At 39.0% G+C, this 228,222-nt stretch overlaps 16 protein-coding genes across 23 annotated transcripts; 5 read left to right on the top strand and 11 right to left on the bottom strand.

The window, feature by feature from the left end:
* Positions 1-5,090: 5,090 nt before the first annotated feature.
* On the bottom strand, positions 5,091-7,728 carry cnpy2 (canopy FGF signaling regulator 2). Its single transcript, XM_063474346.1, has 6 exons — positions 7,631-7,728; positions 7,353-7,459; positions 7,136-7,251; positions 6,736-6,933; positions 6,533-6,629; positions 5,091-6,424 (listed from the first exon to the last, which is right to left on the bottom strand). Exons 2-6 carry the CDS (start codon positions 7,450-7,452, stop codon positions 6,381-6,383), a joined length of 555 nt encoding a protein of 184 aa, XP_063330416.1. The 5' UTR covers positions 7,453-7,459; positions 7,631-7,728; the 3' UTR covers positions 5,091-6,380.
* A 6,626-nt stretch (positions 7,729-14,354) lies between these two features.
* LOC134627875 (natural resistance-associated macrophage protein 2-like) lies at positions 14,355-31,649 on the bottom strand. 3 transcript variants are annotated; one of them, XM_063474318.1, is made up of 17 exons: positions 31,499-31,649; positions 27,988-28,072; positions 25,923-26,059; positions 25,686-25,805; positions 24,822-24,941; positions 24,628-24,734; positions 24,476-24,546; positions 24,326-24,393; positions 24,084-24,239; positions 23,742-23,900; positions 23,537-23,623; positions 22,305-22,424; positions 22,051-22,200; positions 21,877-21,950; positions 21,020-21,173; positions 20,052-20,105; positions 14,355-16,755 (listed from the first exon to the last, which is right to left on the bottom strand). In XM_063474318.1, the coding sequence occupies exons 2-17, from the start codon at positions 28,019-28,021 to the stop codon at positions 16,678-16,680; spliced, it is 1,689 nt and encodes a 562-aa protein (XP_063330388.1). In that variant the 5' UTR covers positions 28,022-28,072; positions 31,499-31,649; the 3' UTR covers positions 14,355-16,677. The 3 variants fall into 3 exon arrangements, with proteins under 3 accessions (XP_063330388.1, XP_063330391.1, XP_063330389.1); XM_063474321.1 differs by having other exon boundaries at positions 31,503-31,649; XM_063474319.1 differs by lacking the exons at positions 27,988-28,072; positions 31,499-31,649 and adding an exon at positions 27,027-27,136.
* Positions 31,650-32,094: 445 nt separating this feature from the next.
* On the top strand, positions 32,095-47,263 carry LOC134627867 (serine/threonine-protein phosphatase 6 regulatory ankyrin repeat subunit C). 2 transcript variants are annotated; one of them, XM_063474304.1, is made up of 28 exons: positions 32,095-32,228; positions 33,296-33,379; positions 33,502-33,580; positions 33,727-33,797; positions 33,889-34,089; positions 34,368-34,455; positions 35,090-35,232; positions 36,439-36,651; positions 36,745-36,823; positions 36,934-37,048; positions 37,205-37,287; positions 37,390-37,501; positions 37,917-37,985; positions 38,060-38,200; positions 38,683-38,739; positions 39,035-39,146; positions 39,241-39,312; positions 39,414-39,615; positions 39,817-39,904; positions 40,745-40,862; positions 40,991-41,210; positions 41,393-41,480; positions 41,579-41,662; positions 42,070-42,215; positions 42,451-42,533; positions 42,853-42,935; positions 45,017-45,108; positions 45,210-47,263. In XM_063474304.1, exons 1-28 carry the CDS (start codon positions 32,202-32,204, stop codon positions 45,398-45,400), a joined length of 3,141 nt encoding a protein of 1,046 aa, XP_063330374.1. In that variant the 5' UTR covers positions 32,095-32,201; the 3' UTR covers positions 45,401-47,263. The 2 variants fall into 2 exon arrangements, 1 of the variants encoding a protein (XP_063330374.1); XR_010093935.1 differs by lacking the exon at positions 45,210-47,263 and having other exon boundaries at positions 42,451-42,634.
* A 746-nt stretch (positions 47,264-48,009) lies between these two features.
* Positions 48,010-56,589, top strand: npepl1 (aminopeptidase like 1). The gene is made up of 12 exons (XM_063474322.1): positions 48,010-48,202; positions 49,327-49,512; positions 49,721-49,891; positions 50,000-50,089; positions 50,412-50,493; positions 51,408-51,550; positions 52,136-52,213; positions 52,650-52,750; positions 52,968-53,091; positions 53,206-53,382; positions 54,309-54,419; positions 55,624-56,589. The coding sequence occupies exons 1-12, from the start codon at positions 48,053-48,055 to the stop codon at positions 55,780-55,782; spliced, it is 1,572 nt and encodes a 523-aa protein (XP_063330392.1). The 5' UTR covers positions 48,010-48,052; the 3' UTR covers positions 55,783-56,589.
* A 1,663-nt stretch (positions 56,590-58,252) lies between these two features.
* ctsz (cathepsin Z) lies at positions 58,253-63,836 on the top strand. Its single transcript, XM_063474338.1, has 6 exons — positions 58,253-58,507; positions 60,094-60,257; positions 60,400-60,579; positions 60,977-61,127; positions 62,717-62,879; positions 63,075-63,836. Exons 1-6 carry the CDS (start codon positions 58,380-58,382, stop codon positions 63,198-63,200), a joined length of 912 nt encoding a protein of 303 aa, XP_063330408.1. The 5' UTR covers positions 58,253-58,379; the 3' UTR covers positions 63,201-63,836.
* Positions 63,837-65,332: 1,496 nt separating this feature from the next.
* On the bottom strand, positions 65,333-70,798 carry nelfcd (negative elongation factor complex member C/D). The gene is made up of 15 exons (XM_063474317.1): positions 70,606-70,798; positions 70,261-70,373; positions 70,067-70,176; positions 69,857-69,966; positions 69,597-69,704; positions 68,529-68,681; positions 68,267-68,397; positions 67,981-68,146; positions 67,756-67,890; positions 67,532-67,671; positions 66,658-66,772; positions 66,477-66,572; positions 66,232-66,372; positions 65,795-65,924; positions 65,333-65,679 (listed from the first exon to the last, which is right to left on the bottom strand). Exons 1-15 carry the CDS (start codon positions 70,660-70,662, stop codon positions 65,645-65,647), a joined length of 1,740 nt encoding a protein of 579 aa, XP_063330387.1. The 5' UTR covers positions 70,663-70,798; the 3' UTR covers positions 65,333-65,644.
* Positions 70,799-74,155: 3,357 nt separating this feature from the next.
* kdm5ba (lysine demethylase 5Ba) lies at positions 74,156-93,497 on the bottom strand. The gene is made up of 27 exons (XM_063474303.1): positions 93,182-93,497; positions 89,091-89,168; positions 88,607-88,729; positions 87,565-87,735; positions 85,367-85,492; positions 84,611-84,704; positions 84,379-84,485; positions 84,105-84,263; positions 83,839-83,958; positions 82,582-82,740; positions 82,069-82,250; positions 81,614-81,776; positions 81,310-81,429; positions 80,935-81,129; positions 80,509-80,690; positions 80,010-80,134; positions 79,756-79,906; positions 79,326-79,446; positions 78,783-79,138; positions 78,199-78,337; positions 77,937-78,116; positions 77,632-77,790; positions 76,723-77,142; positions 76,492-76,582; positions 76,217-76,401; positions 75,863-76,126; positions 74,156-75,737 (listed from the first exon to the last, which is right to left on the bottom strand). Exons 1-27 carry the CDS (start codon positions 93,332-93,334, stop codon positions 75,600-75,602), a joined length of 4,461 nt encoding a protein of 1,486 aa, XP_063330373.1. The 5' UTR covers positions 93,335-93,497; the 3' UTR covers positions 74,156-75,599.
* A 4,075-nt stretch (positions 93,498-97,572) lies between these two features.
* On the bottom strand, positions 97,573-99,879 carry rabif (RAB interacting factor). The gene is made up of 3 exons (XM_063473101.1): positions 99,727-99,879; positions 99,138-99,380; positions 97,573-98,046 (listed from the first exon to the last, which is right to left on the bottom strand). The coding sequence occupies exons 2-3, from the start codon at positions 99,273-99,275 to the stop codon at positions 97,798-97,800; spliced, it is 387 nt and encodes a 128-aa protein (XP_063329171.1). The 5' UTR covers positions 99,276-99,380; positions 99,727-99,879; the 3' UTR covers positions 97,573-97,797.
* Positions 99,880-102,377: 2,498 nt separating this feature from the next.
* On the bottom strand, positions 102,378-109,163 carry adipor1a (adiponectin receptor 1a). The gene is made up of 8 exons (XM_063474302.1): positions 109,066-109,163; positions 106,995-107,209; positions 106,800-106,913; positions 106,175-106,346; positions 105,882-106,068; positions 104,486-104,673; positions 104,142-104,335; positions 102,378-103,948 (listed from the first exon to the last, which is right to left on the bottom strand). The coding sequence occupies exons 2-8, from the start codon at positions 107,139-107,141 to the stop codon at positions 103,820-103,822; spliced, it is 1,131 nt and encodes a 376-aa protein (XP_063330372.1). The 5' UTR covers positions 107,142-107,209; positions 109,066-109,163; the 3' UTR covers positions 102,378-103,819.
* Positions 109,164-111,401: 2,238 nt separating this feature from the next.
* On the bottom strand, positions 111,402-131,406 carry inavab (innate immunity activator b). 3 transcript variants are annotated; one of them, XM_063473100.1, is made up of 10 exons: positions 131,144-131,406; positions 122,604-122,686; positions 118,410-118,543; positions 116,188-116,310; positions 115,869-116,100; positions 115,730-115,783; positions 115,191-115,491; positions 114,373-114,528; positions 113,507-114,206; positions 111,402-113,209 (listed from the first exon to the last, which is right to left on the bottom strand). In XM_063473100.1, exons 2-10 carry the CDS (start codon positions 122,656-122,658, stop codon positions 113,117-113,119), a joined length of 1,848 nt encoding a protein of 615 aa, XP_063329170.1. In that variant the 5' UTR covers positions 122,659-122,686; positions 131,144-131,406; the 3' UTR covers positions 111,402-113,116. The 3 variants fall into 3 exon arrangements, with proteins under 3 accessions (XP_063329170.1, XP_063329168.1, XP_063329169.1); XM_063473098.1 differs by having other exon boundaries at positions 122,604-122,681; XM_063473099.1 differs by having other exon boundaries at positions 114,373-114,525; positions 122,604-122,681.
* Positions 131,407-139,588: 8,182 nt separating this feature from the next.
* Positions 139,589-140,704, bottom strand: gpr25 (G protein-coupled receptor 25). The gene has a single exon (XM_063474987.1). The coding sequence runs from the start codon at positions 140,702-140,704 to the stop codon at positions 139,589-139,591; it is 1,116 nt and encodes a 371-aa protein (XP_063331057.1).
* Positions 140,705-160,681: 19,977 nt separating this feature from the next.
* LOC134627862 (growth/differentiation factor 11-like) lies at positions 160,682-185,182 on the bottom strand. 2 transcript variants are annotated; one of them, XM_063474297.1, is made up of 3 exons: positions 184,399-185,182; positions 171,335-171,708; positions 160,682-164,854 (listed from the first exon to the last, which is right to left on the bottom strand). In XM_063474297.1, exons 1-3 carry the CDS (start codon positions 184,811-184,813, stop codon positions 164,474-164,476), a joined length of 1,170 nt encoding a protein of 389 aa, XP_063330367.1. In that variant the 5' UTR covers positions 184,814-185,182; the 3' UTR covers positions 160,682-164,473. The 2 variants fall into 2 exon arrangements, with proteins under 2 accessions (XP_063330367.1, XP_063330368.1); XM_063474298.1 differs by having other exon boundaries at positions 160,682-164,851.
* A 3,499-nt stretch (positions 185,183-188,681) lies between these two features.
* On the top strand, positions 188,682-197,095 carry si:ch1073-456m8.1 (leucine-rich repeat flightless-interacting protein 1). Its single transcript, XM_063474300.1, has 6 exons — positions 188,682-189,057; positions 189,368-189,442; positions 191,418-191,456; positions 191,714-191,875; positions 192,029-192,112; positions 194,703-197,095. The coding sequence occupies exons 1-6, from the start codon at positions 188,959-188,961 to the stop codon at positions 195,204-195,206; spliced, it is 963 nt and encodes a 320-aa protein (XP_063330370.1). The 5' UTR covers positions 188,682-188,958; the 3' UTR covers positions 195,207-197,095.
* A 1,239-nt stretch (positions 197,096-198,334) lies between these two features.
* avil (advillin) lies at positions 198,335-208,928 on the bottom strand. Of its 2 annotated transcripts, none has more exons than XM_063473095.1 (19): positions 208,869-208,928; positions 208,607-208,681; positions 208,205-208,401; positions 208,020-208,128; positions 207,824-207,934; positions 206,602-206,807; positions 206,438-206,516; positions 206,222-206,320; positions 205,983-206,136; positions 205,730-205,830; positions 204,927-205,064; positions 204,669-204,827; positions 203,448-203,627; positions 201,058-201,215; positions 200,826-200,970; positions 200,523-200,711; positions 200,375-200,443; positions 199,196-199,306; positions 198,335-198,448 (listed from the first exon to the last, which is right to left on the bottom strand). In XM_063473095.1, the coding sequence occupies exons 1-19, from the start codon at positions 208,926-208,928 to the stop codon at positions 198,335-198,337; spliced, it is 2,454 nt and encodes an 817-aa protein (XP_063329165.1). The 2 variants fall into 2 exon arrangements, with proteins under 2 accessions (XP_063329165.1, XP_063329167.1); XM_063473097.1 differs by having other exon boundaries at positions 200,378-200,443.
* Positions 208,929-213,800: 4,872 nt separating this feature from the next.
* olfml3b (olfactomedin-like 3b) lies at positions 213,801-220,729 on the top strand. The gene is made up of 3 exons (XM_063473094.1): positions 213,801-213,971; positions 214,897-215,182; positions 218,196-220,729. The coding sequence occupies exons 1-3, from the start codon at positions 213,873-213,875 to the stop codon at positions 218,978-218,980; spliced, it is 1,170 nt and encodes a 389-aa protein (XP_063329164.1). The 5' UTR covers positions 213,801-213,872; the 3' UTR covers positions 218,981-220,729.
* Positions 220,730-221,490: 761 nt separating this feature from the next.
* Positions 221,491-224,725, bottom strand: cdk2 (cyclin dependent kinase 2). The gene is made up of 7 exons (XM_063473093.1): positions 224,290-224,725; positions 223,600-223,677; positions 223,373-223,493; positions 223,092-223,262; positions 222,816-222,917; positions 222,534-222,737; positions 221,491-222,301 (listed from the first exon to the last, which is right to left on the bottom strand). The coding sequence occupies exons 1-7, from the start codon at positions 224,403-224,405 to the stop codon at positions 222,197-222,199; spliced, it is 897 nt and encodes a 298-aa protein (XP_063329163.1). The 5' UTR covers positions 224,406-224,725; the 3' UTR covers positions 221,491-222,196.
* Positions 224,726-228,222: the final 3,497 nt, after the last annotated feature.

Genomic DNA, 228,222 nt, shown 5'->3' with positions numbered 1-228,222 from the left:
CCATCGACCCGTGAGGGATCATGAGAGAGGATTTCTAAGGGAGGGGTGGCAGAGGAGGTGGGACCCCTGTAGCCCTGTCCGCTACAACAGAGAAGTTTCTACCAAGAGGAGCGACAGCAGCTATCGAGAGCTGGAGGCCTGGGCGGCTCGCTACAGTCACTCCCTGCCAAGAAGGAGGCGTATAGAAGCAGAATTAAGGGGAGCCTCTCAGGGGCTGGTGGAGAGCACCAGGATAGGTTCGGATCCCCAATATGTCAAACAACCTGGACTGTGGGACAGAGGAGGCAGACAGCAAACTCCCACCTACTATCCATCACAAGCTCCCGCCCCTGACGCGAGCACTGTGCTGGACATGAAGGAAAATGCAAGCTACCAAAGGAAGATATATAACCAACCTCCTGGCTATATTGCTCCTCCTCCCTACAACAGCCCACATAAACTTTCCCCTGTGACACACAGCAGTGACACGGTCTGGGAGCAGGACACCAAGAAGCAACACTGCTACTCGCAGCCCACACGCAAAAAGCAGCATGTGTCTGCAGAGCTTCAAGATAAGAGCAAGGAAGAAAAAGAAGAACTGACAAATTTGTGTGAAAGTAAAACCTGCCCAAAGTTTGAAGGATTGAAACGCCAAAGATTTGAAGCAGATGCTTTACAAGCAGTTTGCCCCATCAGTGTCCAGCAGACACACATACAGGATGATGGCACACTGCATCTGCAACATCCACAAGTGTTTCAGAATTCAGAAATAAACAGGGAAACCTGCTCAAAGGTCATAGAAGGAAGGAAATTCAGGCTAAGCAAAAAGACAGGAGGGATGACAATATTCTGTTTGGTTTCTCGAATAGCTGGTCCCACCGAGACCCCATCTCTGCCCGTTTGCACCTCCAAAACGAACATTGAACAAACAGACGTAAGAGAGGCTTCTAAACTTCTGGGAGCCACGGCTGAGGCTACTCAAAAACTTCCAGACGAAGTGGACTTCAAATCGACAACTCTCACAGAGCAGTCAGATGACGGTGCTGGAAGAAAACAGAGGGAGACGCCACCCTGCACAGAAAAGGACATGGTTGAAGATAATCAAGCAAAGAAAGCAGAGGCTGATGTTGTTCCCCCCCAAAAAGAAAATGCAAATGATGTCTGCAGACAGGGAGGTCAGTCAGTGCAGCCGGTGTCAGTAAAATATCCTTTATGGAGGGAGCCTAGTTTCACAAGCAAAGCTGAAACTGAGAGTCCCCCCACATGTTGTTTGAAAGGAAACCGTGAGGATAAACTGTCAGACGATTGTGTTAATGTAAGCAGTCCTCCAGTAGATACTGAAGTAACGCAGCTGGACAACCAGGAGAATGCTGAGGACAATAAAAGCCTGCTGGTTATCGACACAACCTGCGTTGTTGTGAAAATGGAACAGATTCCTTCGCCTACAAAAGAGCGTGTTCACTTTTTAAGCACTGCAGCACTCGCTGAAGAGAGTCAGCTCGATGCTCAAGCGAATATTTCTCCTGAACTAAACTTTCAGCTAAATCAAGATGTCACAACTGATGAGAGCACAGAAGAAGCCTCCTCCTGCAAGATTGAAAAACCTGAGACTGATGTGGACTCAACACTTTTGGAGGAAGAGGAAGGCAAACAAGAAAGTTTAATCTCTTTACCTTGCTTACTGTCATCTCATGTTTCTGAAAGAGAAACCTTAGAGGCGCGTGCAGAACGTATACTAGGGATCCCTCTACACGACTGCATCACTGAACCTGAAGCTGGCATGTCATTGGTCGAGTCATCTGCAGAGGAGCGGGATGAGGAGGGTGAACCTTCTCCACTTAAAACAGATACTGAAGACGCTTTTAAACAAACTCCAGAGGATGCAGCAGAGGATGAACCGTACCAGAATCCCTTGGAGGATCACCAAACCAAGGACAGCGTGTCTTTAAAAGACCACAGTGACTCCAGAGATCAGGTGGCAAGTGAAGATGGTGGTGACTTTGTGGGATCTCAGGACCAAGCATCAGACAGGCATGAAAGGAGTGACACAGATGTCCCACTCGAAACAGGCAACAAAACTTTAAGTGAAACTGAAAAGACTGAGGATGCTCTGCTTGAATCCACTGATGAAAAGGGTACAAGTGAACATGGTCAGGAAGACGATCATGAGACTCAGCCTCCTAAACCCTCTGACTTTCTTTCACTAATACCTTCTGATCATCATTCTCCCTCAAATATCTCAGAGTCAAACACAGAGGAAGAGCCTGATCCTGAGTTGGCTGCTCTTAATACTGCAGATATTGCACTTCCTCCTGCAACTTCATCCCCTTCTCCTTCGCAACAGCTGCCATCTTTTTCACTGAATGGTGAGTCTTCCTCACTATCCAGTCCCCACGCAGATTCCCAGTGTCTTCTTCCACCTCTTGTTTTAACTGATCAACCAGCTGTAGAAACATCTCGCCCAGAGGAGGAAGAGGCACAAACATTACATGTAACTCAAAGTGACTTCATTAATGAGCCGGAGGTGCTGATGTCACAGGAACAGCATGAATGTGGTCAACTGGATGATGCTGCCTGCGTCAACGACGAGCAACAAAATAATGGAGCTGACGAGGAGTTGATCAGGCCTTTGGAAGAAAACGACATCAACAGTTTGCAGCAAAATCTTGAAAGTGTCCAAACTGAGGGTGTTTTGTGCTTAAAGGAGAGTCATGTGAGTGAAGAACAACCTGAAGAAGGCCCTCCAGCAGAGCCGTCTGAAGTAGATGAAGAATGTGAGGAAAATGCAGGTCAAACAGAGGCCAAAGTCCTTCAACAACTTGATTGTGGCCAAGATGAGGATGTTTTTTGTATAAAAGAGAGTCACATGACTGAAAATGAGTTACAGACAAACTCAGATGAACTTACTGTAGACATTAGGGAACAGATATTGTGCAAAAACAACTCTTCAGACTCTCAAAGTGAAACACAGATTGAAATTTTGCAGGATGTTGACCCACAGACTGATCTGTCTAATTCTTCTCCTCCCTTGGCTGCAGACTGCGAGGTGTCTCTGTTACCTTTAGATGAGCTCTTCCTCCCTCAACTTCCCTCTCCTCATCAGCCAACGTTTGAGTGCGAGTGTGTTTGTCTTTTGGATACTTCACCCCTACATCCTGACACTGCTGCTACTGGTGCCATCCCGGAAACTCTCCCTCCTCCAGTTTCCCCAGAGGCTTCACCCTCCTCTTTCTCTGAATCACCCCCTGTACTGCCTCCCAGCTCTACTCCTCCTTACGAAGAGGAAAGTTTGACTCTATCCCCTGACTTTCTCCAATCTGAGGCACATAAACAAGAGTTACAGTATCCAAAATCACTGTGGGATGTGGTAAATCGCATTAGAAAGCACACAGCACCTGACTCCGAGAATGAAGAGGAAGAGGTGACCGAGTTGTGGGATCCAGAGAACTTAGGATCCCACAACGTGGCAGCAGACACAACCTCTGAAAAGGTTGCTTTTGATGAAGTCGAGCAACAGGTTTCACAGTGTGCAGAGGTGGGAGACATCCAGCATGATCACAAAGAGGTACGAGGAGACACAGAGGAAGACACGCTGTCCTGCAGCAGCACCAGCAGCCACGGCTCTGGAGACACTGTTATTGGAGCAGATGAGAACGAGGCGGAGGAAACAGCACGTGACGCAGAGATGGAGCACAGAACCGAGAAGGAGAGCGAGGTGTTTAAGACAGCTGAAGCAGAGCTGCATTACTCTAGTGAAGTAAACGTCGAGGCTGAGGGAGGAGAAGAGGAGGAGGAAGATGAGGCAGACATAAACGGGCCTTTTTTGAGTTCGGAGTGTGCAGCAGAGATCATGGAAACTGAGGTCGAGTGTGAGGTTATAGAGCTCTGACATGACAGTAATCAAAGAGCTGGTCCAGTGCGTTAAACACTCAGTCAAACATAAATCCGTATTTCCATGGCACTTCACAGCACATATTTTCAGAAACAGATGGGTTTTTTTTCTTTATTTCGGCATTATCTTAGAGATTTTAGCTTGGATGTCTGAGGAGCAAAAAGGACCACTGTTACAGAGACCCCTCTATTTGACAATAATATTTAAAAGCTCTTTATTTAGGCTATTTTACTACAGTTTACCTTTAAACGATTAGTACATTTTATTGTACTTTTCCTTGTCTGTTTCTATTTCCATGGCTTTGTGCAGTTGTGAGATAATGAAAATAGTCATAAGCAAAGACTGTAATATTTGGTGATTTAAAAGGAGTGGTTTTATGGTAATAATAGAGTCATAACAGATGTGTGTAATGAATGTAAATAGACACTGGAGTGCATAAAAAACTAACATGTTCAGATTGTTTCCTTTAAAGATTTTGCAGGTCTTTAAAGGAAGACGGGGAAGAGGAGAAGAACTTTTCTAGAGTTACAAAAACATAAATAAATTCAAACCTTTGCATGTTTACTGCAACTAGACAAACTTGTGAAGTCTGATTGTGTGATATGAATAAAATTTCTGAAACAGCTGCTAAATGGATCGACTGATTACCTTTTTCCAAGGTCAAAAAATCTTTCATGATCTTTATTCAGGTTTATATTCCAAGGATACTAACCGGAGCCATTTTTAACCACTAATTGCTAAATATTCTTTTTACATTTTAGTGTAATGGTTAACATACATGCTTAACAAGTGCTGATCCCGGGAGGAGACACAAATCTCTGATGTAGTTAGAAGCTAATAAAGACAAACAGGTTTTAGATTGCCAGTCACTGAAACTACATTCAAAAGTGTGTCTGTGTGGGGTTTTTTTTAATTATAGGCATTACAACTTTAAATAATAATAGCTGCTTTAAAAAAAAGAAAAAAAGAAAAAAAAAAAGACAAATAGTTCAGGAACTGCTTTTATGGTTAATTGTGTTCCCAAATTTCAACACTATTTAAGCTCAAACTGTATGTGGGTTATATGGAGTCAAACAGATGATTATCATCAAAATTCAAGAGAAAATTAAGGATAAGATCATCCTTGAAACAAAGTAGATGTTGGAAGGATCGAGTAGTGCTGATGATGATATTAAGAAAAACAAACAAAACCAAACATTTCCATTGACTGAAGACAAAGCAGAGTCAGAAAATGTACAAATTTTATATTAAAAAGACATCTCAGGAGAATGATCACAAAACGGCAAATTCATTTTCACACAATAACACCAAAAATACTTCTTGATCTTTCTACTGTGGCTGTACTGGTATGCTTGCACTGCTGCCTACAGCACACTCTAGTGGGGCTACGCAGGAGGTCAGTTTTATTACAAAGCCAGGAAATCTAAACTTTGCTACAATCTCGATTCTCGAGCTCAAGTAAATCGCAGCTGGTTTCGGTAGTGTTTAACTCCGAGGTAATGTGAAATAATGAGCAAAGCAGTTTTGTGTGCACGAGCTTAGGCTCCAACATGTGAGGATAATTGTTCTGCTCTGTCAGCAGCATGTGAGAGTTTTAACTTGAGAAGATGCAGGCAGTTTATTTAGCAGTAGGAGTGTTTTAAAGTCACTGGAGGTTAAACGGTAAATTAATGCACAGGAATGTGGATACTAATTGTGCAAATGTTGTGTACTAAGCACTTAAACACCTGAAGACATTTCTGGTTATAATCCAACAGTTTAGCAACATGAGTCTTTTAGCCAAATTAATTTAGGAGAAATAAAACATACTGCTGAGAGCACGTCGCTGCTGTCGGAGGGGGTAAACTACCTGGGAAATTTTGTTTGGTGATGAAGGTACGTTATCGTTCGAACTACACTGAAACCGTATCTGAAGTTATTTTTACATGATGTACTTTTAAAACCGAGGCCCTCAACTTTTCGTTTTACCTGAACGAGTATCTCATGGGGTAATTAAAGAAGGAGAGTCAAGCTGGTATCAGTTAATCCTGTGATCATGGACAGTTAAATAAATACTGATGAGCATGAAAAAACTCTTCTAGAGCTTGAACTTGAACTTCAGCATCACTTTGATTCGACCTCAGGAGAGTTTTTCCATCATGCGTGAATGAGGGCTTGAGGACCACCCAATCAAATTTAGTCATATCTCCACATAAAGTCCAAATTCATTTTTACAGTTTCACAGTTTTTATCCAGAGAAGACCAATAAGAGCCTTTTTAATAACTTACAGTATCACATAAAATGAGATATGACCCCCCCAAAAAGAAAAAAAGAGTAGCAGAGTGGTCCTCAAAGTCTCCATGATCACACGAGTAATGCTTTTTGTTTTTATTTCTTATCATAAGAATTTTTATACAGCTTGTCCCACTGCCCTGACACAAACAGGTGATAAGTGGCAACCAAAAACACTACAGCACCCAGAAGTCTCCATATGAGCTGAGGAGAGACGGTCGCTATGGTGACAGGATATCAAAGCTCATCATGGGTCATTTTTAGAGCGTGGTCACAGAGGTCTGCGGGACACACAGCACAGAAAAAACAGTGAATTAACAGCTGAACGCATGGGGAACATCAGAACAGAAAGAAATGTTTGCAGTTTGATGCATTTGGTCTCAACCTACCTGTCCTTTTGCTGCACAGTTTGTCTTTAACGTTGTCCGTTTCGTGAGCGAAGAATTCGATGATTTCATCCTCGTGCTGTTCCACTATTGTTTCACACTGAACAAAAAAGGATAAATACACACTTAAACCACACCCTTTGTCTTTTTTTCTGTGCTCCTCCTTGGGGTGTGCTGGAGGTCTAAGTGGGAAAAACTATACTCACCGCGAACTTCATGCTGGCTGTAACCCTTGAATCCAGCGAGGCCTCCGACAGGTCCATGGCCTCGCCGCTCCGAGACTTGATCCTGACGTACGACTTCCTGTTTGTGGAGGGATCCGTGCGCTCGCCGTAGTCCCCCATCCTGTCGCATATGCTCTCCATGAGCTCCAGGAGGTTTCCTTCTGAGCGTGCCAGAGGAACCTGGTGGTGTCAGAGTTCAGAAGTTATTTTTATTGCCAACCCACTGAAACTAACTGATATCTTTAAAATGAGATAATGGCCTTCAGAGGCAGGCAATGCTTTCTATAAAAGTTTGGCCCTGTTTTGTGGTCAACACTTATGATGTAGTCTACAGTGGGGGCTGAACCCAGACTACAACGTGGCTCTGCTACTGCAGCCTCACCTCTCTGATGGACTGACTCCCATCTGGATTGATCCTGAAAGAGCCCGTCTGGATCATTTTCTTCGGGTCTATCTGGGAAATGGCCCACTCCATCTCGTCTACCAGAGCCCTGCAGGCTGAGGAGGGGAGGGGAGGTGCAGGAGAAGTCAGACACCGATTAGATTAGGACTTTTCTTTGTGCGTGCGGCCGAGGCTGCGCGTCAAATCGGTTACTCACCTCCACATCTGAGGTCCTGTCCTTGTCTGGCCGCCTGGCTGGAGCTCAGGAGGAGACACGCAAGCAGGCAGTGTGTGAGCAGGAGAGCAGCTTCCCTCATTTTGCCTCTAAACGCGCACATTTCAGCATCACACAGGAAAACAAACAAAAAAAGCATTCAAGTAAGTCGGCCGGAAGGCTCTCAGCCACCGTTTGCTACAAAACCCTCTGCAGCTCAGCAGCCGGGTTACTAATATTGACACAGAGATGCACTTTATTCCACTTTTCATTCAACTTACTGTTTCTGTGGGCCGCCAGGAGAACACTTTTACGCTTTTCCACGCTGTTGCATCGTATTCGGTGAAATGTGGTGACGTAGCAACCGGGCTGCTGCCAGGGGTACGTGGAGCGTGAGACAGCTCGTGCAGCGCCCCCACGTGGGCGGGAAGATCCCAGCTGGCTCTCTACTCTGCAGCCAGGGTCATTCGTGTTGGAGCAAGAGTGTCAAACATAAGGCCCGGGGCCCAAAATCGGCCCGGTAGACTCCACTGGAGGTTTTTGAAATATATGAAGAAAGTGTTATATTTTTGACATTTAACTATGTTTTCATAAGTTTTACACCTTGTCCTGCTGCTATGACTTCCATCAGTGCCATACATACTATGCCAAAGTATTTAATTAATAGATAAACAATAACAATTAAAACCCAGTAAAATTCCTATTTTTTACTGGTTACAATCTGCTTGTTAAGTCTGATGTTACGGGTGACGTAGCTGACATTTCCAGGTCCAAATGCTCTTGAATAAACAACGATGGGTTAGGAGTAAGCTAGCTAGCTGATGATTAAACATGATATGTTCTGTACTGGCTGATGCATTTCATAAAACACACATGCATACAGCACTGCTATAACAGTGGAAGTAAACCAAGAAAGAAATCTACAAAACAGTGAGATTTTGGAGAGTTAGTTATGTTAGCCTAGTTGAGATTATCTTCCTGCCCATTGGCTAGCTACAGTGGTACCGGTACACACAGCAGCACTTCTGGTGTTTGTTAGAATGTTTGGGGTAAGCATTAATTTGCTTTCAATATGGGTGCATGTTGAGGGTCAGTCAGTGAGGTTCAGCTCCTGTGAGTAGGGATGGGTATCGTTTAGGTTTTATCCGATACCGGTGCCAAATCGGTACTTTTGAAACGGTGCCGGTGCTTAAACGGTGCTCGAACCGGTGCTTAAAGAATGGAGAACACAAACTTCGTCCAAAAACCTCTCATGTTTTTATTTTTAGCAGTCTCTTTTTTTCTGCAAAATGATAAGAACCATAACAACATATAAACATCATCTGTGCAAAGATTTATGTTTTTAAAGTGAAACAGTGAAAAATTACAGCGCTGTCAATACATGAATATCCAGACGTTGTACAAAAATGTCCAATTTTGGCACACAATTGGACACCATGCCAGTTGAATTTTTTAGGTATTTAAGAGCAGAAATTAATTAATTTTATTAACATGCCTAAAAATGCTTTTGTTAAAAATACGTTTTTGAAGAATTAACCACACATTTACATGGTAATGGGCCTTTTCTGCCATGGAGTGCTTAATTGGCCTCTGGCCCTTTAAACTCTGAGGGGCTGTAACTTTGGTTTCTTTTGGTCAATTTGCATGAAAACGGCTCTGATGCGGGTAGGTAGGCGTGGTAACTGTTGATAATCACATGGCTACCGGCTACCGGCGAAAATAACGGAGGAAATCTGGACGGTAAGCCAATTTCTGTCTTAGCGCATTTGCGCCGCTGTGTGTTTTTGTGGTCTTCTTTTGCGGCTCATTCAGTGAATTTTGGTCAGAGTGTGGTGAAACTTGGTGTTTGGAATTGGTGATAGCTCTGGAAGATAACCAGCTTTTCTTTAGCCGGTTACATGAAGTCTGGAGAATTTCTGGTTCGCCTTGTTTGTTTAGCGGACTTGTGCGCATTTACATAACTGCTCGTTTAATCATGGCTTGTTTTCGTTGAGTTTGGTGGTTGTAGAAATGGTTTATATGACATTTTAGCTGAGATTCAGAGGTTTCTGTGGATACCACACATGTCTGGACTTATATTTCTCACCCCGTGTTATAACCGATTAAACGTGATCTCCTCCTTTTTGCTCGCGGTACCGGGGACGTGGAGCTTAAAGCACTTGTTGCAGGCTGCTGAGTTTGCATCTTTTGCTGTGAAGTACAGCCAGACTTTTGACCGCTTGGTTTTGGGCATTTTTAATCTGTAGCTCTGTTCTAAAAGAACGTACGTACCTGGGCCCGCCTACTATCCTTGTAAAGGTAAAATGATTGGCTAGAATCCAAAGTGTATGAAATCTCAAGAAAAAAAAAAAGCACCGAAATAAAGCACCGAAATGTGCGCTGCTTTTCGGTCTGGTTACTACCGTTTATGTCAGAACCGGTGCCATCATGGCACCGGATACCGGTACCCATCCCTACCCGTGAGTGTCTGATTGGCAAAGATAAGTGCCATTATATCGCTGTAATGTTGATTTAGGTGGAGAAGAATGTGTTTTGTTTTATTTTTTCAGCTGGAATCAAAAGACCTGTCACCCAGGAGGACAAAGAATGGGGACTGGCATCTCTATCAAAACTTGGGCGTTTTACTGGGATGAGGTTGATTTTAAGTCCAGAAGGCCATAAGGTAGTTTGATATTTACCTTAATAAATGGTATAAATTATACGTGTATGTAAACTCTTGTAAACTACAGACATCAGACTGTCTGTCTTCACTATCCCCACTTTAATTTTATATGTATTTTGTTTACTCAAGGTCAAAGGTCAAACATTCTTGGTCCCATTAAAACCTTTTCACATTGTATTTGTTTCTCCTTTTGCTTTAAATCTAGACTTTACCAGCCAAGACATTTGATGGATTGCTGAGGAACCTGAGTTTTGCCAAGCAGAAGACAAGGCTTGCTATAAAAGGGCAGCATATCACAAGAAGAGAATCATGGCCAGCAACTTAGGTTTGGTCCTGGTTGTAGTCCAGCAGAGCTCATACCCGCCTTCCTTATTTAAGACACTGCTTGGCCAGTACAACCTGACAGAAGGATCTAGAGTAAGCTGTTAGTAAAAAGGGGTCTGTGCTTCTAATAATGCATTTATAACTAAGTGATATTCTCATCCCCAAAGGCAGCTGTACACTGACTGTACTGGTGCAGTTGTTAAGGAGAGGGGACTGTTTTTATCCAACAGTGGCCTGCTTGGCAGTTCTCCAGATGGGACAGTCTCTGATGACTGCACGATTGAGGTGAAATGCCCATGGTCAGCCAGAACCAAAACTGTCTTGCAGGCTGTAGAAAGGAAGGACTTTTTCCTACAGCTGGATGAGGCAAGTGGTTCCCTGGTATTAAAAAAGCATCACAACTATCTACATCTCACAGGGGACCAACAGCTGTCACTTTATTGGTTGGACTCCATGTGACTTTGTAATCTTGCCTGTTGATAGAGAACAAACTTGGGCTGTTAACACTGAAACTTTGGAAATATTCTTTTACCCAATAGTCTATCGCAGCTATGAATTCATATCTACACAAGGGATGCATCGGTCCAGCCGTTTTCAGTTCATTTTTAAATAAATTATAAATATTTGTAAATTGTACATTTGTAAATATATTCAGATAAATTATTAAAATTAAGTTTTGATTTTAACAAGAAAATGTTTTGGACAAAAACTGTTTCTGAAAATAAAGAGCAACACATTTATCTTGTATTCCTTATTTTTAATGAAAATGTTCGGCAAAACAACTGGGCAGTAATCAGGAAGCTGGAATGAAATGAACAATATAACAAGCCATGGATGAAACAAAAACCACTTAGAGTAAAATTAAACATTTTACCAATTACAACTGAGAATTTTCAACTTTAAACTATGCAACTAAAAATGATGTAACATCCTGACTATATTCACAAAACAATCCAGAATACTTAAAAGGTACAAACAATAAAAATAAACATATTCAACAGTTGTACTGTCGGGTCCACAAGTAGTTAGACAGTGACACCATGTAATTTTGCCTCTGCACTTTCACTGGTCTAATTCATTCAGTTTCATGGATAACGGGTGTCTGTAAATTTGTAAGACACACACATACTTTCAGTATCTTATTAATATTTTTTCTGTAGTGATGTGGGACGAGATCCAAAATTGAGAAACGTTTCAGTCTTTGAATGGAATGTGCTACATGTGCTCTTGCACAGGAGATCAGCCTGTTATTGTTCACTTCCTGCTGTGTGAACTGTCCGCTGACGAGGACAGACGGAATGTTCAGCGAGACCCCCTCTGGGAGGATGTCCTGAATTGTGAAGTCCTTACCTGCAATGACCATGTCACCTGGTTGTAAATGTCGCAGTACTCCACAGTCAGCTGTTATCGTCTTATCTGAGGCTCTTCCACCGTACAAGTTGCTTGCAAAGGTTATTACACCATTTGGAGCCACACCAATTAGAGCCTTGAGTATGATCCGTCCTTTGCGTTGGCTATACAAACAACTTTGTGTGTCACGACTCTCTCTGCCTGAAACAGAAACTTCTGTGCAGTCAAGCACAATCCTGCAGTTAGGAAATGGCTGGAAGCAATCCGGCAGCGATGTCTGATTCTTGGCTCTCGAGGGGATGTTTTTTTCCAACATGCCAACATACAAAATGTCATGCAGTGCACTAACAATTGTTGTAAAAATGTTAGTTACTGTGGCTGTGCTGCAGTTAAACCTTGTTGCAAGGTCTACATGGCCACAATTAAGTTTGAGCTTCATTAGGGTTAGTAATAACTGGTCAACTATGGGCAACATTTGGACAGTCCAACCAGAATGATATTTGAGCTCAAATTTGGAAAGAAGGGATTCTAAAAACAGGACAGTAGCAGCATCGGGCAATCCAGTATAGTACTGGACTCTTTCAGGATTGTCAGATATTTGACTGAAGGAGAACGTCTGCTTCTGTTTCTCCAATTGTTTTTTTAGCTTTTCATTCTCTTCTCTTAGCATGTCATTCTCAATCTGAAGCACCAGAAAACTGTTGGAAGAACTTGAGGAGCTTGCAGTAGCTGTCTGTGTATCTGCATTGTTGGTGTGATGTAGCTCATCTGATCTTTCACACTGATTTTCACCACTAGCTGGGACCTGTTCTTTTTTCTTTTTATGCACAGGGTGTTTTTCTTCATCTGGGAAGTGAAAAGACTCCTCGTTCCATGCAAATCTTGTTGGCCCCGCAGCTTTTCCTTGAGGGAAATGCCAGCTGCAGACTCTTGAGTTGCAGTTTGGGGTGAAGTTATGACGTCTGTAGAAGTGTGTAAAAAGGGAGAGAGAAATTATTCATCACAAGGTAGCCCTCTGTTACTTATTTTTAACAGTGACCGTAATTAGTATAATCTTACACAACTTTTTTTTGTGTATTATTGGCTTTTAAGCTTACCAGAAAGATAAATGCTGACAAATATAGCTAACCATTTGGTGGTTAAGTCTCTGTTTTGGTCATTAACTCTCACATAGGCTATGGATTTTAGTGGGTGTTCTTACTATGAAGACATCATCGCTTTTCGTATGTCATTTTTAATCCTCCAAGAGTGGAAAGCTGTGTAGCTATGGCAAATTGACCCATAGCTTTCAATCTTCGCTTAGAGAAATAAAAATGACATCCAAACCGCGTTGATATCTGCGTAATAAGAAAACATGCTAAAATCCATAAGATTCGTAAAAGCCAGGGTGTTCTGGGAATCCGTCCTACCGGTTGTTTCTGCGCATGCGCACAACACAAAATTAAGTGGCAAACAGTCCTATGTTTGTGAATATGAGCTAGAAGTATAATGTGACGAGTAAAATTAATTGCTTAACTGTCATGACTTTATATGAGCTACAAGCATACTCTGATGGGTAAAGTTAAGTGGCAAACCGCCCTACATACTTTAATTTATGCTGGAATTATTGTGTGAGAGCAGAAATGTTTATAAACTATGTACGGTAGGACGGTTTGCCAAAGTAGGATGGTTGGTTTTTTATTAGCGGGTTTTAATTGTTCAACGCTAGCTATATTAGCTAACTAAAGTAAGACCACACTTGCGCTCATCTTACAAGTTTATTCATTCACTTGAGAATTGTAACGCACCTTATCACTTGCAACCACTTCCGCTTCTCTTTCTCATCACAAGGAAAGCGGTGAAATGACAAATTCATGTATTTTTTTGATTCAGAACGGTTAAAACAAAAAGGAACACAGCACTGCGGCATGTTGAACACGGGTGTTTGGACCCGGAAACGGAAATTACGTCATCACTTAACGATAGATTTTTATATTATTTTATTTTAATAATCTGTAATATTAAACATTTATTCATGTAGTTCCCTTTTTTTTATTTAATGCAGCAACATTTCTTTATCATGCAAAAAAACTGAGACTTGCACTTCTTTTTCTCATACTTAATAGCATTAAATGTGTCCTTAAACAACTTTACACCAATAGAAAGGGGTGTTGGTGGTTTTGGACAGTAAGACTGAACAAAAGCACTGATTTTATTTGTTTTTTCTTCCTACTCTTTTCCTATAAAACCAAATGCAGACCACCAGAATAATGAGCAACTGATACTAATGTTAGTTTTTTTTCTTGTCAGACAGCAAACTATGTAAAAGATTTAAAAAATAAAATAAAATAAAAATCAATAAACACTTAATTTTTACTTGTTATAAGTTATAAGGTTCTCTCGGAACATACTGGAAACACGTTCACAAATCTAATAACTTTCTCTTCCTTTCCTAGGTGATTATTAAATCTTTCAATTTTGCAATATCTCTGAATGCTCTGATTGATGGTCACATTTACATTCTGTGACTGTCAACATGAACTAATTTCATATTTGTTACTTAGATGCTAAAAAAAAGTCCAACACCAGGAAGAACGATACAGAGAAAACGTTATGAGGGATAAAGAGTAAGAAGTTGTTCAACATTCAGTCCAAGTATGAATTTAACAAAGGAAAGACAGAAACTGAAATAAAGTCTATTTTTTATTTACCAAGAGCACCATTCAAACAAACAAACAAAAACAAAAAACATACAGACAGCAGGTAATTTAAAGCTGTGGCGCTTTAGATAGACGTTCCAATACTGTGCCACACTTAACAGTTTTAGAGTTCCAGAAAAAAAATCACAATGTAGTACAGCATCAGTTTTCTGTCTAGACATGAAACCTAAAAATGGTCTTCTGCAGGTGTTTCTGAATTCAAATTATGTTTACAACGTGAAACGTGATGCACCAATCAGAGAAAACCTCGTAACACTGCCAAGGTGGCATAGAGAGACGTACATCTTATTCTAACAAATACAACTCAACCTGGAGATATGTTCAGTGACATTTGCATAAAAGACCACACACGTTTCTAGCATTCAACCCATCAATGGTCCTCCAAATTAGATAAACCCTCAAACAAACAGCTTAAAGTGTAATTTCCATTCTTTCAATTATACACTTCTTTTGCAATCAAGTGCTGATTTGTTCTTTTTGTGCTAAGGATCCCCTAAATGAGGCACAGTGGTAAAAACATGAGGCACTGTGGTCATCTGCACAATAAATATAACCTACAGTTCATATTTGGTCAGTGGAAGGGTTCAGTTCATTAAACTGCTTCTCAAGTGTCCTATTTCAGATTTGCTTATAGTTTCATTTTATTATTTTCTCCAGTTCCCTGTTGTCTTGTCCAGTGCTTTCTCTGTACTACATCTTCACTGTTGTGGAGCAAACGAACAAGCATCAGTGTTGCACAGTTGATCACAATTTCTCATATAAGCTCTCTGATGTTAGGCACTGTCTTCTCTGATATTGGAAACAAACTCCACCAGGACTTGAAAACCAGCTTCCAGCAACAAGAAATACCAGAGTCGATGGCTTGGAGCTACACCGTTTTCCACCGGCTCCCCTCAGCTGCCAATTTTACTCTCCCAGTAAGATTTCAGAATTAAACAATCGCTTTGTTTCTCTGTAGATAACACAGTGAACATCACACCTCTGTGCACATTTGGCATAATCAAAAAAAGAAAAAAGGCAGCTCTAACGCTCTCAAAAGCCAAAGCTAAACTACATAAAAGCATTTAAAAAATCAAACAAAACAACATACTAGACAAAGCAGCATAAATAAAATACCGGAATAAACTGACCATAAGATTAACTTTGAAGAAAAACTAAGAACAATAAAAGGGAAGAATGAATAACACAAAAATTAATTAACAAAAGAGAAACACTGAGCTGACTGGACTCTGATCTCTGCACTGATCAGTCATATTGAACCACTGCTGCATTTAATGGGAATGTAAATGTGCTAAAGCTGGACACCTTAACATTTAATTTAAAGTCTGCATCTTTTAAAAAAATATATTTTCGGACACTTATTAAATCCCACTGCAGCAAGGAGATCTTGAATACTTAATACTTAAAAAATAAATTAATTTGAAAAAGAAAGTTTGGAGGGATTCATCTCAACGAAGAAGCAGCTGCAGAATGAGAGTGACATAAAACTGTCACCGTCTTTTATATGCAATATATTAAAAGAGACTTAAAAATGGGGCAAAAATGTTGACTAATGACACATAAATAAGATCAACAAGGGTTATGTACATATTCAATATATTCTATCAATTTATTGGTCTAATATTAACATCTAACTGAATCTCATTATAGCAGTGTTAAATAGAGTAACAGGAATCTCTTTGTCTTGAACAAATAAAAAACCCATAATGCAGCTGCTTTTGACTTTAACATCATATAAATTAACCCTTCAGCGCTCGAGTGCGATTGGTTTTCTGCCTTCTTGTTGTGACTATGTGGGGATGTCTAAAAGATCCAATGAGATCTCTTTTTAAGATCATGTGAGGTAAAACAGGAACAAGTTAAAAGGGTAATTAAAACAAAAACCATGAGCACCTTCATGTGGGATAGCGTGCAGCCTCGAGCGCACCACTATTTCTCTGAATTACGACTCGGGCAATTCAACATCACGCACTGTCAGTTTATTTTGTCTGCTTCATGGCTGTAGTGTTTAACCTTATATAGTTACAGCCACAGCAACTGTTTAAACACATCTTCTAATTAAACACTGCTTTCATAAACATTATTCTTCTGCAAGAGCCAAAGCTGCCGGAGATATTTGTGAATGAAAACGTCACGATCATCTGTGGGCGTTCTGTAAGGACACTTTAAAAACACCTCAGGCACTGAGGGGGTGAAGACTAACACATACTAGCCGAGTTTCAGTGGTCCCACGCTTCAGTCGGGTCATCTAACGGTGTCTACACCACAGTCAAGCACCTGCTCTGAGTGTCCTTCATCTGTCCACCAATGTATTAGAGTCCATATCGTTCAGTAAGTACATGTCTGTGTGACGCGACACTCCCAGCTGCATCTGGAAGAGAAGAGGACATGGAGCTCTCATTACTCAGAGGAACATTCACACACTGAAGATAAATCAGCTGAGCGTGATTTCACCTTCAGCTTTAATAGTTAAGCATTTTTATTTGATTTTGCCAGAACTTGTTTTGGTTTTCATAGAAAATGTAAGCTCTTAAAATATGTTAACATTTAGAGAAATCAGTGGGGAGTCTGCTTAAATAAAAATATAGTAAACTAAGCGCGCGCACACACACACTCTCTTCTTCTGATGACTCGGGAAACCACCTGTTACCAAATCCTTTTTATGTTACTCTACATGTCTTATTCACTCTTTTTTAGTTAGACCATAACTCTGGAGAATATGGATTGCCAGGTGTTGGTTCTTTACTTACAAACAGGATGAAATGCCAGAGTTTTAAACTAAATCATTGCAATCAACAATGCACTGTGATTGGTGATTAATAGAGTTCAATCAGTTCAGGATTTGATATCGATTGTTTTATGACTGCAGATTCATTAAAAGGTGCTCACCTTGGGTCAGACTTCCCTCATTTAATCCTGGAAAGTCCTGAAAAAGAACATTTCTATAGCCTACTATGAGGTGCTACACCCTCAAACAGCACCAGGAAGGAGAAATGAAGATTTTTGTAATTTAGCTAACTATTCAAAACACATCAGTTTAATACCTTTACTCTACTTTTTGGGGTTTTACAGTGAGGAGAGTTATCTTTTAAAAAACAAAGATGGGCTTTAAGATTATCATTTACTCAGCTACTTAAAAGTTAAAAAACACAGTAATCCTGAGTCCATGTTAGGACTTTCACACAGAAGACGCAAACAAATGTCCTTATATCCATAATGTGAATTTATTTCGGAGACACAGCGGCTTCATCCAGCAGCAGAAAAATAACAGCTTTTCATTCAACCTCCAAAAGAGGGAAGAAAACAGAAATGACCAGAGAACCACATGATATAATTTGAGAGTAGACACAGTTTTCTCTGTAACAGTTCAAATGTGCGTTTGTCATGTTTGTTTTATTGCCAGAGAAGTTATTTATATAAGACATGAACTCACGTTCACCTGAAACATATTTCTATCACGTCTAAGAACAGCTTTAGAAACGTTAGAAAAGCTTTTGAGAACTTTATACAAGACCAGAAATGTTGAACCACCACGCCAGAGAGAGAATTTTAACACAAAAACTTCTGAAAAAAACTCGAGGCCTTTACTGTGTTTACAGTACGCCACACAGCTCATCGTACTCTCATCTTATTGGTCAGTATGTACATGCTACTTGGATATTGCCAAGTCGGGAGCTTTAATATAATACAGTTTATTATATTGTGCAATGTCACAGCAATTTTAATCTTCTTCATTGTAAAACTGGAAGAAGAGGCTCTTCAGTGTTGGCTGGTAAAACTCATTTACAGTCTAATCATCGTCACTTTGCTGACACTTGAGCATGCTACCGGGACAAAAAGCAGCTGAGTGAGGGCTGTGTGAAGGCTAACATCAGTCACAGCTGAAACTGAACTGACAAATGGTGACAGCATAAACAAAAACAATTATTAAAAAAAAAAAAAAAAAAAAAAAAAATCACCCTTTCCTCACCTGAATAATCTTTTATTGCTTTATTAAAAATGTGTCTGTTGTTTGCTATAAAAACGGGGTATACAACTGTCCTGCAAACTACTCTGACTAAAAAAGCTAGGACAGAAAATAAATAAGGCAACAAAAACAAACAATTTTATTCCCCATTTGATAATCACGCTATCATGTGATTACTTAACTTCACAGTAAAACATTAGGTCTCAGAGTTATTAGCTTGGGAAACTGTATAATGTATACACATGAGTGAATCTGGCCTGTTTGTAATCTGCATTTTAATATAAGCTGTGAGATTTCTAAACTTTGTTCATAAGTGACTTGTCTGCTCTATACACTGTACCGCAGACACAAACTTGTGGTTATGGATTTTAATACATAAACACGACATCCTTTGTACTTCTTCGGCTTCTTTGTCATGGCTGCTACTCAAATACAGTCCTAACAATTTTAAACGATTACAGTGTTGTACTAGAGCACATGCACATAAATCCACCTTCCCCATCAGTTATACACTTCTTACTATTGTATACCTGAAGTTCAACAAAAAAATAACAAATATAGTATTGAGGTTAACTTGGTATCGGAAAAAACAAACAAAAATAAAAAGAATGCACAAAATCAATATTTTTGCACATGCAACAAAGGTCTGAAAGCCAAGGATGCTCCTGCACACTGCTAAAAACACAAGTATGATTTCACTGACGGGCTCACTTCAACCTGAGTCTCTGGCATCATAAAATACAGAGGCGCTAACAGAGGCTCGGGGGATGATGCTGCAGTCACACAAAGCTTCACCTGTGTCACTAATGTGCACTCAGGAATTAATTTCATCGATCATTTGTGCATTAAAAACATTATTACAGCAGCTTTCAGGGGCCAGACACACACCAATTTTGGAAATGATAAGGTGACTTTCAAACTTTCCTCCATTCAAGTCAGTTTTTCTGTTTTCTGGATCTGATTTGAAATTTATTTTTACAGACTTGTGCATTAACTACATGTGCACTCTAAGCTGGGACTCCAAACACAAGAAGCAACAAGTGAAAGACGTGCATGATGCTCAAAAATGCCACTGTAAATTCTTCGATATGCTAGACAAGAATGCTAAAAACAAAAAAACCCTGTAATATAAGGGCTGGATATCTGTTGGACATTTGACTCTCATGTGTCATAATATTATTTTTAGACATTATCTAGCAGTATTAGACTTGTTTTTTTTAAGCTAATGAGTCACACTTGAAGAGAGCTGACTGTGAGACTAAAAAAATAAAATAAAGGATATTGAGGTAGACTGAGTGGGAATCATAAAATGTGACTTCACACTGGGAGGATTAGGGTGATTAAGAGCAGGACAAATCATAGATTAAATTAGAGTTTAAAAATCATCACATTTCTACTTGGCTCAAGCATCAAATGGTGGAAGACAACATCCTGTGCTGGTGTCATATGAATGTCTGGGAGCCTTAAAAAAAAAAAAAAAAAGGCTCCCAGACAGATATCTTAAAAAAACGCCAAGATATCCAGCCCTTTAAAAAAAAAGAAAGAAGAAAAAAGTCAAATGTGCTTTCAAGATCCTAAAGAGTCCCAGCTGTGTACGGGGCGCCCAGAGCAAAGAGACATGCTGTTGGTTACAATCGTGTTCAGCTTTAGGAGTCGTACTCTGACTGCTCCTCTATGAGCACAGCGGGTCGATTGCTTACCCTGCTACAACAGTCCAGGCAGGAGACGCCCAGGGCAACCAGACAGTGCCAAGCCTGCAAGGAGGAAGGAGCGAGAGGTCAAGACATTACAGACTTTGTGTGTGTGCACCTTTTCAATGTATAGAAAGTGAAGCATTCAAATTTTATAACAAAATATTATTCATTTGCTACTGATATGTTCTGATTACTGCTGGGTGGGTTATCCTGCTTTTTCCAGCCAGCAGTATACTCACCAATACACACCCAGAATGATTTAATGCAATACTGTATTTGCCAGTATAATAACTGTGGATCTCAACTTTTGGAATTTAGGGTTTTATAAAGTTTAGACTCCTCTTGCTTCATTTCTTGTCATGTTGCTTCTGTGCTGTGGGCACACACGGTGTTTTAAAATAGTTTTTTTTTTTAACCATTCTTTACTTTATTTTTCTGATGACATTCAAATGCTTTCTGATCTATAATCCAAATAGAAGCACATCACTGTAAACCTACTAAAAAAAAAAAAACACCAGTGAAAAAAACTACAAATAAAAGAAATACATAAAATTTAAGATAATTCTGTAGTATAAAATGAAACAGGCAGAAACTTTTTAAGAAATGATTGTGGCACCCATCAAAAGAAGCCAATTGACATCTCATGCCCCATAATCTGTGGGACGAGATTATGGGGCAGACCCGAGACATATTGGGGAGATTACTTCTCTCAGCTGGCTTTGAAACACCTCGGTCTCACTCAGAGGAGCTGGAGAGAGAGAGGTCTGGCGATCTGTGTTCCCATGAACAGAACCCAGATGAATGGCAGAAAATAGATGGATGGACAGACTTTTGGTTATACCACCCAGGACTAATTCTGGTTATTGGAAGATAAGATGTGTGAATATACATACTCTGCAGTCCTATCAACATGAGATTAGACTACAGGCATCAACAGACAACAATTTAGACATGAAACAGCAATCATAACTCACCAGGTATGCCACAAAGGCCAGATAGGCTACAGAGATGAGAGCAGCTAAAACATAGAGCACCACGCTGTTCAGCGCCGTCACATAAACAATCACAAAATACATGTTGATTGCACAAACGCCCAGGATGAGGATACCTCCCGAAATCTTCCACCCCCTAGAGGAAACAGACTTTGGATTAGACAATTGGGAAATCCTGTGCTTTCTAAAACTAACAGAGTCCTCAAAATACTTCCTAACATTGCAAATTTACCAGAAATTTAGTTAGTCACACTGCTGCATAAATTCCTATTTTGCGCAACTCCATTTTACACAGCTTAAATATAAATAAATGTTTTATTTAATAAATGACCTGTCTGTGCGTTAGATAAGTAAACAGTCACAATGACAACTTTGAGCAGAGTTGACTCAGAAACTGCATGTCACATGACACCACGTCTACACCTGAGTCAGTCCAGTCCTTTTATGCTGACCTGAGTAAAACATCCAGAGAATACAGTTGGGGGTCCGGACTTTGTGTTGCTTGGTTTTATATTTGGATAAAAAACAAACAGTGTAAAACAATGGACTTAGCTAAATCAGTTGTTCCTTGGCCTCGGTCCATCATTATTTCCCTAAACTCTGAGGCTACGGGAAGTGATGCTTTGGACTGTGCTGCTAATGTTTTAATAATATCTTTTTGGCATGTGCTACTTTAATATGTGTTAAATTCATTGATCGTACACAGACTTCAACTACATGAAGGGCCAAGAAAAGCTTGCTTCTTGAGATAATTATCCTGTCAGTTATGAGTAAAATGCATACAGTTTGTACTTAATAAAGAAGAGAATAAAAACTATTAAAACATTTATTTCACTTACAATCCGTTGGCAAAGTCGTTCATTATGGATTTCAGACTTGTGAAAGTCAGAATTGGGATCAAAGCAAATGGAAGCTGAAGGATGAGAAGAGTGAATATTTTTAACAAGAACACAAAAAGAACATCAAAAGTGTTTCAGTACAAACTGCACTGAGGGGAAGATACTCGTGCTGACCTGTAGGCTCTGCAGCACATTCAGAAAATCATTCATCCCAGTCAAATGCCGAACATCCTGGAAAATGGCGACCAGCAGTGTAGGCGTGATGGCGATGGAGCGGGTCAGCAGCACCCGTGCAAAACGAGACCACCGCAGGTTCAGGAAACCCTTAAAAACACGAAAGCAGAAACATCAGTGCAGAGCTGATTCCTTTTTTAAACAGAGGAAAGTGGTATCTAAATAAAATATACTGTGCCAACATGTGTTCCTACCTCCATCACAAACTGTCCAGAGTACGTGCCCGTCATGGTGGAGCTCTGTCCAGCTGCCAGAATACCGACAGCCCAGATGTAGAGAGCTGCTGGTCCAAAGAAACACCCCAAGACGATCCCCTGAACACATGTATCACACAGAGTTAAGTGTACACACACTAGGGGTGGGGGAAAAAATCGATACTGTGTAGTATCGTGATATTTTGTTTGCTAATAATGTATCAATACAGGGACAGCAGAAATCGATATTTTGTTACAAAAAAAGGTTTTGTGGACTGGAGCATGCTCTGACTTCAGAGCATGTTGATCAGCTCCTTTTTCTGAGCAAGAATCCTGACATTCCTTCACTGTCCAAATGTGTTTAACTTTTTTATGGCAGCAATAAACATGACAGTTTACTTATTTTAATTTAAGACATGTTTTATTTTAATTAAGTTTAAAACTTTTTTATTTAATGTAAAATTATATTTTGTTTTAATTTACGTTCAAATTCTTCAGTTGCTGAAGGGGCTGCATAGTTTTCACAAATTGCATAGTTCAGAAAAGCTATAATTGTACCAGATGGTTGCATTCAGTTAAGTTGGACTAGACTGTAATACAAACCGTTCAGATTGTCAACAATAAAACTGACTGAAATGAGAGAAAGACTGAGTGTGAGACTTTGTTATTAGATAAAATGAATATTGATAAAGTTTACCTTTATGTACAGAATCTGAATATCGCAAAATATTTTAAAAAATTGCAATAATATCGTATCGTGCGTTAAGTATTGTGATAATATCGTATCGTGGGATGTATGGTGATTCCCACCTCTAACACACACCTGTTCATCTGTGTAAAGTCTAATCTAGGACAGCCATTTCAAAGTGATGAAGGGCTAAATAAATTGGTACTCACACAATGTGTAAATTAGCCTTTTTAGATATTATTAATAGGAAAGTAAAGAGTAAAAACACTTTGATTCAACTCTAGAAACACACGTAAACACCCAAGGAGCCATTTTGTGAAAATACCTCTATGATGTGTTTACACTGTCTTAATGTCACACAAGGAGAAAACATTTGCTTTTTTTAATAAAAAAAATGTAAATGATCAAGCCACAAACTGCTAGATGCTCCTTCCCTTTCTATCCTCTGATGTTATTCTGTATTATTTTAGTAGCTCCAAAATGAGACATTATGCAACCTGCTCACCCAATCAGAACTGCAGAGACTTACAGACTGTGGACTTACCCCTTTGTAAATGTCCACTTCGAGTGTGTTGTTGTTAAGAGGGAAGAGATCTGTGTGAGGGCTGCCAGTTGCATTGCACTCTGCATTCTGCAGGAACACAGTCAGCAACAACTTGATCACCACTGTTTCACTTATAATTTACTGTATCTCAAAATGACCCACACACGCTTTCAACAGTCCTCAGTATGGCGCCATCGATACTCACCACCTCTATGTTGGATTTATTGTAGAAGGCCTGAGCAAAGACTGCGACGACAAACACATTGATGAGGAAGGAGACAAAGAGGGCGATAGCCGACTCAATGAAGAAGTACTTGTTGGCTTCCTTGACTTCCTTTTTATTTCTGCGATCGACTTCCCGAGACTGAATAAGGAGGGGAGATAAAAAACAATAAGCTTAAAACTTAAACCTGTCATTTCATGTTTCACTTTACTTTAAAATGGTTTTATTTCACTCATAAGGTTATTCATGAAACAGTTTTCACATTCATTTAGGAAAATCTAATTTCTCTTAGTCTACACACAACAGTACATTGATGTTTCTAACCTTGACCAAGGCTGAATGCAGGTAGATGTTGTGGGGCATGATGACAGCACCTACAATTCCCACTGCCTGCTCCAGCTGCACAGGCCCACAGCCGGCACAGTAGGGTACAAACATACCCTTCAGCAACTCCCCCTGGTCCGGTTTTACCAGCACATACTACAGGGAGAAAACACAGAATCAACCCTGTGATGCAGCCACACACTGGGTGACAAATGCTTCAGGTAAACGTGACCGAAACGTACCTCATAACCAAAACTAAGAGCCATTACAGTGATCAGAAAGCCAAAGAAAGCTTCAAGTTTCCTCAGTCCTGCAGAGATATAAACATATGTAATCACTTGGGTTCCAATCTGGTTGCATCAGTTGCATATCTGCATCAACAAATCACATACCATATTTGTCTAAAAAAAGGAACACAAATGTGTCTGTGATGGTGATGAGAACTCCTCCCCACAGTGGGATCCTGAACGAGAAAGAATCCTTTTTTGTAAATCTGCAAACTCATATGCAGAAACTTTTCCAATACAAGTGTTAAAGACGTTACCTGCCCACAGAAAGGAGGTTGAGAGCTATGGCACAGCCAATGACCTCCTGCATGTCTGAGCCAATAATGGCCAGTTCCACCATCAGCCAGAGGATGATGCGAGGAACCTGAAATTAAATATAATGTATTATAAATAATGAAAGACAAGAAAGATGTGATTCAGGTGTGTCTTGAGGGTGGAGGGGGGTGCTCACAGTGGAATACTGGCGGTTGCAGACTTCAGCCAGGTGCATCCCTGTGACCACCCCGAGGCGAGCAGCCAGCCTCTGCAACAGCAGCCCGATGATAGTGGATACAAGGAGAACCCATAGGAGCTGAAGAAGAAGAAGCACGAAATCAGCACATGTGGCCACATCTGCACAGACCCCTAGATTTCTTGTATGAGTTCATGTTCGCTCAATACAGTGAGATGCATTAAGACTTTCCAACATAAAAATGACCTTTGACAACCTCCCCTGTACCCTTAATGACGAGTTTGAACACTTCAGTAAATAATGAACAAAGATTTTCCAAGAGTAGCTGCAAGGGCAGAGATCACCCTCCCTCGCGGCGTCTGATGCAAACCCAGTCATTTTGTTTTATGAGCAGGCCTGAAATATGACAGAAACCCCTCAGATCAGATTTAAAAAAGCCTCGAGAGTTACTTCTAATCAGTTTTCAAGGGGTAAAGAGTTAAAACTAAGATTTCAAATTAGCATTTTATCTGCAACACAGCATATTTATTTATTTATTAATAAAAGGGAGTTATCATAGATGCAGACAACAAAGCAATCATGCAGCTTATTATACAAGAGAAATACTGAGCTAGAGACAAAACATGACCCTAGTTTCTTAAAAAAAAAGTAAAAAAAAAAAAAAAAGGCAGTAATATTTTTAAAAGAAAAAGTATCTGAAAGTATCTGAACACAGAATCACTTCCTCAAATATAAAGTGAAAGGATTAAAGCCTGAAACATTCAAAGTATAGTTAACTTGTTATTTTCCTAAATCTATCTCCGTTACCTGCAAAACTACACTCACAGTTTCTTTTTCTGGGTGGATTAACATGTTTTCATTCACCTTAAAGCCAGCTACAGCTCCAGACTGCAGGTCTGATTCGATGTTCCCGGGATCCAAATAAGCAATGCTCATCAAAAACCCCGGTCCAGTGAAAGCCCAGAGTTTACGGAAACTGAACAACTGAACAGAAACAGAATTTTCCTTTTAAATCAAATGATATGCAAAACATATACTTACAAATAAAATATTTTTCCTATGTGTCTAAATGAAACACACTGTTTGTGATGGTAGTGGTACCTGGTTTTCACTGTCTGGAATGGGCACCCTCTCTTCAAAGTACGTGGAGAAGGGTTCATCCTGGGCCACAGGTGAGGCAGGAGGAGAGATGGAGCTGTACTGGTTTGTGTGGACTCCATTCTCCTGAGGGGAGTCCTCTGATGAAAGCACAGCAGGACAAACAGAGGGACTCTCATTAGTCATCACACAGACTACCCTTAGGTAGCGTTACACATGTCTTTTCATTCATTGTCAACATCCTTCCGTGTTTTCTGTTGACCAAACGCATTGCAGCAATGGAGATGTAGTTAAAAATATATCTGTAAGGGCCAGATTTACTAAAGAGGGGAAAATAGCGTGTGCGCACAATCCCCAAATGGCGGCCATAGGCGTGGTTAATTTTGCAGTTAATTTGAAAAGGTTGCGCTGTTTTCTGAACACTTGCTTGATTTAAATGTTCTCCTCCCTATATTTTACGCATTGAGAAAAATTAAGCCAGAACCCAGTTTGTGCCAGTGCAACGCATTATTATAGCTGGCCGTAAGCGTTGTTTTAAACTCTGTATAGTTATTGTGAAACTCTGATTTAGGGATGTGGCATAATCACTATGATAGAAAAAATCTCAGCTAAATTCCCTAATTCACACAAAAAGCTCATGTTAAATTCTGACAATTAAGGGAAGGGGGTTTTTTTGGCAGGTTTTGCAGCTTGCTTAAAATACTTGAAATAATTAAATATTGACTCTGTCAGTCTAACTGCACTTGGAAAAATGTTTGAGACACACAATCTAACACTTGTCTGGGATCCAGGGGCTTTCTAACAGCACGAGTACACCCTCTGGAAAAAGGCAAAAAAAAACCTCATTGCTTCTAATCTACATGCTACACAAGCACTTTGGTCTAAGACTTTAGATTACAAGTCTTTACTCGCTGAGCAGTAACCTGTAATTAGCTCCACATTGTTTGCATGTTAACCTCAGAAACTCCAGCAAAAAAGAAAAGAACTACATTAAAACACCAGAAAACAAAAGAAATTCAACTAAAAAACAATTCCAAGACTAAAATAAGCAACAGATCTATAATAGTTTGTCCAAAGTGCATGTAAATGCAGAGAATTGCTACTCACTGAGTTTGGACTTTTCATGTCTTGCCCCCTCCATCTCCAACTCACTAAGGTCCTAAAGTCCACAGTTGCCTAAGTATTAGCTTTTATATGACTTTGCCTTTATCATCATTTTTTTTTTTGACATGAGCTGTTACGAGGACACTGTGACCCCGCCTTTCTAAAAATGACCCACACAGAGAGAGAAGTAAATATGGCGCACGCACTATGTGCTCGAGGAAGTCAATACATTACAAAACCCGCCCTTCCTCACACATGGAAAAAAAAAAGCACGGACAGTTTTTCAAAGAATCTGAGTTAGCGCCAAAGTTTTATTTTTGTTGCCAACATTACTATTAAACTGAAGATATTCAAGGATCAGAAATAAATTAAATAAATCTTATTTTTTGTAAACATACTGTGTGCCTTTTAAAAAGATGGACCATGTTTATCTTTTTAAGATAAATAATTTAAAGTCGTAAAGGAAAACACTGATTCAGCAGCTATCGGTGTACTCACTGGCTCATGTTACCGGTCATAATTGGCATAATTATAATACAGACTGGGGATTACATGGAAAAATGCATTTGACTTCTTAAATTGCTTTCTTGTCAGTTTTTTGACACCTGTTGGTTCAGATTTCTGAATATGAATATCTGCAGTCTGATCAGGTTTTGTTGTGCTGCTCTTAAATCTCTTCACAGAGAATCATTTCAGCTGGGAGGAAGCTATTTTTTGGGAAGACAAGATATCACCACAGGAGTGCATAAAGAAGTCAGCCAGGAAGTAATCAGGTTCCTTTACAATTCTTCTTCTGATTTATTCTCGTTCAGATTTTTTGCTGATTATAATCTGAATATTAAGCTCCCTGTGACTCAGAATATGCCTCCAGCCACAGCCAAATGTCCAAAGTGTTTAATATTGGACAACATGTTGAGTGGGTCTATATTTTAAGGGTCATGTTTCAGTCATCTTAAACGTGTACCTTCCAGGAGGTCTCCGTCTTGCTCGGGCTTCATCAGGGCAGGCTGAGGGATCCCTGGGAAGATGAGGGATGAATATCAGCCTCCCTGCAAAAAGACAGCAGTTGCATAATCTGAGAATTAAAACATGAGTAGAGAAAAATTTTATAACAAAACACATTTTTCAAACAGAAAGAACAAACTATTTAACACGAGACATGACTGTGCAGCAATTTCTGTTCCTCTTTAAGAAAACAAATTGAAAAAACACTGAACGTTGAAGGTCATAACAATGACTAAGCAACATTAAAAGCAAGTCAAAGGACACTACATTAATGGGATCATCTAACAGGAAACACTGAGCTGACCACTGTCAGCCAAGTTTCACTTCTACCACACACACACCACACACTCTGTGCTGCTCGTAACGGATAAACTGAGGAATGAAATGTGAAACCTCAGTCTTGCAAAATAACTTTTATAACACCACGGTCTTTGACAAAGAGGGAGCAAATGGCCACGGAAAGCACATGACACACAGCAGGACCATGTGACAAGGAGCAGACGGTGAAGATTCGGCAGCTTTTCCAACCACCAAAGTTTCCAGTGCCACTTCTTTCACCTGATCATGTGCCCTGATTAATGCGCATTATAAGACGACATGTTCCCTGGCAGTTTCCTCAGCAGCAGCATTTAAATTAATAGTCTTAAAGACGTGGCAGAAAGCTAAGAAACAAAACAAAACATAAAAAGGAATGCATAAACTAAATAAATTCAAAAATATTTTTTAATGTATTTATTTGGACAATGTGATTTGGCATGTCTACTGAAGCTATTAAAACAATCTAATTTTTACCTCAAGCCTTTAGTTTCCACCTGTTTTCTGTTTAAAAAGTTCATTTAGAGCAGCAAGTTTTTTTATGATTGTATCCCTGGGAGGAAAAATGATCAAATTTCCAAGCTCTTCAAGCTGTCCATGATCCTTCTCATTCCTGTTGACATGCCATACAGCTGGAGACAGACTGCTGCACATTTTATTTTAACTTGTTTTTGCACCTCTTCGCACCTTTGTGAAACTGCACAAAATGAATGAAGAAATCAAAAAATAAATAAATACATAATGAACTTTTTAAATGAAGCTTTTAATTGTTTAGATCTAACCACCAGGATTTAAGTTGCTGATTTCTGGGCCACAAAACACTTTCTTCATTTTCGGCCTCTCCGGCCTCATGTGCTCTCCTGTGGTCAAAGCCAGAAGCCACAACTGGAGAAACTGAAAATAAGGTTTCAAATACCTTTTGCAACTATGCAGAGTGGCATTATTGTGTGGTTATCATAACCATGAAATATGAACAAGCAATTGCTAATAAACAATTCACGATCACAGTCATGCTATTAACATAGGGATCACTTTCTGGACTAACAAAAACACAGCAAGTCCCTTAACAGAGACCACCCAGCATGCACTCATGCATTGTCCTGAGCTAAATGACCATGTGACTCCCTTCTCCCATCACTCCTTGCACAAGTTTTTAAACATAAAATTGATCTCACGCCATCATGTCTTAAAGCAAAGGTTCTGTTTCTCCACATAAACAGCACCGCTGATCATGACCGTAAGAGAAATTTCAGTTAACTGTCCTGTCACTTCCACGCGCACATGTGTGTGTGTATACTTTTTGTTGTCTTATTTCAAACAAACAGACACACAGCGATCTCCGAAAATATTCAGATTCTACTTTTGATCAACCTGATTTTTTCTGCACTGACGGTACACTCAGGTCCACTGTTTATTGCCAAGATCTTCGGGTGTTCTCAGTTTGCGCATTGACAGTCATGTGTGACACCGGACTGCTACACGTCAACAACTTTATTATTACGCTCACTGCTAGAAGCAGCTTTGCAAAAAGGGACAGACACAGCAAAAAAGTAAACTAAATAAAGCTTTCTGCCCTACGCCTCACATTCCGGTGTGGATGTGTGTTGTACTAGTCCCAGCGTGACCTTGATTAGAATCATAGATTGTGTAACTCTTTCAGTGTGTCAACTCTGATTCCACAGAGGTCAACATTTAAACGGTGATGAAAGAAAATCAGCTTTCCAGCAGCAGTGAGTTGATTTCAATCATAATCACGTGATTCTGCATTTAATATAAATATGACTTATTAACGTCACCAGTGTGACATTTGCAAAGACGTCAACTTATTTCATCAGTTCTGTCAAACATTAAAATTTTAACACATTGTAAAGTTGGATTTACTATCTTCATCTAAACAAATTTTTAAAAAGAAAAAATTGTTGGAGTAGTAAAAATTCACATTGCTTAGTCAGCCATTTGTTAACTTAGCCCAACGAACATTAATGAATCTAATCTGCAAGATGCAGCTTTTCCTATCACTAAATACAAGACAACTCCCAAACAGAAACTGGTCTCTAATGTCACACCCCTCAAGGACTTTTACGCCCTATGTTGAAAAAGATCTTACACAGTAAGTCACAATAAGCAAAAAACTAACAAACAAAAGAACAAAAAAAAAAGAATGATCATGATACACCAACTTCTCTAAATGCATGACCATTTAAAAAATTATGAAAAATAAGCAGAACCAAAACTGTTCCCAAAATATAAAATTTCAGCACACAGGTCTGTCCAACACAGTCTGGTCGAATGAGAGCTAAACTCTTCAACCAGGATAGACTACTGCAAAAACCCGGTCTATCAAGGAAATGCACACACTTCACGTGCAGTGAGCCTTACCTCAGAAAAGCCCAGTTTGACTTTGGTTTGAAGATCAACTAAAATTAAGATACTAAGCTTAAACTTTAAAACAAGGGTAATTTAGTGTGTGTTTTTACTGCATTTATTAGGTTATTATGGCATCTTTTGTCATTTTAAAAGTCGTAACAAGAGACGATGATCCTTCATTTAAGAGACTTTGGGGGTGATACAATGATCCTTATTAACGGGGTAACTCCACTAACTGTCACCCAGTGACTATATTAATTAGGGATGCTGCTTTCACTTGATTTTACTTATATTGGTTGGCAATTATCCTGTTACCACCTTGTTTTCACCTTCAAGTGCAGTAATGAGCCATTCATTCAGTCAGTCAGTCTCCCTCTCCTTATCTACTAATATTTCTCATCAGTTCAATTATTTTATTTTACTCACTATTTGCTATTTTTATTTTTGTTTGCTTTTTCCTAGCTACAAAATTTATATCACCATAGTACTGTGCACCTGATACTCATGCCAATGAGCCACACTAAATATAAACTACGCACCGAACTGTTGCATCAAGGTGAACCTGGAAGCTATTAAAAAAAAGAGAGAAACATGACTGCCTAACACTACCCAGAACTCCAGAACAAGTTCAGGCATCTATCCTCCCGACAAATCCGCTACAATATAAATCTACAGTGGCAATGCCACTGTACTACTGTTATGAGCCACCAAGCTAACAACTTTCCATGATATATTAGCTGCATGGCTAGGCCAATGTTACTTCCACCAAGTACGAAAACGAAACTTACCTACGTGTGCTGTGCGGGTCAAAAAAATCAGCGTTTTGATCGTGAAAATTAAGGCTGGTTGTAAACTTGTTCCATGTGTTTAGATCTTGAGAGTAGCTGAGCACGTTACCAAGCTAAAATCCGGCAAAGTATCTTCCCATGTTAACAGCAGGCTATAGTCACACTGCGCATGTGTGCAAATGTTGTAAGTAGTGACGTCATCTAGATTTTACTCATTTTTTTTGCCCTGAGCGAAACCTGGCAGGTTTAAAAAGTTGGTATATTATCAGTAAGTAAAATTATTATCTGTAGTAAAAAAAAAATGGGGACTGTCTAATGAGTAAAATAAATGCAGTTGCGTTAAAGGCAAAATATTTCCCCAGGATTTTAGAAACAAGTTAATAGCATATTGCATATTTAGCTTAAACCAAAATTACATAAATACATCATATTTTTTATGTTTATAAAAAAATACGAGAACAAATATCTGACCAAAATTTACATTACTAACATTACTACTATTGACATTACGTCAAAGACAGCCAAAGGAAAAAAAACACTTAAATCACGTTTCTTTAACTTTTCTCGCGATGTTCTGGGAGCTTTGCTGTATACAATCCCAACTGCTATCTAAGCTAAAGCTAAATTAGCTGCTACTTATAGATTGCAATGTAGTCAAGTTCACCCCAAGTATCAGTGAAGGGGCTTCACGGGTGATTGGGATATGGAGTTAAGAAATATCAAGGACCAGGTAGTAAATACAGCTTTTTCTGAACTTAAAATTAAATAACCTGCCGGTTCTCACAACTGCAATCAGCTGGCTAGTCATGTTAGCGGCGTGACGAGTAAAGTTTTCTGCTAGGATGGCTAATGTCACAGACTCCTCACCCCGTAAAGATACATGTAGTTTAAGCTGGAGTTTCTGTAGAGTTAGATGTCTAATGCATTAATTTTGCAATGTACTTATAAACTGTATCATTATGATCATTGGTATTCCTGTAAATACAGTTGAAAACCCACAAAAATTATTGTAAATATACATTTCACATATATTTGTCGTTTGTACAGTGGTTAGATTTGATTAGTCCACACTAAATTACGTGCCACTGCATTCTGAATATTCCCAGTAGGAAGAAAATGGATGTGTGGGTGGGCGTGCTTGAGACAGTTCAGTTTCTTTTTCTTTAGTGACATAAGTGACAAATTAAAATGCTTGTTGTTTTTTCTTCGGCTGTCTTTGAAGCAGGCTTCGTAAGTCTAATTAGACTTTTTACGAAAGTCAACTGAGTCATTGTCATCTTTCCTGTACAGTGCATAACACATTTATTACACCAACTGTCATAAAAACAAGAAAACACAGATATAGTTTTAGAAATCTGTCAAAAAATAAATAAATAAAACAAAAATTATGTAGTTGGTCATTAGGCAGATAAACTGAATTCACATTTTTCTACCTAAATTTGAGCCTGCACATTTATCTGAGAAGCCAGATAGGTCATTCAACAACTAAAACTAATTTTTCCATTTTGGAATAACTTAATTAATAATTAAATTAAATAACTTTAATTTGGTATCTTAATCAAAAACTAATGATGTGCTTTACAATTTTTTTCAGCTTTTTTGTAAAAAAGTAAATTTGAAACTTTGTGGGTAACCACATTACTTATATTTTAGCGTTAAAAATATAGCTTTGATGAAAGAGGTTGTGCATGTATGTATTTATGTCCCTGTAGTTTTTGTTTTTCATGTTGAATTGGTCCTATATGTATATATCTACAAAAAAATTGTTTGATTTACCTGTACTAATTTTTCTTTCAGTCCCCATTGGTCCAGGCCATATTCAGCCGGAACACAGAAGATGTGACATTTTTACTGAACCACAAAGAAGATATCAACTCACTGGTAGTGTTACTCAGTTTTAATTCAGGAGTTGTGTTACAAATTACAACATGCTGAAGGCTACTTGCGATTGCACATTAAATTTGTATTTAGACTATAATTTTATATATTTTTTTAAATCTCAGGACCAAGAACAAAGCACACCACTACATGCTGCTGCTTATATGGGCGATGTCATTGTTATGGACCTACTTATTAGTTCAGGTAAAAGCCAAAAACATTGTGTGGTTGTAAGAACAAAATATTTGTTGTAATGACTGATATAAATTAGTTGTGCGCAAAAGAACTGTAATACCTCAAAACTGCACAAGCAATAAAACCTAGTTTTGCTTTTTTGTGCTCTCTTACAGGTGCAAATGTCAGTGCCAAGGACCAGGGTTTGCTGACTCCTTTACACCGAGCAGCTGCCTCAAGAAATGAAGTACATTACTATTGGCAAATGGATTTTAAAAAGTCAGTGACAGTTAGCTCTTAATGTTAGACTTATCCTTTTATTTTGTTTTTCCTGTCAGAGGGCTGTGGAGCTATTGCTGAAACACAAAGTAGAGGTTAATGCACGGGACAAGTTCTGGCATACACCCCTGCACATGGCAGCTGCAAACTGGGCTACAGGTTGTGCCAAAGTCCTGATACCACATGTTTGCAGCCTGGATGTAACTGACAAGTCAGGAAGGACACCGCTACATCATGCAGCGCACAGTGGTCATGGGGATGTAAGCTGAAGAGTCTTCTGACTGACGTTTAACTATTTTAAAACTATTAAAAGCTATCTATTTATTTGGTGTATTTTAATAGGTAACATTTATGATAATTTGTATTATTATATATAACATTTTACATGGATTTCCATTAGGAAAGCGAATGATACGTTTCTGGGGTTTGGGTAATTGTTGCAGCACATTTAAAAAAATTACCTGTTAGGTTGTATTCATCAGCGTAGATGAGTTTACATAGATGAAGTGGCTACATCCTGATATTGTGCCTTTAACAGATGGTGAACTTGTTCCTGCGTAAAGGTGCAAATGCATGTGCCAAGGACAAGAAGGAAAGACAAGCAGTCCACTGGGCTGCATCCCTCGGTGAGTAGAGACACTCCTAACAGGCACAAATGTATCTTGAATTTAATTTTCTTTTATGAGTTTTAAAGAATAACAAAGTCTTCTGGTAACTAACAGTATGTACAAACTGGAAGGGATTGGCCTTGACATTAATAGTGGGATGCTTTTGGGATAAAATAACACTGTCTGTTGTCATCACCAGTTTATGTTTTGTGCTAGGCTGAAGACACAATTGTAAGTGTGCAAGAGTCCTTTAACAGAAAGGAGAGGAGAGGTCAGAGGTTTAAATGTGAGATATTTTAAATCTTTATACAGTAGTTTCTATATGTTGACAATACACACCACACTTGTAACAATCGTAGTTTCTAAGTTATAAGTCTTTCTGTCAACTTTCAACCAGTAAATTATTCAGTTGACCTTGACGTTTTATCAGAATTCATTCAAAACTTTTCTTGTTTATAGACAAGATAACACGCATACATTCAAATGCTACCAAACACATAACCAGTGTATTCAAATGAGATCAGCTGTTGGCCAGACTCTGTGCCATTTAATCCAGCTGTGTAACTAGCAAGTTTTGCGATGTACTAGCGTCACAAATATTTGTAGTAAATATGACTCTCTCGGTCTTGTTTTTTTTCTTTTTTTTTCTAAGGACATTTGGAGGTTGTGAAGCTGCTGTTGTCTCACAGTGGAGATGTGATGTGCAAAGACAAGCGTGGTTACACTCCACTCCACGTTGCAGCTGCCGGCGGACATTTAGACGTAGTCAAATATCTGCTGAGACTCGGGGTGGAGGTAAAGTCTACTGTGGTTGGGATACATTGCTTTTCCCACAATATATCCTCCGAAGAACCGAAGAAAAAAAGTATCTTTCAGTTTAACTTTTTGTTGTGATTTCCTGCCTCTTTAGCGCTAAAAGAGGCCATGAGATGTCAATGAAAAGCCCAGGATGTCCTCTGTTCAGCACATCAGGACTTAGTAGGTTAGCTTAAATAAATCAAAAGATAATCAAAACAAATTTCCATTACAGAGGAATAAAAGAATAAGCTGGGTCTCAGGAGGATATAGTTGGTATTTTTTTAATGTTTGGTTTATTATGTGCAGGACAAAAAGTTTTAAATATGCTTAAGCTTTCTGCTGAGTTTCTTTTTCAGAATTAAGATATTGAGACACTTTCTGCTCAATATTAAACCCCAAACCAGACAGTCAGTGGTAATAAATGGTTTGATAAAAGGTTAGGCATAAATAACTTGTGTTGTGTGGAGCTCCAGGATTGGCTTTATGTTGTTTTCCAGGCTGTACCAACACTTATGCTGCTGCATTGTGAGTAAATCCAAAATAGATGCATAAATTCAGTACTTGCCCCCTTGCCCACTTGGCCCTGTTTGAAAAAGTTAATGCCCACCCTTGTTGCACTATGAAATAACTCTGAATAATCATGTTTTTTTGGAAAGCTGAGTTCAATTTCATTACTGCACCCAGACCTAATTAGTGCCAGACCTGCTGAATCAAGAAGTCACTTAAATGGAACCTGTCTGACAAAGTGAAACAGGCTAAAAGCTCTCAAAAAGAAACGCATCATGCAGCGAGTTAAAGAAACTCAACAACTGATGATAAGTCTGGAAAGAGTTAAAATTTCCATTTTTAGCCATTTATAAATGGCTATAATAGTGTTTTTCACACAGGGCCAGGTAGATTTGGATACCTTTTCCCGCTTAATAAATGAAATCATAATTTAAAGACTGCAGTTTGTATTTACTCAGGTTATCTGTCTAATATTACATTTTTTAAAGATCTGAAATATGAAATCTGGAAGGGGGCAAATACTTCTTTACATTTTTTATTTCTTTTTTAAAACCTCACATATAATGATCTACGTCAGCCGCCCACTGATACAATCTGCAGTATTTCTTGGGCATATGGCTCTTGTTATTTACAGCAAACTGTTTTATACTCCATCAGTTAATGTATTTGTCTATATATTTTGATATCTGCTTCCAGATTGATGAGCCCAACATTTTTGGGAACACAGCGCTCCACATGGCCTGTCACACAGGGCAAGACACTGTGGCCACTGAACTGGTGAACAGTGGCGCCAACATCAACCAACCCAACTACAACGGCAACACACCATTACATCTGGCAGCCGCCTCCTCCAGCGGGGTGTTGTGTCTTGAGCTCCTAGTCAACAATGGTGCTGATGTCAACGTACAGGTTAAAAGGATGATAAATAAGAAAATAATCATATATTGGTTGAGGGGATAATTGACTGGAGGACTGAATGTTTTCTTTATGTCTAATAAACAGAATAAGAAAGACATGAGCCCTTTACATATGGCTGCAATGCACGGACGCTTCACTGGCTCGCAGATTCTCATCCAAAATGGTAACAAAGTGCAAAATTTTGTGTAATTTGACTGATAATGAAAAGGGTTCTTAAAATATCTAAGCTCGAGAGACACCTATCCACGCATTTTTTCCCTCCCACTTACGCAGGGGGAGAGATTGATTGTGTTGACAGTAATGGAAACGCTCCTCTTCATGTTGCTGCCAGACATGGTCAGGAGCTGCTGGTCAGTACTCTGCTGACAAACAGTGCTGATAAAGGCAGGTAGGTCTGTGAGTCATTGATCAGTTGTATAAAATGTATTCAAAATTATGACATCCTTGCCTCCTCGCAACCCCCTTGCAGTGACTCTGTCTCTCTCAAGTAGCTTTCCAACTTGGCACATACTTACCAAACGTAACAATGTCATCATCTCTGCAGACAGGGAATTAATGGGATGCTTCCACTGCATTTGGCGGCGCTCTACGGCTTTCCAGACTGTTGTCGCAAGTTACTGTCTAATGGTGAGAATCTGTTTTGAGTCACCCCGTTTCAGAATCACATCTCTTTCTTGTTACATTTTAATTACTAACACCAGCTCGTTTCTGTTGTTTGTCTTTGTTCAGGCCAGTTTTACAACATGGCGCCAATGCTGACGAATGACCAAAGTGTGGGGTTCGACATAAACATGTTAGATGATCATGGAAGGACGTGCCTGCATGCAGCTGCATCTGGAGGGTAAATGGTGGAGACTCTAAGTAAATGCTTTTAATAGCTGGCACAATTTTGTCCTCGTGCACTTGTAAATAGAAGCCTGAATTATAAGTGCATCCATGTATGACAAGTATTATTAGTTATCAGTAGCTGTATAAATTCATTTCAGAACATAGTAATGTTGTGAATTTTCTGTTCAGCCACAACACAGAGGTCAGTCGGCGATACACTATGAATGTCAAAGGAGGGTAAAACTATTGTAAAGATCGTAATGCCAACTATTTGTTGTGTTGTTTTCCGAGTCATAAGGTTTGAGGCAGAAATAAACCAACAGAAAATGAGCTTAAATGACAAACTTCAGAAATATTTGTGAGCTATGCACTGCACTTGTAAGACACTTGGTTCTCAGTTGAAGTCTTTATCTTTTTTTATTTTGCAGGAATGTCGAGTGTGTTAATTTGCTGTTAAGCAGCGGTGCTGAGCTGGATATAAAGGACAATTTGGGAAGGTAAGCAGTCCTGAATGGCTGGAGGTAAGAACTGAACTTTGGTGTTACCTGATGTGTCCTGTTTTGCTTTGCAGATCTCCTCTGCACTACGCTGCAGCAAATGGGAACAGCCAGTGCACCATCTCCCTGGTGAGAGCTGGTGCAGATGTCAATGAGCTGGATCTGACGGGCTGCAACCCCCTGCACTATGCTGCTGCCTCACACACCTTCTGTGGGTAAGAGTCTTTACTGACATTTTAAATTTGCACATTTCACTCAACAACAGGAAAGCATGGATCCATCCTACCTTGTATAAATCGTTCAGGCTGCTGATGGTGGTGTAACAGTGTGGCAGAATTTTCTTGGCTCACTTTGGACCATTTTGTACCAATTAATATTTTTTAAACACCACAGCCTACATGAGTATAGTTCCTGACAATGTTTACAGTGTACTCATCTTCTGATGGCTCCTTCCAGCAAGATAACACACTCTGTGACAAAGCTTGAAATCTGGTTTCCTGAACATGACAATGAGTTCACTGCACTCAGATGACTTCCGGTAAAGCACCTTTGGGGTATGGTGGAACGAGAGATGTCACTGTGGATGTGCAGGCGACAAATCAGCAGCAACTGTGTGATGCTGTTATGGACCAATATGAGGAATGTTTCCGGCACCTCGTTGAAGTAGCTTAAAAAGTGCTCATCTTTTTTTCCACAGAGGGGGTCCAAACTCTGACTCAGACGTCAACATAGAAAAGCAACATGAAGCCTCTCTGTAAGTCATATAAGTCACATTTATATATTATACTGTTTGTGCTTTACCATGCAGAATCTAGAGTAATTATCATTTTAAATTAAAATTACACAGACAATTGGAGGTAGTTTGGGTAACCTTTAGTAATGTTCTTTATCAGGAATTATTTAAAGAGTTGATAAGAACAAAATCAGAGGTCAGAAAAATGACTTTAATGGAACTTGGCGTTAGTTCACAAAGACACAGACTTGTACATTAACGTACATTAAACTCTTGTAATGTTTAAGTGTTGAGACTGTGAATTTGTTTCATTCAGGTGTTTAGACTACTTGCTTGACAACGGGGCAAACCCAACTCTGAAGAACAGCAAGGGATACAGTGCCGTTCACTATGCAGCTGCTTATGGGAACAAACAGCATTTAGAGCTGGTCAGTGGTGTCTTTTCATTTTTCATTTAGTTCATACATTTTCTTTTTAACTGACTGCAATCTGGACCTATTTGGAATTCTGTTACTTTTCCAGCTCTTGGAAATTTCTTTCAACTGTCTTGAGGAGGCTGAAAGTAATGTTCCAGTCAGTCCTTTGCACTTAGCTGTGAGTATAAAGTAAAAACCTTGAAAATTATGCAACTAGCAGAGGTCCTGCTAGTTTACATGCTTTCAACTGTATTGTCTTCATGCATTTTGTCACTGCAGGCATATTTTGGCCACTGTGAAGCTCTGCGTTTGCTTTGTGAGACATTAGTGAGTCTGGATGTGCGGGACATTGAAGGCCAAACTGCCCTCCACCTCGCTGCTCAGAAGGGTTTCGCCCCATGTGTAGAAGTACTGTTGAAACATCAAGCCTCCTACACACTGAAGGAGCACAAGCACAAGTGGACAGCTCTTCACACTGCAGGTGTGTGCATCTCAGTACATGTTTGTGCCCATACAATAATGCTTAAGTGTGTTTATCTTGTATTTTTTAGTGCCCCATTGATGGATTTGGGTTGATGTTGTTCTGAAAGTAAACAATGCAACTTTTTGGTTAAGATTTGTTTTTTCTTTTAAACTTAAGACCAAATGTGTTTTTATCTTTGTGTCCCTTCTGCTCGAGCAGCTGCTGAGGGCCAAGTGGACTGTATCCTCCTGTTAGTTAACATGGAACAAAGTGCTGACATCATTGACAGCCCAGACACACAGGGACAGTGAGTCACTTTGCATCTTTTAATTTGTGTTCCGTGTATTTATTTATTTATTAGTCACGTAAACATGGTTATTTGTGGGCGATTTTAATTATTTATTGTGACATGACTCTTATAAAGTAAATAGGCTTCAGCAGTGTGTGTCATGGTAAAACCAGATTTAATTTTCATTAAACTGATACTGATTGCGTGATAACAAGGTAAGCGCCAAAAGGAACAGATTTTATCAGACATTAAAGCAATAGTTGTGTGTATTGATAATACATTGTCTTTTAAGGTAGTAAAATAAAATAAGAAGATACACAATTAAGTATTGAACATCTACAAAAAAACAGCAAAAGGATGCAAAAACCATGAGGAATTTATGCTTCTGTGAAAAGCTGAAGCAAAAGTCATGGTGTCATGCAGCCTGAGACTATTGTGATTGGCCTGTTTCTTACCGTCGATTCCTCCTGTGCATTTCTGGCTACTTTTTCACTGCAGTTCCTAAATTTTTCAGGGAAAAAGTACCAATCATAACATCAATTTAAGGACTCAGAGATTTCAGCAAATTTCTAGGAGCTTGCAGAAACTACTGGAATATATGTGAGGGAATGTAAAAAGAAGTGAAAAACTTGAGGGTCAAATATGATTAGCTTTGGTTAAAAAAACAAAACTGATGACCACAAGGAGTGAAGACCTGTGAGGAGAAAATAGTCCCAGTAATATGTCTGTTTTTATTGGGCTGGCACTGATTATAAAACAGCCTCTTAGGTTCTACAAAGATTCACCACATAAGTCTAAATCAGCAGATAGTTGAAGTGACAGAATCATGCCTACAACTGAATTCTGCTTGTTGTACAGGACGGCTCTCATGCTGGCAGCTCTCGGTTGCCACACAGACTGCGTCCACATACTGCTGGAGAAAAATGCAAAGCCTGATGCTGCAGACAAACAAGACTTTACTGCTTTACACCGAGCTGTGAGTGTGTGCATGTCGCATGTCACTTTTTTTCATTGCACTCAACAATTATTGCAAATATAAGATCATACCTTTACTGCCAACCTCATACCTCCTGTCACATGATATCTTGTGTACTCATCCTGCAGGTCATGATGGGCAGTGAGGAGTGTGTGTCCGCTCTGCTGGAACATGGAGCTTCTGCTCTGTGTCGAGACTCTCGGGGGAGGACCCCGCTGCACCTCGCAGCATCCTGCGGTCACACGGAGCTGCTCCGCTCTTTGCTAAAGGCTGCAAAGAAAGCCGACCCTCTGGACTCCATGCTGGACTACAAAGGCTACACACCCACTCACTGGGCTGCCTACCACGGTGAGACATCAGAGCAGCACTTCATGTCAGATGAGCAGTTTATAATTAAGCCGTTTTAACACAATAGACCTGCCTGTTCATACATCATTTTTGTGTATCAAGAGACACTGCGTTTTATTGTGCATTAAGTCTTTTAAATAAAAATGTATTTAATATCTGTATTTGTTTCCAACCTTTCTCAGGTCATGAAGGATGTTTACGCATTTTACTTGAAAACAAACTTTTTAGCATCCAGGAAGGAAGTCTCTTCACCCCATTGCACTGTGCTCTGTGAGTTATTATGTGCATACACATGCTTTTTAGAAGTCAGCTTTAGTAAATTTAGCATAGTTCTTCACATTTTAAACACCTCTGTTTGCCACATGCAGAGTTAAAGGGCATGAAGCTGCAGCAGACCTTCTAGTGAAGACTTTCGGCCCTCAAATTGTCAGCATTAGTGACGCCAAAGGAAGGTAGGTAACTTTCATTCAGACTGTTTCATACAACACAGCCAGCAGGTGTCAGTAAAGTTAATGTAATAGTTTTAGGTTTATTTTACACTTGGCATACATTTCCCAGCAGTCATAATACACTGCTCATATTATTTTTTATGATTGCTACTCATTTAAAAGTAGCCTTATTTGAGATGTAAAGTGTGATTTTTTTTTTCTTCTCTATATTACATAAACAGGCTCTAGGCTGCTGAGGAGATACTGATACTACTACTAGAGCTACAAGTTATTTTGTATGATTCGGTTTTAATAGATTTTAATTTTAATTTTTTGCATCACCTTTCCCAAACTGGACAGTGTTTTCTCCTTCGTGACTGTGAACATTTCTGCTCATCTAGTATTTTGATGTGTACCTTGCTTGAGTTCAGGACCCCACTGCATGCTGCTGCATATTCAGGGAACGTTGCTGGGCTCCAGCTGGTTCTGGCCCAGGGAGCACAGGTTAATGCTGTGGACCACTGTGGATGCTCTGCTCTGATGGTTGCTGCTGCCTGTGGACAGACCAGAGCTGTTGGTACGTGTGAAACAAGGAAGTCCTTTGAAATGTTTTTGTTTCTTTCTGCACCTGGAAACCTTTAAAAACTATCTAGACTATTTAGAGCTGGAGAGCTTCTTTTCTCACATCCCTCACTGATGGCTTCTTTTAATAAACCAGTTTGTTCCACTGTTGCACTGTCATGTGAAAACACCAACCAACAGCTTGAGGTGTAGTAGTCTGGGTTTGTTGATGTTTACTTCCTGTATTTCAGAGTTCTTGCTGAACAAGGCGACCCCAGACCTGACCCTGGTGGATTTCAATAACAACACAGCCCTTCACTTAGCCTGCAGCAAGGTCCCATACACACAAACAAATGGGTGCACTAAATGCATGCAGTGTCACACAAATAGTTGCATGAGTGTAGCAGGAGATCAGTTTAACATCCGTCACATAAGGTGATTAGAAATGTAATGCATGAAAATCAAGTTTAAAATGTATCATAACTGTTGTTTGTCGGCCTGTCTGGAGTATAATTATGATTTAATTTGAACTAATTATAATAGTAGTTTTTCTTATATGAAACCTACAGTGGCTAATAATACTAAGTACTTGTTCTGAATTTCACTGAATAAAGCGGATGGTTTTAACAACATTAACATGCTTTATTCTGCAGGGTCATGAGATGTGTGCCTTGTTAATCCTGGGAGAGATCACCGATTCCTCACTCATAAATGCAAGAAACAACGCTCTCCAAATGTGAGTTGTCTTGACGTAACAGTCAGCTGATCTCCATAAACAGTTATCTGCAGAGTCTGTGGAAGAGTTTTGGCACTAGAAAGTTTCAGGTTTCTGTTTGCAGTCCAAGTATTATTGGCTGGCCACACTGGAAGCCCAGAAACATATAATTGTGATAAAATGAAAATACACCTTCCCTGACAAAATAAAAATGGTCTTATCCTTAGCAGGTCATAAAATTGAGTAAATATAATGTCACATGACCAGTGTGAGACATGACCTATTACACTGTATCACTTTTTAACAAAACTTAAGACAAGCAAAACCGGTGCGGGAAAAGCGAAGTGCACTCTGCTTCCAGGTGCTGCTAATCAAATATAATTGATTACCTGATTCTCAGCAAGCATGAGCAGCTCTATAAAAGTGAAGGTTTTGGCAGTTTTGCCGGTCTGGAGCATTCGATTGTGTGTTAACGTGATGCCATGGAGGTAATCATCAGCAGTGATTTTAGAGAAGCAATTCTTGCTGCTCATCTGTCTGGCGACGATCAGAAGGTAATTTCAAAACAATCTGAAGTTCATAATTCTGCAGTGATAAAGATTATTCACATGTTGAATACATTTAAAACACTACCAATCTACCCAGGAGTGGGCGTCCCAGCAAATTCATCCCAAGGAAAGACTGTTCAATGCTCAGAGAAATGACTAAAACCCTAAGAGCAACATCTCAGACTCTACAGGCCTCTGTTAGCACGTTGGATGTTAAAAATTTATGACAGCAAAATGGAAAAAAAAAAAAAAAGACTGAACAAGTATGACTTGTTTAGAAGGGATGCCTGGAGAGTCTGTTTTCTCTAAACAAACCAAGGGATTTCTTTGGGACAGACGAGACCGAGGTGGAGATGTTTGGCCATAATGCACAGCATCACATTTGGACAGTGTTGGGAAGGTTACTTTTAAAATGTATTCCATTACAGAATACATGCCCCAAAATGTATTCTGTAACGTATTCCGTTACGTTACTCAATGACAGTAACGTATTCTGAATACTTTGGATTACTTAATATATTATCATGCTTTTTACAACTACCTGAATGTACTATTGCTGTGTGATTTATTACTATTTCTGAAGGTCCGCGGCTCCGAACCATAGTAAAGGGACCTCTGGCTAATACGTCGGGTTCCATGTCGGGCTCGTAGCCGAAAAATAGCTTTGTTGTGTGGGTCAACTTTGCTTGCGAGAGACAAAGAGAGACGTTGAAAGGCTGCTCCAACGGAACTTATTGTTTCGGAGGAAAACACGAACACAGTGTACAGTCGAGTCTTAATAGCTACTTACAACTGGGCTTGTCAGGCACTCTTCTTGACTGCAGTGGTTATTATTATATTTACATGCTTCCAGCTCCCGTTTTTGCTCGATGACAGCTCGTACTTTTCCACTATCCTTTTTGTCCCTCCTCTTGCTCACCGACACATAACGTGTGTGGCAGTCCATTCTCGCTGCAGCACGGACTACACTGCCCATGATGCTACATTCTTTAGAGCTATGCCTGTAGCATTCTGCCTATTAGCTCAGCACAACAACAACAACAAAAAGGCGCTCTCTCACCCAGGAAACACACAGTCGCAGAGAGAGAGAGCGTCGCCCTGTAACCATGGCAACCGTAACGCTGCCGCCTGGAACAACAGAACATAGCTGTCAAACAAAACCCAAACAGTCCTGACCCGCCACAATATGAAACAGGAAAGTACCGCCGTGTAATCCATTTATTTCAACAAAGTAACTGTATTCTGAATACCACCTTTTTAAACGGTAACTGTAACGGAATACAGTTACTCATATTTTGTATTTTAAATACGTAATGGCGGTACATGTATTCCGTTACTCCCCAACACTGCATTTGGAAAACCAAAGACAGAATATCAGCACAAACCTCTCACACCAGGTGTCCAGCACAGTGGTGGAGGGACTATGATTTGGGCTTGTTCTGCAGACAAAGTGAAAATGTGACAAATCTGAATGTCTGTTCTGAAAAACATAAATCTCACTGTAGTTTAATCTGTCCTCAGTGCACTGTAGTCAGACCTTTTATTCTCATACAGGCCGCTTCACATTGCAGCAAGGAAAGGTCTGGCGACTGTTGTGCAGGTGTTGCTGAGCAGAGGAGCAGCAGTCATGGCTGTAGATGAGGAAGGTAGGTTGGGATTATATTTCTGTCATAAGAATACCAAAGCAGGTATGTTCAACCTGCGGAAAATTGTGTGGGTCACTGATTTGCCTTTTTATGCTCTGCAGGCCACACACCGGCTTTGGCCTGTGCCCCGAACAAAAACGTAGCAGAGTGTCTGGCCCTCATCCTTTCCACCATGAAGCCTTTCCCTCCCAGAGAGGCTGGCCCCAACACAGCCTCCCACTTCAGCCCCATCCTGAAGAACTGTACTATCGCTGCCTCCTGCGGGGCCAGTGGAAACCTGTGCCATGCCTGAGCACAGGACCATCAATTTCACACCGTCAGTCAGTGTTAGCCTGTAAGCCACTTTTCTGACAAAAATGCAGCTTCATCCCAGCGTAACCCAAAGTCACCATGAACACCTGTGGTCATGCATAGCTTTTTTTTCTCTCGTGTCATGGCATTTCTATACATGACAGCATATGCTTACTCGCCAGTAGCATAAAACCTAGTCTTACTCTAATATTAGCTTTCACATTATTCTCTCTGTTAAGAGTGTAGTTATTTTAATGAAGTACTAATCTTTAGATATGAATGGAAGGTTTAAAATAAGCACACAACACAAGCCTCCCCACCTGAAACTCATCCACTATCAGTATTTACCTTTATTTAAGCAACATAATCTCAAAACTCCATGTTTGTCTTCAGTTGATACGAGTGCACAGATGCTCAGGTGTTTCGTGTCTGTGTGCGTGTGTGTGTGTGTGTGTGCGTGTGTGTGTGTTTGGTTTAGTTTTCATATTACTAGATGCTGCTTCTAAATATAAATGTTTTAATATATCTAACAGGTGCTGTAAACCTTTTATGCAATTAATAGCACTATTTTCTTATCCTACGCAGGGTGTAGCAAACACTACACTGATTAAAAAGCCACCTATTATTCTGATATTATCATGATTTAAAACTTCAGTTAGCCTACCAGCCATAAGCATGTTTATAGTTTAAATGAGAATTTAACAAGTTTGATGTATATAGCGCTCTTAAAATGAAGTTAACCTTGAAAATCCCAAATGATTGGATTAACCTCAGGTCAGTGTGTACTGTAATCCCAGTGCAATAACAAGCACTGCTCAGACTGGATGTTACATACTCATATAAACTATGAGTAAAGTATTATCAGTTCAATAATCCGGACAGAGAAATGTCAAATAAATAATCACCGAGTTAGTTGCTGTGAACACTTTAAATACATTTAAAAAATTTCACAAGGCTTTAAATGTCGAGTAGAAATAGTAATTGTTGAATTAATTTCAAGTCCCAAGAGTCCAAAGCACCTTTGAATTATTTTTTCTCATAAGCGTTTAAAGACCCAAAGATGATTATAATCTATCACAAACACACACATTTGAGAAGTTGGAATTAACAGATACCCAGCTTGTTTTTTGTTTGTTTTAATGACATGCTTTATTCTCAAAATTCGTGTTTGATTTAATCAGTAAAGCATGAACAGTTAGGTGAGTTATAAGGCGTTTTTGTTTTTTTTCTATACAAGATCTCAGTGGGAAAGAAACCCAAAGTCACAGCACGTGTACAGGAGCTAGCGTTGACCTGTTCCTGTTAAACATTTGCAAACTTTTGTCATTGCTATAAAGAAAATTGGTGACCACAAATTAATTTAGATACATAAAATTATCTGTGCTGCTACAAACAAGCCTCACTGCCTCTCTCTTTAAAGATCAAACTTTTTTATAAATAGTGTTGTGCATCAAATGTTCGCCTTTTTTTTAAGTCAAAGTCAAAGGCCAGACCTGCAGCTCAGCTGATACCATTTATCCAAAAGATATTTTCTTCCTAGTTACAGTATAGCCACTGTGTTATCTTAAAATGCCTTTAAACTATTTGCACTCTGACATCAAAGTTTACATTTTAATGAGGGCATCCTTCCTAGGGTTATGATGTTGTGTTTGGATTAAAATGGGGAGAAAAAAAATCTGTTAGGCATTTCTAAACACAATGTGTAGTGAAATGTTGTGAATAACTTCAGGAATTGCTCTGTTGCAGCGTTTCATGTGAGCAAACTGTGTCTTCCGTACAAGTTACTCAAATTTGAGGATGTCACAGCTTGAAAGTGTGGTTTGGTTGTGGCTGGCATTCATAATAGGCCGGAATAAATGAATCACCACCATCTGAAGAAGTCTTGCTGTCTTTATTTTATTATTTCAAAATCTTATTAGAGTTTGATAAACGGAAGCACCCATCTGGGCTCATCGTCGTGTCTGCACCCTTGTGTTCTTCCTCAGAGATGATGGCCGCTGTGTAAGGAAACAGATTTTTGTGCTGGCTCGATTCATTTTTGTCACAGAAACTTTGAATTAGATTAGATTTATATGAAAATCTTTTTAATTTTGATTTTCAGTTCAGTTTGTTTCTTGAATGAATTTGCTTGTTACCCTTTTATTGTATTAAATATTACCTTTAGTTTTGTTTATTTGTTATAGCCTGATCTTTAGCTTATCTGGAGCTGTGTGTTACACTATTCCTCTCTCACACCAACCCTCTGAATGGTCTCCATGAATCTTGTATTTAGAGCCAAAATTTGAAACTTGTGATTAAGTCGAAATGTTATACCTAATGGGACATTTTGAGGTAACTCGAAATTTTGACTTGTGGATGGCCAAAAAAACAAGTGGGGGAAACACGCTTCCTTCATTTCCTGGATTATTTTTTTATACGTTTATTTTAATTGACTAAATTGTTCAAATAAAAATGGTTTTGGTTTAGCTTTTGTTATTATTACTACTACATTAACTTTAGTGTAAATCACTACAGTCTGCTCTTATATTGTTCCACCTGGTGCCTGGAGGTCGAATAAAAATCGCAGCACGTCACTAAAGCCTGTCCTCACCCGGCTGCCGTCGCTGGTCCGGGGTGTCCGTCGCCGTCCACTTGAGCACCTTCAGTCACCAAAATGGCGAATGTGGTGCTGGAGTTTAAGGTTTCTGCCGGTGACTCAGAGCCACAGAGTCGCCCTGTCCTGATCATCGGGCAGCACACTAACCTGCAGCAGGTCAGCTGGAGCCAGATCAAAGGAAAACTCCAGCCGGTCGTTAGCAAAGAGGTAATCTTATAAATGATAACAAAAGCTCGGTACCGGCTAATGTTAGCGTCACGCTAAGCAAAAGTTAGCAAAAGCTAGCACAGCTAAGTTATTTCATGACACAGCTAGCGAAAAAGAGTCCAAAGAGCAAAGCTATAACGGTGTCAGTGTAGGCTACTTAGTAAGCTAAGAGCTACAATAGTCAAGAGATGTTTGCGGTCTTATCTGTTTTAGGGTTTTTTTTCCATTATCATTATTATTATTATTATTGTCATAATCACAATTATTATTAGTATGACCGTAGAAGTAAATCTCACAACATCAGTAATTCGTATTTTGCTTACTGCCACGGTTGCCTGGATGATTTTAGGTTAGAAAAGCGGTACTTAAACCCAGACAGTGGTCATTAACTTTTCTCCGAATAGGATTTTACAACTGGAGCATTGCCGAGGTTAAAGTCCCAATCTTCAGTATCCAGATAACTAATGCCGTACTACTGCAGCATATCGCACATGTGTAAACTTATTTTCAACATAATCAACATACTGTCGATGGAGTTTGTCCAACGTGCTCCTGGTGAGTGATTAGATCACTGGTGGTGGATTTGGTGGGCAGACTAATACTCTCAGAGTCATTGAGTGTGACAGTTTTCCAGTCAGAGCGTCAGACTGTTTGTGTACAATGATTAACCAAGACACCGTAGGCCTGCTCCGTGAAGCGCTCTGATTATTCTGAGCATGCGTATGTACCTTCTGTATGTAAGGTGATAATTGTGAAAGCATCTGGAAACATTGTGACACTAGGAATTTTTCAAACCCAGTATCTCAAATTCCCATTACCTACTGGTTCACTTCCCTCTGAGTTTAATCTGGTGGAAGCACTGTGAACATACTGCTGACTGGTTACAGTCTTTCCAAAACTTTCCCAAAACCGCTTTGTAGACTCCTGTCGTAAACATCTGGAATAACATATTTAATATTAATAGTGGAGTATTATTACATCATCAGAGATTGTTGATTTGCCAGACTGCTTGTACTTAGTTTACAAAGAGTAAAAGAATTAGAGGCTTTTTAAAAAATGTTTTTCAAAGCTTTAACATCTTTGTGGTGAGTCAGAAATGTCAATTTTTCCTCATGTTTTCTCAGATCTGGCAGGCAGCTCTGAGTGCTTTAAACCCAAACCCCACGGACAGCTGCCCCCTGTACCTCAACTATGCCACAGTGGCCGCCATTCCCTCACGGGTCAGCAGGCACAACAGCCCGTCTTCTGCCCACTTTGTGTCCCGCCTGGTCCGTTCCTGCCTTCCTGGAGGGAATAACCGCTGCATTGTGGTCAGTATTTTCAATCAGAATTGTTTTCTGTTTGTTCTTTGGGGAAGTCAGAGGTTACTTTAAGCTACAGAACAAATCTGTTCTTTATAGATGCCTGCTTTTTGTTATTCTCCCTGGGAGTCCCATGGCACTCAAATCTGGGTCATCCAGTGGTGAGGTAGTTTGCTTCTCGAAGTGGCTGACACATAGGTCTGTCTCTGCTCTCCAGATGGTGTGTGAGCGTTCAGATGTGTTTGCATCCTCCTGTGCTATGGCCCGGGCTTTCCCCATCTTCTCTCGCCGCTCCGCATCCTCACGCAGAACTGAGAAGAAGCACGTGACCGTGGAGTTTGTGATTGTTGGGCAAGATGCCAATCCTCTGGAGGCTGCAGAGCTTGAGGTACTTTAAAGTTTTGGGTTTTAATTGTTAGTGCTGCTCATAATTGCCTTTTTTTGTGTGTGTGGTCTGCCGTCACTTAATGGCCTTTGTTTTTCTTCTCATGTTCAGTGTCTTTCTAACGCTGCTGATGGAGTCCGACTGAGCGCTCGCATTGTGGACACTCCATGCAATGAGATGAACACAGATCACTTCTTAGATGTAAGTGAAAATTTCTGTTTTGCATAAACTTTATTAACCTGTAACACGTTTCCATGAAAACGTTACCCGTTAAGCTTCTGCGTCCTCATTTCAGTTTGCCCATTCATACATTCTCACATTAGGCTATAAAGTTAAGTGTTTACGATATCAGAAGTTAATTTCTCAAACCCATTGCATCACTTACATGTCCACAATACTTTTTTATTTACACTTTAATACTTTTTAATTTTTAATTTAGAAGTAAGGAGGGTTGGAATCTGTTAAAACTAGTTTTAATATTTCTACTGCAGTTTTTCATCACAGCCATAAATTTCTGTTTCAGGAAATCAGGGCTGTGGGGAATGAACTTGGAATCCCTCCAGTTATCATTCGTGGAGAGGAACTGAAACAAAAAGGGTTTGGAGGTACGACCTCTGCGCATGCCTGTGTGCTTTATTTTTAGCTTGAATTGTCACAGTTCTCCAGAATTGCTATGTCAAACTTTTTTGTTGAGTGTGCTTTAGCTAGAGAGACTCGTGGTGCAACTCTAATGGAAAGAAATGGTGAACAAGAAAGTCAGCTGCGCTGTTCACTATGTCTGGTTTCAACTGAAGATGCCAACAATCTTCAGCTAGCTTTAAAGCATGGGGAGAATTTAGGAAAAAAATCTAATACATTTCTTTTTACACCTCAAATACTAAACATACATATATGCCCCAACAGTGCTGTAGAGATGCTCACATGCAGGAAACTTCAGCCATTCTGGGATAATTTTACAGGAAATACTTGGTTGAGATTTCCCTAGGGACAGTAGTGATGGATTTTTGGGACTGATCCCTAGTAGCATATTTTGAAGCTAGGCTATATATTCTTTTAAAGTTTTTAATGTTGCGTATAAAAGGCCATAATGAGGGGCTAGCTAAAATGTGATCCTAAAAGGACAAATCAGTGGCAGGCTGTAGTAGGAAAATGCACTCAATGGAAAAATTTACTTATTCTTTAAGGGCTAAAATGGGCACCTATAGAAAACTGTGCCTGTAAGTCAAAACATGGGTCAAAGCTTAATTTGTGTAAAAGTCTGAACATTTTTGATTGTTGAAAATGCCCCCGTTACCTCTATATGTGTTTGTTGTGCTGTAAATTTGTTTCTTCTCCCTTTTCTGGTTTACGTTCCTTTTTCTAAAGAAAAATGGGCAAATAGAAAGGTTAAAAGCGAGAAAAATTGATCATTGGATTTAATTTTCTAGAAGATTTTCAGAAACCTGCGGAGATGTCTCAAAGCCACAGCAACTGTAACTGGTCACAGTTATTCATCCGTTTTCTTTCTTCACCCTCTCAGGTATTTATGGTGTTGGAAAGGCAGCAGAGCACCCTCCTGCGTTAGCGGTACTGAGTCACACTCCTGAAGGCGCTACCCAAACAATTGCATGGGTGGGCAAAGGAATTGTGTATGACACTGGTGGACTTAGCATTAAGGGAAAGGTATGCTTCTGTTTCCTGTGGAGATGATAACTAATCATCTATTTAGAAAAACAGATCTGCATGCCTCACTTGAGTATATTTACAGTGTTATTGGGATAGCTGATAGGTGAGAGTTGTCTGTATATAGAAATATAATTTAACAGGAATAGAAAATTATGTTAATCAAGTGGAAAAATGCAACAATATTTGGCTTAACTCGTGTATTTCACCTTAACAGTGCACTGAGTCATGGTGTGTTAGCACAGAATTTGTTGTGTGTACCCCAAACATTACTCTTCACTGTGATCTTGTGGACCATGTTGCACCTCCAAACTCTCTCAGTCTGCTGTAATCTCTTAAGTTTGACAACTTTCAATAAGCTCATCCACTGTCTGGGTGATCCTGGAAACCTCCACACTGATCTTTTAAATAAGCTCTAAACCTATTCTCAGTAATCTGTTAGCAAGTAGCACCTTTTACATTCACTGGTTCAGCCAAAAAGCTTCTCTTACTGTAAATGAATTTATAGACAACTGGGTTGCTGTCCTGCTCACTGCAGAAGAGCTCCATTACATGTAAATAAGTTGTGGTTTTTCCATCTTCTAGACCACAATGCCAGGGATGAAAAGAGACTGTGGTGGAGCTGCTGCCATTCTGGGAGCATTCAAGGCCACCATTAAACAGGTGAGGTGACAGAAGGATCCCACATTCTACTCACGGCTGTCATTTAGGCCTCAGTCTTAAATGACTAATTGGGAAGTAGTTGCTGGCTGTCGTAAAGAGGCTGCTGCACTAAAAACCTCTTTTTGATTGTTTTCGCTGCTTGTATTTTTTTTTCTTCCATACAAAGTATGTGCAACTATGACAATCTGCTAGCAACATTGGCAGTTACAAGGAAGTTTTAGGTGCAGCACTTAATACTTGTTTGTGACCAATTTTACCTGTAGCAGCAGCAAGCAACCTCCTGCAACCACTTACTAACCAGCTGGGGAATACAGGAAATTATTTTCCCCTAGCAACCGATGGTTATCATCCATGGTTGCCAACCACTCTGTAGGCCACTTGGTGTCTGTGGCTTGAGCAGGTCTTTTAATCAGCCTTTGTCTTCTGTTTGTTTCAGGGCTTTAAGGATAATCTCCATGCAGTGTTTTGTCTCGCAGAGAACTCAGTTGGACCCACAGCCACGCGACCTGATGATATCCACATTCTCTATTCTGGAAAGTGAGACTTTATTTATTTATTTTTAAGTAGTAATATATCATTTGCTTGGAAATTGATTTGACACAATTGGTATCAGATTACCTGTGTGGTTTGTATTCAATGTCTCTCTGCCATCAAGGTGTGACTGCACATAAACTGCGTCCGATATCATTTTCCACGCTAACTCGAGAGGAATGAATGTGGGCAGTGGTATAAAATGTTCAATCTCCCTTTAAAGGTCAGTGGAAATCAACAACACCGATGCAGAGGGCAGGCTGGTGCTAGCTGATGGAGTAGTGTATGCCAGCAAAGACCTGGCTGCTGATATTATTCTGGATATGGCTACACTGACAGGTGCACAGGTGGGTGACTCTCACTAAACCAACCACTGCAGGTGCCCAGATCAACACATTCTGTACTGTGAGGCAGGTACTGCTTCATAGCTGAAGTTTGTTCTCTTTGTTTCTGTTGCTCAGGGAATCTCCACAGGAAAGTACCACGCAGCTGTGATGACAAACAGTGAGCAGTGGGAAGCTGCAGTTGTGCGTGCGGGCCGCAGCAGCGGGGATCTCGCTCACCCTCTGGTCTACTGCCCCGAGCTGCACTTCAGCGAGTTCACCTCTGCTATGGCTGACATGAAGAACTCTGTGGCAGTAAGTGGCAAAATCCACACGCATGGCAAGACACAATCTAGATCAGACACGGAAGAATTTAAAAGACAGGGATTTCAGCACCTACTTCAAAACAAGCTCAGTTTAGCTCATTCGTCTTGGTACTATCACATGGGTGGCTCAGGATTTTTGCACAGTATAAATTACAATGAGATTTTATTTTTATTTAAATCATTATACATTCTTTACTTACTGTATAATGTGTGTTTGTGTTAGTCCCCATAGGGAAATTACTTTAATCCATTCACCCAGTGAAGCAGTGGGCAGCCACCAGTGCAGCACCTGGTGCTCCGGGGTACCTCAGTGGATTCGAACCCCCGACCTTCCGATCATGGGCAACCACTTTACCTACTGAGCTATCCCTGCCCCCCATTAAGTCCTTTAATATTGACAAAATCTGGGAGATGTGATTCCAGAAAGTGACCTGACGCGGTTGGGTGAAGAGACGTGATCTCACTATATTGAAGTTTTTACAGCACATAAAACCACTGATCTCTGCTAAAGAGAATAAAAGAAACAGAAGATTTTAGTTGTATGGTTTTATGAATTTTGTGCACCAGGATGTTGATAACAAGTGTGACGATTTTCCAAAATATCCAAGCTTAAGTCCTTTTTAATGTATTTTTTAGCGCTGTCAGCGTTAATCTCGTTAAAATGACGTTAACGCCATTACTGCATCAACACGTTAGAATGGTTAGCTCGTTAACGCGTTAGCACCGTCCAGCCCCACGCACAGGGCAATCCGTGATAACTCGCCGAGATTTCCCGCCTTAATGCGGTTATGGCGTTAACGTGATTTTTAACGAGATTAACACTGACAGCGCTGGTATTTTTTATTTTTTTTTCAATGGCTGTTATAATTTATTCAGGCTTGGTTGCTGAGGTGCGTGTGTGTTTTGCATTGACAGGATCGGGAGAACGCGCAGAGCTCCTGTGCTGGCCTCTTTATTGCATCTCACCTGGGCTTTGATTGGCCCGGTGTCTGGGTCCATGTTGACATTGCCTCTCCTGTTCATGCTGTGAGTATCCCATGCTTCGCTGTGTGGATATGATTTTTAAAAAGCAAGCCTATGAACACATTTTTGTTAAATAAAATAAATCATTATGTTGTTCATGTTCATACATCACCAGCAATACAGTGCAGTGCACTTAAAACACCGCTGCAGCACGCACATGGATAGAGTCTGTTTGCTGCTTTCCATATGGCTTATTTAGTGAGTCACCAATCCACAACAGTGATAATACAGTGTGCAGGGTTTTCAGTTTTACTACTGTTTACGTTTATTGGATTGTGAAGTGAGGGTTGGTGGGGCTTTTCTGACTTTGTGAGGAGGATATTTCGATTCTGAATTTCCAGTTTCCCGCTTCAGATGGAGTGCAGCATGTTTTCTGCTTCAGGTTCAGGTTGGAAATTGTAGTGCATCACTGAAGTTGTTCAGAATAGTGGCTTTAATCACACTCACAAATTTGTGCCAAGTAAATATTAAGTAAACACTCTTAAGAAGTAAGGGAGTTTGCTGAATGTTTGAGGAAGTTGGCACCAAACACCACTGTAAAGCCTCACTTCTGAGCTAAACATTAAGGAAACCTTTGACTGAGCTTATAAAATACAATCTGCAAAGACTGTGTAAGTAAAGCTGAGAGGAGAATAAGCACTGATTTAAAATGAGACTTTACCATTATTTGACCAAACTATCCAGCTGAGTCATTCCATTGGTGTTTAGGTTTAGAGCGTATTCTGAAATGCATAAAAACAAACGTTTAGGACAGGAATAAAGTGGTTGACAGTAAATGCTGTGAGGTTCTTTCTGTCAGGGATGTGCATACACTTGTCTGATTTCCTTGCTACACAGAGACTAGAGGAGCTGCTTTCTTGCATATGCTTCCTCAATCACTGCGAAACTTCCCATTGTGTTTGAACAAAACAAGATCAGCTGACCTTACTGGCTATGACTGGTCTACCTTTAAAATAAAGTGGTTTTATAACTTTCCTGCAGGTGGTTTCCTGATGCTCTGTCATGGTCTTGTGATTCAGTTCATAAACAACAGTCCTCACCCAGGTTTTTTTGTGGTTGTCTTGTGTTAGAAATTGATTTAAACAGCTTTATTGTGGCAACTTTTATGATGAATCAGGTTTCCAACAAGAGATTTTGGCAGCAATAACTGAATGGAAAGTGGAGGATAAGGTTATTGGTTTTTAAGAGCATTTCTTCTCTCTTGCAGGGAGAGCGTGCCACAGGTTTTGGTGTTGCTCTGCTCATGGCCCTGTTTGGTCAGGCATCCGATGACTCCATGCTGAACCAAGTTTCTCCTCTGGGTGCAACCACCAACGCGTCCGAAGACCACATGGAGCGCGACTGCAAACGACGAAGATTGGTCTAATGAGGGGAAAGAAAAAAAAAAAAACACGCCACGGTTCACTCCCCCGACTGCTCCTGTGCCACCACACACTCAAACTGTTTAAGCAAGTGCTCGTCCAATTTAGAGATAAAATGTTTTAGAGTTTGTGTTCTGTGTTTGACTTGACCGAATAAACCAGATAAAAATTAGTCAATCAGATGTGGCATAAATGATTGTGATCAAGCACAGGCCCTCATTTGTCCTCGTTACGTGGCACTTGCCGCACTGATTGCCTCAATAGCTTCTTCATTATTCAGTTCATTGGTTCCATTAAAATGTAAGCAAACTTAGAGTTAAATTAATTATTGATTCATTCTTCCTTTTTTTTGCTTGTTTTTACCAGATTCTACAATTAATGCAGTTGAAATTTTTTTTACCTCATACCTCAAATGTTGCTTTTCAATGTCCATTTCATCAGCAGAAATTTTTGTAATTTCATGCTTTATGCAAACAGAGAATAATGCCATACATGTTGTACTTAGACGTTCTGAAAATCACTGGCTCAAGATCAGTGAAGATAGACGTGTTATCTTTGGTAACAACTGCACTTTGTTAACGCTTTGTATCTTTGGACTGCCTAATCTCTGGACCAAAATGAGTGCTCACTGCACTTTTTAACAGTTTCACTCTGTCACATGACTGCTGACATGCTTTGTCAGCATAAAACACACAGGCCAGACGTTAACTGTAAGTTGAAGTATTCGTTTCCAGCACAAACAAGTTTGTTTTTTCTTCTTCTATTCATATGACAATCGTGTTGTCCTTCAATAAAGGTGGTGCCATCTGTCATCTGTGTATGTAGATTCAGTCGCTACAGAATTAATAAGCTGAAGGCTTGTTTGTTTAAACAAAACAAACAAAAAACCAGGAAGTCATTTGGACCTGAAAAATGATCTTATCACATGACTTCAGCAATGTCTATCCAACTTGGCATGCCAAGTGCTTTTTATTTGTAGTGTGGTTTGCTGTGCTGGCGTCTTGTAGCAGATCCCCAGTCATCATCTTTCCCTGTCATTACGATTTCAAAATAGCCAAACACCTAAAAAAACCAAAAAAAGTATTCAGTGCAACTCTATTTTATTTATATATATATATATGTATATATATATATATATATATATATATATATATGTGTGTGTGTGTGTGTGTGTGTCTTATTCACAGCAATAGTCATCACAAGGCTTCATAAGAACACTTCTGAGGCAAATCTACTCTCTACTATAACCAATTTCTCATCAGATTACAGTTTTTTAATTAACCACGCTGATGTCATTGTATTTTGTCACAAACTTAAGTATTGTCTTAATCATCTCCAGGTTAAAACGTCCCTCTGTGTCTAAAGATGTGTGTGTGTATGAGTAATAGCCTCTTGTATTGGCTAAAATGTCACAAAAAATAGGGTGTTTTTAGACTTAAACCTTGGTATGACTAAAGCTCAGTGCATTCAGGCATGCAGACAAACTGAGCATCAGAAAGAGGAAGAAAAGTTATTTAAGTGAGATTGAATGTGGCATGGTTGATGTTGCTGGGTGGCCTATTCCAGAAGCTGCTGAGCTACTGGGATTTTCCTGCACAAGAAGAATGCTATAAACAAAGAACAAAAGATCCAGGGAGCGGCAGTTCTCTGAGCAAAAATGTCTCGGTGTCAGAGATCAGAAGAGGATCCCTAGACTGCTTCAAACAGATAGGAAGGTAACAGTAACTCATTATAATATACTCAAGATAAGCAGAAGAGCATCTCTGAATACACAGCACATGGAACATTGAAGCAGAAGAAGATGTGATTCCTGTCAGCTAAGAACAGGAAACAGGGTGCAAATCACATGGGCTCACCAAAATTGGATCATAAAAGATGTGAAAGATGTACTTTTGAATGATGAGCCTTGATTTCTCTTGCGACATTCAGATCCATCCTGTCGAAACAGTTCAGGGTGGTGGTGGTGGTGTAATGGTGTGGGGATTATATTTTGGCACACACTTTGGGCTCCTTAATACCAACTGAGAATCGTTTCAACATCACAGCCTATAGTTGCTGACGTTGTCTGCCATGTAATGACCAAAGTGTACCCATCTTATAATAAACCATGTTATAACATGGTATCTTGAACATGACAGCGAGGTCACTGTAGTCAAATGACAGCTGAGGTTCCAACCAACCAGGAACCAAGTTGTACCTAATAAAGTGTTCACTGACAGTAATACACTAGAAATGTGCATACAAGACAGCAGCACATAACGAATCTTTTATGTTTAATTTCATCTTATCTTGTCACATTGCTTAATAATTCCTCTCTTGCAGTTTAGGATAGTTTTTCACTGTCATTACAACATTATTAAAACTGAGCTGCACAAACAGTGCGACACTAAGAGTATTCTCACACAACAGTGCCACAACATGACTTGTGATTTCCTTGTAAAGCACGTGGGCTTTCGTAGTTGGGGTCATGTGACTAGTATCGGCACCGGTCGATCTTTACTGCATTCACCCACCCAACTCACTCTCAGGTTGTTTATGCAGCGGACTAAAACTCTAGAAGTATCTCCTGGTCCCGTAACTAAAGCACTGCTCGGTGTCAGAGATGGCTCTCAAAGCCGCGGTTCTTGTGCTGGTTTCGGCCGTGCTGTCCGAGGTGTCGGCCGGAGTATTTTTTAAGCAGAAGGAGCCGTGCTATGTCCCCTCACCGAAGAGAGGCGGCTTTGGACTGCGGTAAGTTCAACAAAGGCTTATGTCGCTTTTTTACTTAAAGCATAGCAAGTAGTTTAAAGTATAAAGAGAAGCGGGTTTAAGTATCTAAGTAACCGAGGCTAGCGACAGCCGTCTGTTAGCTAAACTGGCTATTGATATATATAAATCTTTAATAGATTTATATGAATAAATAATTCAATATAAAAGATTTAAATAAGCCTTACACAGATGTACTGGAAGTCAGAATCAGACCTTTTAAATCCCTTGTTTTATTTGCTTTGTTTTTGGAATGTGTAACAAAGGAGAAAAAACTGTTTTCTCGGTCGGTACAAGTCACGGGATTTGGCCGATCCGTTTTTGCGGAAGTTCCCTGCAACTCAACCATCAGCCCCCAAAGACTCATTTAGATTCAAAAACAGGTCTGCTAAACAGTCAGGAGTTCAGAAATAACAACGTGTCGTTCCCAAATCTCCGTCAGAACAAATATTAAATACTAGGGGTCTTTATGTGCAATCTGCGCTTCTATGTGAAATAAAAACAATAAAATTGAGAGCTATTTAGTTTGAACTTGAACTGATTTGTGCCGTATTTCTGAAACCAGTGCAAAAATAGATATTCGGTATGTTAAAGAAGGATTTGCACTGCTTTGCAAACTCTCAAACCTCCCCTCTTGTCTTTATATTTTGCTTCCAAGGAGCCAGACTGCTTTGTAAGTTTTTTAATGTGATCTTTAAAGTAGTTCTTCAGGCTCTCTGAAGGTCTTTCACAGTTTTTCTTTGGACATTGTTTGTTTTTTCTCTCCTTTTTGGTCTAGTCATTGTATCTGACCTGACCAAGGGATTAACCAGTGTTGTGTCTACAAATAAAGAACCATTTTTCCTAGCACAAATACAATTATTTGTTCCAATTTCTTCTGTTAAATCTATGAAACACACACTGAGAGTATTTTTTTCTTCAACAAGCTGTGCTATTGGCTGGAAAGTTGGCATATGACAGCATGTAGTGTAGTGTGTCCTTAAAAATTAAGGAAACTGGAAAAATAGAGGAAAAATGAAAATGTTGCAGAGCTTAAAAAAACTGTCTGCAGCAGATAAACAATGTCCTTAAGAAATAGCGAAAAAAAAGACCTGAGACACAAGACCCGAAAGATAAGCTAGAACTGTGCAAACCCTATTTTTGCTTAATATACTGTGTTTCAATGAAGTACTGCACCAATTTCCCATTTTCTGAGCAAAATCTAAAGAAATGAGGGGTGGTTCAAGACTTTTGCAGAATTTTGTATGTTACTGGTATTACATTTGTGTAATACCAGTAATATGTGTAAATACATATGTGTAATGTATATGGTATAGACTGACAGAGCACACGATATCGGTATATTCTTCTCGATACTGCAGCTGTAATGTGAGGTTTTGCACATCAGACTAGTGAGAAGGACAATTCTTTTGCATCTTGTATCAAGACTTTAAAAGTTATTTTTTAAAGAGAGGAACTGAAACAGAAGAGCAAGAAAAATTTCAGACAGACTTTATATGTTGTAGCGGGGACGTTAAACTTAAACATCGGACTGATCCAGTAACTGTGTGCAATGACACGTATGTTCACAGGACCGCACCTCGTCCTCACGAGTATTTGAACATTTCCGATCTGCCGAAGTCGTGGGACTGGAGGAACATCAATGGCACCAACTACGCCAGCACTACTCGCAACCAGCACATTCCCCAGTACTGTGGGTCCTGCTGGGCACATGGCAGCACCAGTGCAATGGCAGGTATGACTCAGCAAAGCTTAACTATGTCACATTGTACATCACAAGACTATGACACAGGTGTGCTTTCACTTCTTTCCATAGAAGGGACATTGATGAACAGAAAGTAATGGCTGCTACTTATTTCTTATTTGCATTAAATCAGATCGAATCAACATTAAGCGGAAAGGAGCGTGGCCATCTGCCTACCTGTCTGTCCAGAATGTGATCGACTGCGGTAATGCCGGCTCGTGCCATGGAGGAGACCACACCGGGGTTTGGGATTATGCTAACAATCACGGGATCCCAGATGAGACCTGTAATAACTACCAGGCTAAAGACCAGGGTAAGACTTTCACAGTGTACACAGTGACCAGAGTGATGATCATATGCCGTTTACTCAGTGCTAATCTAAGAGGCCCTGTTTTGGCTCAGGACACTCCTGCAAGACAGATGAATGCTGTTCTGATAACCTAGGGGAATATGATTATTGACATTAAAAGGTTTTTACACAGTGTAGCCTAAAATGCACAGGATTTACTGTATTTCACCGCATGTACAAGAGTAGACAGACTCTTTCAAATATGCAACAACTAGGATTAGTAAATATATTTAAAGGACTTAATCAGAATTTGTTAGAAGACAATACATTTGTGTTTTTATGGTCAAAATGTTCCCCTGGCTGGCTGCTGCATGTTCCTGTGAGGCTGAGCCATGTATGTTCTGTTTCTCTCTCTCTAAAGATTGCAATAAATTCAACCAATGTGGCACCTGCACCACTTTTGGAGTGTGCAATATTGTGAGTAACTACACTCTGTGGAAGGTGGGAGATTACGGCTCCGTCAGTGGGAGAGAGAAGATGATGGCTGAGATTTACGCTAATGGGCCGATCAGGTTTGCAGCTTTTTCATACGTTTATAAAACAGTCCATTCTGGTTGCTTTGTTTTACTTGATAATTCAATCTTAATAATAAAGCAGATATCCCAAACCAACATAGCACACTAGTTATAATCCTGATTTCCACCCTAAACCTTTTCCTGTCATTCCATACTTTCCTTTCTAATAATTGCTAAAAAGGCAAAAAGAAATCTCTAAAAAAACTATTTTGTTCTAGCAAAGTGAATTTTAAAATATTTATAACAATGTAGCTTTGAAAAAAGCTATGCAGTACTACAAATTTTGGTATCTGTCCAATACCAAGTAACTAGAAGTGCAGTATTGCCAATACTGTTACTGATTCTTTCAAACTATAAAAGCAACTTATGTAGGGGAGAGCAGTGTGTCATGATTTATGAGAAAAATTGTCATCGATATACAAATTCTGTAAACATGAAATCGCTGATTTAATAATTAATTAGTTCTCTGGGTCAACTTTCATTTGTTTAAATGTGGTACAGGCTATAAATAAATATGATTAAGTATTGATCTGATAGCAACACTAGCACCGGTATCTATAAAAATTAATATTTGGATCGATCCGCCCGCAGATTTTTAAAAGAATCAAAAGTATGACTCATGTGACCTTTCTCCCTTTGAAGGGTTGGTTCCATTATCCACTCAGTTTCCACTCAACAAAATGTACTCACATTTTGTTAAATATACAGTATATGAATGTGATGACAATAAGCACATGATGCACGAGAGTTTGTAGTGTGATCGGGTACTAAATATGGTGCAGCTAGAATACTACTGTACTTCCTCTTGTCTCGTTTCTGTTAGTTGAAATCTGAGGTGTGAAGCTGTTGGAGCCAAATAAAGATTATACTGAAACAGTTTGTCTCTGGGTTGAGCTTCAGTAGGACAGAAGTGTAGTTTTATATACCGCCTTCAATTGCAGTGAAAGTGAATTGTCATTTGTGGCATTATAGGCACATGTCAAACTTAAAGCTCAGAGGGCAAATCCTTGTTATTTGCAGATTATAAGGTGATTGCAGTGACAGATGAGAGTATTTGTAGTTCTTAGGTTTTAATAAGCATCCAATTTTATTGACATTTCCCACAGTCCCACAAGGATTTTTGTGAGCAAAGTATACATTTGGGCTTCACTTACTGAATTGTGTGATGGCCACTAGTTGAGTTTTTGTTGAAGGTTTGATTGTAAGAGTGGGCCTTGTATTATTTATTACTAGCAAATGTACCAAAATATACGATTGTGGGAATCACATAAAATAGTTGAATGCGAAATATAGATATAGTTTCATCAAGGTCGGTCTGCTCGTCTAGGAGGTGATGGGGAACATACTGTACATACATAAGCTACAATCATTATAGTGTGATGTCAATAAAGTGTATTTGTCTGTCCTTGGCAGTTTGACAACCCTGACCCATTTTGACTCTGTTTAGAAGTTGGTGGGTTGAGCAGCTTTTGTAGTTCCTTTGAATCATGTCAGTGCAGCAGGGCATTAAACTCATCAGTGACTGCTGCAACTTTTAAGCAGAAAGAGGAAGTAACCTGTGGTGTTTATTGATTTTTATTTTTTAGCTGCGGGATTATGGCCACAGATAAGCTGGATGCGTACACTGGAGGTCTCTACTCTGAGTACCAGGAGGAGGCCTATATCAACCACATCGTGTCAGTGGCAGGATGGGGAGTGGAAGACGATGTCGAATACTGGATCGTACGCAACTCCTGGGGAGAGCCATGGGTGAGTCGATGCCAGATAGCTAATGAAAATGTCCTCTCGTTGCTGTTTTATTTGCAGCCGGTTTTATAAATCAAATGCATTTTCACCGTCACAAATACAAGAATATTATTTCATTTGAGAAAGAAATCCTGTATCTGATTTCTTAAAAGAATGACTTTATTATTTAAGTCTTGGCTTCTTTATTTTTGCCTTCAGGGTGAAAAGGGCTGGCTCAGGATCGTGACCAGTGCCTACAAGGGAGGAAGTGGCAGTAAGTACAACCTGGCAGTAGAGGAGGACTGCATGTACGGAGACCCAATTGTACCCAAGGACTACCTCTAGAGGAGCCCAGTGTCAGATTGCCGGCAGACACTCCGATGCCTTCCAAAGAAAAGCTTTTTGTGTTTTAATGTTAAGAAGGGAATAAGTTCAGGTTTTTCTTTTTTTAAACCTAAATAATTACCAGGGTCTTCCAGCTGAATAGCAAACTGCTTATGCCGATTCAAACTGTCTTATTACCACAGAGAGGTGTGCAGGCTGTTTTACACATTTAAACTTTTAAAGGGTTTTATCAGAAAGAAGAATGACACAAGTTTTTGTGCTGCAGAAAAATTCAGGCCAGGCAACAGTCATCACAGTAAATAAAGAGGGTTTTTTGTAACCGACAGTATCGAGACAGCTTTTAGTTTCAATTTGTAAATTCACAGTGATTCAGCCAAAGAACACAACTATCACACTTTCTGCTGCACTGCTCCGACGCTGAATGTTTTCAGTGTATGGCGTTACTGCTACTGACAATGTTGCACTACACAGTGATGAATGCAAAAACTGAAATAAACATACTTTGTGTGCCTTTTTTGTGCAGTTTGAGTCAAATATAGATTCTTGTAATTTGCCATTTGTTTTATGATGAACACTTTGTACCCAAAATATTTCATTGTGACAATTTGTTTTCAAACTGTACCAATAAACACTTCATCTGTCCTTTGAGTTAGAATGTTTTATAGAAGCCTCTCAGGCTTTTCTCTTTTACCATCCACTGTCTTTACTTTAATACACACGTCATTAATTGACGTCAATCAGGTGAAAATGACAGTCAGTTTCATGGCGATCTCTTATTATTCCATAACAACACAATCACCTGATCTCACCCAGCAGAGCGTGCTTTTGATTTATTAAATGTAAGACACAAGTTAGAAAGACACTCAAGAAAGCTGCAAATGAAGATGCTGGCAGAGCATCTCAGGGAGGAAACAGAATCTAGTGATGTCCTTTGGCCCCGTTAGCTAACCAAACTACATTTGTGCTACCCGATGATTTCCTCAAATACACAGTGACGATCTTTGGAAGATGCAGTTTGCCCAGTACATTTCAGAGGCTTCTGAAGTTTACTGAAAGGAGCTTTTTGCAAAACAAGCAGTCTTCATACCAGCAGATACACAAAAGGAGAAAAGGCACATAAAGGTAAAAAGTTTTCTATTAGTTAATTCAAATCAGTTCCATTTTATTTGTATAGTATCGAATCACTGTCACCTCACGGCCGTTTATACAATCGCCTGATTGTTGGGTTTTCTCATTTACAGAGAAAGCCAAAAAATCGGGTGATTCCCTATGAGCAAGCACGTGGCGACAGTGGGAAGGAAAAACTGTCAGGTAGCTCGGCCTGGGTAAAGCTAGAGAGAGTGTGGGACCTGAGAGCAGAAATTAAAGTGAGTGGAAAATTCAGACTGAAAAGCAGATCTTGCATTTTCTATTAATGTGACAGCCCTGCAAAGAATGAACTACATACCAACTGTAAATCAAGAGCCTGTGCAGGTGAAATGCACAGCCCGGTGAAGGCCTTTATCAGAAAGTTGCAGTTTCCTTCAAGCCATTTGGAGAGCAACATTCTTACATGCCAGCAGGGAAGATGTTGGTTCTCTTTGAATCCATGTGCATTTGTGAACACACATTTTTAGTGATAAAGTTTAACAAATACAGATACAGATCAGGTGCTGCTTCTCCTAAAGGAACACTTCCTCCATTACTTGTCATTGTTAGCCAATGGTAAATATTTAACTACAGAAGTGACATTTTTACAATTCTTAAGACAGGAAGGAGTGCAGAAAGGCTGTCAGCATACACAAAAGAATAAAAGAAAGGTAGAACTAAACAATATGTTTTAAAGAGGTCTAATTTGCATTGTTAAACAGCCATTGATTGGTTCACCAGGACTTAGCGGGGGACCACTGACGCTAATGACCCCTAGCTTTAAAAAGAGAGAGAGGTCACAATACACCAAATGGGAAAAACAAATTAGCATAAAATAATGTATTTAAATGTCTTACACAACCAGCTTCAAAGGCTTAAATATGTGGCTTTTGAGGTTTACAGATCTCCATATTAAAACAAATAAATAAATAAAATACATGAGAGGGAGCTGATTATATTTACACAGTCCGAGACTGTATGAAAAAAAACAAACAGAAACAAGCAACATTTTAAGGTTTATTTTAAAAGAGCTCAGACCAACATAAAATATAGAAAATCAAATATACAGGTAAAAAAAGCAACATTCAGCTGCATCTTCAGATAAATCTGTGTCATTACTTTCACACCACTGCCAGCTCAGTGACAGTGACAGCTGCTTTCATGTTTCCTTAACAGAAACTAATTTCCACTTCACTTTGCCAAACTGAAAAGTCCACCTGCACGCTATGTGCTTCAGCCGAAAGCACAGCCCCTGCTTATCAGATAACAGATCTTCCACCTCCTTTACGTCTCCCATTTTGGGTGTCAATTCCACATCAGTTGATCATGATGAAGTTTGACTTGCAGTGGGCTGAAAAACAATCACCCACATGTTAGTGCTTCAGACGGATGAGAGCCCAAAGACTTCCTTTTATTTATTAAAGGAATAATAGACTTTCTATAAACTTTCCTTTCTCGCCACTTACCGATAAACTCAGCAACAGCGTCGTGTTCTCCCTCAGTGCGGATCGTTCCTGCGATGCTGTCGTTCTCAAGGATCGGCAAGAAGAGTTGAACAAAGTCCGACGTATAGGGAGGCGCGATCACATCCAGCACCTTTAAGAGAAATATCTCACACTGAGCTCTGTCACAAAGATCTGATTTACTGAAACACTGTCTTATTTCCACATTAACCAATGATAGAGCATCAACTTCAGGTGTTTTCTAACGATTCTAGGTCAAATATTCATCCCTGGGTTTTTTGGCATATACCAACTACTCGGGTAAAGACGTCACTAACCACTAACAGGAATGGAAACAGTGAACATTAATCTGTGCAAAGCTGAATTGGACAAACAACAGGAGAACAGACCTGACAGGAAAGAGCGCACACATAAACCAGATTTCCATAAACAGCTGTTACCTCAGTGACAAAATATCTAATGAGGGAGATATCTGTGTTGAGTTTCTCCAGACATTTGCGGATGTAGCTGACGACGGGCAGGACGTAGCCACGACTCAGCAGGTGAACCATTCGGTCCAGCAGAGTCTTCTTCAACTCCAACTGGAGGGGGAAATAAAACAAACACGCTGTCAGCTCAGAGCTACAACACACAGGCGTCTGTTAACAAGCTGGAATTACAAGCATGCGAGGCACACAACGCCCACCTGCTCCATGACGTCCAGCTGAGAGTGCTCGGTCTCAAAGAGCTTGATGAGCAGCTGGAGGACCTGCGGGTGCAGCAGCTGGTGACACGTACAGATCTGTGCAGAGAAAATTTTAATGTTTGAACTTTAAGCTCCGCAAATTAATCACAATTTAATCTTTCATCTCGCAGCAGTGTCGCACCTCATCCAGTAAAGCTAAATGGACGGGAGTGTGGTCTGTTTGCAGCTGGAAGTACCGCGGCTCGGACACCGTCCAGTCCACCCACTTCAGAACTCCCATAGCAACCACTGGAAACCTGAACACACAGACAGTCAGTCAGTGAGGAAGTCTGGGTCTCAAACTCCGGTTTTACTTTAAGTACCAATATTTGAACCCTTCTATACTGTATATACAATAGATTCTAATGGTATAAAACTAAATAATCATACATGTAAATAGATTTTTCATTTGCACGTTTCATCTGGTAAATCTTGGAAGCCCATCAGCTCGAGCTGAGCTGTATTCAGGCTTTGAATGATTAACTGAAGATCATCATATTGAAAATGCTGTTGCTTCAAGTTTCCCCTTTGTTTCTTTTTTAACACAATATGCCACAATATACCTTAGTCTAAAACAATGAAAACATTATGACACAGAAATCTGACTGTACGGGTTCTGCTTCAAAATATTGAACTGTCTTCAGTGCCTATGAAAATATCAAAATTAACTGCACAGTCTGGTAACATCACTAGATTTGTTGCTTCAGAAAGAAAAACAGAGGTGGAAGTAACTCTACGATGGTGCAGTAAGCACTGAAAGAGCGTTTTTTTAATAAATAACCTTGTTCATTTTCACTGATTAAAAGTGCATTTTTTCCTGGTAAAAAGATGCTTAACAATCATTGCAACATGTCTCAATAACCCTTACACTCCTTTACAAAGATTCACTGCATGATGCGGTTAAAAGGTACAACAATTAAGATTAGTGTGTTAGAATATGATAGAAGAGTGGCATTAGATACGATGAAACCAACTAACCAATATTTCATATTTGAAAGCTCTTGTCAAACACTCACCTGATGCACTGGTACAAAGTGCCGAGCTCAGCGATCAGCTCTGTGGCTCCTTTGTTCTCATTGCAGCACAGGTTGTGCACGGTCTCAATAGCCTTGGAGGTTGACTTCAGCTCATCTTTATTAATATTGACTCGCTTGTTCTGGAATTGGAAATAAAATAAACATATTTTCATTATTATATGATTTAAATTAGCAATGCACACAGCATCATTGTTTTTTTGTACCTTTTTCCAGGTCTCCACCACACTGGCAGCATAGGCCAAAATGTGGATGTATTTGTGTTTATGGTCTTGGTTGATCTTCGATCCAGGCTTGAAAAGCGACTGCATAAACAGGTCGAGAAAGGCCGGCACTCTGATCTAAAGACAAGACAGACAAGTGCTTAAATTCAGAGTGCTTTAGTTAGTAAGCACTGGACATAAACAGCAGGAAGAATGTTCTGAACTCACCAGTTCGACAGGAGGAGGGTCCATGCTGCTAAACATCTTGAACAGAACTGTTATATCAGCAGGATTCAGGGCTCCTTTGGACAACATGGCGCCGAGAGCCTGGCAGGCTCGAGGGTAGGCTGCCGCTGTACCAAGCGCAAGGGTTATCTGACTGGCATCATGACCTCTGCAATATAAACCCCATTTATTGCACCCTTTTTATTACTCAAACTCATCCACAAAACTCTAATCTCACAGTTAATCACATTCACTTGATCAGTTTGACCACATCAGATGACAACGTTACCTCTCGTGTGCAGACTTTTGCACCTCCTGGCCGATCCTGCGGACAGCTGAACCTCCCTGTTCCTCCTGAGCAAGGATGGACATCATTGCCTGGGCAAAGAGGTAGGTGTGCTCGCCGTGACACACCATTTTCTGTTGGAAAGAGTCGGGCGCAGCTCATCAGAGACCATTACAGCACTTTTAAAAAAGTGGCACATAGAGACAAAAGGATACATATTTTACAGATCTTTGATGGTTGACCAGACAAGCAAAGTAATCCTCACAGCAAATTCAGGCAGGTTCTTCTCCAGGTTTTCTTCTCCTCCATCTAGCAGCGTGGCCAAAGATGTTCTCAACACCCGAGAGAAAACTTCCAGCTGTTGGCAGGCTGTGGACACGCTGGTGATCTCGCCCTGGTAACCTGCGTCTGAAATGAGCTAAACAAACACAAACACAATACTGAAAAGAAGCAGTGACAGTCCAAGTCATTAAGCTGCAAAAATTAATCAAAGAAAGAAGAAAAATGATTCAATTAAGGTGAATTTTCATAGTTGTGTAAATTACAATTACAACAATACACTTACTGACGATGTTTTTATGTACACCTGTTCAGCTGCTTGTTAACAAAAATAAGTAATGAGTCAAACCCATGCAGAGCCAGACTGATTTATTGGCAGGCCTACATTACCTTTTCTGCTGATCTATTGGTATTGGCATTAACTGTTGCATAGTTTGTCCACCAGAGGGCACTCTGCAACTTCCCTGCTGGCAATACTTATATGGGATCTCACTAAAACATCTAACTGATCCAAGCAGAGTTGGGCAGAGCATATACAAATAAACAAAAAACTACACATAAAAAATGTTAGATAAATCTGTCTGTGTTTCATGTGTCTGAAAAAAAAATTAGATGCCAATGTTTCTGAATATCTGATTCTTAAATCGGTCATACAAATCATATCAGTCACATGTCAGATCAGTGTGTGTAGACATGATCAAGGCAACCTGCTGAAGATTAAACTGAGCATCAGAATGAGAAAGAAAGTTGATATAAGTGACTTTGAACGTTGCACAGATGTTGGTGCCAGGATCAATGTGGACCAAAATCTGAGGAATTTTCCCAGCACATTGTTGAATTTACGGCATGAAGAATTAAGGCAGTTCTGAAGGCAAAGGCTTCAAGCAAAGTGTCCCTAATAATGTGTCCAGTGAGTGTAAACGACAATGACATAACATCAGAAACAAATTTAAAGTTAAAATCTTTAACTCGACTCTTTCTACTGGTTAGTTTGTGTTCATGTCCTAATCTTCAGCTCCTGCTGCTCTTACTGGTTCCACAGCTACTACTATACCTTTACAGTGAAGTTGAGCATCAGGCAATCTGGGTGAGCCTCCGCCAGCTTATAGAAGAGATCTCTCCACGTTGTGTGTGCTATCATCTGCTCAAGCCAAGCAGGAGTCTAAAAGGACAGGAGACTGGATTAGTTTGGTTTCTCTGAGCTTCAGTTAGATTTAAAATCACTCATTAAATTATGAAGCACAACACGCTCAAGGTTTCTCACCACTTTCATTTGTCATATGTGTAATTACCCCAGGTGTTTAGAGATCTCACCTCTCCCTCAACGGTGAAGATGGAATCAGCTTTCTGGGGGTCAAAGTGTTTTATCAGAAGACTCTTGAGGTGATTTTCTACTCGTTCTTGGACCTGTGCAGGCTCCACACCTGAATAATTACATTACTAGTGAATGAAAAGCCATCAGTAAGACAAACTAAAAATAGCTTTCTCACACAACAATAGTAAGACGAGTTGTCTGACAGGTACCCATCTGGATGAGCCACTCAGCCAGCAGATTAACAGTCTGAGCCACGGCAGAGTAATTTTCAGAGAGAAGCTGGATGACATGTTCTGGAGAGCCACCTGCTTGAAAATACCTGCAGAAACAACATGGTTGTTAATCAATAAATGTCTTTTTACCAAAACTTATATTACATTTACATGAGAGTGCAGACACTTACGTTTTGAGGGTGCTGAAGATAGCAGGCTCCATGATGTAATCCCTGCTGGAGAATTTCTCCAGGCAAGCTTCCTGGATTTTCCCATCATTTTCTCCTTCACCGTAACCATCCTCCTGAAATACACAGTGATGCAGATGCTTCTAAAGTGATTCATCTATCTTGAGAATAATAAGTAATACTCTGGTTCTCATTTGTATATAGTAACAAATTATGGTGTAGCTACAAGGTAGAGGAGAATCGACAGGTGCTACAGAAGATGTTACTCTGAGCAGGTTTCCTAAAAATCATCCATGCTAATTCTGGCTAGCTAACCGAGAGCCAAACAGCAACAAGTCGCGATCTCACCATGTTACCCTCCGTGCCTTCCCAGTCTCCGGAACCGCTGTAATATTCCTCGTCCATGGTGACGGGGAAAGCAGGGACGTTGGGAACCGCTACAATAAGACACCTATTGTATTTAAATCATGCACTGATTCGTTTAACTGCAGAAACCGGGCTGACAGTCAGCTTAGCAAGCAAGCTAACAACAACACAGGAGGAAAATGGCGAGGCGGTAGGCTGTAGGCCACGCCCCCATTCGTGGGTTCTCTCCCTGAGTTTAGACTTTCAGGCTCAAACCGAATGGAGTTTCCTTTGTTTAGCACTTAAAATTGAAAACTTTTGCATGGAAAACTGGAAAAGGGTGCAGTGATTTATTTAAACTTTAAAAACATACATAGAAATACAACATGTAAGGGAAAAACTGAGTTTGTGCAATTCTAATGAGCTCAAAAGCCACTATTTGGTACAATCACTGGAATCTGAGATGTTAGGCAAGCTTTCTCATAATTTTTTAAGTAGTCTTCAGGAATAGTTCTGCAGCCTTCTTGAAGTGCATGATCAGGGTTAAGAGGTTTAACAAAGAAAAAAACCTATTCCTTTGAAAATGGTCAGGTAAAAAGAAGACCTTCAGAAAGCTTCGTGAAGTATTGCTCAAGAGCACTTAAAAGAAATAAAACAAAAGAAGCTCTGGCTTCTTGGAAACAAAATATAAAGAAATGAGGAGTGATTAAAACATTTGCATAGTACTGCATGTGACCAATTTATCTTCAGGTAGACCTTTGTAAAACCAGAGGAATGTTTACTATTTAATAGTTTCTTACTGATATAAACTAAGTGGATCATTTAATTTGGACAACTGTTTAAGGCATCTCTGAAGGCACTAAAAGTCCACATATTACATTATGCACATTATAACCGACAACAGGACTGTCGAGTAAAATAGCATTAGACCAACAAAAATGATCTCCTAGATTATAAGTGAAAATATAATGTTACAGAAGGTGCAGATGGCAAAGCTTTACAGGATGTGAAAATAGTTTCTCTAGATTTGCATGCATTACAGAGGCCTAAACTATTTTAAGTGTGCACTAAGTGAGTCTGTCAAAACTGAGAGTATCCACGTCCTGCCTTGTCTACTTTAGAGAAGAACACAGACTGTCTGGGCTGAGTTACCAGAATTTCTTCTGTAATTTTACACATTTCTTAAAATTTAAGCCCAAAGTGTAGCACTGAAAGATTTCTTTCATTTCCTCCAGCAGAATTTCTATATCATGTGGAAAATGTAGGATATACTGTCAGAATAATACTTCTTTTTCTTATCTTAAACTATTTCGGGGGTTAAATGTGCAGGTAATCGTCTTTACACCAATAGAAAGGAGGGTTTCAGTCGTCTGGCTGGTTTAAGATCAAAGTGGCCTTTGATATAAAATAAGTTTAACATCTCTGTATTAGAGGCCACAAAACCTTCAGGGTTAGAAGACAAGACTTCCTGCCGTTTCTCCTCTTAAAAACGTAACCATTTGTTATTAACAGTTTACATCTTTTTTCTTTCGTTCCCTCATATTAACTACATTTTCTTACAAGGTGTAGTTGTGAGTAGGGATACTAGTTTTCCTTTCGTGGTCTTTTTCTTTCCCTTGACATGGATGTAATTTACGTCCAAAGGTTGATTCTGTTCATCTGGACGTAGCGTTTTCAGTGGGAGAAACGTTTCGTCACTCATCCAAGTGACTTCTTCAGTCTCAGGTGACTGCAGGTTTCCCCAACTTTATAAACAGTACATTTGCATAATGACTGAAACCAGCCCACTGAAGGAACAATGGGCTGTGAGATCAGTTCCTTCATCATAATTATGCAAATTCTCATGACCATTGATCAAAGACCACTGATCAATGGCTATGAGTACCATTCACAGAGAGTTGGGGAATGGCTGCAATCACAGTATTGTAAGATTGCGAAAGATGTACCCTTAGGCCCCCTCCTCGATTCAGAGATGGTCATTCCCCTTTCACGTAAACGGCCTCCTTGACTCAAACCAGCGTTCCTCCCTGTCCAGAATGGGTACATCCTCATCCTTGAAAGAGTGTCCACTGGCCTGTAGGTGTGACTGACAGCAGAGTCCTGGTCTGACAAGGTAGCTCTTCTGTGTTGTGCCATCCGCTTCGCCAGAGGTTGTTTGGGTTCCCTGATGTATAAATCCTGGCAATCCTTCTGGCACTTAACAGCGTGCACTATTACTCTGTTTGTTTATCTTATTGTGAACACCATCGCCACAGACACAGCGGCCAGGGAAGCAGAAGAACATCACATCAAGAAGGGCCTGAGTAAATGTGGTTATCCCAGCTGGACTTTTGTCAAAGCTGGGAAGGCACCTAAAGAAAGCTCAGCCGATCCAGGAGAGAAGGACAACTGCTGCCTAAACGAAAACCTTTCACCATCTTACAGTGCTGTGATTGCAGCCATTCCCCAACTCTCTGTGAATGGGACTCATGGCCATTGATCAGTGGGCCTTGATCAGTGGTTGTTGATCAATGGTCATGAGAATTTGCATAATTATGATGAAGGTGACCTACAGCCCATTGTTCATTCGGTGGGCTGGTTTCAGTCATTATGCAAATGTACTGTTTATAAGATTGGGGAAACCTGCAGTCAGCTGAGACTGAGTAAGTCACTTGGATGAGTGACGAAAACGTTTCTCCCACTGAAAACGCTACGTCCAGATGAACACAATCAACTTTTGGAGATTTACTTACCTGGATCACCTTGAATCATATCTGTTATTAACCTCTGTCTCTCTTCCACAGCATGTCTTTCATCCTGTTTTCCTTCTCTCACCCCAACCGGTCGCAGCAGATGGCCCCGCCCCTCCCTGAGCCTGGTTCTGCCGGAGGTTTCTTCCTGTTAAAAGGGAGTTTTTCCTTCCCACTGTCGCCATAGTGCTTGCTCATAGGGGGTCATATGATTGTTGGGTTTTTCTCTGTACCTATGAAGCGCCTTGAGGCGACTTTTGTTGTGATTTGGCGCTATATAAATAAAATCGAATTGAATTAAATTGGATGATTGAACACGCATCAAGACGGTGTAATTTATGCTTTTACTTTGGCGCCCTCTATTGGTCACATACTACATTGCAGAAGTTAGTACTTTTGTTTTTAATTCTGAACGATTGGGTCAGACTCTGCTGGAAACTTGTATAGGTCACTCTTTTTATTATTATACTTCATTCAATAGAATTAATAAATCTAACTGGTGGAGACTCCATCCACATAAAAACATTATGTGGAGAGTAAGACCACCCATGATGTATACCTGTTGGCTCAGCCATTGGACTCATGCACAGCTCCTCTCCTCTTTGGTCAACAGCCTCCTTACCTGTATCTTGTTGCATACGGTTCCCTGTACATTACCGTTGACCACAAATAAGGGCTATATATTAATTTTTACAAAGTTAGTGTATATAAACATAGCCTCAGAGTACAGTATAGACTTTTAAATTACAAACTGTTCAAATAAACAGGATAGCCAACTAAACAACCCTTTATTGGGTTTTAAAAGAATAGTTTTAGGGAACAGTATGTCAAAAGTTGTGCGCGAGAAAGAACATAATCACAAGCGAATCTAATTTTTGGCTTGCCAGCAGACACTGGAGCCTGTGATAGTGTGTGTATGCTGAGCTCTTTGTGCAGTTTATTGAATTTACATGTGAGGAATTTAATTATATGAGTGGCAATGAATACCTGTGTCTGTTAAACAATCACAAATAAATAATGTCCCCCCCCCCACTCAAGTTTGTGTTTTCTACTGAATGAAGTATGCTTTAAGCTCACAGTTATTAAGTTAAGGAGATGAAATAAATTCTGAAATAAAGTCTCCCCAACAGGTTGAAGTGACTCTGTTTCTGAAGCGATCAGTTTACCTGTGTTAATTTCCTGCCGGCTGAACATCTTTTCCTCTTCCAAAATGGATGGAAAAAAATAAAATTTAAAAAACAAACAAACAAAAAAACAAAACAAAAAACAGCTGAAAATCCACAAACTCTAACTTTCATGTTATTCAACGCCGAGTACTGAGGAGTCCAGCCGTACAGGAACAAACGTTTTATTTTATAATGCAAACCGCAACATATGAATTATATTATTTACCCAAAGGAGCAGGAAAAAGGTCATATACCCGTGGCAAAATAAATCACACAGTCTGTGTTAAATCTAAGTCCAACACATATATCAGCCTCAGCCATAAAGGGAAAATCCACCCAAAAAACAACATGTACATTCCTTTGATGTCGGACAGTTCATTCTCACTTTGTGGCTTTAATTGAGTCTCACCCAACAGCAGGAATATGGGATCCAGGACTTTTACTTTCCTCTGCAGACATCGCAGAAGGAAAACCTGACTTTATATCAAAGTCAGTGATTCGTGAAAGGATCGTTGATCCATTTCGGTTTTGACGTGTACACAAATTTGAAGTGAACTGTATCATAGGGTCATAAAGTGAATTCTTCAGGGTTTTTGCTTTAGGAAGGCATTTTATCAAAGTTTTTCTACGCACAAATATAGCTCAGGTGAAAACTGAACCTTCAATTAATCTGTTCAGCTATTGCTTAGATAAATAATATTTACTCTACAAGAAAAAAGATAAGTTTCACATTGTTCAGATGCATGTAAAAGAAAAACAAACTGTTCTAAAATGCCAAACTGACATTTTTTTGGTTGAAAAATCCCTGCGCTGTTGGTTCTTGAAACATGTTACCACATCTGCATCGAGTCTTGGAAAGTTTCAGAAAGGATTAGTTGACTGGCTGAAAACCCAGCCATGTGACAAAAAAAAAAACAAACAAAACAAAACAGTGACAGAAGTCTTTAGTAACTCTGGGGAAAAAGAAGTAGCACCATGTTCACTGAGGGCAAGCCAGAAGGTAAAGGGGAGAAGCCGCAGGACACACAGAGTTCAGGTGTGCACTTAAGTGCTGCAGCATCTGCAGTAAATCTGCTCATCCTTCAACATGACTTTTTGGTCTTTATTCTGCTCTGCTGTATTCTGGCTGTGTGCAGCTTATGCAAACATAATCCTCCTTCTCCGCACGCTCAGCAGACAGGCCGACGCAGATCTGGTGAAACCATTGATTGCAGTTGCCGTCACACTGGACCCAGTTTACCTAAAAATGACAAGACGAGATAAAATAAATTTTCACTTTGTACACTTAAACTTCAGCTATACAGGCAAGTCAGTGATCCGTATTTACATAAGTTGGTGTAAATACAGCAGACTAATGAAACTCACCTCATCACCCTCTGGCTCTCTGCACCATGGTGCAGCACACAGCGAGTAGTCCTCTTCTGAATCTGAAAGAGCAGGGTCAGATGACGCGTGTGTGGGCGAACCACTTCTCTTCGATTCTTCACTCCTTTCTTTGCTTCTCTTGGGCTTTTTCTTGCGACACTTCTTGGCCTTCTCGCTGTGCTGAGAATCGGAGCTGTCCTTACGCCGCTTGGTCCGCTTGCTCTGACTGTTCACGGCCTCCTTTTTCAGACTCGACACGCCATTCTAAGCACAACATACGAAAAGTGGACTTAATAAACAAGAGCATTATGGCATAATGCATTTGGTGTGACACTTAGTAGGAGCGGTTGTTACCTTGTGTTGAGGGCTCCCTTTTGGAGACTTCTGGTCCTGTTCTGTGCTGTTCCCACAGGGAGGGCTCTGTGAGGGCAGGGGGACCAGTTTGTAGAGTAAATATCTGTACAGCTGCTCCGTCTCAGGCAGAGTGACCTGCAGCAGGAATCCCTCCACCATCAGCTCCTCCAGCTCAGGACTAAGTCCTGTGAAAAATTAAAACAAAATGAGCATTAGAGTTGCTCTGAAAAGTGAAACTGCACAGAGTGCTTAAATGAAAAAGCTTTGACACTTACCGTGGAGCGGAACAGACTTGTGCTCTGTATAAAAAGCTGACCCATTCTTTTCCTGAGGCAAATGTGAAGACTCTCTAGGTCCAACTCTCACCTGAAACAATTAAAAAACGCCATCAGTGACTGTAAATGCTCAGTGTCTAGAAAACGGGACCCCTGATGGTGACTTACAATAATTCAGACCACAAATGCTTAACTTAAATCAACAATGTTTACAAAATAAAAGCCACTGACCATCTTTGACACGTTCTCGAGTACTCCATCTGCGCAGGCTTGCTGGACTCTGTGCTGCCATCTCACAGTCCTCTCGATGAGGAACCGCAGAGCGTCGCCCTCTGGCAGGCGGACCCGAATCCTCTGAAGCGAGGCCAGCAGGGGCAGGACTTTGTCCAGAGGTGGTTTTCTCGACCGCTGGCACAGCGGGCACAGCCAGGCCTGACCGTACTCAAGTTCTGCGGTTGTTGTAACACACCCGCAGTGGAAAATGTCTCGACAGAGCTCGCACTGCATCATGGCTCCTGAGGGAGCCTTTTGGCAAACACAAACACTAAGTGCACAACAGCTTTCAGCAGGAAGGAGCTTGGACTCGTTTGAAGACCTCAGAGACAGTAAGATCTCCATCTCCCTCTGTCGGACCTCTGCGAGAGTGGTCATCTGTGAGGAGAGAAAATTAGATGAAATTAAAAACTAATCTGAAGCCTAACACCAATGTCTCTATTAATATATGAACTTTCCCTGATGAGACTTCTAATAAAGGAAATCATATTTTTCCCCCCATTCATTTTCTGAGGAACCCTCCACTCATCGTTACACAGATTTGTGCCTACTAAACCTCATTTAATGCTATGTTAACCTACTAAAGGTGACCAAGACAGAGTCAGAGTCACTGCTTCTAATACTAGGTTAAATGGTTGAAATGGCACATTCATAGACAATATTTACTGACAGAGTAAGGAAGAACAAGTGAATAAATAAAAAGATCAGTTTTTATCTGTTTATAAGTTATAAAAAACAAAACAAAACACAGCACTTCTTAACAAAGAGATTCTGGGGTAAAGGAAACTATACAAGAGCTGGTTTTTAGTCCTAACTATACTGAAAAAGTTACCAGAGAAAAAGAAAATTTGATGCAGCCATACTTACAGCAGAGGCAGAGTCCTTACTCTCAGAGAGAGCTCTCTCTACATCACACAAAGAGTCCAGTTTTGTTAAAGTCTTTTTAATGATCTGTGGAGCTTCTTTCACTTTTTTAGATTTTGACTTCTGATGTGCAGATCCGATGTCACACCTTGGGCAGAGGACCTGAAAACATGATGACAAATTCTATTAGAGGCGCTTTTCAAGTTCAGGTAATTTGCCACACTTGTAGTTTTGTGATATCTGGCACTAAATTTTCATACTGATGCATAATGATTAAATTGGTCAGCCACATTTGCATACGCATTTACCTCTAGAAGTGAGAAAGGGGAGTTTTTCAATAGGAATGTCTTTGCGGCCGTCTCCTTCCAGCTCTGGACATCACTGACAAGGGCCTCCAGTCGACTGAGCGGGTCGAGCTTCACTGGGATGCCCTCTGCTCTGAGAACCAGCTCAGAGAGGCTGTCGAGCACAGGAATACGTCCCCCAAGCTGTAAGCACAGACAAGATTAATAATTCAGTTTCACCCATTGCTCAAACTAAAGTGCTGAAAGCATAAAGTATGATTTTTACCTGCAGTGTTTCAGCTTCATGGAGCCATTTTTTGGCCTTGGTGACGACATCCTTCAGCTGCAGACAGTTGGGCAGATAAGCAGGGATGTTTTCTACTTCCTGCAGAGCAGCTTCAAGGGTTTCTATGCCCTGATACGGCCTGTGAAGAGGCGTCAGGGTTAGAAAACAGTGTAGATGTTTAAGTTTTATACAAGTGATAAAGAAATAAAATAGACATTTCTATAAATGAAAGTCCATAAACTCATTTGTAGTATTTGGTTTATGTTTATCTATTAATGGGTTAAGCCAGTGGTTCCCAAACTTTTTTTGCTAGGCCCCCCCTTTGTTTTACAAGAAAAATGTTCGCCCATCTGTCACAGCACCATAATCCACTTTTATCCACCACGACCCAGCTCTATAGATGTGGCACATTTCACTCCGTCTGAAGTTTTCAGCTGGTTTTACACTTTCACACAGCACAAAATGTGACTTTTACTGCATTTTCATAAAGTTCATTAGTTGCAATAACCTTGGATTTTCTTCATTTCTGCCTTCTGTCATCACGATGTGAGCATGAAAGAAGATGTGAACCTTCATATCCTCACCTGGCCTCCAGGAGACTGAGCACTCGCTCCTCCCACTGCTCTGACACAGTCAGCAACTCCTGCAGACGAGCCATGGCCCTCTCCACAGAGCTGTGAGGGGCCAGGCCCACACCCTGGTCTATAAGCCTCCTCATCGTGTCCAGACACAAGCTGTCCGGCCGACTGCTGGCTTGCTGAACGGTCTCCAACCATCGAGCCTGCTCCAGTCTCTCTCTGAGAAGGGGTAGCTGCGGCAGCTCCACGTCCAGGCCCAGACTCACATCCAGCAGGTCCTGCAGCTCCAGCGCGCTGGGTGACTCATCAGAAAGGAGGCGTTCACTGCGCTGCTGGAAGTCATCCACCCGAGTCAAAAGGTCCTGGAGATCACATCCAACAGGTATGACATTGCAATATTACCTCGGACACACCTTACAAATCTAAAAGTCTAGAGATACCTTGGACACATAAGGACTGAAGTTGAAGCAATTTTCTCAAGAGACTAAAAGCTTGGAATAATTTAATTTATACAATTAAAAATTGTGTTTATTTTTTAAATAAACAAACCTTCAGTAAAGGAGCCTGTCGGATGTTACATGGCAGGCTGTCCAGTTGTTTGACAAATGACCTCAGCTCCTCCACAGTTAACTCATTCTGGCTTTGGGACTTACCTCCCCCAGAGCGGTACCTGAAACACAGATTAAAACTGATTTACACACCACTTAGCACTTTGACTGGCAAAAAAAAAGAAAAGAAAGAAAACACCACGAGCAGATGAGCTCAACAACAGCAATTTACATAAATGTGAGTAAGCTCACGCTAGCACAAACTGGAAATCTGTCCCACAAAACAGGTTGTTCCAGAAAATAACAAGAACATGACATAATTGTGTAATATCTTGTGTGACCTTATATGAAACTGAATCAACATGGCCGTTTCACGGCAATAAAGATGGAGCCACGAGCAGTGTGGAACATTTCAAATCAGATTTCAGTACCTCGTCTGCCTCTTCCCATTGAGAAGCTGCTGTGCCGTCACAGAAACTTTATCGGCCTCTGAGGCAATTGTACGCAGCTGACCCAGGAGGCTGCTTTGAGGAAACGCCTTTGTTTCCGCTTGCTCTACCAGGATGTGAAGTTCCTCCAACCCTAACCAGGAAAAACAAGAGTTCGTTAGAAGAAGAGTCCAAACTACACGTTAACATTTGAGTAACTCACTGAGATTACAGAAAGTGCATCACTGTGCTGGCACCTTTTTTCTTGGTTCCTTTGTTTTCCACAATGTCCTGGACATTAGACACCCAGTCTTTATATGAATTGGCACGCAGTTTCACAGATGCCATCAATGGGTACAACTCATCCAGTGTAAACTTGTAACTGGACAAATAAAAGAAAAACAAAACTTGGTGAATAAACTGATAATTGCCATGTCAGTTTTCAGCAGAAAGTCATAATCGCCTCTGCCAAACACTACAAGCTCCAAACCTTGTCTTTATAAAAAAGGCAGGCTGGCCTCGCACAGCTTAATATTTGTAGGTTCACTAGTAGTTGGTGAAAGTATAAAGTTACTTTTTTGTGAAACAGTGCTTAATTTTTTATGTTTTTGCTTTCAGGGAAAACTTGCTCCAACTTTTACTTCACGTAACATTTAAAGTAGGCCATACAGCTGAAGCAGACCCCTTGTGACAGTACATGAGAAGAGAAATTAATATGAAAATGAGTATGCAGTGTTCCTCTGATTAATTACTTACTGGAGTGTGAGATTGATAGGAGGACAAGAGCAGAGGTTCTGGGTGTGGTACAGGCAAACCATCTTGTCAGGACTGCAGGCACAGGTGATGCCAGACAGGTAACAGGTGGTCAGACACTTGAAACACTGCCGCGCCTCGTCTGGGAGCACCTCATAATCAACCTGTCGAGACTGCATCACACCCTGGGGACACAGATTCAGTCGTTAGAGCAGCACAAGAGGCAGAGGAGCCAAATGTGACATATGTGTACCCAAAAAACAAGATCTCTCGAGTGGAAACTTATAGTGTGACAAACATCTTCTTTAAAATTTTTAAGTTCTCCCTTATTTCAGTCTGATAGATGAAATCTGTTATTTTGTGCTTCTTTTTGGATGGCTGTAATGTGCATGTTTAAAAACACTGGATACTGAGGATGAAGCTGCTCACCATTTTAGTGATTTTCTCTCGTAGTTCCTTCTCCTGTTGGATCATGATAACCATATCCTCATGCAGAGTGGCGGCCAGGTCGACATCCATCGTGTCTGCTTTAATGGCCATGTTGCAAACCATCTCATCGTGGGAGAAGACGCAGTATCTGTTCAGCTGGCGATAGTGAGCCACACAGCCACGGCCAAGGGGCATCTATCAGAAAACATGGAGATATCAAGGGGTGTTTAAGAGGAATGAGTCAATCATGTGGCGCCAAAACAGTAATATTAGTAACAACAAGCTTCTGTTTAGGGTCTAATCCTGGATTAAGCTTAGTGAAACAAACTGCAAACTAAGTATAGTATTATGTGATACAGTACAAACATTTCTTACCCAGTCCATTGTGCAGAAGTTGACCGCTTCAGCAAAGTTGAAACCCTGGTTGAATCCACTGTGGTAAGCTCTGGGGAAAGTGATGACGAACTCACCTGCACACTGGTTGGTGCGATAAATCTACAGGTGAAAATACAAGAAAGAAATGTTCCATGAAGTTGTTTTAAAATGAATTAAATCTCAAAACAAATGAGTAAGTAAAACAGTTTAAACAATGTTGACATTTAAATCTTTTTAATTTGATTTCCATAATTGTGTGAGAACATCATGTATGCGCAAATTTGTCTTCACTGTTTTTATTTACCGGGACGCCGTTGTTCATCAGCGTGTTGGGATTCATGATGGTGACCAGCTGATGAAGGAGGTCTGGCTGAGACTCAAACAGCTCAGGAGCTAATTTCTTCATGACCGCTTCGAGGTGCTCTGCAGCATAACCAGGAGCCCCATACCACGTCTTAGGCTCACCCCTGCACATGTGGACAAACCACTTAGTAACAAAAAAAACAAACAATCACAGTAACCCTGCATGTAACAAATTTTTATGCATTATAAATAAGTTTCCCAATGGAGTGACACACTCCTGTCTGTTTGGTTTTTCCTTGATTTTGAAGTTCAGATGAGATGTGTTTCTGTATGTACACATATATATACACACACAAAACTGCTTTTAGAGTTAAAAAAAAAATAAAAAATCCAAACTCCCAAATTAAAAATCATCATCATTACAATTACACAATAGAGTTAAAAAGTCCACTGTACCAGTGAAGATAGTTTATGGAGTAGCTCCAGTGGTCCTCGATGTGCCAGCAGAAAGAGGAAAAGCACATGCCCACGTACAGCCAGGGTACCTTCATGCCACAGATGTCGGCTGTAATGTGAGTCAGCACCGAGGCATCGAGGACCGGCATGTTGTTCAAGTTCCAGCCGCTGGTCAGGTAATGCTGCGGGTAAGACACAGGTCTAAATACTCCACTCACTCAGATATAGCCCAGAAAACCTTTAATATGCGATTGCAAACATCAGTCATGCTTATTTTTACTGTTGCCTGCCAGAAATCTAACACCACTTTTTTTGGTGATAATTCAGCTGTAAAAGTTACAATGCTTTGAGAAATTAAAAACATTAATATACATAAAAATATTAATCTTATATAGACAACTATATATTTTTTCTATTGTTTATTGATATTTAATGTTTTAAAGAAAACAAAAGGAGACAAAGCATTTTCACATAGAGAAGGCACAATACATTCCCATGACAGACAATTTGTACCTCATCCTCAGGAGAAACTTCAAAATGGCCGTTTCTCACGGGAAAACCACTCCCAAACTCCTTGGAGGCGATGTCTGCTCCGTACTCCACAGTCACATCCTCCTCGATGGTACTCACTAGACGCCAGAACTCCTTCTCCACCAGCTCAGTAGGCACCATCTTAATAGAATTAAGAAAAAATTAAATAAAGGATTTATATTAAAGCATTTCTTTGTTTTGTGACATAATGGAATCCAGGGCCGTTTTCCTTGTTTTTTAAAAAAAAAAAAAAAAAAAAAAAAAAAAAGGTTTATGATGAAAATGGCACTTTCGTGCACTGGAATACTTTCATTTTGTACATTGTTATGGTGCTGTGCACAGAGCAGTTAGTAAGAGCCAGTGCAGCCTCTGTTTTGATTGTGCAAGCTGTCACATTTGGAGGTCATGCAATAGTATAAATAAATAAAGTTGTGGGAAAACCAGTTTTACATCACTTCTGGTAAGAAATGCAAGAAATACTCAAAGTTGTTTACAACGCGGTTAAAAAAAAAAAAGTTGGTAAACTGGAGCATATTAAAGAATTTCTCAATTTGTTTTCACTTCTGATTGTTGTTATTCCATTTCTATCATGGCCTGTATGTGTGCGTTTCAAATTTCTGAATAGTGAAATGAATTTGAATAAATTCATTCCACTTCCCCAACTTATCATAATTGTACTTAGTAATAACTTAATCTAGTATATGTTTCATATTAGTGCTCATATGTTTGAGCTGAAAAATATGATGAAATTCTCATTTATGTTGATGGTTGGTTAAAAGACATTATTATAGCATAAACTCATTGGCCAATTCATTAGATAGGTCTGGTCAACTGCTTATTAATGCAGGTGTCTAATTAGCCAATCACATGGCAGCAGCTATCACAAATGAGGAAGAAAGGTGATTTAAATGACACTGAACATTGTGTGGTTGTAGGTGCCAGTGTGGGTGGTTTGAGGATTTCAAAAACTGCTGATGTGCTGAAATTTTCCCCACAAAACCACCTCTGTTTATAGAGAATGGTTTGAAAAAGAGGAATTATTCAGTGAGTGTCCATTTAGCCCATTTTTGTTGTATATAGAGAACCTTCATGCTTACATTTCTAAACTATTAAGCTGCTGACATCAATAAACAGAAACAAGAAACTGGAACTTAAAGACTTTACTTTTGACTAAAATGAACTGCAAGTATCAACAAAACAGACTAAAGGCTACTCAGTGTATGTGTGATGAAAACTCACATGAACTGGCATATTAAAATAATCAGACTTGAAGGAGTCAGCCATGTCTCCAAAAGTTTGGAGGGTGTAGCTCCTGCTGGCCTGCTCAAAGCCAAATGCAACAGGTGGTTTGCCACATTCCTGTCAAAACCAAAGGATGGTATATGAAGTTAAAACAAGCCACTTGGGATTATACTATAATTGTACATGTCAGATGGGAGACTACACTCCAGTTCACGGTGATGAGCTGACTTGAGCTTCCTGAGGGTGGAGGAGGTATAGCTCACCTCAACCAGGCACCTGGGGCATCTCCAGTCGCCTCTGGGAACATCGTGGAGCGGAGGGATGAGACAGAAGATGTGATAGCTGTCATCGCAGCCGTCGCATAATAGCAGGCGGTCCTCAGCGCTTCCACTGCCACACACAAGACACATGTAGTGGTCCACCTGATGAGACAGAACACTTATGAGGATGTACTGTGTACAAAATAGATCCATGTTTGAATCATGTAACAAAACAAAGTAGTTGGGCAATAAATTTAGTACATAGGGAAACATTTACTTTATTCACTGGAGGTTTGATAATTTTATCTAATACAGTTTCTTCATATTCAGTTGTATCCTTGTGATCAATGGGCTCCTTTTTCACCTCAGTGACTGCCATTCTCACTGAAAGACAAGGACGAAGATTGATTGGAGGCTTCAGGAGTCCCCAGTAACACTCAGACCCATTACACAAACCATTTATTTCTATTTATAAATCTATCAGTACAGGTCAGGTTTATTTTTCTTACCAGGTTCTGGTTTGGCAACAAATGTTCCCATCCTCCTCCTCAGGTTGGGACGAGTCTCACGAACTTCTCTGGGTTCACTTTTGACATAGCCCCTCTGCAGTGATAGCGAGAGTCAGAAACAGAGTCAGCTGTACTTTCAAAACTAATGTGGGAATATAACTAGTAAAATGCTGTCATTAAGACAAGACATAGAAACATCTTGTTTTAGAGCTGAAACAAGCCTGTCAAGACAAATGCACAACACTTTATTTAAAAAAAATTAATAATAAATTTAAAAAAACGCATGCAGCAAAGAGTCATTAAGAATGCTGCACACTGGAACAGTGCCCACTACTCATGCGTCAGCTAAGCCTTCCTGCAGTTCTTCTGCAGTCAACAGGGAGTTGTGTTTTGCCTACATGCCCAGCAGACATGTGGTTTTCTGGTTCCTGCTGTTTTGCTGCAACTTTCACAGTTCCTTTACACTGACTGTAATGGAGGCTAAACCACCTTTTTATAGCCTGCTTCAAAGGCATCAATTAGCTTCGCTGGAGATCAGATGGTTAAAGGAGGCCATAGTTGTTTAAAGTAACCACAAATCTGGAGAACAAACTCTACTGCCAGCAGCCAGTAACAATTATTGACCTGACCTTATAGGTGAAAATGAGTAAATCAAAGCCTAACAATTAAATAGAGTTTTAAGAATTTCAGAGTAAATTCATAACATAAAGAAGTTATGATTCAGAGGGAAATGTCAAAGATGACAGACAGACTCACCTCAGATCTCATTCGTTTGGCTCGGCGAGCAATGCTGCAGGTCTCCTGGGGCTGGACAGACTGGCGCTGCGGCAGGTCGTGAGGGGTGTACTCCTTATCTTTAGTGTCATTGGTCAAGGTGGCTGCCTGTAGGAAGAAGTGAATGACACCAAATTAAAAACACACAGAACCCCCCCCCCCCCCCCCAAAAAAAAACATTAAAAACTGGCAACGATTTAATTATCAAATATCTGAGGATCTCTACATTCAAACATGGTTCTCAACATTTGAAAGTACCAGAATTCAGAATATGAGTTTCAAAAGGTCAAAGTTTTACCGCTGTGGTGCTTCTATTTAAAGACATCAAACAAGAAATGTCAGTCAGAGTGTAGATCTGTCAACAGATCTCATAGTTTAAGTCAAACTTGCAAGATACCTGCATCTAAATTTGTTGCCAGTGAATTTTTACTGTCAGTTTTAACTTTTAGGAATTTGTGTTGGATAAAATCAGTCTTTCTTACACTGGAAAAGTCACTCTGACAACACCTTATTTTGGTGTGTGCATAATGGAAGGTCATAAAACACTTGAATTTACATAGTGGAAACTTTTACAATAAAAGCACATCAAGTGCAAATAAAATTTCTTCATACTCATTTGCTTTCAAGACACTGTGAAGAGACTGAACTGCACCGTTTTTGGTGTGTACTGGATGATGGTTAAGCAACAGTACTACATGCTTTGTAGTCCTGAGGTCTGTACTACAAGGCCAATTTAACATAACCAGGATGTCCTGTCTGTTGATCTTAGGGTAAGTGAAACCAGATAACAATCAGGTTACGTGGTCACATGAAGCTGAGCGCACAACTCAGTAAGTATAACCCAGGGTTTCCCAATCTAGCTACCAGCACATTAACATGAAAGAGGTGACATTAATGGCATCTGACCAGTAACAAACATCGACAGGTCCACTGGCTGAATGGTTGGCTTTACAAAGAAAGCTAAATCTATTAGAAAAATATGGAGAATTAACACATAAAACAGGCTTAAAGTATATTACAAATAAGTGGTACGAATGTCTGTAACAGGATAAGCACTGAAAAGGACTGTATTAATGTGTGTGCACTTTAAGCTCTTTGGCCAGTGAGACTGGAAAAGATCTACTACATTAATAAAGTTTAGCCTATTTAAAACCAGGAAGGAAAGCTGGCAAAAATGCTGACACTGCAAGTTAACAACCTTCTTAGTATCACAGCTGTATTATTAAGATGTGGGAGTGTCTGACAGATAATATAATTGTTGTTCCAATAAATTAATGTTTAGATGTGCTTATGATAGTTTTCCTTTTCAATCCATCAGCTGCAGTGGTATTTGACAATATGAGTGTAAGGATTAAATATAAAGACATTGTTCACATGTAGAATTACTCTACTTGCAAATTTTATATAAGGTCAACAAGCACAAATAGGTGCCCTGTTCTTTAGACCATCCACACTGACATCCGTGTGGAATCTTCTGGGAATGGTGACGCTATTTTCCAGAGATTTGATCAGTCACTAAGTGTAGATTTCACACCTGCTGACCTTTAAACTAGAACATAGCTTGCTCAGGAGGCGGTTAGGTCTGCAGTATAAGTTACCATGGAGATGTACTCCAGCAAGAATTGAACTGCTATTGCAATTTTGAAAACCCAGGGTTAACCCTGGAGTTACTTTCACATGCCTGCTTTGGACTACAGGCCTCTGGTTGATCTAACCTCTGAAGCACAAAATAAATAAATAAATGTATTTAAAAAACAAACAAACAAACAAAAAAAAACAAATAATAATAATAATAATAATAATAATAATAAAAAAAAAAAAAAAAAAAAAAAATCACAAAATAAACCCCCCGTTACTCTTTGATAACTGTGCACAGTATCACTGTGGGTGAGAAAACTCAATAAGACACTAAAGTGCTTAAGACTAAGCTGTTGTTTCCATCATATTCCACATTTACTCCATTAAAATAATTATTTTTCTGTCATTATAATCCGACCAATAATTTCATGTGCATTTAGCCTGCAAACAAGCAGTCCCCGGTCATTGCTCCTGAGTTCATCTACTGTGTACATCTAGGAAGAAACTAATGGACTGCAGCGTCTTCCAATAAACATCCAGCCAGCTGTGAACCAGACTGCCTACTGTTACTCTGTAAAAAGAAAACAGGTGAGAGTACGTACAGGGAGATTGGCTCCAGTCTGGAAAAGGTTATATGGGTAGAGGATTCGCTCATAGTGTGCCCGCAGATGAGAGCCAATAGCCTTTCCTGGAGCAAAGCCCATCTTGACGGAAATCTTAGTCCAGCGGCGTTCTCTGCAGACTGCATCAAAGCCACCCTCTTCATTCACCAACTTGCGTGAAATAAGTGAAATAATAAATTAAATATCAAGTAAGGCAAGTTTACTGGTGTAGAAAGCTGTTGTACTGACAAGTGACAAATTAAAAAAATAAAATAAATAATGGAGATGAATTGTCTTAGTAGGAAAATCATTTTCCAAGTCTCTGCTCCCAGCTGGGGTGCAGGTTTTTCCCAGCTCAGATTGGAGTCTAAGCCACTATTGAGGGGGTTACTTTCACCAGGACAAGTGAAACCAAACAATCTTAGTTAAATCAGGGGTTCTGGTTTGGGGGCCAGGGAGCCCTTACAGGGGTGTAAAAAATTTTTAAGAACCCCTTTACAATCCTCATGCTGATAAAACTCTGGGTGCTTTGTGATGAGATGCCGCTTTAGGTTGGCTGGCTTCATTTACTAACACTCGAAGACAAACAACACATTTTGGTCTTTCACTGCCATTCTCGATAAAGCCAAGATCGAGGTAAATGTTGTCATACTTTCTAATTTTAGCTGGTTTGGCTTTTGCATTACTTAGTAATGTGAACTGACTTAAATATTTTTCCATTGTGCTAATTAGCTCAACCGCAGATGATGCATTTACGTGCCACTACATGCCAGGTACCATAACGTGTTAATGTAATTACCCAATCTATGGCTCACAAACCCTAGTTTGAGGGCCACTGAGCTAAATGATCCCCCCCCCCCTCCTCCTCTTATACTTAGCCTCACAGCTCCTCACTGTAGTACTTAAAGGTTCAGGTTTTTCCTTTAATTTGTCACCCATCTGCTGATTCACAAGTCATAAAAATCAATCGTAATTCAGTTGTAACGTATTCATGATCACCCTCTTAGATTCATAACTGTAGCGCTAGTGGGGATTTTCACACCTTATTCAGTTGGTACAGATCCAGAATCTTTCTTTCCACTTGAGGAATTTTCAGTTTGCATCCTTGTAGCTCCCAGAATTTTGCTATTTGATCCAGGAAGTTGAGTTTAACTCTGGTCTGAGCCTTAAGGAAAAAAGAAAAATTGTTTAGCTCCTCAAACAATAAGGATTGGAGTTGTAAGAAAATAATCTGAGAAGTACTAAGTGCTCCAAAAAGAAGAGTACAAAAAATAAAGAAATAAAATGACTGAGTTACTATCTTTCTGCATTCTCTCCTACTAGTATTAACATTTTTTAAAAGACAGAAATATGTCTGCAGTCTTTTCACGGCTCACCATGACATGATAGTGAATCAGATATTTTGACGATGCTGCCTTTTTTTTTTTTGAAGGACAATGAACAAAAGCACAGCGAGTGAGGCAATACCTGAATACAAGAGATGAGCAAAACTGGATTTTGTAAATATATAAAGATGACAAATGTACCTCAAGCTCATTGAGCCGTTGTATTCGCGGTGTGAATTTAAGTCTGTCGACATCACAAGCAAACGGTGGCTGCCAATCCTGAAATGAGTAAAGGAAAAACAAAAAACAAAATAAAAAGACAGACCATTTTAAGCAAGATTAGACTAAAGCTGTGACGATTAGACTCACTGAAACCTGCTTTGGTTTGCAGATTTTTCAGTTTCAGCGGTATCATCATATACAGCAAGATTCCAAGTCTACTTGCAGTAATCATCATCATTACACTCAAATGAACCAATGTAAAGGAAAAAGCTGATGTTACCAAATGAATTAGGCTTTAGACTTTAAGGCTTTATACCCGTCTGAGCTCCAAGTAAATACTTCAATTTCAATACCTGAAAATAAGATGCGAGTACTGCAGCTTGGCACATAAGAATGGGGCAAAGACAATGGCATAATGAGAAACAGTAAGCCGTTGTTTCAGAAAAGTCAACATTTTAATGCTATTAAATATAATGAGTGTAAATATGACAAATTTACTACCTTTTTGTCAAACATAGGTTTGCTTTATTTCTGCTAATTAGCTATTATTTAACAGAACCTGTCCCCACTTTCACTTAAAAACAAAAACTTCACGTCGATGTCTAACCGCAAGAGAAGCAACTGAGCAAAACAACTGTCTTACAAACTAAAACACTAACCATGCTATACTGCACAACTTCCTGTACGACTAGTTGTAAGTGCAAGTTCAAGATTCAGGAAAATGATCTCAATTTTGTACAGTTCAATGTGTGATACAAAACAGAGTGTTATTATAACTGTGTTATTCTCACATATTATCAAACCGATAATGGTAAATGCTGTCATACAGTTAAAGGACAGTCTCAACTGCTTCCTAAGAACAAAGAACAGTTTAAAAAAAAAAAAAAAAAAAAAAAAAAAAAAAAAAAAAAAAAAAAGAGATAAGCTTTTCAGGTTTCACATTTGTTCTTCTATAGTGTAACAAGCACTCATAAAAACAACTATACAAAAACCTCCCAATAAATCTGCAGCCACAGCTTCTCTCAGTTATTTGTTGTTGCATTGTGCCTTTTATTATTGACTAATGTTTAGTCTATAGAGTTTCCACATTGTGAACATGTATCCATTAAACTTTCTGTGCCTAAAGTGACGTCTTCCAATGTACTGTTTTGTCTATTCTGGAGTCAAAAAGGCCAAAATGTTCAGTCTGTGGGATTCTTAAGAGTCAGAACATGAAGCATTCTGGTAGAAAATTATCATTGTTATTCAAACTAAACAAAACATGCAGGTTACATTTTCTTTAATGTTTCAATGGCATTGTTAGCATTTTTTGAATAGTCTAAATATTATTAATACCGACGGAAAATAGATGAACGGATGCTGTAAACAGCTTGTGTTCTCAATGTGCATAACATATGTTTGCACTGTAGGATCTAATATCAATAGATTATGGTTTTGTAACTTTTAGTCATTTGTGATATCATCCTAACCTGTGATAAGTATACAAAAAGGGGAGCCATTTTTACTTAAAAAACAAAAACAAAAAAAAAAAAAAACAGGTCTGTTTTCTCTTTTAAGACAACTACATTTACATGCCAAACCAACTGAAACAGTACTGTAATGAAAAGGAAATGTGGCAAATTTACATATACAGCCTGATAATGAGACCTGCAAATTAGTCTAACGCTCCTGATGTGTTTCAATCTTCAACTATCGCAACAGTTCTTAAAAATGAACACAAACATTTACTGTTAAGGCTGACTGCCTACTGTGTGCAGCATTACCAGAGGCTCTTTAAAATGTCACAGTCAAGATTTACTGGGCCTGGACAATGAGTGAAATGCTGGCCAGAGAAGAGATAACAACAGCTGCATTAACACCACCTTATTGTTGGATTAGTCTAACAAATGTTGTGGGACCAAAGCAAAACAATCATTTTTGAAAACAAATAGAAATGTGCTCTGTTTTACTGACCATCCTCCACAAGTCTGACCACGGTAGTTAAGACTGCAAGCACAAATTTTGGTCTCTACATGACTCAGGCCCTCAATCTCAAGCCAAAATGACAAATACAATTGTGAGAAATTAACCACAAACAGGCCTGGCAATGTCCCCGAAAATCATCTGCATGTGTGCTACTAACCTCTATAGTCAAAATGTGACCCATGTAAAACCCTGAAGGAAACTCTACCTGCATACCGTGCACCAAATAAAATCACTGATCGAAAACAGGTTGTGGTGCAGTGTTTACTTCCTTTTTCAAACATTGTCTGAACCGTTTGTATATGGGAAAGGGTTAAAAGAGAATAATGAAACAAAGAAACAGGGCTCTCAAATAAGAGCCAATCTATAATCTCTGGATTGTATACACCATTTGCACACACAATTTGCAGACAAAAAATAAAACTCCAGGATCTCTCTCTTTACAAATAGATAGAAATAACAGTTTTTAAAAAAAAAAACACATTAAAATTACAAACTTATAAATTTGTCCTGGTAGAAAACCCAGCTCAAGAGCCCAGCTTCCATCTCTTCAAGGATTTAAGATTATTTATTGGTCTGTCTGAGCCACATTTTGATCCAAATATTCCAGAATAAACTGCTGGTGCTGACTTATAATTGTGAAATGTAAATTATAGTTTAGACAGCACAAATAGATCTCAAATATCAATCCAACTACAGTCAAAAAACTATCAGCAGCTAATCTTTGCTCACATTTACCCCACTGGCTTCTTTTGTTTACATGAGCTGTGCATTTCAGCCATTTACCCAGCAAACACTGAAAGCAGTCACCCCACCCATCCGCTTTTGATGACAATTCAATCCCTTGTACTCATACTCAACGGGTTAAAGTGTGCAAAATAACCTTTTTTTTCCTTTTTTCAATGCTTCCTGATTTCTGCTTTAGACGCATGGCACACATGTTAAAACATTTCCACCCATGTCAAGGACCTTGCAAAAAATAAATATACATTTTATCTTTTTAAGTTGACATAGAGAATACCTGGAAAAAATTACGTCAGGCATATTAAAAAAAATCAGTTCAATCTACCCTTTTAACGCATGGACACACCCTTGAATAAAATATATGCCCACTACGGTCACATGTCTCAGAAATAAGGTCAATGGGACATTATTTTTGCATTATGTTAGCTCTAAGATATTTAAGGGGGAAAAAGCCATTTTATTGTCAGTATTTCCTTACAGACTTTGATATTTGACCCCTGAGACGTTAGAGAGGTGTGGATTACGCCAGGCTAATCGTCCAATTAGAATTATTATTAAAAATAGCCCTGGATTTGCTTCCATAATAGCGAAATAAAGATTAGCCTGCAAGTATAAAACTATCTGGTTAATAAACTAACGCTAGTAGCAGTTGGGAATAACCGTAATTTGAGTGGATAAAGTTGATAAAACTACGATGAAAGAGAGAAACAGTGTCCCCCACTGAGTGCCGTGTTTCTACGACCCTTTTCTCCATAAACAGTTGGCCACCGAGCACGTACGTTAGCCAGCGTGAGATGTCAGAAAACTGCGGCTTTAAACGGGCCCCGACTGATGCTAGTCAGGTTAATTCACCCTGTCTAAATCCGTCAAATCCTGCTCAGATATTTGGACTTTACATTTAACCAAGTGCGCAGAAATTGTTGTTAAATTATTAGTAGGTCAAGTCTAGGCGAGCCATTTCCGTGCGCAGACTCCAGGAAGCACTTCATTCTGCGCTAACGTAAACAATTTGCATCATATTTTGCGTACAGGCAAACTTTTGCGTTTGAATTATTTTTTTATAGCGCTCTTTAAGTTGGGCGACCCTCTATCATGAATCCAGGTCTGGTTTGTTTTTACGACTAAGCCCGACCAGGACACAGGTTTCCTCTTGAATGGCATGTGTCTGAGAGCTTGCCATTGCCGTTACAAACACAACACAGTCCAGCTCGGGCTAGCTCACTATTCTTACTCGCAGGCGCAATCCGCCATGTTGAAACCTGTCTTAAAAACACAACTTTGCCTTCTAAATTAGCCACAGCGGCAGAGGCCAGCACACCGTGCAAACACCACGAATAATTGTAAAAAATAAAAGAATTACTCACCGGCGGTGGTCGGATCTTGCAGATACCAGTTTTCTCTGCAATTGGTCGTATTTTGTTGATGTACGCAAAAGGGTCGGCAAATTCCTCCCAGCTGGGCTCAAAAACAGGGCACTCGGGAGGAGGAATGAACTCATTCACCTGCGGCTGAGTCATCGTTGCATCTTCGTTATGACTCCAGCTGAAATATTTTTTAAAAAGGGGGGTTCCAAGCCGTCTGTGCTTGCTTTGATCTCCAGTCTTTCAGTTCATGTCCACTCTCCACTCATTGAACTCAAAGACGAATTATCTAGTTGGAGACGAGCTCTGACAGCGAGGGGACGTACACGTCCGCTTCGACAAGTAGACACCCACGAATTATTTAGGCTAACGTCATTTTTGCGCCGTTTTCGTGCGCAAACACGCACTTTTGTTACCGAGATAGAAGTCAAAAACGGACTGTGTCTAAATTGACATTTTATTACACCAATTTAAGGTGTGCTTTCGTAACACAAAGGACTTACATGGCTGCAAATCTGTGGTAAGATGGAGTAACTTTATTTTAGTTTTCACAGCGTTTTAAAAAAATATACTGTAGTTAATACTTTAGTAGCGAACAGTTTAGGACTATATAGCTTATTGGTTCAGTGGTTTCCTCACAGATGATTGCTCCCTTGTTGAGTGCGTTTGGTTATTTCACCCTGTGGTGAGACAATGCTCCTGTTCTCCCCTTCTCAAATAAAGACAGAAGCCTCACTCCGCCCGGCTAAGGCGAAAGACTAGCAGACATTACCCGGTGTTTAGTAATCGAACTCACCTTGAAGATCTTTGCGCGCTGACCGGCACTTTGTTTTTAAATGGTCTAGAGAAGCTCGTTGATTGGCAGAGAGGAGTCATATGTTGATAGTTCAGCCGTTTGTGTTTTTAAAATAAACATTTTCAGAGTCATTTTCATTTGTTTGACGTCAAAGTTATAATAACAATAATAATTATACGATATATTATTTTTATGCTATCGATAGCTTGTTGGGTGTGCTACAATTGCTTTAAACATCTAACTTCACAAAGAGTAGCCTTTGGCTCTGAAAGGCTACTCTTTGTGCCAAAAACTGACCCCCCCCCCCCCCCCCCCAAAAAAAAAACCAAAACAAAACAACAACAACCCGAAAAGTTTTTTTTTCTTCAGTTTTTGGCATATTTGTCACACTTGCATGCTTCAGATCAACAAAAACAAATCGTAGTAATAGTCAAAGATAACCTGTGTAAATACAAAATGTAGTTTTTAAATGATTGTTTCATTTATTAAGAGATAAAGGCTATCTTAACTTGGGGGACTCTATGTGGAAAAGTAATTGCTCCCTAAACCCAATAATTGGGTTTGGCAATAATCTTTCACACTGCTGTAGAGGAATTTTGTCTCACTCTTCTTTTCAGCCACATTGGAAGGTTTTCCAGGATTAACGGCCTGTTTTCAATCGGCTTCAAGACCTCTTTAACTACCCCAGAACCTTTTTTGGGGTGTAGTCAAAGAGGTCTAATTCAGAGATGACTCGCTGGTGTGTTTCGGATGATTGTCCTGTTGAGTAACTTGAGTGAGTGTGAGTTTCAGGGCTTGACATTCTCCTTTGGGTACTAGTCACAGTACCACCACCATGTTTGACTGTTGTTATGAAATGCTATGTAAGTTTTACACCAGATGTAACAGGACTCAAACCTTCTGAAAGGTTTAACTTTTGACTTATCAGTCCACAGAATATTATCCCAAAAGTCTTGGTATTTTGGCAAATATGAGACAAGACTTTGTCCTGTTTATTTTCAGCAGTGTTTTTCTCCTTGGAGCAAAAAAAGAAAAAGGAAAAAAAAATGGAGGATGCCATTTTTGACCAGTCTTTTTCTTATTGTTGAATCATGAACTCTGACCAAAGCTGAGGGAAGTGAAGCCTGCGGTTCTTTAAACGTTGTTCTGGGTTCTCTTGTGACTTCCTGGAGGAGTCATTAATGTGCTCTTGGAGTAATTTTGGTAGGCCGGTCACCCCTGGGAAGGTTCAACAGTGTCCCAAATTTTCCTCTGTTTGTGGATAATGGCTCTCATTGTAGTTCACTGGAGTTCCAAAGCCTTAGGAAATTGCTTTATAACCCTTTCCAGACTGAGATGTCAGTGACTTCGTTTCCCAGTTGCTTCTTTAGATCGTGGAATGATTTGTTGCTTTTTGAGATAATTTAGCCTACTTCACTCTGTCAGACAGGTTCTATTTAAGCGATTTCAGGGAGTAGATAGGCATGGGTGAGGCTAGTGAAAATGAACTGTTTTCTAAAAATTGTGGTTATTAACTGTTAATTCATGATTTAACAAGAGGGGCAGTTTCTTTTCCACACAGGACCAGGCATGTTTGAATAGCTTTCCCCCCCTAATGAATAAAATATTTAAAAAACTGGACTTTGCCTTTATTTCGGTTATTTTTCTATCATATTAAAATTTGTTTGATGATCTGAAACATGTGTGACAAATACACAAAAAAGAATAAGAACTCAGGAAGCAGGCAAATACTGTTTTTCTCAGCACTGTATAGAGCTGATTTGAATGTCCCCGTTTTCTGTTTCGCCTAAACTTCCTGTTGGACGGTAAACTGGCAGGTGTTTTTTAATGTATGCTCACTCTTAACAAAAACTGCTGTTAGCACTGGATATTTTCTTCCCTTCTGTCCCAAGCAAGTGAAGAACTTTAAGTCATTCTGGTACCTTTGAACTCATAATGACATAGTAATACATAATTTATACAGGGGTAGTCTTCAGAACACAAATCTTTTCATTCTTCACAAACCCACATCCACCGCACAAGGTATTTCGACTAATACCACCCCTGAAACTCACATGGTGGGACTCATCTTACTAGGTGTGAGCATCTGGAACCACATCACAAAGAAAATGTGCTGGCAGCTATAAAATCAGGACCCTTAGTGATGAACAGTAGACCTCTCATAGCGTGAACCACAGAACATATTACAGAGAAACTGGAGACAGTTGGGTTGAACAAAATTATATTCAGAACTATAAAATCTACAGCTTAAAACTTTGCTTTGCAAGGAGGATCAGACTGGATGCAAATGTAATAAATGCTTCCAACACCATATCGATAATGCAGACTTGCTCACATGTTAACACCTCGTTTGTGGATTTAAATGAATAATGTACCAAACTGAATTTCAGATGGTAAGTAACTTAGCATTTCCAGTTTTACTTGTTTTTGGGACCAGAGTCCAAAACTGGAAAATACAATAAAACCTACATGCAGTCATGTGATGGAAAAAAAAAAAAAGTATTCACAGCACTTTGTGTTGACTTGTGAAAAGCAAAGTACACTCTTACAGTTTCCAGACGTATTAAGAGAGTAAATATTTGTCAGGTGCTGCCAAATAAATGTGTGAGCACCTATATAAAAGCAGAAGTTTTGGCAGTTTGCTATTCTGGAGCATTCAGTCAAGACTGAGAAACTAAAAAGTCCAAAAGCTACATCTCAGACTTTACAGGCCTCAGTTATCATGTTAAATGTTAAGGTTCATGATAGTACAATTAGAAAAAGCCTGAGCAAGTGTGGCTTGTTTGAAAGGCCTTCCATGTGAAAACCTATTCTCTCTACAAAAACATGGCAGCACAGCTTAGGTTTGCAAAGTTTCATCTCAGCAAATCATAAGATTTCGTGAACAATGTCCTTTAGACAGACAAGACCAAAGTGGAGATATTTGACCGTAATGACCAGCACCACATCTGGAGAAAACAAAAGCACAGCCTATCAGCAAAAGTAGCTCATATCAACTGTTAGACATGGTGTTGGAAAGATCATGATTTGGGCTTGATTTGTAACCACAGGACTCAGGCATCTTGTAGTCGCTGAGTCGACCATGAACTCCTTTGTATACCAAAGTATTCTCAAGCTTGGCCGACACTGGGGCAACACGACAATGAGCAATAGCACAGCAGCAAATTTACAGCAGAATGGCTGAAAAAGAAAAGAATCAAGGTGTTGCGATTGTCCAGTCAGTCCAGAACTCAACCTGATTAAATGCTGTGATGGGGACTGTGAGAGCTGTGCATGAATGAATGCCTGTAAACAACAATGAACTGAATTAACACTGTAAAGAAGATTGGGACAAAATTCCTCAATGTGAGACACTGACAAAGTCAGACCGAAAACGATTCCTTAAAGTTGTTGCTGCTAAAGGTGGTTCTACTTACTTTTTTCCCAGGACTGTTATAGGATAAACTGAGTGATTACCTGCTTTTTTGTGCTCCATAATGTTTCAGTGTTCAACTGTCATCTTTTAACTGATTATAAAAGAATATGCTAAAATAAAGGATGAAACCAAATTTTCTTTCAGGAGGAAGCTGCAAAAGACTGCATTCAACATCAATTTCCTAAAAACCTTTTTTATTAGAACAGGATGGTGAAACTTGTCAGCATGAAACATGAGAATGAAAACAACACAGTCCTGTCACCGTTAAAGACATACACACCAGTATCTGTAAGCATGTGTGGTGGATGAAGTCGGGGTCACCTCTGGGAGTAAATCCATGAACCGATGCTCTGCCTGCCAACACATTATTTTCAAGTTCTCGTGCACTCACTTACATATGCACTCAAACTATGCGTGGTTCACCCTGTCCAAAGCAATGTAGAAACTTTTCTTGTCATCCAAACAGTGCCAGCCGATTGGTCCAATCTCGCAGTCTGCACAGATGAGGTACTTGATCCTCCCCACGTCGTTAGTGAAGCCTACGTTCTCAAAAGTGTACATGTCATCCACGAACCAGTGGGCAGTCAGTGTGTCACCGTCCACTGAGGCCTCTGTGCTGCTGAGGCCACTCTTTTTCCGCATGGATGGCAGGAACAGCTGGTGGCAGAAAACACAGGAACAGATGATTTAAAAAACAAAACAAAAAAACTTGTGAAAAAGCACAAAATTAGGAGTGAAACAGGGTAAGCATGAAGGGGTTTATGTCAGCCTCCAGCTCAGATTTAAGTTTCTCTCATCTGTTGAGCACAAATACAGCTCATCTTGAAGAAACAGAGTTAAATCCCTGATTTTCTACTTTGCATTTGAGCGCAAATAGGATGTTTTTCTTTGCATAGAATTAGCTGAGTCTGGAAAAAATTAAATAAAAACCTCCAGCACCTGCAGTTGTATTCTGCTCTTCAAAGAGTCAGCATATCCTAAATATCCATGTGCCTTTTGCTCACACATCTGCAGAGCCAAGTCTGTCTTTAGTAACTAAGGCCTAAAGAATACATCTGTTTCCTTTCTTAATTCAGTAGCAGCACCTGCAGTATATTTACTGAAAAGCACCCTGAAGAATCAGTAATGACTTTGGTGTTTACAATCATTGGTCATTTTTTTATTAGGTACATCTGTTCAATCGCTCATTAATACAAATAGCTATTCAACCAATCACATGCCAGCACCTGGCAGCATACAACCTGCTGAAGTTTAAACTGAGCATAAGAATGCAGAAGAGAATCTCTGAATGCACAACACCTACCGATCTTCTGATTGTGGCTTACAGCAGGATAACACTCAATGTAACAGCTCAAATGAACTCAAACTGGTTTCTTGAACATGACAATGAGTTTGCTGTACTCAAATCATCTCCACTGTCATTAGATTTCCCAAAAAGCGCCTTTGGGATGTGGTGGAAGAGCAATTGTGTGATGTTTTCATGTCAATATGGACCCAAATCTCACGAGGAATTTTTCCACCTTGTTGAATCTCTGCCACAAAGAATTAATGCAGTCCTAAAGTCAAAAACTGGTCCAACCTGGTCTTAGCAAGTTGTACCTAATAAAATGACCAGTGAGTGCATATCTGCCTCTGATTGGTTTGTTTCAGCAGCACTTTGGTTTGGCTTTATTATCCTTTGAAGCACACAGGAACTCCCTGATATTAAAACGATGAATGCCAAAAGAGACTGAATGCATGCGCCATACCTCCTTCTCCGCTAACACGGCCGTACCGGGGCAGAGCACCTTGGACCCGCAGCGTTGACACAGCACAGACTTGCTGTTTTTGCCGTCATCAGAAACCAGGCTGGATCGGTCCGTGCTTTCTTTCGATTCCTGATCCATGTCGATCCCCAAAGAAGAGCAGGTTTACTCGGACGAACGAGCACAAAGAGGCTCAGGGGAGACTTCCACCAAGAAAACCAGGCTGGTCCAAGAGATCTCCGTTAACTGTAACGGTTAAGGAGATGATGTTAATTAAAGTGCGATCTTAAACAAAAAAAGAAGAATAAAGGGAGGACACGAACAGAAAGGGTGCACCGGAATTACGAGCCGCGCGGAAGTCCCTAATCCTAATTCATTTTTCTTCACGTTCCAAATACAGGTCACACATATTCCTAAACCACAGCTTGAAAAATACATTTAAAAAGAAAATTTTAACATAATGCAGTCCAATGGGATGACCCGTATCTTCATGTGGGCTAACTCCGGGTCTGACACTGACAGACATAAACCTACAGAGCACAGACATATGTTTTAGACACATGCATTTTACATTAAGCCAAATAACGCGTACCTATATGTTGCAGAAGATGCTCTGAACAAAACTGTATGAGACAAGCAAGCTAGCTCAAGCTAGGCAAACAATCTGATTCTCTGTGTGCCAACCAGTAAATGCTCCCGTGTTGAAACACGGAGCTGTGACTTGGTTCCCAGTTTTATTTTGTTGTTTTTTCTTCACTGTTTAACCAACCAACCAACCAAACAAACAAACAAAAAAAAATCAGCTTAGTTTAGGTTATTTTCCGTACGAAGAAGTATTAGGACCACATTTAAAAAAATAGTGTCCATTTTAAATATTAAAGTCAAGATTTTGAGATTAAACTCGAAATAGCATTCTGATCCAAAACCAACAAACAAACCAACAAACAAAAGTCGAACTGTAGAGATTCCATTTGTCGTTTTAAGCCAAACAACTGCCACGGCTCCTATGCCCTCTACAAAACGTGTAGATGAGTTAGTGAAACAAAATGATCAGTTGTCTTATCGTGTCCTGTGCTACAATATACAGGGCGTGATCATCCAATCCGAAGCGGGTGGATTATGGCTATCCTTGCATCTGACCATTGCCAGCCATTTCATTTTGTATAAATCCGGCCACCAGATGCAGCTTTCTGCTTACCGCCACAATTTCCTTGTAACTAAAACCGAATCCGAAGTAATATTTCACTATCCCATCTACACAAGGCATTTTGTAGAGGGTACAGCCGTGGCAGTTTGTCTTAAAACAAAAACTGTAATCTCCACATTTTGACTTTATTTTCAAAATTATACTCCTTCATATGTATACCTACTTGAGTATTGAATATTAGAAAAATCAGTACAGGTATTACAATAAAGCCTCATCAGTTATCATAACAAATTAACAAGTATCTGCTTGCCTAAGTTAGTTTTCCCCAAATGTTCCCCAAACCATTTCACTTAGTTTTTATTTTAGTTAACTATAATAACCTTGTTTCCAATATGTGGGCCGCGATCTTGCAAGCGAGCCGTCAGAGGGAATTTCCTGTATAAATAATTCAATTGCCTGAAATGCCTCTCACCATGTGTGTTGCCCTGTGGTAGGACAAACAGACTGAGATGCAGCTACTTAACGAATACCTTAACACTGAACCTCAGTAGACACTGACTTCAACCACCTCCATCTTCTCTTTCTGCAATCATGTCTCTAGTGTATAATATCACAGCTAATGATCAATATCTTCAAATGATTAGAATTCTCTTTGCAATATTGTCTATTTTTAGCTAAGTCACGATGATTTACATGCAGTTTCATGCTGCTCCTTAACATGAATGCTTTTTGTTACCACATTATTACCATCTTATGTAGTACTTTTGTAGATCTTATGTAGTACTTAGTACTATAACTTCAAAAGAAAAACTATGGGATAAGATGCACTCATATATGCTGAATCAAATGAAAATCCTTATGGAATAAATCTTATAAGATCAGATGAGGATAAAATCCTTTGGCTCTCAAATTTACCTTAGGAATCCTATTGGAGTTTTGACTTGTGTTTTGAAATGGAGTTTAAAATTGTCATGAAATGTTAACACTGTAAAAAGAAACTGAACTAGTGAAGCCACAGGGTTTAAAAAATACAGAAGAACACAAAAATAATATTCTGTTATTACAGGTGTATTTTTCTTTGAGTCAGTGCTGCAGTATAATTATAGCTAGCAAATGATGGACAAAATAAAAAAAAGAGGGTTACATATAAAATATTTGTAGGAGTACTATAAAGTACACAAATTATGTCTACTAAGTATCCCTGCTGACATGCAGCTGACCTGAGAAAAAGAACTAATATTTTAGGCTCCTGCGTAGTACAATATCGCACCCCCCCCCCCCAAAAAAAAAAACCAAAACATGTCAAACTGCATATACCTTATAGCTAAACATTTATCACCTTCAGTAAGTTTGAGGCTTCATTTGTGAATTAAAATTAAAATATTAAGTGTGTTCAGGAGTGCAGTTTTGCTAACACAGCGGTTTACATTTAATTTGTACCACTGACGATATGATACAATCAAATTATGTTTGAACAAACATCAAACCACAAAGGAAAGCACTGAAACATGGTACAGATTATATTCTTGACATGACTGAGAAGAAGTAGACCATGAATGCTTTTGTCTTCATTTTTTAAACTGGTGATGTGTCATTTGAAATTTCAAGTCATACATTCCTGTGACTGATGCTGAACCTGCTGAGTGTATGTTAATGTAATCAGCTGCTTGTAGCTGCCCTGAACCTTTAAAATGTACACTGGAGAAAACTGGACACCACATTTTCACGTGTGGAAAAGAATTTATTACAATAATTTTCCAAGATTACCATTAATAAATATTTAGGTTTACATTTCTGTGAAATGTATGATTTATCACTTTCTACACAGGACATTACACAAAGTCAAGAATACACATTGTTTTAGTCTTTGTAATAAAGCTTGAATAAGTTCATCTAGAAAAAGGAGTCTTAAATTGAAGTTCATACAACCTATCAATGGAAGTGTAAGTGTAATGCAAATCCAGTAATGATTCGAGATATATATATATATATATATATATATATATATATATATATATATATATATATATATATATATATATATATATATATATATATATATATATATATATATATATATATATATATATATATATATATATATATATGTATGGCAAGGAAAACAAGAAAAGTCAACATCTGGAAATCCTTGATACTCCCTTGACTCTTAAGATAGGCCATTTTATTTAAAAACATTTCCATTGGCCTAAGGCACAGGAATACTAAAAGTTTATACAGAGCATGTTTCCTCATATGGATTCTAAGTTTTTTAATTTAATAATGTACGCTAAGGTGTATTTGATATTTATACCTCTCACTTCATTTGAGATCTAGCACAAAAGAAAAACCTCTGACAAAAACACAATTGAACCAATCCATATCTGTACATTGTGCGTAGCCCAGGAACTAACTCTAGAAATTAATCCATGAAGTGCCGGGTGACTGATAAATAATGACTGGGTAGTTCTTGTCACCTCAATGTTTCAAGCGTCTTAGTTTAACCTGAACTAAGCTGATTTATTTTTATACAGCAGCTACAAACTCTTAGGGCTTTTCTGTGCCGTTAAATGATTTGAAAATGATCCATTTGGGATTTTTCTTGATTTAAACGATGCAACAGAAGCAGAAAAGAAATATCCAACCCTGTGAGGATCTGATTAGCTTTAATCCATGTGTTATTCAGACACTTACTGTGCGTAGCTCTTATTTATGGGGCCTAAGCTCTAAGCTTTATTCAAAAATTATTTATCTGTTTGCTGAGCAGGGAGTGTCCACATGAACAAACGAGCTGTGGATGAGCTGGAGTTAGCCAAGAGGCAGTTTTCCTCCTCCAGGCATATGGTTTAAAGAAACCCTAAAACCATACAAGAACGTAACACTTAAGCTTTGACCGGGCTTTCAGATAAACTTGTGGTTTATTGCTGAGTGGGCTTATGTAACAGATAAATGAATATGTGCCGGTACACACACCAAAACAGACAAACAAAAACAAAAAACAAGTGCTGACAACCATGCCGAAAACTAGATGCTCCCAACCACCTAAGCTGTCTTCAGCTGCTCTACACCAAACTCTTGCTGGACAGCACATTTATCTACTAGCTTCCATGGAAAATAGGAAAGGAATGGTTTACAGTATGTGCCTTCTTCTACAGCACAAATTGGTGACAAATGACAAAGTGGCTGGGGTACTAGTAAGCTGCAGTTTCAGGAATACATGACTTTTTTTTGGCTAAAATCCCACTTTTATCTTAGCTGAAAATGCAGATTTTAAGCTTAATAACAATTTTATTAACAAGTAGCGCCTGTTTCCACCATGGTACATTGGCTAGTTAATGCTACTTTACTGAAGCAAAAAGGAGCCAAAGCAGAAAGATCACAAAAAACCCAAACAAGATGTTAAAAAACATCAGAAGTATAGAAGGAGGAATAAGTGACTATTTTGAATTCCAGCAGCATTTTGTGTTTGTGTGAGTGTGTGTGTGTGTGAGAGAGAGAAAGAGGGGGCTATAGAGAAAAGTTTAAGTCACAGTCAGGCATCTCAGAGCAGAGAGTCATCTGTGCATCCTCCCTCGAGGCCGTATCGGAACTCCTGCAGGTTGGAAACGCCATAGAAATGGATGAACGCTGCTGCCACGACCAGAACATGAAAAATCTGATGAGAATGGAACTGACAGAAAGAAAGATGTGCATATTAGCAGCATTTATTATCATTTGCTTGGTATTTAAACAAACTACCAAAGATACATCCAGAGGCTACAGCTGAGTATAACACTGTTCCTTTAGTCACTCACTCCCTTCTAAACCTACAATAGACTGTAAATACTGAGCTTTGAACTTGCTCAGAGGGAGGAAAAACTTACCCAGATGTCGCACTTGCCGGGGAAAAAGCGTTCAGGGATCCTGGCTGCGTACAGACCAGCGCCGGTGATATACATGGCCCCCATCAGGTAGAACCAACCCATCTGGCCGACTGTGGTTGCCTTAACAAAGCCCTCCTCAATGGTGAAGTGCATGGTGGGAACAATGCCACTTAGTCCGAGACCCATGAAGACGCCTAGAAACATGGATTGCAGTTACGTGTTATTAGTTTCCTGAAAATATCCCCACTGCTCAGAAGAGGAATAAACGGATGTGTGATAAAACTGCAACCAAAACAAACTGCTGCAAGTGTAAACAGTGTGTATGTTCCTTTACTGGTGCCCACCTGCTCTTGTAGGTCTGTGACGAGGTGTAGAGAATCGGTCCCACTGGGCGACAATGATGGCGGCAATGCCGAGGATACATACAATGGTGAGGTAGATAAGGCGAGGCTGAGGGGAACAATAGAATGAGTAGTACAGCCAGGGCACGAAGGAGCCCATGATTAGGAGGGCGATCCCCGAGTAGTCAAGCCTGAGGAGAGAAAATGAGTGTTTGGATAGAAGACCTACAACAGAAATATCAAACTCATTTTACATTGCCGACCACATACAGCCCACTTTGATCTTAAGTGGAACGCACCAGTTTAACTCCTCTTTCTGTCGGTGTAGACAAGTTTAGAAATATTTTAATATTAAAAAAAGTGCAAGTTCAAAAATGCCTCTAAGTTTTTCTACATGAGAACGAAATGCTGCTTTGGTCTTAAATTGTAACAAATAAATCTGTAAAATTACAGAAGAAGTTCTGTTAGCTCATTGTGCAGACTGTCCTGCAATTATAAAACAGATAATTTTTGTTAACTGAGAGAATGTCCTCTTTTTTTTTTTTTTTTTAACAGCGAACCCAATGTAAAAAAAACCCCCAAACAAAATCATAGATTTTGTTAGTAGACAGTGAAATTGGTGTAGTATGAATGGAAATAGTGGAGGTCTTTATCAGTAGGAAAGGATGTAAAACTTGTGAAAATACAGTTAAAAGTCTAAAATGCATTCTGTGCTTCACATTTTTCAAAGTCATCAGGTGGGCTAGATTGGGGTCTTTTGCGGACTGATTCTGGGCCCCAGGCCTTATGCTGCAACACCCCTAATCTAGAAGAAGCAAAAACTAAAAACTTTTTCATGTTTCTGAAAAAGAAAAACAACAGAACTTTGTTTCCAGGTCTGTTCAAAACATATATTGTTGAAATATAATAACTGCTATGTAAACATGAGCTGTGGGTATATTAAGTATAGTGATGCTTCAAGTCTGCCACAATAAATACTCTGCATCTTTAACCACAGATCAATAAAAGCACTGACAAACTCTGGGGTCAGGTTCTTGTTAAATGACCCTTGGAACATGGACAAAAAGGGTTGGCATCAAATCACTAGCTCCTCCTGTTCTTACAGTAATATGTGTGTGTGTGTGTGTATATCAGTTAAACATCCAAACAGAAACATGTTTTAAAATAAATACTAAAGTCACTTGATGATTAAACAAAAACTATAGAGGATTTAGCACAGCGTTATAAATATTTAATCAATATTACACAACACTCAAGGCGACAAGTTCAAGTTGCATGTGTGATTTGAAGATGCGACTGAACTTTAACAGCCTCCATAAACAAATGAAATTTTATTTAGTCTGACAGAAATTAATCGTTCATGATGTGCAAAGCACCGTTTGACAGTGTGAGGCCTTACTTGGAGAATGTGCGAGACACTTTCTCAGAGTGGCAGTAGACCGTATGAAAAAGCCAGGAGAAGCTGAGGCAAAGCACAGCACCCAGGAAGAACATCCCAAACACAACCTTCTCTTGCAGTGGGGCCATAAAATACATGTTGGGCCGCAGCATGGTTAATGTGCCCAGACACAGGAATAAGATCAGCCCTGAGAAAGACAAAACAGGCGGGAAATATGCAGAATGACTCAGATGAAAATATTTTTGACCATAATGAAAATTTTTATCTGCTGCTAATCAGTTTGTAATGCTCACCTAACAGGTGAGTCCAGATGTTTCCTGTTTCAGTGTGAATTCTGAAGATGCTTCCGAAACAGGCCCGGAAAGATGGCATGGGTGGTCGATGTCCATGCAGGAGGTAATCATTGTCCTTCAGCCACTCTGGCAGGACATGAAAAGGGATTACTCTCCAGCGCCCCTCCCAGACCTGAAAAACAAGAATAACTTTTGCTCAGAGAGGCATAAATTCTGAGTTTATTGTGAGGGTCTTCAAATAAAACACACAGAAAAATGAAAAACAATACAGGAGTTATATTCAGCATGTTAAAGATTGTGTATGAATTAAAAAAACAAAAACAAATATGGAAACATGTCTGAGAGTTTGAAGGCAAAATTAAACATACCAATATTATTAAAAAAAAAAAAAGTACTCCGTAAATGTGTCATTACAGAACTGTGACCTAGATATGAAAGACATTTTTCAGTACAAAAAAGAAGTGCTCATCATTGCTCTTGTGTGGACTACTTACTTAATGAACACAGTTTCTTGTGATTTATTAAGAACACTGACATATTCTTAATAGGCCAATTCATTAGTCTTTTTCCCTCAACGAGTTCTGTTTAAGCATTAAAAGACAATTTTGGGTTTTTTTTGTTTTACCTTATGTACAAACTCCTCCATCTTCTCCATGGCATGGTGAGCCTGTAGCGGTAAGGTCAGAACCTCACCCACCTCATCATCCTCCTCTTCCTCATCAGCAAGCATTGCGTCTCCCTTTAAAGAGGTTACGACACTACTGAAGTTACAGAGAAATAACAGCTTCTTTCTTTGTTGCTTATTCTGAAACAGTCCTACCTCAGGATGGACACTTTTGGATACTGCCTGCCGCGCCCCTCCCTCTTCCAGCAATGGCCCCAGCTCCATCAGCTCAACATCTGGGACCTGGCAGTCCTCAGAGATCCGGCAGTCTGCATCACTGGCAGACCCGTTTCGGCCTGACATAGGGAGACTGCCTGATGATCCACTCACAGTCGATGTATTCTGCTTCAGATGGTATACTTGAATTTCCTCTTGGGGGGCACCAGAATTGCAATCAGCTTTACAATCTAAGTATGTCAACACCTTCATGTAGTCTGACTCCAGTTCTCTTCAGTCCTCACAACACTCAGTGATTAAAACTACACAACTAAAGACTGCAACAAAAATAATAAACTAATAAAAGAAAAGTAAAAACAACCACAATTAAATAACGAATATCTATGATAAGACTTATATTACGTTATCTACAGACAAAAATGCCTCACAATGCAAATAAGCTAGAATTAATTATGAGATGATAACTGTGGAGGCAAGAGGCCAACAGTGTTATTGGCTGATATCTCTGTTGTACAGGATAAAAGACTCATTTCGAAGCACCCAGAGCACAACCTGAAGAAATAAAAATGAACTGCTTTGTCCACGACTTGAATTTGGAATATTTAAACGAACTAAACAAAGCAAATCAGGATATGTTGTGTTTTGTATTTAGAACCTGACAAGTATGTCCACTAATATGGAGCTCTAGACCAGGGATGTCACCTAAAACCTGGTCTGAAAGGGGATCAGCTTTAAGTAACTGAGAACACAAAAGCAGAGCCTGCCAGTAAGGAGAAAAGAGGTGACTGACTTTAACCTACATATTTAAATAAGCAGCATTTGAATGTAACATGTTAAGTTTACATTTATCAAATGAAGGGTATATCCTATGAACGCTGATGCTGATGTTAAACACTTTTCTTTTTTTTTTTTTTGTGCCTGCGGTAAAATAAAGCCATCAGTCCAATTTGCTTCAATTGACCTCATTTGTAAGTGAAGTTTCTGTTTCCATGTTACTGTGTCACTATTAGTAAGCTGCTATATTATATCACTATAAAACATTTAGTATAAATAGTCTGCATTGCCTTGCTTCAGGTTTATGCCTAACTGAGAATAAGCCTTTGTAGAAAAACAAAGTGAACAATGAACGCAATCTGTCTGTGATGCCTTGTTTTTTGATTAAAGTTTAACGGTTATTTCTGCACTTCTGATAAACAAAATGTCCACTGTGCTTCAGGAAATGAGCCCCGCTAAACAAAACTGGTTAGAAATAATCACTTTATTACAGATAAATGCTGCTGATTTCCTACTTTCACTCTAAATGAAACCTCTTAAGAGGTTCTCAATAACTCATCTATGCCATAAACCCATCTACTTGTCATTTCATAGGACTTCAACAGCTCAATAATTAGCACTCACGATGCAATTTATACGTCTAGTACTTCTTAAAAAAAAAAAAAAAAAAAAAAAAAAAAAAAAAAGGACATTAATGTGAGCTTCGCATGAAACCCCTGTGTTACTGACCAAAGAAATAACAACAAGGAAACAAAAGAAGTGGCTAAACTTGTTTAGCTGTACGTCTCCGGACAAGTACAGCACGACGGCAATTCTTAATTCAGACAGGATAACGATTTATGTAACCCTAGTACTGACTGCACACATAACACATTTAACCATTTTACTGTTTAGCCCAGGCTCCCAGACGGATGTTGATTAACGTTAGCACAGCGTCAGACGAAACAGGGACCACAAAATGTAAACAACACCAAGATACAGAGGATTTGATACAAATTCTCAGTATCAGTACGCTTTCTTACACTTTTTAAAGAGTAAAGCATTAATTGTAACCTTCTCCGACAACGCTTATAATGAGCTGGTCTGAGGTGCTATAATATCAGGTTGCTAACGTTTCCTTTAAGCTAGCGCCGAGCTCTCGCTGAGGAGGGGACAATTTTCAGAGAATTAACTTAATAATAAAAGTATTTACGAATTCATCAGTCTGAAGTATTATCTAGAAGCTTTACTGTCCCAAGATCCTTTATGACAAGTTCATTTAAAGCAGAAAAGTTACCTGGCAGGGTAGCCTTCAAACCAGGAAGGTGAATTATTTACCGACGAGAAACACAATTCTTTCCGGAAGTTGAAATCTCTTTTGTAAGCCGAATCCAGTTCTCCTTTCAAAATAAAAGCACCCATTCGAATGTCGAGAACAAGTCAGACGTCTTCACGAGGTCAGAAAAGGTTTTTAAATTATAAATTTTAGTCAGTGCAATTCCAAAATGACTTAAACAATGTAAAAATATTGTTTTTAAATGTAAATGTTTACAAATGTAAAACAGACAATAGTGCAGCCCCCACCCCATTACACAATAACTGGTAGGACTGATATGATACATAGGCGAATGCGTAGTGTTGGAATCTTTGCACTGGTGTAAATAACCAAAATAAGTCCTGATGTCTGCTGATGTGGTCTGCTGCCATAACGGTCAAGAAAATGTTTTTATATGCTCCTGTTGTTGCATATAGCTCTTTTATTGCTATTTTTTATACTTGTCTTTTTTAAAATCTAATTTTATCCCACGTCGTCCGTTGACAGTCACCAAACGTAATTTTGTTGCATTTATTTTTTTTAAATTACAAATACATAATCTTAATCTTAAATCTAAATGATATCAAAATTAATTTACTATCGTGCATAACTATTACACTTTCGTTTCCTCTAATTAGCTTTTGTTTTGAGTTTAGCCATTTATTCGTTTCAGCAATAATTTAACTCTTTTTAATTATTCCAGTTTGGAAGAATTTTATTATTGTTTGTACAACACTTTTTGAAGCGTTGTGTCAAACACTAAATATAAGGACATTTCTGTATAATTTATGTGTACAATATTGTTCAGTATCTATTTTTATTTAAATTAACCAAAATTGTTTTTTCACACCCTTGTCTTTAGTTTTGTTTTTATAGTTCTAACTATAACAGCCTTGCAATAATCCCTTTCAAATGACTCAGAGGTACAGTGCCTCTATCTGTAAATGTCACAGTGTAATCACGTTTGTGAATATATGTGCGTTTAAAATATATTTTAACACAGACAGTGCTTGTGTTTAAAATGCATTATGGTGTGTGGTACATCAAAACTAAGATTAATGGAGATCAATAAAGCACATACTAAGCCCCCTGTGCTACCCTGCAGCCTTTAGTAGATGCAGCTATTGTATTTATGTGAAACTTCATATAACTTTCTTCTTGAATTATGTTCATGAGATTATCAGAAAACTTGACCTCTTACCTTGACCTTTAAGTCAAGATCACCAATAGTTAAACCCCTTCAAGATTTTCAGTTATTGCATCTACAGTAGCAATTTAAAAATCCTACGTTGCCTCTTTTACCAGTTATTATGTCCACAAATGTGGGTGTCCACGCCGCCTGCCAGGCGGTGATGATAATAACCCATCAGCTTTTTATGACTGAGGGATTAAAAGTAGACTTGTGCAGTTTTCTGGAAACACTAAGAATATACATGGTAATATTTTTTTCTTTAAACTTTGTGCATCTCAGATATAAAACAGTGGCTAACCTGCTGTTATGGGTAATGTCTCAAATATTAATGCACAATGCAGGAACTCCAGCAACACTTGAGGGAAGATGAACAACTTTAATAATTGACCAACGCGTTTCGGCTTGTGGCCTTCATCAGTAGGTGAAGTTGTGCCAGAAATTTTTGCCTCAAATATTAATGCAAACTTTTCTATTTACAGTTTATCAAATTGAGTTTCTCCCTTCAATGTTAATAGTAATTAATGTTAATAGCATTAATAGTAACTGACATTCAGATCAATGCTTAACCTGTAAATATTAAAGTGGCCAAAAAACAAAGAAAAACAAAAACATTCCACTCACATTAATAAGGAAGTCTTTAATCATAAATGACTAAGTAGTGTGTTACTTCATCTCATACCATTTTCTGTATTCGTGAAGTTTATATAAAAATTCTAGCATCAGCACATTTACTCTAAATGTAAAACCATCCCCAAAACACTTAACTTCATAATTAATATTTTGTTAGCTCCTCTTCTTATTTCTCAGTCATATTTTGTATGATCGTATGCCATCCTTGCTCTTTCAAAGGTAAATGGCACAAAAGGCAGTGATAGTCCAAGTCACATGATCGGTTGTGTCCGAGGACGACCAGACAGTGTGATAGTGAGCCAGCATCTTAAAAATTAATCATTCAAGCAACGATATGGCCATAATTGCGTACATTTACATCAATTTTTTTCTACCTTGACATGTCAGAATGTCTTCAGGAAGTATTTGTATTACAAAGATCCCGTCACAACACACAATATAAGCCAATTAAACTCAACAATACTCAAACAATAATCTTTATTTATCTCCACAGGGAAAACACTTTCACAGATTTCTTTTTAAAACAGCAACATAACACAATAACTCCACTTAAACTACTGTAAATGATAAATAAAAAAGACAGTAAAAAAAGAGACACAAAGGGTAACATGATTGTGGTCTGTTTTTCTTTTTGTAAACTAGACACCTGATTTGTTTTGCAAACTCTGGTCCATATTTAATTTAATTTCAAGTCTGACTTTTCACAGGTCCAGTGGTGCAAATCACAATAAATTAAGATAAATAGATTACTGTGAGAGACCAGTCAGTGTGTATCTGTAGCTGAATTCGCTCTACATGACTCTGATTCTCAAATATTTATTATTTGAAGTTTGTTTGGTTGAGAGTGGTGGGCTTGGAGTGTTTGTGTCTACCTCAGTGTCAAACTATTACTGCTGCTAACAGAAAGGTTAGTGAGCTGCTCTCTCAGACGCAGGTAAAGGCACGGATGAAGTTCAAAACATTACAATTTGACACACTAATAGCTGCCAAGCCTCAAGCCTCTGCTCAATTTGCCACCATCCCACATGGATGAGTTAGTGTCTAGTTTCAACTAGCTGATTAAGTCTGTTAGTTCAAGTCAAATGTTTCTGTAGCTGTGCCAGTTATAACAAGTATAACACTGAGACAAATTTGCCTCCATAAGTATGTGATAAAGAGGTCAAACCTGGGATCTTGAAATAAAGCAGCACAAGTTCAGTAAAACCGTGACTTAATTAATCTCAGGCAACATGATAAAAAACACAACCCAAACACACACTTACAAAGGATGTGTTGCTAATTTACATTATTTTGGCAGTAGACTCCTTTCCTTCATACAGGTAGAATGAAAATGAGTATATTAGTTTTCCAACTAGCAAACAGCAGAAACTTAGTTTCTCTGTCTGGGGGTACATTTCTCAAAATGATTAATTATTTGGTTTGTTTTAAGCTAGAGATAACCACATCTATGTTACATTAAGGCCATGCTAACACGTATATTTTCTTGTTTTAAAACACATTTTAATACATTTATACATCATGTCCACATTACTGCATTTAAGGCACCATAAAGCATTTTTTTTAACCCTGTTTAATTCTGCATGTTATAGATGCAGGACGCACATCCATTGTGTTTTAAAACAAAAACATGTTAGTGTGGATCTAAAGTACCTAAGGTAGTTCAATATCAATCTGGCATTATCAATTCATCCCAGATTCATTTCTAATACAACTTTACATCTGACTACACTACGCACATTTTAGTAGCTGATTCTTTGTAGGAGCTCATGTCATCTCTTCCTCCATTTTTCATTTTGTTTGATTGCTTCAGATGTGAAGGAATGATAAGAAACCTGCAAGGTTTAATCAATGGATTGACCTAAATTTAGCTGGCTGCTTCATTAATTGTAATTCACTGGCATTCAGATCAATGCTTAACCTATAGATATTAAAATGGCCAAAAAACAAAGAAAATCAAACAAACACTGCACTCACATTTCTGAGGATGTCTGATTTATGGTAACCTGGAGACTATAGTTAGTGCTGTGCTATGTAACATTGTTTTGTAAGACGCTCCAATTTTTTACTCCAGGATAACAAAAACTTTCATGAGAAGTCCCGATAGAAATAAAAAATTCCTCTATATCAATTTTCTATCTTACTTTGGTATAATGGGAAAATATGCTGCCTTTACATTAACAGAGTTAAGTTTGGCATCCAAGTTTCTTCTCTTTATACTTGGCTGTAAAAGTGAGAGGCGTCCTCTCCAAACCAGTGGCCTTGAGCACCCTCTGCAGCTCTGTGGAGAGTCCCTCTCTGAATAACCTGGAAATGATCAACAGAAAGAAAAGATGAACATGTGGAGACGTACGTACAGCAGTAAAAAGCAGCGTATTCTCCCTGTCACAGCAACACAAAGTAATTGTTCACTTTCACTTCAAACAGCTGCCAGCATTTAAAAACTGAGACAGGTGTACAATGTTACTGTGTCAGATCATCACAATGCAAACATTTTGTCTGTATCATATCAGCATTTATGTATTGTTCAATTTCTCACCTACTTATGACTCTATTAAAGAAAGCAGAATGAAATGAAAAAAAGAATAAGCTTAGCTCATTTACCTGCTCACGGTACTGCTGAGTTTGGTAGCAGGGTGACTCTCCGACAAACACGTTTTTCATCCGCACTGCTCCCTGTCTGTCAAGGGAACGAGACCTGGGTGCTCTTTGCTGACTGCGTCTCTGCCACGACTTTAGCTGTTCGTTCACTACTTGTCGTGGGAGACCATTAGAGTGGCAGTGTGGATGGTCCCAATTTGCTGGCGGGGTGATTCTAATATCAGGAGCAAAAGGCCTCTGTACTCTCTGGTGAGGTACTGCAGTGTCTTTATACCTATAATCATATCTATTCGAGGAACAAGGAGCTTGCTGGGGGAAATAGCTCCGTGGCATATCCATCTCATTGTAGATCAGTTCTTCATCGTAATAGGCTTTTGGAATACCAGGACTGGGCTGCTGCCGGGGATTACGGTAAAAGCCAGCATGCGGGAAAGCTCGAGGTCCATAGCTGCCAACTGGGCTGGGGAGCAGGAATGCAGATGGAAATTGTTTGGGCAAATCACCGGGCAATTCCCGACACGGGGAGCTATTGTAAGAAGGAAACGAGTTTTCAGAGTTGCTGTCCTCAGAGCTAGCATGGCTTCTGTAGTTCAGTGTAGGAGATGGAGTCTCTGGTAAAGTTATTGAGTATTCGGTCAGCCGCCTCCTTGGGCCTCGGGGGCGACCACGCTCCTTTTCAAATGCAGAGTCAGGAGAGGACAGCCTGTGCAAACCAGAATAATTATAACAAACACAATAACAAAGCTACTTTGCAAAGAAACTGCATGAGGCTTAAATAACTTTAACTATATTTTTAAATAATCCATTCTGTAAAGGAGCACCACACAGGGTGCAATTTCAACATGCAGATATGTGTGAGGTATAGCTACCTGAGGGAGAGCTGTCTGTGCACTCGCATCTCTGGGGTGGAGGGTGTACTGTTTGACTGGGTGCGACTCAGCTTTAGGTGGGAAAGTTGAACAGGCAGAGCCGACTGTGCTAAACAAGCTTCCAAAGGTGGCAAAGACTCAGGTTTGGCTGGGCTGCTGAACACACAACATAGGAGAGTAATTAATTAATATAACAATATATCTTATGAATGTTTAATGTGGGTACTACATGCAGGGTGGACAGTGTGGACATATACATGCGCACACACACTTTGATAAATGCATTTTGACATATCAAACATTGAGTGATTTAATACTGTGGCAAACAGCAATTGTTCCTTTTAGAAATGAAAACAAATATAAGAATACACTTTATCAGGGGCAGGAGTTTCTATATATAATTATGTAAAGAATTACAGTTGGCTCTGCACACTGACTGCTGCAAAAACAAATGGCAGTATTAGACATTTGACATGTTCTATTTAATTCAGAGCATTAATGGTTGTAGTGAAAAAAAGGTTACTTTTTAAAAATGGCTTCTCTAAAGTAGATGAAGATGACCTGTTTTGAAGTAAAGGAATTTCTTACACTGTTAACGTGTTAATTAACAGTTTCCTTTTAGATTTTAGAAGTGAAAGGATGTTTTTTCTTTTAAATCTCATTTGGTCGTCAGGTTCTTTGGAAAAAATCCAACTGGATTCCTTCCAAAGAATCCAACGTTCGTTTACATAACATCACAAATCATAATTTGTGTTTCCAATTCCAATCCTCACAACTTGATAAACAGGAAAGGAGTTATAATGGATAGCCTGGGTTACCTCATCTTGACAGATGAGCGCGACTTCTTGCTCTTCTGGTAGGGCTGGTCAAGACTTGACTCGGCCCATGGGGAGTGCTCGATGGGAGGAAGGTCATACTCTGGCCTCAAGGTAAAGCTCAAGTCAACGCTTGGATGGGGAGAGTGACTCAGGTTCAGCTGCAGGGACTGCGGAGTCACACTTGGAGAAATGTAGGCGCCATCCACACAAGACTGCGTGGACAGAGGGAGCAGCTGGGGAGGATCTGTCTCTGCTGGATAAGGGAGTCCTGAAGAAGGCTGTGAAGACTGACTTGTGACTTCTAGGAAAAAACAGAACAAACCCCCCCCACAAATGATGTGCATGGAAAAGAATTTTGCATGGATAACATTTATTGTCACCACAGACTCTCTACCTTTGTGAATGACAGTATTTAGGAAACATTTGAATTCTCGTGAAGTTTCTGTGGTTAACTAGTCATCTGATAAACTCTGTGAGGGTTTTAAACTAGAAAAAAGAAAGAAAGAAAGTGCTTTCAAAGAAATAAGCAAAAACCTTACCTTCATCTTGCACAACAGAATCAGATAGAGAGCTGTCATCAGATGTGCCAAGATCTAAAAAAAACAAAACCGAAAGACACTCAGTATTAAAATTAAACATTTCTATAAAGAGCCGTTATGATTTGAATTGTCACCTTACCTTGTTGCGTAATACTGAGGGCAGGGAGTGGTGATGATCGGCCATGCTCCAGTCGAAGGCTGAAGGCCGTCTCCTGTAGATGCTTGAGTTTCTTCTCCTCTCTTTTGCACTGCTGCAGGCGGCTCTTCCTCACAGACTTGCTCAAGTTTTCCTCTTCACAGAGCTTCCGTGCAGCTTCATATATCTTCATCTGAAGCGCTAGAGAAGCGTCGACTGAACTCAATTTTGAATCCTGCAAAGGTTACGGCAGTTTAGCAGAGAGACAGACAACAACAAGAGGACACTATTCCATTGTGCAGTCTACAAATTTGGCTTATACCTCTGCTCCTCGAGGGATTTTGAGTTCGTCAAGTTTAAACGCAGCTCCAACGCGGCGGTGAACCTGCGGGGCCTTCTCTCCTGGCTGCAGAGGATAATCTTCTGACAGCCGGCCCGTCAGCTCCTAAACAATATGTAACTAATTAAAATCCAAATGTCCCTAAAGCAACATCACAGCATGAATAAAAGTTTATTTTTATAAGGATACACAGAAGCTTGGTTAAATGGTCAATCAAAACAAGGCTTCTTTTAAAAATCAGCACCGATAAATCTTTTCAGTTTTGTTCCTGGCAGTTTTTTCCCCCCCATTCAGTTTACTCAACCATCTCCATGTTGTAGTTCTGAAATGGTGTACAAGTATCTACCTCTTATCTCTTTACATGTTCAGACTTATAGGTGCAGAGACGTGGTTGCACAATTTTGCATTTGCAGAGATTTTCTTTCACAACACATTCTTTGGGTTTCACTTTCCCACTGTATTAAGTACCCGTGTCTTCACTGAACCCAGAGAAAAGCAAAGCACTGTTTCCGATTTCATTAAAGATCAGACAAAAGAGGCTCGTACTTTGAGTCACTCAAAGTCAACCGCCTTTACAGACAGACAAAATCTCAAGTGTAGCCAATAAGCTTACTTATTCTTTTATCACCGAGATCTGGGAGAGGTATCATGACTCTCATTAGTTCACCTAGAGCATGTCCCAACAGGACTGCCTTGCCCAAGTGTTAGCAGGAAAGAATGATCCGGCCTGGGATTTTACCCCGGAGCACCCATGCACGTCATGAACATGCCTGAATCTGAGTGTGTGTCCAGTTGGGAAATTTCTAGATTTCATTTCATAGAAAAGAGAAAAGACTTAACATGAAAAATAATGACGTGAAAAAAAGTCTTATGCTGGATCCAAACTAAGGCTGAAACTGCTTAAAAGTCTTTAACAGCTATAATGCATTCATACACTACAGCCACATTACATGGACTGATTTCTCTCCACGGTCTATCTGAAAGGAAATGGGATAACAGAGAACAGGTACGATGGATAACGGAGATAACCTTGAAAATGCATTAGTTAGAATTGGTGTTGGCCTTATCCCTTTTAAATGGCCTAAAAGGAAAAGAGAGAATAGCTGAGATGAAGTCTCAGTCTCACTGTGGCACTGAACTATCTATTCTGAATGACTCACTTTTGAAATCGGCTAAAATTTCATATCTTTTCCCGTGATTTGGAAATTCTCTGTGATGGACTGGAGACCTGACCAGAGTGTACCAGATCTTGTTTACTTCACCTCACAAATAAACAAACAAACAAAAAAAAAAATCAAACCTTTACTGTCATTCAATCACCTGGAACTTTTAGTTCACACTTTAATATTCTCCTGCCTTGATTATTGCAATTCACTTTTCAATTTTGCATCTCTCAGTCCTCCATAGATTATTTCCAACTGGTGCAAAATGCAGCAGCTAGGCTGCTAACAAAAACTAGCTGTGGTCATATATTACACCTATTATTGCACCATTTCACTAGTTTCCAGTGAAAGTCTGAATCCACTTTAAAATTCTGTCACTAACTTATAAAGGTCTACATGCACAGGCCCTTGCTTGTATAGGAGAACTTCAGAGATCTTATCAGAGCAGCCGGCCTCTCCGATCCTTTAACCAGGGTCTCCTAACTGCCCGTCGCTCTGGTTTTAAAACCAGAGGTGATTGTTGATCAGTTCCAGCTCATCTGCAACCATGTATTAGATAAGTGATTAAAAAGGATGGACGGGTTGATTTGGAAATGGAGCATGTAAAAACTGCAACCTATGACTGTCCTGTGATTTCGCATTAGTGTCCCATCCTCAGTCACTTTGCATTCATACATATTTGTGCATCCACTTGTGCTACCAATATTCTCATTAAACAAACACGAAATGTCCCTCCTGCAGGTCACTTAACACGAAAACATAACAAGAAAACTGCCCCACCACTTTAATCCTTCATAAACGGAGGGTGAATCATCTGCAGTGTGCTTCCAGTGTGAGCACAAGCTGTACTTGTGACAGCTTGCCTAATTTCCTAACAATTGTCTTTACTTTGTGTAGATCTACTTAAACCATTAAAACTTTAATGAAGAGATGAATTAGATGTGACTCATTTGTTATGTGACATGTTTCATTGTAATATGCAGCCTCGCCAGGTTTTAAACGGTTGATCTGTGGATGACCAGTGGAGTAAGCGTTACTTACAGCTTCTCGGATGCACAGTTTCCTCAGCTCATGTATGCACATCTCTAACTTCTCTTGGAGCTCCTGGTGTTTGATCTTTATTGCCCGTGTGTGTGTGGTCACATCCTTTGTGTGGGTTGTTGGGCTGTCAGACCCTGCAATGGCAAAGGAGCACATGAACAAATCTGAGATGATGTGACATTCATGTATTTCTTTGTTTAAATACATAATAAATTACTAAGAAAATATATTATATTTGGTGCATGAGTTTTTGGGACCTCAGCATCATCAATGTGATTTTTTCCCCCAGAAAAATCTGAGATATATTTAATTTCTTTTTTTTTTTTTTTTTTAGAAAAATGTGTTAAAAGGTTCAATAAACACTCCACTTTCAAAGAAAAATAATTTTTTGGCAGTTACTTGATGGCTAAGACTTTACAAGGTAAAGCAAAAGCAAAAATCTCCAATGACACTTAAATCCAAAAGGAAAAAAAGTCATTAAAAGCACCTGTGACAACTGTAACTTAAGCAGAAACTCAGTGATGATTGTCATTGTGTATCAGCAAGATGACAGAAACACTACCAAGAACACCCGAGAAAAATGAGATTTTAAATCTTAGACCGAGATTTGAAATCTTAACAGCGGTTACACAACATGTACAATAATTACACACATATGCAGGGGGAGGAATAGTAAACTTCAGGGCTAAAGAAACATCTAAACATGCTACTGTCCAACTCCAATGGAGGTCAAACAGGGACAGCCATAAGATTCACAGCCTGATGAGTCAGCCTCCAACTTTTAAAACATCTTGAATTTACTGTCATGAAATGTGGTGGCCCTGTGACCCCAAAACTGAATAACAGCAGAAAATGGATGGATGGATGGCTAAAGAATAATAAATAAACCTGTCCAAATAAACTAAAGGAAAACAGATGAAAAGCAGTGAATCCTCTAAAACACACAATATTTAATTATTTTCACCTGGTATTTGACATCACTCATAAAGGTAAATACAAAAAAACAGTCAGCTCTTCTGAAAGATACCAAAGCACATACACGTTGCTGGTTCATTGGCTGAACCTAGACAAATTTGATTCTATTCCAAGGAAGAGTCCTGGAACAACTCCCGCCTTTGTGAAGCTTAACATGCTCAGTTTCTGTTGACATTGTGTTGCAGATGTGTGGTTTCAACACCATCCTCATTTTGCTTCTGAAATGTGTTGTGCTAAAGTGACAACTCTGTGTGCACAAAAATGCCTGGATCTTAAAAGAAATTCACCACAAAAACAAGAAACTGACTAAAGACAGTAAAAATCATTCAATGTCATCCTTACAGAGAAGTCAGACTACTATGGAGATACAAATTCAATTGTACTCACATATTTTATCTGCACTGTGCCATTTAAATCTAGTTTTTTTTCCTGGTGTGTATATAAAAGGGTTGTTTATGATGTATACTTTTATGTCTGTAAAGCGCAGCTGGAGGAAAAAAAATCTATTCAGTCATATCATTGAAGCAGATTAACAATGGAGGCCACTGAAACTCAAAGCAACAATAACAGTGGACAGAAGAACGAATCCTTTGTTTTATCTGCTGTTTTAATTAGTAACACTGAAGCAAAATAACCGTCAGCTTCTCTGTAACTATAAACAACGCGAGCGTTCGTCTGGTGCTGTCTGTAGCCTTGGTGACTAATGCCATTAGGTCTCCGGCTTATGGGAGTGGTTTCAGGCATCATCCATTAAGCACCACATACCTTCAGAGATTATTAACAGAATCCCTGCAGGTACTGACAAACATATGAGGCGCGACAGGAGAAAAAAAAAGAAAAAAAGAGTGACAGCACTACAATAGGTTGAGAAATTCCTCTTCCTCACAGTCATAATCACCCTATTCTTTCTGGTGTGACATTTTTTCATTGTATAGAACAAAGATCATGCGGCTCAATTAGGGCGTGAGGAATTTCAGAGGGGCCAAAGCAAATCAGCAGAAACTAATGTGTGTGCAAAAACAAAACAGCTAATGTTTGCCGTTAATTATATGATACTGTGAGGAAGATGACCAAAGTGGAGAGGCAACTTTACTGACACCCTGAAGTAAACTGTGGCAATCCTCCCCCAAAAAAATGACAGAATACAAAGACCAGCATGTTTACAAGGGCTGAACTTAAAATGCCCAGTTGCGCCTTTGGGCAGGCAAATTGTTTAACCTCTTCCACCCCGCATTTGTGACCAACGAGCAACTCGCCCTGCTCTGCTATGATCAGTATGTACGCTGCATTGCTGGACTTCATTCCTACTGTGCCAAATTCATGAAAGCTGTAGCTGGATATTTATTAAAGTTGTTCAATAACAAAAATGTCTATTTACTCATTGTTATAGGATATTATTAGATCTTGACAAGTGAAAATGTTTTTACATCTCATTATGTCCTCCTAAGGAAGACATAGGCATTACTCATATTTCAAAACTCAAAAAGTTGTTTGAATTGACCCTAAAGTTATGGAACTGTAACAACTGAAATAAGGTGCTTTTATGTGTAAATAAAATAAAAGTGGTTATAGAGTTAGGCAGACATAACCTCTTTTAGCTATTCCTCATCTCTGTTTACATCTCTGAATACAATGGCTACTACAAGCATACCGTCCAAATTTCTGACCCAAGTGTCAGCAGCGGTTGCATTGTGTAGGTTGTAGGCAGCAAAAGGTTTCCATGAATGTGAAGAATGAAAACTATGGTCTCTGCTACACTGATTTCGTCCTGTTGTTTGTTTAACTTGGTAGATAACATCTACCTGACCTTGAATGGGAAGGAATGACTTCTTAAAAGTGAAAAGTTAGTGGAGATTATTTTATCGAGAACATAACTGATTTTTCTGCTACCAGGGTATAACTCCATGTTTGGGTGAATTCTGTTATTTTCTAAAAGGATACTGTTTTGCTAAGTCAGCAGTGATCTCAAGAAATCATCGACACTGTTGCTTAAAAATATAATATACTTTAGGTTTTACTAAGAGTGACTTGAAAGCATGTGCTGTGATAAATTTATCTGGTTTGATGTATGATCTGTTTGCTCAGTTTCAGCACTCGTTTATGGCAAAAGCAAGGCTTTACTGGGAAAAATGACTTTATGCTTTACAGGTCAGATGTGGGTTTCAATGCCCGTTTCAAATCGAAATAGTCTATTACCATTTTGATAATTGACACACTGCATGGGAAAATACAAGCAAAGATGCAGATGAGAATCATTGCAATGATGCAATCAAGAACAACCATACTTTCCAGTAGTTACAGTGTTGATCTTATTTTAACTGTCTGCAATACAGGGTGTATCAAAAGAATCATCCGAAGTGCTTTAATTCTGCATCCGTTCACTGGTAATGATCGAAACACACTGTTAAAAAGAGGGGATTCATGGATTTTGCATGGACATAGATTGACATAGATCCTGACTTTGTATGTCAAACTTTACATTTAGCAAAGTTTACTCCATCTTACTGCAAAGGTCCATTACCTTTGAAATCAGATGATTCTTTTTGATACACTCTGCATTTCTCAATACCTGACTAGTTAGTCAGTTAGTGAGGCCGATGACTTTTCAGTCTTCAGCCTGTGGAAATAAAGCTGTGTGGATTGTAATTGACTGACAGTTTTGTATATTTTTAAGTATTTGCATTGTTACTAAACCACAATATTTCAAAGAATGGACACGGTTTGACATCTTCAAGTAAAAAAAAAAAAAAAAAAAAAATCAAGTGAAAAACTAAAAGACAGAACAACAAAGAGTCATTACTGAAATTAGTTTCTTTGCATGTTAGTATAAATGTTTTGAAATGCGAGGAAACAAAAAAAAAAAAAGGTGAAAAAATTAAAATTGTGGACTTTCACATGGCTTTTTCATGCTGAGTTACAACTGTCACCACTGTCTAGCACTTAACTCTACTTCCTACTTTCACATTAATGAAAGCATTTGAGGTCGTTAAAGTTGCCCAGTTTGTTCCTCCTGCCTGTAGCTGTTCTACACTGACACAGAATCAGGGGAACAGTTTGAAATCTCACCTCTATATCAAATGCAGTGTGCAATGATTAGAGTGCATAGTTTTTTACTAAGCGTGCTATGACAGTTGTGCTGCTTCATTTGGAAGAAAAAAACAAAACAAAACAAAAAAATATATATATATGCTGAAACACTGATTTTTTGTTTGTTTTTACCTGAATGAAGAATGATGCCGCTGTCAGTGTCGCTGATCTCCCCGTTGCCCTCCATGTCAGTAGATGGACTTCCTGTTCCTGTTCTTCAGTGGAGGCAAAAGATAATGTCACATACCATGTCCTTCTGTTAAGTAAGAATTTCATTTTCATTTAGTTTAAAGTGCCAGCCTCTTTTTTTCTTTTTTCTTTTTTTAAGTGTCATAGCCCTAAATTAGACAAAGCAAGCGTTGGCAAATTTGATTCAGAATTTGGTGTTTGAGAATTTGAGTTTATTCACAAATCCTGCGACCTAAGATAATCCAACAGCAAGGAGAAAAAACTGAGAATAATCCTAAATAACTAGACTTAATAGCGTAATTTAAAAAAAAATCCTAAAACCAAGGCAAACATCATTAACGCACAAGCTTCACAAAGACCGCCCATTACGTAATCTGTGACTTGTTACTTAAGTGATTCAGGTGTGACTTGCCTCTTTGAACTCTTAGACAGGTGTAGTCACAGTCTTCCACAGCATGAGTACACATACATGTTGTCAAGTCTAGGGTGTTTCCTGTGACGGCCTGTTTGTTAAGCTCTGATGTCATGATTGCCACTAACTCACTCCGTGTCATAGCTGGCTCACAATGCATGAGTTATAAATCCATCAGGTGGCAAATAAAAACTGGGAAGTTTAATAATTAACCGAGTGAACAGAGGAATGCCACTGTGGTTGCATTCCAGCACACAGGCTTGGTTAACTTCAGCTAAGACGAGAAAGCAAAGGAACAACAACCCAAGGTGAAGTCAGCTATGTCATACAAGAACCAGTTTAATGTTAGTCGAGCTATTGGGTAACACCAGGAAACATGCAGAGATCTTCAAAAATAAATAAATAAAAGCAAAAGTATCCCATTATCTTCTACTATTCTAAAAATGACATAACCATGACATACATCCACAAACCTGTGACTGTTACCTCCACACCTCTGAATCACAGATAACTGCCAGGTGTTTTTGCACAGTTACAGCAAAACAGTAAAAAGCCACCTCATCAACACTGAGCACTGACATCTCAAACCAAGCAATTAAAAAAATAAAATAAATAGACGCAGCCACACATCTTTGGCAGATACACCAACACAATCTTTAAAATCCATAGGTCAGGAGTGCCACCAAATTTCATGCGACTGTCTGGATCAACATAATCCTACACAGTACACAAGTTTTTTTGTTTTTTTTTTAACTACACTTGCATACTGTAAAAGTACATGCAAGTCAAAATGATAAATAAACCCACTTCTAATTGGGCCTCAAAACAGACCCCTTACTGGGAAGAAGATTTGCCAAGGATATCTCCATAATCCTAACACTGATTTAGCTGTTTGGCTAATAAACAACGCTGCAGAGCAGCAGGAACAGCTCGTTACAATCCTGAGAGAAGTGAATGAGACTAAAGCGATGTGTCAGAATCTTATCAGTTTCTATTAGCCCAGAGATAACCTAGGAGGGAGCAAAGAACACAGCATTCTCATTTTATACACATTAATGGTCCCAATCTGTGGAAATGGACTTAAATGATGCAGCACAACTTTAACATTTATAGCAAAGTATGCCAAAGACGCCCCTTTCAGAACCACTGGACTGATCAATCAGTGTTCTTTCAATGAAGCCTCAACAGCCACCACTAATTCTATTAGCCCAAATAATGTCAGTACAAACAATTCAGTTACTGAAACAATTAGTCTGCTTTATTCTGAGACATTTTAATCAACAGTATGATTATTCAAGGTTGATTTTCGTTTCCAACAATACACCAAAGCATATCCTCTACATTAAAATCTGGGGAGCCTTGGAGCATTTTTGAGTTTTCCGTTTCCCACTTGGCAAGTTGAAGTCAAGTTAAAATCCCCGGGAAATAATCTGCACTCATCTATCCTCCACGCATGGATGAAGTTGCATTCTCAGTTGCAAGCGAACTGAAACTTGTCAAGTGTTTACAGGTAGGTATTTGGTTTGGTGTGATTTACCTGCCGGTAAAACATATTTTTCTTGTTTGTAATATTTTTTTGAACAACTTTACATCCTTGAGGACAACTAATTAACAGTTTCAGTAAAAGAATTTCATTGTGTATAAGCATTCACATTAATAGTACAATTACAGATATTCTACATTAATCCAAGTTAATGCACATGGATGTTGGTAGGTTTTATGAAGAATGTCATTAGGACAAAACAAAAAACAACAAACAAACAAACTTACTTTACTTCATGGAAAACTCAAAAATCCAACCAGTGAAAAGTGTCCCACAGAATTCCCAACTTGAACGGAGATACACAAAACCTGAGCCGCATAGAGTCTGGGCAGGAGTGAGAGACTCACCGCTAAGAAAGCGCTGCTTGCTGAAGAGGTGTGGCCTCGGACAGCGAGGGCTGAACACTTGAGACCGTATCATATAACTCGACTCCTGTGTGAGCTTGAAACTGTGTCAACAACAATGACCAACACACCGAGAAATTACAAGTCACTTCACGCTCTTATCAGTCCACTTACAGATGGGTGGGGCCATCTTTGACTGAAACGTGTCTCATGACAAATGCAATATTGAGTGGCACCCTGACAATAACACTTTAATTAATTCACTAATAAACAAATTGTTAAAAAAAATAGATGGCAGACTTTTTTTTGTTATTAGCCAAAACAAAAAAGCAAAAACATACTATTTTCATGCTCAAAAAATTGCAAATTTCTGTTCTCACATTTTATAGACCAAAAGATTAATTAGCACCGAAGTCATTTGAGAGATTAATCATGAGCTCATTATTTATTAGTAAGTTTATCCTTATCAGCAGTCAAAGATCCTGGTTCACTGTGATTTGTTTAAGGGCTGGAAATTTGTTTGTGGGACAGAGCTCATATCTGGTTTAAATGACTCTATGACTTCCTAACTGCATTTAAATGACTCGCTCACAGAGTTGGGCTTCTATTTTCTCACTATGATCATTATAAACTATTCCTAATAACTGTGAGAGTTTGAGGTAGTTAGTACAGACCAAAGATGAGAACACCAGAGTCAGTGCATGTTTACTGCCATCTCCTGGTTGATTAAAAGCAGAGAAAAAAAAACAACAACACGCAACTATGAATTTAAAACTTTACTAGCATAGATTTTCGTGTGTCCCCTTAAATGTCCCCCACCTGTCTACCTACTTCCGGTCTACCCATACAGAGGCTTTTTTGCATCCTGCTCCTTCTTTCTGCATTGAAAAGAGGGAAACAAATGGTAGTGGCATAGTTCACGTGATTTACAGAGCACCTGCTTTGCATGGTTCACATTCATTCTGAATCTCAATATTCAGTTTGGCTTTCCAGGAATGTTGGTGCTCAGACACCCGCAAAAAGGTCCAGCAATTCCCAGACACTCAGGGATCAGATCTCAAATGACATGGCACCGAGAAAGCAGCAAGGTTTTGGTTCAGTGACTTCTACACTTAAGACTTCACACTGTGAGCACTACTCAACACATTTCACAGATACTAAGCCATGTCAGACTTTCAAGTTTGCCTTTGACTAGGTGGGTTTTTCTGCACTGAAAATTTCTGAGCACCTCAGACCCAGAAAAATACCCTCCCCCCATTTAAATGCTTTTGCTCATTTAGGATTCATTTAATCAAGTATAATCTACATTTTTGTACATCAAATGATCAGAAATAACAGGAAAATGCATAGATTTCTGTTTAAGAAATAAGTGGTAATTATATGGAATACTGCATACACAAACAGACAATATTTGGTGTCTCCTTCAAAAACAAAAGTTAAAATGATTTTAAAAACACAATTCTTCTCCAGTATCAAAAAGTTTACGCCTATTAGGTAATGCAGTCTAATAGGCTTCAAATGTTTTCTAAATGGGAATTTCAGGAAATGTAGTTTCTCATGTGGCTCAACTGATCAGACAGGTCTTTCTGACAGTTTGCCCATCCCGTTTATTTTAAGGCTAAATAAATAAGAGTTCAACAGCCTTTTTTTATGGTTTATTATAGCACTAGATGTATTAGTTGTATGACTATATTAAGCTATATTAGATGCATTAGTCTGACCTAATAATAATGCAAATAAAGGCTGTAGTTGGGAACAGTGCTTACCACCTACTTCAGTCAGCTGAGATTTTGTCTTTTACAAAGCACACTCATAAACAGTATTAAACATGGGCATAGCTTCCAGGTCTGAGAAGTGAAGGCAACATGGAATTCCCTTAAATATGTATTCATTTTAACTTCCACCAGTGACCTTGACTCCTATAGACATCTATGGGAAAACATCACCCCAACATCAGTAAACACATGAGTTTATGGGTTAAGTCACTCATTTCATGTCATACTGAATAAAGCACCAAGTTTAGTTTGGAGAGATAATCTGGGCTATAACCCACTGGCTATTTACTTACTGAGAAGCCAATAAGTGTGTGGTTTCTCATCGAAACGGCTTTCAAAACGCCAAAATAGTGACATCATCATCTCGAGGCTTTAAAACAGGGCTTCAGAAACCACTGGTTGATGTCATAGAGGGTTAGGGTTTTCACAATACTAGAATTACAAACTCGATACCGATACACAGGAAAACACTCGACACTCAATAGCATTTTCAAAACCACGACAAAGATTTTGTCCCCCTTAAGCAAAAACAAAAGGAATGAACTGATATTTAGAAAGTGTTCATTTTTTAATGTTTAATTATCCAAATTATAAGTTAGATTTAACAAAATTAGTATTTAAGATTACATTTTAAAATTGGATAACTTCATTAGAGATCATGAAGTTAAATATATTTTAGAACCTACTTAGAAAAAAAGGTACAGAAAACAACACAACACCTAACATTTAAAGTGTGGTGTTAGTTGTGTTATGTTCACTGTCAAAGACTGAACCACCGGCCACTGCCTGCATGTTAAAACTGACCTCACAGCTGGCTACAACAAAATAACAAACATTTTAATAAATTATTGTAAAGGAAAAAAAGTCTAAGTTAATCATCTTGTCCACATGTGCCTGCAGCCTATCATCCACCGTTCACATTGCTCTGTCTCAGTCTGCATCTTTTTACATCCTCAGCTCTGCTCTTCAGGCCTGAAACCTGTCTGATTCTGCTGTTCTGCTCTGGATTTCACTCTTTATTTCTACTTTGATTTCCTCGCTGCTCTGCACAGCAAGCAACACTCCAGGTTCCCAATGACAACGTGATGATAATGTGGCTATCGGCAATTGCTAACAGTTAAATGGATAAAGTGTGCACAGGCCAGGTTAACATTTGTAATAACAGTTTAATACTTCACTGTTGTTGAAACAGAAGCTTTACTGATCTCTGAAATTCCTGTGTCTGTCATCCAGCAGCAGTGAGGTGAAGTTGTACAGCTGCAAATACAGATGCAAATGGCGATCTTAATTTGATATTAATTTTAGTATCTATTAATATGAGGCTTTACTTTTTTTTTTGGGTCAAACCTATGGTGGGTACGGTGGGTAATATTGTGTGAAAATACACAATATTTAAGGCTCAAGGAAATTCAAAGGACAGTTATAAAGTTAAATGAATGGATCCATAGTTAATGAGTAAATAATGCCATGAGAATAACGATCAAATTAGTAGTGATGAAGCATCCCTACCTATTACCAGCGCCTGTTAGTACAATACAGCAGCACATTATACAAAAACAAAACAACAACAACAACAAAACAGCATTAAATCATATATAAGAAATTAATTCATTTTTTTTTTTAAGTACTCATGTAAAACGCTACTGTTAAATTCCAGGATTTTCACAGGTTTTCCAAGACCGTCTGAGCCCATATAATACCCCGCACTGATCTGGGAAACTACAGTTAAGAGGAACTGAGAGAAAGCTGTAAATGAGAAATGTTTAGCCACATTTTAACACCTAGTCAAAGATGCAATTATAGTGTAACATTTCACAGTCAGGAGCGCATTAGTCACATCACAGCTGTCCACCAAGAGCGTATTTAAGTCCATCATGCTTGATGTGATGACTAGTAAAACTGTTTCCCACAAAGATACCAAACACACAGCATCCAGGGTTATGGTAGCCAGTTGGTGGATGTCATCATGGGTAGTTTATATAAACCAGAAGTCCCAGAGAGACAGAGAGCAGGCTTTGTAAAGGAAACATAGCAGCTGGCAAAACAAATTCTTTAAATATTCTTGAGTCCTTTTTATAAGTGCATGGGCTAGACTGCCACTGCCAATGCAGAATTATTAAGTGCCAGTCCTCAATACTTTACAACTTAAGACAAATGTGTGCCAATGAAACACTTTTTAAGCTGCACTAATAAACCACAAACCCTAAAAAAAAAGAAAAGAAAAGAAAATCAAAAAATCAAACGCACAGGAAGAGAATCCTGTTTCACACCTTCACACCTCTCGCTGCCTGCAGCCAACTTAAGCTTCATGTTGGTTCAAACTCCAACCAACTAATGTACATGTGAGAAAAAAAAAAACCCAAACAAAACACTACATGCACACTTTGGCAGAAGAAAAGTCCCTGATTTGATCACTGAACAATTTGTCTATCACACGCAAACCAAGCATTAAAATTGTGGCTGAGAGTGAACAAGCTTAACACATTAAAAACTAAAATTAAAAAGATGAGTATACAGTTATGGTTAAAAAGGGAAAAACGTATACCCGTAGCAGGTAAAAACAACCTCAGATGAACAGCAACAAATGACATATTACACAGTGTCATTATTCATTTAACAAAAACCAAATCAAAATTGAGAAGCAATGTGTGGAAAAATGAAGTTCAACCCATGATTCAGTAGCAGGCAGAAGCACCTTTAGTAGCAGTAACCTGAAATGACTTTTAGTTTCTTTATGACAATCAGTCTCTCACATCGTTGCGGAGGAATTTTAGCCCACTTTTCTTTGCAATCTTTACAACATGGCTTCCGTTCATTGAGTTTTTTCCCCACACTTATGCACAGCTCTCTTAAGGTCCTGCTAGATTAATTAAATTGGTTTGAAGTCTGGACTTTGATTGGACCACTGCAAAACCTTGATTCTTTTCTTTTTCAAACATTCTGACATAGATTTGATGCTGTGTTGCTGCAATTCTGACCAAGCTTCAGCTGTCAGACAGGTGGGCTCATAATTTACTCTAGAATACTTTGGTATAGAGAGGAGTTCATGGTCGACTTGGTGACTGCTAGACGCCTGGATTATTTGGCAAAACAAGCCCAAATCATCACCCCCTCCGCCACTGTGCTTGACAGCTGGTGTCTGGTGGAGGTGTTTGTGGAGGTGTTTGTGAAAGTCAAAGTCCAGACTTCAACTCAATTGAAACGCTGTGGCGGGATATCACAAGACAGCTGTATATAAATGGATCATTGCAAACCTCAATGGTGCGAGTCATACAGAAACCTGAAGTTACTTCAAGTTATCACTACTAAAGGTGGTTCTTCTGGTAAAGGTGGTTTTACCATGACAGTATATTCTGTTTCAGTTTGCTTTATCTCTTCCATCCCAGTGTTATATTATATTTACACCAAATACCAAACACGTTTTTTTATGGCCTCACACATTTAGTAAATTTTACACTCATTCTCTAACACTCAGCTAGGGGTGACTGACACATCAGGAAACTTTAAGGTTTTATGTGGGTTTAAACAATGCTGGGCGGCACAGCATGAGTTTGTAATTACTGCTGCACTGGAGGGTCAGTGAAGTAGTAGGGGTTAAGCCACTTCTGTCTTTTGCCCTCAGGTCAATGCTGAGGAATGTGTGACTGCGGTAAAATTTCAATCAAGTGAAATGAGAAACTAACCAATGGGACGACTGCACAGGAGATAACCTTCACATGGATAAGAGCATAATAGCATCAAACTTGGGAGTATGCCTAGTATTAACAATTCTGTAAACTGTGTGCAAATTTCAAAAAGCTTGCAAAAGTACTTCATTAAACTTGTATTTTATGATCAGACATGTTTACTCTTCCAGTCAAAGAGGATGTTGCAATCCGACAACTTCTGTGTACAGCCAGGTATCTGTACACAGTTTATGGTGCACCTTCAAGCTTGACTTCTCGTTTGCAAACAATTGACACACCAATATTTTTTTAAACAGCTTTTTAAAGAAAATAAGTATCATAAGTATAAATTCACATTTTAAAAAAGAAGATAAACAGACTCCGTGATACTTAAAGTGTTTCTGGATCACTGGTTTATATATATATATATATATATATATATATATATATATACACACACACTGAATACAAAAACAAATAAAAGTAAATCTAACTGAGAAAGGAGAGTGTGACTGTATCATCCACTCGCTCAGTCAGATGCACTGAGCTTGCTGGGCCTCATCTTTAGAGTTTCTCAAAGTTTAGGAACTTCTTCGCTTCAGTGGTCAGCTCTTCCCCAAAAATACTTTCACCCTCGGCTCGCTGTTACCCATCATTAAGTTAGGTTCAGCAGTTCTAAATAAACAAGAAGCTTCACAAAACTAGTTAAAGTAAGATAATAATTCTTAGCTTTCTTGCTCTTACCTTCGTAGCTAGTTAGCCTGCTAGCAGCATGCCTCATCTACATCCATACAATCTGCGCTCCATTGGCTCGCAGCCTCCCAGATTTGAGCTGGAAGTTTACTTTAGCTACAGTGGAAAAAAAAAGGAGTGGAAGAAAACAGAATCGAGTCCCAGCGTTACGTCAGTGTAGTCTAGCCGCTTGAATTAACAGGAAAACAACCATTAAGCTGAAGCTGAGTTCTCAAACCGCTAACTTTGCTGGAAAGCATACTCCGAGCGCTCACTGAGGCAAAGGAACGCCGAGCTGCCTTCAGGTACCGTCGGAAACAGTTAGCACACGAGCCAACAACAAGTAAATACCATGGTAACCGCGTTGTGCCAAAAAGTGATCATCTTCTAAAACTGATTTCCAGTGTTTCCATTTTGTGTTTTTTTTTTATATGCAATGTCTTTACTTATATTGGTAAATAGACTAAATAAACAAGATTTACTACGTGACTTTTAAACTAGATAAATAAAGGATATATTATAGTCACTTTGCCAAAAACTGATTTCGGCTTCTACCTTGCAACAGAAATGTTGTTTGTGGCTCAAGATGACTCGATATCATTCATGATGGATACGTTTAACATTTGTTTTACATATTATTGCCAAACAAGTTATTTATACCACTGTAAAATACAGAGAATGGCTTTTAGGCAAATACCGGAAATCATTGGTAATATGGTTTATAAAGGTCATTCACAAACATTTACGTGTTGTTTTCTAGCCACGAACTACTCGTGGTTTCAGCCCTGCTGGTTTGGTGTTTCTTACATGTAACAATATAGCAAGAAAAAAAGGAAAGAAATAAAAAAAAGCAATCCTTCACCAGCAGTTAAGCAATTAAGTCTGAGATGTCCAGCACCACTTCTGCAGTTTACATGACTCCTGCTGTGTTGTCACGGGGACATCCTGACATCCTATCGATGCCAAATTTGTAGGGACTGGGCTAACAGAGCACACAGAGCTTTTCAAAATGATGGAAATTACAGCTTCCATATTTTGTGGCTGCAAGGAAAGTTACCCCCCCCAAACTCAAATGAATGTAGTGTCCTCTGGAAAGTAAGAACTCTCTCAAATATAACTCTCTCAAATATAATGAAACAAGGCTCGCATATACGGATTCCCTTCACAGGTTAGTGTCCCGTGCAGCAGCTGAGAAACCAAATCTCACAACGCCAGAGCCCAAACTTATACAATACTAAAATAAAATATTTTTCTGCCTTTTTTCATCCAGTGATCAACCAAGACCTGATGTCCACTTCAAGGGACAGAAGATAAGAAATATATAATAACATTTTTAAGATGATGCAAAATGTTTCTTTGAAACACAATATTTAAATGTTCTAAAATAAAATAAAATAAAAATAAAGGGCCTACACGCTGTGTCAGCCACTCGGATGTAAGAAATTCCGAATGTTAGATAGGATTGTGAACGCAGCACCACTTACGGGTAGTGAGCTACAGATGACCAATGCATGACTCCTCATAAAGAATTATGTATTGGTCATCAAAAATATTTTTTTTAAAGTCACAAACAAAGAAACAAAAGCAAAAAGCAAAAAGCAAAAACCAAACAACAACAAAACGCTCACTGTGAATCTTTATTAGGATAACTAATAAGAGGTAGGATAGACCAATGACTCTAGACCTACATTAGAATTCTATCGAAACGTCCACTAGAGGTCACCCGCACCTTACTTTGAGTTCTCTGTAAACTATGCAGTCCTGTGAAAAACTAAGTACGCTTCATTTAAGAGAGTGTACTTACGATAGAACACTATCGCTGGGTGATTTTCACCCGAGCAAATACATTTACATGATTTCTCTCTCCCACAGGTGTTAGCGTGTCGAAGAGACTGTGCCTTCACCAGGAAAGTCTCAAATGTCCCAGGAATGGGTGGACCAAAGACCAGCTTTCCAGTGTCATTATTTTTTTTAGGAATTTTTTTGTTCTTGAATTCCAAATTTTTCTGTAATTTTGGAGCACTATTTTATGGTCCGCCCATGACACTTTTTTTTCCATTTTGTTAGAGATGGCACAGTTGAAAGTAAAAGAAGACCACTCTAACTTGTCATGTGTTGTCATATTTTGATATATTTTGATGACAAGTACTTTTTATTGGTCATATTATATCGGGTAAAAATCACCCGGCATTAGTGATTGTGTTACTATTTATAGCGATAATGTTCTAGGGTTAAGAAGGTAAGTGGCTGCTGCTAATTAAATGCACTTGATTCATTGATCAACAGTAAGCGTGATCACCTCTATAACTGCAGAAGTTCTGGCAGTTTGCTGGTCTGAAGCATTCAGGTTTGTGTTAACGCAATGCCACAGTCTTTCCAGGAATAGATGTTGAGCAAATTCACTTCAAGATGAGACCTTGCAATACTCAGAGAAATTGCAAAAACGCAAGAGTTATTTCTAAGACTCTGCAGGACTCAGCACGTTGATAAGAAAATGAGACTGAGCAAGTATGGTTTGTTTGGAAGAAAAACGAAACACAACCTGGCAGCATGCCTTACGTTTGCAAAGTTTCATCTGAAACCACAAACAAGCTGGAGATGTTTGGCCATAATGCAAAGTGGTACATTTGGAGAAAGCAAAAGCGCATAAACACAAACACGTCATGCCAAGTGTCAAGCACGATGGTGGTGGGGTGATGATTTAGGCTTGTTTGCAACCACAGCACCTTGGCAGCTTGCAATCATTGAGTAAAGCCCGGACTTCTCTGCATACCAAAGTATTCTAGAATCCAATGTGAGCTGTGCAACAGCTATAGCTTTACGCTACAAGCAAATCTACAACAGAATTGCTGAAAAAGAAAAGAAGATGTTGGAATTGCCCACTCAAAGACGAGACCTCAAGCCAGTTTAGATGCTATGGTGTGTTAAGAGAGTTGTGCATAGAAAAATATCCACAAACCTCAAGAAACTGAAGCGAAGCTAAAAGAAGAGTTGAACAAAATTCCTTCACAATGATGTGAGAGACTGATAAAGTCATACAGAAACTTCACGTTGCGTCAAGTTATTACTGTATGATAAGGCAACTTCGATTTTCACAGAGTCCTGTACTGTATAAACAGCATAGAGTCCTGTGAAAGCTTTCTTTTTCTTATCACTCTACATTACACTCATAACATATTTCCTCTTATGAGTCCCTCCGTGTAGGAGAAAATATTATGCCTGCATAGCTGGTTTCAAAACCAACAAAGGCCAACAAATGAGGTTTATTTAAAATAAAGGAATGATTCTAAGAAGACAATTTTCCGGTAAGTCTAATAAATGTTAAGGACAACCACAATAAAAAATCTCCAGCTGAATATCCACTACTTTTTCAATTCAGGGTCATCAGTGTCACAAATCAAGAGGCAGTACATGCTGGACAGGCCATCAGTCTATTGTGGAGTGATCGCACAGAGACACTCACACCTGTAGCCAGTTTAGAATCATCAGGTAAACTAACGTGTGTGTCTTTGTATTGTGAAGAAGCTGGAGTTTCAACAGAGAACTCACTCAGGCGTGGGAAGAATATGCAAACTACACAACCGGTCAGTAGTTTCAAAACCAGGACCTTCTTGCTTCGTGGTGACAGTGCTAACCACTGCGCTGATAAATAACATAATTCTGAATATTAAATGATGTAACCAGTCGATTTTTTATAGTTTTTGTTCAGATTTTGCAGGTGGCTTTTAATCCCAAACATCAAGCCATTATGTGCCCTGAACACTGAGTGACATAATCATAATAAAATCCTGAGTTGTAAGTCAGTGTAAAGCAATTCAAGTGAGCTGTTTCCTAAAAATAAGTAGCAACATGTTAATGCCGCTGATGTTTTCATCTGAACGTGTTATTGAAAGAGGATATAGCCAGCTTTTAATAGTAAACAACGTCTGTCTTTTTTTTTTCTTTTTTCCTCAGCACTTCCTTGCTTCTTGTAATCAACAACATGTAACCACATCAGTTGAGGTGTTGTTTCATTTTTCAGGTAGACAGAAAAAATCTGAAACATCTACCCTTTGTTTTTCTTTTCTTTTTTATTCTAACAGCAGCTATCTTTAAAAACATAGTATACACATGATTCAGAAACACAGTTCATGTAGAATTATTATGAAAACTTTCAAGTTTCAGTATAAACCAAATGATCTATTCCTGTTAGTAAAGGAAAGAAAGCTGCTAAATCTTAATCAGGGTTCCTTACAGGAAAGTCTCAAAGGCATATCTGTGCAGTGTCTGTGCAGGTGCATGATTTTAAATCTTTCAGTGTTTATTTGAGACGCCTTGTTTATCAAATGTTGCTCATGCAGGCTTCGTTTATGAGATTATAAAAACCACAGCCAGTCGTTTCATGTGAGGCTTACAGTGCTGGCATGATCTCATTGCAAATGTTGTATGTGTTTGTGGTCGAAAGGGGGTGTAAAATTTTTTAGCTGCGCACCATTATTTTGCAGTACTGCTTGAAGTGGGGCAAAAACAAAAAAAGAAAGAAAAAAAAGTGATGGGTACTGTGACACTACTGTGCATGTACCTACGTTCATACTCATTTTATATTTGTTTTTGCAATTAGTAACATTAATATTTGAATTAAATGCATTTATCTGCCGTTTTTGCCTTGAAACCTATTCCATTAAAACTCTTTCAAGAAACTATGATCCTAGCCAAAACAAGGGACAACTACAGGAAAAATAAAGTAATAAAAAAAAACTAATATTAAGTGTAAATCCAGCATAATTGAAAGAACAAGTAGAAAGTTGTGTTGAGTAATGCGGTCACAATCAATCAATCTGGTACTTGCAGAAGTTACATAAATGGCCTTTTTGTGAAGACTGAAACATTAACCAAAAGTATTTTGAAGATTACACTCACAGACCAACAGCCATAATAGTTCTAGTTAGCTTTGATGTTAGCATTAAAATACAACACCACTGTTTTATTATTGTGTTTTCTTTTCTTACAATGACTTAATGGCACGAACAGAACACGGCATAGGGCACGACTGTTTTAGCCCTGAGGGGTTTTGTAACAAGTGCAAGGGAGAGAACTGCAATAATGCTATGAGAACACTGCAAGTTCATAGTCACGCCAACACTAGAAAGAGAAACTGGCAGTTCAAACGTAAGAAAGGTTTGATAAAAACCAAGTGCCAAGGTCTCACCTTTCAATTTGCGTGTGCTTGACTGGCAGAATGACGACTAAGTCATTTCTTACCCGAAGAGTTTGAGCTTTAACATTTGCATTTCTTCCATAGATTTTCTGCTGTGAATGTAGAGGTGTCAGAATTAAATCAGTTGGGGGTAGATATCAGGTAGCAGACATTGCCTGTAAAAGTTATTTTATGAATTTTTTATAGTTGTGTCATATAAAAGTGATACATTGCAAAATGTTCACAGCTTTTAACTGAAGTGTAGACAAAAAATCTGATAACATTTCTTATTTGAAATGTATTTTAGTTTAGGGTTAGAGATAAAATCTAGCTGTGTGAAAATAGCATTTAGTTAGCGTTGACCTCACAGCTTAAGTCCACGTGACTTTTAGCATTAATAACAACATCGGCTGCACTGAATTTCTTGCATTTAAGGAAAAAAAAAGCAAATTTCTTTGCAAATAAAGTTTAATCTTTGAAGAAAACATTTTTCTATCATTAGCATGCTTTAACATTAGTATGCTGACTTCATAGGCGAAGTGTGAGAAACATCTCCCATTACCCACACGACCCATGCCATCTTTAAAAATAAGACAGGAAAAAAAGGGAATGAATCATTATATATTTCCAAGAACACACATCATCTTTGTGAAACATTTCACATTTAGTCAGTTAAGAAAAATTATATGACTAAGTGTCCCAGAGCTGTTCGTTGAGCCTGAGAGCTGCAGCGCTTGGCACCTCTGGTTCCCTCTTTGCACGTCGTCTGTGATTATCTGCAAACGTTTCATCAAAGCAACCTGTGCAATAAATGCAAAAACAAGTTTAACTGAAAAGACTTTGGCAAACTGCTGCAACTAAAAAAAAAGCAAACCCCAAACCAAAAAACATAGAAATAACTGCATGTTAACGTAAATGGTTTGGAATTTGACTCTGTTTTTAGATCGCAAACCACTGAAACATGATTCACACACAGTATATATAGCTATTATTAGTAAAGACCAGTATCTATAGAACACAACATACATGTCCACTGTGTCTATATATTAGAATAGAATAGACTGATGTTTCTCGAATGTGTGCATGTGCGCTCTACACACAAGATACAGATCAAAGAAATTAAAGCTGTGCATTTTATATGCCAAAAACAGCAGGTAAAATATTTGTGCCAGCACAATAACCAAAGCTGGTAAGATACATCTAAAAGCAGGAAAGGGGAATTTGTGACTTCCCTATTCTCACAGCCAGCGCTGAGTCTGTTTTTTCACATGATTCAAATCACTCATACAACTGAAAAACAAGTGGGCAAGCATGAACATTTGAACTTTCACACACCTGACTTCCCCTTTGCCATCATGCGAATGCTTTTGACTTCTGAGAAACTACATTTAGGGGCACTTTATGTCTGAGTTGGGGTCAAAAGGGTGCATGTGTGTGTGTGAGTGTCTGCGTTTGTGTGTATGTGTGTGCGTGAGTGTGTGCATTTGTGTGTGTGTGTGTGTGTGTGTGTGTGTGTGTGTGTGTGCGTGTGCGTGTGCGTGTGTGGGTGGGTGGGGGGGATACAATGCAAATGTAAATGTAAAATGATTGTAATATGTAAACCGTATCTTGGTTTGTAGCAAGTGGGCAATTTTTAAAGGTTTGTGTTACTGATGACCTGACCTCTCCACCACACATGAACATAAATAAGTAAAAGAAAATTTGAAAAAAATAAGAAAAAGTAAAAAGCAACCCCCACTCACTCAACAAAACCAAACTGTTGCTTCCTGTTGCAATTGTCTGTGTTGGTTGACCTCGGGTTGCCAGCTCAGTGCCTCCTTGTATGTGTAAGCACACTTTTTTTCTCATTTTCACCTTCTCATTTCTGTTCGGTTTCTGTTGCAGTTCACATGGAGATCACTGACTTCATACTTCATATTTTAGCAAGAATCCCACATCATTTCTGTTTTATTTATTTATTTATTTATTTATTTTTTATACATTGTCTCCTATTTGGGCTCCATAAAAAAGAAGATATTGATTCATATCAGTACTAAAAGGGACAAGGTGAAACTGTTTAGGTAGAGTTAAAAGACAAAGTATAACATAACAAGACAAGGAAGTTGGGTCCCTTGTGAGACCATAAGCTGTGCGCTTCACACCTAGCAGAACTATGCTGCTCTGCTGCCATTAGAGAAGTATTGTTTGTTCAAATTTTAATGCAGTTGTGAAATTTTTTTGTGCCAAAATATGCTTTATCATTGTAGGTTAAAAACCCCCAAACAAACCCAAAACAAAGCCAGCTTTAATAAATGTGTGAGAAATAATGTGTGAAAACACACACTTCCTCTGTAAGGACAAGACAAATTTTTACTCTACAGTGAACTCATCTCTTATTTATCTACTCTTCATTAGTGAACTTGCTCAACTGATATTGTACCACTATTAGTTATTATTGTTATTTTTAGTGTTATGTAATTAACTGTGAAAATCAAATAAAACTCTGGGGAGAGTTTTTTTTTTAATAAAAGTTTTCAGTGTGCAGCCTTTTGTGTTTATGACAAATTTTTTGTTGAGTTTTAATTCAGTTACGAAAAGCTTCTGCAGATCAAAGAATACTTAAACATTATATTAAAATTAAACCAAAATAATAATAATTTAGCGCTAATTAACCGTAACTACTGTAACTACTATAATTAAGTGTAACTGTAACTAAATTTAACTACTGTTTTTAGCACATTTTTAGTCATAGTATCAATTCATCGCAGAAATCTGAGGCTTTATTAAAGAGGATTTAAAGTTTTAAGTCCCACAACATTTTTGTTCAGATTTTATTTATTAACTGCAACCATATTATGCAAATATACAAAATAATTATAATAGTGATAAAAATGATACACAGAAGACACAGAATATTTTTTGATTTTCATTTTCCACTTTTACAAATTATCTGTTCAGCTACAAATGTTAACTGCTGTTTACATTTCTAAATTAATGCAACTGTAGGGTATTGTTTGTTAATACTAAATATTTACAATATTAATAAATTTCATACAAAGCAGATATCATGGGAAAATTGCAATTTAAGAAAAATCCATATCATACTTTTCCAAGTAATATATGCATGCTTGATATGTTACAATACAATAAAAGGCCAAAACAAATTTGAAAGTATAATACCATAAAAATCAAAAAACAAAATATATAATGATGTACAAACAAGATTTTAAATTGATCTCAAGGGTGGCAGTAACATTATTACTTTAACACCTCCAGAGTTCACGATATCAATCTTCCTCCTACTAAACCATTTGAATTTGACTTCTCCCACCAGTTGTTCCATTGCTGTCTGAAGTGTAGCCGTTGGTGAATGAAGCTGAAGAGTTGAAGCTCTGCAGCATCTTTGGCTTTCCCAAGCAGGTTTTGTACATCATCTCAGCGCGTCGTCTGAAGTGATGGTCCAAGAAAAAGTAAATGGCTGGGTTCACGCAGCTGTTGAGGAATGCCAGGCAACAGGAGATGATGAGCCCGTTTTTAAGTTGTGAGCGAACTTCACAGCTGGCTTTAACGTCTGCGAGATGTAAAATAACTGTGATGGATTTAAAAACATTGTAGGGGAGCCAGGACACCACAAAGGCCACTATGATGCAGAGGACCATCTTCAGGGAGTGCTTGCGGCGCGCTTCAGCACGAGGATTTCCCGCAGCAGCGCAGTGCTTGTTGAGGTGCATGATGATGGTGCCATAGCAGAGCACAATGATAAACACTGGGAAGATAAAGGTGAGTAAGGCCATGACCAGGCTTATTCCAAGAAAAAAAGGTGAACTTTGATCTTCTGTACAGAAATTGACATCTTTCGCTACATCTTCCTCTACTTTCCGGTACACCAGAGATGGGATGCCAAGCACCAGGGAGCTTGCCCACACTGCAAGACAAGTGGCACGAATGCACAAACTACTCCTGAGGTACCTCGAATCCATCAGCTTCACAACAGCCAGGTAGCGATCAACACTCATGCAAGTAAGGAAGAAGATATTGGAGAAGCGGTTCACAGCAATTATGTAGCTGCTCATTTTGCAGAGAAAGTCGCTAAATAGCCCAAAGTTCCAGTAATTTTTCTCCATTGCAGAAATGGCCCACAGTGGCAGCGTCAGGACAAAGATAAGGTCAGCCAGGGCCAAGTTGACAACAAAGGTGTCCACGAGACGACCACCTCTCTTCTTGTTTCCCACCACTAGGATCACAAGGAGGTTGCCCACAAATCCTGTGAAAAATATCAGGAAATAAATTGTAGGCAAAAAATACTCTGAGCCATTAAGGGTTTGTTCACACTCTTCCTGGAGATCATAAAGCGAAAAATTGTAAGTGTAGTTCTCAGAAATGTAGAAATAGTCTACAGGAGTTGTGTCTCCGTCCATTCTGGAAGATCACACAGGCTCTGTAGTGCAGCCGTTGTATTGTGGCAGAGTGGTTAATCTAACCATGTCAGCATGCAGCTGCTTGATATTACAAGTGCTAACCACAGAGAATCCTATTTCAGCTCTCTTCCTCTCACGGTGTCTCTGTGTCTCTGTATCTCTGTCTGCTCTGTCTGAGATAACTTCCTCTAAAGTTGTACAAACCCAAAACAAACAAACAAACAAAAAACTTGACACACATTAATCAAACTTGCTATACAATAACGTGATGTTCCAATATTACAGTGCATTATTATGGGTACGGCAGATTGTATGAGTGCAAAACTTTTGCATTTAAAGTATAGAACTCCTACAAATGTTTTCCTTCTGAAAAACTTTGAAGTCTTATACATTATTTGTGCAACTTTCTACTCTAGATTGTTATACGATGGTGCCTATATTCATAAAAAAGGACAGATTTCACCTTTAAATTGCTTTACATGAGCGCATTTTCTTTTTCCTTTATCAAAGAAATTGTGTATTGATGTGCCACACCAGTAGGGGGCAGTTTGATACTGTATGTGGTGACTTCCCACTTAATGTCAGGGGCTGTGGTTCCTGAGAAAATGCCACTGATCTACTTCAAAAGGCTTTAGTATTTACACGTGAAAAAAAAAAGTAGGTTCACAGCCGGCAATACCAAATTCACTAACACCAAAATTTGTGACTAAAGTCAATTTACAATGCATTTAATGTCTGGCCTTTTCTTTCTTTCTTTTTTTTTTTCTAATTTAGGAGGACCAATTTGAATTGTTTTGACCTAAGTGTACTGAGCCCCTATTTTCAGATAACACTCCATATAATGCTCTTATGTCATCATTTGTTTTTGTTTTTGTTGTTGTTGTTGTTTTTACATATAGTAGTTTTTATTTTGCAGTGCTGTAACATTTTAAGGTAAAAAATAAGTACCTTAAGGAATAAGGACTTTGGATAAATTACTCTGAGATTTATTAGATTCTTGAGTTAGCTTGGCCTGCTAATACAGTTATATCAGGGAGAAAAGTATAAAAATATGCATGGCTATATAAAGAAATATATATACACAAATCAACGATCACATGACCTTTTCTGTAACATTTACAACTCATCAGAGCCTTTTTATTCTGATCATAAAGCAGCACTGCTGAAACAGACAGGATATACACTGTTTGGTTCTTGTTTCTATGCTTTTTCCTGTCAGACTTGATATTTGAACTGCTGATCTCACCTCTGTTTTATTTTGTTTTATAGAGAAAGTGAGCTTGCCATTACTTAAAATTCAGCGGTGCATTCATCTTTGTTTGTGCAGGTTTTTGCAGATTTTAACCTGCATACACCTGCCTGCATGACTCTTACTATTTAAGTCCAAATCTTTCATTAAACAGCATAGTGATCATGATTTCAGTTATGCTGTGTTCAGACAATGTGACTGCATAAGTACACACATTTGTAATTGTGTGACAGCATTATAGTGTCGAAGTTTGGGAAGCAGCTGACCTACATGTCTGAACTTAGATATAGAAGTTCTTCATTGTACAACTGTAAACACATTTGTGTGAAACCCTCGGAGTGCCAAGGAAATGTATATGACCAAAACCTCAAAACCAAAAAAAAGAAGAAGAACAAAAACGAAAAGATGTATCTCGCGTACCAGAGATATACTCGGTTACGCCTGAATACCAACAGAGTCAGCAGAGGATATTAGTCATAAAACCAAGCAGACAATAAAGATATGTGTGTACATTGTGCACAGATGTTTCCACGCATAACCACAAAAAACGACCATGAGCAACACTGAAAATCACCTTTGTCAAATAAGACAATAAATGGACTTCAGAGTTTGATTTTAGAATTTGAGTGGACCCTTGTTACAGAAAAGGAAACTGTCATCACGACTACCTCGACCACGACAGGACAGACCAAAGGAGAAACGAAGTCCCTGGTCTGGCTCGTTGCTGTTGTGTTAGAGCCAGAAAAAGTGAGGCTGGCCACATCTTACAGGAGGCTGGAGAACGTGTCATTGTTCTGCGGAGAGTTTCAGTTAAGAAAGCGCAGTGAGTGAATGACCTCCTTATGGGATCCCTGCTCCACTTTCTAGCATTGTACGTTATTCAAACACTCCTTCACTTTGTAGTGTCAAGGTGATGTGTGGATATACTCATCACGGCAGAAAATCCTGTCAGTGCTCATTGTTCGGTTTGACGTCGTTCTCCCTCACTCTCAGCTGTACCTTTTCCTTGTAAAAGTTTTAATTATTTCTCCTGCATTCTTGCTGCTCTGTCAGTGGAACGCTACATTCCTCTCCTCGAATAAGTGCTGTCTCACTCCAATTGAGCAGAGTAAATGTGAGAGCCAGTGAATGGAGCAGCCTCAATAGGAGAAAATAAACAATTGCATTGGTCCATGGGTGCAGCGGGGGAGAGCGGATGAGAGGAAGGGAGAAAGGCCTCCCTAACGTGCTAAGATTCCCATGGATACTCAGTCCTTTTTCTGTTTGGAGGAGGATCTCGTAAAAGTACTTCAACAGTGGATGATTTCTCTTTTCCTTTCACTCTGTTTTTATTTGAGGAGAGAAAGGGTGGTATGTGTCAGGGTGATTGTTGGACATGGTGGTGGTGGTGGTGGGGGTCACATGCACACACGTGCGCTCTTGTACACACACACACACACACACACGCACGCACGCACACAGATGTACAATTTGCTCCTCACTTGTCAAGTGTTACGTTTAAGAAGGGAGTCCATTGTTTGGGTGTGAAAGGTTCTTGTTTTAGCAGTTTAACTGAATCAAAAGTTCCCCCAACACAAAGGGTTGCGCAGCCCCAGTGCTCTATTTTACCTGATCCCTGATGTCTGAAATACTCCACAGTTTTAACCTACTTTTTGCCTCATTTACATACAAAGCCAAATGACGCAAAAGGCAGAATAACACCTGAATGCTCACATATACGTAATTACGTAGATTTAAAGTGTGGGGGATAAATGAGTCAAAAATGCCTAAAAGAGTCATTCCTGTGAAACTTGGGCGAACTGTCATGTAAGCACAATTCCCAGGTGTCTGACCCTCCTCTGTCATTGTTAAGAGTTCATGACCCAAGCAAAGAGTTGGCAATGTGAGTAACAGAAGACAACAGTAGATTTTTTTTCCCGGGCTGTCAAACTGAGGCCTGCAGGCCCACAGCAGGTTAAGAATGCATTTTCTTTATCAGCAGTTCATGTCATATCGCGAGTAGTGCATTTCTCTCCCACTATTACAACAGACTAGAGACTAGTAACACTCCCAAAGTTGGCTAAAGTTACTTTTAATAGTCACTTGATAATTGGAGCATTTAGAAATAATGTTTTATATTACAATGTCACCTACAGTGAGAGGTAGGTATTAGAGAAAATCAGTTTAGCTTGTACATGTTGGTTATTTTTTTTCCTGTGTAGCCAGCTGTAGCTACATTTACCTCTGAGCACACTGACCTCATTACATACACGCTAGAAGAATTTCTTCCACCACATAAAAAAACCGAGCAAAACGTGTTTTTCCCCTGAGCGACATCTTTAAACATCTAAAAGATAGCTGTGGTACCAGCATCATTCTCCTCTTCAACACCCATGCTGTGTATCTGCTCTTAACCTGCACAAACTTCCTCAGATTTGAAGTTGAGCTTCTTGGTTCTAAAATAATGTGACTATTTCCACAGTGCAATGACTGCCCTCTCTGCCAGCTTGCTAGGTGACCTTAACATACACTCTTACAAAGCCTACATCGTGAATGTGTTGGGGATTTCCTTTGGCCACAATAAAAGAACCATGCAGTTACATTTTAACAGTATGAGATAGTTTGCTTGACAAAGTAGCTAACTGATTTCTAGAACTGCTAAATGAATGTTCAGCATTACTTGCTCCAACAAATAGTAATGCGAGAACTTGCCCTGCAAATGCCCTACTTTGAAATGTCTTCTCATCAACACAGATCGCTGAAAAAGATTAAAAAAAAAAAAAAAAGACAATTAGAGAAGAGAAACCATCATCATCTTAATAGAAACACTACTAACACTTACAAAATGTTTGGCCCTCAATCATTTTCTGGCTTCATAAATTCGGTCATGTAGGTGGTTAATTAGGTTTTTAATATAATATCCACATTTTACTGTAGTTTTTAGTTTGAAGGTATTAGTGGCGATGTAGTCTGGGGTGGTAAATATCTGAAAAGATACCCAGTTAGTGTGAGTGTGTCATTAGGTGAACACTGAAGCTGTGCCCACAGTCACTCATTCATTACCAACAAAGAAGTTGGTTCACAGTAGTAGTGACCGGGAAATGTGGATGGGAATTTTCTCCTTTCTATAAATTGTGCAGAAAAAAGAATACATGTTAGAATAAAAGTGTATTTGTATGTGTGAGTTATCACAATCATTAAAACACAATTACTGAAATCTGTCAAAAAAAACCCCCCCAAAACCTTGTTGCTTTTTTTGGTCACAGTATTTAAAGCATTGAAAGTGGTTATTATATGTAACATTCCAGAGAGGTTTTGGTATTTAATTTAATTTTAACAAAGGTGCCTTGTACGAGTAAATATTGGTTCATGTATGAGGTACTTTTTTGGTTTGTTTTTGAGGTTGTTGGTCATTACTTTGATGGCAATGTATTGTAGCTGAATCTAATGCAATGACTAAACACCAATAAAAAGACCACAAGTGGAATACAACACTATTACTGCTATTCTTGATAATGCGATGCAAAGAGAACTGCCGTCTATTTGAAATTTTCTTTCATTCTTGATTTTGCAAGATCTGCTTCAACCTTTTTCATCATGCCATGCATGTCATTCTGGTTTTTTTGATAGGTTCAAGGAACATGACTAAAGACGCTAAGCCACCTGCTTGTTTTTGCACAACGGGAAATAAGCTACATGACTCAAGGTGACTTGATGTGGACTGGAAGCTTAAATGTGTACAGGCTAGATTTTTTAATCCCCGAGCATTTAGCATACAAGCTGCTGAATCACTCAGGGAGTCATGTTTCATCTGCAGGCACGAGAGAGGATGGAGCGAAGAACCCCTTCAGCCGGATCACATTTTTATTTCAACAGTTTCATAATGTGCATACAACATCATGTCATGTTGTCGTGATGAGCATATATTAAAAAATGTTTTAATTATAAAACACATTTGGTCACAAAGTGCTCTACAGCAAAATAGACTAAAAAAATAAAACCCCAGGAAGAATCGCAAAGAACATAATATACAATTAAAGTATAGCTAGCATTTAAAAGTAACCTAAAAAAAAGCCATTAAAGATTCAGTTATTAATGAATTCTAGACTGATTTAATTATTGTGTTATTCTAGTTAAGCCTTGGTTGAAGTCAGAAACACAAACATTTTATTGACTAAATTAATGTTATTGGTCTTAAGTTGTAACTTTTATTACTTTTCACTTAAGCTCTGCATGAAGTCCAGTTTATGAGTGCAGTTCATCCACAATGCCACAGTGGGTTCATTGGAGACATATTGCATATTCCCTAATCGGTTTGTTTTAGTCACTTTATAATCTAGTCATCATGTTGTGTAAACTTCAGTCAGCTTCAAGCAGATTGGTGATAATTAAAGGAATAAAAAGCGACAGATTTGCAACCTCATTCGGAATGATAATAGCAATGAGATTGTGGATGTTTGTTGGCTTACAGGTATAGTGCTCCTGCTGGTTTCGCCTCGTCTCCCAGGGGAAATTTTTAGGAGCAGATGGTTGCCTGAGTGGATGAGTGTCAGCTAACAGTAGATGATCTTCTCAGCAAGGGGCCATCATGCTATAGTTTGCCCTTGTAAAATGAAGAACAAGGTTTTATCTAAATGTAACAAAAGATGTGACAATGCTTTTGATTACTGACCTGCAAAACAGGCCAGGATTGGTCGATGACATTTGTCATGAGACCCGTGACCCAATCTGATCCCAGGGTGATACAAGAACGATGAAAGCCTGAGCTGTGGTCATGATAATAGAGACAGAGCCAGCCAGAGGTGGCAAAAGTATAGACTTTCTTTACTTAAGTAGAAGTACTGATTCAACTTCTATACTCAAGTAAAAGTGAAAGAGTACAGGCAATGAAATGCATTCAAAGCAAGAAAGTAAAAAGTAGCTCTTTTGAAGGAAAATTCTACGAACCATTTTCGACCTGACATTTTTGCAGGTACCTTGAACCTTGTGCTATATTATTACAATAATAAAATAATATTATAATTCTAATGAATCTGTTATGTAGGACACATACAGTGAAAGAGAATTTTAAACAATAACAATTTACCCACATTGTAGAGAATGGCTTTACCTCCACACCTAAACAGGAAAATGAGCTTCAGTAGATTTTCTCAGTGTACAGGCTGTGATCAGCTGACCTGCTGCTCTTTGTGGGTTCACAGAACTAATTTCAACAAGATGTCAGCAGTTTCACAAGCTATCTTGGCTGATGTTTATCCTCTACTCTCACAGTATAGAGTTTATACTGCCTTCATACTAGACAGTATATGGTTGGTATAAAGTTGGTTTCCAGTAAATTAATCTAAGCATTTGCATCTTAAATGCAAATTACATGCAAATGCATACAATCTAAATCTAACCATAAGCACCAGAGACACTGTGCACCAAGACAGTGCTTTAATGCAAGCTAACCAGTTTATCCAGGGTAAAACTAACCAGACTTTTCATGCAACATTTAAATAACACAAAGTTAGTATAGCTTAGTTTGTTTTGCAGGAAGTTTCAGATACTTATAGATATATATTATTTAAATATCTATAGTAATAGTAGTGATACAATAGTTAAATTTATTTCTTGCATATTTCCACAACCCTCTATCCATAGTCACACACTTATCAGTGTGTGACTGATACCGTTGTATGTAGTGTATTATCAGATTTATTTTGTAGTTGTTTGTATTTTATTTGTATTTTTTGGATTTTCCTTCTGCTATCTGAACCTAAGCTGAGGTAATGCACACATTTCCCTACCCTGGGATCAATAAAGTCTTATCTTATCTCTTATCTTAATTTAACAAAACACATCATGGACAATATGATGTATGTATATCATATATTTTAATAATTTTAATCAATATATGATTAAAATTATGGCATTACATATAAGCTTAAAATTAGCAGTTTATCAAGTGTCACTGAGCAGTCCTTACCTTTAAATATAACCTCTCTTCTTCATCTGCTGTCTTGTCTGTCTTCCTACATCTTTCTGTTTAAATTTTCTCCCTGGGAAATTCAGACCTTTAGCTACCAACACGCAGCCTGATAAACTGCACACAAACAGTCTTTGTGTTTGCTGATGTTTCTTCAGCTGATAGAAACATTAAATTTGAAATTACCTGACACCTATAATTCTGTCACTATCTTCATGCTTCCTCCTCTTCTGTAGTGCTAGCTAGATTCTGAAGTACTGCGACCACAACTTGCGGACACCCGCACTCGTCCGGCCTACTTTGACTCCAGAGTATAAACCCTATAAATGATGCCATCAAACCTAAAGTAATTAGTCTGTTTTGGAAATGTAAGAACAGATATTTGTTTAAAAATTAAGAAAGTAAAAGTAAAAAGTTGTCAGAACAACAAATACTCAAGGAAAGTACAGATACCTGGAAATTCTACTTAAGTACAATAACAAAGTATTTGTACTTTGTTACTTCCCACCTCTGGAGCAAGCACTTTCCTTCTGAAAACAATGATAAACGTTTTCCTTATCATTTCCTTATCATACTGACATGATTATTGTCAGTATGAGCACTTTTATCATCTGAGCTGGCAGAACTACCAGCCTCCCGGTGAGGCGATAATGTGTCTCACTTTCTATGAGCTAGGACCGTTCCCACTCTGTGTTTTGTCAGTAGAACAGATTTCATTCTCAGTTTTGTCATTAGCTGTTTAGACCTGTTCATTTCCAGAGTGTTTTAGGTCACAAGGTCAGAGGACAGGCTCCCCCAACACCTGGGGGACAGAGTTCATCACTCAGAGAGCCATTAAGAAACAGAAGTCTGAACAAGACCAAAGACAGACCTATCACTTGTATAGGGGGTGATCAGAGAGAATATGCATTTGTCTAGAGGCATGAATCAGGGGCGCCATCAAGTGGGGGCCAGGGGGGGCACTTGCCACGCCCCAAAATTTGCTGCCCCCCCTCAGCAAGACTGTCCTATGTTGGTAATGATGTGATAAGGCTGTAGAAAAGGTGGTGCCAATCCCTGGGCAGATCACTTGTGCATTTAATGTCCAACACAGAGACTGACAACAGTTCACACTCTTACATGATCTAATACTTACTCGTCTTTCCTGAACAAGTTTGCTCTTAAACTTAACTCCATTCTGGGAAAGTGAATGCTTCTGCTTCTGAATTTATTAAAGCAGTGGTTGGGACTTCCAGTCAGTCAGTTAGAACAGATTATTATTTATGTCAACCTATTTTCAGTGATATCAACTTTAATAGCAGACAGTAAAGTAGTATTTTTAGTGGCCCCCATATGAAAAAATTCTGGAGGCGCCCCTGGCATGAATGTGAGCAAATGTGTGCTTTTAGGGAGGAAGAGGGCGGGGACATGCACAAGCATGGATGCATTGTTGATTTTGCAGAAGAATTGTTTTCTGAAGAGAAAGGGGGTGGATTCATAGGTGGGGTTGATGAATGTGTTGATGGTGGCATTTTGATAGGGGTAATTTTGACCTGACAGGGCCCAGGCTCTCTCATGAATCAAAATGTGTCAGCCAGTCGCTGGAGATGGAGGGTCGCTCATTGTGGCTCTGACACCCGTGTGAGGGGCTGAGGCTGCTGGGGGTCAAGTGTGACACCTCATTAGGACGATGTTGATTTAGTGTGGCCACAGCGCAACAGACCTCCTCCCATGGGGTATGGAGAGGCGTGTGAGTGAGGGGGTGGGGAGCACCTCACACTGGACAGAGAATGGGGGCCTACTGCTCTTCGTCCGCAAGGCCATCATCTGACAGCTTGCAAATCACGGACCTCGACCCCTCGATCCCCCCCCCAATTTAATTTCCACCCTATCCGTAGTTTTAAACATGCATTTCATTGAATCACAAAAGAGCTGCGTCCAGTTTCTGAGGGATATAAAATGTGTTTTCTGTTTTCTTTGAAGGTTGAAGGTCTGGTCTGGTCAGTTTTTCACCTCAGTGAGCCTACCAGCCCTGGCAGAGCAATTCTGGTCTTTCACCTTTGAACTTTCAATTTGAAGTTGTTTTCCATGATGTCAAGATTGCTTCTGACAAGCTGCAGTTGTGCTCTCAGCTGTCATTTTAAGGAATGAGTGTTTAAGGTTCAAAAGCAGGCCCCTTGTCATGTCTTCTAAATTTGTGCCTAACTGTTTTGAGTAGATGCTACTGACAGAAATGTTGGAAACAACAAAATGCTGTTTTACTGTGTGAACTCACAGCTCGAGTGTTTCTTTTTATGTCATGCTTAAAGTTCCGTTTTGTCTCAGCAGATCATTCCCTTTTAGGGCAACTTTTTTATCAGCACGCTGTCAGACTATTAGTGGTTTACATGACACTGAGCACTGTGCCATATACAGAGATGAATGTTATATGTCACCATCAAACATCAATGTGATTTATGTAACTCTGACTGCGGTGAAGCTAAAAGTCATTTCCGAACTTTGATTTGAAATGTATTTGAGTATTAAAGGTTGTTGCATAAGTAGAACTACACATTAAGTCACAATGCTGATTCCTGCAGGCCAACAGCAACCACTCCTCAATTTATTTTTAATGTTTGTTACTAACAAGAACTTCATTTTCTTGTTAGTTACTTAGTTTTCATTTTCTTTCTTCATCTATCTATCTATCTATCTATCTATCTATCTATCTATCTATCTATCTATCTATCTATCTATCTATCTATCTATCAGAATAAAATAGATTGATAAAAATGCTTTAACCATTATGGTAGAGTAACAGTAAGATTAAGTAAGTATGAAGACTGATTGTGTTAAGTCTAAACTTTGACCTTTAGTTGTAGTGCCCCCTTCTGGTCAAGTTGTTATACTGCATTTAAAGTTGTCCATGTGCAGCTTTTGCAACTAAAACTATTCCTGCTGGTTTATGCAACCTTTACAGGAACTGCACGTATCAGTTAAAAACCTTTACTTGACATGTATTTATTAACAACAAACGTGATCATTATCTGAAAGCCAACATTTAAATAAGATCATGCAAACTGGTGCGCACCATTATGAACCATCATCTCCATTCTTCTTTGATGCTTGACACAACCACTCCTGACAACGGACTGGCGATGCATCTCATTGGCACAGAATTCATTGAGAAAATTAACATCTGTCTTAATGTCTCTCCAACTGCTTGAATTTGATTACACCGGCTCAGAGGCATCCACCAAATGTCACGGCTTGTCACTGTGCGCTTTCCCCCACTTTCTGTGCTGCACAAACGATATTAAATGACCCTTTTTTGCATTAACTCATCATGCATACCTAAATCTAAAATGATGGAAAGCATTGAACTAAATTAGTGTATAATTGTATGCATGAATAATGAATGAATATATTTAACTCTATAGTTATCAGTCATTTATTCATTAATAAAAACATAAATCAATTAAGATTTTATGTTTTTTTTATTATGTTAAACAAACGCTGAATTATGCCCAAAAAAGCATTCAAATGTAAAATAACATTGTCATGAATCACACCTTTTTCTATTCCTCAGTGTGTGAGCGATGTGGACACACACACACACACACACACACACACACACACACACACACACACACACACACACACACACACACACACACACACACACACACACACTCAAACAAATGTGCAGTGGGCCATCTGTCTTTTCTGATGCTGCAGATCTGGGATAACAATGAAGGCTTCGTGACATTTCACAGATTTGCCTCTAAACGTTTCACACCACCACAACAGACATCTGCTTTTCTTGTCACCGCTGTCGGGTGTGATAATTAGAATTTTGTAAGTTGCAGAAAATTATATTTGTCACCCACTTATCAATAAATCGCTCTCGCCGAGAATGAATGATTTATGAATGCTGGTATAGCTGATGTCACAGTCCACTTTTGTTGCCTTTGAGATTTTACTCATTAGTCTGAATAATAACTGTCACTAATTCAAGCTGTTCTCGAATGGCTTTTTGAATAGAAGGAGAGGGAGAGAGTGCGAGCGAGAGAGAGGCAGCAATAGAGAGGAGAGAGGCCTGAGAGATTAACTCCAGTGAGCTCACTCTGAGAGGCCCAGGAACGGCTGAATATTGTTCTAGTGGTGGGGAGAAGGGGCTGGTGGGGTGGTGGTGGGGTTTGAGGGAAGGAAAAAAAAAATCCCTATGCAACCAGAGAAATGAACTTGATGATCTCAAGGGGGCGGGGGGAGGATCACCATTCCTTGCTCCTGACAATCAAAATTAGATTGGCCAGCAGTGTGTCAACACTAGCCTCAGTTAAGGCATGACAGGGGAGGGAGGGAGCACACCCCACTCACCCCCACCCCCCTGTGGGTGTTTGAGAGTTTGCCATGTGAACTATGGAGACCCCACAGTGCCTTTCACTGACTGCTCAAGCCCCAAAGAAATCCTCAAGCCTTTTTTATTGGTCGGCACTGTAACCGATGGCACCTCTTCCCCCGAGTTTCATATTTTGGCAGCTCATTAATGCTTTAGTTTGGTACTTGGCTTCAAAAACCCCAAAACTTGAAGTTCTGGGATTTTAATCTGCAAGAAATAAACATGGGGCATTCCTTCACGTTTTTAACCTTTCACTCCTCCTCACTTCATCCCGTGTGAACTCTTAAGGTCGGCTGACCCGTGGCACTAAAGCTCAAATTCATCCAAACAGCCCTGCCCCTTTTGGTGTTCTCTATATATTAGTATATTAAAGGGATGTACTTTAAAACAGGCAAACAAACAAAACATGGAGATAAAAAGATATAGATAAGTATATGCGACTATTTATCAGGCCGTTCACATTTTATCCTACAAAGGAGAATGCGACCCTTTAGAGCAAAAAACAAAAAATTAGCAGAACACACTGCATAAAGCAATTATGAAAAAAATAAAAACAAAAATGTTTAAGATGTTGTGATTATGAGGCAATCAGTTTAAGGTGTCAAGAGCCTGAAATGAGGCACAGGTCAATGTTTTGATCCCTTTATTTTGTTTGTATTTTTCCCCACATTAGCTATTGGTGTAAAAGGAGAGTTAAGATGAAATTGATTAAGGGTTGTGTTTTTGCAGGTTTGGTCAGTGACCTGGAATATTTGGTGTGTCCAGCCTTACCATTAGAGAGGGAGTGCAGCTGTGTCCTCATCTAACCCCCTTCTTTTTATTCCTGTTTTATCATCCCAGTGAAATTCATCTGAAGCAACTCAACAGAGGAGCCACTTTTGTACGTTTTCTTGATTATAGAGACACGGCATCCTGGTGTTTTGGGTATTTTGTGTTATGTTATTGAATTTATTTGCTGCAGGATTCATTAATAGTATTACATAATATTTCTGAGATTCATACTCCTGGGTTTTTGTCTCCTGTTGATCCACAGATTGAAGATATTGCAGTGATAGGATTAATACTCGTGGTACTGCAGGGGCAAGAGTGTGGGGTTTTGTTTTTCACTCTTAAGCTGATTCCTGTTGTTGCCAAAAGAGAGATGTCCGACTGACTTTCAAGCAATCGCACACTGCTGTGAGGAGCATTCAAAATAAATGGAGCAAACGTGCGGATTGCTGTTTACTGGCAGAGGAGGATGTCATTAAGACGTCATACCTGTGAGCACTAGAAAGAAAACTATCTGCTTTTTATGTGTTTTTCTTGTAGATACACCTTCCTCTAAGCATTTGTCTCCATTTTGGCAAAAATCCTATAACACATATTATGGTTAGGGGGATTAGGGGTGAAATGAGGACAGAGGAGAGAAGGAAAAACAGGGAATAAAATGAAAACAAACAACATCAGCAGGTAGTAATTTGTTAAGTATTTACTGGATAGTTAACCTACAATTTCTGTGTGAAATGTAAAACGATATTTATATCGATGCATATGTAATTAATGCCTGCATTTTGCATTGTGTGCACTTAAAAACACTCCAGTTTATTTAAACAACTGATGAATAAAAATGCTCTCATGTCCTACATTGAGGTGAAGCAGCTTTCAGAAGAAAGCTCAAGTATTTTTTATATAGAACATTTAAAACCGTGTGTGTATTGTTTTACAATACAATACACACATTGAAAAGTTTCACAGCTCCAGAGATCAGCAGTTTTCAAAAGCTTGGCAAAAACGTAAAAATAAACTTTTTAAAAAGCCACAGCTTGTCCGAGGTCACACCAAATAATTAACTCATAATAAATTAATTAACTTTCCCAAGGTTTATAAGTAAAATGCATTTCACTCACTTACATTTCACTTGCTGAATTCAGGAGAATGAGAGGGTCTGACTGCAGAGGGTTTTCAGACTTATAATTGAAACATTTGTGACTTCCTTACGTGTGCCTTGTATTTAAACAAAGGAAATCCTTCAGGGTTGGGGTTGGTCATCTTGTCTCCAGGTATACTCTGTGGGTCTGTGAGACTGTACTGCGACATGCCCCAGCAAAGCTGCACTTCACCTCCACCATCTCACCATCAGGGCCAGCAATTGTCTGCTTAGAACCAGATGGTGTGCTGGAAGCACAAAAGAGTGACAGCTGTCATTCATGGGAATGAATGAGTCTCTGTAGTGAGCTGTGAGTTAATGTGTGCAAGCTGCACCGGAGGAGAGAATAAAATAGATTAAATGAAGTTGGTAACTGTTTTTCCCTGCATCAAAATAAAAAGGTGACAGGGTTAGGTTACGTGAAGCAGGCTAAAATCGATGCAAAGGTACAAACTCGGGAGTTAGATGTATGACTAAGTGTGAGCTTTATATTAAAACATGATAAATGCACAATAAAAGTGTTTCGGTTTTATTCTTTTCTCTGCATTTAGAGAGGTTAGAGGTGATTTACAGCTCATAAAAGTGAACCATATGACAAAATCTGAACCAAACCAAAAAGAAAAAAATATTTATGATCAGCTTGAAAAGTCAGGTTTATTGCGGTGTTGATAATTATAACATTTAATGAGGATTTTTCAGTGTGACCGTTCATTTTATTGTCACGTGAGACTCTGAGTGTGTGACCTTTCTTGAACAGGCCCCCTCTCTAAACAGCAGCCCATCTCCAAGCCAGACAAAAAGGTGTTACTGATAACTGTGTCCAGCAATTTAAGTTGTTGAGTGCTGCCCCCACTTCACCTTCTTTCTAAACTTTATGGCTATAATTGCCATAAAACTCCTCCTAAACCCTCCCAGCCCCCACCACCCTGAGATCTTTGTGACATGTTCGGCACTCCCATTGTACTGTACGTTTTCTTCTCCTTCCATAAGAGCCAGGATGGCATACTTTAGTTCTTATTTAATGAAGCTGGGTCAGAGTTCATCATGTTAGCAGGTTTAAGGCTCTAAGTGCAGCATTCAGCCTTTAACACTTCATGTCCAACTTGAACAACCCCTTCTTATGTGCCAAAACAATAAAAACATCCATCAATGTCCGTCCCTGTCTATGTAGGGCGCTTATGACTGATGATGTGTACGGCGCATTGACGCACTTGAGGGCCAGGGGACTGTGTGAATGTTTGTTTATGTCGAGTGAGGATTTGTCAAAAGGTTTATGTCATTGCTGGCATCGGGCTCCTCGAGCTTGTACTGGGTGGTCTTTGTCTGTTTGCATCCGTAAAAAGCTTCGTTCTCACTCTCGTTTGTCCCCTATTGATTCTCTAAATTAGGTTGATGAGAGGCCCTCCTATCAGGTGGCATATTAATTGGGTCAGGCTGGATTTTATATGAAATCCAAATAATGGCAAGTCGAACCCCAACACTAAACCTTTGTCCTGCAAGTGCTCTCTTTCACCAATTAGCCTCGCAGTGAATCTGCTTCCTGCCACCTCTGCGGCCTGTCACTATGAACCAAGAATCAGGATGCCACCAGCTGCTCAAGCAAGTGTGTGTGTGTGTGTGTGTGTGTGTGTGTGTGTGTGTGCATGAGAGGAAGACAGGAGTGTGTTTGTTTGTTACTACTGAGCAGGTCCTGTCCTCTGTATTTGTTTTATTTATATATTAGGTTTGCATAGCCTGTTTAAGAACTTCCATCCATCCATTTATCCTATTTAAATTTCTGCAAGTTTAAAAGTTCATTTTCAATTTGGTTACATTTAGTAGTTTTAGGACAACAATACGAAAAATAAATGTTTCAGCATTTTTCCTCTTGACATCCGGGTGACAGTATTTATTACAATTATAGTTTTCATGTATAGTAAGTGCAACATAAACAAACCAAAAAAAATTACAGTTTAATTTAAAATGGTCACCATTTTTTAAACGAGGATTAAATGGTAATCTTTGCTTTTACACTTAGCTTATCCAATTCCATTCAATTCAATTTTATGTATATAACACCAAATCACAACAGCAGTCTCCTCAAGGCAATTTATACTGCAAGATAAACACCCTACAGTGTTAGAGAGAAAAACGCAAAAGCATTAGGTGATTTTGGGAAGGAAAAATATTGTTTTCACAGGATCAGGCAGCGGCACACATCTACCATGTTTGGTCACGGGTGAGGAGAAAGATAAGAGAAAGAACAAGAGCAAATGTTTAGTTTACCCTGAACTGTTGAACATGTATAAAATTGGTTTCATTAGTAAAAAACAACAACAACACCCCCCCCCCAAAAAACAGATTTTGTAAAAGCATTTGGGTGAACTCCAGGACTAACAAACATCATTAACTTCCTGAAAAAACACAAATTCAAAAAGCTATATAATAATGTGAAATAATGTTCAGGCTAACGTTGTTAGCATGTATTGTTTTAATGTTTATAATGTTAGAAAATAAGACATTCACTTTTATGGGTAATATCATGTAATATTTCCCATTTCCTCTCTAATGGTGCGCTAACACCAGGTGGTCAGTTCTTCGCTTCAGTTCAGTTTGTTTGAGTGTGATGACGGTGTACCGCACATGGTATGCATAACTGCTGTAATCACATCTTAAGGCTTCCTCACTGAGAGCTGCCACAGTGAAAATCTCCTTGTTAGATAAACAGCAAATATCTGTCAGGACAGTATGTCACAGCTTCCCAAAGTAAGCCACAAAATGCATGAAATCACGAACCACATTGTGCTTTGCAAAAGTGCTTTTCAAGAACGCATAGTGAGAGAGCTAAGAGCAGGAAAGGAGCTGAGATGCTGTGACAAACAGAAGTGTACTTGGCTTGGATCTGTAGGGCACTGTGAGAGCAGGACAGTTGGGGGTGGGGGGCTGGTGTGAGTACAGTCTGAAACAGGTATTTGTCCAGTCAGTCTTGAGGTGGTTATAAATATTATGTAGCTATGAGCATAAAAAGCTCACATTGACTCATGATGAGAATTGAACATGAGCAAAATAAAGCAGGAAACTCAACACAAACGGATACAAGTTAGCTAGTTAACCCTAGTTAACCCTAAACTGTCTAACTTCCACCTGCAACTTCATTTAAGTGTTGTTAAGTGTTGACTTTGACTGTACAGTAAGTAAGTAATGGTTGACACATTTGAAATGTGATCTAAAATGATCATTTTATTGATTTGAATACAGAATTTTAACAGAATTTTCTCCTAAAACTATTATACACATAAAATTTAATGTTCTAAGACAAAGTGTTTGGTTAGGTTAGCATAATTTTACCCATTCTAGACAGCATGCTGCCAGAATAGAAAGATAGAGCTCATCATGCTTGTGTAATGCACTTATACCTACAATTTTTTTCACATATATGTTGAATTTAGTCTATTATTTGGGCTCCTTCAAGTGTTAATTTGCATAATAGTCTGCAATAAATTCCTCCTCTTTTTATTTTTATTGTACTGCAGATATTAAGCAGCAATGAGTTTAAACATTAGAAGGTCTTCCTAGTCTTAAATGTTTTAATGGTACAGTCTGTTTTGGTAAACAGACAATACTTTATGTACATATTAATCTTAAAGGTAGGATAGATAAATAAGAAACCAGTTTTACCATTAGCACTTGATAATACAGCCCACAGCTGGGTGCAGTTCTCCTAGAATTAAATTACATTTTCTTCGATTATGTGATACAAAGTAAACGGCCTGCATTTGTATAGCGCTTTACTCAGTCTCTAAGGACCCTAAAGTGTTTTACACTACATTCAGTCATTCACACACAGGCAATGGCAAGCTACATTGTAGCCACAGCTGCCCTGGGGCGCACTGACAGAGGCGAGGCTGCCGGACACTGGCGCCACCGGGCCCTCTGACCACCACCAGTAGGCAAACATGGGGTTAGTATCTTGCCCAAGGATATTTGACCTGCAGCCTGGAGCAGGCTGGGATCGAACCACCGACCTTCTGGTTAGTAGCTGACCTGCTCTGCCACCTGAGCTACAGCCACCCCAGTTGGGGCAAGTATTTCCTACTTACAGTTAAAAAAGTAAACACCATTAAACTTTGTGGGTCAAAGGCTCCTTATTGTCTTTTAATGATGGGTTTTATCAAAATATTAGTTGTTTTGTGCAAACTTTTCAATCATAAGTTACAAAAAGGCTGTAAAAGGTTACAAAAAGAGTCATAGAATTTTTATTTTTCTATTATCTTTTTGATTTTTCTATTTTTCACTTATTTTTATTATATTTATTACAGAAATAAAATGATAGAGTAAATTTGACCAAACGTAATAATAATAATGATGTCTGCACAGACAGGATCAGATGCACTTTTTGAACAAATGCCCTCAACTGAAGGACGAGATTAAGTAAATGAAAAGAAAAAAATATTTCCTATTAAATGGTGTTTGTCCTGTTATGCTTATTTCAGTTTGTTTATCCAATTGTTAAGGTATTTTTTCATGTTCTTGTTGTGTTTGTTGCATTCAGTATAATTTCCTTTTGTGTGTGTTGTATTTATTTTTTATTAAAAGCTTCTGAATGCAAATCACAGTGAATGGGAGAACAATCCTTATCACATTTTACATCTTTTATCAGAGTATAACTGATTAGTCAAAAGTCCCTCATACAAACAAAAATAACGCGTAATTACGCTGTAAGATCGGAAAACTATGCCACTTCAGCCTGCTTCCTTTAAAGGTATTACCCATTTACAGAGTCAGTTAGGGAAATATGTTTATTTCTATGCAAAAATACATGGAAGTTAATCACTACTTAAATGTAATATATAATAATTTCTTCTTTCCTGTAAAAACTTGAATTGTCACCCCTTATTCCAGTGTATCTACAGATAAGTATTTGTATATAAATATAATTACTTTGTTATTCTAAGATAAAATACCTTGAAATTCCTTTTAATTCTAGGGGAATTACATCCATATTATAAAGTGCTACCGATTTTCTTGCTACAGTCACGGCACTGTTTAGATTCAAGTTCCTCTTTTTAAATTATATTTTCTAAATTGCCAGAACACTCTATCAGTGGGATTTCAATAAATAAACAAATAAAAAAAATAACTACAATTCCAATCCTATGAGACAAAGTAAGCTCATAATCCTGTCTGAAAACAAGTATGTCCAATTTTAAAATGTGGTCAAAAATGGGAAATAATGAACTTCATCTGTTTGCAGTTATCAGTCTTTACCATCATGGTAAAATTAAAGATTTTACATATACATTGTATGTACATAACTACCAAACACTATATCTTACACCACATCATTATTTATTTTTTATTTATTTACAAAAAGTACGCTAAAATGCAAAAGCAATGTGTGAAAATTAATAGCTTGCAGCACGATCTTTAGCAGCAATAATGTGAAGTAATTGCTTTCTGTGGGACTCTATCAGTCTCTCACATTATTCTCTTCTGTACCAGGTTGCTTTGTTTCATTGAGGGTTGTAACCACTGATTTATCTGCAGCTCTCTCACAGCATCTCAATCAGGTTGAGGTCTGGACATTGACTGGGCTGTTGCAGCACCTTGATTTGTTTCTTTTTCAGTCATTCTGTTATGGGTTTGCTGGTGTGTTTGGGATCATTGACCTGTTGCTTGACCTAATTTTGCCCAAGCTTTGCCTGTCGGACAGATGGCCTTTCAGACTTAATGACTCCAAGGTGCCCAGGTCTTGTGACTGCTAAACAAACCCAAATCGTCACCCCCTCCACCACCGTGCTTGACTGGTGATGTGATGTATTTGTGCTGATAGGCTGTGTTTGGTTTTCCCCAAATACAGCACTGTGCATCAAACACCTCGACTCTCTTGTCTGTCCAAAGGAGACTGTTCCAGATGTTTGGTGGTTTGTTTAAATGCAAAACCTGAGCAGTGCTTTGAAAACCATGCTGCCATGGTCTTTTTATAGTAAGGAGGCTTTCTTCTCTTCAAGTAAGCCATACTTGTTTAGTCTTTTTGAACTGTACTGTCATGAACTTTAACATTTAAGATGCTAACTGAGGCCTGTAGCTCTGGGATTTTTTGCAGTTTCCCTGAAACTGAATGTTTTCCACTTCTGAATTATCTTTCTTACTGCAGTGTATTTGCATAATTGTAAGACCTGCTAAGGGCTGGATTATTATTATGTCCTGATACATAAAAATGTAAAATTGAAAGACTGTGTTTTGTACATTTCTTTGCATTTATCTTTCTGTGATTCTATAGTAGTAAACAGTAATTTATTTCATTTTTGAAGAGAAAATAGAGTATTTAGGATGGCAGGTTGAGGTTCTTTTGAAAAAGAATAGCTAAAAGCCGCTAACTAAAACATGCAGGTGGACTAATTTGTTTTTGGTTTGTGAACTTGGTTCTGTATTTTAAAGTGTGGACTTTGATTGTGAACTAGTTCATTTTATTCTGCGTGGTCCGAAGTTTCCCATTTGCGCAGATGCAAACCATAAGAACAACAAAAGCAGCATAAGCTAAATAAATGATTTATTGTACAAAAGAAAAATGACAGTAAATAAACAACAAAAGGCAAAAATAATTGAACAGTTACTCATATGCACAACCATAGAACTACAAACGTGGGGTGATTTTTCTTTTTCTTTAACTACACAAAGAACAGAGGAATGAAGAGGGAAAGAGAGAAAAACATTAGAAGCGGTGAACCTGTCCAAAACATCATAAATGTCAACATTTGGGTTGGTATTTACATTTCTTACTCTCATATAATTATATGGAAAAAAAAACCCCTCTTACATATACCAGTATACAAAGACTAAAATTCAAAATGTAACTTCCCAACAGCGTTAACCATAGTTAATATTTTGACCATGCGTTACCAGAACTGGTACCATCAGTCACTCTGTCAATAACTCAATCTGAACCTGAGAGCAAGGGGACCCTGTGGTTTTCATCTGTTTTTGGAAGGTTGGGGTGCGGGTGGGGATGTTCTTATGAGTAAAAGTTTCTGATAAACTGATAGCAAATTTTTAGGCTAACGTGAGGTAGACAGACTTTGAAATGCATTGTATTTAATATTAATAAATAAAAATGGACCAGCTTTTTCTTTTTTCTTTTAACCCAACCACTGCCCCTAAACCAACTTTTTTTCCCTCCCTTTGAAATTTTCTAGCATATTCCTGCAATTACAAAAGTTACAGCACACAACATGTCATTCTCTACTTTGGCTAACAGTCCCTGGGTACTCCTCCCATTCTTACATGGGTGCTTTCACTTAAAACACACACAAAGGCAAAAGCAAACAAACAAAACCAAAAAAATATAAAATCCCCCCCAAACTTCTACGTAAGACACTCGACTCATTTTTTTTTAACGTCAAAAGAATGAAGTCTCTCTAATGCGGTGACAGGTTAAAGTTGATGGGCGGGCCTTTTCCAGTTAAAGCATTCTACAGTCATTGATCCAGACACTTATTACGCACAAGACTTATCAGCCAAAGCGGGCGTGGAGGCCTTTCAGGCCGCTGCTACAGTACATCCAGGTTCAAGATTTGATAGAGATCTGTGAGTGTATGGACAGGCCCCCGCTTCAGACAAAGTCAGGAAAGTGTGATGGCATCCAAAAGAAGTGATAACCTCGCTAGTTTATGGTTCATCACCAGAAGCTTGAATAGTTTCTTTTTTTTTTTTTTAACCTATACTGTACAAGCTCTCTTGTGCTTGGTAAAACACAACACTTACCTCCTCACGCCATGAACGTCCCATAGTGCAAAATTTATTGTTGGTAAGGTAGAGTGCCCCCAAAAAGGTTTTTGTACCCCTTTTTTTTTAATATATACATATATCATTTATATATAATGTCAGAAGGCTCTTCCTTTATCCAACAGCATAGTGCTTTCGTTTATAACAAAAGGATATCTTTGCTTTGATACCCAGGAGACAAAGACAAGCTTCAAGCATACTAATTCTACTCTGCGTTCAAGCACTAACAAATACTTTTTTTTTCCCATTATGACAGCGATGATACAGTTGAGGTTGATGTGGATGGGGGCATTTCAAAATGCAGTCAAATATGTTTTCGAAGCTAAAATCAGTGGTTGAGTTAAATTATCTTTTTTTTGTTTGTTTTCTTTGCTGTAAATCATAAAAGCTAAAATGTCTTAGTACATTACTGCACTTTTGCATTTGTATTTTTATCCATTCTGAAACTAGCAAAAAAAAAGAAGAAGCATGAACTGGTGTGTCAGGAGTAATGCATCTACCACAAACACTGCACAAAAAGAAATGTAAACTTAAAGTGATAAAACTGTAATCGTGGTTTGTGTTAATTTCAGCTCAATTATTCACTTAGGACATAATGAGCATTGAGTCTTTTATTTCAGGGTATGCATTTTGTTGTTTTGTTATTTTTTTTTTATTACATATTCAGTCCCGAGCCTCTTCAAGTTATAAAACAGTGCATTTAACTCTCTGTTTTAAACATTTACTGCAAAAGCTGAACGTGATTTTCCTTTGTTGGATAAATTAAAAACAAAAAACAAACAAACAAACAAAAAAAAAAAAAAACGCAAAGCCTGCCCTCTTCCTTCTCCCCAAAACAGTACTGAATAACTTGGTGCATCTGGATTTCAGTTTTTCTTTAGACTTCAGTGTGCAAGGTAAACTCTTTTTTGCCAAATGGTTAACAGCAATACAGAGTTTATGTATCTATTTTTAAAGGTTGAGCTGAACTAGTAAAGTTAGGTCCATAGATTTTTGGACTAAGATGGTTTTTAGATTTTTGCCCCTTTACACCACTGCAATGGATTTTAAATAAAACAAGCAAGATGTGATTGAAGTTCAGGATATTAATTAACTGTTTAGGAATTCATTCATTTTTATCATACCCATAGTTTCCATAGCTTTCAAAGGCTCAAAAGTAATTGGACAATTTATGGACTCCAGGCCTCGAAGGCCGGTGTCCTGCAGGTTTTAGATGTGTCCTTGATCCAACTCAGCTGATTTAAATGGCTAAATTACCTCCTCAACATGTCTTGGAGTTCTCCAGAGGCCTGGTAATGAACTAATCATTAGATTCAGGTGTATTGACCCAGGGTGATATCTAAAACCTGTAAAACCTCTTGAGGCCTGGAGTTTCCCATCACTGCAGTAGAGCATGAATCTCATGTGAAATACAAAAGTAAATGTAGACAGTAGCTTTTACTGAAGACTGCATTTTAGTATTCAACTATTCAAACAATAGTTCAATTCAAAAATTCAACTATTAAAACAATTCTTATATTTAAAGTATAATAATTTACGCAATTAGTTTTAAACCACTGAAAATGAGGAACTATATATGAAAATAGCTCCTAAACAGTTAACGCCATACTTTTGTTAAACCCCTTAAATTAAGGCTGAACTTGAATCACATCCTAAGGGTTTGATTTGAAAGCCTCTCTCAGTACAGAGGCCAAATTACATATTACATAACATGTTATGGACCATCTGTATAACCCTTTCTTAATATTTAATTACAAAAATCTAAAAACAAACAAACAAAAAAAATAAATCAAAGTTGCCGTGAAGAGATTTTGGAGATACTTGAAAATGTCAAACTCAGGTAATACACATTAAAAGAGGGTGCAGTTTTATTTTCTTTGTTTGTTTGTTTTTTTTTCTTTTTTTTTGGATATCACTAACACTCTTAGGAAGATTTTGGATTTCATCTAATGGTACGTCCAGAAGTTAAACCTCTTCACATCGTGTTTGTTTTTGTTTCTGAGCTTTTGTTAAAGTGATGGATTGCAAAATAATTTTGATAATGCCCCTTTGAGAACATTTTTATCACACTGGAAGTAAACGTATTTGTGGAATGAAGTATTTGCGAACTCACCTCAAAACTGGAATTGCTCTTAAAAGTGTAAATGCTCCCGTCTCCTGTCATTTCAATCCACTAACCTGGATATTTCACAAAGATGTCATTAAAAAAATATTTTAAAAACCCACAAAACTAACATATATCCTATAGCGCCTCATTTACCACTTTCGAAAGCTGCTCCACAAGTACAGCCTCTTTAAATCATTCATAATGTACGGTATTTCCATCACTCAGTTCTGTTTTGATTCTTATTTCATTTATAACTTTTTTGTACAGTTAGAATCAGTTTAATTACTGGACAAATGGAAACCCAGTGGAATGCTTTTGTGGCTGAGCAGAAGTGAAATCTGGTGCCGAGGAGTGGGTTCTGGTGCCAGGGGAGAGCTCAGAAAGGGTTTCAGGTGGTTTAATGTGGGCTTTACACAAATGTGCTTCCTCCAGCAGCCTAAGAGCAGCCACATCGATCCACCACCATCCCTGGAATCTTGCCATGAATGATCTGCTGCTTGTCATTGAAGTAGAGCATGTTAATGGGAGACATCTTGGTTGGGGTGCAGCAGGGCCCCGCGGAGCCTCGCGGGTTGGCGTGCTGCACCAGGTGGGTGTGCGGGTATTTCTGCATGAACATGTACTCGCACTGGCCAGAGCAGTAGTTCGCTTTGTAGCGTTTAGGGGCAATGATCCAATCCCAGCCGAACGCCTCAAAGTCCACAGTTAGAGGGTAGCGACAGCAGCGAGACTCAGTGGAGTGCTCATCGCAGTCCAGGCCGAGGTTTCTCCGAGAACGTTTGGTTGTCTCAAGAACCTTCACCTCCAGAAATGGCTGCTGGAATCAGGGGGAGGAGGGGCAGGACAAAAAGAAAGAGGTGGTTATAAGAGAACAACAGCAGAGACATGACAGTAAAGGAAAATACAATAAACTGACAATTGGCTAATGCAAACATTTAGATAACATCAGTTATTTTCAACATTTTGGTCTGAGAATTTAGTGTGTATCGTATGTGTTTCTTTTAAACTCTTACATTTTGGTGGTATAATGAGTCAAGGAAATGAAATGTTCCAGTAACAGGGCATACTAACCACTAGACATTGGTAAAGCAGACTTGGATTTGTCAGATTTCAAGATGACAGATGGTTGATGATCCTTAAGGCCTTTCACATAGAATGCAAGAACCCTAGAACCCATTCTTTTCTATGGCTTGTGTTGTGCAATGATGGTTTGCCACAGTGTTGAAAAAAGCAGAGCACAGTGTGCCAGCTGAGGTCAAGCTTCACCTTGTAGTGTAGATTTGTGTAACCAATAGATATGCAGAATGACAAGAAGCGGGCTCATACTGACATTTCCGTGTGGTTTTCGCTGTTGCAAGTAAAAACCACATTACCTTGTCAACCATGTTGGATATGTGATAATGTAGGTTAAAATGAATAGAGCACCAGTCAATCAGGACTAGAGAATCGTCCATGGAAACCACCAGTCATTGGTGTTGACAAAAGGTTCCCTGTGATTGCTTTGATAGCTAGCATATAGTTGCCATCATACTCTGAATGGAAGTGAAGGGCTTACAAAAACTGTCCAGCTACTGTACAAGTTCTTGTGAAATTGTAAAAAGTGTGACACTATCAGAAATAAAGAAGTTTTGCCTTCAAAGAAAAAGTTGCCTACATGATTGTGGCTTTAGCCATCAACTGCCAGCAACAATTCACAACTGGTAGGGGAATGCTCATTTTACCTTCGCAACTGGTGGTTGCCAGGTACTGTAAAACCAACTCTAGCCCTGTGTGACTGGGGGTTAGTGCTATTAACTGTTTTAACTCATCTCAGTCAGTCTAGCTCAGGGGTGGGCAATCTCAGTCCACGAGGGCCGGTGTCCCTGCAGGTTTTAGATGTGTCCTCGAACCAACACAGCTGATTTAAATGGCTAAATTAGCTCCTCAACATGTCCTGAAGTTCTCCAGAGGCCTGGTAACGAACTAATCATGTGATTCAGGTGTGTTGACCCAAGGTGAGATCTAAAACCTGCAGGGACACCGGCCCTCGTGGACTGAGATTGCCCACCCCTGGTCTAGCTGGACAGCAACCAGCTCTTATAACCTATTACCATACAGCAATGATAACTGATATTTCTTGTCAGTACTATAGCCAGACTGACAAAGAGTTGTACTTCTGTTGAGCCAAGTATACTTCTAAATGAATCATATCTATTTTATTTTATTTTATTTTAATTTTTTTCATGTGAATGGGGAATGTTTTTGCATTACATATGCTTCTCTTGGGCAGTATTGTTAGAAGATATAGCATACATTTTCAACGCTATGCAGATGACACCCAACTTTATCTGTACATGAAGGCAGATGACATACACCAATTAGTTAAACTACAGACATGTCTTAAAGACATATAGACCTGGATGACCTCTAATTTCCTGCTTTTACATTCTGATAAAAATGATTAAAAAAAAATCCTCCCTTAGTTCCACATAATGCACTGAGCATTTCTTCTGCACTCTGAATGTAATAATTTAATCATTGGTAATTAATTTCAAACTCTGGCTCTCTACTGTGTATGTCTTTTGTCCTGTCTTTCTCCCCAGACCCCCAAACAGTTGCACCACATGGCTCCCCCTCCCTGAGCCTGGTTTTGCTGGAGGTTTCGTCCTGTTAAAACCAAGTTTTTCTTTCTCACTGTTATCAAGTGTTTGCTCATAGGCAGTTATCTGATTGTTGGGATTTTCTATGTATTATTGCTGGATTTTTGTCTTATAGCGCCTTGAGGGAACATTTTTTGTGATGCGGTGCTATATAAACAAAAACTGAAGTGAAGTGAATGGAACTAATTAAATGTTAGCATATTAATTTATTCACAGGAATTGCACCATTCATCAACTGGATTCTTGCAATCAACCAAATCTTTCTTTCTTCAGCTCTGATTAGAACATTTTATCCATCCACAAGTCATTTTTGTGCAGTGCATATTCAACCACACAAAGAAAACCACACTTTGGGAAGTCGTTACGCCTGTCTGCTATTTGTGATGAAACAGTTTACTTCTGTTCTAGTTTATTTCCTCTATTTATTTGTGGGAATTAAACAAAATTAAACAACAAAGCAGTGTTTTAATCAGCATCCTTGGACGTCTGTTTCTGGAACAAGCCTGACTAACCGTTTCTCCCTTCTTCCAATCTTTGCACTAGGCTAAACTGCAGCAGCTTCATATTCTCAATACTGTAAATATTATAATCAAACTTTGGTAATAAAAAATAACTTATTTTCTAAAATCCTGAACTATTTCTTTATTATCTTGAACTGAGAAAAATAAAGAGTCTGACATAGACAGGCAGGGTGCTGCTGGCAGAGAATTGGCCCACCCTTATTTGCTTAATCTTCTGTTTCACTCTAAAAGGAATCATAATCTAAAACATCTATATTACAAATAAGATTTAAAGCCACTGACTGAGATCAGGCTGTTTTCAGCTGATCTTGTCTGCTACTGCTCTGAGTTTTACTGCTTCTTGTGGATTTACACAACTGAATTGAACCAGATGTAAGCAGATGATTCGTGGCTTATTTTCATCCTCTACAATGACAGTACACTGTTTATGCTGTCTTTATGGATCTTAACATCATCAGCTTAACTTCAAATTCATCTCTGCTACACTTGATGTAACCTAACGCTGACCATGAGCACCACAGCCACTGTGCACCAGTTACACACACTGTTCTTTACTTTGAACCCACCACAGTGCAGCAAACGAATCTGTTTATCCTGCAGTAAACTGATGATTTTTTTCATGCAACCTTTAAATGACACAGTTAGTCTCCCTCAGAGACCTGCATTGCAGCAGGTCTCACAGTTTGAAAAAACATAATGACACATGTGCAGACCCAATACCTATTTTAAAAACACTAGGACTACCACTGAGCAGTCCTTACTTTTAAATATAACCCCTCTTTCTTCATCTCTGAGTGAAGTTAGCTCTCTTTTTTTCTATCCCTGCGAAATACAGCAGCTGGACAAACTGGACACAAACAGTTTAACCCCTGATTATAACACATGGTTTTACCTCTTTTGTCTCTTTTTATGCGACATCCTCTAGTGATTAATAGACTAACAGGACTGCTTTTCATGTGTTACTGTTAAGGCTCAAATTGGTTTGATGTTCTAGGGCTCGCAGTGACATGAAATAATAATTTCCCTCAAATCTGTCAAAACCAAAAGTAATGAGTCTGTTTTTGCAAATGTAAGGAGTAGAAAGTACAGATACGTGTTTGAAAATGTAGGGAGTAATAGTAAAAATATCTACACAAGTAAAGCACAGATACCCCAAAATTCTACTTAAGCACAGTAACGAAGTATTTGCACTTTGTTATAGCAGCATGATGAGCATTAAAAGAGTTACAAATGTAGCCTAAATATCACAGAAGAAATAACAGATATATCATAAAATCCTTGATAAAGATGAGTACTGTATACATACAGTGATGACTTACTGTCAATTGTCAAAGTGTCATACTGTCTTACTGAGGCACTTTAATGATTGTTACTAGTAACATCTGTGCTAAAATAAGCAATTGATATCTGAAATAAAAATCTAGTAATTGTACAAATAGCATTCAAGTAGTATTTATTCAAGTCCCTGCACCACAGTAGCAGATTCTGTAAGCTTTGTGCCATGTCAGGTGCTCAATTCATCTAACAAACCATATGGGCTCTTGACTCTATCGTAAATGAAACATTTACAATGCTGTGACATACGGTTTATAACTCCATCATTAATATTCATGTGGTGATCTGGACATCTGTGTGCAAAGGATCTGATGGGAAAGTAGAAATCTCTGATACCTCTAAATAATGTAAGAGCAAATATATTTTCTCTACAAAGACTTTGCTCCACTTTAACTAAACAAAATGGATTTCATAGCACTTCACTCACACGGCAAGCATTTTTCAGCCCCTAACTCTTTTTCTACTGAACTCTGAATACAAAGAATACAAAGAAACCACACTTGTAAGTAAAAAAAAGAAAAGAAAAAGAATTAAATTCAATAGTCATTTTATAATTAACTAAAATGTATGAATTAATTTGTCAGCTTTAAATAGGAAACACAACTTTCCATTTGAGCACTGACTCCATGGGCTTTGAGAGAAACTGGTCTATTCAAACATCGATAGTTGACTCTGTACGCTTGGTTTGATTCATGACCCAAAAGGTCATCTGCAGGCTACCATAACCTTGACCTTTGGGCAGAGGCGAGCACATCAAATATTTTACTCCATCATGTTTGTTTTACAAAGCCTTCTTCTCCCCACAGTGATTCCAGCTGGGCTCGAGCACACTGAAAAGAGGAAATAAGCTGAAAGGCTGTTGGGGTGAGACCATGTCAGCCTGGCCTTTAGGGCTTTTGTTGTAGAAAAAAGACCCAGAGGATCAGGAAGAAGCAGAGTTTGACTCTTTCATGTCTTTCTTGTTGTGTTTTGTTTTATTTTTGTACACTTGCATGTCTTTTGATCTTTTCCTTTTTTCTTGGGTTACCAAGAATAATATAGCACACTGCTGTGTGCTCAGAAGGCAGCGATTTATTGGCCAAGACACCAGAGCTGACCCCTGATACGTGTTGTGAAGAGCTGACCCAAATAATCACTTGGTAAATATTTGGTGTTGCTTAACCAGGATAAGTGGCCTACATAATCCAACAGGGATGTTGTAACTGTCAGTTGCAGTAACTCTGGGATTGCTAACTAGACTAATGGTTCATGAGTTTTCCTTTGAGGTTTAAGGTTGAAGCAGATCCATCCATTACATCAGAGGTTTAGCATTGAAAAAAGTGAAGCATACTTGCAGTGTAGAAAAAAATCCCAAGTTTTCAAAAGGAACACTGGGTAAAAATTTGTCTTAATTACTTAAAGTTTTCACATTTTCCCCAAGGTGAACCATTGCAAATAAACATGTTTTCATCCTAGCAGGATCATTTTTAAATGGATTAGTCCTTTAACTGGCATTGTTATGAAGTGAAAAAGAAAAGATTTCTACCTAAAACTAAAGGAATAAAAATCAGATTTTCTGAAAAGTATTTTGCGCAGAAAGTTCTTTTTGTATCATTAGACGTCATTAGACTTTGTTGATATCCATAATGCTGACGGACGATCTGAAACAGCTGTGTTTTCAGTGGATGGAACTGAGTTTCGAGTGGTCATGGGTTTTCAGAACCCAGATTTACCAGTATAGATATGATTTAAATACAGTTTGAAATCATACAGAAAATACGTATGGGAACTCAGGAGTAAAGCATCAAAGGCCTTCAGCAGTTCACTGCGATGTTATGACTGCATGGCGAGGATTTTCTGTTTGATTTAAAATTAATGCAGATTCACAAAAAAACAACAACCAAAAACCATTCTACCCGCTGCAGAGCGGTTGGAGATATTTCTTAATGTAAGGAGGTATATTCAAGGTCCGGGAGTTTTGTGTTGTTTTGGATTTTTTTTGGCATTTTGGATTTATTTGTGTTTTGCTGCTTAAAGTTTTTGCCGCATGTTTTGGTGTTTCTTTAATTAAAGTAATGCTGAGCTTTAGTTGTACTGTAATGTTTGAGCTCAGGTTGCTGTTTAGTTGTTCTAGAGTTTTAGAGCCTATTAAAATCAGGCTTTACTATTAATAAAGTTACAAAATATAATTACCTATCACTGTCTCACTGTCTCACTGTCCTCAGCCCAGTTTTTCTAGATTTTAGCATTATACAGTACTCCCCTATTTATGGACCTCCAATTTCGTCCGCTTAGACACCCCTGTGTTTTCTTCCTATCTCATTATTGTATATTTTAAAATATGCTTGTCATTTTTTTGTCTCTGTGATACCACATGTTTTATTTTATTTTATTTTATTTTATTTTATTTTATTTTATTTTATTTTACAGTCTGCTCAGGATGTTTATCCTGATGTTGTACTTGATGTTAATCTGATATTAGGAAACAATATAACAATATATGTAAAACTTGGAAGGGGATCATTAAAAAACACAGTATAGCTGTAGTGGCTCCTCACTAGCGACTGCTATATTTTGTGTATAAATTTTACTCTACGTGCTTCAAAGAGTTTATTGTAGAAGTCAAAATATGTGGAGAGACAGAAATGATGCACAGGATTACTGCCTTCCAGCTTTTTCTTTCACTTTTTTGTTCGATTATTAATACCAACTTATCGACTAATAATATGACCTTCTAATTGCCTTCTTTGAATAAAATCCGAATTTGCATGTGCACAAAGTGATTTCCCTCTCCGTCCCAGGGACAGGTCTGAGGGTCCTTACCAGTCCCTCCTCCCCAGGTCGCAGTGAGGTAACTGCCAGGTCATTGCCGCTCTCGTCAAAGGCGTTGATGTCGATCCCCCAGTTAGTGTGGGGCTGTTTGAACCAGTTCTGCAGCACGTGCTTAAAGTCAATACTTTGCCAGTGGCCGACCCTGGAGTTGAGCTCTATCTTCAGGGAGCGGATGCGTATGTGGCGGCTGCCCTGCTCTGTGACTGGCTTTAGTCGCAGGATCTGCAGGTAGACGGTGGAGGTCTGCTGCAGCGGTCGCAGATACACCCACAGCTGGGCCTTCAGCACCTTGGTGAACATCAGTTTGGGGCTGAACTTGAAGAAGCAGCAGCTGGGCTTTCCATTCACCTGCACCAGAGGCTCCGCTGTGAAACAGAGGAGAGTCAGATTTATAGAAGCACACGTGGACAGTCATTTCACCAGCATTAAGAGTGTTTGCATTTTAATCTAAATGCAAAAAAAGTACTCATATTTATTCTGGTTTTCCACCTCTAATCGCATGGTTTTTCTTTTTCATCATTATCTTTTCTAAAACAACAGACAAATAAATAAATAAAGTAGTAGCAATTTAATGGTCAGTGTTTTGGATGTACAAATGCAAAATCGCCATCATCATCAAAAGGACAAACCAGCACGCTCTGTTCATATGCTGCTAATAAACAAAAGGCATCCCTCCAACTGAGTCATGTGAGGTCTTTAGAAGATAACAAAGAATTAATTAATTAGGAGAATCTGCAGCATCACTCTGCAGCTTTCTTTCTCTACTGTTTCAGAACAGCTTTCATGAATACTCAGAGGAAAACAGAAGCTTCAGTAAAAGTGGGATTTTCTCCTCTCTAATATAAAAATAAACAGTGCATTATGAAGGCGTCAGAAAGCACATATGCACTACTTCATGGTTTGTAATGGATCATAAAGCCAACGACTGTGATAGGCCTGCATGGCACAAATAAACAGAAGCACTGAATTAGTTAAAAAGGGTTGCACTCTTGAAAGGATACTTCTTATTCTAGATGTAATAGTTTGTATGTTCTTTGGGGAAAACTATAGTTACTATGTTAGACTGTAAACACCTGGAAAAGTGCCCATAATTTACAGAAACAGTGTGATCTAAACCGAGGGAGATACCTGGTGTTCATTTTACAGCATTACAATGTCAAAAAACAAAACAAAAAAACCCTAACATTTATTTTAATAAAAGCAGCATGTCTGTAGTAAACTGACAGCCGTCCTCAGCCTGTCTGCTTGAAGGCTGTCAGTTATCTATTCAGTTACATGTGTGATTACATTAAGGTTGGAAAACAGATACATTTGCATATTAAAACAAGAATCTGTAATGGTGGCCAGTGGACAGATGGTAACCTTAGATTCCCCTGGGTCACTCATAATGAAATGGCCTACCCCTGCATTTAACTAGCAAAACTAAAACATTTCAAGGTTTCTTTTTTTTCCTAGTGGGTCCCTTTCTTACAAATGTATTTGGGGTCTGGATTAAGGGTTATGTCACAGAACACAAGGCGTCCCCTTAAAGAGCCAGATTTATTCCTGTCATGATCTCGGGCGGGCTCTGGTGTTTTGGTGATTTGCACCACATGTCAGATCTGCACATGGTCATTTACATAGACCTCCATCTGATATAATGACACGTCCATCCATTGAATTCGTTCATTCATTTCCATGTAAAGCATTCATTTACTAAGGGAAATTTATTCTGTATTTATTTGGCATAATAATGTGCCGAGAGTACAATAGAATATTTAAACTGTCCATTATCTCTGAGCAAATCGGACACATTAAAACTACAGATTCTGCACTTTTAGGAGTTGCGGTTGTCCATCTTTTTAAAAAAGAAAAAAAAACTGTATCAACGTGTCAATCATTGCTAAATCTGAGGTTGCTTGGGCAACCTGCTTCCTGGGTCAAAAGGTTATTTGGAACCTCAGCCTAGTTAAGAAATGGGATCAGGGGTCAAACCTGTCAGCCTCTTTACATCTCAGGGGTGCTGGGGAGGGGCAGCTCTAACAGCCAGATTGAGTTTGAAGGTCAAGGTCAACCCTTTGGCAATAGTAATATGTCTTTCTTCACATCACGCCTTTTCACCAGAGAATCGTTGGAAACCTCAGGCGCACACATAACAACGCTGAATCACTTTGTTGTTGTTTTGATTAGGGTGGAGATTCTGCAGCCAATAGTGAATTGTTTATCAAACCAGGAGAGGACACTGCAATTTAATTATGGGCATGCATTGAGGGATAAGAATTCACTGAGGTACAGATGGACTGTCCATTAGAAGAGTCCAAGGCAAGCATTGAATAAGGGCCAAGTTAGAGACAGACGTGGTCCTTCAGCCTGTATTTCCAAGTCATTAGTGAGTGTAAATTATACAGTGTCTCACGCTGGACAAACAATGTTCCTTTTGGGGGGTTGCTGGGGTCACAGCAATTAACGTGGGTGGTGTTGTGTTTGCTCATCAGCACAAAACTGGGAATGAATGATTCTGCAAATTTGCTTGTGATTAATACTTTTTGTTGTTTTGAATCACTGCAGATGAGGACGCGAATACACCAGCACTTCCTTTGCAAACACATTTCATCGCCTTTGTGAGAAAAAAAATCCAACAAATGCTGAGGGGCTGAAATGGTCAGTTTCTCAAGCAGAGTAATCCGAGAAGCAGGGCCTGCACGCCGTGATCCAGCGAGGACCCCGGTTATTAAACACACATGCACAACATATGAGCTACGTCATGTTAAACAATGACTGCATTGATAGGTGAAATCAATTTGTGCCTTTATGGATCCTGTTAGTGCACAAGTTAGAGGAAAACCATGGAGGATGAATGCCTGCAGCTTAATTACACCCCACGCCTTGCCAGAGTGTTCCACGTGTGCAAAACGAGCAGGTCTAGCTTGTAAAGATCCAGAAAAAAAGCGGTGGGACATTTAATCCTTCCACCTGAACTAACCGCTGTTGAAAAGCTTATAATTTTATGGCGAGACTGTTTTTATGGCTTAATTTCCTGCGCAATTTACACAGGTATAAGCTCTGTGTTTTAACACTGACTTCAATAATGAAGTCAAGATAAGAAGTCTGATTATGCGTCCAGCACCACCTACTGGAGCACAAACACCTCTCTCGTCAGCTAAACTGAAGATGAAAAGTAGAAACTAATTACTTTACAGTAAGAGCACTCATCTCATTTTACTCAAACTGAAATCCAAATTAAAGACGGAAAGAAAAAGGCTGTGTTTTTGCAAAGGAAACCAGGTTTGTTTGATTTTCCTCCTCGTGTTTCCTGCCTGCTTCATTATTACAGCACTTTATTTCCCTGTGGTATAATTGCAGCATATGTAGCGCATGGATTTTACTGCCAACACGCAGCGGGCCTGCAGGTGAGCCTATCAAACATCTGGTGGACTCCCTGGGTACCTGTGTTCCATGGCTAGCCTCCTATACATGCATGTAAGAGGAGCCTTATAGAATATAAGGGTTTATTCAGCATGCCATCTGTCAGTTTTCATACAATCCTCGCCCATTTAAATGCTTTTAATAAGTGAACACAGCGACGTTCCTGAGGGATGGATGAGAACTGAGCTGGGTAAGCTGTTGAAAACAGATGGAGAGGGAAAGTTAGGGTGTAGTTATACAATGAATAAGTAATATGAGACCAAGGAATGCACCTAGAAGGATAGATTTTATATATATATATATATATATATATATATATATATATATATATATATATATATATATATATATATATATATATATACTGGAGTGTGACAAGAAACGGATAAAACAAGAAGACTTTTACAAAGATTTCTACTGTTTTGTAGTGGCAACCTGTCCACTCAGTTACATACACAGTATGCCTCAATATGAACTTATCTGTTATATATCTTAAATTTATTTTTTAAATCAGTCAAAAATGTTCCTTGTCAAATAAAGCAAAGAAACAACTTTTTTAATAGTGAATAACCACATAGTTTGACCAAAGTTCATAAACTGTTTATATCCTTTCCTAACTTGCATTGGAAATTGCAATGACGCCTAGCTGTGCAGCAGATTACACCAATCAGGTGGAAGTACGCGGCTCAGATGTGGTGGTGAGAGAAATGGTCACCTATTGTTAATGTCCACATGGATAATGCATAATAGTATGACCCTAGATAGGAGTTTCATTTGCATATATATCTATATTTTCTTTTCTTAATGGGAAATGCAAATGTGCCATTTTGTAGTGAGTGTGTGTTTGGGAGCCATCGTGTTGAATAAATGTGACTCTGGGGTATCCCTGCGCACCTCGGCATATTAATCATCGTGACACGTTCACGACCCTTCTAATAAGACAGGGGCCACAGTGCACCCCCTCAAACATCCCATCCCACCCCAGCCCCGCTCCCTCTTTGTTTCTCGGCCAGTCCCAGGGGAAAGGAGAGGGTGGTGGGGGAGGCCGAGCTCGAGCTGAGGATGGAGGATGTGTGTGCATACTTGTGTGTGTGTATGTGTGTAAAGTTAGACCCCCTCATTCAGAAGCCCTCCCCGGGGACAACGGCAGGCACAAGACTCCTATTAGGACTGAGCACAGTAGCCCCCCAGGAGCAACAAAAGACACCTCCTAATGCACCCTGTTCTAGCTCAGTGAACACACACACTTGGAAACACGCAGCCACACATAAATGCACAACATACACCAGCTCCAAACCAACTGCCCACAGCAAACACAGTAAAACTCATTGTTTTTTTGGAGTTTCACATGTTTGTATCGAAGGGGCACGGCTGCTGGGCAGAAGGATGGGGAGAGCGAGTGTGCATTGAGAACAGCAATAAGGTGGACAGCTGGACAGCACGGAGCACGCCCGGTTCTCACTGCTTGTGTTTGTGTGCAGCCACACATACATGCAGGACATTAAAGCCACAGAACAATGTTCTGCTTTGTTAAATGCAAAACTTTTCTCATGCGTTACACGAGCAAGTAGAGGGTTTTATTTGACTCAAAGGCATTTTTAAAAAATTGCTATCAGACTTAAGTGAGAATGAATACTAAAATATCAGATGATTATTTAGTTTAATAGACACAGAGCCATAAAATAATAAAAATAAATGAATTTACAGGTATTAAATTCCCCCAACTGTCATGCACAGTACTCATTTCTATATAACAACACATTTAACTTCCAAGGAAAGTCAGAGCAAATTTTCCTAGTTGAGCTCAAATGACCCAAAGAGCAAAAAACAAAACCAAACAAAAAACTTTTCTGTGAAACTTTAGCCAACCTTTTTTAAAAACTACCAATCAGAAGTACTCACACAGCGCTATTTTAGACCTTTAACTTCCTGCTTATTAATGTTTAACATTATTCACATAAAACAAAACAAAAGAAAACACTGAGATGGTGAGAGTGTGCTTCAGCTCAAACTTTTCACTGCAGCTACCCCAAAATTCTGTCAGTCAGGTGGATATTCATCAGGTTTACAGACATTATTATCTTAAAACAATCTGAAATTTCTTATGTAAGATTACTGTTTAAGAGTTCTTCAGCAGGGATGTATCACTGAACTACACGATGGAACGGGGAAGGATATAGTCACTTTATGTGGTATCACTTTGTCTAAATCTCCCTGCTACAAGTGATACCACATGCTACAGCCATAGTATAACTACTGCCTAGCGTATTCTGATTGTTGCTTCTCAATGAAATTAAGTGTAGCAATATTTTTCATTTTTAAAAACATTACATGAAACTTTTCCAAATTGCCCCATATATCTGGATAGCTAGAAATAACCGTGAGACAGAAAGTTGCTGGAAAGAAAAACAAAACAGAGAATGACACTAATGCAGATCCATGAAACCAGAGCTGGAACCAGGTCCAGCTTTAAGCTTGGTTTGGCTTGTCTAGACCAGGCTACTTCATGTAATAGGTGGTGCTTTCTCTCTCTGACAAAAACAGGCATAAAACAAGAACCATACATTAGTAGGTTATGCATTTGGTGTTAAACTCTTTACAGTTAGAGGGACCGGGTGTGTGCAGGCTGAGTTATTAGAGTTTAGTCCCTGCAGTGGAGTGATCTGCCTACTTTAGTGCTCTATATATTTCTTGACTAGGACAGGAAGGTGCACAGGTGGTCTAACACTTAGTGTTTGAGGTGAAAATTTTAAAAAGCCCCTAAAAACGATCTTTTCATCTGACTGAGATTTTATTTTGGCACGTATAATTCTGTCATGCAGACTGTTTGCCAAATCTGCTCAAATTTGATTGGTCAACACTCTTTGGACTACAAGCAGACTACAAACAGACACCAGAAATCTTCCACAGTAAAGCCTGCAAAATACAGATATTAGCTTAGATATTAGAGATGATTTTTCTGATAGTAGAAAATACATTATTCGTAGTTATTGTCAATGTTACTCTTTTCATTCCAATGCACCTGACATGCTGTGAGAAAACGATACGTAGCATCAGTTTGTGATGCACTTACAGCTCAGTTTGACGGGAAATTAAACCACTGCATCAAAATGTATGTTTATATTCGAAAAACTGCCCTCAGAAAATGTGGATTCTGAAAATGTTCACCTGAGCCATGGCTGATATTTAAAAGCAAAGCAAAACTGAAAACATGAGCACAAATGAAAACACACACTTTGCCCCACTCTGTTAATAACGGAAAATATAATTTTTGCTGTTTAGAAAACAAATGATGCACATCTCTCAGTTTTTGTGCAATCATTTAATCTACAATCATTACATATTATTATTTAAAGATTATAGTGAAAAGGCAGAAAACATTTTACATTTTTATAATTTGAACTACTATAGGAGAAAGAAATACCTATGAACAATAATAATATTATAATTAATTTTTAAAATAATATTAATGACTGATTTCTCAGAAACTTTCATACTTTCCAAAGCCGTCCAGTAGGGTGAACTGGACTCTTACATGCCAGTTCAAGCCCTGAAGCCCTGAGATCTACAGTATATCACTATGCACCAGTACATCCACCATTCAGACCCAACAACACCAGTTTTAATCTCCATTTACAATAATCTTAATCATTCATCCAAAACAAATTATGAAACATTTTGTGTTGCTTCCATTTTTTTTTTTTTTTTTTTAGAGTTGGTAATATTTAACACTTAACAAAAATAAAAATAAATAGCTACAAGTTACAATCTGTCAGCAGCTTCCCACCCTTCAACCAACAACATGTAATTGTTGCTGGATTACATAACAAAGCCAGGGCTACTGCTGCAAGGAATCGAGGTGAGAATTCATCAATTTTTCAGCCACTGGCTCAGATTTATTACGTCACTTTAGATGCCTGCCTAAATAATAAAATCACGTTTCATAATTATGCAGACGACATCCTCATTTATCTTTTATCTTCTGTGAATGCACAAAGCCATTCAAACTTTTAGCAGATATTACACAAGCAAACTGTCACTGACCTCTTTTGAATTTCTACACTAAGTGTCTTGTGAATTTTTAAAAACTTCATGTTGAAACACTATGTGAAGTCATTTCAAATTGAAATCAAATGTTTCATATAAATATGTTACACAATCAAACACGCACTGACCGATCAGCAGCTCCGGCAGCCTGAAATATGAATCGCCTTTGTTCTTAAAACTCATCCCTCCTTAGCTGCTACCCCTTACACATTCATGTCAACTGTTTAAACAAAAAGCAAACACTTCTGCCTGCAAGTTCGAACTCACTAAGCTACTGAGAAAAATCCCTGAGGCCACCCAAATCTGTCAGAGCCTGAGCCAAGAGTTTTCTCTAAAAGGCAAAGTCAGTGTGGCCAGATTGTGCCAAACCTCCCTTGAGGAAGCTTTTTTCCCTCTTTTCCTCAGTTATAATCAACATAATATGGCCATAGTTCCCTTTATGAGCTTCTCTTTATCCATTTCTGCTGTACATTATATAAATCAAACTTGGCCCTCGTCCCTAAAGAAATTACTCAAACCATGCATTTTCACAACTTCCATAATGAATGTCCCCGGGTGATGTGGGTATGGTGAGGAGAAATACAACCACAGGTGATAAATACGGTACGAAGCTGCTCTCTTTTGCTGCAGAAAAGAGGCTGATTAAATTTTCATGTAGATAATCATGAGGTAATCCACTGTTAATTGTGCCTCTTTCCAACATACTGGCTCCCTCCCACGCAGCATTTCGTTTGCTTAAATGCCTTAGATTTAATGGACTCTTCCATAAACTGATCCTCAGCACCTCCTCACACATCACCACACAGAGCCTGAACACATTCATCAACAATAATCCCCTCAATGATCTCCGTTTTATCTTTTCACTCCCCTTTTGCTCCTCCTCCTCCCTCGCGTCCCTATATAGGCCTTAATTACTGGTCCAAAGTAATTATTTCGTTTATTAGTGGAACGTAACATCTGTTTCAGGTCTTTTTAATTGTACCTATAAAACCCTTCCATTATTTCTGTCCCTTTAGGATAGGATTGGGCTGCTTGTTGCTCCCTGTGGACTTGCTCTCTTCTTCCCTCCGCCTCCCCACCAGAGCCACAGCATGAGCCACGGTGCACCTATCTCCAGCTCCCTCTCTGAAACCCTTTAAAGAAGCAACAAGGAACTCAGCAGCGATACACACACCAGCTGAAAAAGCAGCAGGAGGAAATATTTGTGTGCAGTAGTGTCTTCAAACATGGATTAATGCAGTCTTACATCCATTCTTCTTGTATTATTGATGAAGGTGGTATATTTCCAAATGCCAGGGGGAAAGGCCAGCTGCAGGGACTGGTACACAGGAGCGTGGGAATAGAGGAAGGAGGGTGGAAGGAGTGAGATTCCTGAGGTCCTGGGGAAATTTTGTCCCCGTATTAATAGACTTTGGTCCCTTTGAAATTTTATTAGCCATAAAGTTGACGGTACGTTGTGCAATTTCTACAGTCGTACGGACGTGTCTTAAGTTTTTACTCCTTTTTAAACAAACCGCTCATGTCTCAGCGCCCAAACAATTCAAACACCAAAGTTTATCTTTCCCTGAACTGATGCCAGCAACTACACAAGGAGAACAGGTGTCATCGTCAAACTGAGACTATATCTATAAAAACCTCACATAGTCATCAACTTCCAGCAAACACTGACCAGTGAGTTGAAGACAGTCCGGCTGCTGGTGCTCTGTCCTTTTAGCGCTCTCCCTCTTAATTTTTATGGTTCCTGCACCTTCAGGAAATGACCCTTTTATAGGGTCAACACTATAAAAGACTTGTTTGTGTGTGTGTGTGTGTGTGTGTGTGTGTGTGTGTGTGTGTGTGTGTGTGTATTTGTGTGGTGGGGGGATAAGTGTTCAAGTTACTACCGGTTCGTCTTTGCTGCCAAAGAAAGAGACCTGATGAGGTTAATAGTCTCCTCTTCCAATATATCACATAGCTGTGAACTCTGTGACCCTTTTTGTCAATAGGAGAACTTTTCTCTGGAGTGTGTGTGTGACTGTGTGAGTAGGTGTGTGTGGGCACCCTGTGTGTCTACACAAGCGTGCACATGTGGAAAATGGCACATGCATACCTTGACATGCGTGTGGATGTCTCTCTTTAATCGAGAGTTGTGTAAACCGGTGCTCATGCTGGCTGAATGTGCTTCACCTGAATAGGATTACATAACAATGCCAGTATAAAATGGCATAATGTAGGCCTCTACTATTTACTGAACAAAACGTGGGGATAAAATAGTTTAAAAGTGAAAGTGCTATTTAAGGATGCATTCAATGTGGTGGTCTTGAGTTCTTCTAAACCTTAAGTACTCGTCCCACTAATGGTTTAAGTGTTTTGCTGCAAACTGACAGTCATTTCTCACATTTTGGACACACTAATATGTCCATAAGCTGAAAAAAAGCGCAAACATAAAAGAAAAGACTCTTTACAGCAAAGAAAAGACATTCACTAAATCTAAAGAATGACCAGCAGTACAATAACTTTCTTGTGGCCTTCAAGTCTATTGCAGTAAATGAAGTGCAGTAACTGTCTGAGCAATTACTGTAATGCTTCTTCTGGTGTTTTCTACTGGCTGGCAGAAGTCATAAAGTGTGGCAAATTAGCATTAAGGCATACAGAAGAAGAAAAGGGGAGAAAAAAAAGAAAGAGGAGGAGGTTGCCAGTGGCGGAGGAAGGTCTGGACTGAAGGTTTTTTGGACAGGTGACAAATGAGAGACTAGTGGGGTCAAATCCTCACCCCACCTCGGGCAAAACAAACCAAGCCCCAAAATACACACAATTAGACACATAAATCAACAAATAGGAACACAAATAGAGCAGCTCACACGTAGATACACATGCATGCATTTGTTAATAAAAATTCTCTGACACGCTAATCAAAGCCGAGTCACTTTTTCTGTGAGGGAAACAAGCGGAGCGGTTTACCTAAACAGCACGCTGTACAGAGGGGAGATGTTTCAGTACATAAAGTGCCGCACTATGATATAAATAGATGTACTTTTCCATGAAATTTCATAGTAATTACAGACCAGGAAGCATGGACCCTCTCAACCCCCACTGCGGCACCCACGTACCTTGAGTGAATACTAAGAAGCAACTCTGGCACAGGTCCAGTTCAGTATGTACTGTGTGAACCCCCGTGGCCCAATCAAAGGCAGTGTGCACGACCGTGAAAGGGTGATTGGGTTCGAGGTGCACAGGGAATAGTGTTTGAAGTCTTCCTTCTATCAGAGAGACAGAAAAGGGCACTTTTAATCCTGTGGGATCACTAAGGCGCCACAGGCAAAGGAGATGCGCTCATTCTCTCAATTCTTCCATGAGTACCGGGGGGGAAAAAAGAGGAAGGAGAGAGGGGGCTAACGGGGAAGAAGGTGGAGGCGGGCGTGAGGGGGAATACAGAGAGATAGAGAGAGAGAGACCGAGAGAGAGCTGATGATAAAAAAAAAAACAGTAGCTGACGTAAAGAGATGAGGCAAACAGATGAGAGAGGAAGTGCTGCTCTCTAACATGACAGATTCAGCAGTAATGTCAATCATTAGCTTCTCTAGACGCTGTGGGGCCGTCAGAAATGCGCAATAAGCTCACACAATGCCTTTTTCTGGCTTGATGAGATATCAAATCCCTTTGCACTGTGTGTATGTGTGTGTTTGTGTGTGTGCATTAGAAAGAGAATATGTATGCGTGTGAGGTAGTGCAGAGGATGGAAACCGGGGGTAAAAATATAATTTGAAGTCACTGTGTTTCCTAGAACGTACACTGAGTGTGTCAGCAATGCAGTCGAATGTGAGATTTCTTAATCAGCCAATCAGAGAGGTAACAATAACAAACCAAATACACTCTACATGTGTTTGTGAGCAGGTAACAAAAGGGAAAACAGAGACCGCACTCACGTATTTATGAACTGCTGCTTATGTTAAGCAGTTTGAAATCAAATCAAATCTTTCACCTGAGGTAAGACATCATCTGTGCACTGATATCCTTTTTATGAGTTACAACAATCAACGCAAACAGAAAACTTGAAGGATGTCTGAGGTTCAAAACAATGTGAATAATGTGAGAACTAAACAGCACATATGGCCTCCTCTAACTTGCATTGAAATAGAGCAATTTAGAGGACATTTTAATAGCTGACATTTGAGTTAATGTTTTTTTGTTTTTATAATGACAAAGACAGGTGGTGCTTTCCATTACAGGTGAGTGGCAGTAAACACACACACACACACACACACACTTATGTCTGGTTTGCTATCCTCGTGGGGACATCCCATTGACATAATGCTTTCCCTAGCCCCTTACCCTAACCCTAACCATTAAAAATGAATGCCTAACCCTAACCCTTACCCTAAACCTAACCATAACCTAATTGTAACCCTGACAGTAAAACCGCATTTTGAGTGTGAAAATTGCTTTCAACCCCGAGGGGACCTGGACTTTGGTCCCCACGGTGCAGAAAGTCCCCACCAGGATAGTAAAAGTCAGATTTTGGTCCCCACCAGGATAGTACGAACCCGTACACACACACACACACACACACACACACACACACACACACACACACACACACACACACACACACACACATTTATATATATATATATAGGTCTTTGTTCAGCCAGGGAGTGAAAAAAAAGGATTATTTGCAGAGTGTTTCATCCGCCTTGTGCAGAATATATTACGTGTGTAAATGTTGTTGAACCCGGCGCTTCACCAGGAAAAGGTCACACACTCCCCTCGACCCTAAGTGATTCTCTGTCTTTGTGTACTCTTGGTGAAAAAAAAAAACGAGCTGCGCCTATAAACTTCGCATTTAAAAGGCAAGTGCGGCCGAGGGGGGCCGCTGCATGAGGCGAACAATAGCAGCTTTTTGGACACACTTTTTCTCACTGCGATGAACAGCAGGGGAACCGGTAGAGCCTCCTATAAAAGAGCGATAGAGCACAGCTGCCAGGGTTCAAACGTAATTTTATAAAATGTCTCAGAGGGGGCCTGCCTGTGGTTTATCTGTGGATTTATAGGAAACAATGGGAGGGCGAGCAAATTGCTAGAGGACAATAATCAGAGGGCCTCGAGATGTGATAACTCCAGAATTTAAGGCCTTTATGCAAAGGAAGACATTAAAGGATAAAGTGATGCAACTGCCAGCCAAATGCTGCATTATCATTAATAATGCACTTGACATTCAAACGGCTCTGCCATGCCTCGTCTTCTTAAAACGTTATGGGAGAAATGGAGAGTTTAAACGTGACAGCTAGGAGTCCAGCAGCTAAATATTAAACACTCAGCTTCATCATCATCGTCATCGTCATGAAGACAAAAGTCAATCAAACCATATTGGCGCTGTCCGTTCAGAGTGATGAGGTTCTTTGTGCTACCAGTTATTGATTTATCAGTTTCACACATTATCCCCTCTTTTTGACAGCTGTCTAATTTTACCAGTTAGTTTCCTTTAATCTCAATCACTAAAAGTAGGTTAGGTCACCGACTGTCCCCGCAGCAGGCCTGAGCCACTTGAACCTATCCTGCTCCGCAATTACGCGCATGACGCATTTGGAGACAATATCATTGTTAGGTTGTAAACTATTACTCACGCTCAGAGGCCATAGTAATCACGGACTCCGTGGTGGCGTGGTACTCATCCTCCTCCATAAACTCATCCTGGGACGAAGCATCTCCCTGGAAGTCGTGATGGTCCAGAAGCTGCTGGAGCGGGGGCGCCTTGGGCAGCAGCTGATTGACCACCTCCCGGCTGATGTTGGGCGCCTGCTTCAGACGCAGTTTGCTCAGGATCTGGGACTTGATGGTCTCCAGTCTCAGCACTTTGCTCTGCTCCCTCCAAACACAAGCGGAACACTCGTGAGAACCGGCGTCCTCGTCCAGCAGAGATAGCCCGGCATCCGTGGGCGTCTCGCTGGCAGGAGGCAGCAGCAGATTGGGCTCATCGCTCCCCGACTGTCCCAAGGAGATGAGCACCATCAAGCACAGTAAGAAGTTGTACCTCGGCATGACGATGCGTGGACAACAGAAAACGCAACTTTTCCTCCCCTTCCTTAGCTTGTTTTTTACGCACTTTATTCCGTTAGATCCCGTCTCTCGAATCTGCGCCGCTCCTCGTCTTAGCCTACAAACGGCAAAGAATAAGTGACATGCATCTAATCCAATACGATCACCCCGAAGTTTCTCTTTTTGTAATATTCTTTTTTTTTTTTTTTTTTCTTCTTTTAACAAAAAAAGTGCGCGCAGAGGGTGTCGGTACAAGCTCCTTTGATTGAAAGTTAAATGCCTGGTGAATGCATAGCCTGCTCACGTGCAGTATAAGCTAATTGTTGATTTCTGTACAATTTTAGTCCACGGAGGTGTGAGTATGTGCAGAGGTGTCACTGAAAAATGTGCAAGTACGGTCAAAAAGGCGCTCTTTATATATCTCAGCTGCCCGATGTCGTAATCCGCCTCCATTGGCTAAGATTGCAACAAAAGGCTTTTAGGTCTGTCACCAAGTCAAGAGGGACAGAGGAAGGGAGGGTGTGCGCACCGTTAAGAGAGTATAAATGTTTTTACAGTGCACAAACAATGTCTCCCATTAGAGATAACCTATAGCCCAATTAGGTTATTAGGATGATGGCAAACTGCTCACTACGCATGTTTTTTTTTAAATAGGTTAAATGTTCAATGGTGCCAATTTAAAAATAAAAATCAAAAAGAAAAAAGCTAAATGGATTTCTCGCAAATTTACCACAGCCAATCTTGAAGCGTGCACATAGCATTTATGGTGTAATTAAACTGGTAACTCGAAGATAAGAATTTATCATGTAAGTAGACCAGATGGTATTATGCAGATTATTTAGATATATTCTTGTAAGGCTCTTCAAAATGAATGTGAAAGTTTTCATTGAAACCAATAAGAAAGAACACACTCACGGTTTCCTTGAAAAATAATAGCTCCAAATTTACAAGGGTGCATTCATAAAGGCTGATCATGATTTTGATAGATTATGTTTAATAACCCTACACCTCGGAGACTTTTGAGCCATTAAGCAGCAGCATGTCTGTAAGCTCTCAATTATAACGTAGATGGACTCATTAGTATACACAGACCCGTGTGAATGCCATTTGTACCAATCAGTATATGAACTAATGAGCAAGTGACGCATGTAATTATAGTGAGCTGTGGAATTTCAGTCTTTCCTGAAACATCATCCAACGATATATAAACATGTGAGGATGTTACCTAAATGGTGCCCAAGAACCACGCTCATATACATATTTTCATATGTATATCACTGGAGGGCGGGGGGGGGGTAAGTTAAATTTTTTTTCTTCCAAAATAGGCTAAAAGTTTTGCAGCACCACCTCTTTGAGCAATGAGCAGCCTGTGCGACCACACCGACATCTGCTGGAGAAAAACATAGTTGCGACTGCAGGTCTCGTCTCAAAGCTGCGAGCCTCTCTGTTCACTGGAGGCTGTGTTTTGTAAAATTCACCTTCAGGAGCTGCACTCTAAAGCAGGAACCCTATTGGTTAGGTACATTTCAGCCACTACTAAAGAACTGAGGATTCTCCATTGCACCTCCAATACAACGAATGAAATTCATTGCAATGAATGCTTTACTTGGTCATCTCACAAATTTTTACAGTACCAAAGTATCAAGGCGTCCCTTTACAACGGGCTTGGAGACATCAGACATGAAAGCATTGGTAATATGTCTGGTGGTATGTGCTCAACTCTTTTAGTTATTCCCTTCCTTTCAGAAAAATAATTTAACGGTTGCTCCGTTAAGATAAATCATTAGCAAACTGGATCAAAAGACAAAAACGAATGAGTCCTGAAGTGATGAGACACTCATGTTTATTCTACTGCAGTTGCCACTCGTCCGTCCTCTGCACGTTTGCATGTTTTTCTGTTCATGTATGCAGATAAAGTGTGAATCATTTGCATGATCAGATTTGCTGATCTAACATCTACTTAGAGCCTTAACATACTAAACCCACATACAAACACTGAAGCTCAGAAAGGCTTTGTAAGACTTCATGTAAAATGATCAATGAGGTTTCTACATGATATATACACAGTGAAATAGATCTGGTTTCAGTAAACCTCATGGTCTTTGCATTGATGGGTGTAAAAAAAAAAGGGCCAGCCTCTTTTTGAATAACAGTTATATCTCACGCACACCAGAAAAAACAGTCATTAATGAGGCAGTCATTGATTCAACAAAGTGTCATAGCACTGAGTCTACAATAAGCAGTCCTCGCTGTTGCTACGCAGTGACAAACTACAGTTCAGAGGACAGCTCAAGGAAAAATTTAAACCTGGTTTGGAGTTTTTGCTCCAAATTGAGGGTCTGGTCCGCTGCACAAGAGCAATGTGCAGATTTTGTATTCAGTCAATCACCTTAAAGGTGAAGGAAGTTGTATGAACATTTCTATTTAACCAGTGCGTAGGCTGATATATTACTACATTTACCTACAATTATAGAAACCCTGTATCAAGATATGAGACTATGTCGTGATCATCTGTGTGCAATAAACACACATATCTGGGATGAATAACAGTGTACAGCTTTTGAGTCATACACTGTGTAAATATCATTATATATTTAGGGGGTTTGAACTGTTTCCTCATTTCCTGTTGCAGTTGTTCACTTTTTTCTCCACTTCCTCTTTCACCCTTTGTTTAAATGATAAGTAACACATGTTAAAAAACAACAACAACAATAAGACAAAGCAAAAAACCTTTGCTTTGTCATGTATTGACTGCCATCTTAAGTTCTTCAGCTGTCAAATAGTTTGGTTTGTAAAGTTGTACAAACACTTCAGTTTCAGGATCCAGGTCTTGTGGAGGTTAACTTTGTCAGAAACCTGTGTTTTCACACCATGACAGGGCAAAAATCACTATATGCGAGTAGAGTGAAAAGACAAAGAAAAGGCTAAATTGACAGATTAATCAATAAAAGTTGCTGTCAAGGTTGAGTAGTGAGGGAGTTGGCTTATCTCTGTAAAGAAGCATTGCTGTCTGTGTTCTCAGATTGGTTCCAGTTTATTGGAATAAAAGTATGTGGCGTTCAAAGTCTGTAAGTGGTAGAAATCCTTACTATTCTGAGCCAAATGACTTATGATTGATCAAGTTCATCATTTTCAATTCGTAATTAAATAAGAAAATAATAAGAATAAGAAAGCGTCTTCTCTCATAAATGAACATGGCAACACAGTTTATGTTTGCAAAGTTGCATCTGAACAAACCTCAAGACTTCTGAAACAATGTCCTTTGGATAGACAAGACCAAAGTGTAGGTTTTTGACCATAATTCACAGCATCACATTTGCAGAAAGCCAAACACAGCATATTTGCACAAACACCTCATACCAGCTGTCAAGCATTGTGGTGGAAGTGTAATGATTTTGGCTTGTTTTGCAGCTAAAAGATATTTGCAGTCATGAACTATTCTTTATACCAAAGTATACTCAAATGTGAGGCCACATGTCTAACAGCTAAAGCTTGGCCCAATGTGGGTAATGCAACAGGACAATAATCCCAAGCACAGAAGCAGTAAATGGCTTTGGTGAGATCTTAAGAGACATTAAGATAAATGAAATGAACTGAAGCAACGCTGTAAAGAAGAATGGGTCATAAAGTCCTCCACAATGATGTGAGACTGATAAAATCATACAAAAAAAATATTACTTCAAGTCACTGCTTCCAAAAGTTGCTCTATAAGCTACTGAATAAAAGGGATTTCTTATTTTCTCACAGGAAAAGTCCTGTTAAACCTCACTTTTCATTGTTCTGGTCACGTTTGTAAAAGTACCTATAACTTTACTAAAAAAACAGCAGGCTTTTTTCACTGATTAATTCCAGCCATGCACCAGAATGCTCTCCCCTAACTTTACAACAAACCAAAAGTCATATTTGAACCCCCCACAGCCACAAACGTGACCCATGTCTCCCGAAAAAGACGGATATTTGACTGTTCAGAGAGAGTGGGCGGAGCGAGGGCGGCGTTAAACACGGTTTGGTCCCTGCGGCTTTCCGTAGATCAGGGCCTGGGTGTAGCTCCCTGTAGCTGCGTAGGAAACAAGTACAAAACACCACTTCAGCCAGAGAGCCCGGAGGTGTCTCTTATATAAAGAAAAACGTAATATAACGCGTACAACATGCACTCGGTCACGCTGGACAGCAGTGGTTCACCGAAGAAGCGCTCGTTTTCTCGGGGAATGAGCGAGGACGAGTCTCTGCGCAGTATTATCAAAGAGGTGAGCGGACAGAAATCACGGCGTCGTTAACGTCAGTGTCAAACGTCACAGCTGTTTTAAAAAACCGAATAAGTTTGGTGTTTTTAATTTGTTCAACACTTAAAATAAACAGACGGCTAGGGTAAACGGAGCACTCGTCAGGCCCGTCGCTTCACTTCACTTCCTCGGCGTTAGCGCTGTTAGCTGTTCGTTGTTTTGTTTTTGTGGCTCATGATGATGATGATGATGATGATGATGATGATGATGATGATGATGGTGGTGGTGGTGATGCTCAGACTCCGCCTGAGATGTGTTTTCGTCTTCTCATCAGACTGACAGCTCCTCCAGACGTGTGACAAGAAGCGACAGCAGAGCGAGCACCCTGAAGAGGAGGAGTGACAGCCAGGTAGTAGCTAGCATAAAAACTGACACTCGATGAGATGAACTCATTGTTGTCTCAGTGTTACAGCATTGTATATGTGATGGACACGCAGTGCTACCTAATACCTCTGGGATGAGACGCTTGCATAGGCCGAGAGTCTAAAGGTTTTGTATCTTGTGACACAGATTGCTGTCTAGTTATGGTCAGTCATGCCAAAAAGTGGATGGATGGATAGATAGATGGATATATACTTTATAGATCCACAAAAAAAATGATTATGCTACAGCAGCAAGATGAAGAATAAAAATAGTGCAGCCTACAATAATTAACAAAGTTAAAGCGCCACAGGGGTCTAGTAAAGACCTTATATGTGATAGAATGGAAAAACTTTCTCTCATAGTATAACAATAACAAATTAAAGTAAATATGAAGACAGTTTAAAATAGTAAAAGCAAGACTGGCATTGTGGAAGAGTAATGCAAACTGCATTAGTACATAATATGTATGCTATAAGTGCATGAAGGTATAATAGAAATATGTGTGGAATCACATGTCTGACATGTGTGATCACCTGTCACAGAACGAGGAGTTCTTATACAGCTTTATAGAGAACAATGGGAATGATTTCCTGAGTTGTTTATGGCAGTGAGAAGGAGCTCTGCTGGCTCAGAAGTGTGGAGCAGAGTGGATATGATGCGTTGTCCATGACAGAGAGCAGTTTGTTCACTGACCTCCGGTCTCTGACTGACTCAAATGCCTCCAAATTCTGACCAATGATGGGTCCAGGCTTGAGGATTAGTTTGTGGATCCTGCTGACATCTCTGGCACTGGATTTATAAAGTAAATGAAATCATTTTTTTAAACAGCTGTTGCAGTTACATCTGTAAATATCTGGGTCTTTCTTTGTAGTTAGGAGAGAAATGTTTGAAATGAAAACCGTGTGACTGCCAGTAGTGACGGAGCAGTAAAACCATGAAATGGTACTTTCCAAATTGCAGAAGATGGTTTGCTTCAGAACTTTTAGTACAGCAATAAATGGCGATATCTCGTGTTTGTATGGCTTCCTTATTTTTACTAGTTCAGTCAAACTTGTACTAAACAAGCTTGTCTATCTGAAACCTCCGAAAGCATGTTGTACAGCATGAGTAACCCAGTTTTAAAAGATTATTATTAAAATAAAAAAGTCACAGGTTAACTAGATATTTTGTAAAAATAGAGATGGTTGTACTTCTACTCGGTAACTGACAGGGTGACTGCAAGGCTACGCATTCCCAGGACCCAGAAACTGAAGCATTGAGTTGAGTTATGATTTTAAATTTGTGTGTGTATGTTTTTCTTAATGGGATCCTTTTGGTCAGGAGATCACAGTCTAATAACTCCCAACTAGAGCAGAGCTTTTGTCTGCGTCATCAATTATGTAAAAAGCCTATCAGTTATGGGAAAATGGCCACAACATTAAATGCGGAAACAGAAGTGCTTCTGTCAGAGATTTCTTCCTGTTAAAGAGGCATTTCCTTTCCTACTGCGGCCAAGAGCTTCCTAAAGGGAACATTTCTGTCTTCATTATGTAAGTTGTTGACCTGACTTTGTAAAGTGCCCCAAGATGACCGTGTTATGACTTGGCATGGTATGAATTGAAGGGAAAACCTTTACAATGCTTATTTTCCATTCAGTATTAATTCATTTACACGTGTTTGACAGCAGCTGTCGGCATTAATTGATTTATAAATATAAGTAACAAACTCCTGTAAGAGACTCGTATGAATAAAGTGGACAAATAATCAAAGCTATCTTTTGTAAGATGCAGTAAAGTTTATTTTGAAGCTTATAATAACAGAATTTGTGTAACTTTAAATTTTAAGGTCATTGTTCATGATTGAGTTAAAGGGGACCAACAGGAGAGGATCCAGTATGCCTCATTTAAACTGCTTTGTGCTGATTTTAACTCAAAATACTTAAATGTTTTTTATTAAAATTATTTGTTTTCCTTTACTTTCAGCAATCTGAGCAGGACCTCTTCATGGGACTACCAGAAATGGTAACGATTTCTCACCATTATCCTCCTTATTGTTGCTATAAATATAATGATGTTTACTGCTATTGAAGGCTGTGCTCACAGTAATAAATCACAGCAGTGAAGCATATTCCTTTACATAGGGAGGCATTGTCACGCTACCACAGGAGGCCTCCCACAGATGGTTGCCTCTGAGAGCTCAACGAGCACTCCCACTGACTGGCATGCGTTCTCCTGAAGTTGCCTACACTGATCTGTTACCGTGTAACTTTGTGATATAGCTAGAGCTGCAGGCCAGCTATGAAGAGGCGGTGCAAGAGCTGCGTGGGCTGGAGGTCGAGCGAGAGGCTCTGTTGTTCCAGGTGGACGTCCTGCAGGACACACTGGAGGGTGTAGAGGAGCTGCTGGCTGAAGCCCAGAGAGAAGCTGGACAGGCTAGTTTGGTAAGTCCAGGTCGAACCTAAACACTAAGTAAAGTCTTAAAGTCTCTTAGAAATCCTTTTGTGTGTGTGTGTGTGTGTGTGTATAAAGTCGTTGTTTGTGATTACAACAGATTGTGACACTAACGAGCTGCTGCTGTCTCTTTGCATTTGTAGGAGTTGGAGCGAGAGAGGGAGGCCAAAAGGAAACTGGAGAGCATGGTGCACTCTTTGATGCAAGAAGTGGAAAGATTAAAAGAGGTAATGTGAGACCGTTTATGTAAGCTTGCAGAGGCTCCGAATTTGTTTATAAAGATGTAAAGGGAACCTTTTACGCAACAGTCTGTCAGGCGTGTGATCGCTCGTGAATATGAATGATGGCGATGCTATGTCGTTGTTTTGTTTTTTTTCTGGGTGTGTAACCCGGAGACACGGCAGGCCTGGGCATACAAGATTTTCTGTGTGTTGTGGTTTAGTTTCGTCCTTAAGGGTTTTAGCAACTGAGTCTCGTCTTTCTGGGAAAAAAGCCCTGAAAACGAAATGAAGAAGTTAGAAAAGTACAGAAGTACTTAAGTATCCAAGCCACATTTGTTTGAGACTGGCACAATCACTTATTTCAATTACTGTTACTCATTTTCCACTCCTAAAACTTCCACACCTTGTCCATTCTTGTGTTGTCCTTATAAAAACAATTTGTGGTGGTGCATAACACGTTTTGGAGTAATCTCTTTATTTTTCATGGTGAAAATAGTCTGATCACTTGACCTCTAGCCTGGTACCCCACTTAATTATGCTGAGTGTCTAGTGTGAAGGACAATCAGGAGTCTGCACAGGTTATTCTACTTTAAACCTGGAGCGGTAATGCTCTTCTTCAAGAGTCTGACTTCTTGCTTTTCTTATCTTCTCTGTTTAGATAGTGTTAGCTGAGTGGAGAGTAGGAATAAAAATTCTCAAGAATAGCTTTAAAATATACAATACTGTGCAAAAGTCTTGGACCACTCCTCATTTATTTATATTTTGCTTCCAAGGAGACAGACTTTTTCGATTTCTTTTTTTTTTTTTTTTTTTTTTTTGTCGTTGTTGATGTTGTTAAGCAGCTTAATACTTACCTATGAATCATTCAAGCTTAAAAAAGACACCTAACTCAAGGGATTAACCAGTGCTGTGACTACACATAACAGACAACAATTTTAGTTCATTTTTAAACATTTGTTCTGATTTATTTAGTTAAAATGTACAGAAAAAGCTAAAGATGACACCACAATATTTTTGCACCAACAAGATGGTTCTCAAAGAGGCAAAAACAAAAGGCAGCCAAAATCCTATTTGTTTGTGTCTTATATACTTTATTTGTGTGTTTACTAGTGCTGGGCGATATGGAAAAAATATTTATCACGATATGAATTATTTTATATCACGATAACGATATATATCACGATATACGACCTGACCTGTGGTCATCTGGAAAGTACGCAGTCTGTAAACAGCGAGTGCCGAGGGTGCAGTCTTTGTTTTGAGTTACCGTAAAGTATGTCGCAAATCCGGGTGCACGTACAGCAGCAAACCACGAGACGGAGTTTCTTTGCGAAAAATATCATTTTTTTATACCATATTATTTACTTGCATAAAGTTAAGAGCATGTATAGTGAGAAGACAACACTAATATATTTGCCACAGGCTATTTAACCCTTTAAGACCTACCATAGAACCAAGTCCGCCAGAGCTTATCTTTATGTTTTTACATGCTGTAGTGCCATTTGTGGGAGTATTTCAAGTTTCCATATATCAATACAACCGTTATAGCCCAAATTTTAATAATATGTATGCATTAAGTCCATAGTAACTACATAAATTGCAAAAACTTGTAGTGCAATAAACTACAAAAAAATTGAAAATCGTTTTTTTGTTTTTTACATATATTTCTAGTTAAAAAAAATTTAAGCGGTGTATCCCTCAAAACTGTAAATACAAAAGTTTCCAACCACGAGAAATTTATTTTGAGTGTCTTCATAGTTTTATTTTTGAGATACACTAATTTTTATATACTACAGGAAAAATGAAAATAAATATTATAATGCATCAAAATAAACTATTTCCAACAGTGTAATTTGAGTTCTAAGCATCCCAGAAACGATACAGAAAAGCATAAAGTCAAACATGTCTTTTAAAAACACCAACATAGGCTTATAAGGCCCTTTCGCGAAAATGACGTCACTTCCGGGTTTGGGCAGGTAATGTCGGACGTGCGATAGTTCGCGCTGACGTATATGCCAACGTAGGAAGTCTTATGAACGTCGGCAATGCCTGTTTCTGGAATATTGTGTTTTTGTTGCTGCAAGTTTGGAATATTATGTTTTTGTTGCTGCAAGTGCTTCTTATGCAATTTTTGCAAAGTTATATGTGGAAGGAAACCGTGACTTTGGACAAGCTAATGGCATAAGATGTAAGTACAACTCCGGTTTCACATGCAAAAAAAAAATTATTGCACTACCTTATGTGGTTCCAGTTCTACAGGGATTTAAAAATAGTTAGGTAAAACGGAGTGTACCTGCTCCGACCAGTTGTAAAGGGTTAATTATATATTTCATGTAATAATTTATAAAATTTGGGTTAGTACGATACAAACGATAGAAGACAAATGGCACGATAGACACTTTTCTATCGTCCACACGATATATATCGTCATATCGCCCAGCACTAGTGTTTACATGTTTCAATAAATTACTGCACATATTTCCTGTTTTCCTTCCAAAAAGAGATGATTGATGGCTCAAGATCTTTTAAAAAACACTGTAATTATATTTTCTATGAATGAGCACTGCATATGCTTTTCTTTGTTTACACCTTGCAGGAAGGAAATAACAAACTATCAGGTCCAGGTGAGATGGCTAAAGCAATAATGCAGGGACATAAAATAAGAAATAATGCCAACAAAGTCGAGAGCTCCTCCTCTCACAGCAGCAACGATGGATTGGGAGCTGCAGTGCAAAGAGGACAGAGTGAGGGCACAGAGGAGAAGCAGTGGAGAATGGTAAATAAGCCCATGTGTCACCAGCCTTCTCTTGCACTGGACAGCCTGGTCGCTGAGGATGGGGTCCACCAGAGACCTTATGAAAACGGGGCAGCAGATGGACTAGATCCCATGCTGGACGAAAACGACTCGGACAGCATAAGTGCCTACAAGGATGCATTCGATGAGACTCCAGAGCAGGACAGGATCTTTCCAGGTGACGGAGACACTTTGGAGCTGCCTCACGATGCAGAGAACACAAAGAAGAGCCCGTCTAATAATGGAGAAGCCCTCAGCAGTGAGGTCGAAGGCACCAAAAACAATGAAAGCTGCATTTTGTCTTAAATTTATGTTTCATCTACTACTGAGTAAGGTCAGAGATAAAATAGTTCATAACTTGATAAAATCCAGCAGCATTTTGATTTGAAGTTAGATATTTCTGTTCTTACAAAAATCAGTTGAGATTAGATGTTGCTAGTCAATAGTTTGACATTTTATGAGAAAATCATTAGTAGAATAACTGTGGAAATAATTGGCAGCTTAATCTATAATGAAAAGTTGAAAAGATTAGTTAGAGCCCTAGTTATGATACACTGTAGTAGAAGTTACATTTTTAAAAATTGTGCTGAACGATCTCAGGTTTACAAGCTAAAATTTCGCTGACTACTTTATGTTATTTGCCAATCATTTAATTCAAGTCTGTCGTAAGTGTTTGGGTTGGGTTTTTTTATGCATGTTGCAAAACATGGAACATACTCCATGTTGCTTTGACTGTTTACCTTTTTGATTTTAAGAAGGATATTTTATACACAAGCAGCAGTCAAGACAAAAGTCACGATTTATCTGTCTCGGTAAGAATCTCCACAGCAGCTGTTTTAGCTTCAACCAGAAGAAGACATTACAAACACAGAGGTTTCTTTTCTGTGAAGTTATTGTTAACTTAAATTTGATCATAAGGATTTTGATCAGGCTGTGTTGCTGGTTTCTCTCATGTTTTTCTTGGACTTGGAAGTCTGGTGATTTCAAATAGGCAGTCCATTTATTCAAAGCCTCAAAGTCTTAAAATTTTTATGTGTTATTATTAAAAAAATAGACGGAAAATGGATTTGGCTGCATTTGCACTTTTTAAAGTTCTTATATTGTGACATTTATTTGTCAGATTACATTAAAGCCAACATTCCCTTTTTTAACCAAATGTGTCAGCCAGACCTGACGAGCTGACCACTGCAGGCTGGATTTTTTTTGTCTGCCTGCAAGGACATACTGCATGTTTGCACATTCGCAGTGGAACTTGCTGAACATTGCCTCTTCAGATGTCTTTCATTGCTGTAAAACACTTTGTATGTAACATTTTTAATGCCTTTTTACTTTTTTTTTAATTGTGCCAGAATCAAAAGTAGACTCCTCACTTCATCTATGATCCGTAGCCTGCACGAGCACCTATGAATGTATACTGATTTCCAAAATGCACACAGGTTTGTGTCATTTATGAGTGTGTTTGCATGCAATACTATCAACTACATGTAATGAATAATACTTTGATGTCTTATTTGCTGTTACAAATACTTTTTTAAAAAGGGATTTTCAGTGTCAGTTTACTTTGTAGACCATGTATCATTCTTTTATTCCCCAGTTTACAAAGTCGATTTAACAAAGTTGACAAATAATTGAAGTTTTGAACATATCAGGCTGGACTTTAATGATTAAAAAAGCATATATTGATAAATGGATCTCTTGTGGAAGACAGAAGCAGAACAATAAATCTGCACGGGTTATGTTGAAGTTGCTGCATTTAGCTGTGTATCATTTTTGGTTTTAATACAGGTTGTTGCTAGTTCTTTATAACCTGTAGCATCGACTGTCAAATGTACGTAGGTTTAGGAGGTTACTGTTATTTTAGTGCTGTGTGGTGATACTGTGGTCAGTTCTTGAGCAGTCAGGTGATGGCAAATGAATTATAACACCAACATCCATAGACAGTTCATTTTCAAGTTTTCCTGGTGATACAAAAAAAAAGAAAGAAAAGGAAATGACCTTTGACATGTTGCTGTGCAGCCAAATTGTTTTTTTTCTTTAATTTCACACAAAAGTACTGAAAATACATCCTTTTATGTATGATGCCTTTTTTCTGTTTGTAATATTTTCAACTCTTATCATTGGCTTTGAAATAGATGTTCAGATTTAAATGTTAATGCCATACATTTATATCATAATAAAATGAGTGAGTAATGCTTTGTGCCGTTTCTGTCAACTTGCATTTAAAATATGGAGAAAGTGAATAAAAACAAATAATGACTTAATAAGCAGCTTGACATTCAAGCCTAATTATCAAGGAACGTGTTAACGCCTGCTCGTCTTTCAAATCTCTGATGATCAGTTAAACACCTCATTCTAGGAGACTCATGACCGATCATATAACTGATTATATATTTAGTACACTAAAGGTAAAGGTTGCCTTCCCTTTTTCAGACTGATTTCTGGGAATCACATAAAATAACAGTTTACAAATGAAAGCAGGAATGGATAGATTTTTGTTTTCTTCACTTATTTTGAGCACATCATGTTCCATCATTATTTGCACAAAATATGGAGAAATCAGGTCATCTTTACTTTCATATTATGAGTAACTTCAAAGTAAGTGACACAAAGGTTTGTTGCTGTTCCGGGTGCAACTAAGTAAATCATTTTAATTACTTTCTTCTTTGTAAATCGTTTTCAGTTTAATTTTAAACACCCTATTGGCCATTATGGGGGTAAAAGAAAATGCACCATCTTCCAAGTCTTAAGATTTTACATATTGGGACACAATAAAAAAAACAACAATCTACTACATCAATCAAACTTCAATGAACTGAAGCAATGCTGTAAGAAAGATCGGGCCAAAATTCCTCCACAACAAGGAAAGTTATACAGAGTCATACAGAAAATGATTATCATTGTTGCTGAAAGTGTTTCTATAAGCTATTGACACATGAACTTACTTTTTCACATTCTTAGGTTTTATTAATTGAATAAATGACAGTGCAATGTTGTTTATCTGAGGTTTTATTTAAATCATTTATTTGAACCTGGTAAGAATCACATTTGTTAAAAAATGACATCCTGATAAATATCGTTATATAAGACATGTGAGCTAACTGTTGCCTCCTACGGGGTTCGACTGCACAAACATGCAGAGGGGAACAGCCATTGTGGTTCATAGTTCAGTTAGGTTCATTGATTTTGACACAAGAGTTCTTAAATAGTGCTAACTCCATAAAGGCAGCACAGATTACAAAAATAACGTTTTGAAAAAAAAAAGTTATTTGACTAAAATGTACGAATGGACTCATGATTATAAATTTTATTACAGAAAGATCTGAAACCTATCTGCAAGAAAGTGAAAAAACATGAAAAGCAAGAAAGATCATACAAAGAGACCCCAACAGCTGGCTTCTATCAGTTACTACTAATTTCAAATACTGAAAAACATCTCAAAACATCCCTTTTTCTTTCTTCATTTTCAGCTGTTTCCACTGCGGCAAGCTCACAAACTGATCTTTGGTCATTCCAAAGACGGTGGTGAAGTCAGAGTCAGAGAGGTATTTCTGCAAATGAAGTGACAAAGTTTAGTGAGTGATGGTTATTTTTGAGCTGCAGAGATTTATTGGTGATTGTTGTAATCATCACTAAGTAATGAGTAAGCAGATACACGTACAAATCTTGAACTTAAATGTGGAATTTATGGGAAATGGAAACATTGGGAACGTTTCAACGTTCCAAGCTTCTCTAGACCAAATCTTTCACCTGTATTTAAAAAAAAGACCAAAAAAAAAACTATGCTAGTTTTCTTTGGGTACAGTATGCTGCTTATCAGACTCTTTAAATGGAGCGATATCTCTTAAATGAAAACACTCTTCAGCTCTTTTGCTGTATAAAATATTTATTTTTTCTAGTTTCTAGTCTGAGCAGCACATTGGGCAGCAGAGATGCCTCAGAACAGGGAGGTTCCTGGCTCTGTGTGGGTTCTCTCCATGTTCTCCAACTTCCTTCTACAGCATGTTAAGTTAACTGATTATTCTAAATTAGCTGGAGGTATGAATGGTTGACTGTTTCTCTGTGCTAGCTGTCCTGGTGACCTGTCCAGAGTGTACATGGCCCTATGTTAGCTGGGAAAGACTCCAGCCCCCCCTAAACAGTATAAGTGCTTAAACAAAACGGTTAGAAGGATAATTTCTCCTCTTTAAGCGTCCGCCCTCCCTTTTTTTGTTTTATCAGGCAGAAGACAAATGTCATTGTTTCAAGAAGGAAATGCTTTAAGACTTAATGCACTCTCCTCCCCTGCGCGTACGTACCTCTTTCTGTTTCGGGTCAACACCTTCTGGCAGCTCGCTGGCAAGCTTGTTTCTCAAAGCATCAGGTGGGAAAGACTGAAAACTTTTCACACTGTTCCCACCGTTCTGCTCCTAGAAAATCACATTAAAAGAACATTTTAGTTTATATTGTATTATTAGTCTACTAACTGCTTGCAGTTTGAGTATACAAATCACAGTACTTTATTAATGCAGGATCTGGCCCTTATTCTTTACTCCTGTCTCTGAATTATATTAATCACATGTATATTTAAGGCAAAGCCAATAATCACCATGTTGAAAGGTTCTTTGTAGTTTAGTGTCCTGGTTTCCCATGTACTTAGAGTATAGTGATGAATTGATTGTCTATTTCTATAGAACCAAATCACAACAACAGTTGCCTGAAGGTGCTGTATATTGTGATGGCTTTCGTGGTTTTGATTGTGTTTTCTTTGTGCTTGGTTTCAGTTGGATTTCTGTTTGTTTTGTAAACAGTCCCTAATCAGTTTATTTCCTCGTTCAGATGTTTAGATTATTTCTACCTTCATTATGAACTTTTGTTTGGCCTTTAGGATTCATATTCTTTATTTTGTATTTTGGATTCTGTTCATGTTTAGAGCATTTATATTTATTTACTTGTTTTAGTTTGTCCCTGCCTCCTCAGTTTCCTTTTGCATATTGTTGTCAAGTCTTCTCCAGAATAGCTCTTGTTTTGTTTTGTGAGTCATTTCGCTCTTGTGCTTTGTCCTTATATTTATTTCGTCTCACTGTCCTTTATTAGTTTCACCTGAGTCTTGTTGCTCTTATGTTTCCACTCTCGCTGATCTCTGGTGCCCATTTAAAGCTCCAGTTTGCTTGTTCTCTTTATTGTGTTGTCCACCTAGCTGTGTGTCTGTGGCAGTACACGCCCAGTGCTCCCAGTTACTTACCTGGCTTTGCTCTTTGTGTTTGTTTGGATTCTTGGATTTTGATTCATCAACAATAAATATTTTGAACTTTTGCCTTCTGTTTCCTACACTTGAGGGTCTAATATAGCTACACTCCACACTGCAGATTATGATATGACTTTTAAATCTTTTAAATCCAATAATTCATGAGCTAAAACTTCATGCTAACATAGAACTTTGTAGCAAGTTTTAACCTAAACAGAGTTTGAGAAATGAATAAAACTTTACATACTGCAACAGCAACATTAACAGGTGACGCTGTATCTCCAAACTCCTTCTTCAGCTCCTCATAGCTCTTTCCTGACTGAAAGAGAGAAATATTTGTAAGATTATTTTAATTATAAATGGAAATCCACATTTCAGCTCAAAAGCATAACACTCACACTCCATTTGGTGGGATCCCAGGCTGTAAACCACCCAGTGAAGGTGGGTGGCTCGAAGCCTTGCTTGATCAAGACAATGGGGGTGTGTGGATCTCTGTCACCCGGGTGGGTCTGCAGATACTCTTGGCTGGTTGTCAGTGCCTCTTTGCGCTCCTCCTCATTTGCGTCTTTACCGACCCAGATAAACACCTGAGAGAAAAAAGGAGAAAAAGCAGGATGTGATTAAAGAGATGGAGTAGCCTACGGTATTTATTTATTTATTTCATTGTTATGTTCATATTAATAACCTGACATAAATCCTACCTGGTCCCATGTGTCCAGTAGCATGACATCATCCTCGCTGAGGTCATCCTGTATGAAGTGAGTCACTTCAGTCACAATGAAACGCCCTGTCTTATTGGAGCATTCAAACAGGCGTGGCTTATGGTCCAAAACTACCTGCTGCAATCTGCGGATGGCACATAACCAAGTGAAAGCAAACATATAGAAAAGTCACACTTGAAGCTGTTGGTTCACCTGTTCATACTATCCTCACCTCTTGTCACTTGCATAGGGAGCTTTCCCCCCAAGCAGTTCCCAGAATTCAATGGGCTCCTGACCCTCTGCAATAATCTCTTCAGAGCCTCGTGGTGAGTTCTGGCTGATTGCTGAGCTGACCTCTTTCGCCATGGCTCTCTCATCTCCACTTGATCCCTGGTTTACAAAAAGATGCCACCCCCGACCCCAGAGCTCATCAATAGGGCTATATTTTACTAAAAATGATCATTTTATTTAATTTAATCTGGTTTTAGAAAATGAGGGAAATCTTGTGACATGTTTGTGATTCTTATGAAGGAAAGTCGTGAATGCTGAGTCAGCAGCTGGTAGAGATGAACTGTTTGACTCAGCAAAACCACAGCAAGGGCGGATGCTCACCGACAGACAGACTGAAAAGCCAATGAGTCCTAGTACTTTGATATATATATATACACTATATGCTCAAAAAATACATCCAACCAGTTATATTCATTCATGGTTGGACATGTCCTTCAACGCACATATTAAACAAATATGTAAGACTGCTTTCTTCCATTTGCGCAACATCTCTAAAGTTAGAAATATCCTGTCTCTTAGTGACGCTGAAAAACTAGTTCATGCATTTATTACTTCCAGGCTGGACTACTGTAATTCATTATCATCAGGATGTCCTAAAAACTCGCTGAAAAGCCTTCAGCTAATCCAAAATGCTGCAGCAAGAGTACTGACAGGGACTAGAAAGAGAGAGCATATTTCTCCTGTTTTGGCTTCCCTTCACTGGCTTCCTGTTAAATCCAGAATTGAATTCAAAATCCTGCTCCTCACATACAAGGTCTTAAATAATCAGGCCCCATCTTATCTTAATGACCTTGTAGTACCATATCACCCTATTAGAGCACTTCGCTCTCGCTCTGCAGGCCTACTTGTTGTTCCTAGAGTATTTAAAAGTAGAATGGGAGGGAGAGCTTCAGTTTTCAGGCCCCTCTTCTGTGGAACCAGCTTCCAGTTTGGATTCAGGAGACAGACACTATCTCTACTTTCAAGATTAGGCTTAAAACTTTCCTTTTTGCTAAAGCATATAGTTAGGGCTGGACCAGGTGACCCTGAATCCTCCACTTAGTTATGCTGCAATAGACGTAGGCTGCCGGGGATTCCCATGATGCATTGAGTTTTTCCTTTCACCCTTCTCACTCACTATGTGTTAATAGACCTCTCTGCATTGAATCATATCTGTTATTAACCTCTGTCTCTCTTCCACAGCATGTCTTTATCCTGTTTTCCTTCTCTCACCCCAACCGGTCGCAGCAGATGGCCCCGCCCCTCCCTGAGCCTGGTTCTGCCGGAGGTTTCTTCCTGTTAAAAGGGAGTTTTTCCTTCCCACTGTCGCCATAGTGCTTGCTCATAGGGGGGGTCATATGATTGTTGGGTTTTCTCTGTACCTATGAAGCGCCTTGAGGCGACTTTTGTTGTGATTTGGCGCTATATAAATAAAATTGAATTGAATTGAATTGAATAGTTATTGACCATCAATTTTTTCCTTAACAGCCTCCACTCTTCTAATGATGCCCTCTTTCCTTTGGTATTTGATTCTCTTCAGCCACAAGAGTATTAGCTATGATAAGCCCTGATGATAGATGCTAAGGTCTGACTTTCGGCTCCACCCAAAAGTGCAGAGGCCTGTCTGGGCCTGCTGAGTTAGTCAGCTCAAAACTGTGAGAAACAATTTCTTTACAGTCCTTACAGCAAACTTATATTAAAATCTTAATAAAAACCAAAACTTACTATCTGTACATTACTTTATTCTGTTTTTGGAGGAAGGACATCCACCATTAAACTCTTCTAAATCAAACATGTGGAGCTACCACTGTTGCAACCCCTTCAGACAAGGGAGCAGCTGCTTTTACTGTTTCTAATTAATTCAGAGAAAATTTACATGCTTGTTATTCTTACTAAACTTAGGGTACCTAAACCTTAAATACTGTACATTCAGGTGCCTTTAAAAATCAGTTTGATAAGAATATTTTACTCATTAGCCCTTAAAGCTTCATCGTAAAGCCACATCGTTGAATTACTGCAAGAACCCGTCATCTGTTCCTATTTTCTATGTAAAGGTGTTAGACAGAAGGGGATTTTTATTAGTTTCTTTTCGGCAAAGGGACCTCACCTATGCACCCAAAACTCAGACTTTCAAAATGACTAATCTTTTAATTTAGAAAAATTATTTAAAAAAAAAACATCATGTGAAATGTGACTCACCCCTCACTGTGAAGAAAGAAATCTCCCCAAATAGCTAGGCATTTCTCTCCAGATACCTTCATCATGAATTATATTACATTCAAGAAGTAAGGGACAAAAATGCTCTAAAGGGCCTGTCAGTTTCTCTGTCTAAAATAAAGTTGGATCTTTTACCTTTCCGCACCAGAGATACATTCCTGTTTGGCTCTTGAGCAAAAACACATCACTGGAGTTTAGAGAGGTGGCCAGGGCTGGGACCTCGATGGTTTTTGTGTTAAACTGGTCAGTTCCGTGAACCTGAAACAATCTCACTGGAGGCTCGGGTTCTGAAGATCCTTTTCTAGATGTGCCGCCCTAAAGGGAAGAACAAAAATGTCCTGTACAGAGTAGCACTTTGTAATAGGGCACCCAACAAACGATGTGATTCCCATAGAATTTAATGGCATTTCAATGTATGTTATCTATAATCACAATGTAATTTAACAATAAGTTGGTAAAAGTTCAACGTTTTACAGATAAAAAAGGAAAGGAGACATTATACTGTTAGTAATTTTAAGTTTTATTTAAGTAATTTTCCATAACTATATGTAATGCATAACTAATTTGAAGTATTGAGCAAGCAATGCTAATGAATGCGTACTATCAGGTAATTTACTAGAAGAACAACCAAAATTTCTCCATCTTCAACTGTAAATGTGTTGTACTTTGCAGGGTTTTTTTTGTAAAAATGACAAAAAGAAAGCAAATAAATTATTAAACTATGCAAATGAAAAAGCATAAATATATGCATTTATATATCATATCCAATGATTTATTGTTGATTCTCTTGTGTCCAAGTCTGGGTTTGCATGTAATTTTGCTGTAATTTTAATTGGAAATAAAAAATATGAATTAAGATTTGGCTCCATCAGTATAAAAGATCACATGGGCCTATGCTTGTTTTTTCTTATAAGTAGAAAAGGGAGAACGATTATTAGCACATTTTTATATGCAATGTAAATGCATGTCCTTTCATATTTTATATGTAATATACAAGGACAGTCGAATTGTGAAACATCCATGATGCACACCAGAGTAAATGTACAATAAAAAAAATAAAACGCTCAAGTAAGACACCAGTAATTTAAATTACTTGCAGTATAATTTGTGTATCTTTTCATTAAACATTAATGTTGTAAAAACTGAATTATTCCTTTCTTATTCTAGAGTATCTAACAGTGAGGATTTATAGGTAAATATGATTTCATTGTAATGCATTGAAATTCCACTTAGTTTTAGGGAAATTCTACCTACCATATCACGTATCATAAAGTGTTGCCCTGTACTGTTACAAAACCAGAAGCGGGGTGTGTATGTTTCAAATGAAATAAGGGTAAGTTGAGAGAAGAATCTTACTTCAAAGATAACCAGTTTTCCTTTGAACATTGCCATGAAGTGTCTTGGCTCCCTGCCCATAGTTACTCTCACTTGAACGGGCTCTCCATTGTACTTTTGATCTAAGCTCACAGCCTGGAAAGCCGAGGCAGCCAGCTCGTCCTGTGTCGCATGACGACCCTGAAATTTCAAGTGACACAGTAGTGTAATCTCATACGGTACAGTGACACATACAAAGTTTAGGTGTGTGATTGTGAATTGCTTTAACTGTGACCTCACCTGCCACATATAGAGCAGGTAGCACTTCTTGTTGTTAACCAAGTAAGTGTAGAGGATCAGGTAGCAGTCTCCTCCATAGAAATATCCATACCACTGGGGGTCCACAGGGGCTAGCTCCAGATTTTCAATTCTCCACACCTGGGCAGGTCAAAAGTAAATTAACATGGAATATCTGCACTTTCTCTGTGAAATCACCAACATGAATGTTTAATTTGAAGAGCTGAAAGCTTCAAACAGACCAGAGAGCAGCATCAGCAGTACTTGATTTTCTCCTGATATGAAGTTTTAAAATCTGTAAGTATGTTAGTGACCCCGTGAGGCTACACCGGTAATTACACCATAAGGAGGGGAAAATAGGTGGTTGAAGGACAGAAAGCAGTCTTTCCTGCTCTTTAATTCTGATTAAAAAATAAATAAACAAACAAATAATAACTGAACTCTGTGTGGTTTGAAGAGGTCCACAGGTTTGAGACTGATTACAGCATAATCAAGTCATCATTTCTGGTTTTACAAAGTAGGCTGTCACACAGAATGAGGACTTTTTTTTAGATACTTGGCATGAGATCTTTACAATCGCCAAACAAATATATTTTGTTAATTTATTTTTGGTGATATATCTGTGAAACCATGTTCAAATGACACCATGAGATTATTATTTCGACTTCTAGCTAGGTTTTTAATGACTGATTGTTACATTTGATGGACTGTTTATGACGTGGGAGGAGTCTTTGATGCAGAGGACTGTTTGATGCAACCACATTACTGATAAAAATGTTAAATTTAGAGTTAATTTATTCCTATACCTCTACTTGACCTGTGCCATTGTCCACCATCCTCTCTTGTGCAGCAACCTCTGGCTGGGCGTGCATCAATGAAGCATCAAATTTCTCCTGTGTGACATGAGCTAAAGAAAATATGATGATAAAGCAATATTATAAAGATACTGTGATCAGAAGAAACTTGTATGTAGGTTAGTTTTCTTTTAATATCTGAAGACGTTTTTGTTATATGTGTGTGTATTTCTTTCCCCTCCTCTGAATTTACAGTTACACGTACCGATCCTTCCTTTTGTGCTCACTTTTCCCAGACCTTGAGTCTGGTCTTTCACAGTCCACCTCTGGAACAGCTGCTTGAAGAGAGCTGACTCTGCCCCATCATTCACTGTCTCCACATTTGTAGTGATCGGGTAGTTTTTCGCTTTAATGAAGTCCTACAACAGCAATTCAATTACAACAGAGGAAATAAATATGACACCTTTTATCAGTTAGGTAAAAGCTCTTAACAGTTCCTCTCACCAAAGCTCTGGTCATAGCGGCCTGTCTTTCTTCTTTGTTTGCTTTCTTCCCCTTCCACACAAAGATCTTTACCCCTCCCTGGTCCAGGATGTAGCAGTCCTAAAATAATAAGATTATTTGTAGTAATTTTACAAAACTAAGTCATTATATTTTAGTAAATATGGAGTTTTAGCTCTAGCTCATTATTGTGGTTGAATATTAATGTGTATAGCTCACATCATGGTTAAGAAGATCCTGAACTAGTGGTCTCGTAGCAACTTCTGTGACCCTCATCTGGCCGTCTGCATCTGAGACCCTGAAATGAAAGTTGTTAACAAATAAAATAGTGCAAAATTGAATCTTAACATAGATATGGTATCAGTTGTCGGTGAGCTTCTCACTGGTAAAGTGTGAGTTGTCCCTTCTGTTCTTGGTCAACTGTTTCATCAGGAGGTCCGTCCTTCAGCGCTACGGTTCTTTCTCCAAGCGTCTCTGTCATGAGCTCCATGGCCTGAGGAGAGCTGCTCTCAGCTTCACCCTCCACCACTCTGATCTCTGCCCGACCTCCTCTCTCTCTGTCTCGGATGTCTTGGGCCAGCAGCATGCCCTGAGAAACAGCAAAGTAACAGTTTACTTCTACATACTGGACACTCAGTACCGTAATCTGCAGTAATAGCTTTAAGTATTTTAAGTACAAGCTGTCGCAATGTCCAAGAGTTAGGAAGAGTTGGGAAGCTGGAATATAATTTGGTCAATTCCTCAGATAAACCTTGTTTTAAACATCCTATTAAACATGTAAAAACATGTGAGTTGGTTTTGTGAGCACTGCAGAAACAGACATCTTGGCAGAAATTAAAAAAAATGCTGCTTTCCCTGTTAAACTGTTTGTGTGTGCTTCTTAGATCAGAATCCCCTTTTTCTTTATTCCTTGGTGCGTGATGGCCTTAAAATAAGTCATATTCGAATTAACATTATGTACCTGTACTTCAGTTCCAGCCTTGTACTTTGTCTTTTTTTTAAACTGTGTTTTTAATGCGCACCTGTATTTCTCCACTTTTAAATCCGTGTTATTTGCTTTTCAGTTCAGACTTTCTGCGAGCATTTGTTAGAAACCTCTTTTATCATGCCACGTTTGCTTGTCTGAACATGTGAGCTTACTATTTAATAAATATGACTGAATCACCTACAGAATAAAATTACAATATGCAAATATTCACTAGATAAAGGCTCTTTATGATTTAAAAGTTTAAGTCACTTTTGCAATGATATTATCTGTACCTTAGTTTCTTCCTGCAGAGCATTTAACCCTCTGCAGGAAGAAGGAAATGAGCTTTAACTGTGCACACCCACAACTCTTCATGGCAGATTTCATAATGATACTTAACTGGCAAAATAAGTAAAAATATTAAATATTACATACATTGAGAAAAGCACAGAGTATAGAGATTTTAATAGGAGTAATTTAGATTAACTGAACCTGTAACTACACCATACCGGTACAGTTAAGGTAAGGTAAAGGTAAAGCCCTTACTGCACATGCTTTTCTTATTTCTTCTTAAATGTATATTCCAGTATGAGTATCCCATCCAACAGCACTGTTACACTTAAAAAATAAAATCTTACTTTGAGCCTTTCCTGTCTGTTACTCTTTGGTCCGTTCCACTGAACGATGTTCTTGCCCAAGTCCAGCAAAAACACATCTGAAAGGTTAAAACTCTTCCAGCTCATCTCCACCTGAAAGAATAAAGCATAAAGCAATCTTTCTGTAAGATAAAATCTGTCCAGTAATGTTATATAACTGCTTCGAAGTGTGGCTCACCTCCTTGGCAATCACCCTTTTGTTTCCTTTCACATGGAGCAGTCTCTTCACATCATATGTGTTGGTTTCAGTGTGTCTCATGCCTGATGCAACTCCACCTTTCTTGTAGCTAAAAATATTGCCATTATAATTGTTGTGGTTTCTTTTACTTTATATGAATAACTACTGTGCTGGCATTCACTCACATTATGCCTTGTTTGAAGTAGCCCTTGAAAGTGTCAGATTCGTAGTCCTGAACCTCTCTGTACTGAACCGGGGAAGAGCCCAAAAATTCATCGAGCTGCACAGTGTAAATAGCAGCAGAACCCTGCTCATCCTGAGTGGACTGTGAGCCGATCCAGTAGTGGATATTGTAAGACAGAGAGTTGCCCACCTTCTGGGTCTGGAGAAGTACACAATTGTGTCAAGACTGTCGTGTATAGCAGGAATCAGATAAACCCAAGAGCATTTGATTACCATTGACTACTAAAAACAAAAAACAAAACCAAATGGAAAAGTGTACAAAACCAACAGCAGAATTAACTACATAATATGCAGTCCTTGAATCTAAAAGTGTAATAGTGCATCAGTGGCCATCACAGACTTACAAACAGAAGCACATAGCAGTCGCCATCAAAAAAGCTTCCGTAAGATTTCTCAGGAACTTGAACCAGCTCCATTTTCTGTTGCACAACAACAAAATGATAGTGTCTTTATTTTCATGTTCACCAAACACATCTATACATCAGATTTAACAACTACTTCAATCATCACTGCTCATCACTTGCCAGGACAAGCAGCTGAATTAGATTTTTTTTAAAAAAACGGCTACAATATTATAATTGTCAATATTGCAGCAATTACAATTACCTCAATTCTCCAGATTATAATCCCAGGGCTGCGGGTTACTGCTCGAAATGTTTGGTCCATGTTGCCTGGATGCACTCAGTTTCAGTGGCACTTTGGAAGCTTAGTTTTCCTTTTCTGGAAGAGTAAACTGATATTTTAGTGCACTGAAGATAATTTCCTTCTTTACAAACTTATTTACAAACTACAAACCAATTCAAAATCATGTGAAATACTGTTTAAATCTCATAATGCAAGAATTATCCAGCCATACATACCCAGTATCCTTGTCTGTAGAGGTTCCTCTAAGCTTATATGATCTCCCAACAGCTGATTTTCCGACTGATAGCCAGAGACCCTCAGTTCTCATCCTGATAGTACTCCGAAAAGATTTGCATCAGTTTGCATGTTTCAGGAGCTTACAGAGCATTCTGCCCAATCATTGAGGAAGAAGCGAAATCCTGTAGGCAAATGTGCTGAGAAAAAATGAAAAAAAGGATTGGCTCATATTCAAATAGACACACAGTAACACTGACCAACACGTCTATTAGTTTCCCGGCCCACTCGGCCCAAGACTACCATATTAGCACCATATATGGATACCTGTGAGTACATAAACTGTGTGTTAGTAAAACACGTGATAATGAGCTTACAGGAGGATAGAAAAGTATGATAATCTGTAACTGTGCAGCAGACAGAATAATATTGTAGTACTACAAATTGTGTTGTAGTATCTGATAATAATATGTTACTGCTAATTACTGCTACTGGTAATAATAATAATTAGCTTTCTATATCGTATCATTATATAATAATGTATAGTTTCTATCTTGTACAAAAATACTGTAGAATAACATTACAAATGAAAAATAAATATAAACAATGCAGCTGATAAAAACAAGTTTTAACTTTTAATAGCAGATTTATGACAATTTTATTCACAGTAATGAGTTCATTAACACTGGGATGACGTCAGTGGGGAAACTTGGATCACACGGTGCAACAAAGAAGTTTGACAAAACTTCAGATTGTAAAAGACTTGCTGTAGTTGCTCATAACCTTAACATCAATTATTTATTTATATTATTAGCAGTAATAGCTACAATAGGAATTGGCTCTATGATCTACCTTAAATACTCACTAATAAATATGATTATTGTAACTTTATTTTCTGTGCTTTGTTTCAGGAGGTGATGACTGCTGTTTGGTACTGTGGACCCATCCTACTGAGTGAGTCGGGACCTGCCAACATCAGGACTTTTTCTTTTAACTAAACTGTCCTCTGAGAGTCTGACGGTGTTCAGAGAATTAAATATTTAAATATTTAAGAGACTGCATGCCGCCATCCGATATCCATCCTTCCTCGGCGCTAATGCTGTACACGTTATTCAGCAGCACCACATTTAGTCTGCTTGCTCTACATTGTTTCCAAAAGACAGAACATAATACATGTCATGTGTTGAAATCATGCCATGGGCATTAAATTTGAATGTGAGAGTGTGATTGCCAGTATAGACACACCTACCATTGCTGGCTCATGTAAAGTGGTTTTCATTTGTGGGATACCAGCAGCTGAACAGTACTGCAGAAGCAGGAGTGGCTCATTATAAGCCACTTGTTTCACTTTAGTGTCCCTCATGTCATTAATGGTAGAAGATACCCACCAAATTTGGCTCTGATCATATAACAGGGACAGAAAGAGAATCGAATTCATGTGAAATCACAGGATAAGAATGAAAAGTAGTGAAAAAAATGAATGCTTCTTGCTTGAATTTAAGTGATGAGCATTCATGAGCCCGCCCACTTTTCCTCATTTAACACGAAGGACTACAGGGAAACATTTTCATATCAGCACAAGCACAGGTACACGTGTCGCTTTTTCACAAACTCACAACACCACGTTAATGATACCCCTAACCTTTTTCATAGACATATCTCCACTGATTGTTCTGACTTGAATGTCCTGTTCTGTTTTGTCGGTCATAAAAAAAGACTCAAATAAATCAACCCGTACACAAACAAACCTCAACTGGTAACGGTGCAAAGTGGAGCAAAGCAAAGTCATAAATAAGCCTTGAGCACTGTAAACACAACAGACCTTTAGTTGTAGTCATGCAGAGTGGCAGCTGAAGCATTAGTGGTGTGACCTGAATCATATACATAATCCTGCATTTGGATGTGAAGGCCTCAGAGTCCAACCCTGCACAACAGAGTGGTAACAGCAGGAGCAAATGGCTTACAAAATGAAGTAGTTTGATGAGCATGCTACCAGCAGATTTTACCTGTTCAGATACAGGAAAGGAAAAATCCTTGGATTTAAACAGGTCACAGAGGAAGTGCAAGTTTCCACGCAGTCTGCTCAGTTCTCAGTAAAACCACATACATCGCTTTTGCAGGGTAACATGATTTGTTAAAAGTAAAGTTTGATGTGCAGAATTTAAATACATTTAAATGAAAGCCATACATGTAGAGTACGGTATATATTCTATTTATCTTGTGTGCATGAAAACCCTGAAAGCTTAACCATTACAGTGGGGAGATCCAGTGACATTTTGCTGCCATGGTTTGTGTCCACTTGCCCCCTCAGAAAGGGAGTCTCAATCCAAATGATCCAAATGAGATCCTGATGGGATCAATGATACGCCTTCACTATCATCAGTAGAGACATTATCAGTGGGCTGGGTGCGAGCCATACTGCATACTGCAGTAGGTCTGTAAATATGAACATGCAAATCGATGCCATTGTGGTCCATAAAGTATGAAAATGCTACTGTTTTGATTAGCAAAATCTATTTACAATTTCATATATACTGGGTGTACTGGATCTACTGGTTTCATTAATTGCCACATGACACACAATCGCGTCATTATATCCATGAGCCATCAGTGTAAAAAGGAATAAAATATTTTGAATCCCACAACTTTTCACACATGGCTTTATGTAACCTACAAAATCAAACAAACAAACAAAGAATAACAACCCCCCACCCCCACCCCCCACCGCCACCACCTAAAAGTCATGAATGATGCACCTGTAAAACTGGAAGAATATATTATAACATTCATAATTATGGGTGCTCACAGGTTGAATGTGCGACGATATACCACAGGGTTAAATGCAGCGACCCAGTGTTTGACTCTGCCCCCTCTTCACTGCACTATAGTTGTATTATTTTTTAAATGACGGGGGTAAAACAGCATACATAGATATAGCTTCAGAGCAAGCTAGAAAAACAAAATAAATACACATTTTAGAAATATGTTTGTATGCCATATCATTAGAGAGGAGACCAGACGCAGTTGTAACATTATCTGCTTCTCTTTCCCTGTAATTCACTGCTCTAACTATTGTTTCTGTTATCCAGACAACATCTTATTGCTGTAAGAGCTAATACAGCTGGAAAACACTGCAGACACACTAGTAATATGACTACATTCAATTCACATTTTAACTCAACAATTTGATGTAAGAGAAGGGAAGCACATATACAGACTGATCAGACCATTTTAAACAGTGGAGAAAAAGTCGAGCTTTTCTTTGAACTTTGTATTGAAAGAGGCTCCACCCTCAGCCACCGCTTTCATATAAACCAGGAAGGAGTACTGCAGTATCAGACATAGGTGACTCAGACATACATAAATAAACACATAAATACATGAACACCAAAGAGAAAGAAAAAGAAAAGGAAACCAAAATATTAACATTTGATAATAAGCTAATGAAGCTGTAGTTTGAATGTGTATGTCACACTTAGTGAAGCTGGATCTTTTGCAGCTGAAATATCTTAGTTCCTAATCACAGCATCTGTCCTCTCAAGACAGATGGTATAACCATGGTACTTGCACTTGCAGCAATGTGCAATACATGTCTCCCTGTGCCTGTGTGGGTACTCTTTTAGTGATCAGTAAGGCCAGGAAAGTGCTATATAAACAGCAGGCAGTTCCAATCGAATAAACTGTACATAAGCCCTGCACAACTATGCTTACTGATCTATAACAGAGATAGTGCACATATGGGGGATGTGTAAAGCTAAATTAATCACACTATAGTTATTTATTAGAATGCAATTTTGTGGACATCCATCCATCTGAAGACAGAGCTGAAGCCTATCCCATTCGTCACAGAGCGAGTGCGGGGCACACTGTCAGTCCATCACAGTGTTCAGTTGACAATGGGATCATATTGCTTTACAACCAGTGTGCACAGGAGGGTAGATTAAATCAACAAAATGCACTTTTAGCGTCATTTGGGCATGCAAGCATTTTTAAAGACATGCAATAAGAAAATCTTATTTGTATTACAGCTACGTCCTATAGGGGTCGCTATAGCAGATACTCTGCCTCCATCTAACTTCAACCCTCCTCCTTCACTACATCCGTGAACCTCCTCTGTGGTCTTCCTCTTTTTCTCCAGTCTGGCAGCTCCATATTCAACCTCCTTTGCCCAGTATATCCACTATCCTACCTCTACACATGCTCAAACCATCTCTAACTTTCTAACACTCTAACTTTGTCTCCAAACTGCTGAACCTGAGCTGTCCCTCTGATGTACACATTTCTAATCCTGGTCACTCCCAATAAAAATCTAATTAAAAAAGAGTCTAAGTATAAAAAACTATTAATTTTTCAGAGTAAATGCCACAGAGACTTTGTGACAGAGATCAAAAGCAATTGCTGGTTTCTTGCCCTTTATGCTGAAGTTGTACCTCCTTCACTCATCACTGTAATTCACAGTTTAGTTCCTTGTGGTGCTGCTGATGTTCCAACTTCCTGAAACCTAAACATGTATTTAAGCATTATAATATGTATAGTTTAGCTTTTCAGTTTGTTTGTCAGGTGTGAATGTCGAAGGTAGAAATAAGAAGCACAGACTGTGCGCCTCCATCTTCACAGATGTTATTGGCTCCTCCCAGACAGCTTAGTAAAACATTCCAGCCCACCTCTGGGAATCTGCTGGCTCCTCGGCTCACTCTAACTGAACTTCAGTCAGGACTTTACAGGAGTTAAAAGAGACTGAGCTGACACAAAATGAGAGGACTTGTTGTCTTGGTTACTTTGGCGTGCTTTGCCACAGCTCAGCACCAAGCACTGATTGACTACTTGGAGAGGAGGCTGCTTGCTATTGAGGTAAGACTCTCTTTACCTCCCTGCCGAGCCCTGCGCTCCAGAGTCCCTGTGAAAGGAAACTTCTAGGGACAGAGGCAATGGAATGCAGATGTGGCCAAATCCTGGAGAAATTACTGGAAAATACAGCTCCTTTAAGGGTACGGGGACTGTGGCCTTTTTGTCTGAGTTGTGAGTTAGAAATGGGCCTCTGAAGTTTCCTTAGTCAAGGTATACGTGCACGTATGTTACCAACAAAAAAAAAGTTTATGCAAAATTGCATCAGTGAAAAAACTTTTTTGAGGACAAGTAGTTTTCTGGCATCACAAAGAGATATTCTAAAAAACAAAAAGGGCCAGGGCTAACCTTTTTTTTTATGATGGACACAAATTTATTTGGCTTAATTGGACAAAACTAAATCACAAGAACAGACTGATTGATTGTCAGTCATGTCTGTAATTTAATTTAAATGAGAAGCATGAACCTTTTTAATATACTTTATTAAACTGAACTCCCAAAAATGCTATTTACCCACATCTAACAGTCTCAGCTCATGTCATGTTGAATGATTACCTGTGGGAAGGATCTCTTTTCATTTCCTTCTTCCACAGCGGGGTCATGAGTCAGGCTCGACCACAAAGCACCCAGCTGTATTCTGCATTCAGCTCATAGACACTCGAGCTGGGTGGAAACTTGCCACGTGTGGGCTGAAGCCGGTTGTTTGATAGATGGGTTTTATTCTTATTATTATGGCTTTCTACCACAGTGTGTTTACTGAGCCTGAAAAGGACATCAAATTATGGTGTTTTCATTGCAGTCAGTGCTCTCTAGAAATCCACTCAAGCTCACTGTATAACACACATCCTATTTATTATTCTGAGTGCTATACAAACAGGGAATACATGTCTGATCATATCTCAGTTATGACTAACCACCTTTGTTAAAACAGGACAGGATCTCTCTGTGGCACGAGCAGACCACCCGCTATGCCTCCGAGCTGCGGGAGCTGAAGCAGCAGATGGTTTCCCAGCTGGAGAACCTGGACAAAGAAAAAGAGACACTGAGGATGAATATAGACAGCGTGGGGACCAGGGTGGACCGGGTCGAGCGGGAATTAGACTATCTGGAGACACAGAATGGGGCTCAGCCGTGTGTGGATGTGGACGACAAGCTAATAGAGCAGCAGGTGACTGTGGTGAAGGAGAAACAGAAGTCCAAATACTCACAACTCTCAGGTGAGAAATGAAATCTTTACTAAATACCCTGAATTTTTTATTGGGGATGAACATGACATGCTTGAGCAATGCATGAATAATGACCAACAGCTCAAATATAAAGTCAGCAGACAGTTTATTAGGTATACCTTACTAGGACCGGGTGAGACCTCCTTTTGCCTTCAGAACTGCTTTAATATTGGTGGCAGAAATTCAACAAGGTGCTAAAAACATTCCTCAGACATTCTGGTCCATATTATCGTGACAACATCACAGAGTTACTGCAGATTTCCCAGCTGCACATCCATGATGTGCATGTCTGGTTCCACCAAATCTTGCTCTACAGGATTGAGATCTGGTGACTGTGGACGTTATTTGAGTACACTGAAATCATTGTCATCATCTAGAAACCATTTTGTGGTGGTTTGAGCTTTGTGACATGATGCGTTACGCTGCTGAAGCAGCCATTAGAAGATGTGCACACTGTGGTCATGAAGGGTCAACAACAAAACTGGGGTAGGCTGTGGTGTTTAAATAATCCTTTGTTGGTACTAAGGAACCCAAAGTGTGACAACAAACCATCCTATAAACCATTAAACCACCATCAGCCTGCAGCCTGAACTGTTGATACAAGGCTAGATGCAGCCATGCTTTCATGTTGTTTACATCAAATTCAGACCCTGACATCAATCAAGACTCATCAGACCAGGCAACAGTTTTCTAATCGTCTGTTATTCTATTTTGCTGAGCCCGTGTGAATTGTAGCCTCAGGCCTCAGTTGCCAGTTGCTTTCCTGTCAGGAGTGGTGCTTGATGTGGTCTTTTTCTGCTGTAATCCATCTTCTTTGAAGTTCAGCATGTTGTACATTTGTTGTCGCCTTCCTATCACTTCAAAGCAGTTTGGCTATTCTCCTCTGACCTCTCTGTAAACTCTACAGATCACTGTGTGGGAAAATCCCAGCAGATCAGCACGTTCTGAAATACTCAGAAAGTACTCAGCCCATCTGGCACCAACAACCTTGCCACGTTCAAAGTCACTGAAATGACCTTTCCTCCCCACCCTGATGCTCTTTTTAAAGAGGCTGTCTTAAACACGTCTACATGTCTAAATGCTATTGCTGCCATGTAATTGGCTGATTAGATATTTGGGTTAACAAGCTGTTAGACACATGTACCTGGTTGCCAGTAATTGCATATTTATTTCCTTGTCTATGAGAGCCAACTCATATATATATTTTAAAAATTCCCAATTCACCCTGCGAGGACCCAAGCTTTAAGGATAAAGCTCGGGTCCTTTGCCAGAGGCCTGAGAGCTTGAGGGTCCTCTGTAGTATCTTTGCTGTCCTAGGACTGTGCTCTTTTGGACAGAGGTCTCAGATGTTGTTCCTGGGATCTGCTGGAGCCACTCGGCCAGTTCACTGCCCCAAGTGCTCCGATTACCACTGGGAATTGTTTTTTTTGTTTTTTTAAATTATGTTAAATAGCCAGTTTGAGATGACAGAGAAAGAGATTTTTGAAAACAGACCTCCTGTCCAACTGAGTAGATATTCTATTATTAAAAATCATAAACAATTTTTGATAACTCCAGTAATCATTACTGCAATTTGCATCATTTCAGATTAATGTAATGCTGCATTAAACGAAATTTCTTTTATTCTTAAAATTACATTTAGTGATCCCAAGTGTCACTTAAGTGTTAAGTGTTTTGAGAGGCAGTGCCTTTTAGTTTTTAAGGAATGTTCTAAAAATAGCTTGGCACTGTAGTTTTTAGCAATCTGTGTAAAGCTGGAGGAAATGGTGCAAACTCTCTTTAATGTCAGACAGACTCACATTTGGTAAGCTTGTGAGTTTTTATGGCACCAGGACTGCATGCAGAATTCATTTACAAGCCAGGAAAATAAAATTAAAGCAATTAATTACAGTTAACTAAAGGAATGTGTCACCAGTGCAAGGGTGTCTGGCTGAGGTAAAAACAATGCAGAAATAAAAATACAAGCAGCAATGATTGTGCTCCTGCACTTTCATGCATGTCGAGTTTTACTGGAGTCAAGATGTTTCCTGCACGAATTTGGATGCCATGTTTCCTGGATTGTAACTGGTTTTGCATAAACAAGTTACCTAACACTTCCTGTGTCCATTAGTTGGTGTTTGAGAACACCCACTAATTATATGTCATGCTGCTGTTTACCATGTGTGGAACCCACAATGAAAACTTGATGATCATTAACATTTAATGATGATTATCACCTACAGCTGATTTCCAGATACCACGGTGGGATTATGAGTGTGACCTAATACTGGCACGTAGCTCGGATTCTGCACATGAAGTTTGGGACAGATTGGACAATGCACATTTGAGATCTAACAATTTTGTTTTGTTTTGTTTTGTGTCAAATGATTGATTTTGATATGCTGTAATAAACACACTCCTCTATGAAAAGCTCTTCAAGCAAAAAAGCAAAAAACTTCAGTTTTGTGCCATGCTTCGGCCCTCAAATGATAAATAATTGATCTTTGCACTGTGAGTACTCGGGCACTATAACCCATACTGGAGAACACAGAAACTTGTTTGTGGGATAAATTGATCCCTGACTGGGTTTTCTCATGGAAGTACCCATCCTTCCACCATATTAGGACAGCTATATTTATAATGCATATGAGCTAAATTTACTTTAATTTTCTAATAAATGAGTAGTTTAATCTATGGACACAGGAACATTTCTCTCTTTATTGTTTTTTCTTTCATGGACAGTAGACAAACTTATTAATCACACAAAAGGCAAATGATGCTTTATAGCCACTTTAGCTACTGGCTGTTTTATCTAATTAACACTCAACTGAAAGCAGAGCTGACGCTGATGACTGGTGGGAATGTTATTAGTTTTTTATGGGAACCATGAATGTGTGTGCCACATCTAATGGAAATAAAACGAGGTGTTCTTTCTGAACCACAGCTATAAATAGTACAGATGTGACTAGAATATTTGAAAACTGTCAGCTGTGTCAAGTAAAGCCTGTCCTGCTCTCTGTTTCAGACTGCAGCGACATGATCTCCAGCATAAAAGCCATGAAGATATTGAAGAGAGTTGGAGGGCAAAAGGGCACCTGGACTAAAGACACCAACAGGGCCTCTGGGAAGGTCTACATTTTTAATGGGACGGAAGACGACATCATCCACGCTTTTGCCTCTGTGCAAGACTTCACCCACTCGTCGGGCATGTCTCTGTCCAGTACACTGAAGCTGCCGTCAGCCTGGAGGGGAACAGGCCACGTGGTCTACAACAACTACGTGTATTACATGAGTCAGGCTGACGAGTTAAAGGTGGTTAAACATGACCTGCAGAATAACTCTCTGACAGACAGTGCAGTGTTTCCAGTGCAGGACCACGTACCCGTGTACGGTCTGACCCCAGAGACGGTGATAGACCTGGCTGTGGATGAGGAAGGCCTGTGGGCCATTTACGCCACACAGCAGAATGAAAGGTACATCTCTCTGGCTAAAATGGACACCAGCTCACTGGATATTGAGCAGATGTGGGACACAAATTGTCCCAGAGAGAATGCAGAGGCAGCCTTTGTCATCTGTGGCACTCTGTATGTGGTGTACAACACCAAGCAGCCTGGACGCTCACGAGTACAGTGTGTGTTCGACGTCAACGACATGGTGACCAGCGAAGATGCACCGCTGGTTTACTTTCCAAAACGCTACGGATCTCACTCAAGTCTGAAGTACAATCCCCACGAGAAGCTGCTCTACGCCTGGGATGATGGCTACCAGATCCTGTACAAGCTTACCATGAAGAAGAAACTAGAGATCTGAGCTTCTCTAAACAGCCCTAACGCTGTACTCTGAGAGGTTTTAGCTTCTAAACTACAGATGAGGTCTCAAAACTAACAATTTTGTAGAATTTAAGATCATTTCTCGCCTTTCAGGGAGTTTCAGAACAGCTTAAATATAAAATCTTGGACTCTAACATTGTAACCCACTTCTCATAAAACCTGGAAGCTGCAATAACACAACATTTACTGTGGGGACTGTGAGGCAGGAGACAAACCTAAGAAATGAACAAGAGTATGTGATAATTATTTCATGCTACATAGAAGTTATTAGGAAGTGACAAAGCTTCATTACAACAAAAAGGAAACGTGAGTGGTTCCCCAAGTGTTGGCCATCGCACCCTGGTGGGCAGTTAAGGTACTGTTGGTGGGCCACAATATGATATTTACAAAATTAAATGGAAAAAGGAAATACAAGAAAAATAAATCTGAGAATATGAAGTGAAGAAAATACTCAACCTTTATTGTTCACAATACATAGATGGTATAAAAAAATACTGATTGTGAGATGATCAGGATGAAAAAAGAGGAAGAAAACAGCCAAGATTCAGGAGTGTGAGGCTGTAATTATGCATCATAATTTTCTTTTCACACATTCAGAACTAATTTCGAAATGCTCAGATTTATTTTGTGATGACTGGTGTTTTGTGGCTACCTTAACCCCACTTCTAACGAGACTACACTGTGCTTCCATCTTTAGAGTTGTTTCTCCATCTGCTGTTGAGTGGACTGAAACAGATATACTGTACTTACCCATGATTAGCTGCTGTCTAAGTTTCTGCAGTGGCTCCAGGCACTTTTGTGTGTTCACAGATATGAGGCAAATATTCAACACATCCTTTTAATAGCATAAAACCTCTGTCAAACCTGCCACTTTTATACCTGATGTTTGTCATATCAACATGAATCTTTATACCCTAAGTGCTTCTCAACTGAATCCAGCTTCTTGAATCTTACTTCTGAGCTCATTTGTAGTGACTCCATTGGATTTTAACATGACAGTTTTGTGTAGCATTCACAGTAATCTTGTCCGTGCTAGTAAATACACAACATTAATCACACCCTAGGAAATGTTATCTTTTGTAGCTCGTTAATTTAATATTTTTTAGTGTTCAGATTTACATCATAAGCACTGTTAACATAAAATACAACCACTGTGTGAGGTGAGCTGAAAAATGTAACTCAGACATTAGGATACTGTGTGTGCAAGAAACCGCTAGCAGGCTAGCACCCTGTGCATTATCTGCACTCTTCCCACATGTTGAGCACATGTGTATTTTCTGAGTTTTTTGAGCAAACAGCACCACTATTGCAATTACTCCTCTCTGATGTTTATTAATTTATATCTAAACACAAAACTTTCTTACTGCCATTTCTTCTTCACTTATATCTCCTTTTTTCCCCACTATCATCATTTTTTCCTAATAACTGTTCATTATAAAAATAACTGGCAGACTAACCATTTTAAACAAGGCTGTCAGTGTTTTTCTATGTACAGTATATAAAGATTGATATAGAAATATTTAAGCATCCATGTAAGATTTGAGTCTGCTATACAGTTGCCGCAAAGAGCGATGTGGAGTGTTATCCTGCTGGAAACAGCCATCAGGAGCTGGGTACACTGTGGTCATAATGAGACAGACCACAGACACAGATATCAAATGGTGTAAAAATAATAGTGGTTGTTGAATATTATGTTATTCATGATTATAATAAATCTGAAGAAAATTAATTGAATTATGAGTGTTTTATTGATTTTAGTAACGTGTGTTGTCCTCTGGGGTTAAGAAGACTGCACAGCACAAAGTGGTGCAATGGGGCCAAATTGTCACACCATACTGCTTTCCAACACATCTTTGATTTTGGATGTTTAAAATGTGAAGTCAACCAATTTTGTTGTGTTGACAACAACACAACAAAACAGGCAGCACAATTTGACCATCTTGACCATGTTTAAATGCTGTCATCATTTGATTGGTTGATTCAGCAGCTGAACAGGTGGATCTAAGCGAGTGGCCAGTGAGAGTAATATTTAAACCTCCGTTTTGCTTCACATCGCATCTAATTTGTAAGACTGCTTACCTAGCCAGTCCAAAAGTCTTTGGAGCTATAATTTCTCATATAATTTTGTCATTAAAATGATTGACTGACATTTCCAAGAATGATAAAATTACAGAATCAACCTTTTTAAAAACCACATTCATCATAAGTGCTTCAGTCCATCTGCAGACTGCATACGTGGTCTTGTATGCTCAACTGGCCAAAGCTTAATGAAACATGAAAATAATTTCACAACCAGACGGCCTGTGAGACTCTGGTATTTGAGTCTTATAAAGTGCTTGGTAAAACTTCTACATCTGTCCCTAAGTGTAAGATTTCACTGACCCGTCCAAAATAAAAATTGGTCGAGTTTATAATGTATGAATAAAACCAGTAAACAAGTTTAAACAAGTTTATTTTTTCCAAACTGTAAATAAACATTTATAAAAACGGCTTAAAATTGACAGTAAGAAAAGAGGCAACAGTTACATAAAATCTGAATTACAATACATTTGGAACATTTTTATACCCGACTGAGTTTGCTGAGTAATCCTGCCATTAAACCTGAATCCCACCAGTAATTAAATGAAGGTGCACTTTTAAAATCAATTAACGATAACTGGGACTCAAACCAACCTAGAAAACCACTGCTTTCATCTCACCTCTCTCGTTTCAGTTGTGACCGATTCACTTCAGCCCATTGTAATCAGCTGCTGCTCACCCACCGTTATTTGCACTACCCCACAAACTTGTTTGATCACGTTTAATTCTAACTAACCTATTACTTCAAGATGGACATGCTAAAGACAACATACCATTAAAATTTGGAAATATAATGTTATACAAATAGAATGGGTCTACCCAACCTGCACTGACTCAAAGCCCATCATAAATACATCAAATATGACAAGTTGCATATAAATATGCAAAATAATTATATTGAAAATTACAGTTAAATCCTCAAAACTATGATAAACATTGAAACAGTGAAACTCTCACGACAAGTTGCTTCTCGAGGGCTGGTTTTAGTTACTGAAGAATCCAATGTATTCTGTAGTGTCCACTTTTTCCCGTGCATTTGAGTCATGAACCTGAAGCATGGCGAGTCTTTATTGCTTAGATATAGCTGGCATTAAAAGAGCCTGTTATTTTGCAAGACTCAGAGTCTGAGATGGGGAAGTGGCATGGAGACATCACGGAAAAATCGATGCACAAGAGCATTTTTGGCAGACAGCCTTTTGTTTGGATCATAGTTCAGCATTTCCTGTGAGATTGAAAAAAAAGAAAAGCAGTCAATGAATACAGCCACGTGCTTCAGTCAAAAACTAACACAAGTCATGGAGTTCATGACACTGTTCAGGGTGCACAATGGTCAACTCTCTGGTCTGAAAGGGACACTTTCACAGGAGAAAATATTCAGATAGGCAAAGCAGATAGACCAACTCTTTGGCCATGAATATATAATAAAAGTGCCAATAAATCAGAAATGTTCTCACCCCGAGCAGCTCTCTTCCATCTTCGTCAAGAAGAGGCACCACTTTTGATAAATCCTGCCGAGCCCACTTGGGGAAGGTTGGTTTGTAGTCAGGCATGGATGTGACTCCGGGCCAGACGGTCTCGTCAGGCGTCCCCAGAGTACGAAAGATTCGGAATAACTGATCTATCTCTGAGTCACCGGGGAACAAAGCCCTCCTGGTGACCTGTGGGCAGGGAGACATTGGTTGGTGTCTTTTGTTCATTTTGGAGCTTTTTTGCTGTTAATAATTAAAGTATGTTACCATTTCAGCAAAGATACATCCAAGACTCCAGATGTCAACGGCTGTGGAGTAGTACTTGCAGCCCAGGAGAATTTCTGGGGCTCTGTACCAAAGTGTTACCACCTGTAAAATATCACAGGAGTAAACAGTTGTGGCATGCACTGAGCTAAGAAATTTTAGGTGCCATTAACCTACATAGTAGAGACCACATGAGAGCAGAGCAAGCACATCTGAAGTTTTAGCCGTTTATAATCTTATAACTCTAACATTTACTTAGGTAGGTTGTCAACGCCTTACTTCATGTGTATATGCGCGGACGGGTACTCCGAAGGCTCTTGCCAGGCCAAAGTCAGCCAGCTTGATCTCACCCTGGGCGTTGATGAGGAGGTTCTGGGGCTTCAGGTCTCGATGGAGAACCCTGTGAGAGTGGCAGAAAGCCAGGCCTTGCAGCAGCTGAAAAAGATAGCTCTGCAAACACAGCAATATATGCTCAGTTGAGTCAAGCCTGACTTCCAAAGTACAATTCTTAGCAGTATTAACTGCTGAAAGTATGAATTCAAATCTGCTGTGATGGTTACCTTTACTAGAGGCAGCGGGATACCAGTGACTGAGGAGGAGTCCATAAACTTTTTTAAATCCTGGTGAAGAAACTCAAAAACAAGATAGAGCTTGTTCTCGGTGTGGATAACATCGCGTAATCTGCAACATGTTGACAGGTAAGTTGGCTTAAAAAAGCAACATCAAACAAGTAAAACAAGAATACTGCAAGCATGATTTAGACATAGCTGTAACATAAAGCTCTTACTTGACAATATTTGGGTGACTGAGTTCTTTGAGAAGCGATATCTCCCGGATGGCTGTGCTCGGTACACCCTCTGTTTCCCTGAAATGAACAAACAGTAAAAGAAACAGGTTTTCATCTAAGCCAAGCATGTACTTTAGTATTCTGGCAGTCTGACAGCTGATCAAGTCCTGAAAGCTGAAAGAAACAACAGCACTACTCTGTGTCCTTTAAGCAGTGCACCTTATAAATTAGCAAACACACAGATAAGACACGCCAATGATTTAGTTTCCTCTGATTTGAAACAAAGGTCACAAAGCAAGCAACTTTGACTAATGGCACATCTTAATTTTCAGTAAGGTTTTCTTATGCAGCCTGAGGAAAATGATGGTGATTTAGATTTGGGACACTTTACTGTTATTTACGGATTATGTTTTTATATTATAAGAAGTTACACGTTATTACAACACAACGAGCTCATATGACCTGTAAGGTTATGTAGGTGTCCTATGTAAGGACTGCTCCTTCTGTGGCCATGAAGACTTTGCTCTTATGTCCAGTGTGGTTGTAGGAAGTTAACTGATGAAGCAGTCATGCCCTGATGGAGCCACGAGGTGGGTAAACTAGTTTCATCAACTCTTAGGCACAGTAAAACTTGAAAACTAACGTTAGCCTGGTGGCCCGAGGATAAACAACACTAGTTTGTTTACTTACGTGTCCAGCCTGATTTTCTTCAGAGCGACAGTTTCTCCAGTCACTTTGTTCTTGGCTTTGTAAACCACCCCATACGTGCCCTCTCCAATTTTCTCTACTTTCTGAAACGAGTCCATCTCGTACCAAGCGCAGGTCTTTAAGCGGCAATTAGCCTTTTAGCTCTTTGTGTCGAAGCTAACGACTGCTGGGTAGCTACTGAGGCAAACCTCGCATATAACCATGTAAGTAACTGCTGCTCAAGGCTTCTTCATCCGGTCCGCACGCGCCACAGGTTTAAGACTTGATTCTGACTGAGGATAAACTATCTCAGGTCAGCGCGAAGTAGCTAAAAACAAAAGAAAAGGTCATTTGCAGACCCTGTTCATAACAATATCCGTAAAATGTGTGGTTTTGCGCGGCGGTGGCGGCTCGTTTGAAAAAAAATCCAGAAGCAACACAACAGCGTTTCCCGCGTTAGACTGGAGGAGTTCGTTTTTGTGTTCCAGACACACCGATAGGTGTAGGTGGGCGGTAGTCTAAATGCTTTTCTCTTCCACTTGAGTCCTATTTGAAAAATTGTTGTGCATGGTACTGCTCTTATCGATTAAAGAAATAATTTTAAAACATTTTTTTTATCGGCTAATTTTAAATTCTTAGCTTCTGTTTAACAAAAGGGTGCAAGTCGTGATATAGAGCGGTGTCGTATCGGGATAACAAGGAAACAGTTAACAAACACCCTTACAGGTCACATGGTTGAACGGCGACGTCGTTATACGTAAACTACGTCGGAAAGACACGAACAGATTATAAAGTGTACAGAAGGCATACTATTTATGAATCTGTCTTTCTATCTATGAATCTAGCCACAAGTCACAGTTTTATAGATGTGTGCTGCACAAATATGAACAATTATTCAAACACATACACAATTCAGTGCAAAAAAAATAAATGCAAAATAAAAAGCATGAGCAACATTGTGTATAGCATAATAAAAACATTAGTTGTCTTCACATCTATGATATATCGTCTGCATCTTATGGTCATACAGCAATTTTAAAAGTTAGTAAGCTGTTTTCCTAATCCTAAGACCTTTTACTGTCTATAGTTATTCAAGCATGGTGAGAGTAAAAAAAAAAAGATCTCTTCAGTGGCAGGAAGTGTTTGTAATGACCCACTGGATTGTGGAGCAATGCTTTCCAAGTTCTGTTTTTTAACTGTTTTTCTCTTGCTCTCTGTTTTAATTGAAAAACTAAACTAATTAATAGACATAATGATGGATCTGATATAGCAATTATTTCTCAACGCAGTGCAGCATTAACAGTGTAATGGGACACATCTGTACTCAAATAATACCTTTGAAAAAGATTTAACACTTTCTGGATTTAACACTTTCTTCACCTCAGGGGCCAAAATGACCTGCTGGGTACCAGTTAAAGCTTGCCTGTGGTTTGTGAACAACAAGGAACCCTGAGCTAGCCTCTAACCAGGGCATAAGCAGTACCCTTTTTTAAAAAAAATTACACCTGTTGGCTGTGATAAAGTTATAGTGGAAGACTTTAACAGGTCTGTCAAATACAACACTTTGTTATATAGAGTTATACACTCACCATCATCCTCATTTGGCAAACAGGTTGAACTGCTCATTAATGCAAATAAATAATCAGCCAATCACATATTGGCTCATTGCATTTGGGCACATAGACATGGTCAAAGCAACCCACGGAAATTCAAAGTAGACATCAGAATGAGGAAAACAGGTGGGTAAAGTGAATTTAAATGTGGCATGGTTGTTGATACTGATTATTTCACAGTGCCAATGTCACAAACCTTTAAATCTGTAAGGATTTAGTGATGGTAAGAGTATTTTGATTTATCACATTAGCAAAATTATGAATGTAAGTAGTAGATCTAATCTGGTGTTATATGATTATGCTGCAGTTGGTTAAAGACACACATTCATTGTTAATGTTATCGCTAACACCCGTGTTTTTCTCTGGTATGCCAGATGTCTGCTTTAAAGAAGGTCAATATTGATCTGAAATTTTAACCGCAATTGTGTTTAAGTCAGTAGGTTCCCCCTGCAGCATGAAGAAACACCCTCATTTGGTGCTAAGAGACACAGAAAGCATTCATTCCAGTACTGCACATGATCGAAGCCCTCAGGCCCAACACGTCTCCATGTTGCATATTTATATGTGAAGTGACGTCTTTGAGCACCGCAAAGATGTTAGTTCTCATTTCATTTTGTAGGCTGTACTAAGTTTCTCCTGTAGATGATCAATGATCAGTAAAATTACAACTGATCCACAGAAAGTGACGCATGTAACATGTCTGAATATTTTTCTGTCAGGAGGAGGATTCAGATCTTCCCTGTTCTCCCTGCAGTTTATAGGAGTTGGTTTCATAATCTGTGTGGACAGAGGTAATTAGGAAGCAAGTTTCCTGTCAGGAGATCTCCCACAGCCTGAATAATCTGATGGTGAATCATAAGCAGCCTTGGCGCAGGTCCTGTATACAGCAGATTAGCCTGCTGATTGCTCTGCACTACATGCTCCATCATGTATCAGTGGAAGCTTTGTGTTTGTAGAAGTAATTGTGCTGTACGTGTTTACCTTGGTTTGAGGTTTCTCTTTAGGCAAATCTTCTTTTTGTGTTAGTCTAGTGGAAAAATACAAACGATGAAAAAAAAATGAGGAGAGTTTGTTTTAAGCCATTTGAACACATCGAATGACTACTGATGGCTGCTGTGGTCATGAACTGATTTGACTGTCTAGTCTGGTACTTTTCATATACCAGATGGCTTTATTGATCTGGTTTGGGGTCAGTTCTAAATCACATCCCTCAGTTTCTAATAGTGCGTGAAAAGAGAAGCCTGTGTGACTGTTTGACTTCAGTTTTGTTGACACCCTCTATATTGATTGTGCTGAAATAGTTTTTGAGGATTCCATGCTTTACTGGCCTTGTTATTGAGTGCAACTGAGAAATATTTATAATGTCCAATAATTTGTGCAGAAAATGATCAGATTTCACAAAACAAGGTTCTGTGTTAATTCCATAAATTCCCCGAAACCCAGGAACAAATTTATTAAGATAATAAAAAGTGGAGACTAAATGAGCCTATTTGTGGTATGTGGTATGTTAAGTCAGGTGCTCTGTGTGAGGCCTTTTTCTCCTCCTGAACTCTGTTGAGGAGCACATGAGGGGTCACATGTAGTACAGCCTGAATAGTCTCACGGGTATGAGAGAACATTACTGGGAAAGCCACCAGTCACTGTCAAAATGACTGTGACTGGTGATAAATTAAGTTTACCCTGTAGAAAGTATAAGAATTTATCTGCACAAAGTGGAAATATGAAAACAAAAAAGCCAAACAAACAATTAATAAAACAACTGAAAATGGAAAATTAGAAAGTGGGTGATAATAAAAAAAAAAAGCAGTCACTTTACACGTTACCTTCTTACTGATTTAACATGTTACTTGTTATACCTGAATGTATTTTGTGTGTAATAAGTAATAAATTAGTCTGAAAAGTGTTTTTCCTCCTCTTTAACAGTTTTCTGAAACACAACCTCAGTCAGGAAGCTGTAAAAAAAATGAAAATAAAAACAAATTTAGAAAATTTGCAGATCTAATAAACTCATGTTTTATTTTCGATTAAAACTGAAAACATTAAATTGTTTAAACTGAAAAAAATCTTTCTCCTCTTTAGTCCAGAGATTTTTCAAATCTTGATTCCTCTGACTGCAGAACAGTTTGAAATTTTGCCTCAGTAAATTTTAAATGATCTTTATCCCAGAGACGATGGCAGCAATTCTGGACCATGTCTTCACAGATAATGAGTTCTGGAAGTGTTCCTGAGCTCATGCAGTCATTTCCATGACAGAATCATGTTCTTAATGCAGTGCTGCTGATTTTTGGACTCAAGCTTACTTTTTTCCTCTTCCCACTGTCCT

The sequence above is a fragment of the Pelmatolapia mariae genome, linkage group LG5, assembly GCF_036321145.2.
Source record: "Pelmatolapia mariae isolate MD_Pm_ZW linkage group LG5, Pm_UMD_F_2, whole genome shotgun sequence".
Taxonomy (NCBI): Eukaryota; Metazoa; Chordata; class Actinopteri; order Cichliformes; family Cichlidae; genus Pelmatolapia; species Pelmatolapia mariae.
This window is presented reverse-complemented; position numbering and strand designations above follow the sequence as displayed.

Bases quoted from the DNA above. Each gene is read 5' to 3' on its own strand.
- cnpy2 (XM_063474346.1), bottom strand. From the start codon at position 7,452: ATGAGGGAAGCTGCTCTCCTGCTCACACACTGCCTGCTTGCGTGTCTC. The intron at 7,252-7,352 runs GTGAGTAACCGA...TCCCCTCCTCAG, and splicing joins ACAGGACCTCAGATGTGGAG to CCTGCAGGGCTCTGGTAGAC. The intron at 6,425-6,532 runs GTAGGTTGAGAC...TGTGTCCCGCAG, and splicing joins ACTGTGCAGCAAAAGGACAG to ACCTCTGTGACCACGCTCTA.
- LOC134627875 (XM_063474318.1), bottom strand. From the start codon at position 28,021: ATGAAGCCCGAGCAAGACGGAGACCTCCTGGAAG. The intron at 23,901-24,083 runs GTTAGAAACATC...CTCCTTATTCAG, and splicing joins TGCATTCAGCCTTGGTCAAG to TCTCGGGAAGTCGATCGCAG. The intron at 23,624-23,741 runs GTGAGTATCGAT...GTGTTCCTGCAG, and splicing joins ATAAATCCAACATAGAGGTG to AATGCAGAGTGCAATGCAAC.
- LOC134627867 (XM_063474304.1), top strand. From the start codon at position 32,202: ATGGAGTTAAGAAATATCAAGGACCAG. The intron at 33,798-33,888 runs GTACATTACTAT...TTTTCCTGTCAG, and splicing joins CAGCTGCCTCAAGAAATGAA to AGGGCTGTGGAGCTATTGCT. The intron at 40,863-40,990 runs GTGAGTGTGTGC...CTCATCCTGCAG, and splicing joins TTACTGCTTTACACCGAGCT to GTCATGATGGGCAGTGAGGA.
- npepl1 (XM_063474322.1), top strand. From the start codon at position 48,053: ATGGCGAATGTGGTGCTGGAGTTTAAGGTTTCTGCCGGTGACTCAGAG. The intron at 48,203-49,326 runs GTAATCTTATAA...ATGTTTTCTCAG, and splicing joins AGCCGGTCGTTAGCAAAGAG to ATCTGGCAGGCAGCTCTGAG. The intron at 53,383-54,308 runs GTAAGTGGCAAA...TTGCATTGACAG, and splicing joins ACATGAAGAACTCTGTGGCA to GATCGGGAGAACGCGCAGAG.
- ctsz (XM_063474338.1), top strand. From the start codon at position 58,380: ATGGCTCTCAAAGCCGCGGTTCTTGTGCTGGTTTCGGCCGTGCTGTCC. The intron at 60,258-60,399 runs GTATGACTCAGC...GCATTAAATCAG, and splicing joins CAGCACCAGTGCAATGGCAG to ATCGAATCAACATTAAGCGG. The intron at 62,880-63,074 runs GTGAGTCGATGC...TTTTGCCTTCAG, and splicing joins ACTCCTGGGGAGAGCCATGG to GGTGAAAAGGGCTGGCTCAG.
- nelfcd (XM_063474317.1), bottom strand. From the start codon at position 70,662: ATGGACGAGGAATATTACAGCGGTTCCGGAGACTGGGAAGGCACGGAG. The intron at 68,682-69,596 runs GTATAGTAGTAG...GTGTTTGTTTAG, and splicing joins TGCTCAACTTCACTGTAAAG to CTCATTTCAGACGCAGGTTA. The intron at 66,573-66,657 runs GTGCGACACTGC...TTCTCTGCACAG, and splicing joins ATTTAGCTTTACTGGATGAG to ATCTGTACGTGTCACCAGCT.
- kdm5ba (XM_063474303.1), bottom strand. From the start codon at position 93,334: ATGACTCAGCCGCAGGTGAATGAGTTCATTCCTCCTCCCGAGTGCCCT. The intron at 89,169-93,181 runs GTGAGTAATTCT...TACTCATTTCAG, and splicing joins GCAAGATCCGACCACCGCCG to GATTGGCAGCCACCGTTTGC. The intron at 84,264-84,378 runs GTAAATGTTTCC...CTGTCTCATCAG, and splicing joins TCAAACCTCCAGTGAATAAA to GTGGACCACTACATGTGTCT.
- rabif (XM_063473101.1), bottom strand. From the start codon at position 99,275: ATGGATCAGGAATCGAAAGAAAGCACGGACCGATCCAGCCTGGTTTCT. The intron at 98,047-99,137 runs GTATGGCGCATG...TTCTGCCACCAG, and splicing joins CCGTGTTAGCGGAGAAGGAG to CTGTTCCTGCCATCCATGCG.
- adipor1a (XM_063474302.1), bottom strand. From the start codon at position 107,141: ATGTCAGGCCGAAACGGGTCTGCCAGTGATGCAGACTGCCGGATCTCT. The intron at 106,069-106,174 runs GTGAGCATTACA...TGTCTTTCTCAG, and splicing joins CATCTGGACTCACCTGTTAG to GGCTGATCTTATTCCTGTGT. The intron at 104,674-105,881 runs GTAAGGCCTCAC...TTCTCTCCTCAG, and splicing joins GTGTCTCGCACATTCTCCAA to GCTTGACTACTCGGGGATCG.
- inavab (XM_063473098.1), bottom strand. From the start codon at position 131,180: ATGAGGCATGCTGCTAGCAGGCTAACTAGCTACGAAG. The intron at 116,101-116,187 runs GTATAAGCCAAA...TAACCTTTGCAG, and splicing joins AAATCCCTCGAGGAGCAGAG to GATTCAAAATTGAGTTCAGT. The intron at 114,529-115,190 runs GTAACCCAGGCT...TTGTGTGTTCAG, and splicing joins CGCTCATCTGTCAAGATGAG to CAGCCCAGCCAAACCTGAGT.
- gpr25 (XM_063474987.1), bottom strand. From the start codon at position 140,704: ATGGACGGAGACACAACTCCTGTAGACTATTTCTACATTTCTGAGAAC.
- LOC134627862 (XM_063474297.1), bottom strand. From the start codon at position 184,813: ATGCCGAGGTACAACTTCTTACTGTGCTTGATGGTGCTCATCTCCTTG. The intron at 171,709-184,398 runs GTGAGTAATAGT...TCTGTTTCACAG, and splicing joins GATTACTATGGCCTCTGAGC to CGGAGCCTCTGGTGCAGGTG. The intron at 164,855-171,334 runs GTAAGGACCCTC...CCCTGATTCCAG, and splicing joins GACCTGGGGAGGAGGGACTG to CAGCCATTTCTGGAGGTGAA.
- si:ch1073-456m8.1 (XM_063474300.1), top strand. From the start codon at position 188,959: ATGCACTCGGTCACGCTGGACAGCAGTGGTTCACCGAAGAAGCGCTCG. The intron at 189,058-189,367 runs GTGAGCGGACAG...TCTTCTCATCAG, and splicing joins TGCGCAGTATTATCAAAGAG to ACTGACAGCTCCTCCAGACG. The intron at 192,113-194,702 runs GTAATGTGAGAC...TACACCTTGCAG, and splicing joins AAGTGGAAAGATTAAAAGAG to GAAGGAAATAACAAACTATC.
- avil (XM_063473095.1), bottom strand. From the start codon at position 208,928: ATGGACCAAACATTTCGAGCAGTAACCCGCAGCCCTGGGATTATAATC. The intron at 206,808-207,823 runs GTAAGATTTTAT...GCTGTTTCTCAG, and splicing joins ACAGACAGGAAAGGCTCAAA to GGCATGCTGCTGGCCCAAGA. The intron at 203,628-204,668 runs GTAAGATTCTTC...TCTTCCCTTTAG, and splicing joins GAAAACTGGTTATCTTTGAA to GGCGGCACATCTAGAAAAGG.
- olfml3b (XM_063473094.1), top strand. From the start codon at position 213,873: ATGAGAGGACTTGTTGTCTTGGTTACTTTGGCGTGCTTTGCCACAGCT. The intron at 213,972-214,896 runs GTAAGACTCTCT...TTGTTAAAACAG, and splicing joins GGAGGCTGCTTGCTATTGAG to GACAGGATCTCTCTGTGGCA. The intron at 215,183-218,195 runs GTGAGAAATGAA...TCTCTGTTTCAG, and splicing joins CAAATACTCACAACTCTCAG to ACTGCAGCGACATGATCTCC.
- cdk2 (XM_063473093.1), bottom strand. From the start codon at position 224,405: ATGGACTCGTTTCAGAAAGTAGAGAAAATTGGAGAGGGCACGTATGGG. The intron at 223,263-223,372 runs GTAACCATCACA...CTGTGTTTGCAG, and splicing joins TCCCGCTGCCTCTAGTAAAG to AGCTATCTTTTTCAGCTGCT. The intron at 222,302-222,533 runs GTGAGAACATTT...TCAATCTCACAG, and splicing joins ATGGAAGAGAGCTGCTCGGG to GAAATGCTGAACTATGATCC.